At 39.5% G+C, this 288,358-nt stretch overlaps 3 protein-coding genes across 3 annotated transcripts; all 3 read right to left on the bottom strand.

The window, feature by feature from the left end:
- Window positions 1–22,489: 22,489 nt before the first annotated feature.
- LOC128736792 (uncharacterized) lies at window positions 22,490–23,032 on the bottom strand. The gene has a single exon (XM_053831282.1). The coding sequence runs from the start codon at window positions 23,030–23,032 to the stop codon at window positions 22,490–22,492; it is 543 nt and encodes a 180-aa protein (XP_053687257.1).
- A 35,182-nt stretch (window positions 23,033–58,214) lies between these two features.
- Window positions 58,215–198,222, bottom strand: LOC128736791 (acid sphingomyelinase-like phosphodiesterase 3a). The gene is made up of 9 exons (XM_053831281.1): window positions 198,090–198,222; window positions 154,986–155,054; window positions 148,144–148,303; window positions 111,701–111,909; window positions 110,552–111,030; window positions 76,674–76,872; window positions 76,494–76,603; window positions 76,224–76,402; window positions 58,215–58,593 (listed from the first exon to the last, which is right to left on the bottom strand). Exons 1-9 carry the CDS (start codon window positions 198,220–198,222, stop codon window positions 58,215–58,217), a joined length of 1,917 nt encoding a protein of 638 aa, XP_053687256.1.
- A 69,454-nt stretch (window positions 198,223–267,676) lies between these two features.
- Window positions 267,677–268,219, bottom strand: LOC128736790 (dihydroorotate dehydrogenase (quinone), mitochondrial-like). The gene has a single exon (XM_053831280.1). It carries the CDS (start codon window positions 268,217–268,219, stop codon window positions 267,677–267,679), a length of 543 nt encoding a protein of 180 aa, XP_053687255.1.
- Window positions 268,220–288,358: the final 20,139 nt, after the last annotated feature.

Raw genomic sequence — 288,358 nt, 5'->3', positions numbered from 1 at the left:
TACTTATCAAAATCAAATTTTTATGTGAATAGAATGGATTAAAAAAGCGAAAATAAGCCTAAATGATTGTATTTATCTTAATCAAGTATAATCAATAATTGTATAACTTCTCAGGGCGATTTAAGTTTCTTGAAAACGGGAATACATCTAATGTTTGCTATTAACAAATCTCAGTACTGTAGCATCATACTCGCTAAATCAATAGTTGTTATCTCTCGAAAAGTTTCGTGTATGCCTTTCTCTAACTTGCCTATATATTTTGGTAATTGCTTCCTGTGCCTCTTCTAGAATAACAAATTTACTCCGAAGATACTACAATGTGAGTTTTATTGTACTCTTATGGTGGTCTTCAAGACCAATTTTGGTTTTAAATGCCATCATAAGAGTGTCATAAAACCCAAATTGTTACTTGGGCTACATACGTAGGACTAACGGTTTTAGCGTAATTAATTTTGTCCACATAGATTTGGGTTTCATCCCACAGTGCGGCGTCTCCACGTGGCCTTTCCCGGTAATGCTCTATTGAGTAGCCAAGCGATGCTAGGTCGTTCCCGCCTGCCTGATCTCAAAACTGCTGGTTTGGGTGACTGCTGAACCAGACGACGTTGTTGAAAGGTAACCTTAATAGAAGGCATTTTAATTGTTTGTTTCGTTTTAGCTCATAAAGCACCTCCTGCTGGACAGTAAAAACTTTAGTCGAAAAAAGTTCAAATAATGCACGTGGATGTCAGAAGAAAAAATTAAATTGATAATGGAAGCACTTATGAAAACTCAAATGATGCAACTTTATTCCATTCGAAGAACTGCTGGTGAGATTGTTATATTTTTGTCCACATATCTTTATACATTGTATATTCATATAACACATATTTTATTATATACTAGTTGAGCCCGAATCTTACGATCCGGAAAATATAAATGTCTGTTCAGAATTCAGAAAACTGCGGATACATTCCATTGGCCAGTGTTTGCGAAGGTGTTTAATCTTTCTATTAGTTCTTTGAGTTCTTATATTGCATATTATAGCTCTAAGATATTGTACATAAAAGAGTCATAGCGGAAAACTGTAACAAATTTTTTTAATGGTCGTATTAGATTTTATTCAAATGAATAAAAACATTTGGCTGTTTGCAACATTTTTGTAGTTTGATTGTAATAAAATGTTGCTTAGAAAATTCTTGATCGTTTGCTATCACTAACTCATTTTTTTTTAAATTTTGCGGCTTGGTCCGGTCTGATTTAACACCGACCATATGATATGGCGACAAGCAATCGAGTTGAGCAGTCGAATCAAGCAATCGAGTTAAGCAGTTGGGTCGAGCAGTCGAGTCGAACAGTCTAGTCGAGCAGTCAAATTGAGCAGTCTAGTCGAGCAGTTAAATCAAGATGTTCAGTCAAGCAGTCAAACTGGCTGCAAGTCGAGCAGTCCATTCGAGCAGTTCAGTCGAGCAGTCGAATCGAATGGTTAAGTTAAGCAGTCGGGTCAAGCGGTTAAGTCGAACAGTTGAGTCGACAGTCGGTTCGAGCAGTTGAGTCGAGTAGTCCAGTCGAGCAGATGAATCGAGCAGTTAAGTCGAGCTGTCGAATCAAACAGAAATCAAGCAATTGAGTCGAGCAGTCAAATCGAGCAGTTAAATCAAGCTGTTCAGTCAAGCAATCCAGCCGAACAGTTGAGTCGAGTAGTCGAGTTGGACAGTTGAACCGAGCAGTCGAGTCGAGCAGTATAATCGAGTAGTCCAGTCGAGCAGTTTAATCAAGCAGTTAAGTCGAGTAGTCCAGTCGATCAGTTGAATCGAGCAGTCGAGTCAAGCGGTTCAGTCGAGCAGTTGAGCCGACCAGTCGATTCGAGCAGTTCAGTCGAGTAGTCCAGTAAAGCAGTTGAGTCGGACAGTCGGGTTGAGTGGCTAAGTCGAGCAGTGGAATCAAGCAGTTGAATCGAATAGAAATTTTTCAAATTTTTCAATTTTCGACTCTGACACTTTTCGGGTTTTCGACTTTCGGCTTTTCGATATTTACTTTTCGCCTTTTCGTCTTTTGGACTTTTTGATTTTCGAATTTTCGAGTGTACTTCATCTTTCAGCTTTGATTTTTGATTTGCATCCCTTGATTTTGCATGTTTCATTTTCAGCTTTCTAGCTTTTACCTTCACCTTTTCAATTTTGACATTTTAATGCTAAAGACCATTACAAACTCTATTTATATAAGAGGCTTATGTCTGTACCGAAAACCAGAACTCTGACAGGACGTTATAAGAGGCTTATCGGTAACTAAAAACAGGCCCGTGACAGCAATCAATAGGTTGTCTTCTCAGTCACCTCAGTCACTGGTTGACTGCTCGATTGCTCAACTGGTTGACTACACTGCTCGTCTGGACTGGTCGATTAGACTACTCGATTAGATTGGTCGACTGGACTGCTCAACTGAACTGCTCGACTTAACTACTCGACTCGACTACTTGACACATTCGTTCGACTTACTACGCGTCCCGACTGCTCGACCTACTACCCGACCCAACAGCTCGAGTTAATTGCACGATTGAACTGCTCGACTAGACTGCTTGACTGGACAGCTTGATTCAACTACTCGACTAGACTGCTCGACTCAACTGCTTGACTTAACTGTTCTATTCGAAGCTCGACTCAACTTTGATCTTGATCCAACTGCTTGATTCCACTGCTCAATTGGACTGATCGACTCGACTTGACTACTCGACTCAAATGCTCGACTAAACTACTAGAGTCAGCTGCTTGACTCAACTACTCGATTCGACTATTGGAATCGGCTGCTCGACTCAATTGCTGAACCCGATTGCTCGATTCTACTGCTCGACTAGACTACTCGATTTGACTGCTTGACCTGATAACTCGACTTAACTGACGACTGGACAGCTTGATTGAATAGCTCGACTAGACTGCTCGACTTAGCCACTTGACCCGACTGGTCGACTCAACTGCTTGACTTAGCTGTTTGATTCGACAGCTCGACTTAACTGCTCGACTCAGCTGCTCGATTTAACTGTTCGACTGGACCGCTTGATTCAACTGCTCGACTCGACTGCTCGACTGAACTGCTCGACTCACCTGTTCGACTTAACTGCTCGACTGAACCGCTTAACTCGACCGCTCTTCGAGACTGCTTGACTAAATTGTTCGATTCGAGTGCTCAACTCAACTGCTCGACTTAACTTAACATTTGGTCGATGTTAAATCAGACCGAACCAAGTCGCAAAATTTTGAAAAATGAGTTAATGACAGCAAACGATCATAAATTTTCTAAGCAACATTTTAATCTAATCAGACAACATAAATGTTGCAAACAGCCAGAGTTATAAGATGATTCGAATGCAGCAACCTTTGAATGCGTTTTTCTCGAAATCAGAATTTTGCCACTCGGTTCTGTCTGACTTAACACTGACCATATGAATCGGTTCGCGGCAGATAATGGACGGTTTAGAGCCACTTATACAAAAGAGTCATTTTGCCCACCTATAGAATCAGCACAGAGGAGATAATGTTTTTATTCAGTTAGATAAAATTCAATACGACCATAAAAACTATTTGTGTCAGTTTCCGGCTGATTCTTTTATGTATAACATCTTAGAGCTATATTATGCAATATAAGAACACAGAGAACTAATACAAAGATTAAACATCTTCGCAAACACTGGCCAATGGAATGTATCCGCAGTTTTCTGAATTGTGAACAGATTTTTATATATTTATATTTTCCGGATCGTAAGATTCGGACTCAACTAGTATTTTATAAAGAAAGACAAACTTCCGATGTTGGGCAATTGAGGGCAGGATAGCAAAAAACCAAAGTGATTTTTTAAACAACTAAAAAATTTAGCGTTTTACTTGCATTTTAATTTCGAAAATCAAATTTATCCTTGCTTTTCATACATCACGTTATTGTTTTTCATGCGAAAATCTACCAACAAGCGACGAAATCGAAAGACATTTTATTTTTATTACTTTTTGATCATAACATTGCTTGAACTTAGATTTTGGATTCGTGGTGGAAGTGTAAGCATTCATTTTTTGAGTTATTTAGGTTGTAAAGCGCACAGCCAATTGTTGCCCCCCGATTTTTAAAACAAATAACAAAGGGGCGGGGAAAGGGACGGCAAGAACTTTAAAAATAATTTGCAATGGCCTTATAGACCGACCTTGACCGACTTTTGAGTTAATTCCATTTTTTGTAGTTTCGCTTGTTGTTCACTCTTTTTTAATTTTCGGTTTTGGACTTTTGAATTGCGACATTAGACTTGCAACGATTTCCCCCGACTTTTCACTTCAGACTTTAGACTTTTGGTTTGTAGATTTTTACTGTTGAAGCTAAATGCTCGACTTTTCGAGTTGGTGACTTTTGACTTTTGGTTATTATATTTTTCTATTTTCTTTTCACTTTTTACTTCTTATATCACAAAACTGTCTTCTTCCAATGTGGGTCCTATAGTAAGCTCTGGTCACACATACAGTCGCTGTAATACCAAGTTCCATCCGGAACCGGCCCAACAGCGCTGGAATCAATTTGCTTCCTTCCGTTTCTTTGGCCTACTGGACGGTAAGCTTTGTAAGGTTAATCCGATCGATCCGAGTAGCTTTCCGCTACACTGCCGCTAGTGGCCGTGCAAACAACCAGCCACATTGCCAATCGAGGACGAAATCCCGCTGATGATGCTCCGTCGGGTATCGGTCGGTCGTCGGTTGAACATCGAATGTAGCGGCGTACTAACGGCGAGAGCCGTGCCAATATGTGATAAATTTGTGCCGCCGACGTCGTGTCAATCGTGCTTCACGGGAATTTGCAACATCACAAAATGAATTGAGTTGTTTCCCTTCTGCTTCTGTCACTGCACTGGTGATGTTGATGACATGACCTTGGGATAAAGGGAGTATTAAATGATTTGCTTTTTCAAAAAGTTTGATAAAAATGTCAATATATCATAGATAGTTTGACACAATTGATTTTTCGTCTGTTTATTTGCTTTTAAAAAGGATCACCAGAACTGTAAAAATAATCCTCAAATAAGGCTTCACTCACATGAATTGAATTTCTTACGTCCAGTAGAACAATAAAATATATTTTTTTAATCAACTATCATCATTCACCGGCGCAACTTCGTGCGTGAAAACCCATCCCAAGCTGGGAGCTGTATTACGTGGTCAGCTTCTCTCTTTTTTTTGTTGCTCATTCACATTTCATCATGATGACGGTATTCTCGGGAAATAAGCTTTTCCCGGCCCCTACGGGCGGTTGGTAGAGTTGTTGGATGCTGCTGTTAACCGGTAGCCGTACAGCGAATAAAGTAAAAAGCACAACTGTATGAATAAATAGTGAACGCTCGTGCCGAAAACGCGAGAGCTTGCAATCCCCTCGGGCAAGGATTTCCATGTAGCTGTGTGCGAATGGGTTTGTTCACCGCTGGCTGCCCGCCCCAATGGTTAGCTTTACACCCACCCACCTACCCCGCCTGTATACTCCCCCACCTAAATCCGACGAAAGTTGAGGTAAAAAATCACAGACAACTTGAAACCTCGGGCTGAACCAACAAACCGGTTGCTGTTTTGTGTTGTTTCACCCGTTCAGCCCCAAAGTAGTAACATGATAAATAGTAAAACTACAGGGATATAACTTATGATTTGATAAAGTGATATAATTTCTGCCCATGGAACAGGATGAAGGAGAGAAGTGGTTTTTTCAGTTCCGGCAAAGTTGCAACGGTGGGCGAATCGTAGATGTGTGCTGTGCATCTACTCGACTATTGCATTATATGTGCACCGAAAACCCACCCGGACTGACTTCACAGCATGATGCATTAGCCAGCAATGGCAGCTATTTGCGAACTTTTCGAGGTGGAGAATCTGTGGTAAACAGGCTAAAAAATAGCGTTTTTCAGTTTCCTCCGGGACGAATAAATTACAATTTGAAAAAAGTTTTCATCAGATCAACTTTACCGAACGACGAGCTCGAACTATTACGGAGCCATTTAGTAAATAACTAATTAGGCCGGCTATCCGGAGGTTTAGTTTGGCGAAATTATTGAATAAAATTTGAAAATGTGAAAGCTTTCACTGGGCTTAGGGGAGCAGCTTCGCACTCAAAGTAATTACGGCTTTAACTGTAGGAGCAGGACTCTAAAAGTTAGATCCTCATTCCCGTTTTATTGACACATCAAAGCAAGACTCCATAATCATTTCGGCGCGGATCAATCTTCTGAAGTATGTCCAAACAGTAATCTGAAGTATTCGATTCAATTCTGTTTAAAAATTTAACAGATTTCACGCGGCCGAGGCATGTGCCGATTAACAGGGCTCATATTTTTTCTGTCATTTCACTTTTTTTCAACGAACTAAACTAGAATTTTATGTTCAACCTACTTTCGTAAAAGATATCGCCCAAGTTCATCACAGGTTGCCTGACGCGGAACTCGCCTGTTTCCCCGGGTTTCCGAGCCCCATAAATCAACTGTCGTTGCCTCGCCGATTCACGGCGAAACTCTGGCACCTGAAAGCTTAAATCCTACCAAATGACCATTATAAAAACGGAAGAAACCGAAGCATCTCAATTTTATCGATCCATTATTTTCCGTTCTTTGCGTGAAAAGCTACAACGGAGCAGTAGCGCACACCGTCCGGTGCCGTCGTCGTCCGCGCCCGGGAAACGGGAGATCCCACCGACTGGCTCGTGAAAGAAAATGCGAATTCTCATTATCGTATAATTTTACAATATCGAAATTGAGTCATTAAAAAGTGCTCAACGGTACGCCCGGGATTCAGGGCTTCGGCAGCATCGACTGGCGGGATCTGAATAAAAAATGGCTTTACTGCTTCTCATTTTCGTTTTTCCGATTTTTTCCCGCTACTTTTTCTTGGAGTTGCTGAAGACGGGCTTTGGCGCGTCCGCCGAATCGGCAGCAACCGTTGTGTGGTGTTGTTGTATGCAGAATGTAAAATAAATCGGGGGATCCAATAGAAGGTTTATAAGAAAAATTATCCAAAAATGTGATGCAATTTTATGTGAGGTTCCCATTAAATCATAGTCTATTTGAGGTCAACAATAAATCAAGTAATTAAAGCACATCTTTTTACGGTGGTTGGCATGCACAGCTTAGGCAGAACATGCATGCTTTTGGTGCTCTGGTTTGACTACTACACCTTGGTTTTCACCTGCCAGCAGCTGCTAGCAGGTGGTCGGACGGCTGAACGTACAAAGGATAGCTCAATATTTTTTTCTCGCTTGCACTCTGACAGTTGGAACACATAAAAATAAAGCAGAAAATTCCTTGTCATAGAGCGAGAAAAAAATTCTCCTCTCAAATCGGTTGCTGGCTGCGGTGGCATTTCTTGCCTACTTGAGTTATTCGATTTTCAGGTTTCCTTGGTGCCAACGGGAGTGAGTACCCCATCCGGAGAGAGAAAAACCCGTCGCTATCGATGAAGAAAAACATAATTCGCAGGTAAATGGCTAACAAAGCCCTGTCGCTGTCACGCTTCGGGTGTCAGTGGCTTGTCTGCCGTAATGGATCATGCAATTTGATACGGCGTAGTTCAATACTGTTTTCATTTTTTTTTGTTGGGAAACTGACTTTTGATAGAAACAGTATTTCCAATAAGTTCTGCAGAGTGAACTGGAAAAACATTGTACGCTTTTGCTGGATCAGATCACACTTGTAAGCCCCAATCAAAATTGGATTTTCAACTCATAAGTTTGAATGCAAGATTATACAGTTAGAACTATTTCCCCAACGTTTCTACAGCATATTTTGACATCACCTCAAAGAGTACAAAAACTGGTATGAAAAAAGCAAAGCCATGGGATTACACGTCCTTTCTAAGACTTGACCCTTCTTTATCGACAGACTTCGCAGCCGGCTATTAGAGTACAGGAAATCCTACTGACTCTATTTAGCAGCACCGCCTAGCCGAGGGTCGAACATACGACGACTGCCTTGTTAGACCAGCATCGTACCTCGAAACCAACTAAGCGGCTGGTATAACAGGGGGTAATTTTAAAAGAAATCAAAAAATGCGAGCGTCACGAAAAAATGAAAGATTTTGAAAGTCAATTATGAATGGATTTAGATTTTGAAAATTAACGAAAAACTTCAAGGTCAAATTTCTCCTTACTTTTTCTTTGTGATTACCTTCTTTCACTGGCAGGGATGACAGTTAAACACACCGTCTGTTTTGTGTGGTTTTCTTTTACAAAATAAAAAGAACAAAGCTTCACATCCCGACAGGTCGAAGGTTCTTTACGACGTTTAAATCTATGCCAATTTAATATCTGTGCTTGGTAGAGTAGAGCGTTGAAATGAACTTGTAAGATGCAGAGGACGTTAGCTAATTGATATTTTAACTGGCTGTCCACATATTAGTTGTAACATAATTATACTACTTCAAATCAATCAGTCAATGCTGCTATCAACAATTTCCTGGATACTGACAAAAGCGAATCAGTGTTTTCAGAATAGTTAGTGTATTTGTAAACAAGTTAACTTCGTCAACTACATAGTAGTTTCAAGCCAGTTACTTAAAGTTACTACACGTCATGCAAAAATTGTCAAAATGCAAAATCATCGACAATAATTAAACGATGAATAATGTGGCCTGATGGATGTTAGTGGAACTATATAAAACCGATAAAAACGGATGTATGAGTTAGTGGACTGTATGCAACTGGTAAAATCGGTTCGACTTTTTCTCTTTTCCAGGTCCTGTTTTTCTCCGTTTCTTCTACTTTTCTGTACCGTTTTATTAATTTCTGCTCACTTTTCATCTTTTTCTTTTTTTCTGTCCCGTGTTTCCTGTATAATTGTTCCCTTTTCTTTCGTTTCTTGTTCCATTTTTAGTCCCGTTTTTTCTCATGCTTTTCTCTTGTTTTTTATTATTTTCTTTTCCATCTTCAGTCTTTTCTCTTCTCTTTTTTCCATTTTTTCGTTTCCAACTTTCGTATTTTTAAATTCTTTGCTTCGCGTTTTTTATTTTCGTCTATGCCCTTTTCCCCTTTTTGTTGCCAGGTTTTTCTGTCCCTTCTATTTTCGGCTTCCTTCTTCTCTTTCCTTTTTTATCTCCCTTTTGCCGTCTTTTTCTCTTCTGTTTTATTTTTCTCTTTAGGCCATTACAAATATTTGAAAAAGTTTTTGTCCCTTTGGTGTTGGGCCACTGAAGGGGGGGGGGGGGGGCGAAAAAGAATACAAAGAGAATTTTTTAAACGAGCAGAAAAAATATGGATTTTGGGCATTTTTACTTAAGGTTTAAACGTAAAAACCAAATCTATTCTTGCTTTCAATAAATACGTTGTTATTTTTCATGCAAAAATCTACGAACTAAAAGACGAAAACGAAAGAAATTTTTTGGCCGAGTTTCGGAAATTCCACGCTTTGAACTTCCATTTTTATTTTATGCTAGAAGCGTTAACTCAACTCATACACTCATTTTTCGAGGTTTTCAGGCTGTAGGCCCACAGACAATTGATTTTATAAAAAAAAATCTAACTCATGTCCTACAAATTATTTTTTTGCCCCCCGATTTTTCAAGCCAATTTCCAAGGAAGGGGGGGGGGGGTGACAAAAACTTTGAAAATGATTTGCAATGGCCTTATTTCATTTTTCTTGTTTTTGTCCCATTTTCCCGTTTTTTGTTCCATATGTGATCTTTCGTACCTCGATTGGCCTCTTTGACCCAATTGTTTCTATTAGTTTTTCTCACTCATCATTCTTCTTTGCCCTTTTGGTTTAACTTATTTCCTGTTTAAAATTCCATTTATTTTTTCGTTTTCGCGCTCTTTGTCGCTTTCGTTTTTGTACTGTTTTTCGTTCGTTTTCACAAGTCCCAAATTTCCTCTGTTCCGTTTTTCGTAATTCTTGTTCCGGTTTTCTCGTTTTCAGACCCGTTTCTCCTCTTTTCCTGTCTCGTTCTTCCCGTTTCCCGTTATCATCTACACTTTTTTATTTTCGACTCTTTTTTCTTTTTTGGCCTCAGGCTTTGATTCATTTTCGCTTTTTAGTATTAATATTATCCTGTTTGGCCATGACAAATATTTTTTAAAGTTTTTATCCTTCCGATGCTAGACAACTGAAGGACGCAGGGGGGGGGAGATTTTTTTTAATCGCGCAAAAAAAATTAAGATTTTTAAGAATTTTTGCTTGAAGTTTAATCGTGAACCCCGAATTCATTCTTGCTTTTCATATATACGTTGTTATTTTCTATGCAAAAACCTTCCAAAATAATGTCATAATCGAAAGAAAAAGTTTTTGCCGGTTTTCGGAAGCTACAATATTTGTACTTCCATTTTTATCTCGTGCACTTTTGTTTTAACACTCCGTACACTCTTTTTTCGAGTTGTTTACCCGAGCAAAGTTCCATTACATAAAAATAGCAAAATTTGTTATCCTGTGATCAAGTTTTGATAACAGGATTTAGTAAAAACTTGTATGAATTAAGTGACAACATAACAAAAATGATAACAAAAATCGTTCGGCATGGTATCAAGTTTATACTATACTCAGTTATCGGTGATAGCAAATGAAGTTCAAATTTTGTTATCGAATTTCTTCACTATTGAGAACATGTGTTGTTATCATGATGTTACCTAAATAACAAAAAAAAACTTCTTTACCATAGTCTACTATATCGACATTTTGTCTCGACTAACTGCCAAAAAACTAAAAATAGTTGTTGGGAGTTACAATGGGTGCCTCGAAAAAACCTCCCATGCGTTTATACTTATTCTTCCGGCCAGGATTGGACTCACGCCTTAGAGCACCCTGTGCAACTACCTTACCTGTGCACCATAAATACTCTTGTGAGTGACTGGGTTAAAAGCGTATCTGCTTTGGCCAATTCGCTAATATGGCAGTGACGTTATGGCACTGCACGATCTCTTTTACACTCGCAGTGCTGCCCATATGGAAGTGTGAAATTGTTCAAGAGTTTTCTGTCTTTTTTATTCTCTCCCTCATCCCCCTGCGTCGCCGTAAATGGCTTCGTTGTCAAAGTGTCAACCGTAGATTGAAGTCTGCTATAAATAGAAGCAAGCTTTGAGTATGTCGACGAATATTGTACAATCGTGGTGTTTTTTTTTCAAGTTTAGTTTCGCGTCAGTTTCAATTTTCATTCTAATTCGAAGCTCATTATTAGTAAACTGGATTCAAAGAATAGAAACTTTACTACAAAACAGACTGACAGAACTCTGCTGGATTCCCGGTCATGCTGTCAAAGTTATGAAGCAGCTACAGCACTCGTGCGCTAATTACACGTCCTCTAGTCGCACCGTCTTTTTATTGCACGTTCGCTAGTTGCACGATAGTGCAACTAAAAAACAGTTATCTGTCAAACGGCACGTGGTTTCCTAGATGTTTGCTATAAACAAAAATGCAGTGCTGCCGAACAAAAGCTCTCTTCTGTATTACGTAGATATATTAAAAGCAAATTAATTCAAATTCTGCTAAACTTTGGAATGAATTGGACACGTATTCCTTAAGCTTTTGGTTCGTTTTTAAAGATTTAACTGTCTTTTTCACAATCTAGCGCACGTGTGAGTGCATGTGAAGAATTCTTTACGGTGAAAACGTATCACGTTTTACAATAAATATTGGCAGCCATCGTGCAATTACAAAACGAAATTCGCTAGTTGGATCACCTCATTCGTGCAATTAGCGAACGAGTGCTGTAATCAATTATCCGCTAACGCTAGAAACAATACCGTGGACCCCCGTTCGTTTGACCGTTTTTAATCTGAACACTATTTAATTTGCACCCCGTTGGTTTGCACGACGTGCAAATTAAAAATGGTTCAAATGTCATTCTCAACATGACATCATTTGCTTATGCAGACAATGCGCATAAACGCGATTTGTTTGTACCGATCTAGCGTGTTTAATCTGTTTCACATTGCGTTTTCCCAACGATTATGATAGAAATCCAATCGGAGAATGAAATATTCACTACTTCCAACTTCCAACTGAATCAAACCATCAAAACAATAACAAAGAGTAGGGCGACCAGTTCACACAAGTTCCATTTGTTCAAATTAAAAACTAACCACATTAGTTTGCATGAGGAATCGTTCAAACGAACGGCGGTCCATTATACACCCATTTCAACAGCAATTCCGGCAGAAGTCGCTATGAAAGAAATGAAACGTAAGATCGAACAACATTGGGACAACTAGTGGTTTTCAATGCAAGACGTAAAACTGCGAGAAGTGAAATTTGAAACTAAAAAATGGGACTGGAAATTGGGCATACGAGACTAACACATAGCTTTTTACTTAACAAAGACTCACCACCATTATGCGATTATTGCGAAACCACAATTAACGTACGACACCTTCTCCTCGACTGCAGAAAATATATAGACGCCATGACGAAAATGTAATATTGACGAAGTAACACTACAAAGACTCCGAAACGAAAGTTATAGTGAAGAAAAAGTGATAAAGTACTTAAAAGAATGTAACTTGTACAATCAATCATGAAACTGTAAGAAAATAAACGCTAACTCTGCGATTACTGCGGTTTTTTCAACAATTTTTAAATTCGAGCGGTTTTTCGACGACTTTTAGATTTTAAATAGCTTTCTAGGTGATTTTTGAATTAACATGGTTTTTTTACAGAATTTTTCGAATTACCATGATTTTTTAAACGGTTTTACGCGCCATGTATCCCTCGTGGGAAAAAAGACTTGAGTAATACACAAAAACCAGAATAGGAAAGTTTCAATATAAATATTAATAAAAAAGCGAACACATTTTCATTCGAGCAAGTTTAATTAGTAATAAATTATAAAGAAAATTTTTAAAAAATTGATAACTTTGACAATTATTTAATGGCGAGCATGTTAGTAGAATCTCAAAGGAATTTTTCGTTTTATTCTGTTATGCAACAAATTCATGAAAGTAAATATTTTGTATATGAATCACACGCGTGTAAACATTTCTTATTTGATCTCGCATAATAACTTTGAGCTAAAACAATCTGCCAAACTAATTGACAACGCCAAAAGGTGACGGTGGACATCAGAGGGTTAATATATTACTTCTTTTTATTGAAATTGCAAAATGATTTGATAGTATTTTAACTTGTTTATAAGGATTATTACGGATAACCTATCTTGATATCCGTGTACCATATCATGTTATATAGAAATAATCATTAAATAACATCAATATAACATATTGAGTTATCCGTTAACAAAACAAATTATCTTGTAGATATCGCTTTGTGATCAAACTTTGCTCGGGTAGGCTGTAAAACCCACAGATAATTGATTTCATACAAAAAAATTTTACTCAAGTTAAACAATTTTTTTTGTCCCCCGATTTTTGGAGCCAATTTTGAAGGGCGGGGGGACAAAAACTTTGAAAATAATTTGCAACGGCCTTATTCCCCAAGCAACAATATAAGTTTAATTGTACTCTTATGGCGGTCTTCATGACTAATTTTGGTATTGAATGCCATCATAGGAGTGTAATAAAACCCAAAATGTTACTTGGGTCGTGTTTTGTTACTCTGTTCCTCTTGTTATGTCCTGCATTTTCTTCTCTTTTGTCACGTTCTGTTTTCAATTTTTTTTACGTTTTATCCCTTTTATCTTCTTTTATTTTTCTTTTCATTTTATTTTTTTTCTGTTCAGTTTATCTTCTTTTGCAGCTCTCGTTTCTTGCTCTGGTTTATTTTCCTGCTCTTTTTCTTCTTTTCTAACCCGTTTTTTTTCTTTGAGTCCCGATTTTGGTCCAGTTTATCCTCATTTTCGTTTTCGTTTTCCTGGTTTTCCTTTTTCTCTCTCATTATTCTGCTTTTGCTCCGTTTTACATCTTGTTCTTTTATTCTGTCTCCTCGTTTTCTCCTGTCTCCTCGTTGCAGCTTTTATATTTTAATTTTTTCTCTTTCTATGTCCCGTTTTCTCTCCCATTGCGACACGATTTGTCTATCGTTTTTTTCTCGTGTCAGTTTTTATTCTTTGCTCACGCGTTTTAGACTACCTTTTATACCGCTTTCCAACCTTACTCTTCCATTCTCCGTTTCTCGTCCTTTTCTCTTCCGTTTCTCTTTAGCCTCTTTTTCCTAATTTTTGCTTCTTTTCTGTCCAATTTTTCCGTTTATTGTCTCATTCTTCTCCTTTTATATCCCGTTTGACTCCTTTTCCCATTTTCCATGTATATACAGTTTTCGCCCTTTTCATTCGCCAATTCTATCCCAGTTTTTATTTGCATTTTATCCCGTTCCGTTCCTTCTATCCAGTTTTTTGTTCGTTTGTCGTTTTTTTTCTTCGTTCGTCTGTTCCGTTTTTGCTCTTATTACGTCCTTTTATCTCTCCTTTTCTGTCACGTTTTGTTTTTCTTGCCCGTTTTATTTTTTTTACTTTTTTCCTATTTATTTATTATCGTTTCTCCATTTGCCAACTCCGTTTTATCTCCTTTTAGTCTCATATTTCGATTTTTCTGTTTAGTTTATTCTCATTTTTTCCATTTTTTAGGATTCTTACTTCTTTTCTCTCCCAGGTGCCCTTGAGGTATGATGTTGGCCTAATAAGCAAGTCGTCATATGTTCGAATCTCGGCTGGGAGAGGCTGTTGGAATCAATAGGATTGTAGCAACTGGCACTGCAATTGTCCTGTATTCTATCAGCTGGCTAAAAAGTTTGTCGTATACAAACAGAAGGTCAAGTTTCAACAACGGAATGTAGCACCTAGGCTTTGCTTTTACTTCTTTTCTCTCATTGTACTTCTTTTCTCCTTTATTCTTCGGCTTTTTCTTTCGTTTTATTTGTTTTCTGTCCCGTGTTTCTCGTTTCACTGTTCCGTTTTTCTTCGTTTCATCGTATTTTTGCATATTTTTTATCCTGTTCTTCCTCATGTTTTTAAAGCTTTTTTTGTCATTTTCTTTCTCGTATTCAGACATTTTTATTTTCGGTTTTTTATGTTCCTCTTCCGTTTCATTCTTTATGTCTTCCGATTTCATTTTTATCTCGTTTTTCACCCTATCTTTGCTCCCGGTTTTTCCATTTTCCTTCTCCGCATTCTATCTCTTTCTTTTCCTCTTTTTCTATTATGTTTTTTTGTCCCGTTTTTTCTCCTCTTTGTCCAGTTAATCCTCATTTTACCTCTAATTTCCTCTCATTTTTTTCTATTCTCTTCCGTTCTTCATCTTTTGCTGTAAAGTGTCTCAGTTTTTTGTCTCATTTTCCCTCTTTTCTTTCCAGATTTCTTGCTTTTCTCTCTTTTCGTTTCCATTTTTCTAACTCCCTTACAATTTTTTTTTGTTGTGCGTCTTCATCTGTTCTGTTTTTCCTCTTTTTGATGCCTCGTTGATGTCTTCTTTGCAGTCACGTTTATTCTGTTCATGGCTCCAAGTTTTTTCTTTCCTCCTCGGTTTTACTTTTTTTTCCCGTTTTCTGTCTTTTTCTCTTCCGTTCTACTTTTTTGTTTAATTCGTTTTTCCTGTTTTTCGTTTCTGTCTTATGTGTGTCCCGTTAGAACTCTTTTTCTCGTTTTTACCGTTTCCTCTATCTGTTTTCTTTTTTCACTCTCGTGTCCTTCTTTCATCTTGGCATCTTGTCCGACCCTATAAGAGTTACTGGTGATACGGGTTATGCTATATCTCTACATATTTGCGTTGGTAAGAGCATATGCTTATAAACTTAGGGACTATATGCTTCAAATGTGCTTCATTGGTTTTACGTGATTATCTTAATCTTCTTAAAAATCGATACTATTTTGCAGTGGTCACAGAGGCTAGACGTTCAGACTATTTAATCTTAGCCTGGAAATTAAATAAAAAGAAAACTTATCCAATTTAACTCTTTTTAGTTCAAAAACAGACACTGAGAAAGCCTGCAAGTCGTAGGCAAAATACGTATCTGTCAAGAATAAAATATAACAATGTATTAAATTGGATAAGTTTTCTTTTTATTTAATTTCCAGGTTTCTACTAAGACGCTCCAAAAACTTCAGTGTTTTAGGGCATTTATTACAAAAGAGCGTATTATAACTTTGCGTAACAAACAGCTGAACATTTTCAAATTGTCAAGTATTGTTGAATTGTACCCGAGTTTGTAGTCCTTCGGGAACCCTTCGTTCGTTTCCCTAGGCACAGACTTCCATACTTATTTAAAGGGAACATCGGCAATAGGTTTTTTGCATGATTACAAGCCGAGCATTAATTTTTTGTAAGATGGTGATTGCATCACACTAAGAAGTACAATTAAACGCCGTTGAAGAGTAACGTGTCATCAAGGAACAAGATTAAAGCTTACTTTCACTAGAACCGTGCTGGTTCGTGGTGGTGTCGGGCCGAAGCTGTCTAGGATTTAGAAGTGCGTTATTACGGACAATTTAAAATGCAGCCCTCCACCGAGATGAGCACATTTCACACGTATCATATATATCTTCACGCCACCACCGTCAATTTTAATCCATTAAAGCCGAGCCTGACAGGAGAAAGCTTCCGGTTGACGAGTTCTTCAAAGCAATCAGGTTCAGGTTGTGACTGGAAAAGTGTTTACGGACGACTTTTTCAAAAGGCTATTATATTAACTGGCTCATTTTCCTAGAAAAGGTGTTTAAAGGGAAGCGTCTAGAATCAAGACTGCATGTTGAAGTCGTCAAAAGGGTCTGAAAGCCAGAGAGAATGTAGTCTATAACGCTGCATGTTAATAATTTTTTTGGTTAGCCGGTTGAAAATATCTTACACTAGTGTGCTAAGAATCCCGATTATTGATGAACTACTCTTTCATCTTGCTTTATTCAATGTTTTGATCAAAACGGATTACGTTTAGGCGGTGTTTTTTGACGAATGTCTCCCATTTGCTTCGATTGTAATAATAATTATCCAATTAGTATAATGAGCTATTACCGACTGTCTAGTTCCGAGAATTCAAGCATTAATTTAACTAATAAACTCAGTACTTTGCAATGAGATATTCCCGCAATTAAATGAGCAGTCATGATTAAAATTTTCCTAAATTCGATTTACCTGGCAAGCACACCATAACCGAACAACAATAGGAACCGAACAACCAACGCGGAAAGGAACAAGAGCCTTATCTCTGTAAAACATCCTCTCTAGACAATTATCACTCGCTTCCGACTCGGTTGCAAAGCCAGAATTCAAATAGCTCATCTGCCCGCCCGCCCGGTAGTAGTGGTAGTGGTAGTGCCTGGTGCTGGCTGGTGACTCGCCCGCTAGCAAATGGTAGTTCCGCACACCGACCGGAGGGGCCTGGGCGCCCGGGCTCGGGCTCGGTACCACCGGTAATCAAACGGAAAGTAATGAAGTTGTTCAAGCTGAAACATAATTGGGAATTGGTAGCAGCGGTAATCATGATTATTATTGCATCATACCCGCAGTGGCTTTGGCTCCGTTAGTCATACCGTATAACCGGTTCAGGTGCTGGCTGGAGCCCGAAAGCTGTTGCTTCGCAGGACCCGTTGGTTGAAAATTCGGCCACACGCCCGGTCGCTCGGTTGGTCGGTCGGTCGGTCGGTGCAGTTTATCCGCTGGTAAGTATTATGGCACCGCTGAGGGCGATTATTTCGGTTACTCGACCGGCGCTCCAAGGCCATCGTATTACGAGTGCAGAAAAAAATCATTCATCTATGTACGCTGGTTGGTTCTCCCGGCTGGAGGTTGTATTTTATCCAACTTTCATGGCCGTGTGCTCCACCGTGGCAGGTTATAAGCCGATTCCACCTGAACCACCGAAACCGCCGGAATGAACCGAAAGCCAACATGAATTTTTAAGGTTATCGTGGAATTTATATTTTTAATTTCAGCCGTGATTGCATCTGAATACTCGTCCCGAGACTGTTGGTTCATCATCGCCGGAATGGGGCTGGAATTGGGGTGGGGGCCATAAAACTTTCCTCCCAGAGTGAACCATTCAAGCTTGACAAATCACTTGCTCGTGAGAACATTTCTTGTAGCAGAAAATTCTAAACCGGTATCATTCCTGAGGAAACATTTTACGACTTATGTGTGAAAAGTTAGAAGCTCGTCGAGTTGAAATCACTGAAGCCGGCTAATTTTTTACTGTTCATTCATGTTTTCAATTTTCCGCCTTCAGCGAAGCAAATTTCCATGCTTACGATCGTTTCCACTCCTCATTCGGAACTCCTTTTTCCGGAAAATTTCTTTCTTCCGGTTTCAGCTTCTCCAAAGAGCTGACAAAGTTTTACCCTGCCATTGCTGGCTGTGTGCCGCACACACATACACAGTGACGACTTTTTTTTATAACGACTAAGTAACTGAACGCATGTGAGCCGGTGTAAGATCTCGCTTCTAGACTTTTCCCTTATGGCGTTCCGAAAAATGTGACGACGAGTCAGCGCAGCATAGAACGTCTAGGCCCGGCCCGGAAGAAAAGCTGCCGGTAAAGTTTACCTCTTGCCTCTCTTTTTCCGCTGGCAAACAAAACATAAAACTTAATTAAAACATAAAGATAATATTTCACTCGTTCGTTCGTTCGTTCGTTCTTTGGTTGGCTCTCGCTCTTTTTCTCCCGTTCGTTCGCGTTGCTTGGTGTTCAATTACCCTGCCGCATCCATTTCATGTTTCTACCGAGGCGGCGGCACGTCTATCCTGGCACACTAAGTTTATCAATTACCGATAAACTTTATTATAATAATTATTAAAAAGTTCCCTTTTGAGGGGGTTGAATTCCACGGAAAAAGTTGCAGCAGCAGCAGCAGCAGCAGCAGCAATAGGTAACGGTGCTGTCGTTTCATTTGGGTATGGAATATGGAGTTCACTGCATTCGAACTGTTTGACTGTTTACGACTTTTATTTACGAACGCATCTTTTTCCTACCGTCTAGCATTTGAGTAATAATTATAGATTATAGGCAATAACAATTATAGGCATTCACGCGAGTTCCTGAATTGGTAACGAAAGGTATAGTTAGAATTGAGAGAATAAAACAAAATTAGGTATTAGGTTACCTAATATTGCGGAAATAGTTTAGTGAGTAAAACATTCGGGCACCTACCGAAAGAGCGTTTGTGTCTCACCCGAAATATGTTTGGTCTAAATCGAAATTTTCCAGTTCACTCACTTCCTTCCTTTTTAGAAAAAGTATGATAACTCTCGAGATTTGTGAATATTATATCAGTATTCCTAAATTGTTCATAAAACATGTTAGTTCTTAAATTTGGTTTGTGGCTTGATGCCACAAAAATGCCTTGAATAGTAGTAATTCAAATAAATCTACTGAAACTATAGCAAAATTCCATAGCTCTGTAAAACTATTGCAAATAAAAACCAAATTTACTGAAACGCAGAGCCATATAGGTAACGTAGGAATATTGATTTCACCGTGCACATCGTTATGTGGTTAAAATATAGCCCAACTTTTTCAACATTTAATGACCTTATGCTTGATTAAATAGCCGGTTTCTCATAGTATAAGTTGTGGTTGTTGTTAGTTTATTGGGACTTTTTAAACGCAAGGCGTTCATTCGAGTCCTCAGTATAAGTTCTTTCAAACCAAAGCATGCCTAGTGACCTGGGTTGGAAAATGGTTGGATAATGCGTAAAACAGACCCCATTGTGGTCCCTAGCCTCTTATATAGCAACTCCTACCCCTAACTCCACGTGGCACCAGCCGGAATACGAGCAACCAATCCTGGTGGAAACTAAGGTCGTATACAAACAGGGGAGGACAGCACAGCACAGTGTTGTCTCGACGCTGTAAGATGGCAGCCCCATCCCGAGACTCGGTAGCGTAAGCCCTAGTAGGGCTTCCTATCTAAACCAAAAAAAAAAAACAAGAGTCAAGAAATATATTCTCGGAACATTCGGCATGGTCCAAAGCGACAAAATAAAGACATGGAATGGAGACTTGGTACCTGGAACTGCAGACGGCTAAATTTCGTTGGTGGCTATAGGGTGCTACTCGATCAGTTAGAACCCCGAAAGTTTGGCATCGTGGCACTGCAGGAGATCTGTCGCAAAGGCGAGAAGGTGTGGAGGATCCGTGATGGCAAAGCCCAATTTTTTCAGAGTGGTGGAGTGACCAACTAACTGGGAAAGGGCTTTGTAGTGTAGGGCAAAATGCAGGATCGCGTGATGGACTGGAAAGCGATCAACGAGAGGATGTGCGTGTTGAGGATAAAAGGCCGTTTCTTCATCTACACCATCATAAACGTGCATTGTCCACACGAAGGTAGACCCGACAACCAGAAGGAAGTGTCCTATATATAGCTGCGTATACGCAGCTGGAGGCAACGTACGACAGCTGCTCACGACGGGACATCAAGATCTTCATCGGGGATATGAACGTCGGCAGAGAAACAATCCATAGACCGGTGATTGAGACCTATAGTCTGCACACCGACACGAACGATAACGGCCAGTGATGCGCCAACTTTGCAGCTTTTCGAAGCTTGGTGGTCAGAAACACTTTCTTTCCCCACAAAGTTATCCACAAAACCACCTGGAGATCCTGGGGTGCAGATATCGACTCGGACCATTACCTAGTAGCAGTACACGTGCGCTCAAAACTACCGACGGTTTATTCCTCCAGCCAAAGCCGCCCTCCACGGTTAAATATTCAGCAGCTAAACAACCCGCGAACTGGCGAAAACTAGGCGCACGTACAGGATGAAGCTCGGCTTGCCTCTGGGGAGCTAGATGTTTCGATCCTCGAAAACGGATGGAGTATGATACGCTCGGCCGTCAACGAGGCCGCAACCGCGGTGCTAGGAGTGGAAACCTCGAGTGCACGAAATGATTGGGTTGGCGGAGAACGCCAACAAGCGATAGAGAGGGAAAAAAGAGCTTGGAGCATATCCACGAGAGACAATTTGGCCAAGTATCACTTTGACCCAGAGGTGGGCACCGCTAACCGAAATTTTAGCTTCGCTAACAGCTAAACCACTAATCCAAAACGTTAACTTCGAAAACCGCTAACCGCTAAATGAACCAAAAATTTAGCGGAAGCTAACGCAAACCACTAACCACTAAATTTGTTAGCAGCACAAATTTAGCAATACTTTTTAAAATACCAATTTTGAAAAAAAGCAAATCTTCGTTGCAAAGGTATAAGAAAAAATATATACTGGCAAAACATGAAATAATTTCGTGAAAAAATTGCAGACATTCACAAAAAAATGTTTTGAAGAACATTACCACATTTGAAATGGTTGAAATGAAATTACGATGGCAATTTCCATGAGGCAGGACATAGTTTTTTTCTGTGGAAATTTTTTTAAAAAATTTTTCATAACAATATTTTTTCTGGATTGCCAAAAAAATTTATTTACATTTGCATTTAAAAATGTTTGCTCTACCACACACTTGGTTCCTGAGATATGAATTGTCAGTGGTACAGGAATTCTCCGAATAACGCGATGCATGATGCTGTTCGTCCATCAGCTATCTATCGATCAACAAAACTGATTCTGGGTATATTATTAGAGCCCGTTATGAGCTTGTTAACTACCAAAAACCAAATAAATTGACTAACAGGAAACTAAGAAAATGCAGTGGGCATGTAGCACAACTCACCGCCTAATTTAGGGGACAGCTGTCTATGAATATCTTAGGAATTAGACCTTTTTGGTCATCACTCAGAAATAAAAAATAACACTATCGGGAAATTTTAATCCCTTACAAGCACATATTGGTCAGTTTGCAAAACAAGAATAAGAAACAAAAAAAAATATTTTGGAAATTTAAGTTTGCTATGGATTTTTTCGCTTCCACGGAAAATTTTGTGAAAAACTATTTCCAGATAATAATTTTGTTGGATTGTTGTGTAAACTTGATTACATTTTCTTGCGTGGTGAATGACACACTGGTTAAAACCACATTTAAAAAAATCAAATGGTTGAAAATATTTTTGAAATGATGCTTCAATACTTATGAATTTTTAAAATAATGTATGCGATGTAAATGAAGTAAATAAATCGGAAAGTTTCTCTTGAGGTTTACTAAGAATGCATCTTTTTAAATTATTAATTTATTTCATGAGTCCATCAACCGTGCTCGCATACAAAAGTTTATTAAGTTTTGGGATCTTTCGATCCAGATCTATGCGATAATATTGATAGATAATAGCTAAACAGTTAAATTAAAAGAAAAATTAAAAGAAAAAGTTAGCGGTTTATTTAGCGGCACAGAAATTTAGCGGAAGCTAACAAAAACGCTAACGGTTTTAAAAATTAGCGGAAACGCTAACCGCTAACCAAAATGTTAGCTAAGCTAATTAGCTGTTAGCGGATTAGCGGAATTATGCCCACCTCTGCTTTGACCACAACATTATTGATCTATTGTAATGTTGCCCGGGTGTATGCTGTATTCTGCACTGCATTTCTGTGCTTTATCGTTATTGAGTAAACGATAAGCTTTTTTTTTTATGCGTGCTTATGTGTATGAGGGTTTATACTTTTTTATACTTTTTTATACTAAACATCTTTTTACTGTATTTCATAGAATGTTACACGAACGAACCATTACGATAAATCTTCTCACTACATAATTAGTTTCATACAGGTGGATTAGCATTAGGATCCAAGACATTCGCGGCCTTCACGTAGAACTCATGCCGTTTCTTTGCATTGGGATGGTCGGGGCTCGTTTCCACTTCACCGTTTAGAACTTTAGTTGTGGCATAGAAATCGTCAAAGGAACCAGCATCTGGGCGTACAAACTTCTTCCAGTAATACACCGACACACGCATGGCCATCCACGGGGCACTCGATGCCCTATCCGGATCTCTGAGCAGGGTATCGTCCTTGAATATCTCGATCGTCGCGTCCTCATAATTTTGTTGCCCTCTTAGCTTAATATATCCTCGGCCATGGAAATATTTCACGTATTCTGGATGATATTTGCTCTTGGGTTCTTCCAGGTTATGGAAACCAGCACTCTCATAGATCAATTGAGCGAGAAACATCGCTGCCTCCCTGCGACTGTCGGTCAACGTGTTCATCTGATCAACGACTTGGTTTGACATATGCCATTCAGATTCTCTGAATCCGCACTCGATCAGTACACTGTTTAACTTTTCAGCTGTAAGCACCTCCATTGTTACGAAAAATAACTATCTGCTTTGGTACACGGACTATTCTTTCCTATATGCGGCGCACAACCGCCAAACCTTAACTTAAGTGACTGTACTGAGTGACTGAGCCTTGCTTCGATGCATGTCCTACTATACCAAACCTGTTTCGCCTCGTTATAGTTAGAACTGGTGAGTCCTCATGAGGTTCAAAACCATTACCTCAATAGGTCCTCATACCAGTACACTAACCATAAGAAGCGTCTTCGGGATAATGTAGAACTTGGTATGAAGGAAGGGTGATGAGGGGCTTGAGAATAAACCCATGCTAAAATCACTTTGACATCGAATGGCCTGATTCTACTAAGATTCGAACCCACAACCATTCGCTTGTCAAAGCAGACTCGGTAACCTTGCGGCTACAGAGTCCCCCTGCGGCATCACGTTGGTCAACGTCGTCTGCAAATTTTGTTGCGTCGTCTATCCCCAATAGCAAGAGAATTCGTGGGGCAGTATCAGGCGTGCTTTATGGGGGCTCGTGCTAGTACAGATCAAATTTTTACACTCCGATAAATCCTCCAGAAATGTGGAGAGTACAACGTGCCCACGCATCATATTTTCGTAGATTTCAGGGCAGGATACAATACAGTTGAACGAGAACAGCTATGGCAGGTAATGCCCGACTATGGTTTACCGGATAAACTGACGCGGTTGATCAAAGCTACTCTGGAGCGGGTGATGTGCTACGTGCGCGTTTCAGGGACACTCTCGAGTCCTTTCGAATCGCGCAGAGGGTTGCGGCAAGGGACTGGACTGTCCTGTATGTTATTTAATATCGATATTGAAGGTGTGATCCGGCGAGCGGGCATCGAAACGAGAGGAACGATCTTCGGCAAGAGTAGCCAACTCCTAGTTTTTGCAGACGACTTCGACATCATTACTAGAAACCGTGGGACGGCGGAGGCAATCTACGCCAGACTAAAAACGAAGGCTAGGATGATAGGGTTACAAATCAATGCGTCGAAAACCAAATATATTGTAGGGAGAGGCTCCAGAGAAAGCAACGTTTGCCTCCCACGGACAGTGACTATTGATGGGGATGAGCTGGAGGTGGTTGATGATTCGTATATTTGGGATCTTTGGTCACCGCCGACAATAATAGGAGTAAGCTCGTATTCAAGCTGGAAATCGAGCCTACTTTTGCCTCCGCAAGATGCTTCGATCTGGGAGCATGTGCCGCCGCACAAAGCTGACGATGTACAAAACGCTAATCAGGTCGGTAGTCCTCTATGGACTTGAGACAGTAGCTTTGCTTACGGAAGACATACGTGCACTAGCCGTTTTTGAACGAAAGGTGTTGCGGACTACTTTTGGCGAAGTACAAACGGAAAGCGGAGAGTGGCGGATACGTATGAATCACGAGCTACAGGCACTACTTGGAGAGATTCCCATCGTACACCTGACGAAAGTTGAGGGAGATTACGGTAGGCCGGCCACGTTGCAAGGATGCCGGACGACCGTACATGGAAATCCGGGAAGCTAGATGGCTCGATCAGGTTGAAGCCGACTTGCATGTGTCGAGAGGCGCAACGAATTGGCGACGAGAAGCCCAGGACCGAGTACAATGCAGAGGAACTCTTGATACGGCAAGAGCCACCCCGGCTCTCGGCTGATAAAGTTAGGAACGCTGTCGTCGCCGCCTAAAGACTGTCAATTTCGAAGAAGTGCTTAAGAAGTTTCAATGTTCATATGTAGTTGTTGATGCATGGTAGGTTTTCGCAGAATGCCACATGTTGCCCACTGGTCTTTGTGGCTATCGACTTTTCCGACCGGACTTGTTGTAGTTTGAACGTTGCTAACAGATGTGCGTTACTTAGCCCATATCCAAAGTTTACTGGATGAGTTCTCCGCCCCAGCTAGCACAAACTCGTATATCAATGTACGAGAATTATCGTTATTATCTCTTAACAAATTTGGAATCGTGAATAAAGCTTGATACATAAAGCGCCCAAGTTGATTTTCAATCGCGTATAATGATAATATCTGACATACATACGATTTTCGGCACAGAATCGTGTAGCATTACGGAGCGAGTCGTACTTAGTCGGATATTATCGTATATAAATACTTATATAGTTGGAGTTGGTAATGCTGAATTTTATCTTTTATATACACATGAAAATGCTAGCTGGGATTTTACTCGGTTTGTGGGCTACCGCTCTCCAATGTCCAGATGAATATAATTTATAATCAATAAAAAAATAAATGTCTCGGCCACCGAGTACTTTCCACCAGATCTCGCTCCGCGTGGTCAAACCATTTTGCTCGCTGTGCTGCTGGTCGTCTTGTTTCTGCCGTATTCGAGGCAAACACCATCTTTGCAGGGTAGTTGTCTGGCATTCTTGCACCATGACCTGCCCATCGTATCCATCCAGTTTTACCCACTTTGCCTTATAGTTGCTGAATAATTTTTTTTCCTTGTTGGGGACCTTAGACCACTGCGACCAGTTCTTTGATCTATTGTGCTGAATAATAGCCTAATAATAGCCTAATCCTCGTGAAGCACCCAGCTAAACTTCCCCGTTGCTGGTCAAACAGCTCTTGCGGGAGAATTGGATTTGATAGGCGGTATTCCAAACAAACCTTCAGATGCCCGTAAATACCGGCGCAACAAGTCCGTACTTACCAACGTTTCCAATCTATTGTCCCGGAAGACCGTAGAATTGTTAAATACTGACACGATTTGAAGAATTACTGACGATGAAGCCAAAAGCTACGTCCTTGTCGGTATCTCAAGGCTACCTTGAAACTGAAGAAGATTTGCTGCATCGGAGTAACCACTCCGATAGAATTCCAATTTCATGGAACTAGTTTAGTTTTTTAGGTCCATAAGCTGGTGTTGAAATGAATTGCAGTTCGACTTCTTTCCGTGACAACTGTTAAGTTTGCCGGTTTCCTTACAATGTTGTTTCTTCAGCAGCTCGACTTCCTTGCGTGTGTTGCTTTTTCATTCTAGATTGATGTCTGACCATGTCTGACATCTGACATGTGATGCCTGACCATCAGGCGGCCTGATGCTGAGTCTTATGCTGTTCAAGCTGATCTTGCAAACCTTCCTTCGGTTTAAGAATCCACTTCTGCCCACTGGCATATTGCGATTACAACAACCAGTTTCTATTCACCAGTTCCACCTCACGTCCAGTTGGGTTTTCGTTCGCAATTCCTGGATTGGATGCATTCCCGCCATTCTTCGTCGTCAATATCAATTATCGACGGAATGAATGAACTTTCGGAAGAACAACTCAATATTTTATCGGCACCGCCCGATGTGAGGTTATAATTTACGTTTTATCACTTTAAACATAATTATCCAATTCATCTCACTGTATCTCTAACAATTTAGTGTTTGTAGCAGATTTCCAAACATTGAATTAAATGTCTTTAATGGCATACTAAATTATATGCACGGAATGCAATTCTTCCCACCCTCAGCCCCAAAATGTTTCCAAGCAATCGTCACCGGCAACCAAAGCAACGGCATCTTTCGGCGGTGGTAGCATTACTTCCACGGAGCTGTGTTCCCCGGCTCGGTTGTTCGCGGTGTTGCAAAGTTCCCTGGCGTGCGACAAATGGATTTTCGCACGCTGCAAATGTTGACTCTGTTGTATGTGGGTTCGTTCACCCAGCCACCCAGCAACCCAGCAGTGGAGCCTTATTTCCGACACCCTCCGGTGCGGGCGGGTGGTGGCGTTGTACCCCCCAACAGGAAGCACTAAATTTCGCGCCGAAGTTACAAAAGCTGAAAATTTTCACACACACACACACACCGTGCCGCAGAATTGTGTCGAGCGAATGATTTACTAGGAATTGTTTGTTTTGCCAAGTGTTAAAGAGTAATGGATTTTTCTTTGCTAATTTGTTGTGTAACTTCAAAAGTTTCGAAATTTATTTTTGAGCAAAAAAATCTCCCGCAACCGAATTGTGTAACGTGGAACGACTTAAAAATTTACACCCAATTAAAAGCGGTACAAACTACTATTACTATTCCTTCGTTTTCAGGCACGCTTAAGTCTTCCACCCTACGTCTGAAATGTCATCCCCCAAGCACGCAGTTCTGTTTGCCTATCGCGAGATTAGCGGGCCTTCTACTTTACCGGAAATTCACTCTATTTTGGGCGGTGTGCGGTGGTGGAAAATTGTCTTCCAACCAACCAACGAATCGACCAACCGAACTACGGAGTCTGCGGTCGACGTCACCGTCGTCGTATAGACAATACAGTTTCCTGCACGCTCATCGTCGATTCAGTGTGGTTTAAGCTTTCTACACTTTTTACACGGAGCGGAAGGAAGTAAGTTCATACATTGGATCTATTTGTCTCGCATGTTTGGAACCCTTTCGTATGCTTACACTCCCGTCGTCGTCGTCGTCGTCGTCGTCGTCATCATCATTGTTATAGTTTAGGCAGCAGCAGGATGAAAGCAATAAGCACGTTGTGGTGGGAATACTTCGAGTCATGCTGGCTGGCTGGCTGACTCGGCTGGCTCGGTTGGCTTCTCCCTGTTGCGTCGTGCGAGAAGGTTGTATGTGCCGAGTCATCCGAAAGTTAAGCCCGAACCAAGAAATCACAAAGTCACGACACCCGCACCCGTACCGCACACATACACTAATAGTCGATTATGGCAATCAGACAGACTTCACGACGACTAGGGAGACGGAGAGACAGCGACGGAAACGATAGAGTTAAATGGGAGGAATATTCAGATCCAATGGCTTTCGGGTGGTGGGACTTTTGGGCTGGTGGTGCGTGAATTTTCGACTGGGTGAAAATGGGTTCCAATGGAAACAAAGACCTGGAATCGTAAAGTTAGTATGGTCTTTTGAGGGTTGTGATGTCTGTGAGAGCAGTTAAAAAACGAAACGAATTGTAGATTCTAAGTTTTCCCCGCCAACTGAATATTGTAAGAAGACAACAGATTTTAAGTTATTCGGAAATTGACACAAATTTCTTTGAAAATATACTAATCAAAAAGATAAAAATAATCTGAAAGGGATATTTTATTTGCACGAAGTAAGGCAAAACTATTTATCGTCTGACCATGGAATGTGTTAGTAAATATTGTTAAGCCCAGAAAAGCGTCAAAGAAAAATTTAACAGGAAACTAGTTAATGCGAGAATTGAATCCAGAAACTGCGATCAACTACTGAAACCGTCGACGTCAAAAAGGCTTCCTTAAAAGGGTGATTAGGACTGATTGGAGCAGGCTAATCGAAATTTCAGAGAAAATAATTATCAAAATGAAATTAAAATGTGATCTTTTCATCGTAAATAAAACAAAGTTCAGTTTTACAATTAAGTTTATTTATTTATTTTAAGGCTTGAGAACATAAAAACCGCAGAAAATCTATTCTATACATCTTCCAATTCGTCACTTCACTAATTTTTCATTGAAATCTGAATCTACGCTAAACCATTTCCAGACCACTCGATTGACGAATGAATTTTTGAAGGAAGCTACCGTATCCGCTAAACATGGCAGTTCTTCTGGAAATCGTGACGTTTTGTCTCTTTTACAATAATAGTAAAATTGATTCTTACTCTTTGAAAACATTTTTAGGTGATCATCTCGTACTTCGTTGACAAACAGAAGGGCTTTAGGGACGTAAAATCTGCCAGGCTCACTTGAACCAGGTACATCTTATTCTAGCTGCATCTCTCCACCATTGCTTTCAAATCGGTGCCGGTTTTTGAAGAAATTGCCCAAATCGTTGAGAGCAACAAGCTTTTTACATCTAACGAGCATTGTTTTTTCTGACTTATTTAAATCTTTGGCCGACTTTTCGCACATTTCCAATCCCTCTGATAGAGACCACCCCCGAATGTCTTTGCCGTCAATAGCTAGACCGTCGATTATGTGGAAGGTCTGTGTCCTAATCTGAGATTTACCTTCCACTCGCACGCCGACGATTCGTTGACGATTTCACCGTGGATCAAAGTTTTGGGCTGGTAACTCCAATCGTGTACCTTTCAACGGTTGCCACGTTTCTTTAGATACGTTACACTGCCATATTTCTCGACCTCCCGCCCTAAAGTAGAAGGAACGATAGTATCCACCAGTTGTTTCGTCATTATTTAAGGGCACAAAATATACTCCATGATTAGTAGAAGGAAACTTTTTTCTAAATCGCCGATGTTCAGTTCTTTTTCTGGAGCAGCCAAAAACGCTTCTCGTTGTTCCATTTTTTCAGCAGCTCACCAACCTTGCGTTCCACTGTTTCCGGAATCAAACTTGATGTATCATTCAGATCACGTGCCGTTTCTTGGGGGAGCTATAGCGAGACTTGTAGCGAAAATAATGAAAAGAACCAAGCATCGTCCAACTAGAAATCCTCGCATCCTGATTGGTCGAAGAAAAGACGTCATCATGGTTTGCATGCGTTCTTTTGCAAAAAAGTGACAGAAACTCCACGTCCCAATAGGTCGAAGATTCGTTACGGCGCCTTAAACCTATACCAATTTGATATCTGTGCTTGAGAAGTAGCACAGAGTCCAAAACCAACCGATTTTCAACCGATGTTATCGTTTCAACATTAAACCTAGTCCAATGTGATGTCCTGAAGGTAAACAATTTTCTTAAAGCATAAAAACACCTCTTTTCTTCAACCGCCTTCAACATGTAAGATTGAAATTAGTCTAAATTGATGTCCTGAAGGTGAAACGTCATCGAAAAGTGAGCGGTCATCCTGTTCTATTGCCGATTCCTACTGCCTAATACCGAGTTGAAAGTCAAATAAACATTAGCATCACTATGGGTCCCTCCTGCCTTGTCTTGTCCATCATTTCCGAAAGAAATTAATCTACATGTAATGCTTGACTATGGAAACTATGTAAAGAATTGCCAACAACTAACTGATGCAAAGTAGCAAATGAAACGCTCAAAACTATTCTCGGATAAGAGAGTAGCTGATTTTCCTCGCTTTGAGAATTCTGTGTCACGTCATATGCACAAATGTAAGACAACAGTTTCAAGCAAATTCTTGCAGTACCTACATGGATACAATCTGGCAAAAGGAAAGGATGATCGCACATTTTTCGATAACGTTTCACCTTCAGGACAACAATTTAGACTAATTTCAATCCAGGTGGTTGAAGAGAAGGGGTGGTTTAATACTTTAAGAAAATTGTTTACCTTCAGGACATCACATTGGACTAGGTTTAATGCTGAAATGATAACATCGGTTGAAAAAGAGGGGTGGTTTTGCACTCTGTGATACTTCTTAAGCACAGATATTAAATCGGTATAGGTTTAAGGCGCCGTAACGAGTCTCTAAATCGCCGATGTCCAGTTGTTTTTCTGGAACAGCCAAAAAACGCTTCTCGTTGCTCCACTCCTTCAACAGATCACCAACCTTGCGTTCCACTGTTTCCGGAGTCAAACGTGGTATATCATTTAGATTACGGTGCCGTTTCTTCGAGGATTTCTGGTCGCAGCTGTAGGGCTTGTAGCGCTTACTTGGAACTGTTTCCGATTCGTCAAGTTTACGCTTGAATAAATGCGTATTTGCCTTCCTATCGGAAAGCCCTTCCGCCCAGGCCCGTTCGAAGTCTTCGCTGGTTTGTTGCGCGTAGCGGGTGAAAATTGAATATGCACAATTCATTTTCAAAAACTTCAATAAGCTTCTCGTTCGGTTCGCAAATTTCTTATCCTTACTAAGTTGAACTAGAATTCAACAATAATATTGAAAAATACGAATAAAAACCTAGAACGGAAGGACTCTATAATATAAATATTTCCCAGAAACTTTTTTCGCTTAAAAACAGAATTTCAATCGCCTAAAAATCTGGCTATGTTGTATGTGATGGGAAAATTAACTCAAGTCAAACGTAATATTATTTCAATTGTTGGAGACATCCAATTTTTGACGTAGGACTACATCTTACGGCAAGTTTTGAGATAGGGTGTCATTCCAAAAAATCGAACAATGCGAGCGTCACGAAAAATGAAAGGTTTTGAGCGCTAATAGCTCAGCGGTTTTCCGATCGATTTTCAATATTCTTACACCAATTGATCGGAAAATCTTCTAAGAATTGACTCAAATGAAGAAAAGTATGGATTGTTGATGTTGAACTAATGAAAAATTGAAAATAATGAACCTACCTTTTACCAGAATTCTCGCTTCGTGATTGGTTGGAAGATTCTTTACGATGATCTAAACCTATACCAATTTGATATCTGTGTTTGGCAAGTACGCCAAAGCAAGTGACCAAGTTTCCTCATTTCAACAAGATTTCTTAACACCGCGGTTCAACCTAGACCATTTTGATGTCCTTGCTTGGGAAGTCCGCCGGAGAGAGTAGCAAGCCCCCTCGTGCCAACAGATTTTTTACGAACACGATTAAACCTAGTCCAATTTGATGTCTGTGTTAGGGAAGTGTGCCAGAAAAAATGACAAGTTCGTTGTCCCAACAGATCGCAAATTCTTTACTGCGAGACGATTAAACCTCGGCGAATTTGATATCTGTGTTGGAAAAATGTGCTACAGCTGTAGTGTTCGGTTATAATACGATTCTGTATGAATACGCATGCTTGCCGTTTCATTAGAAGTGTAGTGAAAAGATGTGCTGTTGATAAAATAGGATTGAATTGGTAAAATCCCTTCAACGTGGGAAACCATGGATAATAAAAACAATCTTTAATTTCAGTAAGGTAGCAGGGAAGCAATAGTTTATGTTCTTGATTTTGTTAAATTGTTTTCAAATGCACAATCTTTTGAGAATTGAACGTATGCAATGTTACTACTTTGATAAATGTTACATACAACGCATGCAGCATGTATATATCTTGCATATAGCATGTATACATGAAGAATCGAATGATTGCAAGCATGAATACATGCCACTATCACTACAAAGAGACACACGTAGTCCTGCGTCACCTATATATGCGGTCGAGTCTTGTACACAACCCCTCTGATTTTTTTGGCTGCTCCAGAAAAAGAACTGCACGTCGGCGATTTAGAGACAACGTTTCCTTCTTCCAACCACGGGGTGTATTTTGTGCCCCTATATAACGACGAAACCAGTGGTGGACACTCTCGTTGCTTCTATTTTGGGGCGGGAGGTCGAGAAATATGGCAGTATAATGCCTCTAAAGAAACGTGGCAACCGCTGAAAGGTACACGATCGGAGTTACCAGCCAAAACTTTGATCTACGGTGAAATCCTCAACGAACTGCGAGTGGAAGATAAAGCTCAGATTAGGACACATACTTTCCACATAATCGACGGTCTAACTATTGACGGCAAAGACATTCGGAGGTGGTCTCTATCAGAGCGATTGGAAAAGTGCGAAAAGTTGGCCAAAGATCTAAATAAGTCAGAAAAAACAATTCTCGTGAGATGTAAAAAGCTTGTTGCTCTCAACGATTTGGACAATTTCTTCATGAAACTGCAACAACTTGAAAACAATGGTGGAGAGATGCAGCTAGAATAAGATGTACCTGGTTCAAGTGAGCCTGGCAGATTTTACGTCCCTAAAGCCCTTCTGTTTGTCAACGAAGTACGAGATGATCACCTAAAAATGCTTTCTAAGAGTAAGAATCAATTTTACTATTATTGTAAAAGAGACAAAACGTCACGATTTCCAGAAGAACTGCCATGTTTAGCGGATACGGTAGCTTCCCTTAAAAATACTTTCGTTAATCGAGTGGTCTGGAAATGGTTTAGCCTAGATTTAGATTTAAATGATAAGTAAATGAAGAATGGCGATTTAGATTGTAAGATGTATAGAATAGATTTTCTGCGATTTTTGTGTTCTCAAGCATTAAAATAAATAAATAAATTTAATTGAAAAAACTAAATTGTTGTACTTATGATGAAAATGTCACATTTTAAATCCATTTTGATGCTAAGAATTGGCTCAAATGTAGAACGCTATTGCACTATTGCAAAACGGAAAATAATGAGCCATAGTCGAACTAGAAATCCTCGCATCCTGATTGGTCGAAGAAAAGACGTCATCATGGTTTGCACGTGTTTTTTTTTGCAAAAAAGTGACAGAAACTTCTCGTCCCAATAGGTCGAAGATTCGATACGGCGCCTTAAACCTATACCAATTTGATCTGTGCCTGAGAAGTATCTTAGAGTGCAAAACCACCCCTCTTTTTCAACCGATGTTATCATTTCAGCATTAAATCTAGTCCAATGTGATGTCCCGAAGGTAAACTAGGGTTTTTTCTTGAAGTATAAAAACACCCCTTTTCTTCAACCGCCTTCAACATGTAAGATTGAAATTAGTCTTAATAGATGTCCTGAAGGTGAAACGTCATCGAAAAGTGACCGCACATAGGTGACGCAAGACTACGTAAATCTCTTTGTTGCCCAAATAAGCGCTCATTTTGCTACCAACGGGGTAGCAGCCCCATAGCGCCGTAAATACAAAAGATAGAACTATACTTTCTTCAACAATAATGCAAATAATAATTAACTCTACAATTGCCTTTTCACTACTTTTTCGAATTCTGTTGCGTTGAGGCGTTGCAGTCAAATGAGCATCGACTGAGCAAAAAATCAGGGGAGTTGTGTACAAGACACGACCGCATATATAGGTGACGCAGGACTACGTAAGTCTCTTTGTAGTGATAGTGGCATGTATTCATGCTTGTAATCATTCGATTCTTCATGTATACATGCTATATGCAACATATATACATGCTACATGCGTTGTATGTAACATTTATCAAAGTAGTAACATTGCATACGTTCAATTCTCAAAAGATTGTGCATTTCAAAACAATTTAACAAAATCAAGAACATAAACTATTGCTTTCCTGCTACCTTACTGAAATTAAAGATTGTTTTTATTATCCATGGTTTCCCACATTGAAGGATTTTACCAATTCAATCCTATTTTATCAACAGCACATCTTTTCACTACACTTCTAATGAAACGGCAAGCATGCATATTCATACAGAGTCGTATTATAACCGAACACTACAGCTGTAGCACATTTTTCCAACACAGATATCAAGTTCGCCGAGGTTTAATCGTCTCGCAGTAAAGAATTTGCGATCGGTTGGGAGAACGAACTTGTGTCATTTTTTCTGGCACACTTCCCTAACACAGACATCAAATTGGACTAGGTTTATTCGCGTTCGTAAAAAAATCTGTTGGCACGAGGGGGTTTTGTCACTCTTTCTGGCGTACTTCCCAAACAAGGACATCAAAATGGTCTAGGTTTAACCGCGGTGTTAAGAAATTTTGTTGAAATGGGGGAACTGTCACTTGTTTTGGCGTACTTCCTAAGCACAGATATCAAATTGGTATATGTTTAGATCATCGCAAAGAACCTTCTAACCAATCACGAAGCGAGAACTCTGGTAAAACATAGGTTCATTATTTTCAATTTTTCAATAGTTAGACATCAAGAATACATACTTTTCTTCATTTGGGTCAATTCTTAGAAGATTTTCCGATCAATTGGTGTAAGAATATTGAAAATCGATCGGAAAACCGCTGAGCTATTAGCGCTCAAATCCTTTCATTTTTCGTGACGCTCGCATTTTTTGATTTTTTGGAATGACACCCTATCTCAAAACTTGCCGTAAGACGTAGTCCTACGTCAAAATGTTTTGTACCTTAATACGTTATACTGAGTTGACAGTCAAATAAACAATAGCATCACTACGGATCCATCCTGTCTGGTCTTGCCCATCATTTTCGAAAGAAATTTAAATAAATGTAATGCTTGACTATAGAAACTATATAAAGAATTGTCAGCAACTAACTGATGCAAAGCAACAAATGAAACGTTCAAAACTATTCTCGGAGTCGCTGATTTTCTCGTTTTGAGAATTCTATGTCACGTCACATGCACAAATCCAAAACAACAGTTTCGAGCAAATTCTTGCAGTACCTACATGGATACAATCTGGCAATAGGAAAGGATGACAGCTCACTTTTCGATAACGTTTCACCTTCAGGACAACAATTTAGACTAATTTCAATCCAGGTGGTTGAAGAGAAGGGGTGGTTTAATACTTTAAGAAAATTGTTTACCTTCAGGACATCACATTGGACTAGGTTTAATGCTGGAATGATAACATCGGTTGAAAAAGAGGGGTGGTTTTGCTCTCTGTGATACTTCTTAAGCACAGATATCAAATCGGTATAGGTTTAAGGCGCCGTAATGTGTCTCTAAATCGCCGATGTCCAGTTGTTTTTCTGGAACAGCCAAAAAACGCTTCTCGTTGCTCCACTCCTTCAACAGATCACCAACCTTGCGTTCCACTGTTTCCGGAGTCAAACGTGGTATATCATTTAGATTACGGTGCCGTTTCTTCGAGGATTTCTGTTCGCAGCTGTAGGGCTTGTAGCGCTTACTTGGAACCGTTTCCGATTCGTCAAGTTTACGCTTGAACAAATGCGTATTTGCCTTCCTATCGGAAAGCCCTTCCGCCCAGGCCCGTTCGAAGTCTTCGCTGGTTTATTGCGCGTAGCGGGTGAAAATTGAATATGCACAATTCATTTTCAAAAACTTCAATTAGCTTCTCGTTCGGTTCGCAAATTTCTTATCCTTACTAAGTTGAACTAGAATTCAACAATAATAGTGAAAAATACGAATAAAAACCTAGAACGGAAGGACTCTATAATATAAATATTTCCCAGAAACTTTTTTCGCTTAAAAACAGAATTTCAATCGCCTAAAAATCTGGCTATGTTGTATGTGATGGGACAATTAACTCAAGTCAAACGTAATATTATTTCAATTGTTGGAGTCATCCAATTTTTGACGTAGGACTACATCTTACGGCAAGTTTTGAGATAGAGTGTCATTCCAAAAAATCGAAAAATGCGAGCGTCACGAAAAATGAAAGATTCTGAGCGCTAATAGCTCAGCGGTTTTCCGATCGATTTTCAATATTCTTACACCAATCGATCGGAAAATCTTCTCAGAATTGACCCTAATGAAGAAAAGTATGGATTCTTGATGTTGAACTATTGAAAAATTGAAAATAATGAACCTATGTTTTACCAGAATTCTCGCTTCGTGATTGGTTGGAAGATTCTTTACGATGATCTAAACCTATACCCATTTGATATCTGTGTTTGGCAAGTAAGCCAAAGCAAGTGACCGAGTTTCCTCATTTCAACAAGATTTCTTAACACCGCGGTTCAACCTAGACCATTTTGATGTCCTTGCTTGGGAAGTACGCCAGAAAGAGTGACAAAGCCCCCTCGTGCCAACAGATTTCTTACGAACACGATTAAACCTAGTTCAATTTGATGTCTGTGTTAGGGAAGTGTGCCAGAAAAAATGACAAGTTCGTTGCCCCAACAGATCGCAAATTCTTTACGGCGAGACGATTAAACCTAGGCACATTTGATATCTGTGTTGGAAAAATGTGCTACAGCTGTACTGTTCGGTTCGGTTATAATATGACTCTATATGAATACGCATGCTTGCCGTTTCATTAGAAGTGTAGTGGAAAGATGTGCTGTTGATAAAATAGGATTGAATTGGTAAAATAGGGAACGTGGGAAACCAAGGATAATAAAAATAATCTTTAATTTCAGTAAGGCAGCACGAAAGCAATAGTTTATGTTCTTGATTTTGTTAAATTGTTTTCAAATGCACAATCTTTTGAGAATTGAACGTATGCAATGTTACTACTTTGATAAATGTTACATACAACGCATGCAGCATGTATATATGTTGCATATAGCATGTATACATGAAGAATCGAATGATTGCAAGCATGAATACATGCCACTATCACTACAAAGAGACACACGTAGTCCTGCGTCACCTATATATGCGGTCGTGTCTTGTACACAACCCCTCTGATTTTTTTGGCTGCTCCAGAAAAAGAACTGCACGTCGGCGGTTTAGAGACAACGTTTCCTTCTTCCAACCACGGGGTGTATTTTGTGCCCCTATATAACGACGAAACCAGTGGTGGACACTCTCGTTGCTTCTATTTTGGGGCCGGAGGTCGAGAAATATGGCAGTATAATGCCTCTAAAGAAGCGTGGCAACCGCTGAAAGGTACACGATCGGAGTTACCAGCCAGAACTTTGATCTACGGTGAAATCGTCAACGAACTGTGAGTGGAAGGAAAAGCTCAGATTAGGACACAGAGACCTTCCACATAATCGACGGTCTAGCTATTGACGGCAAAGACATTCGGAGGTGGTCTCTATCAGAGCGATTGGAAAAGTGCGAAAAGTTAGCCAAAGATCTAAATAAGTCAGAAAAAACAATGCTCGTGAGATGTAAAAAGCTTGTTGCTCTCAACGATTTGGCCAATTTCTTCAAGAAACTACAACGACTAGAAAGCAATGGTGGAGAGATGCAGCTAGAATAAGATGTACCTGGTTCAAGTGAGCCTGGCAGATTTTACGTCCCTAAAGCCCTTCTGTTTGTCAACGAAGTACGAGATGATCACCTTAAAATGTTTTCAAAGAGTAAGAATCAATTTTACTATTATTGTAAAAGAGACAAAACGTCACGATTTCCAGAAGAACTCCCACGTTTAGCTGATACGGTAGCTTCCTTTGAAAATACTTTCGTCAATCGAGTGATATGGAAATGGTTTAGCATAGATTTAGATTTAAATGATAAGTTAATGAAGAATAGCGATTTGGATTGTAAGACAAACAGAATAGATTTTCTGCGATTTTTGTGTTCTCAAGCATTAAAATAAATAATTAAATTTAATTGTAAACACTAAATTGTTGTACTTACGATGAAAATGTCACATTTTAAATCCATTTTGATGCTAAGAATTGGCTCAAATGTAGAACGCTATTGCACTATTGCAAAACGGAAAATAATGAGCCATAGTCGAACTAGAAATCCTCGCATCCTGATTGGTCGAAGAAAAGACGTCATCATGGTTTGCACGTGCTTTTTTTTTTTCAAAAAAGTGACAGAAACTTCTCGTCCCAATAGGTCGAAGATTCGATACGGCGCCTTAAACCTATACCAATTTGATATCTGTGCCTGAGAAGTATTTTAGAGTGCAAAACCACCCCTCTTTTTCAACCGATGTCATCATTTCAGCATTAAATCTAGTCCAATGTGATGTCCTGAAGGTAAACTAGGGTTTTTTCTTGAAGTATAAAAACACCCCTTTTCTTCAACCGCCTTTAACATATAAGATTGAAATTAGTTCAAATTTATGTCCTGTAGGTGAAACGTCATCGAAAAGTGACCGCACATAGGTGACGCAGGACTACCTAAATCTCTTTGTTGCCCAAATGAGCGCTCTTTTTGCTTGCTACCAACGGGGTAGCAGCCCCATAGCGCGGTAAATACAAAAGATAGAACTATACTTTCTTCAACAATAATGCAAATAATAATTAACTCTACATTCGCCTTTTCACTACTTTTTCGAATTCTGTTGCGTTGAGGCGTTGCAGTCAAATGAGCATCTACTGAGCAAAAAACTGAAAATAAAGCCTGACATCAAACACTATTTAGTAAGACATATATGTATTTATGTGTTTGATTTGATGATATCAAAAAATTGTAAAGTTAAAATGGTTTGGTTGTGTTGCAGGTTGAGAATTCCAAATTTTTGGGATAATGTTTTACAACGTTTTATTCATTCTTATGATTGAAAGCTACTAAATAAGTTAAAGTTGATTGAAAAATGTGTTGTAGCTTACTACGTTATACTTAGTTGACAGTCAAATAAACAATAGCTTCACTACGGATCCGTCCTGTCTGGTCTTGCCCATCATTTTCGAAAGAAATTTATATAAATGTAATGCTTGACTATGGAAACTATATAAAGAATTGTCAGCAACTAACTGATGCAAAGCAACAAATGATACGTTCAAAACTATTCTCGGAGTCGCTGATTTTCTCGTTTTGAGTATTCTGCGTCACGTCACATGCACAAATCCAAAACAACAGTTTCGAGCAAATTCTTGCAGTACCTACATGGATACAATCTGGCAATAGGAAAGGATGACAGCTCACTTTTCGATAACGTTTCACCTTCAGGACAACAATTTAGACTAATTTCAATCCAGGTGGTTGAAGAGAAGGGGTGGTTTAATACTTTAAGAAAATTGTTTACCTTCAGGACATCACATTGGACTAGGTTTAATGCTGAAATGATAACATCGGTTGAAAAAGAGGGGTGGTTTTGCACTCTGTGATACTTCTTAAGCACAGATATTAAATCGGTATAGGTTTAAGGCGCCGTAACGAGTCTCTAAATCGCCGATGTCCAGTTGTTTTTCTGGAACAGCCAAAAAACGCTTCTCGGTGCTCCACTCCTTCAACAGATCACCAACCTTGCGTTCCACTGTTTCCGGAGTCAAACGTGGTATATCATTTAGATCACGGTGCCGTTTCTTCGAGGATTTCTGGTCGCAGCTGTAGGGCTTGTAGCGCTTACTTGGAACCGTTTCCGATTCGTCAAGTTTACGCTTGAACAAAAGCGTATTTGCCTTCCTATCGGAAAGCCCTTCCGCCCAGGCCCGTTCGAAGTCCTTGCTGGTTTATTGCGCGTAGCGGGTGAAAATTGCACAATCCATTTCCGTGCCGGAGGGTTTCTGGTTGCAGCGTTTACTTGGAACCGTTTCGGGTTCGTCAAGTTTACGCTTGAACAAAAGCGTATTTGCCTTCCTATCGGAAAGCCCTTCCATCGAAACCCGTTTGAAGTGAGAATAAACCCATGCTAAAGTCACTTGACATCGAATGGCTTGATTCTACTAAGATTCGAACCCACGACCACTCGCTTGTTGAATTTAACTCAACCATAATTTTATTCAACTTTAGTATTCTACTATATCACTTAAGTACTATGTCACTTAAACACAAATTATAGTTAATAAATATTACGTTATTCACAGACACAGCCGTTCGTGCATGAAAAAAATTGGATGTCTCTAACATTTGAAATAAAATTACGTTTGACTTGAGTTAATTTTCCCATCACATACAACATAGCCAGATTTTTAGGCTATTGAAATTCTGTTTCTAAGCGAAAAAAGTGTCTGGGAAATATTTATATTATGGTGTCCTTCCGTTCTAGTTTTTGACGTAGGACTACGTCTTACGGCAAGTTTTGAGATAGGGTGTCAGTCCAAAAAATCGAAAAATGCGAGCGTCACGAAAAATGACCCAAATGAAGAAAAGTATGGATTCTTGATGTTGAACTATTGAAAAATTGAAAATAATGCACCTAAGTTTTACCAGAATTCTCGCTTCGTGATTGGTTGGAAGATTATTTACGATGATCTAAACCTGTACCAATTTGATATCTGTGCTTGGGAAGTAAGCCAAAACAAGTGACAGTTTCCTCATTTCAACAAGATTTCTTAACACCGCTGTTCAACCTAGACCATTTTGATGTACTTGCTTGGGAAGTACGCCAGAAAGAGTGACAAAACCCCCTCGTGCCAACAGATTTTTTACGAACGCGATTAAACCTAGTCCAATTTGATGCCTGTGTTAGGGAAGTGTGCCAGAAAAAATGACACAAGTTCGTTGTCCCAACAGATCGCAAATTCTTTACTGCGAGATGATTAAACCTCGGCGAATTTGATATCTGTGTTGGAAAAATGCGCTACAGCTGTAATGTTCGGTTATAATACGACTCTGTATGAATACGCATGCTTGCCGTTTCATTAGAAGTGTAGTGAAAAGATGTGCTGTTGATAAAATAGGATTGAATTGGTAAAATCCTTCAATGTGGGAAACCATGGATAATAAAAACAATCTTTAATTTCAGTAAGGTAGCAGGGAAGCAATAGTTTGTGTTCTTGATTTTGTTAAATTGTTTTCACATGCACATTGAAATAACTGAAATCTTTTGAGGATTGAACGTATGCAATATTACTACTTTGATAAATGTTACATACAACGCATGTAGCATGTATATATGTTGCATACAGCATGTATACATGAAGAAACGAATGATAACAAGCATGGATACATGCTACTATCACTACCAAGAGGCTTACGTAGTCCTGCGTCACCTATATATGCGGTCGTGTCTTGTGTACAACCCCTTTGATTTTTTCAATCAATTTTGTTATCTTCGGTGTTAATTCGGTTATATATGGTATCGATTTGTATATTTTGTTGTCGTTTTGAGTTTCGTTTCCTATTGCATTTCTAGGACACATGAGTCGTACCGGGTAGTCACCTGCGTTTCACCTTCAGGGCATCAATTTTGACTAATTGCAATCCTAAATGTTAAAGGCGGTTGAATAAAGGGGGTGATTCTATGCTTTAGGAAAATTGTTTACCTTCAGGACATCACATTGGACTAGCTTTAATGCTGAAACGATAACATCGATTGAAAAAGAAGGGTGGTTTTCCACTCTGAGATACTTCTCAAGCACAGATGTCAAATTGGTGTAGGTTTAAGGCGCCGTAATTCGAATACCTTATCACGTTGCTTACAATCATCAAAATCCGGACTAACTGGTTTCGGTCGCAGCTATATGGCTTGTAGCGCTTACTTGGAACCGTTTCCGATTCGTCAAGTTTACGTATGAACGAAAGCGTATTTGCCTTCCTATCGGAAAGTCCTTCCGCCCAGGCCCGTTCGAAGTCCTCGTTTGTTTGTTGCACGTAGCGGGTGAAAATTGAGTGTGCACAGTCCATTTTCAACAATTTCAATAAACTTATTTCATGTTTGGCAGGTAAATCTATTAATTTTTTTGACGTAGGACTACGTCTTACGGCAAGTTTTGAGATGGGTGTCATTCCAAAAAATCGAAAAATGCGAGCGTCACGAAAAATGAAAGGTTTTGAGCGCTAATAGCTCAGCGGTTTTCCGATCGATTTTCAATATTCTTACACCAATCGATTGGAAAATCTTCTTAGAATTGACCCAAATGAAGAAAAGTATGGATTCTTGATGTTGAACTATCGAAAAATTGAAAATGATCTGTTTTACCAGAATTCTCGCTTCGTGATTGGTTGGAAGATTCTATACGATGATCTAAACCTATACCAATTTGATATCTGTGCTTGGAAAGTAAGGCAAAACAAGTGACAAAGCTTCCTCATTTCAACAAGATTTCTTAACACCGCGATTAAACCTAGACCTTGCTTGGGAAGTACGCCAGAAAGAGTGACAAGCCCCCTCGTGCCAACAGATTTCTTACGAACGCGATTAAACCTAGTCCAATTTGATGTCTGTGTTAGGGAAGTATGCCAGAAAAAATGACAGAAGCTCGTTGCCCCAACAGATCGCAAATTCTTAACTGCGAGACGAATAAACCTCGGTGAATTTGATATCTGTGTTGGAAAAATGTGCTGCAACTGTAGTGTTCGGTTAATACACTCAAGTCTTTTTTTACACGGTTTGTTTTTTTCGATTACTCAGAAACCGTACAACTTAGGGACCATTTGCAAACTACGTAACGAATGTCGGGCCGCTCCCAAATGTATTGAGAAATAAATAAATGCTCCCTAAGTTGTCCCGTTCTTAACAATCGAAAAACAAACCGTGTAAAAAAAGTACTTGAGTGTAGATAATAAAAACAGGTAGCAGGAAAGCAATAGTTTGTGTTATTGATTTTGTTAAATTGTTTTCAAATGCAATCTTTTGAGAATTGAACTTATGCAATGTTAGGGGAAAGTAATGAAACTTTTTTGGCAATGGAGGGGAAAGAGTGGAAAGGAAGGGGCGGGGGGGGGGGGGGGGTGAATAGGTAGCTACGCCTAACAAGTTGTCGTTGAGACTCCTACCTTTTGTCCAAAGCTGGAAGGTGAATGGGTCGAACCAAGTTATAATCAGAGATTATAACCGGATTTGAACTCACAACACTCGCCAGGGACCCTTCCTTTCCACTCTTTCCCCTCCATTCCAAAAAAAAATCATTATTTTCCCCTACCGTCCCTCCATCGATTGTAGAACCATCGTTTCAAAAAAAATTAATATTAATGCTTGACCGGATTTGAAGGTCAAAAACTAAAACACGAGTTTGGTCAAGATAAATTTATACTGTGGGCTATCGCAGAACAGAACGGACCCCGCTTTTAAATGCTTCAAACAGGTAGGCAGGTAAGATATTCGGGGTCGCTTCACAATGAGTCTCGTGGCTACCCACGGACAATAGGGTACCCATGCATTGTGTTCGAGTAGTTCGTCTATGTCTATGGCTAGGTGTCCTACAACAATCAATGTTTACCTAAGTTTCCGTTTTGTTGAAGCAAATTCTGTATCCGTTGCAAGATTAAAATTAAAAATCAACAACAATATTGGTAAATTGAATTAGAAAACCTGAAATGGATGGAAATTATAGCATAAATATTTTCCAGAAACTATTTTCGCTTTGAGACCAAATCAGAATTTCAATCGCCTTAAGAATCTGGTTATGTAAAATGAAAAAAATAAAAATAAAATTGTGCTTTGTAAAACGAAAAAAAGTCATCTATTTCAAATGTTGGATACATCCAATTTTTTCATGCACGGACGTCTGTAGGGTTGTATCTGTGAATCACGTAATATTTATTAACTAACTATCAACTTGTGTTTGTGACAAGTGACATAGTAGAATACTAAAGTTGAATTTAGTGCATAGTGGAGTTAAATTCAACATTCCCTACATTTTCTCATTATTACTTCCATTTTATACTTCGATATTTATAATTTACTGTGTTACATTACTTCAATGTAAAATTGGCTTTTGAGAAATGTTGCCACATCAAGCTACACTGTTCAGACAATATCCTAAACAAAATTCTTGAAACAACTTGCAAACGAAATTGTAGCAACTGAGGTACAATTATAACTCCGATGAAAAAAACCCAATTTAATCCACCTATTGGTGAAAGGAAACTTTGTTATACCATCTCATTTGTCATTTGAGTTAGAATTCGAGACGCCTTCGGAACATAATTCAACTTTTTGACAACACTCTGGTAGTTATCATCAATACCTGCGCATGTCTATGTAACATACTGATAAATTTGTATAATATTTCAAAGCAATCAAAAAATGTCTTCCTTTTGTTTGTAATTTGCTATTTTGAGTTAATAGCGAGATCGCATTCTGGGGTTTGGTTTAAGTAAGAAACTGGCCGTTTTCCTGGATGTATTCGGAACGTTCCTAGAACGTGTCCGGTTGTGGCCAATGTAATCCTGGACACTTTTTCTGACGACAAATGAACTACTTTTGTAATTTTAAGTACTTAAAGAGGTCACATGTTGTATTTTAGTTCAATTCAGAAACTGATCTCCGCTTCGGAACATTCCCGGACGTGTTCAGATTTGGCCGATAATGTCTTGAACATTTTATACGACTACCAATGCTCTAGTTTTGCAATTTCGAGTACTTGGAGGTGTCGCATGACGAGTTTTTTATGATTCAAGGTGCTTCTATGTTCAAGTATCATCGAAGATATCTTCGAACATAAATTCTGTTCAATAGAATTCTTCTAGGTCACAAAACTTTGCGAGTGGTAGTCATTCAGTCAAATCGGTCCAGGTATTTCCTAAAAGCAGATGTTTATTTCCATATTTTCACTACTGAGACTATTTCGATTCTATTTGTACACAGTTTGATATTCTTTTCAAAATTTTGGGAACAAACATAACATCACTGTAAATATTGAAAGCATGAACAAGATGTTTTCCAGGCTTATCTCAAAAGTGGTCTTAAAATTATATAAAAAGAAAACTTATCCAATTTAATTCTACTATGTATAACATAGTATACACCTAGTAGAATTAAATTGGATAAGTTTTCTTTTTATTTAATTTTAGGTTTCGTATTCTACTAAGACGCTCCAAAAACTTCAGTCAAAAGTGGTGAAAATCACATGGGACTGTTATGCATTTAAGGGAAGTAATGGTTCTCATACGATGGCAAGTTATCAGGATTCCTCCATGGTAGCATATGGCATATTCTTCGAACGAACCGTTTCTGTATCTTTTCGATACGAAGAGACCAACTGTCAAATTGGGGATCCCAGACTGCGCAGCTGGTTTCTAGAATTGAGCGTACCAGCGAGCAGTACAAAGAGCGTAAAGTGCCGGGCTCATGAAACTCTTTACCAATCTTCAATATCATTCCCAGTTGTCGACTAGCTTTGTTGATGATCACGTTGTAATGTTGTCTAAACGTTAGTTGCTCGTCTAATACTACTCCGAGATCAGTAACCCTATCGCTTCGTTGCAGTGTTTGATCATCAATGCAGTAATTATATACCAACGTGTGCTTCTTTCGGGAGAAACTAATGATGGTACATTTTGAAATACTCAAAGCCATACAATTGCATTTGCACCATTCAACAAACAGATTTATTAGTCCTTGAAGTCTCATACAATCATCAGTATTACGAATAAGCGAGTAAATTTTGGTATCGTCTGCATAGAGTAATCTTGTGCCAGGCGGTAACAGTCGGGATACGACGTTAATGAACAAAGAGAACAATAGAGGTCCTAGAGTGCTACCTTGAGGTACACCAGAATTGTTTCGAAACCAGCATGATAGAGATGCTCCCAATTTTACAGCCATTCTACGGTCTCGCAAATAAGAACTAAACCACGCAGTCAGGTCTGCTGAGATACCCAGCTTATCAAGTTTAGCAAGGAAAATTCCGTGATCGACGCGATCGAATGCGGCCTTTAAATCAGTGTAAATAGTATCTACCTGATCACGCTGGTCCATTGAACGCAAACATAGAGAAGTAAACTCCAGCAAATTAGTCGAAACTGATCTTCCAGGAAAGAATCCATGTTGCGATGTAGAAATGTAATTCTTAACATGAAACCAGAGATGGTTGTAAACAATTGCCTCTAGGACTTTCGTGCAAGCGCATAGAGAAGTAATTCCACGGTAGTGCTCGACATTCCGTTTGTCACCTTTTTTAAATACAGGGAACATGTAGGACGACTTCCAACGGACGACTCCGTGGAAATTGATGGCAGTGCATGTATAAATTAAATAAGGAAGCCATTGGTGATTTCAAAGTCGCACAGCATTTCTTTAACAGTACAGCAGGAGTACAGCACCAACATTTCACTGAATCGTAAAAAACCCGATAACCGTGTTAATTGACCTTCACAGATTTGAACCAAATTTTGTTTTAAGTCGGAAAGCAAAAATTCTCAACTGGTGTCGATTGGTACCTCCTTTTTTAAAGGAAAGACCTGTTCTGCCAAACCCTTTAATTTTCTTTTGCTTGTAGATATATTCGGAAATGTTGGACTTAGAAAGTTGTTTCAATCATGCAATAGTGCAATAGCAATAGTCAAAGAAGCTTTTTAAGTGTTTTAGCTGGAAATGCTCATATATAAATCGACACGACTTCGGAACTTAATTCAACTGTTCGATAACGCTGTTAGTTGTCATGTATATGCATCCTAGCGATAAGCAATCTTCAGAGTATTTTTTAACATACTGAATAACTTTGTAGAACATTTGTAAGTTTTTCTTTCAGCGTTATTTTTTCTGAAAATACACCTAATTTCCCACATCTTTTTCTCTGACGCCATTTTGATCAAATAAGCAGCGTTATTTTTTCTGAAAATACACCTAATTTCCCACATCTTTTTCTCTGACGCCATTTTGATCAAATAAGCAGTTTTAAGACATAATTTAAAAAAAATCCCATTTATAAGTACGTCCGTCTGAATAGTTACTCTTGGCGAAAAAAATTATGGTTAAAGCAAAATGAATCCTTGTGTGGTATCCAATATATCAGCAAAACTTTATTCCAATCAAAAATAATCGAGACAAGCCGCTTTGCTATTTTAGCTGGAAATGCTCATATCAAATTAGATGGATTAAATCGGGTTTTTATTCATATTTTCAAATAGTATTGTAGAATTTCAATTCAACTACACAATTATACATACAAAATTTGGCTTCAACCAATCCTAAGGTTAACTAAGAAACTTAGGTAAACATTTATCGTTGAAAGACACCTAGCCATAGAGAAAGACGAGCTACCTGAACTCAAACGCATCGGTAGCCTATTGTATCCTTACCTATCCACATGTTTGAAGCATATAAAAGCCGGACCCGTTCTGCGATACCTCATAGTGTAGATTTATCTGCCGAACGAGAAGTTTATTGGAGTTTTTGAAAATGGATTGTACAAATTCAGTTCTCACCCGCTACGCGCAACAAACCAACGTAGACTTTGAGCGGGCCTGGGCGGAAGGGCTTTCCGATAGGAAAGCAAATACGGTTCCAAGTAAACGCTGCAACCAGAAATCCTCCGGCACGGAAATGGATTGTGCTATTTTCACCCGCTACGCGCACGAAACCAGCAAGGACTTCGAACGGGCCTGGGCGAAAGGGCTTTCCGATAGGAAGGCAAATACGTTTTCGTTCAAGCGTAAACTTGACGAACCGGAAACGGTTCCAAGTAAGCGCTACAAGCGCTCCTCCGGCACCTCCGGCAGAAACGGCACCATAATCTAAGTGATACCACGTTTGACTCCGGAAGCAGTGGAACGCAAGGTTGGTGATCTGTTGAAGGAGTGGAGCAACGGTAGCTTCCTTCAAAAATACATTCGTCAATCGAGTGGTTTGAAATGGTTTAGCGTAGATTTAGATTTAAATGATAAGTTAATGAAGAATGGCGATTTAGATTGTAAGATAGATTTTCTGCGGTTTTTAAATAAATAAATTTAATTGAAAAAAATTAACTGTTGTACTTACGATGAAAATATCACATTTTAATTCCATTTAAATCTGTATACTGTAAGTATACTGGTCAGGGGAACGAAGGAGTTCTCGTCAGGGACTGGGATAGTGCTGGCAGCGAGGAATAAGTGGGTAAAGTAGATCAAGCTTTGAAGGAAGGGTAAACCTTAATACACACAAGCACGCATAACATTTATTAAGCATATCGCTCACTCAATAGCGATTATAGCAAAGAGAAATGCAGTGCAGGTCATACAGCAAACACCCGAGCGATATTACAATAGATCAACTGTACTGGTCGCAGTAAGGCTTATACAAATTTAAAAAAAGTTTATTCCTGGTCTCAAAATATAGTTGAAGGGAGGGTCAAGAAAAAAATAATACCTTTGACCCTTCAATAACCGAACAAAAGAAAAGAAACCAGTGTTTATTTTTCCATATTATTAAAAATTTAATACAAATATTTTGTACAGTACTTACATTTTAGTTCAAACCTTTCAAAATTCAAAATTTTTCTATCTCAGCACATAAAATAAGCATTCTGGTAGAGATGACCGCTCAGCCTAGCTTCGAGGTACGATGCTGGTCTAACAAGCCAGCCGTTGTATGTTCGAATCTCGGCTAGGCGGTGCTTGCTAGTTAGAGTCAGTAGGATCGTTACACTGGCCCCGTAATTTTCCTGTACTCTAAAACAGCCGGCTGCGAAGTCTGTCGATAAAGAAGGGTAATGTCTAATGACGGTTTAAGCCCACGACTTTGCTTTTTAATTAGAAAGAATAATTAGTTTTAGTCATGGTTTAGACAAAAAGAGTAATTGCATGCATTGCTTTCCTTAGAACAATGCGATGCAATAATGCGCAGATTAAGGCACAGATTTTTTATTCATTTTTAACTGCGAAGAATATGGTACGTTCACGGTACAATTTTTTACCATGCATTGGACGCATGCAGAAAGGATGTCACTGAACTGTTCGAAACTTTTCTGACTATTGTCATGCTGTGATTATCATTGGGATCAACGGTGTTCCCGACCATTACATCAAATCAAGTCAAGTTAAGTTATATTGCTTTTTTATTGAGCTTTATCTGCTTCTGCTTTAAAAATGAAGTTTTAGTACGGAAATGTATGAAAGTGGAATTAAATTGGAATAACACTTTCATTGCTAGGCAGTCGAAACAGTCTGATCTTATAGCAGGACATTGTCCAAACCGCCATCATCTGAAGCTTATGGGGAAACTGCAAGGTGATATATGTCGATTCTGTGGCACAGAAAAAATAGACTCGGAACATCTGTTATGCCGATGTCCGGCATTTTTCTATTAAAGATCAAGGTTCTTCGACGGAGGGCTGTTAGAAGCCCTGATATTTGGAAAACAACTCCCAGCGCAGTACTGAACCTCATCGGAAGTGCAGCATCGGACTGGACAAATGCTATTAGTCAAACAATGACCATCGCTTCTGATAGTGGTGCGTTTGCATCCTTAATATATCAAAGATAAACACGTTATTGTTGAGAACCAGCATCAACTGAGGAATGGGATGATATTCATATGACTAAAAGGTTGACCAAGAAACAAGCGGTTTCAAACGTGATTTTTTTCTTAAAAAATCTCGGTAGCATAGTACATGCGTTCCAAATAAAAAAGTTGTAGGGACCTGAATTGCCATTTTTATGAGAAGATTAGATTCCGATACTATTTCGTTGTTACCGCGTTCTGAACTAGTAAGTGACACAGATTTGGACTATCATCCAAATCCGAGTGACATACAAGTAAAAAGCAAAATTCAAATGAAGGTTAACGGGAAATTAGCAGTCATCAACTATTCGTCGGAAAGCCCAATTTTGGAAGCAGTTTTTGAGCCCAAAAGCGGAGTTTTGTTCGTAAAATTGTAAATACTGCATTCTTCTTGCGAATCTGAACACTTCAAATATATTTTCATGAACAGAATTTTTGTTTCAAACAAAAAACTGCTTTTGAAATTGACAGAATCGATGACGACTAATTTCACCTTGAGCTAAACGTTTATGGCTCACTAAGGTGATCCTGTAGCACTCCACTATTTTCAAGTTGATTCATCTCTGCCAGAATACTTACTTTATGTGCTTGGATCAAAAAATTTTGAAAGTTGTTTTGGTTTGAACTAAAATTTAAGTACTGTACAACTGTTTTGTATTAAACTTTTATTAATCTGGAAAAATAAACGTTGGTGTCTTCTCCTTTGTTTAGTTATTGAAGGTTTGATGTTATTATTTTTTCCTTGCCCCCCCCCCTTTTTTTTTGTCGGAAGATTTGACCACTGCGACCATTATTTTGATCTATTGTGCCCCCCCCCCCCCCCCCCTTGAACAATATTTCTAGACCAGGACATAAACTTTTTTCCAAATTTGTATAAGCCTTATTTTCTATGCAAAAAAAATACGAAAAGAGACAAAAACGAAGGAAATTTTTTTGGACGATTTTCGGAAATTCCATTGTTCGAATTTCCATTTCTGTTTCATGCTAGAAGCGTTAATTCAACTCGGAGACTCATTTTTCGAGTTTTTCAGACTGTAGAGCCCACAGACAATTGATTTTATAAAAAGAAATTTGACTCATATCCTACAAATTATTTTTTTGCCCCCCGATTTTTCAAACCAATTTCCAAGGGGGGGGGGGGGGTGACAAAAACGTTAAATATGATTTGCAATGGCCTTTGCATTTGCAAAGTTCATTTCGGTTCTCCGTTGTATTTTTCCTGTGATTCTATACTATTAAGGTGTTCAAATCCAAAATTTTAGATCAATATCACAAAATTTGAATTTTCTATGCATCTTGAAAGTCTTGCTATCTCAGCATGTTTTAGCGTTTTTTGAAAAATAATGCAGTATTTCATAATATGCTAGAGGTCTCATGGTAGCTCGGAGTTCAACGATGCCTGAGGAAAAGTTCTTCAAAAAATAGTGCTGAATAAATCTCATTTATTGAGTATGCAGTAATTTTATCATAGTATGCCACAATTTTAATTTTCATCAAAATAGTGCCATATTTTCGCATAAAACACGCTTAAAAGTTTTGAAACCAAGGTTCGCCACTATTGACACTACCGATAAAAGTTAGCGTAAAATATAAGGTTTCAAATAGTTATAGTCTCATTTAGCGTAGAGTAGCGCAGAGTACAGATGTTTCGCTTGTAAGGCTTCTATATCGGAATTCAATAATATAGACAAAATGCAAACACTCAGAGTAAACGTAGGATATCTCAATTATGGGATATCTCCTTTACATGGTTGGATAAGCTGCTTTGAATGCATGGTCTAAATTGCATATTAACTAGATTTTAGAGGTTGGAGAAAATCTGGAGGATACGGCAATAGAAAGACGGAAATACAGCTCGGAGATCTTTTGCTAATCCCGGTATTAGTTCTGAAATCATGGGTATAGATATGAAAATTATTAAAAGGCTGAGAAATTTTCTCATAGCAAGTACTTGAACACATTATTTCAGAAAAATTCGAAACTTTTTGTTTCTATGCCACAAAACTTTATATCAGGGTATACTCCTCGTATAATGGGCCCACCGCAAAGAATTTGAATTCGCTGTCATAAATGAATCTAGACAACTATATTGCTGATAGGACGAATGACAGAAGAAGTACAAAAATAAGTTTTTTTTGTTTAATTAAAGTCACTTTAACAGCTTGGGTCTAGAGATGCCAATACCGGGGGTACTTCGAAAACCGGTTTTTCGGTATTGATAAATGCAATACCGGTAAAACCGGTAAAAAACCAGTAAAAGTTAATACTTAAAAACAACATTTACAAATTACATGATTTGAAGAAAATCTCTCTATAATCAGTACCATTCTTTTGACATAACTAATTGATTAGCTCATTAAAAAAAATATTTAAGAACGTGAAGAGAATTTACAGTATCATCTTAAATTTTAAAGAAAATACTTCCGGAGGCAGAGAATTCGGTGTTCACAGAAAAAGGAAGTGCAATTCCCAGCGGTAAATTTGACTTGTGACGTAGAAAACTCTTGTTCTAGAACTTTCAATAAGCGGCTTTGATAATGACACTTATGATAAATTAATACTGACTTAAGTAAAGCGTATGCTTGTTTCTTAGATCGAACAGAGACGTTCGAAGCGATGATTACCGCTCGTATAATTGTCTTAGCCCTGTGAACAGGCTATTCTAACTAAGCAAATTTTTATTCTTATTTATATTTTTTGTACTAGCAACCGAACATATTCGTGGTGTGTTCTGGCATTTCTCTAGAGTAATCCGTTAATTTTCACTGAAGATTTTCAGCTTCACTGTATATCGCACATTTCTTGTATTGCGCAATATTATTGATTAATTGGCGCATTCAAGCATGAAGTCGGACCTACTTTGCCCTTCGTAAAACGCTACGACCAAGAAGCATACGCCACCGTTCTAAGCTGACAATGTACAAAACCCTTATTTAACCCGTAGTTCTTTACGGAGTTGAAGCTGTGATGTCGCTCACAGTGGAAATATGCGCCCTTGTCTTGTTTGACCAGAAGATACTGCGGATGATATTTGGCGGAGTACAAACTGAAAGCGAAGAGTGGCGGAAAAGTTTTATGAATCCCGAGCTGCATACACTTCTTGGAGAGATTATTATCGTAAGCTGGCTAAAGTTAATAGGCTACGGTGGGTCGGACATATCGTAAAGATGCCGAATGACAGTGCGACAAAAGCGGTTCTCAACAAGCTCTCCGGCACCCGGTGGGATCGACGTGCAAGATGGCTCGATCAGATCAAAAGCGACCTGTGACTTCTTAGACGTCTGCGAAATTGGCGACGAGTGCGCAAGCGCAAGGCACTCCGGCTCTATGCTGATGCTGATAGCGGTGGGCTATTTTGGAGGTTTCCCTTTGGAAGAATTACATAATTGAGTTAGTATTTGCAGAACCTTGCATCATGAAATTTAGTTCGCTCTATAATTTAAAAGTTTTACCAGCGATTCAAGTTTCTTGAGTTGTTATTTGATCATACAAAAAATATCGAAAATACCGGTTTTAGGTGGTGGAAAAACCGGTAATTCGGTATTGGAAAATAGCCCGGTAATACCGGTTTCGGTAAAACCGGTAAAGTATCCCTACTTGGGTCTTTCGTGACTTCTGCGGGGTTAGGAATTGAACCCAGGTGTTCGGCATGAGAGACGTGAATTCTAACCCCTATACCGGGATTGACCCCACAAAAATAAGGTTATTGCCTTATGATAGTGATAAAAATACAAGGGAATATTTTACACGCAAAAATGAGTATGAAAATTCAATTCGTGATAAAATTATTAGTCTTCTTATTTCTCCGGATAAAGTTTATAGCTTCTTCGAAACGGAAAAATGTAATTAGAAAAATCTTTCTGAGAACGCTATATTACTATTGAAGACGAAATGTGAAGCAAGTGATTCTGCAGAAGGAGAACAAGACCAAGAAGAAGAAGATGAAGAAGAAGAAGAAGAAGAAGAAGATGGACATAAAGAAGATTAAGAAAACTAATAAGGGAAAAAGTTTTAATTTTTGATCAATATTAACTTATATATGATTTTGTGTTGTTTATTAAAGCACATAGCACATTTGTATGGTTTTATAAAATGTTTTATCCTGTAAAAATCCATCTGCAAAAGTTTTCCAAATAAGCCTCATTTCTTATACGTCATTATACTTAAAAAATACTTGAAAAATATTTGAAAATTCTCCCTGAACACAAAAAATATACGTTCTAATGTAAAATAAACCTGAAATTCGGGCTTAGCACCCCAAAATTACTTAAGAACCACATATTGATCCACATCCTTGACTTAAAGAGATTTTTTTGCTTGGCCAGCATTTGTATGAAGTCGCCCCACTGTGCGGCGCAGCGCACTGGTTCTAAATCATCGGTGGTGGGGGTGCGTGCAAAATGATATGATGTTATCGTCGTCAATACGAGTGTGTGGTGCGTGTATGAAATGATTGAATTGAGAGCATAAAACAAAATTGGGTGTTAAAGTTGCCTGACATAAGAGTACGGCAGTGTTTAGTGAGTAAAACATTCGACCGGCAATCGAAAGAGAGTAGGTGCGAGTCCTGACCTGACATTTCCCAACCCAATATATTTTTGCTCTATGCAACAAAATTTTCCCGTTCACCCGATTAATAATTCCTTTTTTATAAAAAGAGCTATTAGCGTTTCATGTTTTTTCCATATTTTCGTGATACTAACTAAAAACTAATTCATAGAATGACACCCTGCCGTAAGAAGTAGTTCTACTTCTAAATTGTGAGCCCCAAATAGCAGTTAAATCCAAGAGGGTAATGATAGTGAAGTAGCAACTATGCTGACTGAAGAACCATTGAAATTAATAACAAATATAGTAGTATTATTTGCATTTCGACAGGGGGTGGAGTTTAAGCCATCACCATGAAACAAAATTCGACAATCATTTAATTTATTACGTAGTCCAACTCATTGAAGAAATGAACGTTAAATGTTATCGTGGTAGAATTACATCGACAGCAACTTTCAACAGCAATTTTTGTTTAAGGATATTGATTTATGCACCATAAAAAGGTACCTACTGGCGGATTATTTGAGCATGAGCCCATAACAGTTTTAGTGTCTAACCGGTAAGTATGAAACTACTAGTGCAGTACCTACAGCTTTCAAACATCAATCCGACTCAATAGTTCCCCGGGGAAAAGATAAAACGAAAGCAATAAAGATTGCAATCGACGACGTAAGCCGACTGATGTAATACACATCGTTGCTTGATTTGAGAACTTACCTTGCCAGAATATTTGTTTCGTTCCGCTGCTGCATAAGGAGCTGCATACCTGCATGCCATTTCGAAGTCATAGTAAAGAAACCTTGCGGGGTTTAGGATTTATTTAAAAACATTTACTTCTTTATTGAACTTATCCTGTGTTTTTTTTTCAGACTCTCCGGCCAGAAGGGGTAGCATTTGTCGAACGACATTGGCCGGGTTTCTTCCTTACATAAACCCTCTCATCTCATCTCATCGCATCTCATCTGCAGCTTAATATATTTAGATGCACATGCACACACTCACTGCGGTTTCTCTTTCCGGTTGTTTTTTGTAGCAATTGTTTTTTGTCTGTGTATTATTCCTAAGAGGCGAGCGATGTTTTACTGTTTTTTTTTGTTTTGTGTATTGGTTTTGTTTTACATGAGCTTACATCATTTTCCGCGCGCTTAGTTTGGCCAAACTAACGACCAACCACGATCAGTGTGTCTGTATGGTAAGTTTAATTTCATTAAATAGTATCTTTTTTGTTTTGGTTTTGCTTAGTTACAAACGGCATCTAAACTGTTTTGTTTTAGGCTTTTTTACACCTCGTTCAGATCGAGCGATAAAAAGTTCCAGTTTGCTGAAGATTGTTGTTGTGTATTGTAAAATATAATCGCCTCCAAACAGTCAACAAATTGGTATAAGTTTTGTTTTTTAATCTTTTTATGTAGTTAATTTTTAAGTGTCCCATTTCTCTCTCCAGACAAACACCGGGTTAGCAGCTAAAATCGAGTTCACTTGTTTCTTCTTTTTTTTTGCTCATCGGAAGTTTATACACATTGTTACTTACATTATCTAAAGCAGCTAGATTTACAGGCTAGATTTTACAATTTTTTTGAAATTTAGTTTTACGCACGAATTTTTCTCTAATAATATGTTGGTAGCTTTTGGAAACAGAAACTCTGCTTTAATGAATATATTTTTTTCTTTCTTGTTTTTTTTTTGTTTGGTTTAATTTCGTATAGATTCTAGATTTGATGCAACAAAAACTTTCCATGCCATTAGCTACGAACGCTATTCACTATGATAGATGATGAGCCTGTCGGTCGGTCGGTCGGTCGGTCGATCGATCAATCGATCGGTCGATCAGTGTGGAGATAGTATTTACATTGCACAGTCGGCTTCCCTTTCCTGAGTGAATGGGAAATTAGCATACAATAAATTTTCCGAATCGGCCATTCGTTCGTTCGTTTTCCATGTCATTAAATATTGTTAGGCTCTCTCGATCAATCGGTTCACGGCTGTATCACATTAAATTTCATCTCGCTTAGCAAAAATAAATAATGCTGAATGAACTTTTTCCCACTTTCCCACTTTTTTTTCAAAAGACTTTTCGGTTATCTCAATGAACTTGCCCTTCCCTCCCTCTTTTTTTACTTTTATTATTTTGGAATATTTATTTAACAGTTTCTTTCTGCTGCTTAATTTCATCTCGATCGATTTATTTACGCTTTTTTTGCTGCTGCACGGTCGAGAGGATGTGGGGATTTAGCAAAACTGACTGCTAAGAGAAATGTGGTACCGAGAAAGGCCACCACCGCACACCGGAAGGAAGGAAGGAAGGTACACACCGGGCAGACTGTTTGCCTAAGTTTGCGTTTTTTTTCTTCTCTCCTCAGAATGGTTTTTCTTTCTCAAGGATCCAAGGTTACGGCAACGGAAAGCCATTCAAAAGATTTATGTGGTACTTTTTTTCTCGGGGTGGCTTCGAAATGTTTCTTTTTACTGTTCGATGGGTTGGGCGCATCTCTCGGTGTGCCGCTCAAATCGGTTGCCAGTTATAGTATAGTAATAAATGTTACCCTTTTTTTGCCTCGCCAGGCCAGGATTTAATTTCGGCTCAATTTTGCCGACGATGAAATCTTCTGGATTCCACCACCACGCGCGTGCCGGTTGATTTATCGGCATTTGATTTGGCGTAATTTTTATAACTTATTCAGATGGTTTCCAAGATTAGTTTAGCACTTTTTATTTCCTTCGGAAAAATGCAATTAAGTCAAATGGTTTTGATTTTAAATGTTCATTACTTGGAGAAGTGTCAGAAGTGCGTGATTTGTACGGTTCACGTGATCGGGAGACCAAAGAGCTTCAAAGCCAACAATGTCATGTCGTACTTTCTTGCAGGCTGGCACTATAAAAGATTGCAGTGCATTCACTTTTCTGTCTTTTGTCATTTTTCTGAAAATAAAAAAAATGCTCCCAAATGATGAAACGCACATACAATATTCCCGTGCGAAGACATTTAATGACTTTTGCTACGGCTTTTCATCGTCATGCAGATTTTGTGTGCAGCGAACTTTTCAAAAGCTTAGAGAGCATGTCACAGTCCTGACCGGGTGTGCGGGAAGCCTTGGCAACCATACAGCTTTTCATTTTAATTAAAATTTGTATTCGGAAAGAGAAATTCTTTTCATTTTTCATTGATCCTCTCAATGGAAACGACCTTTTGTTTGCATTCTGTATTTTTTTTTCGCTCTCGACTCTGGCAAATCGACTCCCCTAATTGTATTATGTATTCAACGGTGGAGCCAACGTGCGCAGTGTGCTTAAAAAAGCAATTTCCCGAGGCCGTGCCGTTTCAACTTTTCGACTGGATAATCTTCTCGCTTTCTGTTAACCGGAAAAACCCGAAAGGTAGCTATAGGAAAACGGACCGAAACGAAATAACATATCAGTTTCCAGGTTCGCTGCCCGTGCCCGTGCCGGCGAGATAATAAAAACCCACCCAAATCCCATCCAGGGATCCACCCCACCAACATCCCAATTACAGCACGCAAACAAAATCCGGAACGGCATCCCTAGGATGTACCCCGGGCAGGAGACGAGTTCCATCGCACAAGTTGCGTGCTTTTCCCCGCGACGATTATGATGTTGATGAGGATGATAATAATGATCACGAAGTAAATGACGTCGTTTTTTTGACAATTAATTCCGCTTACACTCCACCAACAAAATATTGTGGAAAAGATTTAACATCATCAGCTCAGTGTGACTGAGCTAGAGCAAATAGTCGCGTGGACCACGTGGACAATCATCGGTCAAGTTGCTCAATCTATCCCGCCCGAGTCACGAGTTGGGAGCAAACAAAAAGATCGTCAAATCAAAACAAGAACGGGGAAAAAACCGGGCGCAAACCCATCGCTAATAGCAACAAGCCGGCTGGTAATCCTTTTTCAGCCGTTCTCTCGTTTTTTTTCGTTTTATTTGTTTTTTGTTTCTGGTTCTTTTCCCCAGGCTATTTTCTGTTATCGTTTACAGAAAAAATAATTTTCTGGCATACATTTGTTTGAATTCTACCATTTGTCCGGTAACGCTTTAGTTTCTTTTTTGCTTTTCATTTTATTTTCCAGTTGTTCATTCATTGGTAAGCCGGCACTCAAGCCATAAGCACTGCTCTATTGTTGTTGCTGTTGCTCGCTTTTTTTTTGCACTTCCGTTCCGGCGCGCATTCTAACCAACTCTCTCCCCATTACTGATTGCCATCCCCAGTTTCCAACCCAACCATCGTTTTTCAGCACAGTTTTTCGTGAACCGCTGGTGGTGGTCCCCCGCTGTGTGCGTGTGCGGTTCCACAGTAATTTGTTATTCGAGATGAAGTGGCCGCGGCGAAAAATCAATAAATATAATAAATAAGCAAAATTTCCCTCATACCTACTTCCCAAGCACAACATTCCCCCCCATGCATGCACACAACAGCAGCAGTTGAACAGTTATAAAGGACCTAAAAGGGTAAAAACCGGAATAGCTACGCACAATCTCCGTACACGTTTAACCGCGAAACTCCTGGAAGCGTTCGCACTGGTTAGTGCCATGGCCGCCGCCGGCGGCGGCTGCCACCATCGTCAGCAAAGTAGTGGTTGCGGTCGCACCGATCAACACTAGCGGACACCAACTGATACTGATGGTGCTAGCAGCACATCCACCACCGATGAGCGTCGAAATTAGGACCGCCAGAGTGATGATGCCGGCCAGACCGCCGGCAATGGTGCGACCACCACCATTCTTGGAGGCCATCGCTTTCGCTTCCGACTCCAGACAGTTGCGGAAGTCGCGGTAGTCCAGCCGCGTTATGGCACAGTAGTGATTGAGCTGGCAGACACCCTCGCAGGGTTGCGTCGAGTGGCGGACCGAGTTGGCGCGGTAGTATCTGGAACGAAACATGGGGAAGATAATTGAAAATAGAGTACGCGGATTAGAGCGAAATCAATGTCAACCCGGGTAGATTTCCTGTCGCTCGTCGCGAGGATTGACGGGTTGTTTATCGGAATAAAGTTTTCATTATGAACGTCGATCATGCAACGTTTGAAGACTAACTGACGTCTCAAGGAGAAGGAAGTAATCAGTTTTCATGTAAATTACACCATCAATCATGCATTTACATCATTATGTATGAATGCTTAGGCTTACTTTTGCAATACATTTAGTAGAGTAAAAATACATCGAACTAAGTTTCAATTTCATTATTTTTCTATTTTATGAAAGCCTTGGGTATAAACGACTATAAGACTTGATTGTTCTTAATCGACAGATTTTGCAGCTGGTTATTAGAGTATGGTACAATTACAGGGCTGAAGGGCGAACACAAAATTACTGAAAAATCTTAAATTTACTATCAGTTGAATCAAACCCAAATTTGCGGGAGATTTTCGGATCAATTATTAAGGGTGTTTTGGCAATATACTCGACCTGGAATTAAATAACAAGAAAACTTATCCAATTTAATTCCACTATGATATTTATTCTTGACAGATTAGTATTGGACATAGAAACAAAAATAATCGATGTTTCTGAATCGATGTCAGTAGCTTCGAAAACATCGGCGCATCGATTAAATCGATTAAATCGAGCTTCATTTTTCCTTAACTTCACGAGCCAAAAGCGGTAACTTTGTAAGGAAAGGTCCTACAGTTTGCAATCTTCTGCAAAAACGTGTATTTTGAATCCTTCAATAATCGCCCAGAACCATATATTCCTGTAAAATGCAACCAACATAAGCTAAGTATGAAAAACTAATTTTTAAAGAATTTTCAAGGAAATTGCTCTATAGCTTTGCAATCGATAGAGATAGAAGTGTCATTTCTTAAGCAAATTTGCTTGCCTTTATATTTTCCATAACATTGCCGAAGAAACCATCTGTCTATCTACGAACACAAAAAATGGACGTGTATCGAGCCTTTAGCGAACGCAAAAGACATAAAACGTATGCTTGCCGTACTCTCATTTGGGTGGTTAGGGACAAGCGGAACCCATTCAAGTTTATAGTACTCCACTTCAGCTTTAATATGAAGCACTGATTTCATAAATCCACTTGCCCCATTTTACCCCATAGGCTCGTGAAGCTACGGAAATTTAAAGCTTGAATATATGATAACTTAGAAAGTAAACATCCCAGAGATTTGCGGTCTTCTGCAAATACGTGTGTTATGAGAGCTTTGATAATTGCCTAGAACATTGTATTCTTGTAAAATGCCACTAACAAAAGCCAACAATAAAAAACTAATTTTTAAAGAAATTTCGAAGAATACGCTCTATAGTTCAGCACTCTATAAAGATATAAATTTTATTTCTTCAGCAAAGTTGCTTGTTTTTACAATATTTACAACTTTGCCTAACAAATTATGTTTATATTTCGTAACACAAAAAAGTTATTTTTTTATTTTCATTATAGTAAGCGATGACTAACTTTTGACAGTTTTAGATTAAGGGGGATATTCAAACGAACAAAAGTGCTGAAGAACCTAAATGAAAAAATGAAAAAAAAGACACTAGGATAGGCTGACCAGACGTCCCGGATTATGCGGGACTGTCCCGGATTTGGATGGCTTGTCCCGGATTACTGAGTGTGCCGGAAAATGTGCCGCATTTATTAATTTTTTAAACGATAAAAATTCTAAAGATGAAACATAGGAAATTATGTTACATTGCATGAAAAAACTTACTGCTGACACCGCTCATTAGCCGGTGCACACCCTCCCCAGTCACGGCCCGCCCAGCCAGCACCTCGAACTCCTCATCTGACCAATATCGCTGGTAACTGTTCTCTTAATCTGGAGCTTTCGTTTCATTATCCCCCAATATTTTAATATTTGACGAACCCGGGGACAATTTGGTGCACGCAGCTCTTTTGATATGCACTGAAGTCCATTATCCATTGTAGCATGCATGCTGAAACTGCGGCAGGCTATCATGTGACTTGATGAAGGGCAAAATCCGCCTGGTGAGGCACCTAACCCTGTGTATCTCCAAATTCGTATTCGTCATAAAATTCCGGTTTTTCATTTCGGATGCCAATGAAACAAGTCTGTGCCAAGTCATGATCACGCTTTTATTACGAACCGATCCCAAAAACCAATCTCGAAACTACTACAAACCCTACCGCGAGCCAGAGCATGAAGAATTTAACCTCTGGATTTTGGCTGAAATCGGCCTTGTTGGGATCCCCACTTGCTCGGTAACACTTGTAGCCATTCCGAGACGGATTCGCCGTACAGTACACCGTTTAGTATTCAGTTTTTTCGCTAAAGCACAAACCGTGACGCTGAGATCAACCTTGATTTTCCGAATGACCCTCAACCGCAGTTGACGAGAGTTTCCTTGCACCCTTCACTTACTCATACCACAGCTCTTTTAGGATAATCCGTCAGTCCCGCCAGCTCCCGAGCCTACGCTGATGGATTCTGCAGGTGACCGTACATAATTACTTTCATTTCTCCTCCTACATGATGAATATCTCGAAACCATGTCACCATAAAACTGCGAAAATATATATAAGTACCGAGCATAATTGTTTACAAATAACACAACGCTACCAAAAGCTAGCATTCACGGCCACTGGGAGCGCCGCTATCACCAAAATGAATTGCCCAATTCCTAAATGATCCCATCTTTACTACCGAACCGATTTAGCAAATAAGCCATTCCATTCAATATGTCCCGCATTCATCCAAAAAAAAATCTGGTTACTTTACACTAGGAATAAAGGATCGCTTTTCGCCCTTTTGGACCACCGTGCGGCGTTGACCAACGTGATGCCGCGGTAATAACAGCAATCTATAGCCGGTCGCCCTTTTTGTAGATTGGACAGACTACACCTTCCATTCACTCCTACGGTAGTTTCTCCTCCACCCAAATTCTTGAAATTAACCAATAAAGTGCCGTTGCAAGCAGTTCTTAGTCATTTTTGTAGAATTCTGCTGGGAGTCAGTTCTTTCCGGCGGCTCTATTATTCTTCAGCTGACGAATTCCTCGCCGGATCTCTGTCGACCACCTCATGCTAGTTGGTGATTGGATCCTCTCCCTCATCCCTACACATGTTGGGTTTAGGTGTGTAGCTCTTACGAGTTTGGTTCACCTTCTCGTAAAACTTGCGCGTGTCATAGCCCGGAATAGTTGTTCCAGCTCCTCACGATCTCTGTCCTCCTTGTGACGCTTTTTCCTCCTCAGGATCGTGGTAAACTCATTCCGCGCTCGTCGATACTTGGTCAAATTCTCTCTAGTGGATATGCATAGATAGTTTTTCCAAGTTCTTTTTTCCTCTCTATCGCTTTTTGGCATTCCCCGTCAAACCAATCATTTCGTGCACTCGTGCAACAGTTATCGGTCCAAATGTAAGAGAAACTCAATCTCTTTTACATACTACGACCTTACCCCCTGAAAGTCTCCTTCTTTTTGTCCTCAGTGCCGATTCTCTAATGTCAAGAAATAGGTATGCCAAATTTTCTGAAGAACGGTCTAGGGGTTCCGGATTTATGGTAGGACATACGTACAGGCTCACGTTCACTTTTATATACATTTAGAATAGATAGCCAGTACACTCACAAGGAAACATCACTATGGGTCACAGGCTTAGAGCTTAACCATATACACCACAGTGTAGTCCTGTCGATCTAGAACTTCCCTGCACTGCTCGTATAGGTGTAGCCTATGGATTTTTTTTTAGAAAACTTAACTTGAAATTTGTATGAGCAGGGGACTCAATGGCAGCGCATGGTTCATTGAGAATATCCTAAACATTTAAGTAACAGATCAAAATGAAAATGATATTGTATGAACAAGGATGATTAGATTATGCAACAAACTTTACTAAATCCCTTTTTCGTTCACCTGGAAGTATTATTAAACTTTTCTTCCCGTTAATTGCGGTTCGCATGTTTGGTATTCTGAATTGAAACTACTAATGAAATTGTTATGCTAAACAGGGGGAAACCAATTGGTTTACACATTTTCATGTTATTTTATTAATTCAAACAATCTCTGACTTATAGCATGAGTTGTATTTGTAAGCGTTTGTAATGTTTAAGCGCATCAATGAAACAATAGTGTAGCTCACAATAAGAGCATCTTAAAAAGCAAAAATACATGCCTCCTTCATCCTTTACATACTTGACTTTTTCAGCGACAATCCACTTATCGAATCCATGCCGAATTCAAGTATCGTCTCCCCATTTCTCGGCCTTGGGCTGCTGCTCTCCAGTGCCGCTCCCAACACCCGCTGCTCTAGCAGCTACGTCAACAGCACTCATCCAATGGATACGCGGTCTGTTTTTGCTGATCTCTCATCTGGCATCCTTGCTACGTGGCCAGCCTATTGTAGCCTGCCGTGGTTATGCCGCTTCATAATATCCGCAGCTTTATATACTTGGGATATTTCATGATTCATGCGCCTGCGTCACACTCTTTTGTCTAATATGCCGCCAAGAAGTGAGCGCAGGATCTTTCGCTCATAAACGCCAAAAGCTCGTCGGTCGCTTTCTTTCAATTTCCACGCTTCGTGGCCGTAGAGTACCACCGGAAGAATTAGCGTCTTACAGGGTGCGAGTTTGGTACGGAATTGCAGGCTACGTAATCCGTAGAAAGCCCTGTTGGCAGTGTACCAAAGTAAACAAATTCGTCGACCACTTCAAAAGTATCTCCAACTATCACACCGCAGGTTCAACACCCGCGGGTCACCATATACTTTGTTTTGGTAAAATTTATGAAATGCCCTATCCGCGCAACTTCCTCCTTAAGATTAACACCGATGATACCGATGTCGTCCGCAAACGCTAGGAGCATATGAGATTTCGTGATGATGGTACCGCTTCTCTAAACGCCTTTGAAGGGCAGGGGCATAGCATAGCACCTTCCAATACAATGTTGAATAGCTAATTCGATAGTCCGTCATCTTGCTTCAAGCCAACGTCACAAACAAGTCCGATTTTTCACCCGGCATCCTGATGCTTGTTTGAAACCATCAACAATAGAACGTTACAGCCTAATCAGTTTTGTTGGAAAACCATGTTCGAGCATAATTTGACACAGCTCATTGCGTTTAACTGATCCGAACGCCGCCTTGAAGTCTATAAACAAATGGTGAGTCTGCAAGTTAAATTCCCGGAATTTATCAAGAATTTGTCTCTAGGTGAACATTTGGTTCGTCGTGGAACGTCCCTCTCGAATACCGCACAGGTATTCGCCAACAAAGATTTCCTGCAACGGCATCAGTCTGAGAAACAGGATACGGGAGAGAAGTTTGTATGCACTATTGAGGAAAGTAATGCATCGGTGATTGCTGCATTCGAGTCCCTTTTATAAATAGGGCACATGAGACCTTCTAACCAGTCCGTCGATAGTTCTTCCTCAGTCTATACCTTTAGTATAACCAGATGGACTCACAATACAGCCGTTCGCGCCCGACTTTTAAAAGTTCAGCGGGGATGTCGTCCTTTCCAGCTACTTTCCCGTTTTTTAGCTTGCTCACTGCTTTTCTAACCTCGTCCAAAGTTGATGGATCCACAGTTTGTCCATCATCTTCAATCGTTATGCTAATGCTGTTGACCGCTCCATCTTGTTGACCATTCAACAATGCATCGAAATGTTGTTCCCAACCAACGCCTTGCCACCTGCCACCTCCTTCATCCATTGCTTGTCAATTTCGCTGCCCATCAAACCAGATTTGTTGGAATATATTTGCAAATTAGGATAATTTCCAATTGCTGTTTCATTCAACATGATACGTAACAAACAAAAGGTAAAGAGGAATGCTTTTTTCAGTAACAAAACTATTGTAAACATCTCTAAAAGTTTGCCTCAATTCTGCCAACGTATTTAGTTAAATAGAGAGAAAATTCCGTCCTGTATCGTAAACGAATAACTTGTACCGCAATTAACGTATTATCAGTATGAGAAAAGTTTAATAACACTTCCAGGGGGACAAAAAAGGATTAGAAATGATGCTTGTTGCGTAATCAAACCATCCTTTTCTAAACAATATCAGTTTCATTTTGATCTGTTACTTAAACGTTCAGGATATTCACAATGTACCATGCGCTTCCATGAAGTCACATGCCCATACAAAATTCAAGTAAAGTTTTCTCAAAAAAGTTCCATAGGCTACACCTATACGAGCAGTGCAGTGAAGTTCTGTATCGACAGGACTACATTATGCTGTATATGGTTAAGCTCTAAGCCTGTGACCGATAGTGCTGTTTCCTTGTTAGTTGAATAAACCTAACCAGACTGAGAACACATATTACGCAAAATATATTAAGTTTTCTTACTATTGTTAGGGAATGCTTATCGGATCGCGGCAAACATTGAACGTTGTGAACGTTAAAATAATGAGGCGCTGTGGGACTAAAACCAAGACTATCATTTTTTTTAATTCTATATTTGAGAGGTTTCCAACCTGCGGCTGGTTCGCCTCTTTGTAAAAAGTAAAGGAATGCAATTTTGTTTCTGCTAAAGCATTCAATTTAAATTTGGTTGAATAAACTGCAGTCTTTCAGGAACAATAGTATCGTCGTTTCTGCTACAGGATTATCGCTCAGCGCCTTCCTCGCGCTTATTGGGATGTTGTAGTTGCGTCGTGGTCCCTCGAACTCCGGACAGATCGTAATTTTCTGTTCCACAGTTAATGTAGGTTTTCCTGAATTCTCCGGTGCCTGTTAGATTGTGCGTTATTCCTGTGCGTCCAGTTCTTAGCCTTGATAATACTTTTCTTTCTTTCCAGTTCATTCTATCAGTGCAGGCGATAGTTGCGTTCTTTATTTTTTGTAAGAAAATATCTTCACAGCCGTGCCATCTTTCTTCCCATGCTTATCTCATTTTGCTTTCCAGTCACTTTTTGACGTCTATATAGGCCAACTTTTTGGTGTATATAATTCCGTCCGGCGAGTCTATCAGCAGTTTCGTTGCCAGGGATGCCACAATGCCCTGGAACCCAGATGAAAACTGTGTCTATTCTGGTGTACTTCTGTGTTGCCTGAATCCACGGATGGCGAGCTGTTTGCGATTCGTGTGCCTGAGTGGCGCTGAAGGAGTCGTTGATAACTGCGATTGGTTGTTCAGACGGAGATGTTGCTGGTCTGTATATTCCTGCTGCTTCAGCTGAGAAGACCGAGGTGATGTTCCGAAGACGGTGGACCTCTTCAGTAGCCTATCTACAAGATAGCTGAACTGTCACACGGCAGAAGCTGTCGGTAAAGACTTTCGGAATAGAACGATGTTGAACTCCTGCAGCTTCCAGGTTCAGTGATTTTAGCTGAGAAAATGGTCATTCAACTCTCCCGAGCTACTGTTCCACATCCCATTCTGCTAACCTGTTTGACCCGCCTGGATTCCTTGAACCCATTTTAAAAGTTATCAAAACGTTTGTTCAGGATTTGGGGTGAAGCAACACTAATCCCGGACCTTATAAGCCTAACTTTCGCAAGGTTTGTTGCAGTTTCGATCTCAAATTACCGTAATCAAAAAGATCGATGGCTTATTCCCGGTTGTCAACGTGACCGATATTGGAGTACATCAGCTCTGCGATGCCTCAGAACTTTAGAATACTTACGAGAGGCATCCTATAGCGGGAAAATTTCGGTCTAACTCCTATGGATTCTATGGTGATGCTTCACTGGAAATCTGTCGCTCAGTCCCGTTGGAAGACCACCAACCGAGTAGCCAACCGAGTTCCCAGCTGAAAAAATGCCCGTTGACGAACTGTTAGAATACAGGACAATTCCGGGGCTAGTACAATAGTCCCACTGATCTAGCAAGCACCGTCTAGGCATACGAAAATGCGATGATTGGCTTGTTAGATCAGCATCGTACATTAAGGTTAACTGGGCGGTTCAGTACACATGGAATTAGTGACTAGTTTAACTACCGATGTCTTCATTTCTGCTCTGAAATCTTTTATCGCTCGACGCATAAAACCAGCAATCATTGAATGCGACATAGCAAAGAACTTTATTGGAATGTCTCGATCGTTATTCGTACTTGTTGTCTAATTCGAATTCAAGCAACAACAACATGCCGTCGTTTCATACTGGTTGGAGATAGGAACTCAGTTCAAATTTATACCATCTCGCTCTGCAAACTTTGGTGGTCTATGGGAGGCCGCCGCGCCATCTTTTAAAAAACACCTCAAGGCATCTATCGACTGAGTTCGATCACGGTTCCGTTATTAAAAGTTATATCACTGAATCATATTAATTGAATTTGTACGGCAGATATGGGAACCATAGTGTATGGATTATCTCTCCGACCTATAGACATAAACAATGTGAGATATATGAAGGCAACTCTGTAGGGTTAGTCCAGTGGAGTATACGAAGAGCGAACCGTATAAAGTGTTTTTGGACTTGTGCTAGATGTGCTAAAGTGCCCACACTGGTACTGTATCCTCAAGTATACTTAAGTATGGTGACGAACGGCACCCAGAAAGGAAAAGCCTTGACTGCAGTTGATACCTACATGCTCATTGAATCGTAGTTTGTTATCCAATATCACACCTAAGCTGACATCTTCCTGCTTTATGCTTTATTTAAATCACACTATTAGGTGAATTTAAAAAGATAGAGTTTAGAAAAAGGTTACAATTTCAATCATTTAAGTTGAGTGGTACTAAAAACATTAATATTTATAAAAATAATACTAGTCTTCGACGTCTGAGACAGAAAAATTCGACCTTTGAATGTCGACCATGAAATTGTTCGAAGTTTGAATCAAAACCGAACTGGAGCTTTTTAGTGTCTTTTAATGTAAAACTACATTTTATCGCCATTTTGAACATTTTACTGAAAAAACCATTTGAGAGGATGAAATAACAAAAAAGGCGAGCATTTTTCTTCGAACAAAGTTTCAGCATAGCTTAAGTGTTCGAAGGTTGAATCAGAACGGTATATGGAATTTACTCACTCAAGGATAACCGGGCCAACCCAAGCAGCACACATTTGGCATTTTTACTTGCAGCAACTTATTCATGACTAAAATTGGTCACATATCGGTTGCTACAAATGGTTTGTAACAACTGGGCTATTAGGGAATTTTGTATGGGAACTTACTACTGAGTTAGGCGGCGAATAAGAGAACTAACCTTGCATTTCTTCATGTTTACAGCCATGCCGTTTTTGTCAAACCAAGTCAAGAGTTGGTCGATGTCATTGCAAGGGGGTGCAATCTAGGGTGGATGATATTACCCGAAAGATGTTGAGGTCGTCAGCGAAGTATGATTTTCCAGATGGCACCCGATATGCGAGATTGTTTACGTCCAGGATAAAAATACGCCGGCCTAGTACACTCCCTTTTGGAACTCCCGAAGTGACGTTGAATATTACTGAGGTTTGATGGTCAGCATGAACAAAAGCTTTCCGGCCGGCGAGGTATGATTCCAGCCACTCAACCATCCAACTCGGATAACCAAGATGGGAAAGTTTGTCGATTGCAAACGTGTGCGGAACAAGGTAAAAAGCCTTCGAAAAATCTACGTAAATTGAATCTACTTGGCAATGGGACGCAACTGTAGGGAACAATGTGTTGGCTTGTTAGGTTCCCGTTATTCACTTGATAAAAATCTACCACCGAACCAACATAATTACACAAATTTCAAAAAGAATATTTCTTTCCGCAGCGCTTATTATTGTGCGAGATCTATATCATACCGAAATGCGCATCCTAAAATGGTTAATGATGCACAAAACTAACACTCTCTCTAGCGGTCTCCATTGTAATAGCAGTGACCGCATTCATCATTCGATTAAGATAACCCAACCAACATAACCGGGCACGTTACGATCCATCAACGTATTAGCCACTGCTCTTGTTGGTTGGCAACTGTGATCCGGCCAGGCAGCGCCAGCAGCGTCGAAAAGCCTCTCGGAATCGCTCTAAAATTCACCCTTAATGTAAAGCCAATTTTTCACCAATTACGCAGCCCCCCTCCGTGCGATGGCCCCCAAGAGCGAAGAAGAAGAAAAAAAAGCGCCGGCTCGCCATTTGTACGGCGGGCAAATCTCACTTATTTCGTGCACGTGCCCGGGGAGATCAAACATCGTTTTCCCGCACAAATGGCCCCGGAGCGCCGAACCGTTGGGCATCCTCTCACGTAGCCACTTGAAAAATCGCGAAATCCAACGGCACTAGGCCGGGCTCCGGAATGTTTTATCACCATCAAAACCGGCATCGGTTGGCTTTACTCCCTGTGTCTAGATTGCCAATGGATTTCCGTTTACTTTCTTCGGTTCGGTATTCAGCACGCGTAGGCCTTGTACACGGTGAAAAGCCAATTCCGGGCAAAAGGTCAGAAAATAAAACCGCATTTTGCTCGGATAGAGGCACTCTGGAAATTTACAATCCCTTGAGTTATTTGCACTGTCATTCGGGCGGATTTCCTAGGCTGAATGAAAAAAAAAAAACAGATTTGAATAAATAAACCGGTCGCCGTGTTTAGCAAGAGGCTTCGGCAGGTTCGATTGGTATTTGTAGCAGAAATTGGGTTTCCAATCAACCGGTACATGCACACTGACTGGGGGGGGAAGGTTTGCATTCCCACCGGGGACACTTGACTTTGTCTCGGAATAATGGAAATGCCCGACGATGTTTATGTATTTCTTTACCGAATTGACTGGACTGCTTTGGGCTGGGATTTTTTCTTTCTATTAATCGCTGGTTACTTTAAAGGATCGATAACTCTTAATACCACTTATCGATATAAATATTGGTTCCGTTTCGTTGCGCGCCAACTGCCGCAAGCCAACTTTCGGGTCCAGCGTCGTATTTCAATCGATTTTACGACCCTAAAATCGTACGGAAGCGAAAAAAAAGTTCTAGTTGATATTTATCTAGCTTGGCTAGGGGTTTTCGGTGTGAAGGATTAAGTCCCTATCCCTACATCGTCCGCAACTTTTCAAAGCAAGAAAGAGAGGAAGAATGAATTTATCTAATTTTAGGTGACGATGATTTATCTATTGTCATAAGTACCTCCGCTTTTGCATTCTATCATCAAACAAGACCCGATTGTGGGAGCATCACTTAGTCTTAGTGTATGTATATATATATTTTTCCAGCCACCCTAATCTCACCTTAATCTTGACAATTCGCTTTGAACGTGCTCTCGAACGACAAAAACACCGACACAAAGAGTGGTTAAACTTCTACCGAACCGAACTTTCGGAAAGGCCGATGATAAAAGGAAAGGAAAAATATGCCGGCGAGGAAGTAGAGAAAAATTCTGGCTCTTGTGAAGCCCGCAGCACATTGCATTTCCTCGGCTAGCCAGTATGGCAGTTGGCAGAGCAATGCCTGCAAATGACGCAGCTTCTGGGGGAAATGGAAAAGTTTTCTGATTTCACACAAGAAAGATTATTATTCGCTCATTTTTTCCCGCAATTCGGCCCATCTTTACAGTAGTGCTTTCCAGCTGGCAAAAACTGGGTTTGGAAAAGGGTTGGGCTTCAGTTTGCGGGGCGGTTAATATCTACATCGTAGAAAGGAAACGCCAAACGACAGTATCGGATTAGGCGAAATGATGAAAACTATGCTATTTTGGATTCTCCGACGTCGTTTGAAGATATTCGTTTGTGCGACTTCAAGCACGTTCTTTGGTGGGTTTGCTTTTAAAGGTTTTGTTTTGTTTAACTGTGACGTGCTATGTAATTGGGCTTTTAGTATCAGCTCGTTGCTTTGAGACGACATATGACAGTGGCATTAGCGCTAGGCGGAGACAGAGAAACGTCCTAAAACAAAATATAAAAGAGACTGGCTATAATCGTAAAATAGTAAGCAAAATGGCGCGAAGCATAAAACTTCCATTTACTAGGGTGTTTTTCTAATGCATTTTCGTGAAAATCAGATAAAAATATCTATTTTCAGTAGACACATAACAGAACACATATTTAGTGGCCCAATTATATATCGTGTATTACATGTATTCTATTACTGATTCAATGCCGAATTTAGGATGTGTTGCCACATTTGTCGGTCTTGGGTTTCTATCCTAAAACCATTCCCAACACCCGCCATTCAACCTCCATATTGACCGGAGTCTACTTTGGAGTCTTTAGCTTCTTATTCTAATTTACCGCCCACAACTCTTCAACCTTACGCTCCAAAAACCCAAAGCTCATCCGTTTCAGGGCATTGGCCGTCATATAAAGCGCAAGTTTCGTACGAAATTGCAGATTGCGGAACCTCACCACGCTCTCTGCTTTCCTCCATAGTTTTTTCCATAGCTCTACGATAAACACTGATGATATCGAGGTTGTCCGCAAAACCTAGGAGCATGTAGGATTTTGTGATGATAGTTGACCAATTTTCGTGACCAATTTCCGATAGACCGGTCCTTTTAAAAGCACCTTCCAATAAAAAGTTGAACAGAAATATTGAAAAACAAAAAAAAAATCTTTCACCAATTCGTGTTCCCCATTTTGGAGGATTGTGGGAGACTGCAGTTAACGCTGCCAAGAAGAGCCTGAAACGTGAATTAAGTAAGCTACGGTAGCATCCCAAGTAACCAGTAAGCACTTAACACTAGTCCTTGGACAACATTATATAAGCATACAGAACTATGATTAAAAGCATATTTTTCTTTATATACTTCTGTAGAACTCACATAATGCTAAAAAGGCGAAATAGCGGGTTATTAAAATGCTACGCCACAAGCATCAAATAAACATTATCAGTGTTTGTTTGAGGCTTAATCGAAATGTCATTTTGTCTACATTATCGACATATCGAAAAAGTATCGACGGCATATCGTTTGCTTGATATGGAAAATAAAAATAGATTCGGTCGGGATTTAAAAAACTAAAAAAGCAAGCGATTTTTTTTGCTGCATCTCAAGAGGAGCAGGATAAACAGAACCATTTTTTGAAATGCTGGATAATGTTACCACCTAGACAGGGCTCGAACCGGGAGTTAGTCATGCAACCTCATTCGTTTCCTTGTACCTTTGCTATCTGAACCATAGCGGATGTGATTGAGTGAGTTGCAATTAGTCGTATTTAAATCTTGGTGATATTCCCTCTCATATCATAGTTACTTGTCCTGCATTACCAATAGGGTAGAAAAAGACGGCTTTCGTTGGGTGAAGAGGACACGAATAGTGGCCGTAGAATAGCAAAATAAGAAGTCAAGTACAAGCCGTTTATCAACACTTACGGCTCATTTTAATGCAATTGACTAAATGCATTATATTGTTACGTTATATGCGCATATATTGCTTTCTTTAATGCTGATTTACGTTAATGCTTCTATGCATCAACAATGTTATTATAGGTTTTATAAGCATTAAGATTGCTAATATACAAAAGTTTGGCACTAGGGATGCGGAATTATTTTCAATATACGGTTTTAGATTAATGCTTATGGTTACTTGGGATGATCAGGTTGAAATGTGTTTTATTTCTACACCGTTGTCACCAATCCCAGCAAAATCCTTGACCGATTACCAAAGTCTCCAAGCTTTACACTAGTAGTCTTGGCTAGTAATGCTTTACGAGTCACTTGTTCGATCTTCCTAAACGCGTCATTGAGTGTGCTTTGGAGGCTGCTTCGCTTAACCTGCCTTTTAGGCGCGCTAGTTACAGTGTGCTAACATTGTCATAACTGGTTTGCGATGTTCGTTCAACTGAGTTCGATCGTCAGTGTTCGATGTTCATTTGCCACAACGAGTGTAACCTTCTATATTAAGTATAAAGTATAAAGTATAAAGTATAAAGTATAAAGTATAAAGTATAAAGTATAAAGTATAAAGTATAAAGTATAAAGTATAAAGTATAAAGTATAAAGTATAAAGTATAAAGTATAAAGTATAAAGTATAAAGTATAAAGTATAAAGTATAAAGTATAAAGTATAAAGTATAAAGTATAAAGTATAAAGTATAAAGTATAAAGTATAAAGTATAAAGTATAAAGTATAAAGTATAAAGTATAAAGTATAAAGTATAAAGTATAAAGTATAAAGTATAAAGTATAAAGTATAAAGTATAAAGTATAAAGTATAAAGTATAAAGTATAAAGTATAAAGTATAAAGTATAAAGTATAAAGTATAAAGTATAAAGTATAAAGTATAAAGTATAAAGTATAAAGTATAAAGTATAAAGTATAAAGTATAAAGTATAAAGTATAAAGTATAAAGTATAAAGTATAAAGTATAAAGTATAAAGTATAAAGTATAAAGTATAAAGTATAAAGTATAAAGTATAAAGTATAAAGTATAAAGTATAAAGTATAGAGTATAGAGTATAAAGAATGAAAAGAGTCCGACAAGCGTAAAAAGACAATAAAATGACGCCGAAAAGACGCCAAATAGGCTAGGAGCTGAAAGAAAAGATAACAGTAACGTGACAGTAAAAGACGACGAAAGAATAACGAAAAGACAGCAGTTAAACGACAATAAGACGGCAAAGAAGCGGCGAAAAGACAGCGCAAAGTCGATGGAAAGATGGCAACAAAGTTTACGAAAAAAAATGATGATAAAAAGCACAAAAATACGATGGAAAGCAGTTTAAAACTTGCCTCGCTGATGTATGATGCAAGTCGGAGCCGAAATACGCGTACCTGTGAAGGCCGCATAAAGTAGTCCAATTAAAGGGAATCGCAGCAAATTTTTTGGGTAAGAATGCGATTGGTTCGGTCGTCAACTCTAACGTGAAGGTGAACAATTGGTTAGACGGACAGGCCGCTGGAAGATCAGAAGGAGGTCGATCAGAGCAAGCAAACAATCTCTGCGCGATTCAAACTTCCGATGACCCAGCGGAAAAACCTACTTTCCCGCTACCCTTTATACCACAGAATAGTATGGAGAGGACGATCCCACAATCTCGTTTTCGCGCATTTCCACCGCGATTTCCTAGCGGTACAGCACCAGTAATCGGATCACATTCAACAAGGCCAGCACAATTACTACAACCTGCTCCGACAGTTCCCATTTTCTCCGGTACAACCCTGTCGCAAACGCTAATTGCTGCGAACCCGGTTTTGGGGAAAGACTTCCCATTCTTCAGCGGGACCCCAGAAGGGTGGACCATCTTTATTACCCAAGTAACAATTTGAGTTTTATTACAATCTTATGATGGCATTTAAGACCACAACTGGTCTTGAAGACCACCATAAGAGAACAATAAAACTCACATTGTTGCTTGGGTAGTAACTTCGAACAGTCTACGGCCATCTGCGGTTACTTAGATGCGGCAAACCTGGTACGTCTTCAACGGTCGCTAAAGGGCAATGCTCTCGAATCAGTGAGAATCCGATTGCTCTTACTAGCAAGTGTACCGCACGTCGTCCAGACCCTGCGTACCCTCTGCGGAAGACCGGAAGATCGGAACTCCTGATCCGGTCCTTGCTGTGTAAAATTCACCAAATCCAATAGCGGAGTCTCGCCCGGCTAGAGACTGTTGTGCAATTCGGTCTAGCAGTGCAGAATCTAGTCGACCACCTCAAAGCGGCGCAGCAGTTTAACCATCTGGCGAATCCGTTTCCCTTATCAGGAGGTGAGGTGCGGTAACTGACGACGTAATGGAAATGATCCATCAGTTAAAAATACGTTCGCCTGATTGCCAATCGCAGTGCTTCGTGTTCCGTGACCGTCCAACAGACCTTTCTCAAGTTTACGTCATAGACGTCGCTACCTTCGGGTCATTCTGTTCCCCAGCGACAGCAGCGATTAAGAATGAGCATGATGTTGATGACTACTTGGACAGCTTTCAGACGACCGAGGAGGTGGTTCAAGTGGTGAACGAAGTCAAGTTGGCACACTCCAAAGGGGGTAGATCAAATGAGCCGTAAATTGGCGAGATAGCAGAGGGAGGTTCAAAAACCCTACAGCTGAAACTGAAGAACGTTCACATTACCTCCAACCGAGACGTAGGCAGGGTGGTCATGAGTCTGTTCGACCCGCTCGGTCTTATTGCTTTCTTACTAGTGCACGGCAAAGTGTTGATCCAGGAGGTCTGGGCGTCAGAGCGACGAGACCAATGAACGCTGGCGACTTTGGGTAGATTCCCTTCAGCAACTGGCCCAACTTTGCATTCCGAGATGCTATTTCCGCTCCTCGAATGGCTTCGCTCGTGTACAAATTCACCTGTTCGTGGATGCCAGCGACCGAACCACCTACGCTGCTGTAGTCTTCTTCCGGTTGGAAACCGATCGTGGTATCGAGGTGGTACTTGGCGGGGCGAAGACCAAGGTGGCGCGCCACTGAAGACGCTTTCGAACCTTCGACAGCTCTGGCCATCGGCCTGATAGAGACCGTCCGGAAGTAACACTCGTACATGGTCAATCAGCGCTACTGTTAGAGCGATTATCGCCGCTACCACAAGTTTGCTACCGTTCGGATTGGCAACGGTACAACGTGAACCCAGCGTTGCCCTCTACACTTGCCTTACAATCAGAAAGCCGTATGCATATGGAGTTACTGAACACCGAATCTTGTATCATGGTAGTTCAACGCTTCGTCGCACGCAGGAGCATGCCAAGAGAGTTCTGGACGGACTACGCCATCTGTTTCCAAGGTACTAGTAACGAGTTGAAGGCTCAAAGGGACGTCTTAAGCAGAGCACTCTCGGAAAAGTTTTCGCCGGCAGATACCACCTAAAATTTCATCCTACCCGCAGCGCCACATATGGGAGGTGCGTGGGAGAGGCTCGTGCGATCGGTAAAGGTGGCGATCGGTAAAGGCCTAGGCTGGAGGGACAAAATTAGACATGAGACTTTCTAATGAGAAGGGTGCGGCTGTAGTTTAATTGCGAAAACACTTGGGTACCAACCGAGAGAGTGTGGGTTGGGGTCCCGCCTGCCATTCAACGACCCAATATATTTTGACCCCATATCGAAATTTTCCAGTTTCATCCTGTTTATCATTCTTCTCACCAAACGATCCTTCACTTTGCAAAAAAGTTTATGTTGCGACAGAGTCAGAGTAGACAAGTAAAACAGAAAAAAAATAAAACAAGAAGGAAAAACAAAAACGAAAGGCGAATGGTGATAGATCAAGAACGAATGGCGAAAGTAAGTTTCTTTGAATAGTTTAGACATAATCTCAAATGTAGCATGAGCTGATTTGATTGAAAAATATATTAATATCCTTCAAAGACAATCAGAAACAATACCTACAAAACAAAAGCGATTAAGGGATAATTCTACTAGTCGTTAAACCTAGGAAAATACATGAACCTAAAAGAAGTGATTTCAGCGGTGGTTTCGGCCAAATAAAATTTCGACTGGAAACAATTTTTTGATTAATCAAAATTTCTTTCACGCGTTTTATAGAAAAAGTAGCCCCAAATGAGTAATTGATTGATTTTGGCAGCACCGAATTTTAAGAATATGGGCCACGTTTCAATCTACCAGGCACGGGCCGTCTTCATAAACGTGAGAGAATATTTTGTGACAACAATAAATATTCTAACTGGCATACGTAGTAAAATGAATACTGGGGAACTTGTCAATTAAAATTCATCCATATGAAAACTTTCATTCAATAGGGTCTAACATACGAAAAAAAAAACAAATAAGCGTGAACTTACTTCAAAAACTGCGTATCGTCTGTGGTGGTAAACCGGTCGGCCAGATTGTGCAGCGCCACCGATGAAACCTCCCCTAGGCCGTAGTAGTAGGTGGTCAAGTTGTATTCCGGTATCCACACCGCTTCCTCCTGCAGGTTGGCCTGCGCCAGGTCCAAATAGTACTGCGTATAGTCGAGAACCTGTGAATTCAAAGTGAAAGCGAAACAGAATGGTGGAATGACTGGAATACGGGTCTGACCCAACAGAGTGCGAGAGTGAAAATCCTCCTACCTGTCCGGTGTCGGTGTCGAATTTGTACAACCTCATCGCGGGATTGTTCGACTCGCCCATCCTTCGCGGGCTTATCGACGGAGCGATCATAATCCACGAGACCGGTTTACCTGCGGGATGTTGCAAGATGTCAGATTAGTCGAGATTGATTGTTTTTTCGGAAGCTAATGAAAGAAATACCATTGTCATTGTAGACGACACGGAACGAGTCCGAGTGCAGGTGGCCGAAAAACTGGCCCTGAATAATCGACGAGTACTTTTTCACCAGCCGCAGGTAACGAAGGTTGTTCTTCTCGGTGAAGCTCGTGTGTCCGTACGGCATCGGGTGCCCAATATGGCGCTCGTCCGAGCCTGGTGGTATGTGTCCTACTATATACACCTGCCGGAAGAGAAAGCAGTGAAAACAGGGAAAGAAAATGTAATCATTTTGATGTTTGTTGTTGTTTAACTGTTATTGAAGTCAAATGGTTCGGTTCAATTGCGGACATAAAATTAGGGAAGCTTTCTCACACTAAACTGAACGCCCATTTCAATCTTTTCGAAAAAGATTTCCCTCGCTCGATATAACTTTTCATTGGTATGGGTCGTAAAAACTTTTGCAGCTAAGTTAAAGCATCGGCTCTTTATTCGAATTTCATTGATTTCGGAGAAAATTGAAACTTACATCACACCTGAATGGACTTCCACCCCCGGTAGTCGCCACCCACCCACAACATCCCAACTTGCTCTCATTCTCAAACATGAAAAAGGCAGATCCCGACACTGTTTCGTTCCATTGATCTGTCTGCTATTGTTGTTTGTACACATGGGAAAGGATCGAATGTGGGTATCAATAAAAATGAAATAAAATCCTGTAGGCTCCCGCCCGACCCATCCTACGGCTCGGACGGACGAACGGACGGGGACGGTCGGAATGGACAACGGCATGCTATCATTTATCATCCTTTACCTTGGCCTGCGGAAGGCATCCTTTCTGGAAAACCGGGCCTATAAAAGGCTTTTAAAACACTCGTCTTCTTCACTCACCGTTTGGCCGAAATTGATCTCCGGCTCAGCAGCAGCAGCAGCAGGAGAAAAACTAAGAGGATTCGAGCCGTTACGGATGGAGTCAGAGCGAATGAAATCATATCTATTGCAGACGGCCAACGAGCCTACGTACCGGGCACAGTGGGTTGAATGGGGGCTAAAATCAATTATTTTTTATTCCGATTTTCGTTCGATGTTATCGCCGCTCCGGTGACCGATGTTGCAACATCGTCGTCGTCGTCGTATTCCGGCAGGCGGGCAGCTGCTCGGGCAGGATCGTTTCGGTTGATCAAACAAGAAATGACTAATGGATTTGTTGAACTTGGGCCGGTGGCTGACCGAATGCGAATACATACATGGTGGGTGATGGCATGAGTCGAATTTCCGGGTGCGGAACGGAAACGTACGGAGCCGCCGGTGCGGGTCTGACCAGGGTTATAAAATTTATTGGCGAAAGCAAATGTGAAATGGCACGTGCTTCTGCACTTCAGTGAATCCGATGGCTCCTGTATCGAGTTTAATGGGTTTCTTTTACGGAAATCTCTGTAATTTAATCTGATCTGATGTAGATTGAATTTAGATGGCTGGCATATTCGGAAGACATTAGATATTCGGAGAGTGGCGCACACGGTATGGCCAATTGAACTAGTTTCTAGTTATCGCATTAGGATAAATCAAACGCTCCTGTCATACGTTACCACTAACTTGCTTAAGCTACACAATGCTTGCGCGATCGTTATAAATTATTCCGACATCTTTCGAGGAAGATCGTAATCTCTCTGCTGTCCTAGGATGGCTCGAGTGCAAAATAAATCAAACACACATTCCATGAATTAATAAAGTCAATTTGCGGTCTGACTGGTCCCATCCTTACACTGCCGCCGCCCCGACCCCGACGACGTTTGGCACAATTACGACTGCAGTCCACCTTAAATGCAAATTTCCTGCCAGTCGGACGTTCAATTCGATGGCAGAACAAGATCAATATCTTTCAATGAATAATTGAATCCGAAATAGATACCAACCACAGCCACATGCACACACACACAGCACAGCCAATATCTTATGTCATATCTAATACCGACGACGACGACGATGATGATGATGATGTCGAATCGAACGGGGCACTGAAATCTGTCAGGGGATTACATTTTACATGTCGTCGCATCCCAGCCGGACTCGGCCAGTTCAGGAGTCGGCTTCAAATGAATGGAAGAGAAATTTTTCTCTAGGATTCTCGGATTCTCTTCGAGACAGTTTGGTTAATTTTTGTTTATTTTTGGAGGTTTTCCTTTTCGGAACACAAATTACTCCAAACTAACGTGGGATGCCAAAACTGCCATATGATAAAATTGATTGGAGCAACTGAATGGAACCACATTCAAATGCAATCGTATTTCGAACTTCTTACTTTAAGTACTTTCTGCTTAGAAAGTTGTACAAACAGATAAATAAAAATGCAGTGTGCAAACCGTTCCATTTGTGCTGGCATCTATTTGTTCTATATAATATCAAATGAGATTGGACAGAGGCGAGTCTAGACTTCAACTAAATTTAGGGTTATTTTCCAGAATAATTTTTATTTTGTGCTTATATTGTTTTCAAAGAAAGCTAAATCAGTTAGCCTGCTTCGTTAACTTGACAATATAGTGCTGTGAAAAGAAAAGTTAAAGTTTTATTGTCAGATCATCCTGATCGATTAAACCAAATCGAATCGGCGATAAATAATAAATTTTCAGTAGTTTCCGTAGTTGTGCGGCATATGCGCATTGAATTTTATCGTGCATATTGGTATGCTAGGTGGGTAAAATCAGTACGCCATTAAAATTTTGTAATTTTTGAAAACTAGTTGTCTTAACAAAATAAATATACTCAATTAGTCAATCTCAATTTCTAGTAAAATCATTTTAGGTGCTTCATATGACACGAAAACTGATTAATAATAACTTTCTTATTGAAACTCACACTTTTCTTTGATGGTGTTTTGTTTGTGGGTTAAAATACTAGAATAAGGCAGTATAGCCGCGCATAAAAAAATATTCGGTGTTGAACTTGAATATTCTTCCAAATAATAGCAATAAATCTGTTTGGTCAAGGTGTTACCATATCAATAGCACTGTAAAACTACCAGTTTTATTAGTATGTTTAGACTCGTATCATCTTGGTATTCCGTGATACCAAAAACACCAGAAGTAATGATTAATACCGCAATAAAACCTCCGTAAAATTCAAGTAAAACCGAGTGGCGTTAGAATTGATACTTGGAATGCTTCCTGCTTGCGTTTTTTTGCCTTACCAAAAAATTTGAACGACTAAACGGACGCCGAGGCTCGAAAACAAAACTGAAAACTTAGAGTCTATAGGAGAGGGAGGAGAAGAAACAGGTGAAATCGAGCGAAACGAGATGAAACGATAATGGAGACGAGAAGAGAATCGAAACGCGATGAAAATGTTGACGAAACAAAAGGAGATGAGATGAAACAAGGGGAGACGAGACGAAACCAGACGAGAATTGAGACGAGGATGGGGATGAGACGACCTGTGGACCCTACGTAGACTACGTGGCTGGCGAATTGCGGCCCTGGACCGAGTAGAATAGAGACGAGTTCTTCGTACAGCAGAGGAAACCACGGCCTGGAGCTGATTAAGTTTAAGTTTAGGGGGGTGAAACGAGAATGGCGACGAGATGAGAATCTAAACGAAACGACAAAGAAAAACGAGATGAGTATAGTGACGCAGCGAGATGAAACGAGAATGAAGACGAGATGAGAATCGATACGAGATAAGAGTATAGACGAGACGAGAATGAAGACGAGACTATACAAGAATCGAGACGAGAATCAACACGAGACAAGAATAGAAACGAGACGAAAATGGAGAAGAGACGAGAATCGACTCGAGACAAGAATAGAGACGAGACGAGGATGAAGGCAAAACGAGACAAAAGTAGAGGCGAGACGAGAATAGAGACGAGATGAAAATCGAGACGAGACGGCAATCGACACGAGACAAGAATAGAGACCAGACGAGAAAAAAGACGAGATCGAGCTAAACGAGATGAGACGAGATTGAAGATGAGACGAGACGAGAATCGAAACGCAATGAAAATGTTGACGAAACAAGAGGAGACAAGAATGGGGACAAGACGAAAACAGACGAGGATGGGGACGGACGTAACGAGAATCGAAACGAGATGAGAATAGTGACGAAACAAGATGACACGGGAATGGAGACGAGACGAGAGTAGAGACGAGGCGATACGAGAATGGAGGCGAGACGAGACAAGAATAGAGATGAGACGAGATTGGAGGCGAAACAAGAAAAGAATAGAGACGAGACGAATATAAACGTGAATTGATAGACGAGACGAGAATAATGACGAAGATGGGGACGAGACAAGAATAGAGGCGAGACGAGAATCGATTCGAGAAGAGAATAGACACGAGACAAGAATGGTTACGAGTCGAGAATGAAGACGAGACCAAACCAGACGAGAATCGAGACGAGAATGGTTTCTAAACGAAATGAGGCGAGAATGAAGGCAAGACAAGAGCACACGAAAATCATAAAAATATCCTGAAATTTTGAACTTTGCGAATGGCAGCAGAGCAATGTGGAAGAAACAAGAAAATCAAATAAAAAGGAACAGAAATTAATAATAAATAGAAAACTCAAGTAACATTCCAAATTTTATTTCATTCGTATAGAGGTTTTCATGATCAATTTCATAAAACCGCTAATAAAACTAAGAGCTCAGCCAGAACTTTCTGGTGACCGCTATAAAACTGTTTTCTGACCAAGTGGCTTACACCTCCGAATGTTTTCATTACCTCTATAAGAATCAGGTTATAAACTCAAGTAGTCGCATCACGCTCTGCTGAAAGCAGCGATGAAACCAAATAAGCTTTCGCTGCTTGACAGCCACCGCTATAATTTAATAAAGCGTTTTGCTTTTCGCTCTGGTAAAAGCTAAATAAGTTCGCCAGCTTTATCAACTTGAAAATACATCCGTGAGCAGCAAAGTTAAAGTTTTACTGTGAGATTATTCCGCTCGATTTGATATAAGTATAGCGACCATAATAAAATATCCCAAAGAATATTTAATAAATTTTAAACAATTTCGTTGGTTTGCAGCAAGTGCTCATTTAATTTTATCGTGTATATTGATATGATAGGTGGATAAAATCAACGCGCCACTGAAATTTTGCAATTTTCTAAAACTGGTTGTTTTAACAAAATAAATATATTCAGTTAGTCAGCCTCAATTTCCAGCAAAATCATTTTAGTCGCTTTCTGTGACACGAAAACCTATTGATAGTAACTTTCTTTCTGCAAAACACTTTGCTTTGATGAATTTTTGCTTGCCAGCTAGAGCAAAATACTAGAATACGGCAATATGGCTTCGCACAAAAATATGATTTTGGTGCTGAACTTTAGTATTCTTCCTAATAGCAACATAAAAACTGTTTGGTCAGGGTGTTACCGTTTTAATAGCTCTATGAAACTAACAGATTTATTGCGGTTTGACAAGCAACCGCGATAAGATCTATTTTCGTCCGTCATTTTGTATTGCGACGCCACACTTACGGTAAGTTTATAAGAGACGTGGTGCAGCCAACAAACTTTAACGTGGTAATATAAGCAACCACAAGAAATTTGCTTTATTAACAGTTTTATTATGGTTTTCTAGCTAGCTAGAAGTGTTTTTGGACTCGTATCGTCTTGGTATTGCGCAATACCGCAATAAAACCAGAGGTAATGATTAATACCGCAATGAAACCTTTATGAAATTCAAGCAGAACCAAGTGGTTTTAGAATTGTTACTTGGGAAGACAAACTGCAAAAAAGCAGAGCAATACATACACAATAACATTTCTTTTGAGAAAAGAAAAAATAAGAAATGGGAGGAGTCGGAGACAGACTGAAAACATGAAGTTGCAATTGAAATGGGACGAGAAAATGGAAATAACATCAGGGGTATTAGAAAAGATAATGAGAAATCAAAAATGAAAATATAGTAATAGAAAAATTAAAAAATGATGTGAAAAGGAGAATAAAAAAAACCTTTGTTACAAAGTATAACAAAGGTAAAAATGTGCGAAAAAGGGATAGAATTTTAAATAGTAAAATATAGACGACAAATTATTTGATTTTTTATTATTTGAAAAACAAATAAAATGAAAATATAAAATTTAGGAGTAAGAGTATGAGACTTGTGAATTGCGATGCGAAACAGTAACTGCAACAAATATGAAAAAGTAAATGAATAGAAGAAATAAGAAGATAAATGTGGGAAATAGAGATAGGCAATTTAGAACAGCGAAAAATAGCATAAAGAAATAGCAACTAAGTAGAAAAATGAATTAAGCCATCATTTGAAAAGTAAGAGTAAGAGTAAGAGTAAGAGTAAGAGTAAGAGTAAGAGTAAGAGTAAGAGTAAGAGTAAGAGTAAGAGTAAGAGTAAGAGTAAGAGTAAGAGTAAGAGTAAGAGTAAGAGTAAGAGTAAGAGTAAGAGTAAGAGTAAGAGTAAGAGTAAGAGTAAGAGTAAGAGTAAGAGTAAGAGTAAGAGTAAGAGTAAGAGTAAGAGTAAGAGTAAGAGTAAGAGTAAGAGTAAGAGTAAGAGTAAGAGTAAGAGTAAGAGTAAGAGTAAGAGTAAGAGTAAGAGTAAGAGTAAGAGTAAGAGTAAGAGTAAGAGTAAGAGTAAGAGTAAGAGTAAGAGTAAGAGTAAGAGTAAGAGTAAGAGTAAGAGTAAGAGTAAGAGTAAGAGTAAGAGTAAGAGTAAGAGTAAGAGTAAGAGTAAGAGTAAGCGTAAGAGTAAGAATAAAAATCAAAGAGTTAAAGAGTTTAAATCAATTGTCTGTGGGCTCTGCAGCCTAAAGCACTCGAGAAACGAGTGTACGGAACGCTTTTAACACGAAACAGACATGGCAAATCAAACAATGGAATTTCCGAAAATAAGTAAAAAAAACTCTTTCGATTTTGTGTTTCTTTTTGTGGATTTTTGCATGGAAAATAAAAACGTACATATAAAAAGCATGAATAGTGCTGCTTTTCACGCTTAATATTTAAGTAAAAATGCTTAAAACGCTTTTTGGTCAGTTAAAAAAATCTCTTTGATTTTTTTTCGCCCCTCCCCCCACCACTTTAGTTGCTCAACACCGGAAGAACAAAAACTTTATAAAATAATTGTAATGGTCTAAGGAAAGCAAAAAATCTTAGAAAATATCAGAGAACATTAGAAAGGAACTAAAAAATAATATTAAAAATGCGAAATAGCCAGGAAAGAGAAAAAAGTAAAACACACTCGTGAAAGATGAGAAGAAAAAAATTTATAATGAGTTTAATTTAGGAACACAGTAAAGTGAGAACTGTAGAGAGAATAACTTGAAGAGAACTCGAAAACAAAAATAGAATGACAAATCAACCAGTATTAGAAAATAAATCATTAAATGATATAATGAGAAAACGAGTCAAACTGGAAAAAAAAAGAGTTAAAGGGAAATCAGATTAAAAAAATCTCTATTTCGAAAAATTAAACTAAGATAGAAAGAATAAAGAGAGTGAAATGAGAATTTGAAACTAAATAGAAAAGAATTGAGAACAAAAAAACAAATAAAAATACTACGAATAATGTAAAAATTCAAGCACCTGGGAAAGAATATTAGGAATAGTAAATGAAAATAATACTTACAGAAGTAAAGAGGAAAATAGGTAAAAGAAATGCAAAAATTATGATTAGCAAGAGATAAAGGGAATGGTCAAGAAAATTTGTTACCGGAAATTGCAAAGGCAATTCGGCACCAACTTTTTAAAAGGACCTTACTTCCTGCTAGACTAGCATAGAGAAAGAAACCCCCACTCGGTTTGTTTACATTTTGTAGTTAGACCCTTTTGAAAAATTGGTGCCGAATTGCAAACAGGATATTGAAAAATGCAATGAATAATCAAGAGAAAACATTAAGATAAGACGTAAAATAAGAAATAATATAAGGCCGAAACCCCCCTCCCCCAAAGCCTTCTAGTGGCCCTCGAGGTACGAGGTACGACGCCTAACAAGCCAATCGTTGTATGCTCGAATCTCGGCTGGGTGAGTCAATAGGATCGTAGCACTAGCCACGCAATTGGCCTGTACTCTAACGGCTGACTGCAAACTCTGTCGTATAAAAACAGAAGTTAAGTTTCGAAAACGGAACGTAACACCAAGGCTTTGCTTTTAATAAGGCAGAAACCTTAAAGAACGGTATTTAAGAGAAAACAGTATGATTAAAAATAATGTAAAATTTATAGAGCAGTGAAAGCAGTGGGGAAAATAGAAATGGATGCACAGTTCTCGGAAAGGAAAAAATAAGATACGAAAACAGGAACAGTAACATGAACAGAAACAATAAAAGATCAGTCAGAACGATAAAGTTGAGTAACATATGAAAAAGTAAATAGAGACAAAAACAGAGGATAAAAATAAAAGTTACATAAGTAAAGAGAAACAAACACGACTATCTAAAAAAGAAAAATATGAGTCAGAACGGAAACTGCAGGAGATTAATGTGAAATAGTTAAAACAAATTGAATGAAAAGATATAAGGAATAAAGAATAGGTAGGGAGAGAAAGGGCAATAAGGAGCGAGCGTAAAAAAGAAATGCATAAAATTGTCAAAAAAAGAAAAATTATAAAGAGCAAAACATTGGCAAGAGAAATGCAAATTAAAAAAGATGTGACAAATTAGAACGAACTAACGCTAATTGGAAAAGGAAATTAAACAAACAAAATAAGTAAATGAGAAACACTTATGAATTACGATATACAGCTACATTGTGGAACACTAGTCGAAAAGTGAATAAAGTGGATGAAAACAATTAACTGAAAAGATTGATATGACCACAATTCTGTATGGAATTTAGTAAAGTGATGTGGGTTTCTTTTTTATTTTTCTCTCGTTTACAATTTTTCTATGTGTGCAGTACTGAAAAATAACATTATTACATTTAATCAAGTCTAGTCCGTGAGCGCTAAGAGAATGAATCACGAGAAATGAACTATACCGGTTATTTCGGGTCATCTAGAGACAGTAGTTTAATCCACTCAATTTTGCTAAAGTCATTTAATCCATTTCATCCGGAAAATCATTAGGTAAGCGTTGCATTAAAATTTAAGCAGACCCATCCCTAGGCACGCTGCTGGAATTTAGAATCAACTTTTTGAAGTCTCTGTGGTGCAGTTTCCCGGGATTCGCAGCGATCCCGGTGCCGGAAGCGATAGGGGCAACTCTTCTTCCCTCCACCTCATCCCACTCCGCCATCGTGCAGTAGGATAGCGAAGCAGTAAATCCACCCGCGCTCGAAATTACTGTTATAAATCTTCAACCCGATAGCAGATAATCAATTCTGGTGCGCCGCGAAGAAAAGAAGCACGATCTCATTCAGTCATTCAGTGCCGGCTCGCTTGCTTGTTTGATGCGGATGCGGATGTTCCGAACCCGGAATAAATGGACGAGATGCCATCATCATCATCATCATGATCATCATCATTTTCCAACCGAGGCGACGTGAATGGTTGCGTAGGGGTGGACGAAGGGGTAAAAATGAAAATAAAGAAAAAACATTTACCGCAAGGAAGGAAGCAGCTTTTGCCGGGCGCATAATAAAAACATAATCCTCTGACAAGTCGTGATAATTAGGTCGCCTTCCGGTCGTCCCTGGTGGAGGAATATTCCGGAAGCCGAAACGACACCATTAATCGATTTTTAATTTAGATTTAATTTTTCTCAACCCCTTCTTCGGGACGAACCGAGTTTTCCCTACCACCATTCTCGGTGACGTTTTTGTATTGTTTAAATTTCCATCAGAACATTGCTGTTACACAGATTCACGTCGGGAAATAAAATACATTCCGAAATGGGGTGGCAAGGCAGTGTGTGGGGGATAATTGCTTTTAATTTTTTCCCCTACTGAGATCTTAAGGTGACAGCTGGCCGGTTTGTGACCTCGCCTGGTTTGAATGAGAAAAGTTTTTTCCACCCTCACTGCTCGGTTGTCCAACGAGCGAGCAGTGCTTTTCGGTAATGGCAGCAGTGGAACTGCTCTCTGACAACTTTGTCACCGCAGCGCAGTAGAGAAAGGGCAAGGTTTGGTTCTGGAATTCGGAAAAAGACACTACTGATGAAAGTAGGACAGCTGTCCCTGCGATAAGATTGCAAACTTTTTTTTTGAGCTAGATGAGCGACTGGGATAAATAGTGAGCTGGTTGTTTTTCTCCCCCCCCCCCGGGGTCGTCAAAACTTTTGCTGCGGGAAAAGTTTCGAGCTTGATGTAAATTCCGGCACCAATTTCGAATCTGGCTGTTTCATCTTGCGGTGCACCCGGACTGACTCTCTGCCGCCATACATTTGCGCTGACTGCAAAAGTCACCGCTATCTTGGGATTTAATAAATTTTCAAATCCCCACCCAACAGTGTTAAGCTCGAATGCGATAACAAGTTTAAGCAATATGTCTTAAAGTTTGGAATCGGACAAATCGAAACCGTTTTTTCCTGTTTCTCTTGTTGAGACTTTTGTGCCCTATCACGAGAAAGGGATTTTCCATCCTCAAGATAAACGGAAATTAATATGTCCTGCCCTGGAGGCTGTTTTTGCTTCGTTTCCTCTTCCCTTGCAGGGGGACTTTGTCAAACAGATCTTGTTTCTTCTTCTATTATCACTGAAACTAAGTGACTGACTGACTGACTGTCGGACTGATTCAACGCCTTGAGACAATCTCACAGCTCTTTGCGAATGGGATTTTATCGGAAAGTTGGAGTGAGATTTGAAATTTTCAGTTCAGGTTTTTTTCTCTGTCATTGTGGATAGGACTGGCATGGAAACGATGAGTTGTCTTAGAACCCTCAATGTGCCAAAGGCGAACCAACTCATTTGAGAGCAGGTGGAAGCTGTTAACCTGGGGCAACTTTGGTCGGTTGTTTGTTGCTACTGGAGATTACTCAGGAGGGCGCGCTCCAGATGTACTCTGTAATATTGAGATAATAGCCGAAGGAAGTAGTTCTTTATGGCAGTGACCTATTTAAGTGTTTTTGCAGAGACAGTAAACTCAAATAATTGTGAATATATTGTTTCATTAACAGTGTCAGTTACTTCTCGAATATCTGAGATACCTTAAGGGCAAAAATAATACAGTCTTATATAGCCACTGTTATGAAACATTTGCGTTAATATGAATAGATATAACCCTGGTATAATAGGACTTTATTTACTTTTTTAATGGAATTTTCAACGGAGTTTTGTAATGACTTGCTAAACTTTGTGTTTACCAAAGACCAATCTTAAACAACAGTTCGCAAATGCGAAGATCTTCCGAAGATTTTTTCTCGGCCTATTTCCAATCATACCACACTAATTTAAAAATAATTTGGTCAGTTGTTTCATTTTGATTTTTACAACACTAGGGAACACTTTCCAATCCCGTCAAAGTTAATGTTACTTTTGAGTATGAGAATTTACTATCAGAAAGCAAGTGGACCCAAAAAGTAACTAGCACAAGTTTCGTCAAGATAAATCATTCTGTTACAAATTTGACTAAGCAAATGTTAGTTTACAGACAGTTAACAGTATTTGCATTTCCCATTTACTTATCCGTTTATTTTCAGCAGTTCGTGTTTTTATTTCTCCTTCCGCCTTTCCATTGCAGATTTATTTATCTCATGTTCCTTCGCTGTTGTTTCCATGGCCTTTTCCAATTTATATTATTATATTTTTTCTACCCTCTCCACCATTTTTATTTAAAATCAGTTTTCGCTTTCCTTGTCTCATATATTAAATGCGACTTCTTATTAGGTTATTCAGCTATTATTCCTTGCAGTTAGAAAAGCAACTTACAGCTAACTATAAAACCATATTATAATTATTAGTATTAAAGCAAATTTATTGTTGTTGCTTATGTTACCATGATAAAACTGGTTGGTTATGATACATCGTTCTAAACCTAATACAGTAATGTTCCGATTTGGTCAGCTCCCGATTTTGCCTACCACCGATTTTGTCAACCCCCAATTTTATCAGCTTTTTATCGCGATTTTGTCAGTCTATAAGTTTTGCTTAACTTTTGTGCTTTAAAACATGATTTATAATACTTTTCAGCTTGCTTGAAGGTATTTTGACTCTCGGAGGAGAGTTTTTGAATAAAATTATGCCTTCTTCCGTGTAATTCAGGGTCAAAATTAGGGTATTTTTATAGTAAAAGTTCTATATTTCCTAAACAAGCAAAGATAGAGGTATACTATATTCAAAAATGTTGTGTATTTTTACTATTTGTACAACTTTGTAAAACATGAAAAAGTCATACAACAACTACAAAAATAGTCAAAATAGAAAAACTGATTTTAACGATTTTTCATTTATGAGAAATAGGATTTTTCTATCTTCGCTGAAGAGATAGAGGGTTACTGTCTTCAGCAATTTTTTTTTTGTAATACTATGCTGTAAAATTTTGCAGAACACATCAGAGTGTTATATTGAAACTGAAGAAAAATAAATTGTTTATTGCACTTTTAGGGGGATTAATAAAAATTTGAACTCTGCTGGACGATAGAACTTTTAATTTTAAGAAACTCTTCCAAAGGTTCGATAAACCTAAAACCAAGTTTTCCCGCCCAAAGCTAATGCGCTCCCAAAAGGGTTCTGACCCAGCGTGCTGTGCCCGGTTCATTGAGCTTTCGATTGCCCAATTGAGGGTTAAAATTTAATTTTTAGTAGAAGTCTTCGATATTGCAAGTATTGAACTTTGAAAAAAATTTCGAAAAAAAATTTTCTCGATTTGTTCAGCCCAAAACTCAACATGGGGCTGACAAAATCGGAACATTACTGTATAAGTGGGGCATTGCAATACAATATAGCGCATCAATTAAAGTTGGCCGTATTGCGGTCAAGCCGCGATGAAACTGTTAATTTCATGGTGCCATTAATGTGGTAAAACCCTGTCTAAGCAGATTTATTGCTGACAGATATGAAGAATATTAGAGTTGAACACCGGATTTATTTTTTATGCAAGGCAATATTGCCGTTTTCTGGCATTTTTTTGCAACTAGAATGGTTTTGCTAGAAACCAGAATTGACTATATTTATTTTGTCTATACAACTGGTTTTCAAAAATTGCATAATTTTGATGGCGCGTGAATTTTAGCCACTTATAGTTCCACTATACACTTAATAAAATTTAATGCGCACATGCTGCTCAACAACGGAAACTAATGAAAAAAGTATGATCGCTTTGATTTAATCGATCCGGATGACCCGATAGTAAAACTTAAAACTTTACTTATTCTGCTTACAGCTATGGCTATTTCCAAATCAATCAATCTGTCCGGGTGATTTAGCTTTTTACCCAGCAAGCTTTGTCGAACAAAGTGAAAAACTTCATTAGACTATGACGAATGCCATCAATCAGCGAAAAGCATAATCGGTCTTATTGCTACTTTTAGCAGTGCATAATAAACCTGACTCTTCAAGAGGTAATACCCAAGTAACCATAAGCATTAATCTAAAACCGTATATTGGAAATAATTCTGCATCCCTAGTGCCAAACTTTTGTATATTAGCAATTGTAATGCTTATAAAACGTATATTAACATTGTTGATGCATAGAAGCATTAACGTAAATCAGCATTAAAGAAAGCAATATATGCGCATATAACGTAACAATATAATGCATTTAGTCAATTGCATTAAAACGAGCCGTAAGTGTTGATGAACGACTTGTACTTGACTTCTTATTTTACTATTCTGCGGCCATTATTTGTGCCCTCTTCCATCTGACGGTTGCCGTCTTTTTCTACCCTATTGGTAATGCAGGACAAGTAGCTATGATATGAGAGGGAATATCACCAAGATTTAAATGCGACTAATTTCACTTCACTCAGTCACATCCGCTATGGTTTAGATAGCAAAGGTGCAAGGAAACGAATGAGGTTGCATGATTTCTCGAGTTCGATTAGTTTTTGAGTGGAGCAAAAATTTCTGTTTTATTTGTATGAGAGTCCTTATTCCCCTACCACAGTGGTGAGGGGTTTCGAACCATCATTGATTTGCTTGATTAGTTCTAGAGTTAGGAGGAAATTTGTATTTCATTTGTATGCGAGGTCCCCCTTCCTGAAAAGGAAAGGTGTCCTAATTCATCATAGAAAAAATTCTTGCCTCCAAAAACACTCACATGCCAAATTTGGTTCCTTTTGATTGATTAGTTCTCGAGTTATGAGGTAATTGGTATTTCAATTGTATAGGAGCCACCCCTCCTAACGTGGGGAGGGGTTCTAATTCACCAGAGAAAAAATTCACATCCCAAATTTGGTTCCATTTGCTTGATTAGTTCTCGAGTTATGCAGAAATTTGTGTTTCATTTGTATTGGAGCCCCTCCTCTTAGTGAGAGGAGGGGTCTCTAACCATCATAAGAACCTTCCCTGGCCCCGGAAACCCCTGCATGCAAATTTTACCGCCGATCGGTTCAGTAGTTTCCGAGTCTATGAGGAACATACCGACAGACAGACAGACAGAAATTCATTTTTATAGGTATAGATTTTCAGTACATTTTCAAAGAAATAAGGTGTTTTACTAGCAAAGACATCAATTTGATCCTGATTAGTACAGCTGCAGACAAACATGCGATCAATGGAAAATAAATTAGTTCTTTTGATCTTGTCAAGAATTAGTTGAAATCAGTTCGTCATTTAGTTCAGAGTTATTTTCTCTACTATTTTTGAGATTTGAATATTCTAGACATGTTTTTGGCAAAGTTCATTTAGACAAAGGCACGAAACAAATAAAGCAGGAATGAGAGTGAATTTCTTCGATTTTGTCTCTAACAAATCGTTTGTTCGTGCAAATATAACCACCAAAAATATAGTAAAATACTAGCCACTTGTAATATATTTGTTTTAAAAAACACGAAAACTCATGATTGTACGAACAATTGTATCATTTAATTAATGCCATTGCACATCTAATTCAATGAATGCTTCTTGTAGCATTTTTTCTCAGCTTTCCAATGGTGGAAAATCGGTTGCGGGCTCATGGCGAAAACGGCGATTTATTGATAAAATCCAATATGGCGACCAAATCCAAGATGGCCGCCAAATTTTTTTTCTCCTTTTGAAAGCTCTGTTCTTCTTCTTTATAGAACCGGGCCATTTGTTAGTTGGTTCATAGCAAATTTATGAAGTATCACAACTTTATTCAACTTTTTTGAAACTGTTAGGCCCCTTGGTGAATGAGAGGTCAACTATTTTGACTTATTGAAAATGTAATTCTCAGTTTTTAGCCATTTTCAATCAATTAAGTACAAAAGTTCCAATATTGGAAGACCTTATGTCAGTAGTTTAGAGCAGCAGCAGCAGCTCACTCCAGTTCACTCCACTTGGATCAAATTTTGCATGAATCTGAATAAATTGACCAACTTTAGAGCGGGTATTATTCGTACCAACCGTCACCGGGCTTGAGCTTTATGTAAGTGGCATTTTGTTATGAATGACGCAAGAATTTTTAATTTTTGATCCGACCTTCTCCAGTTTGGATAAAAATTTGCATACTTTTTTTGGAAATGGAAATATTTACTCCACTGGAAGAGCGATGATTCAAAACTTTATTCAACCTCATAATATGAGGGTTCAGACATCTGTAATTTGGCTACACTGGCGTGCTCAGGTTGGAATATACTAGGGCACGTACCCCACCTCCTCTTTAAATATTAAAACCTAGAAGTCCGAGGTTTTAATTAATTTCAGGTTTAGTCAGAAGTCTAATTTAAACGTCGTTTCAAATCCAAATTAAATTCTAATTTCTTACCAAATTCGAAGGCTGATTTCAAGTCCAATCTTAAATCTAGTTTTAAGTTTAATTACAAATACAACTTCAAGCGCAATTAGAATCTAATTAATAACAAACTCCAAGCCCAACTTCAATTCCTACCTTAAGTTAATTTTCAAGTCCAATTTTATGTCCACTGCCAAGTGTAATTTCCACTTTGATTTTAAGTCCAATTTCGATTCCGATATCATGTCCAATTTTAAATGTTTTCAAGTTCACCTTTAAGTCCGACTTCAGATCCAGATTCAAGTCCAATTTAAAACCAATTTATTTAAAATGTATAAATTTTAAGGCAAACGTTAAGTTAAGTGATGGTGGAAAACTCCAAAGCAAATCGAAAAATTAGTGTCATTCATGAGGAATGTTTTTGAAATATTTTTTACTTGTTTGTCAATTTCTAATCTTTTAATGATAAAATTTTTATGATAATATTTACTGTTCCTACCACTGTCACCACTCGTGAAGGGGTATGCCCCCTTCGGAACTTAAAACTAAAAATAAAAACGCCCGGATCAACTCTGGACCAGGCCAACCTTAAGCTAGCTTATGTTAGCTGATGACCAGCTCGTTTATTCTTACTAAAACATTAGGTTTTTAATTTAACCTAACATGAAGGAGAGATTTTCTCGCCTAGTCTAGTGCCCTAGACGATTTCTTCACGTGAAAAATCAAATTCCATCCCGTTTGCTGAGTACCTTCTCCGTTCTTTTCTCTCTCGCGGGTTCATTCGTAAGCAAAGCAAGGCATGAGCTGATAAATAAAGTTGTCTAAGCGGGAAGCAACGCTCGTAATCTCTTCGCTTACTTTACGCGCGCTCCGAGAATTTCTTTATCGGCGATGCGGCTAACTATAGAAATGGCCGTGGCGCTTTTCGCAAGCCACGCAGAAAACATAGGGCACGCGAAAAATATAGGGCAGCGCGCACCCTTGGAGAAACTGGCCTGCGCATTCCAAAGATGTTTTATTATTTTAAGCCAACGTTGGTCGGCCAGCTTTGCCGTGAATCGATCTCCGAGGATTTAAGCCACGGGTCCAGGCCTGGTTCAATGAATTGTGCGAGATGGGGCAGAATCGTTGCACTTGGGTTATAGCCGAAAAACTTATGGTTGTGGCCAATGGAATAACGATAGAAAAAATAAGGAAAACAAGGAAGATAATAAAGGCAAACTGGACAGAAGAAACGAAGAAAAAATGGAAAAAACTAGAAAATAAAAATCCGATAGAAAAGAACAAAATACGGGAGCAGAAACAAGGGAAACGAAAAAAGAGGAGAACTGAAATAGTGGAAACTGGAGAGCAAAAATAGAAAATAGAAGACATTCTGAACAAACTAAGAGGAAGAACAGACGAATAATAAAGAAGTTAACGGTACAGTAAACAAAGAACGAGACTGGAAAAGACGAAAAACGGAGCAGAAAAATGAAATACAAGAGGTAAATCAAGACTGAAAAAATGAAAAACCGGATAGAAATACACTCAAGTCGCTTTTTACGCGAAGGATACGTCCCGCGTAAATCAAACCCGCGTAAATTCCGAAATTCGCGTAAAAAACCAAAATTTCGCGTAGAAAAAACTTTGTGGATTTCAACACTACGCGAAAAAATAGACGTTTTGAGCACATCCGCGTAAATTCCCGTCAAAAAACCGCGTAAATACCGAAATTCGCGTAAAAATAGTCGCGTAAAAAACCGCGTAAAAAGCGACTTCAATGTAGAAAAGAAAGAGGAAAACTGGTGGAAGAAAAAAGGAAAAATAGGAGAAAACAAGAAGGAAAACGAGAGAAACAGAGGGAAGATGGGACAGAAAGTTGGGAAAAGGATGAGAAAACTGAGATAGTAAAGAGAAAACGGACCAGAAAACAAGAGAAACCGAAAGGCAAAAGAAGAACAGGGAGATAGAAAAAAACTGTTAGAGGAAATAAGTAAAACAGGAAAAAGATATCAGACGGAATATAAAAAGAGAAAGGTGAGACAAAATGAGAATGGGAAATTGGAGAGAGTGGGAAAATTAGATAGAAAAAGGAGATAAAAACAATAGAAAAACGGACTAAAGAAAAGGGTTAAATTGGAGAGAAAAAGACGAGAAACGGAAGACTAAAAAGGAAAACCGGAGAGCAAGTGTAAAATGAGAGCGAAAAATAAAATTAACGTGACAGAAAAGGAGAAAACCGGGGCATCTAAAAGAGGTAAAATGTAACAGACGAAGACGAAAAACAGAAAAAATGGAAAATAAAAAAGGGATGATGAAAGACAGGAAACGCAGAAAATATTTCAAAAGTGGGTAAAAAAACGTGAGCAAACACAGGACTGAAAATAAGAAAAAGCGGGGTAGGATACGAAGTAAAACGCAACAATAAAACAGAAAACACGGGACAGAAAAAACAAAAACGAGAGAAGAAAAGTGAGAGCCAACAGCCAAGAAAACAGTTAAGGAGAGTTAAAGGAACAAGGGAACCAAAAACAGAATAAACCTGGCAGAAAAGAAGAAAGATGAGCATCTAAAAGAGGAAAACCGGGACAAACAAAGGCGAGAAACAAGAAGTACGAGAGCTAAAAAAAAGAAAGCAGGACATAAATGGAGAAAAAACGGAGCAAACAAATAAAAAAAAGAGTTAACGGGGCAGAAAACAACATAATAGAGGAAATCAAGATTGCAAAGGGTGACAAATGGGACAGAAAGAGAAATGCGAACAGAAAAATGGACAAACGAGAGAAAAAAAAGGGAAAACGAGACAGAGGGAAGATGGAACAGAAAAAGAAAAAAATGTTAAAGGTGGGAAAAAGAAAAAGAGAGAAAACAAGACTAGAAAGTGAAAACGGAGCAGAAAACAAGAGAAACCGAAAATAAAAGAAGAATAACGAAGGAGAAAAAAACCGATACAGAAAATGAGGAAAACGGAAAAAAGAGATCAAACGGGATATAAAAGGAAAAAGACGGAACCAAATGAGAATGGGAAATGAGAAGAGGACTAGAACATTGGACAGAACGAGAAAATAAGAAAAATAGAAAAAAAGAACCAAAGAAAGAGGTTAAACCACAAAGAAAACAACAAAAAATGGGAGAACGAGACTTACTCTTATAGCAAAAATCAGCCCACGCAGTCCAACGTCAACCATCTGGTTGCGTCTAAGAGGTTATCTTATTTAATAATAATTTAATTACCGATCGTCTGACTCGTGATCTCACTGTAATTATATATCAAAACCAAAATTGCATGTTCAGAATTATTACCACAGTCATAGCTAAAAAAGCCGCAGGTAATTGCTTTTTACTCCGCAGGGCAAAGTGGAAGTAGAGAAAGTAAGCCTTTCTTTAGCACGGCCGAAGACAATAATTTTTCCCAGAAAATGAGTTTTTCAACTGAGATTTATAGAACAAATTCGCAACTTTCTTTCTTTCTTACTATCCCTTTTCCGAACCAAGCTGCCAAGAAACATATTTCTTTTGGGTTTTAGCAGCCTATAAATCGCACTTAACTTAACGAAGGATGCAACAGGATAACAACGGACACTAAATAAACCGCTGAATAGTGGCTCAAGTAGTTTTCCAATTCATCTTACAGTATCGAAAGGAAAAACTTGTTGCTGTGGTTTAGGTTCATTTGTACTTCCAAAACCTGAAGCAAATTGAATCAACGACAGGGTATTTCATTTTGAGTGACAGATAATTTGATTTCCAAATTAGCTTATTACTTTTATCGGGAAAATACCGGACAGGAAAATCTGTTTACGATTTTACTTGAATTGTTTTCATTATAATCGAATTGAAAGGACCAAAATTCTTGGTACGGACCCGACAATTTGATTGACATTCACAGTGTAAACAACTGTGAATTGTGAGAATCAAAATTCAATTTGCGTAATGTTCTGCTTTCGTTTTAAAATCCAAAAACAAAAAAAAAACGCCCAACCAAATCTGCTCTATTCTCGGCCGCGTAAAATATTAATCAAACTGTTGTGTTGAGAAAAATTTAATTAAATTTCACATCTGTTTACCAGACCACCGCACCGGGGTGGGTCGTTGGTTCATCATCTAAATATTCAAGGGTCGTTCAGCTCTCGAGACGCAGCTTGCAACGAATTTGTCCGTGTTCGGACAGAACGAAAGAAGCCAACTTTTTTCATCTCACGTTCCGTTATCGAAATCTACATCTCCAAAGGGTTGGGGTTGACGCCCGCTGCCGCCACCGTCACCGCCGCAACAACCCCGCCCGTGTCCGTTTCAGCTAATGGCGAAGACTTTTCATCATTTTTCCACAAGATAATTACTTACCACGCATACTTCACTTCAGAGGAGGCAGATTCCTCATTTTATTAAAATCTCTGCAAACTGTGTGCGATGTGCAAAGTCTGTCTACACCGACGCATTCTTTTCAACGGAAAAGTAATAGAAAACTTTTGCCCGACTGTGGCAGTGTGAAAGGTAGTTTTTCTCTACCATTTCCTTGGACCATTTTTAATGAGTTTAACTTGACACGAGCCGGCCCGGGGAAGACAAAGGGAGCGCATCTTGGAAACTGTTTGCCCTGGCACCACAGACAGTCGTCGTGGGCGAGATAATGGGTACACACTCTGTCCAACACACTACCGGGTGAGTGAGTGAGTGAGTGAGTGAATGCAAACGGCTGACTCGGCCCGGCAGCACGGGGGTCAACCCGCTACATACGGTGTTATAATGTAGGCCTTCGACGATTCCCAGTGTTATCCAGTCGGTGTAAAAAAAAAGGTAAACGTGGCAAAACCGTACTTCTGCTGGGAGTGAACACGACGAGAAATAAACGGTCGGGTCAAGCAGTTTCCTTTTAAGTGTTATCTCTCGGCAGGTCGACGGCAGGGTCGACACGAGCAGAACGCAACAACTCAGTCAAGAGGGATGGCCTCTGCTCGCTTGTTACAGCTTGTTGTGCTTGCAGTGACACACGGCGTGGTGAAAAGTGTTGCCTGGCTGGCACTTGATTCCGCTGGAATGTTGTCCTACCTACCTACAAAGTTTTGATTATGGTACGTTTGGTATTTATTTACAGGGTAAGTCGGACGAACAAACGCTAACTTGAACAACTAATTAAATTAAACCGTGTTTCTCAGAGATCTGGTTTGTTATTACAGTCATATACAACATACAGAAAATTATAAGTTCTGAATAAAATTACTTAAAATGTGTCAGTTTGAGGATGCACTTATTGATTTTTTTGAATTTCAATATTTCCAGTGGATTTCAAATGTATGAAATAGAGTAATGTCAACATTTAAAATCAAAATTAAATACGTAATATCCATTCAGTTTGGCAATTATGTGTTTAGTTCAATAAAAATTATACTAACAGACATTTTTCGTACGAAAACTGGAAAGTGTTGGTATGTTATTCACAAATGACCATGCGCCTCCGTTTATTTAAAAACGATGGAGACGGATGGAGACGGATCAGATCTAAAGAAACAATTTTGCTGAAATGAAAATTGTTATTTATATTTATGAAGTAGTTTTAAACTAACATTTAAAAAAAAGAACACATTTTAGAATGCCATCAAACTTTTCTAAGAATTCAACTCAATGTGAGAAAACGGATTTATTTTGAATGTTCTCAAAAGGTTTTTTCTGCACTGATTTCGCACAGTTTCAAGAACTAAACCAATTTAGATAGGTTGTTCTGGAAAACTAATGAAGGTTCGCAATATCAGTACAAAGAAATAGTAAAATCTTTGGAGATTGTTGCTTATGCAGCAGTTTCGCGCTCAATTCTAATTTCTGCTTGTTAATTTCCATAGAAGCAAATATTTAACTTAATTTTATTACATCTACATCTACATCGAAAAAGTAAGAATATAATTTCACACAAAAAAGGAGAGTCCCTCATTATCACAATTAGTTTGCACATTCCAAGCCCCTCGATAAAAATCAAACAGAACCCGAAAAAGTAAAAATCAAATCAAACATCCCATCCGAGATCCTTAGCACTTAGTCAAACATTCGAACGCTCTCTTTATTTGGCCCGATAATACCACCCGGAACCGGACTGGCACCGTGCATTGGCTAGTTGACCGGAAGGAATCAGGATAAGTTCAACCAAAGCGAATAGGAGAGTGAAAGAACGAACAAACTAACTACGCAAAAAAAAAGACAAAACTTGGAATCTCCGCGACGATGACGACGACGCTCGCCGGCGGAGTTGGTTCAGCTCAAACAGCACCAACGAACGCAGCAGCAGCAAGGAAAAACAATCCGGACGCCCCGGATTATACAACAAGTCGGAACTTTTTGCCGTAAGACTTTTTTAATTAATTTTACTCTCCCGTGCCGTTCGCCCGCCCGCCTTCGGCTTGCGCGCCTCGCGTTCGTTCTTGGGACGACGCCGTCGTCGTCGTCGTTTTTTGTTGTTCGACTTCACTCACCAACTTTCACACACACTCAACGCTGGCTGATCCGTTGTTTTGTGAGCACCCGGAAGAAGTGTACTGCACTACTTTTGTTGTCGTTGTTGTTGTTGTTGTACCAACACACCGGCCCGTGACGCGCGATAGTGCGAGAGAAGTTTCGCCATTTCACCGGAAGGATGACAGACGGAAACCAGCGAGAAGGACCAACCCGTAAGTAGCTATCCAAACAGGAACAAAGTAGTGCAATATTTCGAACTGGAAAACCAAACAATCCTTTGATATCCGGACCGGTTAGCAGTCCGGGAGATTATTGATAAAAGTTTCACTCCATGAATGGAAAACGGAAGAAGTAGAAAAAAGAAAGTTGACGAACGAAGCGCTCCGCTCTTCGGCTGTCATCCAATCCAACCGATGGAAGTGAAATTAATTACAGAGAGCTTCTCTCTTCGAGTTGCTTGTTTTTCCGACTTTGAAACTACGAAGAACGCTGATTGTTGCTACCGGTTTTTTTTTCTCACGTAAATGATGTTTAGTTTTCTGCTTTGCACCGCAGAAGAAGAAAAAACAAAAACTTCAGCCTTCCGAGTCTCAATATTTGAAGTGCATTCTACGGAAGTTTTAAATCAGTAAAAACATACACACAATTTGCGGTGTTGCTCGATTGCATCAAACTAAGGAATTATGGATGCACCAATTTATTTTAATCCGATAATGGTTTTCGATTTTTTTTTAAAAACTTCGAACGAATCCATTTTCTCAGCACTTTTGCAGCAATCCTTTTGAGCCCGAATCCTTTTGTCGGATTTAATCAATCATGACCATTTCAACAACGGCAACGAGGCACAGGGGCAACAAATTGGTTTGCTTTTCGAAACCTAAACGATATGATTGAGGTAAAATCCTGAAACTACCCTCTTCTCATCCGGTCAGGCCACAGGCCACAATGCAGGGGCCTATTTTTGCTTTAGAAACACATATATGTATTGAGATAGCTCGTTTCCGATAAACGAGCAATCGAATGAGCCGGGACTTGCTGATTGGCCGGTATAAAAGTAGTGCTTTGCCTCTACAACAGCCTACAGTTGGATTCTTTTCTCGACAGGAAATCTGATTTCTTTTGACCGGCTTAAAAAAAACAAGAATAAAAAAGCGCAAACAGCAAACCCTTTCGATCGGGAAGATTTCAATCCAAACGAACGAACGGTTTATGGTTGTGTCATTTCGCTTTCACCATTTTCGGACGATGCGGGTTTTGTGGGAGCCAAATTTTGAGTATGATTCGCATTTTCCTTTCAGAAATTTTGTTTGTTCCTAGTACAAAGCGATTGCACAATGCCGGGGGTAGGGCGATATGTTTTTATGGTGACAGCTTTCCTCACCACTGACTGGCATGGCCATGTTGGGAAAACGGTCGTCCAGTTAGTTTTCTGTTTACAGAGAAATACGAATGCGAATATTGGACCAACTACAATCGTAAAACTGCACTTGGTCTCTTTGAAATATAAATGATTTGATTTTAGTTGGTTTGCAACGATGAACATCAGCACTACATGGTTGACCATTTTTACTATAAAACCTACTTTTTTTAGAATTTTGACCCATATACCTACAGTCACACAACATTGACTGAATAGATAAAAAATACTATGAAACTTATATTGTCAACAATCAAAATGATTATCTATTGTTCTTGTTTGTCAAAGAGCATTACTTTCTCGTGCCATTTAGAACACAACCCTTAAAAGGCGCTGGTAATTTGCCATATTTTTTGCTAGGCGAGCTATTTTTAATATTTTTTTGAAACGATGGTTCTACTATTGATGAAGGGCCCCATCCTTTCCACTCTTTCCCCTTCATTCCCAAAAAAATCCTTCTTCATTACTTTCCCTTACCGTCCCTTCATCAATTGTAGAAGTATCGTTTCAAAAAAATATTAATGTATGCCTGACCGCATTTCAAGGTCAAGACTAAAATCACTAGGATTTGTCAAAAAAATAGAGATATTTTTATTTTTAATTTTCCGAAAACGAATACTTTTGCTAGACACCAAATCGGGGAATGCCAAATTCAAATGTCAGTTTTGCGCTTATTGTTTGTTTTCGTTGCATCAATAAGCTCTATCAAAAAATGCGTAGAAGATTCAAATCTTGAACATAAACTATTAATGACAAAAACTAAGCGGACTGATACTGCTAATAGAAAAACAAAACCTTGGGTTATAAACATTTCTAAGACTTGACCCTTCTGTAGCGACAAACTTCGAAGCCGGTTACTAGAGTACAGGACAATTACGGGGTTAGTGTAATGATCCTTTTGAATCTAGCAGCACGGCTTAGCCGAGATTCGGACGTGTGACGACTGGCTTGTAAGACCAGCATACCAGCATCGTACCTCGAAGCTAACTGGGCGATATAGGGTATGTTGCTGCTTCGTCATAATTGCCTATTCCCGTCCTATCCAACACAAATTATTAAAAATGTCAGCATTTTTATGATACACAATGCAAAACTAGTTATTCCCTAATATTTTAGTTTGTTTATCATACGCGATCAATCAAAGTGAGCTGAGATCTATTTAAATGCTTTTTATCATTAAAGAAGTCCTACCAGTCAAATGTCCTACGTTTTTTCGTGCGACGAAGAAGAAAATATCGACTAATCGTTTTAATTTCCGTCATTCATAAATCAAAATACTCACGCAAGGCATTGTCGTTATTCTATAGCCAGGAAAACTTGCCTGACCTGCAGAAATTTTACAGAATAACATTTGTCATGCCGTCCTACACAAATACATACACGTTAGCTTCGTAAACATTGTTGTGATTTTTAGTTCGGACGATGAAAAATTTTGATGGACGGATTTTAAAACGGTACGACGAATTTTAGAAATAAAGTCAGTTGCGTAATTCCAATAATATGCTTTAATAGTCGCTTTTCAGTGATTTCAAAGTTCACGGATCGGAAGGTAAGTGTGCTTTAGTCAAATCAGCACAACAACTTTTGGAGTATTCATTAAATCCATCCAACAAATGATGAAGATTAGAATGGCTTTACTTATTATGACGGGAATTTGAAAAATACCCTACGTTATTATTTTTCATGCAAAAATCTACGAAAAGACACAAAATCGAAAGAGTTTTTTTTGCCGATTCTCGGAAATTCCATTGTTCGAATTTCCATTTCTGTTTTGTGTTAGAAACATTCCGTACACTCATTTTTCGAGTTCTTTAGGTAGTAGAGCACACAGACAATTGATTTTATAAAAAAATTGATTTATATTCTACAAATTATTTTGTTGCCCCTCGATTTTTCAAGCCATTTTATAAGGGGAGGGAGGGAGGGGGGTGACAAAAACTTTAAAAATAATTTACAATGGCTTAAACAAAAAAAAACACATAAAAGTCCGATTTCATGCCTAATTTAAAATAAACCTTTCGTGTTTTATTTCACGTTCAATTATAAGTCCAATTTAAATTCCAATTTTAGGTTCAATTCGAGCCCAATTTCCTACTTTCATCTCTCAACTTTTAATTTTGATTTTTAAATGCTGAATTTTTATTTGAAAACTGATTTGTGTTGGCCTTCAAACTTTTTCACTTTTAATTTTTGAATTTTGGCATTTGATTTTTTTGCACTTTTGCTTTTTGAGTAAATATTTGGCTTTTGACTTTCACAACTTTTAGCTTTTGTTACTTCGCGGGTCGGAAGAACCACGACAATCGACCCCAGTCCCTGGTCGAACCACTGGGGACTATCCGGGGCTGGGCTCCGAAGGCCTCTTTTTATGGCTAGCTCGAGCGTGAGGTCCGGAGGCTCAAGGTCGGCTCTGGGACAATGTGACACCAATCGGAAATCCAAACACGGTCTTTTTAGCAAACTTTTTATTCTAACTTACTGGATGTGTAGGGTACGTGTACAGTGCTGGGCCGGCCGGCTGATGCTGGATGTGGCGGTGTCGAATCGGGTGGTGATGATGTCTGGTGGATCTGTAGGACAGTTGACAATGTCCGAGGGCCAATTTACAGGCCTAGTAACATCAGCTACGCGTTATTACCGCTGCCGTACGTTCCGCTCGGATGACAGAGACCGCGGCTTACCAGCCACGCGGTTGACTTTGAGCAAATTAGCAATAATGGGTCCTGATTCTCTTAACTTTTACTCGTCCTTAACTTTTATCTTCCGGTTTTTCCTTTAACTTTCTTCACTCGTATCTCTTTTTTGCCTTCGATACGCTATCTTTCCTTTTTCAATAACTACTTATAGAATTTTTCCTCTCTGTAGTCTTTGGTGGTTTAGCAACGAATGGTATTACTTTTTAGGCTTCTATCGTTTCTAACCTAACTGCCCCTTCCTCCCTTTTCCAACCTCCTTTTGCACCCCTGACATCCCTCCTTCCAGTGCTCATTCCATCCAGGTGTTTCCGCTTTCCCAGATCCAGCAATATTTTGTGTTTAGTGTGTTAACAATTTTATTCCTTATTCTAATCCTAGCCTTAGACCGTAGATTATTAATTTTAGTGCCTAATTTAACCCTATCTCCTAATATACAAATAACATTTATTATAAATTATTCAAAAAACTACCAATGACAACTATGACGGGACCTTAGACAAATTATAGCAACATTAAATTGACGCAACTCAGGCTGAATAGCAGTATACCCGTTCTCTCGCGTTGCTATTCCTGTGTGGTATATGGGGTAAAATGTGCAAACGGTAACACTTTTAATCTTTGTTTTTTGACTTTTGGCTTTGAATTTTTGCCCTTAGAGGTTAGACTTTAGACTTTAGACTTTTGACTTTTGACTTTTGACTTTTGATTTTTGACTTTTGACTTTTGACTTTTGACTTTTGACTTTTGACTTTTGACTTTTGACTTTTGACTTTTGACTTTTGACTTTTGACTTTTGACTTTTGACTTTTGAGTTTTGAGTTTTGACTTTTGACTTTTGACTTTTGACTTTTGACTTTTGACTTTTGACTTTTGACTTTTGACTTTTGACTTTTGACTTTTGACTTTTGACTTTTGACTTTTGACTTTTGACTTTTGACTTTTGACTTTTGACTTTTGACTTTTGACTTTTGACTTTTGACTTTTGACTTTTGACTTTTGACTTTTGACTTTTGACTTTTGACTTTTGACTTTTGACTTTTGACTTTTGACTTTTGACTTTTGACTTTTGACTTTTGACTTTTGACTTTTGACTTTTGACTTTTGACTTTTGACTTTTGACTTTTGACTTTTGACTTTTGACTTTTGACTTTTGACTTTTGACTTTTGACGTTTGACTTTAGACTTTGAAATTTAGACTTTAGACTTTAGACTTTGGACTTTAGACTTTAGACCTTAGGCTTTAGACTTTTGAATTTTGACTTGTGATTTTAATGATTTTAGAAAAGGAAGGTGTACGAAGAGAGAGAGAGAGAGAGAGAGAGAGAGAGAGAGAGAGAGAGAGAGAGAGAGAGAGAGAGAGAGAGAGAAACTGAAGCGTTATTTGAGAAATGATGTTTTGCTTGGATAATAAAAAATTAAGGATTAAGGAGCAGAAAAATGGAAATAAAATAAAACAACTGAGAAACGATAACGAAAAACAAATACTGAAAAAAGGTGAGAATAAAAATAAAAAGGAGAAATGGGAAAGATATCGGCAATCGAGAAGAAGAGAAAGCATTTAATATTCATGAATATTAGTGAAAAAGGAAAACGGGGAAGAAAAAGAAAAGGAAAGAATTGAATGTGAGAACAGAAAAGAGAATAAAACGCAAGGAAGTTTGAAATTAAATAAAAAAAAAAATAAAAAAGAAAACTTTCCAATTAATTTCTACTATCTATTTATTTATTCGTGACAGATACGTATTTCGCCAACGACTTGCGGGCATCACCAGTGTCTGTTTTCATACACAGAACTTCAGAAATGAAGTTGGAAGCAGAGAAGCACTCGATTGGAATCTGCAAGGACAACGTAGAAGAGGCAGGCCCAGAGGCTCATGGCCATGCAGCTTAACCAATGACAACTGGGCTGTTGATGAGAAACTGTTCTCGTAACAGGTGAAAGTCATGGCGGGTAACCGTCTGCGGCAGAGTTTTCTGATTGCACCCCTTTGTTCTGTCGAATCGACGAACATGGGCCGCCTAAGTAAGTAAGAAATTGGAAGCAGGACAGAATGAGTAGAAAGTTAGACAGTAATAATGAATGAAAAGTAAATAAAAAGAGGAAACAAAAAGAAATGGTGCAAATAGTGACAAATGAGAAAAAGGTAAGAACATTTGGAAAGTGACAAGGAGAGAATTTTAAGAAAAGAATGAATGATGAAGTCATACCTGATGAACTATGTCAAAGACAGAAATTAGAATTCCACTATTGCTGGTACATTTGCCACCATTATAGGAACATTGAAGCAAGACATATTTATTAATTTTCTTAGTTTCCCATATATTTTTATATTGAAATGTCAAAATTTTTTGGGTTAGTGAAAAAATGGTTGTATTATCACACATTTCCAAATTTTGCTTAATTAGACGAAATAAATGCTATTTTTTGGATTTATTTACCGCGCTAGTGCTTACATCCGCTATTAAGGGTAGACGGGGTAACAACGCCCGCCGAGGTAAAACCGCCCACCATGGTTTAACAGTGCCTTGTTTGATTTGGTGCTAAATGTCTATAACAGTTATATTACGTAATGCCTACGCAATATTTTACAGTACTTTGACTGAAGTTTTTGGAGCGTCTTAGTAGAATACGAAACCTAAAATTAAAAAAGAAGAAAACTTATCCAATTTAATTCTACTATGTATATTTTATTCACGACAGATACGTATTTCGCCTACGACTTGCAGGCTTCCTCAGTATCTGTTTTCGAACTCGAAAACAGACACTAGAGTAGAATTAAAGTAGATAAGTAGAATTAAATTGGATAAGTTTTAGGTTACAGTACTTTGTACTGCAATAACGCATAAACTATCGGAGAAATAAATAAAAACAGCTTTTTCGTGACAATCGCTCCATTTTTTATAACTTTGCTCCCGCAGACCTTAAGGTTTATTTTATTCAAAACGTTAAAATTTTTAGTAAATCCAACCCATATCGCATCTCTGATCCTGTCTTCACCCGACAGTACCTAAATTACACGTAAGTGTTAATAAAATTTTGTTGAAATAAGGCCATTACAAATATTTTATAAAGTTTTTGTCCTTCCGGTGCGGTGTTTGGCCACTGAAGAAGGGTGGGGGGCGCAAAAAAAAGTGAATTTTTTAATCGAGCAAAAAAAAACTTGGGTTGAGCCATTTTTATTTAAAATTTAAACGTGCAAACCGAATCTATTCTTGCTTATAATTTAAATGTTATTATTTTCGATGCTAAAATCAGGTTGCACATTAAAAGACGGTGGGGTTGTTATGCACATTTGAGGGAGATCTTTTGGGACCTTTTCTCTACCCTACACTTCATGCAGACCATTAAAGGTCAGATGAATAGCAAAATAAAATAAATAAATATCAAATATTAAAAAAATACAGAAACGAAGGAAAATTTTTTGGACGATTTTCGTAAATTCCATTGTTCGAATTTCCATTTTTATTTCGTGCTAGAAGCGTTAACTCAACTTGTACACTCATTTTTCGAGTTTTTCAGACCGTAGAGCCCACAGACAATCGATGTTATAAAAAAATTTTCGACTCATATCCTGCAAATTATTTTTCTGCCCCCCGATTTTTCAAGCCAATTTCCAAGGGGTGGGGGGGAGGCTGACGAAAACTTTGAAAATGATTTGCAATGGTCTAAATCAGCGGTTCCCAACCTTTTTTCGGTTCGCGTACCCCCTGACGGATTTCCCTATACTATTCTGCAGCGAACTAAAATTTTGGCGAACCCCTGGGGGTTCCCCATTTGGGAACCGCTGGTCTAAATAGTGAAATATGCTAATCGGTCATTTGGGATAAAACCGCCCACAACGAACGGCGTAAGACCGTCGTGCATAATGTTGGTGCGACATGCAGATTTTTTAAAATAATTGCTTGGTTTGGACCAAAGGATCTCAGATTTACAAAAAGCAATGAAAACGTGCTTAGTAACTTGAAGACTGTTTGAAGAAATCTAAATCACCAATTTTTCCTGGCGGACGCTATGGAAATTTTATAATTTTCTCGGACTCAGTTTTTTTCAATAATTCATCACTCTTGGACCAGGCATCATAGAATAAACATATTTTTATGAAAATATAGCAAATTTTCTTAGCAATCTAAGAATAATATGTCTCTGGTTTATCAATCAGAACAATTTGAAATGTGAAAAATTGACCCACCTGATTAATTACAGGAACTTTAATACCCATATTGTTATATTTTATCTTAGATCCTTGATTGGGCCTCTCTTGTCCTACAAGATTACTTCGGGATACTTCGGGATGACTAACCCGATCCATCTTGTTATCTGAGGAATTTCCACGGTATCAATTTTAAGACTGTTGGTACCTATATTACTGATATTCTTCCAATACGAGTGGTTCTCTACCTTATGATAGACACTCTTTCGGAATTACGGATTTTCGGAAATTATATATCATTTGATGGCAAATTATTCCATTTGCTTAAATTAGATAAATTCACGAATCTAATGCCACCAGTTCCGTCCAAATCGGTTAAAAATTCTTACAGTTATACGTTATGGCGGTTTTACCCCGTTGCACAGTGGGCAGAATCGACCGAAAACACGGAACTTTTTGGTGCCACTGTTTTTGTGGGGAAGAAGTGACTTTTCTTATGTGAAAAATCACGAAATGGTGATGGTCTCAACGCGTGGAAATGACGAGAAGTAGGCCATTTTGCCCCATTTACCCCTATTTTCTAATAGCATCATGTACAAACTCTCCCCAATTTGAGATTCTATGGTAAGGAAAGAAGAATAACGTTGGAAAATAGGTATATGAACAGTTTTATTTTTACAAAACATAATCTAGAAATCTGTTTTGCCCCATTTTCCTCAAGGTTTTTGTACTACAGGCAAAATACCAATTCGTTACTTTTACCAAAGATTTTCCAGAAGGCATGCCTGTTATGCAGGTTGAAACAGTCAGAATATCGAATGACGATGAAGTTTTTCACAAAAATGTCGTGTAAGGGAATGTTTTGCCTTGTTTTACCCTACAACTTGTACTGAAATCTGAGAAAGTTTTGATAGGAAAACGAGCAACTGTAAAAGTGTTCCGATTTCGTTCAAATTTGGTGTGCTTGTTCCTAATCGAAAAAATTTAGACTCATATTTTTTTACTTTCGCTTTTCAAAATTAGGGTGGCAACAAAAACCATTATGTTTGTCATATTTTTCTTTCTTCAAAGTTTCAATATTTTTGTTGTCCGGAATGCTTTGAGCTAGAGTCAAATATATTTTCTAAAACGTTGATTGAAACTTTTATTTGGAACAAAAATCATTAAAAGCGGTTCAGTCTTGTCCCGCCTACTCTTACTGATATGTCTACACTATAAATTTTTGATACTTGCTTCACAAAAAATGGTTATTTTAGATAAGCGGAATGTGACGATGAGCAGACAGTAAAAATGCGATCTACAAACTAAAATCATGCTGGCAGCCTGGACCGGATGGCATTCCAGCGATTATTTTTAAGAAAAGTCCTCTTCGCAAACGATGTTACCAGATGCCTGGAAGGAGTACATCTTATTTCCAGTATACAAGAAGAGAGATCGCGATGATGTGACCAACTACCGTGGAATTACCTCTCTGAACAGTGCAGTGACTGTAAACTGCTTAAAATTCTTATAAGCAAACATCTGATTTACGAGCCAAAACGACATCTCTTGTGTTCAACACGAATTGCACCCTGGACGATCCGCTGTCACTAATTTTGTGGAATTTACATCATATTGTATACGAAAAATAGCAAACGGTGTTCAAATTGACCAGAGTCACTGACTTGAAAGCTGCCTTCGACCGTGTGGAACACAATCTGCCTTTAGGTTGTAGCTAAGATAGAGCGTATGGGGGCAGCATCGACCTCTGTAAATTGGTTGAAATCATACTTAGTTAATCGCCGCCTCTCAGTAAAAATAGGTAACACATCTTCCAGTGAATTTTGCAATCAATCTGGCGTCCCACAAGGAAGCAATTCTGGATCCGTATTGTTTTCCCTATTTTTCAACGTGTGCACTGTGCTTCCAAGAGGGTGTAGATTTCTTTACGCTGATGACCCAAAAATTTACGTACTGGTCAAATCGTCTGATATCTTTGTGGACTGGTGTCGAAAGAATGAACTTTCTATCAGTGCCAGTGTGTGCTAGTGCTCTGTTAGTTCCTTTAAACGTAAAAAAGAACGCATTACTTGGAGTTATCACATCGGCAACGAGCCCTTGAAAAGGGTATATGCTATTAAAGATCTAGGAGTGCTACTCGACTCGAACCACAACTTTTGGGAGCATTACTCCTATATTATATCCAAGGCCAATAAAAATTTGGTCTTTATATTTCGAATGTCCAAAAAGTTCCAAGATATCGATTACGGACAAGCGTGAGCAAGGTAGAGCATTGTATGTTCAATCGTGTATACATTCATTTTGATTTTAATTGTTCTGCCGATTGCCCTAGAGACCACTAGCGAAATTGAAATGTAATCTAATTAATATGTAAATATGTGTTATTCATGTAGACGCTATTGTCAGATAAAATAATGTTAATAAAATGTTAAATCAACAGCTAATGCTATCCTGCATTCGGCATTGTACTACCATGAAGAGGCATGCTTTGTAGAGCATCAACAACCAATCTTTCAACTATGATTAAAAGCTACAAATATTATCTTTGACCCAATTGCTTCCACGAAGAGAAGTTGACACTGCGAGGGCTTAGGGCCTCTTCGCAGTAAACCAGTCGGCTGGACAACACTAATTAGAAGCATTGGCATGATGCGGTGCAGAATAAAACTCAAAACTTGAGTTGTTCTTCGCCAGTTATTACGTAAGTTATTGCGAGAATAATAATACAAGTTGCTACAGGAATCTTACAAACAAATTACTGTAGTAAAATTCCACAAAATTGTTTTCTGATTTTCTAGTTCAGTCAGCAATTTCTGCAGAACGCTCGGAAATACATAGAAAAATTGCTGATAGCTAGTTAAAAATTTAAAGAAAATCTTAATTTTAATTATTTTCTGGTAGGAATTGTAAAGTTAATTCCTAAATTACACCCTATATTTTGTGCTAGAAGTCAGCTCCGTCCCTTGTTTTGTGAAAAATCGTGCCCTTTTTCATTCGAAAATCGTGCAGGCTAATGTTACCTTACGACGATGATGATTGCGATGACAAAAGAACAATAAAACGATCCTCCTACTGCGGGCAGGACAAAGGAAAAGTCGGTGCTGACACTGACTGATTCCGTTTGTTCATTTCGAAGTAGCTAAATAATACACTCCATTAGCAGTGTTGACAAGTTAGCGGTCAATTAATCTTTCATTCAACCGATGATGTTCTTTCAATTAGCTGGTAATATCATCCCTAGTTCATGTAAGCTGTTTTATGATGTTGGTAAAACACCATACCAAGAGTAAATTAATTTGAGGGTTTCCAATGGTTTTGTTAAATCAGATCAACCATAATTGAAAGAAAAACAAAATAATATGTACGGAAGACAGTGGTATTTTATTATCAACGGAACCCAAGGATAAGTTAAAAACAAATTTTCCAACCGACATCGCTCTTCGCAGCACCGATCATGTCAAGTAGCTGTTTCCTATCGAACAGCGAAAATTGATTTCCCAGCTCTTCGAAATCCTACAACAATTGTGCTCAACAAAAAAGTCAATACTCACAGTTTCTTTATTCCTACTGGATTTCGCTAGCACATCCTCGAGCCATTCCCACTGCTTCTCCGACTCGTGGCTGCCCGATCCCGATAATGCACTGACGTGGCCACCGTTGCTACCGCCGCTACTACTACTGCTGCCGCCGCTGCTGCTGCTGCTGCTGCCATCTACAATACTACTGCTGCTATAGCTATTTCTCCTATCACTGCTGTACATGGGATAGCCGCCGCTCCCCACCGGTCCGCCGCCGCCACCGCCACCGGGCGCACTGTAGTCCCCCCGGTGGTAGTGCTTGCCGAGGCCAATATGGTGGTCCCGGTCGTACCGGTGATCGATACCGCCGGTATAGTGAATCGATCCGTCCGGTCGCTGCTTCACTGCCGAGGAGTGCGACTGCGAAAATTTAGCGTCGTGGCGCATGTAGTTTGTGTTTAAAGCTATTATCCGCAGACGGCTCTTGGTCTGCTCGATTGTATAGTAGCCGCCTGTACGGAAGAATGAAAGAAAAGAAGAAAGGACCTTTTAAAGATTTTCAATGCAGTCTGCCCATTGTAGGCGACTCCGAGCTGTGACTTGTTTTCAGTCGGTCTGTTTGCTGTCCGAGAAGGAATAAATTAGCATTAAGTACACCGCAGTCGGCGGAAACTTGCACCAGAACAATTCCCACCAACGAATGTCAATCGTCGGCTATCACTTTGCACACAATAAAAACAAAACCACTCTCAACATCTACTATGCAGAGGCGAACGCCAGTTACGGCCGACAGGGGGACGATAAGAAATTCATCTTCAACTATTTCGAAACGATTGCTCACCTGGGATGGCAGCAATCATCCACTTGAACCGAGGCAGAAAAGCACAATAACGCAATTATGCAAATTGGGTTACCTGTACTTTCTTGCTTCCTTGATGCCACTTTTAACCATCAGAACTGGTACTTTTCGTAAGTCCGACACGATCCCTGCCGATGATCGTCCTGCAGCCTGCCAGGAACCATCCCGGTTCTCCTAAGGGCATAAACAACTTCCGCAATCAAATATTCACCTTACTCTCTAATCTGTATCTGCAAAGTAAGCACTCCACCGGCACCGTCCGTGCACCGGTTCGTCTGTCCGTCTGTCTGTCTTCTCTGTCTGTCTGTCAGTTCGTTGCTTACCTTTCTCAAACGTTTGCAGCGCCTCGGACGGTAACCAGTGGCGCCACAGTTCGCCCAGCTGCACAAAATTCGGGCTTCCGTCCTCGTGGCCAAGCACCGGAAAGACGAACTGCGACGGAAAGGTGCGACTCATCAGCTCGGTGATGTTTCTCAGCAGCTCGAGCCGGCTCGTTTCGTGCAACCGTTTGGCCGAGTGAGATAGGCCATCCCTGCAAGAGGTCAGAAAAAAAGCCGAAGGTTAGTGTAAAAGGAAGGAAATTAGGTTTTCAACGTGCTTTGGAATGAAATCCGATTGATTCCAACGTACATACATGTACGGTACGTACGTACAAGCGGAGGGCTTTGGGAGGGGATTAGAGGTTGATGGTATCGTGTTACTGGAGATTGGCTATGTAAGAGGCTGAAAAAAAAACGCGGAAATAGCTTTCGGAATGGTGTGGCCGAAAATCAGTGCCATTGTCACGTCAACAGAAGCTCTGCGATTCATCTCGGACTGATTCAGAATGGCTGCGAATGAAGCGATGAACGATAATGGATGGAGCCGAAAATCCCGACGCATTAGGAGGATTACCTGAAGGGTACATTTCAATTGATCACAAACAGGTTACAGGTAAGCTTTACTCTAGTAATGTTTACCGTTTACGTGTAAATATTTTGTACCATCAGATCTGATTTGATACTGAAGGCGTGTCTCACTGTTTACTAAAGGTAGAGAAAAATAGTTCCCATTTGGTAAAACAAACAAATTCCGGATCAAAACTTTTATCTTGCTTACGGTGAATGGGATCGATGAGAAAGTTAGGAGAAAATTTCCATTTTATACTACTACGCTAAAGGAGGATGCTTTGCACAAGTTACTGTACTTGATGATTTGGCAAGGCATCTGCAGTTGTGGAGGGTTTTCTTCACGGAGCGACTGTAAATAGACAATTTTACATGGAGAAATTTCTCCAGAAGAAAATATAGTTTTGTTCCCATTTAATCGACCAGTCTGTGAATGAGGAGCTGATATAATTAGATAACATAAAGATTCGGCACGCCGAAACAGGCACCAGTAAGCAGCCTATAGGAAGTAAGTCACAAAACAATTCTGCATTGTGATGAATGATGGCAACTTCATAACGGCCGACACTGGGCAAATGTACGATAGAACCTTCTATAAACTGCCTGTTCGAGGCACTAATGACTATCAGTTTACAGCGGACCTTCAACAGAGTTTCTTCTGGCTTCGACTACCACATCCAGCGCCGTAGCGTGCGGTTGGCCAGACTGTCCCCCGCCAAGGGCGGAAGCTTATAGGGGCGCCAAACAGAGCCCATATCTCAGAAAAGAATTAGGAATAACGTATGCATAAAAACTATATTGATAGTAGCGATTTTTCATGCCACTTTATCAGTTGATTTGCATGCAGCAACCATGGTGAAAACCGTCAAACAACTACGTTCGATGCTTTGTTCGTACTTCCAGCGAAGAAGTTGGATATGATGAAGCACTTCGTATCCGTCAAATAGAGCAATTTAGAGTAGAGAACACCTGAAGGTGCTGAAGGAAAACATCTTTCCGGCGAAGCACGATGTCGTGGTCATAATAGACGACGAAAACTATTTAACGCTGGACGCAACGATCGACAAAGGACCGAGTACTTTACGTCCTCCACCAAAAAGGTAAGTGATGACGTCGAGTATATCTTCCGCCCCAAGTTCCCGAAGAAGATCCTTCTGTGGCTGACGATCAGAGAGAAGGGAATGTTCAAGCCGCTGTTATTTCGTTCCGGGTTTACGGTGAACGAGGAGATACGAAGATACAGTATGAAGTACCTACCGGAAATTGCCGTCTTCAATAAAAAGTATCGCGCAAAGAATGTGGTTTTTTGGCCGGACCTGGCCTTGGCCCATTAAGCCAAGAGATCACTAAAGGAGATGAACTGGCTGAAGACAAAGCCTGCGATCAATAGTAAATTTTAGGATGGAGCTCAAACGGAGCATTTACTTCAAAAATTTTGAGCCCAAACCGGAGGAAGACCTGATCGGCAAGGCCTCGAAAAAGTTAAATAATATTCCGACGTCTATCTTTTGATCGACCATTGCGAAGATTCTGGTGAATAGCTGTAAAGCTACCTGGCAGGATGTCGAAGCGTTTTTAGGGATGGCTTAATACATGACTCTTACTATTGGATAAGGGGCGAATAGGAAAAAGTGATAAACTTGTAACGAGCACTGATTTAAGAAATGAGGGGGCGCCAAATTGGATTTCCGCCAAGGGCGCCACAATGGCACGCTACGGCTGTGACCACATCCCACGTTCTAGAATTAAGGTAAACTTTTTAAGTATATTTGAGCATCATTAGGTTAATTTTGCGTCTGTTGATTTTTAAAACCTCTATGTTTTCGGTTACAGATTCTACGAAAGGAGAAGCTGTCGATCCTACCACTATGTCCAACCCGTATTAGACTGATATAAAAACAACAACAAAGACACACTCTAAAAACGATCATGAAGAGCGCTATAAACAAGGAAGAGATTGTAGTGTCTGCCTCGGTTGCCTCCGACCGAGCCCTCCGGAACACGGAACAACAACGTCCGTAAACGTCTACGTTCGTCCAAAAACTGACTCTGGTGTTAGAGCAAGCTATATCATGCCATGTGCCAGTATACGTGAGTCTCATATTGACCGATTCAAGATTGCTCTCCTTGTCTCTTACCGTTCGTATGACAAATTCTCGCAACACATGCAAAGCAATTTCCGTTACACTGAAACAAATGATTTAGTTTCATCAGATTTATTTTTACGTTAATTCTTCTAACTTCGTACGTTCCCTACAGAGATAACAATAAAAAGAAAGTTATAAATAAAACCAGAAAAAGGAGTAAAAAGAAGGCCAAAACAAACACCTGGAACTGTTTGAAAACGGTCAAAAAGAAAGCTGGAAGAAGATCTGAAAGGAGGCGAGAAAAGAACAATCCAGAAGCTAAGAAACCTTACCAGAAAGGATACAGAATGAAAGCCTGCAAAAAATCCAAAAAGAAAGACAGAAAGGAGATAAGAAATAAGTACACTTAAAAGCCAGAAAGAATGTCAGAAACAAAACTAGAAGAAAATCAGTTAGAATTCCAGAGAGAAAGCCAGAAAGAAGGCAAAAATATGGTTAAAAAAACCAGATGGACGGCCAGAAAAAAATTGGAGATAGAAGGTTAAAAATCAAGCCAACAATAAGACCAGGAAGAAAGCCAGAAAAAAAGACTAGATAGCCGAAGAGAAGGCCAGAAAGAAAGTCAAAGAGAAGACCATAAAGAAGGTAGGAGAGAAGACCAAAATGAAGGCTAGCAAGAAAGCCAGATAAAGGCCTATAAGAATGCCAAAAACAAAACCATAAAGAGGACCACACAAAAGTGCCAGAAATAAGACCAAAATGAAAGCCAAAAAAAAAGTGAATAAGAAGACCAGACACAAACGCCAGAAAGAAACCCAGAAATAAGGTCAAAGAGAAAGTCATTGAAAAATTGAGCCAGAAGAAGAATGAATGTCAAAAATAATGCAAAAAATTGGCCATAAAACAGGTCCAATATAAAGCCACAGAGAAAGTCAGAAAGAAGGCCAGAAGAAAATTGAAAAGAGGGCCACAAAGAAGCAAAAAAAAGACAAAAAGTAGACCCAAAAGAGGATAACCACAATAAAGGCTAGAAAGAAGGCCAGTAAATTGGTTAGGTCCGCTGACTGGAAAGAAAGCCAGAAAAAATCCCAGAAAAAAACTGAAAAAAGGTCGTAGAAAGAGTCTAGAAAGAATGTCAGTGAGAAATCCAGAACTAAGCCCAGAGGGAATGCCCGAAAGAAAGCCAAAGGGAAGACCAGAGATTGCCAGAAAGAAATTCAAACCGGATGAAAGGCCAGAAATATTAGGTCTTATTAAATCAGCAAAAAAGCACGAAAAAGCAGCATAAAAGTAACAAAAAAGAAGCAAAATGGCAAAAATATCTGAAGGCCAAGAAGTCTGAAAGAATGTCAAAAAGTCAGAAAGAAGGACCGAAAGTAGGCCAGAGAGAAGACCATAATGAAGGCTAGAAAGAAGGCCACCTGAAGGACCAACAAGTGTCAGAAACAAAGCGGAAGAATACCAGTAAGAATGCAAGAGAAAAAGGTCTGAAAGAATGACAGAAAGATAACCAAAAACAGGCAAAACGAAGACCAGAAAAAGATTGGAAATTGGCCAGGAAAAATATAAAAGAGAAGACCATAAATGAAGCCAGAAAGAAGGCTGGTCAGTAAGTAAGTTAAAACAAAGACCAAAAGAAAAACAAAAGAAAGAAAATCAAAATGATACCCAAACGAAAAGATTCGAAATAAGACCACAGAGAAGGTCAGAAAATAGACCAAAAGAAAACCGAATCGAAGGCCAGATGGAAAACAAGGAAAGCAAGGAAAAGAAAACCAAAAATAAGTCCCGAAAAAGGTTAGAAAATGAACCAGCATGAAGGCTAGAAAGAAGGCTGCAAAGAAAGCCAGAAAATAGAATTGATAGAAGATCAGAAAGAAGGCCAAAACAACTAGAAATAAAGACAGGAGTAATTCTCGCTGAAACGGGACCACTATTGACACGAGGTCTTTAAATATTGGAACTTTTGCGCTTAATTGGTTGAAAATGGTTAAAAAAATAAGAATTACATTTCTGATACTTCGAAATAGTGGACCTTTCATTCGCCAAGGGGCCTAACAGGGTCAAGAAAAAGTAGAATTTTGAGCAAATCTTAAGATTTATATCTTGTGATATTTCATAAATTTGCCATGAAACAAAGAAGAAGAACAAGGCTTTCAACTGGAGTGGTTGGTGGCCATCTTTGATTTGGTCGCCATATTGGATTTTATCAATAAATCGCCGTTTTCCCCATGAATCCCCCAACCGATTTTCATTTTAAGACCACCATTGGAAAGCTGAGGAAAAATGCTACAAGAAACATTCATAACATTGTTTTATTTAGTTAATGCCATTGCACACCTAACTTGATGAATGTTTCTTATAGCATTTTTTCTCAGCTTTCCGATGGTGGTCTTGAAGTTAGAGTCGGTTAGGGGGATCATGTCGAAAACGGCGATTTATTGATAAAATCCAATATGGCGACCAAATCAAAGATGGCCACCAACCACTCCAGTTGAAAGCCTTGTTCTTCTTCTTTGTTTCATGGCAAATTTATGAAATATCACAAGATATAAATCTTAAGATTTGCTCAAAATTCTACTTTTTCTTGACCCTGTTAGGCCCCTTGGCGAATGAAAGGTCCACTATTTCGAAGTATCAGAAATGTAATTCTTATTTTTTTAACCATTTTCAACCAATTAAGCGCAAAAGTTCCAATATTTAAAGACCTCGTGTCAATAGTGGTCCCGTTTCAGCGAGAATTACTCCTGTCTTTATTTCTAGTTGTTTTGGCCTTCTTTCTGATCTTCTATCAATTCTATTTTCTGGCTTTCTTTGCAGCCTTCTTTCTAGCCTTCATGCTGGTTCATTTTCTAACCTTTTTCGGGACTTATTTTTGGTTTTCTTTTCCTTGCTTTCCTTGTTTTCCATCTGGCCTTCGATTCGGTTTTCTTTTGGTCTATTTTCTGACCTTCTCTGTGGTCTTATTTCGAATCTTTTCGTTTGGGTATCATTTTGATTTTCTTTCTTTTGTTTTTCTTTTGGTCTTTGTTTTAACTTACTTACTGACCAGCCTTCTTTCTGGCTTCATTTATGGTCTTCTCTTTTATATTTTTCCTGGCCAATTTCCAATCTTTTTCTGGTCTTCGTTTTGCCTGTTTTTGGTTATCTTTCTGTCATTCTTTCAGACCTTTTTCTCTTGCATTCTTACTGGTATTCTTCCGCTTTGTTTCTGACACTTGTTGGTCCTTCAGGTGGCCTTCTTTCTAGCCTTCATTATGGTCTTCTCTCTGGCCTACTTTCGGTCCTTCTTTCTGACTTTTTGACATTCTTTCAGACTTCTTGGCCTTCAGATATTTTTGCCATTTTGCTTCTTTTTTGTTACTTTTATGCTGCTTTTTCGTGCTTTTTTGCTGATTTAATAAGACCAAATATTTCTGGCCTTTCATCCGGTTTGCATTTCTTTCTGGCAATCTCTGGTCTTCCCTTTGGCTTTCTTTCGGGCATTCCCTCTGGGCTTAGTTCTGGATTCCTCACTGACATTCTTTCTAGACTCTTTCTACGACCTTTTTTCAGTTTTTTTCTGGGATTTTTTCTGGCTTTCTTTCCAGTCAGCTTCCTAACCAATTTACTGGCCTTCTTTCTAGCCTTTATTGTGGTTATCCTCTTTTGGGACTACTTTTTGTCTTTTTTTTGCTTCTTTGTGGCCCTCTTTTCAATTTTCTTCTGGCCTTCTTTCTGACTTTCTCTGTGGCTTTATATTGGACCTGTTTTATGGCCAATTTTTTGCATTATTTCTGACATTCATTCTTCACCTGGCTCAATTTTTCAATGACTTTCTCTTTTACCTTATTTCTGGGTTTCTTTCTGGCGTTTGTGTCTGGTCTTCTTATTCACTTTTTTTTTTGGCTTTCATTTTGGTCTTATTTCTGGCACTTTTGTGTGGTCCTCTTTATGGTTTTGTTTCTGGCATTCTTATAGGCCTTTAACTGGGCTTCTTTCTAGGTCTTCTCTCCTACCTTCTTTATGGTCTTCTCTTTGCCTTTCTTTGTGGCCTCCTCTTTGGCTATCTAGTCTTTTTTTCTGGCTTTCTTCCTGGTCATCTTGTTGGCTTGATTTTTAACCTTCTATCTCATTCTATTCTATCTGGTCTTGAAGTTAGAGTCGGTTAGGGGGATCATGTCGAAAACGGCGATTTTTTGATGAAATCCAATATGGCGACCAAATCCAAGATGGCCGCCTAAAAAATTTACTCCATTTGAAAGCCCTGTTCTTCTTCTTTACAGAACCGGTCCATTTGTTAGATGTTTCATGGCAAATTTATGAAATTTCACCTGATATGGATCTCAAGGTTTGCTCAAAATTCAACTTTTTTTTAACCTGCTAGATTCTTTGACGCACGAGGGGTCCACTATTTCAAGATATCAAAGTGTAATTCTTATTTTTTAACCATTTTCAACCAATTAAGCGCAAAAGTTCCAATATTTGAAAACCTCATGTCAGTAGTGGTGTTTCAGCGAGAAAGAATGCTAAACAAGAGGGCAAAGATAGACCAGGAAGAAAACTAAAAACATCGAGAGAAAACCAGACGTAAGGCCAGAAAGAAATTATTAAGGTTAAATTGAGGTTAGAAAAAAAAAACAGAGAGAAAGCCAGAAATAAGGCCAACGAGTAAGTCAGAAAAAAGCAAAAAGGAAGCCATAAAATAGGCCTGAAGAAAGAGCTGAAAGAGAACCGGAATTAAGACATCTTTATACGGCTACAAAGAAGGCCAGAAAATAGGTTGGAAAGCTGATTAGAAAGAAAGTCGGAAAAAAGACTATGACGATGACCCGAAAAAAGCTGAAAAGCAGGCCAAAAATTTTCCAGAAAGAAGACCAGAGAAAAAGTCCAGAGTGAAAGCCAGAAATAAGGTCAAAGAGATAACCAAAAAGAAACGACAACAAGTCCCGAATGAAGGGTAGAAAGAAATCAAAAAATAAGCCGAAAAGTAGGCAAGACAAAAGGTTCGAAGGAGAACCAGAATTAAGCCTACAATAACAGCTACAGAGAAGACTAGAAAATAGCTTAGTAAGCAGTTTAGAAAGAAAGCCACAAAAAGGCACTTAAGATGTCCAGAAAGAGACTCATTAAGGAGATAGAAAAAAGGCCAAAAATATAGTAATGTTCCGATTTTGTCAGCCCCATATTGAATTTTAGGCTGACCAAATGGGGAAACTGACAAAATCGAGAAAAAAATTTTTCGATTTTTTTTTTAAATTCAATATCGAAGACTTCTACTAAAAATTAAATTTTAACCCTCAATTGGTCAACCGGAAGCTCAATAAACCGGGCACAGCACACTGGCCCAGAACCTTTTTTTGGTGCGCATTAGCTTTGATAGGGAAAGCTTGGTTTTAGGTTTATGGAACCTTTGGAAGAGTTTCTTAAAATCAAAGGTTCTATCGGTCAGCCGAATTCAAATTTTGATTAATCCCCTTAAAAAGTGCAATGAAAAATTTATTTTTCTTCAGTTTCAATATAACACATTGATGTGTTCTGTAAAGTTTTACAGTATATTATTACAAGAAATTTTGCTGAAGACAGTAATCGGCAAAGATACAGTAAAGATAGAAAAATCCTATTTCTCATAAATGAAAAATCGTTAAAATCAGTTTTTCTATTTTAGCTGTTTTTGTAGTTGTTGTATGACTTTTTGCAGTTCAACAAAGTTGTACAAATAGCAAAAATACCCAAAATTGCTGAATTTAGTATACCTCTATCTTTGCTTGTTTAGGAACTGTAGAACTTTGACTACAAAAATACCCCAATTTTTACCCCGAATTACTCGCAAGAAGGCATCATTTTATTCCAAAACTCTCCTCAGAGAATCAGATTACTTCCAAGCAGGCTGAAAAGTATTATAAATCATGTTTAAAAGCACAAAAGTTTAACAAAATTTATAGGCTGACCAAATCGAGATAAAAAGCTGATAAAACACGGGGGTAGACAAAATCGGAACATTACTGTATATCAAAAAGAAAACTAGACAGAATACTCGAGAGAACCAGAAGTAAGGCCAGAGTGGACACCAGAGTGAAAGCCAAACCAGAAGGAGAGCCAGGAAGAAGGCCAAAAATAAAACCAAAAGATCAGAAAGAAGGTCGAAAAAATAGATCACATCGAAGCCAAAAAGGCAGCAAGAAGACAACTAAAAGATAGCGAGCAACCAGCAGAAAAGAAACAGAAAAATGTAGCTTAAAAGCTGAAACAGCAGCCAGAAAAGTAGAAAAAACAAAAAGAAAGCAAAAAAGCAGCACAAAAACAGCAGGAAAACAAGGAAAAGTTGCAAAAATACTGCAAAAAAGCAGCTAAACGGCAACAAGAGACAGGCAAGAAGCCAAGAGAAAGGCAATAAGGCAAAAAAGTAGCAAGAAAGCTGCAAAAAAGAGCAAGAAAGCAGCAATATAGCAACAAAAAGCATTAAAGAAACAGCAAGAGAAAACAAAAAAACAGAAAAAGGTACAAAAACGAAAAGCATCAAAAATCAGCAAGAAGGCAGGCAAGTAGCATAAAAAACAGCAAAAACACCACAAAAAAGAAGGAAGGCAGCAATAAAGAGCTGAAAACATAAAAAGGCGAAAATACAAGAAGACAAAAGCGTACCAAAAATCTAAAAAAATTAGCAAAAAAGCAGCTAGAAAACTGCAAAACAGCAGCAAAAAAGTAACAAAAGCAACAAAAAAAAAACAGCTAAAAAGCAAAAGAGAACAAAAAACCAACCAAAACTGCAAAATGGTAAAAAAATTAGAAAAAACAAAAGAAAACAAATCAAAACAGCAAAAAGACAGCAAAAAGCAACAATAAAGCATCAAAAGAGTAGTAAGAAAGCAACTAGAAAATAGCAACAAAAAAGCGCCAAAAATAGCAAAACTAGCCAGAAATCAACTAAAAACTGCAACACAGCAACAAAAGTCAGAACGAAGACCAGAAAGAAGACCATAGAGAAGCCAAAAAGGCTAAGAAGAAAAAGGCAAAAAGGGCAAAAAGGTAGCAAAAAGCAAAAAAATAACAGTTAAAAATAGTAAAAAAGAAACCAGGAAACTAGCAGGGCGAAAGCATAGCATAGCAGAGTTTGACCGCCCGTGAGTTGCCCGCGATTGATATAGATCAGCTGAGATTGCACAAAGAATCATCAGAATGATGCTTGGGAGTAGCAGCTCATTTTCAGTGTGCATTTTCTAGTGATCTAATTCTTTGTGATGATCAATAGCAAAGCTGGCTACGCCCATGCAGGTCAATTTGGGAGGGAAAGGAATGTTAGTGTGACACTTGCTGCTACTAGAGACCGAGGAATCCTCTGCATCCTCCACAAGTGTCACAGGAAGGAGTTGTTGTTAGTAGAAAGGAATTGATCTGGATCCACCGAGGCAGGTAGTGAGCTCGCGTACGATTCGAGGACGTTTTTGTTTACGTGGCCATGAAACAGGTAGTGGAGATCCGACATACCGATATAGGAAAAAACTATGAGAAATCAGTTTACCGCACCGGAAGTTATGTGCTATCAACATATTCGATTCGTTCGAAATCGCGCGCGGTCAGTTATTAAATACCGATAGACATTTGTTGCTATGCACGATAGCTGTCCTGAGGCAAAGCCATTGCTAAGTGTGCTCAAATGAATGCAAAATGGCGTTCTAAAACAACCGCTGTCGGAAAAATGCAACGAGCGAGACACGAAAGCAAACGATGCTAAATTACCATACGAAAAGATTCTCAGCAGTAAGCACCGGTTGTATGAGACTAACCTGGATATTCGAAAATTTTCGTGTAAAGCCAGTAATTAAGAAAATTAAGATCAAAAATACAAGTTTTTTATAAATAGTTTGAAAATTTATATCAAGAAATATTTGCACATGCGATATTTACGGTGGCTTGAAACCTCGTGACAAACTTAAATTTATTAGACCTAAAATTAAAAATCAGGCACACTGAAGTGTGCAGTATAGTCCCTAAGTTGATAAGCATTTCCTCCTATCAACACTAATAATCTCTTCTAAAGATCTGTAAACAACAGTGTAATTTTTCGTGGGCCCGATAGAAATATTTTCCGGTCTTCAAAATTGGCTTTGTCTCGATTTGACACTGAATACGCAACGAATCGAACCAAAGACACGGTACTTGGGCTTGGCATAAAAATTTCTATTAAAAATGGGATACATCTGAAAGAGTTTGGTAAAAGTTTTTGTAAAATAACTATATACCTATGATAGCTGTTACGAATTGGGTTATCTAGTTGTGAACTATAATTACAAACTGGTCAGAACATTTTTGTGAAAGCGACGTGACCATAATAGACATGACAAGGGTTTTGTATTGAACGAGCTCAGCAAATTTAGCCGAACAAACGTTCTGACAGTGCAAATCTTCGAAATACAGCCATAGTAATAGTTTCCATTATTGGTTGTAGGACCCAGAGCTTCAGTGCAAGTTTATTGTATATCGAAAAGAAGTCCGATTCAATATCGTTCAGTTTCTTTTTACTGTTTTGACCCATCCATACGAGCGGGCGGCAAATGCCTGGATGGCAGTTTTTTAATGCTTCGCCTGCCTTCATTTTTCTCGCTCGATAAAAATCCTCCTCTAAAATGGGTTCACGGCATGTACCTACTTCCAGCAACAATGCATGATACCGCATGATACCGAAAGGCACCGAATTCGATCAGATCGGAAAAAGCGGACGGCTTCCGGTGAGAGAACTCATTTCCATTCACTGCCAATAAACGATTACCTGCAGGCTCACAGACTTTCGCTTCGAAGATTGGATTAAAAATGCCCCTCTTTTCGTATTTTTTTTAAACGTAAAAAATGTTCGAAATAAACCTATCGATTGCAGACGGCTTCGAGCAATGGAATCCATTTTAGAATTCTACCGACCGACACGACCGAACTGCATTTCGAAAATCATGTTGAAGTGTATAATTCCTTTGCAACCATAACACGAGGTGTTTATTTTTCGCCAGAAGGATTCCACTTAGCGGCAAATAAACAACTACCACCACCACCCCCGGCTCAAAACAACCGTCATCAGATAAAGCCAGCAAACGTGTGGGATCCAGCTAAAAGCTTCTTTACGCTTTAATTAAATTGGCAATTAAAGTGTGCCGCTCGTTCGTTCGGTTGGCCGTTCGACCGTTCGTCCGTTGCCAATGCGGCTCCGACTTTTCTGTTTCTCTTCGTCGGTTTTCCTTTTCTTTTTTTCGGGGCGCGCTTTCGCCCTCTGGCTTGCATTCGCAATGATGATCCTGTTCGGACTTGTAAGGCATCCGGTTCGGAACCGCCCCGCTGAGAACGCCCCACTTGAAGAAATATTGTTTCACTGGAGTGCTTACAGTTGTACTTTTTGCGAGCTTCGCATTCGGTATGTACCGCCAGCATAAACCAGCAGCCATCAGCTTGTCGGACTCCCACGCCGCCTGGCAGGACCGACCTGCCAGGCAGGAGCTGCCCGCAAGCTGCGTTAGTCTTAAGTTAACTCCGGGCCAGAGCCAAAATAACAGTTACGGAAATCATGATTGGCGCACGAAGGAATAACGGCGAGAAGGCAAGCACCACGAGGGGGCGGGAATTTTCTGACTGTGGGGATTTCCGATGATAGTCATTATTTGGCTGTCCGCCACGAATTATTTAATTCCATGATGGGAGGAGAACAAATAGCCTGCTTGTTTCTGATTCCAATTAAATTGTCTCGTTTGTGACTTTTTGCGATGTTAATTGATTTATTTACGACAAGTGGGAGGTCTTAATTTGCCAAGTGTTTGTCTGTTCTAAATTTACTCATAGTGAACCCAGCGACAATGTTAATGCTTTTCTCTGCTGCAATGCAATGGTCGAAATCATCGCATTTTAACCAATCGTGAATTTGAATTCCATTAGCGACTATATCTAAGTGAGAAATCACAATTATTTTATACTTTTTTTGCCTCCAAATCTGTGCTTAGTTCATGAAAATGGCGAGGAAATCAATTTTCTCGCAAGAGGAAGCCCAGAAAAACACGATTTTTCGCACACATTTGCATATTTTGCTAATTCAATGCATGTCGTGTCGCCATCGTTTGTTCGTTCGTTCGTTCGTTCGTTGATTCACCGGCCGGCCGTTTTCTCACCGAGCGGACCGTGTCCTGCCGCGCCTGTTCGTTGTTCTACATATTCCATTTTCCAGCTCACGTCATGAAAAGCGGCCACTGCTGCTGCTGCTGTTGCTACCGGTCGGTCCGGTCAGCGCCGCCGCATTGGTGTGCCGCTTGGTTCCCGCAAGGAAATATTTTCTAATTTTAATTGCAAAAATTGTTCACTTCAAACGTGCTTGCCGGCCGGCTAACCGGCTATCGGGGTTAGACGGGCAAACGTGTAGGAAAATTTAGTAGGACATTGCGGCTAGCCATCGTTCCGCCAGTTGTCGTTTGGTTCGGTTCGGTCCTGTTCGGTTTGGTTGGCCAACAAAAAAAAGAAGGTTCATAGAAGGGGAAAAACAGAAAAAAACTCAGGTTTCCGTGTTGTAGCATGACGACGATACAGAGCAGAAGCCGGCATTTCTTCATTCCTTCTTTCTGCAGCAATTAATTTCAATCACCGGTATTAATATTCGACTGAATTTCAGCACCAGAAGCAGCTGAGTACTTGTCGTGAAGCTTTTTGGGAAATTTTCCATAAGCTTGTTGGAGTTTTGAACACTGAACCGATGCTCGATTTCTAAAAAAATATTCCATCTTGCAATTTTCTTACTGCGTAGCTTTCATGAATGGCCACACCAACTGCTTAAACAAGGATCGAGAATCAATCCTCTTGAGGCTAGAACAATAACCTTGGCCCTATCCAGTGTACTGACCAAGGTAAAGTTGTTTTCCAACACCAAACACCTCGGTCAAAGTGATCCCATATTGCTCTATCAAAGGGTTTACCTTCTTGGTCTGCACTAGGCGAAGGAAAGCAACCTCGGGTGTATTTATGCGTGTGTAAGACCCCCCCCCTTCTCCGTGTGAGTGTGTTACCTCGTGTATAGTATTTTAGAACGTTGTTGGTAATCTTGATGCTTCATGCATTGATAATCAGTTAATTTCCGGCTGCTCTCAGCACTGCTGCTGCTTGATGGTTGATGCAGGATTAAGCTAACTTTTCACAGCAGCAGCAGCAGCGGCAGCGTAGCGCGCTGTAGTCGGAAAATGTTGCAATACGGGAGTAATCACTGGGAAAACTGCTTGTGTTCCGACTTGGACCCAATGGTAAAGAAAAGCCAGCCAGGAGACGCTCGGCAAGGATAGCATCAAGCGACGAGCAAAAATGTGTGTTACGCCTAGCTCCTCTGCGCTGGCTGGTGCCGGGGCTGGGCTGCTTTGGGAGATGCGGCACACACGGATTCGGTTTTTCGGGCAAAACTTTGTGATTATAATTCCCTGTAAGAGAGGAGCTTTTTCTCGCTCAAGTGTTCTGGTAAGTTGGATGCGGTACACATAAGTGCAGAGTTTCACAATGTTTCTTCGGCGATAAGCTACGTTTTTCGTTGCACATACACTCGTACATACAATGAACCAAAAGCGCCAGGGTGGAACAGCTAAAGTGTGCCTAAAGTGGCTCTCCTCGACTCAAGTAGCAGTGTATAGTTTTGTCTTTCACCGGCACCAAGATTGTTGAAATTTTCCGTTGAATGCTGGAGGCTGAGATTTCTTACGTTGGCATCGTCGAGCTCATCCTCTGAGCCACGACGGTAGGAAATAGTGCTGCTCACACACGGTCCTGAAGCACACACATACACACACACATACGCACAGCGTAGACAGCCAGGGGGATAATTTTATGTTGAAATAAATATGTAATTACTTCAAACAGTGTTTTATACGGCATCTATGCTTCTTGTGGTTCTCTTGAAACCATCAGCAGATCAGTACGCTGGTGAGGATTATCATTATAAGAATCGTTCCACATCCTTGGCTGCAGAGCAGCAAGAAAAAAAGAACTTTACGCTTCTTCGATGTTGTAAGAAGGATTTCCTATAAAACCCAGAAAGGAAATAACGAGCACTTACCTACCTCCTGCGAGTATTTGTGCTCTCTCATTTGCTTAATGGATGGGGCAAACGGAAACCGGCTTGGTTTGCTGAAATACACTTCATTAATATTCACTGGAATCACCCCTTTTCAGATTGCTAAGGGCAAAGGTAAACCGAGATCAAATCAGATTTTTAGCATATAATGCACGTAAATTTTGTATAAATTAATTTCATCAACATTAAAATGAAATTGGTAAAATAACTTCAGTGTTTCATTTACTTCAACCAATTAGTTGTTTGAAGAGTTCGTATTTCCAAAAAATATTTCTTTCATCAGCCATGACTGCAACTGCAATTCTCTACCAAAATAAATTGTAAAAGCTACACAGCAGCCCATCGAATACTTTAGACCTGCAATCGTAGCGGAACTTTTGCAACTAGCATTCAATATTCAATCCATGTACTTCTACTACCAAAACGTACGAGGATCCAGGAAAGAGATAGCTTCATTAGTTTTGGGCTGCAAGTGAGAGCGAATACGGGGTTATTGTGCTAACAGTGTGCAGCTTTCCAGCAATGACTTTGTTGTTTCGATTATATTCGAATTATATTCGAATTATTTTCGAATTATATTCGAATTATTTTCGAATTCTACTAACATAAATACCGGCAGAGGGAGTGTTATATCGATCCAACGAATATTTACAATACTCTAGGGCAGGTATGGGTTAGTGTCACTATGCTTCATCGAGACGAGGCTGCCTTAACATCAGCCTGTACCGTTTTGGAAGCCTTTGACCACTCTGCTTCACATGTCCTGTTTTTTTTTTTTTTTTCCTTGTCGTTTATTTAAGGCTCACCGAAAAATCAAATAGAGCCAATTACCTATTTATAATTGTTACAATAATTTTAAAATTATAAATTAACTATATTATAATATTATAATAATATTGTATCATATATTTTGTTTAATGTGTCTTGCTATTTCCATTTTTTTCTGACTATTCGCTGTCTGCGCCTCCCTGCCTTCGAAGGCCTGCTCCTATTGTTGCTCTGCTTGATGCCGTTTGAATGTTGACGTCTGGACTCCTCTCCTTCATCAAATTTGTAAGCCAATTTTCTTAAAGAATTCGAATATTTTTCCCAATGACTGAACATCTCTTACACCCAATAAATCTCTAATAGGAACCCCCGTTTGCTTTCCCAGCGATGAAAACTTTGATAGCAACTCCACTCTCTCGGAATCAAATCTCAGACATTCCCATACAATATGATTTACATCCTCGTATCCGTCTCCGCATTCACAAACATTGGTTTGAACTAATTTAATCCTATAAAGATGACTACCAAGAGCATAATGATTTGCTATCAGTCGCGAGACGAATTTAATAAATGGTCTTTCAAAATTTGTTTTATAAAACCAAGAACTAGTCGAGACTGAGGGTAAAATTGAGTAGCAATATCGTCCCAAGGTATCCGTATTCCATTTTTCTTGCCATTCTTCCATAGCAATCTGGTGTGCTATACTATACAATTCAGTATATTGAATGCCTCTATCAAAAGTAACTGTACTCAGAGCTCCTTCCTTAGCTAGAATATCCGCTTTCTCGTTGCCATCTATTCCGCAATGCGAAGGGATCCACACTAACGTTACATTGTAATTTTTAGATGCCAATTCTAATAAAATTTCCTTGATTTTAAGAAGATATACAGAATCACCACCTTCATGTTTTTTTGTATTTAAGGCCATTAGTGAGCTAAGGCTATCTGAGAAGATCAAATATTTTCCTGATTCTAATTCCCTAATCATATTGCAAGCATGGTAGATTGCTATTATTTCAGCTACGTATACGGAGCATGGGCTTTGTAGATGATATCTTGCCGAAGAATTCTGACTATAAACACCAAATCCAGATCGGCCACTCTTAAAAGAGCCATCGGTGAATATCAATCGATTTTTATCCAAACCTGAATATTTTTCGCGGAAGCAATACTTCATTTGGCCTTTGCCAAGATTTTTCACCTCTTTTCTCCATGAGAAGTCAATTATTGGTTGATATTGCACGACGTCTAACGAAAATCCGAAAACATTAATATTTGGGTGACTAAAACTATCAATTGTTATAAATTGGCGATAAGCAGCAAGAAACCTCAATCCTGGGTTCAGGTCAAATAAATTATCAAGATCTTCAATTATCCTATCATTTTTCTCCTGACTACGAAACAAAAACCGTAGATTTAATTCTAAAAATTGCAATTCCAACGGTTTTACACCCGCCACTACCTCGGTGGACAGAGTGTGGGTCGACGACATTTGACCCAAACAAATTCTTAAACATCGAAACTGAATGCGAGCCAATTTTATGAAATGACATCTAGCTGCACTACCGAAGCAGAAACACCCATATTGTAAAACCGACAGAATTGTTGTTTTGTACAATATTATTAGAACACTAGGATGCGCTCCCCACCATGACCCTGTAACTGTTTTTAAAAAGTTCACTCGACATGCACACTTTCTCACCAAATATTCCGTTTGGCCTCTCCAAAGGAGTTTGGAGTCAAACCAAACACCTAAGTATTTGTAGGTCTTAGAAATTTTGATCAGTTTACCTTTGAGTTTAACTGGAATTTCAGATGGAGGTCTTTTTTTGGAAAAAACAACCATTTCGGTTTTCTTGGAGGAAAATTCTAAGTTAATATTATCTGCCCAACTTGAAAGATTATTAATAGTTGTCTGTAGTCGTGAGCGTACCATTTCGGAATTCTTTCCACTTAGCCACACAACGGCATCATCAGCAAATTGCACTAAAACCACATCCTTATCTACACATGCATCTATGTCCCTCGTGTAAAAATTATATAAGAATGGGCTCAGTGAAGAACCCTGTGCCAATCCAACATAGTTAGTCTTTGAAACTTTTTCTTTATCGGAGACATAAAAGTGCATATTCTTTTTGTTAAGCAAATTAAACAGAAAGTTACACATCTGAGCAGGAACCCCTCCCATTAATAATTTCTTGCATAGAATTTCGATGTTTACTGAATCGTATGCCCCAGAAACATCGAGAAATACTGCAGAAAGTTCCTCCTTTCTCGAAAAGCTAGTATGAATAGCAGTTGTTAAAGTGGCCAAACAATCTTGTGTGCTTTTACCCTTTCTGAAACCATACTGGGATTGGGAGATTAAACCTTCATTTTCCGCCCAGTGCTCGAGTCTCGCCAAAATCATTTTTTCTAAAATTTTTCTAGGACATGGTAAAAGGCTGATTGGTCTATACGATTGATAATCTGAAGAATCTTTTCCTGGCTTTAACACAGGCACAACTTTAATATCCCGCCATTGCTCTGGGACAATGTTCCTTTCAATAAACAGATTATATAAATGAAGCATTAACTTTTTAGCGCATCCTGGTAGATGCTGCAGTAATTTGAATTTGATGGAATCCAGGCCTGGAGCAGAGTTATTGCACGATAATAGTGCTGTAGAAAATTCAACAATACTAAATGGGTCAGCCAGTTCCCGTACTGAACTGAGATCTATTGCGAAGAAATTTCGATTTGAAGCATAATCTGGACAAATTTTCTGGGCAAATGCGAAAACCCAGTTTTCCGAGTAAGATTTTTCATTATTAACTTGTGGTTTATTACGTAATCTTTTTGCCGTGTTCCATAACGTCGATAGTGCAGTATCTTTGTTAAAAGAACTGACTTTGTTCGCCCAATAATTCTTTTTTTTATTTTGAAACAAAGCGCGACATTCACGTTCAAGCTTTTGATAAGCTTCAAAATCGTCCTTCTTTCCCGTTTTACGGAATCTTTTAAATGCGGTGAATTTTTCACGGTATTTATCTGCGGCTTCCTGATCCCACCAAGGTTGACCTATTTTCCTTTTAATATTTTTGGTTGGAATGGGTCGATTTTGTGCAGATTTTGCTGCCTCTACAATGATTTTACATACAGACTCGTATTTGTTCATTATACTGCTATCAGATACTGTTTCGTTAAGATCCACTTCCTCGCTACTAATCTTTTGATAAACTATGTTCTCATATTTATCCCAGTCAATATGTTTAGTCAAATCGTAGGTGATGGACATTTCTGCGTTTTCGCTTGTAATTCGGAAATCTACTATCACCGGCAAATGATCACTACCATTTGGGTCTTCATGGACATCCCAGGAACATTCTAGAGCTAATGTATTCGAACAGAGAGACAAATCTAAAGCTGTATTTCTTGCTGGAGGGGTGCCAACTCTTGTGGCACGACCGTCATTTAGTACGGTTAAATCGCAATCATCACAAAGTTCATAAATTTGTAAGGCCCTCGAATCGTCATATCTTTCACCCCATAGTGCTCCATGGGAGTTAAAATCTCCTAATAAAAACTGCGGTTCTGGAATGCTGCCTGCTAATCTTCTAAGGACATCTCTATTAACAATGAAAGGTGCAGGTGGAACGTATACTGATGCTATTGAGAACGATTTATTTTCAACTTTACACGCTACAGCTACAGCATCAATTTTGTCAATTTCTAGTAAATCAATCTTTTCATATTGTATCCCTCTTCTAATACCAATAAGAACACCTCCATAAGGTCTATCACGATCTTTTCGAAGAATATTGAATTTTGGAATGCTAAATTCAATTTCTGCTGTTAGCCAGGTTTCAGAAATACAGAAAACGTCAATGTCTAGTTCATCTAGGAGAACAATAAGCACCTCCCTTTTAGGGAATATGCTTCTAGAGTTCCATTGTAAATATTTCAATTTAACAGTGTTCGATTTCTTACCCATCAAATTCTACAAAAGATTCAATGAGGGGCCATTGTTCACACACTTTCACAAACACAAGACTGATTACTGGCATTAAAGACAAAATGAAGTCTTTGATAACGCCAGAGACTCCAAACATATTGCATATCATATCAATTATTGATCTAATAGTAAATTTCCCAGAAGGTTGTGGATTAGAAAAAGAATCATAATTAACCTTCTTTGGTTCACCAGAACTATTTCTTACATTTCTAAATCCAGGGGGAGTTTCTTTCTTTTGGATCTGGGGGGCATATGAACACCCCGGTTTTTGAACAAAGGGTACTTTTTTGTTCGACGCTTTTTGTTTCTTTAGACGACTGACACGCTTCCGCTTTCGAACTGGAGCAAACTCGTCGCTTTCATCACTGTCAGAAGTATCTGACAAAACTTGAAACTCGTTAGAAACCTCAACATCCTTTTCATTTAATGTAGATTTCAACATTTCAGCAAATGATTTCCTGCTAGATTCTTTTACAGTCTTTCTTACCAGCTTTTTCGCTGCTAGATAAGACGAACATAACGAGATATCTTTATGAATTAAATCACAATGTATACATTTATTGTCTTGGATTTCACATTCGGTGTCCACGTGACCTTGACCGCACTTTCCACACTTTTGCTTATTGTTACAGAATTTATCGGTATGGTTAAATTGCTTACACTTTCCGCAATACATCGGTTTCGGTGAATAGAGCCTAACTGGGAACAATACCTTTTCAAATTCTACATAATCTGGGAGAACACTTCCCTCAAATGTGACTCGAATCGAAGCTGAGACATTATACTTTTTTTCATTGTTCTCTATTGTTACATCATGAAGGCGATGACTCTGCAGTATACGGACAGACTTTAGTAGACGGTTTCGCCATCTTCCACTACCTCCCGATATCAAAGCTGTGGGGTCTAAGTTTTTGTCCGAGATCACACCGTCTATCTCGACCTGATTACTTGGAATATAGACATGGTATTCTAGCAAAAACAACTGATCCGATGCTATTGAATTGGCATGTTTCCTATCACTCACAACCACACGTAGACGATCATGAGAAATCTTTCTAGATTCTTGGACGGAAGAGTACTTTTTGTGCAAATCTTTAGAGATCTGTACAACGTTGAGAGGCTTATCTTTTGATCTAAAAAAAACAGTGTACGGACCTTGGGACGATTCCGGATACGATTTAGGCCGAGGAGTTGTACTCATAGTCTCATCGCCAGAATTAGCCATGATTACCATTCCACATGGTCCGTGGGAACTCCCACAGCCACTAACTTCAGTCACAGTTCAGTCACTTGGTTACTTATTCGAATACTTTTATTTTTATTGGACTTACTTGATACGACTTTATCCAGAACGTATTGTATCACCAACAATATCTCAGGAACAGTAGCAATCGATTTTTTACTCGGGAGCAGCGCACGACTGATCTTCTCAAAAGAATATCTCAGGAACAATAGCAATCGATTTTTTAGTCGGGAGCAGCACACGACCGATCTTCTCGAACGCTGAGACACGAATCGCACATGTCCTGTTGCAACTCTCAGTAGCGATTCTCTTTGAAGATCCTTCGGAGAACGACACGATCACTAAACTTTCTATGAGCTGATTTATGGCGGGATCAATAGATAACTGCGAGAGGACAAGCTTCCTGTAGAACTATAGAAATGAGCATGAGCATGGGAAAAGCCACCATCAGTCAAGGTCTACCAAAGAGTTTTATAAACCATACTTAAAGCTCTTGTTTATTTACAGTGTAGAGTGCATGACCTTTTTAACTCATTCTTCCTGACTTTTTGGCCTTCTTTTTGATGTCCTTCTGGTCTTCCAGCTTTTTGGCTCTTTCTCTGGCTTTACTTCTAGACTCATCTCTGGTCTTCTTCTTAGTCTTCTGCCTAGCCTATTTTTGGCTTTATTTTTAGCTTTATTTCTGGTCTTCTTTGTGGGCTTTTTTCTGTTCTTATTTCTGATCCTACTTTTGGTTTATTTTCTGGCCTGTTTTTGGGTTTCTTCTAAGTTTTCTGTTTGACTTTCTTTCTGGTCTTCTTGTTGGCCTTTTTACTGGCTTTCAGTCAAGTTCTCTTACTGACCTTCTTATGGCCTACATTTCAGACTTTTTTTTGGTATTCTTTCCGGCGGATCTTACAGGCCTTTTCCTGGAATTGATCCCTTCACTGTTGCTGACTCTTTTCTAGCCTTCTTTCTGACACTGTATCTGACCTTATATGTAAGCCTTTCTTATGGTCTTCTCTTTTGCTTTCTTTCTGGTTATCTTGTTGACTTTTTTTTCTTAAATTCTCTTAGTAATTTTTCCAGGTTGCCTTACTGTATTTTTATTACCCATCTTATTTCCCTCTTGTTGGCTTTTTTCTGGCCTTTCTTGGACTTTCTTTTTGGTTTTTCTATAACTTTCTTTCTGGCCTACTGTTTTGTCTTGTTTACTAGCCGTTTTTTGGTTTCCTTTCTGATACAATTTCTAACCTTCTTTCAGGCCTGTTAGTTCCACTTTCTAACCTTTTTTCTTATACCTTATTTCTAGGGTTCGTTAGAGTTGTCTTTCTGACATTCTTCCACCATACTTTTCGGACTTCTTTTTAACTTTCTTTCTGGCCTTCTTACGGTCTTCTTCTGTTTTTTGCCTTTCTTGATGATTTTTTTCTGACCTTATTTATTTATTTATTTGTTTATCTATTTACTTATACTCAACTGACTTATTTTATTGAGGCAAATGGGAAAAGTCACTTTGAGTTGATAGCATTATAACCATTCTCAAATTGACATAAAAACCCATCATCTTTTATACTTAGAATTTTACATACATAATAGTCATACAACATAATTAAAAGCATTATAATACATTTACACATTTACAATTTCGCAGCTCAACCTAAAATCCCAGGTAACAATTTGGGTTTTATTACACTCTTATGATGGCATTAAAGATCAAAATAGGTCTTGAAGACCGCCATTAGAGTACAATAAAACTCACATTGTTCCTTAGGATATCACAGTTATAAATTCGTTGTTTGTGGTCAAGTGAAAGCGTGAAATTAAAAAGATGGGACACACGGTTGAAAACGCGGCACATGGCCTGGATCGGTTCGTTGCTACCATACATAGTACGGTGAAATACAGGTCGGAAATAGTCGCGGGTCCGGAGATTTCTTGGCGTTATATTGATGTTCAGCTGGGAAAGAATTTCTAGAGCGTCGGTTTCTCCCTTCGACAGATTGGCAGCGAAGATAGCTCGAAAAACCTCTCTTCTTTTGAGCAAAGTGTTGATGTTCAACAGTTTATATCGGTCCTCATACGGTGGGAGATTCGAAGGATCATTCCAGGGGAAGGATCTTAATGCGTGCCTCATGAATCACCATTGCACTGCTTCGATTCTTGTTATCCAGAAGCTGCGTTAAGGATTGAGTGTACTAGAGAGAAGTAAAGGGATCGCAGACAGTACGGATCACGAAACTCCTTAGCTCAGCGCATAATAAATCCCAAGTTGCGATTTGTTTTTGAGATAATGTTGGAATAATGGTTGTGAAAGGTCAGCTTGGAATCCAGTTCCACTCCCAAATCTTTAACGCTAGCAACACGTTCAAGAGAAGTCCCTTGGATCCTGTATCGGTATATAATTGGGTTTTTGCTTCTGGAAAACGTGATCGTGAAACGCTTATAGTCAGATTGTTCAGATTGCACCAATCAGCAAATCGGTTAACTAAAACTTGTAGTTTTTTGCAATCCTCAACTGATCTTACAGCAAGGAAGATTTTCAAGTCATCCGCATACAATAATCTGCTTCCAGGTGGTATTACAAAACAAACATCGTTGAAGTATATGAGGAATAGCAATGGGCCCAAATTACTTCTTTGTGGAACGCCGGACTGGTTGCAAAACTATTCGACTCGGTCGTACCCAGGCGTACCGAGAGGCGACGATTTGTTAAATATGTTTGGAGCCAGCAGAAAAATTCGTCAGAAACTCCAATTCGGCTTAGCTTTTGTAGCAGAATTTGATGGTCTATGCGATCGAAAGCAGCTTTAAGATCAGTATACGCTGAATCAATTTGAGCACTGTTCTCCACATGGCGGTAAGAGAACGAGCAGAACTATAATAAGTTTGTACCAATAGAGCGCTTTGGATAAAAACCGTGTCGATCTATTGAAATATATGATTTCACTTTTCTGAAAAAAGTATAGCAGACAATCTCTAGCAATTTTGAGCATGGTTCTCACTAGCAAGGCTGTTACAAAGTTGTTGTGGTAACCGAAATATGACTAATTTTAGTCGTAATCCAGTTACTTCAACTAAATGGACTTAAAGTATGCTACTTCTTTTTGATCGGATTCGGGTTTTATTTCTAATCCTGCTTCTCCTGGCTTTCTTTCTGGCAATTTTTATTCTATTGATTCTTGCTGACTTTCTTTTTAGTCTTCTCTTTGGGCTTATTTCTAGCTCTCTTTCAGGACTTGTTTCTAGCCTTCATGCTGGTTTTCTTTCTGGTCTCCTGTTTGTCCTCCTCTCTGGTCCTTGTGGACCTTCTGGCCTACTTGCGTTTTAGCTGTTTTTATGCCGCTTTTTCGATGCTCTTTTGCTGCTGTTTTCCAGTTTTCTAGCCGCTTTTTTGCTAATTTTTGCTGCTCTCTTGATAGGTTTCATGTTTTACTAAGACGTTCCAAAAACGTCAGTGCTTTCTTGTTAAGTTTTTTACTGCTATTTTGCTGTATTTTTGAAAGTTTTCCTTGACCAAACTCGTGTTTTATTTTTTTGACCTTGAAATGCGGTCAGGCATATATTAATATTTTTTGAAACGATGGTTCTACAATTGATGAAGGGACGGTAAAGGAAAGTAATGAAGAAGGATTTTTGGGAATGGAGGGGAAAGAGTAGAAAGGAAGAGGGGGGGGGGGGGGGTAATAGGTAGCTACGCTTAACAAGTTGTCTTTGTGACTCCTACCTTTTGTCCAATGCTGGAAGGTGCATGGGTCGAACCAAACTATAATCTGAGATTACAACCGGATTTGAACCCACAACAAACGCCAGGGCATGTGGCTTATTGGTACCCGTGTACCTATGAACCACAGAGGCGCTGGACAAAAAATATTAGGTTTTCCTTTTTTTCTTGCAGTTTTTGTGCTGCTCTTTTGCTCTTCTGGCATTTTGCTTTTTCGCTGCTTTTTGTTGTTTCTATGCTGCATTTTTCTGTTCCTTTTATGCTACTTTTTGCTACTTTCCTGCTGGTTTCGCGGTACTTTTTTGCTGTTTTTATGCTGCGTTTTTGCTTTTCGTGTAATCGTCTTTCCGACTTTCTTTCTGATTTTTTGGTTTTATTTCTGGCTTTCTTTCCGGCTCTCCTACTGGTTTGGCCTTCTTTTTGGTCTTCACGCTGGCCTTACTTCTGATTTTCTCTCGGGTATTCTTTCTAATCTTCTTTTTGGTATGTTTTTAACCTTCCCTTCAACTTCCTTTCTGTGCTCCGTTTTGACCATCTTTAGAGCATTTTTCTGGCTTTCGTTCTAATCTGCTTTGTACGCTATTTTCTGGTCTTTTTTGTAGCTATTATTCTAAGCTTAATTCTGGTTCTCCTTCGAACCTTTTGTCTTGGCTACTTTTTGCCTTCCTTTTGATTTCTTTCTGGCCTTCATTCGAAATTACTTGTGGTTTCTTTCTGGCTTTCTCTTTAACCTTGTTTCTGGCGTTCTATCTGGTCTTAGCTTTAGCCTTCTTTTTGACCTTCTCTCTGGCCTAACGTCTGGCTTTATCTCTGGACTTCTTTCTAGCCTACTTCATGGTAGTTTTTTGGCCTTCTTTTCAGCTTTCTTTCTGGCCTTCTTCATAGCCTATTTTCTGGCTTACTTTCTAATCAGCTTTCTAACCTATTTTCGGATCTTCTTTGTAGCCATCTTTGTAATCTTCATTCTGATTCTCTTTCAGCCCTTTTTTCAGGTCTACTTTATGGCTTTTCTTTTGCTTTTTCTGTCCTTTATTCTTATTTTGGTTTCTTCTGTGACTTTCTCTTTGTCTTATTTCTGGCCTTCCGTCCAACCTTATTTTTAGTTTTCTTTCTGACCTTACACCTGGTCTTCTCTCTGAATTTTTTTTAGCTTCTTCCTGGTTTATTTTTGACCTCCTTTTTAGTTTTTTTCTGTCCTTTTTATCAGCCTTTCTGGCTTTTTTCTAATCTTCTTTCAATTCCATTTTTTTGTCCTACTTTGTAGCTTTCTTTCTGGCCTTCATTATGGCTGTCTTTCTAGCCTTTATCTGGTCTTCTTTTTGGTTTCCTTTTGGCTTTTATTCTGACCGTCGTTCCGGTTTTCTTCTGATTTACTTTCTGGCCTTATTTCTGGTCTTCTTTTTTCCCTTTGTATGGCCTTCATTCCGGTCCTCTTTCCAATCTTTTTCTTTTTCTACCTTTCGCCTTCTTTTGGTATTTTTTTTCCTGTATGGACTCATCACTGCGACCAGTATCGTATATCTATTGTGATATCGCCCGGGTGTTTGCTGTATAACATGTACTGCATTTTTTACTATGTGTTTATTTTATGTGTGCTTGCGTGTAGTGGGGTTTACCATTCCCTCAATACTAGATCTACTTTACCCTCCATGCTCCTCAATGCCAGTACTGTCTCCAATTACAGCCATCCCTGGCGAGGGTGACCAGTACATTTAACTATAAGAGTGACTTTTTGCACTGTCAAGAGTGCTTTTAAGAGGGTCCATATAGAATTAAACATGGAGGAAGGGTTATGAGGTGCCTGAGAATAAACCCATGCTAAAGTCACTTAAAATCGAATGGCCTGATCCTACTAAGATTTAAACCCACGACCACTCACTTGTCAAAGTAGACCCCCTTCTTTTAGTTTTCTTTCTGGTCTTTTTCTTGCATTCTTGTTGACCTTTATCGGGCTTCTTTCTAGCCTTCATTGAGGTCTTCTTTCTAACCTACTTTTGGACCTTCTTTCTGACTTTTTTGTTTTATTTGTCTCTTACTCGCGGGCTAACGTAATCTCCATTTTTATTACAGTGGAGAAGCGTTTGCTGCAAAGAACGTTAGACTGGATGAAACTGGGAAAATTTCGATATGAGGTCAAAAATATATTGGGTAGTTCAATTGGTAAGTGGGACTCCAACCCAGACTTTCTCGGTTGGCGCCCGAGTGCTTTGGCAATTAAACTATTACCACACGACTCTTATTAAATAGTCTGATGTCTAATTTTGCCCCTCTTGTCTAACCATTCCGCCTACGCACACATACGCTGCCCCGGCGACGGTAATTATTGTTTGCTGTATTGATTGCTCTTTCTTTGCTTCTTCCACCGAGAAGATAGAGTGTGCTTCTTTATATTTTTTCTGGCCTAATTTCTTACATTCTTACTGTTTATCTTTCTAATTATTTTTGCCTCCTTTCTTTTTCTGGCCTTTTTCTGGTTTTCTTTCTGACTTTCCAACCCAACATATGCTTTAAATTGAAAAAAAAAATTTGGTTTAAAATCTTAAGGCAAATTTGGATTCAACTTTAAACTCAAGCTAAGCTCGTGTTTGCACTCGAATTTGAACTCGAAACAGGGCCTAAATTTGAACACAAATTTGAGCGGAAATTTGGACTCAAATTTTATCCACCGAAAGTTAACATCGTGAAAACGGTACGATCAAGCTAACGACTATTATTCAATGCAAATACATTCTGAAGAAGCTCATGTTTAGTTCTAATTTAGGAGCGCCCAGTACACAGTTAACTTCCAGGTACGATGTTGGTCAGACGATATTACAGTAGAGCAAAATACAGTTAGTAGTGATAATGTCCATACAGAATAAAGGACTAGGAACAACAGTGTTAATCTTCACCCCGTGAACAGGAATCCATAAGCAGTACTGCCTCGAATGTAGAAACAATAACGTTTTTTTCGGGAGTGCTTTTGTAATTTTGGAACTGCTCTGAAAGTAGTATGTTTATTCTTAGAGGTAATTTTGTATTTTGTATGTTAAATTTACATACCAATTACGTTCCTAAAATTTTGTTATCAGAATAGATGAAATGAGATTAAATAAAGATATTAAAAGTTTATCACCGGTAATTGAAATGAAACGAACGAAGGATACTACTTAAGAGATAAATTATTATTGCCAACTAATAACAAACTATCTGCAGAATCGATTGCCATTCCTATACATTTGATAAATAATTCAAGCTCCCAAAGGTTTCTATTCAGATAAGCCAGTCACATGATTTGCCAGGTCAATAAATTCTAATTTTATCCAATTTATTATCATGCCCCCCGAATATAGTACTCTCTCTCTCTCTCTCTCTCTCTCTCTCTCTCTCTCTCTCTCTCTCTCTCTCTCTCTCTCTCTCTCTCCCTAGTTCGCAGCACAGTAGGTACATGTATATATTCATGGAATATAATATAACGATAACACTAATTTCTACCGATTTACCGAACGCTAACACCTTGCTGGTACATTCCCAGGGTGGGTACCCAGGGCAAACTACCGCATTTGATTGGAGATTTAGCAACTAGCTCTTCACCGAAACCAACCAGCTTTTCAGTCCGTGAAATTCAACCGCTGAATGGATAGAGACATACTGCAGAGAGCGGGTCAGAGCCAGGAAAGCGAATGAATATTTGATTTCATTGCATTAGCATTTCCAATCGAACGAATTTAAAACTAACAACTTCACAACCCGATCACAGTCGAGTCGAGCTTTCTAAATTCGATAAAATCGATTACAAGTTCAATAGATTTTTCCTCCGATATTCACACCGTACGCACGCACCGGATTCGTGTTTGGATTTCCTTGCTGCTGCAGTGCAGTGAATAGGAAAAGGATGTCACATTAAAAACGAACATCTTAAAACAACATCATCGCAATGAAGCTTTTAAAATAATGTTCGCACTGTTCAATTTTGTGTGCATCTGTATCTTTAACTGGACTGTTAGAGTAGAGGTTAATCGGAAAGAGATTCAATAGATACATGAAATTTAATATTTTATTTTTTCCGTCCGTGGCTGACTTTTTGCAAATTGCAAGATAAAGATGATTTTTTCGTCAAAACGAAAACCGAACCATGACGTGCCGTGCCGAAACGTTGGATACGTTGAGAAGTTCATTGGTCGCATTCCCCGACGATAGTGTGTAGGATTAAGCGAAGCATAACAATGAAAGGAGCGCTGTACGGTTACTACCTTTTGATTATTTTGCTATGTTTTATTCATCATCATCATCAAACAAATCTATGCGGGCTTGTGGTTTCAATTTCCACAAACATTACTGGCATGCCCAGGGTGGGGCACACTGGGGCTCACGTGCCCCACCTTCTCTTAAAAATTTAGTATAAAGCCAAATAATTTCTGTAACCGAGAAGTCCGTCGTTTTTCATTTAATCTGGTACTATTTTTGCGATATGCACGAGAAAGAACATATCGCAAAAATAGTGCCAGATTAAATGAGAACAGAACAGGACAAACCAGATAAAAAGGGAGAAAAAATGAAAATGGGAATAAAGAGAAAAAGGGATAGAAAAAAGGAAATACACAGAAGATTTTGAGAAGAAACTGAACAGATAGAACAGAACAGAGAACAAAGTGGTCAAGAAACGAGAACAGAAAAAGAGCTAAATGAAGAGATAAAATAAACGCCGAAAAAACGGGATAAAATGAAAAATAAAACGTGACAAAAAGAGAGGAAAAGAGGAAGAACGAATCAAACGAAAACAAAAAATTGGAAAAAAGTTCAGAAAAACCAGAATAAATACCAATACTGGAAAGGGATAAACACGAAAATGAAAATGAAAAATGAAAACGGAAAATGGAACAGAAAAGATAGTAAAATTAGGATTACGAAAATAAGAAGAAATAGCAACAAACGGAACAGGAAAAGAAGTGAGAAATGAAACAACGGTACAGATAAAAGAAAAAAAAAGACAAATAAAGGAAAAACAGGAAAGAATAGACGAGAAAAACATTGACGACAACGGTGACAGTGAGATAAGGCCATTGCAAATTATTTTTTTCGTAGTTTTTTGCGTGAAAATTTTTAACGCATATATTAAAAGCAAGAATAGGTTTGGTTTTCACGTTTAGACTTTAAGTAAAGCCCATATTATTTTGCTCGATTAAAAAAATCGCTTTGTTTTTTCGCCCCCCCCCCCCCCTTTCAGGACAAGAAAACTGATGGCGAAAACGAGGAAAATGGTAAAAAGAGGGGACAAAATGGGACAGAAAAAGCAGAAAAGTAAAACAACGAAATAGACCAACGAAACTGTAGAGAAAAAGACAAAATAAAAAAATACAGGGAAAAACCGCATATTAAACCGAAGCGCAAAAGGTAAAGGGAAGTAAAAAAAAGTAGAATAAGTGTTAACGTTCACGGGGGTCTAACACGAGAAGCACTTAAAACCGGAACTGACGAAGACCAAAAACGAGAGAGGGTTAGAAAAACTGAAAAAGGGAAGAGAAAAGACGGAAAACGAGAACGAAAATTACGCAATATAAGTAAAAAACAAGGGGGAAAACAAGGGGGACTGAAAATAAGAAAAAAATGGGCAAGAAAAACGGAAAAAAACGGAAAAACGGAAGGAAAAAGAAGAAAAAAGAGAGCAACAACAAAGAAACGGTGAATAAAAATAGAAAGAAAAACGAAAAGTGTAAAAAAAGGAGAAAATACGGGAGCAGGAATGTTGAGAAACGAAAACAGAAGAAGATTAAAATTGAGAGGAAAAATTAAAACGGGATAAAATGTAAAACCACAACGGAAAGGAGATGAAGCAAGACATAATAAACGGATGAATTTCTATTCATCCTATTTCTATGAATTTCTATTTCTATAGACAGAACGGGACAACAAACAAAAAACGAGACTGGAAAGGGGACAGACGGGCTTGAAAATAGAAGACGAAACGAAACAAAAAACAAAACTGAAGTTTTTGGAGCGTCTTAGTAGAATACGAAACCTAAAAATAAAAAATAAGAAAACTTATCCAATTTAATTCTACTATGTGTAGTAGAATTAAATTGGATAAGTTTTCTTATTTTTTATTTATATATATATATATATATATATTTTATATATAAAAATAAAAAATAAGAAAACTTATCCAATTTAATTCTACTATGTGTAGTAGAATTAAATTGGATAAGTTTTCTTATTTTTTATTTTTAAAAAACAAGAGGAAAATCTTTACCAGGAAAAAGAAAAAAAGCAATAAGCGGAACAGGAAAAATAGAGAAAGAGGAAATTACGGTCAGAAAAAAGGAAAAACGAGCCAAGCAGAGGGAAGACGAGACAGCAAAAGAAAAAACGTGACAGAAAAAGTGGGGAAAACGGGAAAAAAGATGTAGAACGAGACAAGAAAAGGAAAATGGAACAGAAAACAAGAGAACCCAGAAAAGAAGAGATAGAGTGAAAAGAAAATTGACGGTGGAAACGAGGCAGAAGAGGGGATAAATAAAAATAGGATGGGAAAGCGGGGCAGAAAAAGACAGAAACGGGTCAGAAAAGAAAAAGAAAAGGTAAAACTGTAGCAAAAAAGACAAAAAGCGAGAAACAAAAAGGGAAAACCCGAGAGCAAAAAGAAATCGGGAGCCAAACATAGTATAAATGTGACAGAAAAGAAGACAAAAGGAAGAAAGCACCAGATGAAGGACGAGAAGTGGTTAGAAAAAAGAAATCGAAGAAATAGATAAGACAGAGCTGAGAAAGATAACTGCGAAAAAATGAGTTGAAACAAAAGGAAAAACAACTAAAAATAAGAAATTAGAGTAAACCATAATCAAACAAAAAAAAGAAGGTCAATCCCGGCGCAGTGGTTAGCATTCACGCCTCTCACGCCGAAGACCCGGGTTCAAATCCCAACCCCACAGAAATCACGAATGACCTAAGCTGTTAAAGTGACTATAATCAAACAAAAAAAAATAAGAAAATGCAATGAAAAACGAGAAAATGGCACGAGAACACGGAACAGACAAGGAGGAACCAGAAGAGGAAAAACAGAAGCAGCAAAATTGAGAAACTCAAGCAGAAAAGAGAAATGAAGAGATAAGAATAAAAACGGACAAACGGGATGAAGCGAAATACAGAACGTGACTGGGAAGGAGAAATAGCAGGACGTAATATGAGAAAGAACGGAACAGACGAAAACAAAACAAAATTGAAAAGAGTTACCGTGACAGAAAACATAATACGATACTGGACATGAATAAATACGGGCCTGAAAATGCAAAAAAGGTGATAAACGGTACAGAGACAGTAAAAGACATCAAACAAAAAACGAGACTGGAAAGGGGAGAAACGGGCTTGAAACAAAAAAAAAACGAAACAAAAGAGAGAAAAAAAGCAATAAGCGGAACAATAAAAGAAGAGAAAGAAAGAAACACTGTGCAGAAAAAAGGAAAAACGAGACGAACAGATGTTAGACGGGACAACAAAATAAAAAATGCGAAAACGGTAGAGAAAAAGAGGGAAAACGAAACAAGAAAAGGAAAAAAGAACAGCAGAAGAAACCAAAAGGGAAAGGTTAGAAAAACCAAAGAGAACAAAGCAAAAGAGAAGAGGTTAGAAAACGAAAAAACAACTAAAAACGGAGCAAAAAGGCGAAACACAGGAGAGAATATTACAAAAAAATTAATTAAAAACCAGAGGAAAACAGAAAAATAACAAAACGCGAAAATGCTGCAGCAAAACCGGAGAAAACGGCACATAAAAGAAGGAAACATGGAGCTAAAACTGAAAAATAACAGGACAGAAAGGAGGAAAAGAAAAAGAGAAAATACGGGAGTTGGAAAATTGAAAGAGAGAACGTAAAAACATGAAAAAAAAACAGAAGACAAACGGCAAAAAATAGAACGTGACAGAAAAGGAGAAACTGCAAGTAATATTAAGAGAAAGAACGGAATGCACGCAAATAAAAAAGGGTTAACGGGACAGAAAACATAAAACGGAACTGGACGGAGGTAAACACGAGCTAGAAAATTTAAAAAAAAGATAAATGGGACAGAAAAAGAAGAGATATAAGCAACAGCGGTCAGAAAAAGGATTAACGAGACAAATAGAGGATAGACGAGACAGACAGAAAAGGTGATTAACGGGATAGAAAAAGAGAGTAAACAAGACAATAAAGAAAAAATGGAACAGAATACAGGAGAAACCAAAAGGGTAAAGAAGAAAAACGAGTGTTACGAAAGAAAACCGATGGAGGAAGCTTTGTAAACGGGAATAACAAGAGGAAAGATGGGACAAAATGGAAATGGGATGGAAAATGGCACTGAAAAATAGGAAGAGAAAAGAGGAAGAGCGAAAACGGACGAAAGAAAAAGTGAAAATTGTAGAGAAAAAGATGAAAAACGGGATATAAAGAACCGGAAAACCGAAGAGCAAATGCGGAAAGTAAACCGAGAACACAATAAACGTGACAGTAAAGAAGAAACACCGGGGCTAAAAGAGGACAAACAGAATACCCGGAGACGAATAGATGGAGACGAGAAGATGAAATGGAAAGAAAATTACATTTAAAATTACAATAACATGATTAAAAAATACGAGGAGAAACAGGGCTTAAAATTAAGAAAATATGGGGCAGAAAACGAAGACAAACGGAGTAACGAAACAGGAAATGCGTCACAGACAAAACTCTTAAAGCAAATAGTAGAAAAAGAAGAAAAGTGAGACCAAAAACCAAGAAAACGGTACAGAAACGAAAAAACCAGAATCAAAATTGGAAAGGCGTGACTGAAAAGAGAAAAAGTAGAACATAAAACAGGTAAAACGTGTAAGAAAGTAGAGTAAGAGGAAATATTTCGATCCCAATTTCACGTAAAACTTCGTGGCTTATTTTGTGTCTATGTCCACATTCAAGTCTATTGTTGTGTTCAATGTCAAGTTCAATTTCCAATTCAAATGCAAATCCAAAGTCAAATTTAAACTTTGATTTCCAGTTCAATGTCTAGTAGAATTTGAATTCCAATTTCAAGTGTTATTTGAAGTCTAATCTCAAGTCCAATTCAAATCCAATTTACGGAGGTACAATTTTTATTCAAATTTTAAGTTCAATGACGAGCATAATTTCGAATCCAATTTCAAGTCCAATTCCATGTCTAATTTATTATCCTACGTCAAGTTCGAATTCAAGTCTCACTTCAGCTCTCATTTATAGTCCAGTTCCCAGGTTAATTTCTAGTCCAATTTCAACTTTGATTTAAAACCCAACTGCACCCGAAAGTTCAAAGTTTTTAAACTAACCAGCCGGTATTTTTGTGATAAGTAGTAATTGATTGGCCATCCTAGGTTTGCTCGATTTTTCAGGCCACAAATTCTTCCATAATGGTTAGGCACTCACTCTTTTGTTTTATATTTGGGCACGCTAGTGACCAAAAATACTGCACACTTCGGCACTGTGGGCTCCGTTGCCTCGTTTTTCTTAAATAGAAATTATTTTGATAAAAATAATACAACATGAAAGTGGTTGGAATTAAATGGAACATCAACCGGTGACTAAAATTAAATTAACCTTGAATCACAGACGATTGTCTGCTTCCCCACAATCGAAAGCTTATTTTTAAAACCCCGGTTCAATCGTTTCTACTTTGTCAAATTACCCACGAATAATTTGTAGCTTCCCACAAAACGACCGACCGGTCTAACCGGGGAGGCAAATTTATTCAAACCCTAAAATAGATAAAGTTTCCCATCGTAAAGCAACCCCGTAAACAGTTCATTACGATCTAAAAATATTCCTGCTTGCCGGCCTAAAATACGACCGGAAAAGGTTACGCGGCATAAGTTAGCATTTTAATGAACAGGAAACAGGCAGCAGGACAACAACCCTCATAAATAAACGGAATCACCGTCGCTTCGCCCACAATGCGAATCACGTTCAATGACTTCATTAAAGTTCTCCGTGAATCCCAGTCTCGGTGTCGGTGTTTGGTTAAGCGGAGACTGCAAGGTTGGGCTGGCGATGGGAAAATTATGACTGGCCCCTCGTGCACTGTGGGCCACTTGCCCGTTCCGGAAAATAACGGTCAAATTCACACTACCACTTTTCGCGCCGGTCGGTCCCAGGACTTTTTCCCAGGAGAAGCCGCTTTTCTTCACCATTTTCGGGCCCAGGTGGAGGAGCCGCGCCGAAGAAATAATCAATTCTATCGTTAACGTGAAATTAGATTGAGCGGAATAACTTAATTATTTGGAACTTCGTTTTTCGGGAAATGGCGTATTGAGGGTAGTGGAACCTAACCTGGTTGCCCTTGCCCTGCCGGAACGACCGGTTCGAGCTTACGAGGTAACGAGTCTCGACACCTTCCGGGGGGAAAAAAGTGCAAGGATATTACGAAAACGAAGATAAAAATCGCAAGGGAAATAATGGAATGAATTTTAAATTGGATTCAATTTTCTGCTACTACTTGAGACCACCAGAAGCCAAGGCAACTGCTGCTGCCGCACCGCACCGGTGCGGTGGCACTAGGAAGTTACCGGGTCCGCTGGAACATGCAAAGCGTTGGTTGTTGGCAAGGTAGAAATTAAACGCGGAAGAAAACGACGACGGCTGGAACAGGCGGCTTGTAAGGAACGGATTTCAACGGAAATCGGAGGACAAAGGGACGAAGTACGGGAGGAAATTAAAGAACAAGCTGCGTAGCAATTAGCAAATTATTTTCTCAATTAGGCAATGGCAGGCGAAAGGTACTCTCTATTCGGGCAGGAATTGTTTCAATCTCTATTGTTCGGCCCCGGATGTTCAGAAGCGGTGTAATTACGGATTATTATCCTGCAATGAAGGGCCGGGAGGAGGTTTGAGAAGTGGAAATATATATCCGCTATTATTGTCATGAATATTTAGCTGGTCGAATCGTGAAATCTTTGCTAATTTGGATTCTAATCGAACGTACCGTCGGCTTATTATGAATCTTTTGGCTGTGTCGAACATGCTTTAATCCGCAATTCTTTAATGTTTGGATTAAATAATAATTTGTAATTTGAATGAATTTCACTCACCCAACTAGATAGGTATAATATAAACTGTCAAACCAATTTCGTCGTATTATTCCGAGTAAAACACACTCGCGAGACAAAAAATAAAGCCGGCATCGACACGCAACTGTGCTGTGATCTATTTATAAGGCAGCCTTCCACGTGTAGCAATTTTTCGCTGTCTGGCTGTGTGATGATTGATACCTCAATGAAGCGAATGACAGCCCCTACCAGGTTCCAGCTTTCTGGGTGTCATATTTGCCTACCCGATACTGGCGAGACACTCGGTAGGTACCGCCTTTTTCGAAATACAATTTGTCTTAACATTTCTTCCCCGGACCCGGGTGCCCACCCAGATCCATCACCAAATATGCGGCTTTCTTCGACGTCAACCAAAAAAAAAAACACGGAAAGACAGTCCAACCAAGCGCAAAAGACTCTCACTCTCTCTACTACTCTTTTATTCATAACGCACATTCCGCGCGCCTACATATCCTTACGGTTGCGTTGTAGCACGGCCTTAGTCTAGGTACGTGCGATCAAATATTCAGCTCGCTAGATGACGCATAACAGAGTCGGTAAAACGGTCCCCCCGGTCGGTCGGTCGGTCGATATCGGGTGACACACCACCCGGCTGCTGGTTGAGTTAAGAGTTGAGATTCCTCCTCCTGAACGGCCGTCGGAAATGAAAACTCACTTGAGAGACAATAAAAAAAACACACTGAAGGAAGGCACGGCCGGCGCGGCGTGGCGCACGAAACGACTTTCATCACCGACTTTGAGCGAACAATTTTCGCAGAAAACGATGATTTGATTTATTCGTCTTCGTAAATTTATAGGCACTTGAGATCGATTTCAATACCGGCCCGGCGCTGAAGCTGAAGGCTGAGACTGAGGCGGCACCCACTTACCGGTTAAGGGAAATTGAAAAATGAATGTCAGAGGGTTAGCGCGGGGTTGGGAAATTGTGGCGGAAATGGGAAGAATTATCCAATTGCCAGACTCTTACTTACCCGGTCCACAGGACAAATTCGACGTTATCGCCCTGCTTGGATTTCATCGCTTGTGTGGCCGATTCCAGCAGGCTCCATGGACTGTCGCACATGTAGTCGCCGTAGGTTCCCGGGCGTTTGACGTTGTTCGTGTCGGCACGGTGCTCGTTGTACCAGCAGCCTGGAGGATGGGCAAAGAAAGAATAATGTTGAAATTTGACTCTCTATTTGACTGAGAATTAAACGATATTTTCAGTTTTATATGTTTTGCTGTTGCATCAAAATCCCATAAAGCTATATCTTCCTATATAGAAATGAATTTCAGTCTACCAGCCCTCTATAACGTCGTATTATGATCAAATTTTGAATCAATTTAAAATATAAATATGTGGGGTATATAAAAATAACAAACGAGTTTTCACAACAGACACCCAACTGCGTTTTTTTTTTGCAATTGTCACCACGGTAATTATAGCAACAACGCGCAATTCAAAGTTTACAACTTATACATGAATTATCAGTAACGAGAAATGGCGATTTTTCCGGTTTCAGGTGCGATTTAATCATTTTTTATGTAGTGCAAAAGTAAGAACGCAACTGGTTGAAGTTTTCTTAAAATTGTACTGTTTTATGGTTATAATTTAATTTGTTATTTGTTATTTATTTCGTTTACATTCATCGGACAGACAGTCTACATGAACACTTATAAATTAAGAGCTAGAACTACGTCTCGTAAACGTAACTATAGAGCATTTTGCTACGCTAAAAACATGAAATTGGCACCAGTCGTAAAACTTATCGAATACTTTATGTAGCAACTGACAGACTGTGGGAGCACTGATAGATAAAAGTTTGCATGGCAGACATCATTTAAAAACATGATAAATAACAATGGTCCTAAGTTGCTGCTTTGCGAGACACCCGAGGGATTATGAAATTCAACTGACTGCGTTGCTCCTAATTTGACGCTCAGCCGACGATTAGTCGAATACGACTCGAATCAGCCGGTAAGATTTGATGATACACCCTGACGATTGAGTTTGGCAAGCAGATCATGGTGGTTGACTCGATCAAAGGCTGTCTTAAGTTCATTATATATCGCGTCGACTTGAATTATCAAAACAATCGAAGAAATTCCGTCAGTTCCAGGCGTAGTTGAAGGCTTTTTCTAAAACATCTGCATCATCACACACGCTGATTTCTTATTGGCATCATGTCAGTGGAATTATCGGTAAGCGCGTCTTCGATTCATTGTTGGCTAGGCATCACATCGTCAAACACACTGCTAAACCTTTCTGCAAACAGGTTGCAAATTCCTTGGGTAGAGTTTGAAGTATCTGTATCCAAAAACATGGTCGCAACAGAAAAATCGACGGTCTTCGTTCTTAATCCTGTGACATTTTGGTAGGAAATGCTGAGAGACTCTGAGCACGCCGAAGGGACTTCGGTGTTCTTATCCTGACCCATAATTGTGGGCCTACTATACATGTAGTTACTAATTAGAGAAGGTTTCAATTTCTATATTAAAATATATGGTGCGAAGAATTGAACACACTTACGGTACTCAAACTGGAACCGACTTCCAAAGCTACTATGCTACCTGCAAATTATCTCCAATCTTTCTAGAGCTGCCTGGATCCTTACTTGTTGATTTTTTGATTGTGAGACTTGTACGACTCGTCTTCTCGTCCAACGATTCCGAGGAAGGCCAATATCCACGTTAAGGGCAACGTCTCCCACCTCTAGCAGTCAAGTTTCTTAAAACTATTTGGATCTTCGTGTCACTGCTGCCAAGTGTTCGGTGATGAAACTATTCCAAAACTCATCTGCATATGCTTGCGAGATCTTCCAGAAGCTTTTCAAAGAAACTGGTCAATTAAATAGATTAATTTAATTTAATTCATCGGTCGGAAGTCATTTTGACTTCACTTAGTTCAGTATCTTTTTAACAACTTGGATCAAACACTCCCAGCTTCCGCCAAAATGCGTATCAGCTAGTGGGTTATATGTCCACTTGGCTTTCGGCTCTACAGAATATTCCGATATGTTGTTCTGGTTTGCTTTTGCTAGTTCTTTCAGTAGTATTTGGTTGGTACCAATACAATTAGTGCTGCGATCGCTGAAGATAGGCGCTTCTTCTGACTATTAAGTTTTTCAATGCTAAAATAAAATCCTTGAAAGTGCATTTAGAGACGCGCAATCGCAATTTTATTGTCGAGGTTAGACAGCCACCATGTAGTAGTCACTTCTATTTACAAAATCTTCCGAGCCTCAAAACAGGTGACTAGACACGATACTGGACAACAGTAAGTGTAGGATTAATTTCCTCGATGGTTTTTATCGTTGATATCGCCACCCTTAATGTTCTATCAGTTACTTGTTGGTGGTATATTTGATAATTTTTGTCACTTCTGCGTTGATCGATTCTAGTTTATCGACGTCTAGTTTATCGATACGCCGATCGTTCCAGAAACGGTCATGTCCATCAAGCTCGACCATTGTTGGCCTATGGAACGCAGATCAATCTGCTCCGGGTATCAGTTGTGAAGAAACTGACCATACCGAAGTATCCAACTATCGTACGATCGGCGTAGAAGGTGTGCGATCACTCATCCAGTGGTAGTAAGAATGACATCCAGCTACAACGACTTCACCGTTAACATTGAATGTCTCACTACATCGCAGGTCATTGGTACCACCACCTATCTTGCTCGAGACCCAGCTCCATTGAGTCGTAGCTGACTCATATGAAATGGAAGAGGGTTCCTCGGTGTGCTCCTAACTATCTATTATCGATGGGTTGGAAACCTGCTAGCAGTAGTTCTTTAACCAAGGGGAAATCGCTAATCGCTGTATCCTGAACCCAACCAGTAGCAGCACGAAGTTTCGTGTTTCTTTCGAAGCGACTGCCAATGCAAATCGTCGTCGTATGTTCGAATCTCGGCTAGGCGGTGCTTGCTTATAAAGAAGGGTAATGTCTAAAGACGGTATAAACCCATGGCTTTGCTTTGCCAATGCAAATGAATTGTCTTTGAATGTCCTTGAATGACGTGTTGACTTGTCCAGTATTGTACTATATTTCCAAATTTATGCCTATGATTTCTCTGTAGATCTATCGACAATGTTCTGACGAATTTTCATCGACCGCTCCGAGATTTTATACCGGAGAATCTTCTAGCAAAGTCACGTGTCGCCAACATTGAAAACCTTTGAGTTGCTGGCTGTTACCTAAGAAACTTCAGTAGCTTCGTTTCACGTTGTGAGATCGCATATACAGCTAGCCTGTGACAAGAGTAACTATTATTTGAAAGCGTCCGAAGTAATACTGGAGTATTCCTACATGGACGCTGTTCTGCCTGCTTTGGTTTCAATCGAGGCGAATCGGAAAATTACTATTATTAAAACTCGCAGTGCTTCTAACCTTGGATGGGATCATCCTATGGAAAGTGATTCACTCCGGCAGTGGACGGAACTCCAGCCATTATCGAATTGACTCAACAACCACGAGACTCCAATATGTGTCGTAATTCTTGACACGGGGGGCATGGAGATGCATGTGTTCGCTGCATAGGTAGATCAGCCGTATCTCACAATTTTTTAGATCAGATTTTAGACGCTGATTCTAGACCTAGTCTGGACCACATTCTGGACCTGCATCAGATTTTTTACTAAATTTTTGTCATGAACCAGATTTTGAATTACACTGTAAACAACATTTTTGATCAGGTTTTAGATCGGATTCTGGACCTGGACCAAATTCTGGATAAGAAATAGATCTTGGAGCTACATCAGATTCCAGACTAGGTTTTGTGCCACATTTTTATCTTATTTGGACCAGATATTGGATAATATTTTGGTCCACATTTTTGATCAAGTTTTGGTTTAAACTCGGGACCTGACATTCTGGGCAGTTTAGATCAGATTTTAAGCCACCAACCAGATTCTGGACCTGGTCCGTACTTTGGACCTGGACTAGATTGCAGACCACCTCTTTTATAAAATTTTCCAGATTTTGTAACAAATTTTGTAACAAATTATGGAACAGATTTGAACTAGATTCTGGACCAGATTTCGGATCACATTTTTATCAAAGTTGGACTACATCAGTTTTTAGACCTGGAGCAGATTTTGGGCCACATTTTTAATCAGATTTTAAACCAACAACCAGATTTTGGATCTGATTTTGAACCAGATTCTGGATCTGAACCATATTTTGAACCTCGTAGACCGCATATTTTTTATCAAATTTTGTTCCTAATTTCGAGAAAATATTGGACTAGGTTGTGGAGCATGTTTTAGACCATTTGGATTGCAAAATCCTATATTTGCACCCAATTTTGTGCCTAATTCCAGAGCCCTAGTGTGATATTGTGGCGGCCTTGACGCATCCTCGTTTCTTGAATCAGTGTTCCTTTGAAGTTTATTATTTTTTATAATTAGACTGCCATGCATGATTCTTACAACTCGCTATATCCAGTAGTTCGCTACACTCTAGGGTGCCTTACTGAGGTTCAGGCCGTTTTTGACGCCCCTTAGCAGCTAGCGCCCTTGGCGGGGGCCAGTCTGGCCAACTGCACGCTACGGCGCTGAACCTAAGCATTACACATAGCACTCCAGTTGTTTCTTTCATGACCAGTTTTGGTCACCAGAACCATCATAAGGGTACGATAAAACTCATATTGTAATTCGAGACTCCTGGTGATACGATAGATCTGTTGTCAATGTGTTATTACTGTCAGCAGATAAAATAGTTCTTCTTAGCTTGCAATTGAGCTACTTTTAACATACCGGAGAATATTTGAAGCTCCAGTAGTTTTATTTATCAAGATCTCATACTATATTAGAATTACACTTCTTCCGCCATCTAGCTCCAACTGGATCGTTGGCCCCAACTGCATCGCAATGATTCGCATCAATTTCCAATGTGTTAGTGGTAGGTTGTCGTCGCGAATTACTACTAAATTTCCTTGCTTAATTCTGATTATTGGTTTCCACTGCCGTTTGGATACTCGGTTGTCCATCAGCGCCAAAAGTCATGCAGCTTCTTCTCTTGGGTGTCCTACAATGGGAGACGCCGGAAGCTGTTTCGGTGTAGTCTGCTGATGGTTGAGGTTGAATAGCAGAACCGACCAGCAAGTGACCATCATAAAGTATTAAAGTTAAGTCAGAGGCCATAACTTCAAGTAGCGCACTCGAACTGTATCAAGAGAGTCGCCAAATCCTCGTAAGAAACTTATGAATCTCCCAGTATTTTGAGAAGATGTGTTTTCACGGATCTTTTCGCCTCCCAGAACCCACCGAAATGTGGTGCTCAAGATGATATAAATTTACGTTCCTTTGTTGATATCGACTGGCATGTAGTTTATTGGGGACTTTCGGCTGTACTGCCTGACGTTTCGGCCTTCGGTTTTGGCCGTTTTAGTAATTAAGAAATAATTAAGGTTACATTTTCTCATACGCGCATTCTTTGGCCACTACTTGACGATGCCCTTTAGGTTTGTTAGTGGACCCTTCATCTGATTTCCTGGGAAATACGATTCAATGAATTTTTTTATAGAGACTGCCTATTTTGGCAGTCGCCTCTGTATTCAATGAAATTGGTATTTTCTTAGTAGTGTTGTATTGCACATAAACACAGCTGTTAGAAAGCCATACAGATTTTCAGTAACATTCCTCTTGAAATGAGATCACCCAGAATTGCTCGCCTGCATGATGGTAGTTTTCGGTTAGTGATTGAACCTAGGACACGACACCGCAAATTTCGTTTTAATTGACGGCATTGTCAACAGCTGATGTAGCACTCCATAAAAACCCGCCTCCGACACCCAATTGAACCATTAATAATCAGGTTGTACCGTCAAGTTGCTGAGACATATAGTCTGAGGATATATTGGATTGGATATATTCGCCGGTAATTGTCTCGATTTCGATGATAAAAGAGCAATATTAATTTTAGGTCATAACATTTCGGTCAACTAGTTTTTTTCCAGAGATGCCAATGCAACGAGAATACTCTTGAATATTTAAATTTGTCAAAATGCACTGTGTAGATCAAATTCTAACCCAAGCAACAATGTGAGTTTTATTGTAGTCTTATGGTGGTCTTCAAGACCAATTGTAGTCCACCATAAGAGTATAATAAAACCCAAATTGTTACTTGGGATGTTAATCAAATTTGATTCACTGAGGCACCGATGCAATGAATTGTTTACAAACTTATTCATAGAAGAATTCGTGATCCCTGCAGCCATTTTTTCACAAGGGTTACCGTGCTACTGAAGTTTTGTCACAGCCAAATTGTTAAAAATACAAAGATTTTCTAATGAATTTTTGATTATACCATTTTTCTGAAACTCTCTACTCGAATCAAATTGTAAATTATTGTGAACGTGCAAACGCTCACATTCAACTTTTTCTATACATTCAAAAGAATTTCAAAACTTTCATGAAACGTTGTTACTCAATTTCAACATATGGAATAAACTGACAATAGCAGCATATCGTACATTTCTACGACACAATTCAGTGCCAAACTCCAACAGTTGTGTCGGCTTCCGAAATAGTTAACTTTGCTCATCGTCGAAAGCTTCCGGTTGTCCCGTAACGGATACAGTCCTCTCGCATGCATGGGAGAAATCCTTTCGGTTGTCGAATCCAATCACGAATCCGAACGACGACCATACGTTGAAATTGGAGCTGCAAAGACTTATTGCACCCACAACAGTACTGAAAATCCTTTCCATTACCAACCCCGAACCCATCCGGATCCCTGGTCCCAACCGACGAGGAACGCTCTTCGAAACAAGAGGACAAACAAGCTCTGCTGCTGCTGCTGGTGCTACAAACTGGTTTAGTATACTTACTTCGAAAAATATCTCCCTTGGTAGTGTAATACGGTTCGAAATGTAAATCCGTTATGTGCCAGAAATATCCTGCAAACAGTAGAAGAAGAAAGAGAGAAAACGATATAAGAGCATGTAAATATTGAATCCAAATAAAAAGCAAATCGAACTGATACACATATTTACAATCACAACCGTCTAACCGTATACAACATACATCAGTGAAATAACTGAGCAAAGTTCCTCTACGGCTGGCTGGAATTGGGAGCTTCATTCCTAACGATTCGGCTTTGCTATATTGGGCTCCCCATTCTATCCCGTTCATCTGCCAAGTTGGCCAATCGATGCCATGCCATGCCAGCCTGCCAGGGAGGAAGCTCGGCTCGGGCGTGTGTTAGTGTATGAACGAGACGGATTCCTTCCAAGAAAAATCTTATTTATTTCTTATTTTTATTGCTTCTGACGAAAAGATATGGATTTCCGTTCAGTTCACCGAAGAAACCCTACACGAACGAACGAACGAACGAACGAACGAACATCATCGTTTGAATATCGATTCGCTCGTTGCGCTGTCACTCACCAGCCAGCCTGCAGCGAGACCCACCGCATCGAATTTATCGTTGTGCTCGACCGGGTGCGCCTATTTATCGGAAGGAAATATTTTCATGCCGGGCGAATAATTGGTTCGCGCAATACGAGCTGACATCATTGCGACTGATCGTTTCGTTGACAGTTTTTTTTCCCAAGCTTTCATTTGCAAACTCATATTTCCACTTTCCACCACCGTGGCGTACTGTGCTGTGCCTGTGAGTAGAGCATAAAACGAGAGCATATTTTGATTTTTTTTTCGGGAGGTTGTCAAGTTGCATCGCTCGGAATTGTTTCCCGGAACAGAAGAGAATACTTTCCAGAGCCAACAAAAAAGCACACACTTTGAACTCGACATTCACCGTGAGGATGAACGAGCTATCTGCTTTTAAATTAAGAATTTTTTTTCTTCCTTCATCATATTCAAAGCAAACCAACAGCGGGACAGCAACAAAAGGAACAATAGGACGCGATGCGGAAGCTGATTTAAATAACAATCTGCTCCTCAAGAGCGCAACACTTGCATCATTGTCTGACCTGTTCCCAGCCAGGGAGCAGGTCGGCGCCGCTAGCAGCCGCCAGAGCAGAACCTCTTGCCCCATTACAATCAGCTGAAAATGAGCGGGGCAGATCTTTTGTGCTTGCTGGCTGCCTGCCTTCGGAATGTCATCTATACCAGCCACCCTCCCAAAGCATTGTCTTTTGGTCTGATCTCGAAAAACCTCCACTTCCGACAGCCGCTTTTGCGCGGCTATTGTTCGGTGCTTTCTTTTCCGGTCCTTTCTTTAAACAATTCGCCCCACTCGACCGTGGCAACAGGAGGCAGGAGACGTGAACTAAGCTTTCATTCCGTGGTACAAGGTTCACACCTTTCTTCTTCTGCAGGCATGTGGGGTGTCTTGCAATGTGACGAATCAGATCGGTGCGGTGCCATTCGACGGCTAAACAATCGAGCAAATCTATATCACCCGCACCCCACAGGAGAGTGATGATAAAGACGATGATGGAAACCTGTGCCTGTGGCCGGGTGACAGGGATTGTGTTTGTTGCTCGTTTTGTTCTTCCTTTATTGAAGCTTTCTTTTCTCGCAACTGCTAATTCCAAGATGAATCCGTAAAAGATACGGTTAGCTGCTGAAGTTTCTAAAGCTTTTTGATACTTGTTCAAGGCGATGACACCCGAAGCGGCAGCGGAATCCTTGACAGGGGAAGTTTTCTTTTCTTGGGTTGTTTTTTTGTTACGTGAATAACAATCATAATCTGAGAGGGTAATATAAAAGCTGGCTGGTGGTAGGCTTCCTAAAGGTTATCGCTCCCCTAGGAAGCAATGCTTTAATTTAAATTAAGCACGTTTCCTATTAAATCATAAGTTAACTATACCTAACCAAGAGATTCTGACAATCGTTGTTCATATTGCGTAACGCTACGTACGCTGTATTAACTCAAGCCTTTCAGTGCAGTGTTTTAATTTAAAAAAACTCTCAAATATTGAATTATAGTAAATTATTTTTGAGCGTCTCAACAGAATTCACATATAAACGAGAAAATAGATTAAATAACTGACTGTCTGGACTGACCCGGACTGACTTGACAGACTCAGACCGACTGAACTGAACCAGACAGGTCTGGGCTAACTTGACTGACCGGAATGGCCCGGATTGACTCGACTAATTCGAACTGACTGGACTAAATTGTCTGACCCGGACTGACCTAAGTAAGATGGACTAAGTTAACTTTCATGAACTGATCCGGACTGACTAAATCGACTGGGCTGACTAATTGTTGATTGACTAACTAGACTAACTGACTAGACTGACCCGGATTAATTAAACTGAGTCGGACTAACTCCCAAGTAACATTTCGAGTTTTATTACACACTTATAATGGCATTAATGACCAAATTTGGTCATAAAAACTATCATAAAAGTGTAATCAAACCTTCATTATTACTTAGGACTGAACTAACTCGCATTGAACTGGCCTGATTGGACTAATCTGAACTGATTGGATTAACTCGGACTCACCGAAGTGACCTGAACTGAATACACTGTCCTGGGCTGGACCATCATAGACTGGAGCGGATAAGCTGAACTGACCCAAACTGACTCGACTAATTTGGACTGGCATGCCTTGACCCGGTCTGAGTGGACTATCCTGGTCTGATCCGGACAGACTGAACTAAACTAGACTATCAAGATTGACCAAGAGTTACGGGACTGACCTGAGCTGACCCGGACGGATTGAATCTACCGGACTGACCCAAACTCACATGACTGACCCGGACTGGTCTGGACTGACTGAAGTCGATTTATTTTTCTATATTTGTAGATTGTCTCGAAAATATTTTAAGTCGAGATACCCTCAATGTCCAATGCAGCATTTCTTCAATCTATATTGAATAATTCTCGCTGAAACGGGGCTACTACTAACACGAGGTGTACTAATATTAAAAGTTTTGCGCTCAATTGGTTGAAAATGGGTAAAAATAGGAATTATAGTGGACCCCTCGTTCGCCAAGGGGCCTTACAGGCTCAAAAAAAGTTGAGTTTTGAGCAAACCTTGAGATCATAATATATGTGATATGTCATAAATTTGCCATGAAACAACTAACAAATGGCCCGGTTTTGTAAAGAAGAAGAACAGGGCTTACAAACAGAGTAAAACTTTTTTTGGCGGTCATCTTGAATTTGGTCGCCATATTGGATTTTATCAAAAAATCGCCGTTTTCACCATGAGCCCCCCAAGCGATTTCAATTTCAAGATTACCATCTATCTCATTACATGAGAGTTGTTTAATGAATGTTCCTTATAGAATTTTTTCTCAGCTTTCCGATGGTGGTCTTAAAAATAAAATCGGTTGGGAGCTCATGGTGAAAACGACGATTTTTTGATAAAATCCAACATGCCAGCCAAATCCAAAATGGCCGTCGATTTTTTTCACTTCGTTTATAAACTCTGATTATAAAGCAGATACGTTTATTTGAGCTTTTGACTGACATAGTTTGATATTTTTTTTCAAAATTTTGGGAACAAACATAACATTACTGTTTGAAATATTGAAAGAATGAACAATTTAAAGATGATTCCCAGGCTTACTTCAAGAGTGATGAAAAATCACATGAGACTGTTATGCGTTTATGGGTAGTAGCAAAGCAAAGCCTAGGTGCTACATTCCGTTATCGAAACTTGACCTTCTGTTTTTATACGACAGATTTAACAGCCAGCTGTTAGAGTACAGGACAATTGCAGGGCCAGTTGCTACGATCCTGTTGACTCCAACAGCCTCTCCCAGCCGAGATTCGAACATACGACCTCGAAACCATATGTTTTCATCGACGGTGCGTGTATCTCAGTATCTATAGGATCGTTTTGGCTGATTTTTTTTGACGTGTAAAAACTAATTATCTATATTGTGACGTAGCCGCTTTTCGATATCTCAATTTTTCAATTTTCGCTGCATTTAAAAAAAATCGTTACACTTCGCAATCAGTAAGAGGTAAATAGTTACTATGTACAGCAAAGTTCCTTATTTTACTGTGTTCTACAACTTTTGTGGAGACACTGTACTTTTTTGGACGCATTTAAAAAAACAAAAATTTGTAACACCCTAATAGGTAGATTTACGATCACCCTAATAGTGTAGAAAATTGCGCTGTATTTTTAAAATAAACTCTTCCAAAGACACATCACCTGGAAAATTAAGCATTTTTGCGCAAGAGCACATGATCGCGTTTATTTCTATTTGGTTCATATCAGTAAAGTACGAATCGGTTCAGCCATCTCCGAGAAGCAGACGACTAAAGTCAACCGTCACATAACAATTAAGGAGCTCTCAAGGAACACTCAAGAAACCCCTGAGCAATTTGTAAGAAACTCTTGAGAAACACTCTTAGAAAACTCTAAAGAAAGTTTTGTAAAACTTTCAAGAAACCGTCTAAAAATTCACAAGAAACTCTCAGAAAACCGACTAAAAGTATGTGAATTCTTTAAAACCCCACTGAAAACTCTTAGAAGACTCTCCAGAAATTAAAGAAACACTAGAGAAACTCTCAAGGAACGCTCATGAAACTCTGAAGAAATTCTTGAAAAACTCTCAAGAAACTCTTGAGAAACACTCTTAGGAAACTTTCAAGGAACTCCCTAAAAACTTAAAAAAATCTCAATAAACACTCAATCATCTTAAAAAATTCACAAAAAAAACTCTCAGGAAATTAGCAAAACGCATTAAAAAAACTTTCACAAGCTCTCTAGACAATTTATTTATAGGTTTTTGAAAGTTTTTTAAGAGTTCCTGAAGAGTTAATTTCTGAAGAGTTTCTTCAGTGTTTCTTCAGCGAATCTGGAGTTTCTTGAGGCTTTTCTGAAAGTTTTTTAGCAGCTTCTAGAGAGTTCGTAGTGAGTTTATGAAAGTTTCTGAAAGAATTTCTGGAAAATTTCTGAAGATTTTCTTAAAAGTTTCTAAAGTGTTTCTTAAAAAAATCTCAATAAACACTCAATCATCTTAAAAAATTCTCAAGAAATTCGCAAAAAAAACTCTCAGGAAATTAGCAAAACGCATTAAAAAAAACTTTCACAAGCTCTCTAGACAATTTATTTATAGTTTTTTGAGAGTTTTTTAAGAGTTCCTGAAGAGTTTATTTCTGAAGAGTTTCTTCAGTGTTTCTTCAGCGAATCTGGAGCTGAAGAAACACTGAAGAAACTCTTCAGAAATAAACTCTTTAAGAACACTTAAAAAACTCTTAAAAACCATAAATAAATTGTCCAAAAACTCTCTAAAACGGCCAGGAAACTCACATAAAATTGAGACGCTCTCAGGACGCAGGTCAAAAACCGCTCAACCTGTCACAAAACTGATGTAGACGCTCTCGAAAAACTCATAAAAAAGTTGGTCTGAGGATACTTTTTGGCAGACGTTTCAAGAGACTCCCCCCCCCCCCCTCTCTCATCTCCGCCGGTCCTATTCTCTATCTCTTTCCTGTTTCTCAATTTTCCTTCAATCTGAATCTTCTTCTTTATTCTCACTCTTCTCGAATTTCATTCTTCTTGAATCTCCTCCAGGAGACAAAAAGCCAGGGCAAAAGAAACAGGGAAAGCAAGAGAGAAGAAGATTGAGATTGGAGAAGTTTTTTTTAGACTATCTTTAAAAATTCTTTACGAGCGGATTCGTGAGAAATAATTGAAATTTTCTGTGGAAATTTTTATGGTTTTTGACAGCGACCTGAGAGCGTCCTAATTTTGGAGCGGTTTCCAGACCGTTTCTAGAGAGTTTTTTAACAGTTTCTTAAGAGTTTCATGAGAGCGACATTGACATTGACAAAAACGAGCCGTCCTTAAAGGGTAAAGAAACTATCAAAAACTCTAAGAAAACTTGACCTTTTTAGAAGTCTCGAATGACCGCCTTGCGTCACTAAACTCTCACGGAACACTCCATGGAAATTCGTTGAAAATCTTCAAAAACGCTTCTAAGAATTCATTTAAACCTCTTAAGAAGCACTTAACGCAAAGAAAACTCAAAAAATTATTAAAAGACTCTCAAGAGACTGTGCAAAAATCTCTAAAAACGTTATAAAACTTCTCAAGAAACACTCAAGAAAGTTCCAAAAAACACGCTAAGAAAACTCTTAAGAAACTTTCACAAAAATTTCGAGAAATTCTGAAAAAAAAACTCAATAAATTCACAAGAAACTCTCCATTAACTCTGAAAACAATCTCAAGAAACTAGCGAAAAATATAACATAATCGATAATCTTTCAAGAAACTTAACAGACGCACTCAAGGAACTGTCAAGAGCTCTAAAAACGCGTTCAACGCACTGTCAAGAAATTCTTAAGAAACTTTCAACAAACTTCTTAGAAAACTGTTAAGAAAATCTCTAGAAACACTAACTCACAACAAATATGTTCTAGCAAAAGAAATTGTTTGATAGCACCGATTTTCCTAAAAATTGACAAAAACGAGTTGTCCTTAAAAAAATTCTAAGAAAAATCTTAACAATCTCTCGAGAAAGTTACAAGAAACTCTCAAGAAATACTCTAAGAAAACTCGTAAGAATCTCTCAAGAAACTTTCAACAAACACTCTTAAGAAACTATCTCGAAACTCTCAAGAAACACTCTAAGCCCTGAAACCAGAAATTAAATTAAAAAGAAAACTTTCTAATTAAATTCTACTATGTATATTTATTCTTGACAAATACGTATTTCGCAGCCGACTTGTGAGTCGGAGAAGCCTGCCAGTCGTAGGCGAAATACGCATCTGTCCAAGTACAGAGAAACAGGGGAGAGATAAAAAGTAGCAGCGACGGACATGAGAGAGCGGGGGAGTCTCTTGGAACGTCTGTCAAAAAGTTTCCTCAGACCAACCTTTTTTATGAGTTTTGTAAGTGTAATAGCGTCCTGAGAACGTCTCAATTTTATGTGAGTTTTCTGACGGTATTTAGAGAGTTTTTGAACAATTTATTTATAGTTTTTTGAGAGTTTTTTAAGAGTTCCTCAAGAGTTTGTTTCTGTAGAGTTCCTTCAGTGTTTCTTCAGCGAATCTTGAGTTTCTTGAGGCTTTTCTGAAAGTTTCTTGCAAGTTTCTTAGGAGCTTCTAGAGAGTTTTTAATGAGTTTTTGAAAGTTTTTAATGCTTTTTGTTTCCTAAGAGTTTCTTGAGAAGTTTACTGAGAATGATTCTTAAGGATTTTTTTCAGAAATTCTTGAGAATTTTTCGAAATTTTGTTAATAGTTTCACTAGACTATCCTGAATGTTTTAAGATTGATTTTTGAAAGTTTTATAAAAGGTTTCCAAGAGTTCCCTCATAGTGTTTCATGAGCGTTTCTTCAGAATTACTTGTGAGTTACTAAGAGTTTTCAAAGAGTTTTCTGACAGTTTCTTGCGAGTTTCTTGGTAGTTTCTAAATAGTTTCTTGAAAATTGTTTTAGAGATTTTTTGAGTTTCTTGAGGGTTTTCTGAAAGATTTTCAAGAATTGCTGGAAAATTTCTGAAGATTTTCTAACAAGTTTCTTAGAAGTTTCTAAAGTATTTCTAGAGAGCTTGTGAAAGTTATCGTTTGAGAGTTTTTTGCGTATTTCCAGAGAATTTTTTAACATGGTTGAGTGTTTTTTGAGATTGGCGTAAATTTTTAGAGAGTTGCTTTAATGTTTCCTAAGAGTGTTTCTCAAGAGATTCTTGAGAGTTTTCAAGAATTTCTTACGAGTTTCTTGAGCGTTCCTTGAGAGTTTCTTTAGTTTCTGGAGGGTCTTCTAGGAGTTTTCAGTGGTTTTTTTAAAGAATTCACATACTTTTTGTCAGTTTTCTGAGAGTTTCTTGTGAATTTTTAGAGGATTTCTTAAAAGTTTTACGAGACTTTCTTGAGAGTTTTCTAAGAGTGTTTCTCAAGAGTTTCTTGAAAGTTTCTCAAAGGTTGTTTAGGGGTTTTCTAACAGGACGAAGAATTTAATGTCATGCTACATTTAAAAAAATAACTTAATTTTGTTTTATGTATTTTATTCAAGAAAATGTAATCTTATAGTTATTCCTTAATACCGTACTCGTTGACAGCTCCTATTCGTGCCATTTTTGGTGATCCTTGAAAATTACCGACGTTTTCAGCCTAAACTGTACCAGCCCCGGTGAAAAGTTGATTGTATGTCTCACGTCCCCGGATAGGTCCGCCAATTGGAATTTTACCGTCGGCCCATTTGCACACCTTCGCGGCAAACTGAACAGATTTTGCGAGAAAATGCTGCCCAAGCCAACCACCCGAACGATCGGTTTTGAAACTTTTCAGGTTGGTCCATCTTTCGACGGTTGTACCGGTGACGATTAGCCCGTCTACCGGACATTCCTCGCGGTTTACAATTTCGATTATCTCCTGCACATCCCGATCGGATAAGTCAGGTGTCAGCTTCACCATAATAGGTGTCCGGTATGACATCGGTAGAGAACTTCGTACCTTCAGGGATTCACTCGCCAATATATGCAGTGTGCTCTTGGTTTGCGCTGATCTTGCTTCCTTCTCATCAATAAATCCACATTTGACCGCAAATCTAAATTGATTCATCCTGTCATCTGCTTTGCCACGTTCGAGACGATCGAAATCGGAGTTTATTGCTCCAAGCGTCGTTACCTTTAACAGCATGCGAATCGAATCCATTGTGGTTTATTTGATTGGTATTTGATATTGTATTCCGTCGGCGACGATAACTTCTTTTTCTGATGTTGGTTTACAGCTTACTAGTAAAATTTAACTAGCAAGCTAACCTTATAAGCAGTGTAAAGATTTTACCTACATCCGGCTCCTATGCGTAGATAGGTATGCGGTAACCTGGCTCGGTATGAAATATTTACTAAAAAGTATAGCGAGGAATGGCGTTTACCTATACTTTTACCTAAAATTTACTAAAAAGTATGGAATGGCGTTTACCTTTACTTTTACCTAGGACTGCAAATGTAGCTGCAGTTTCTTCCAGTTTGAACCTTTTTTGACGCAGGGGCACGTCTTACCTGAGCGTGTATTTCCAAAAGTTAAACTCAGATCACATTCACCACCATGGGAAGAACATTGACGGAGTTGGAATTTGCGACCGCGACCCGGCAGTTTTATGGTTTTTCTCGGCGATTACTGGACAATTAGTAGAAACACCTTCAAATGATATAGTTTATTTGAAAAAGCTGTGCAAACAGCCACTGAACTTATCAGCTGATTTCAATGCAACAGACACTGGCTGCGAGGAACTGCCGCTAGAGAATGTATCCACTGATGTACCAGCAGATAATTTCCGGCTCTACAACTGTGAGTTTCACATCGTATACAGTATCAGTTATCAAGTTCCGGTTTTATACTTCAACATCTATCAGTCAGATGGCACAATGTTAACGTTGGAAAAGGTTTGGAAAGGATTTGTTGAATTTTCCGGTGAGAGCCGAGAACAACTACGACAAACTCTAACCCAGATGGAACATCCCGGACTGTTCAAACCATTTTTAGCGCTTCATCCTTGCCAAACTGCGCAGGTTCTCGACAGTGCTAGCGGGAACGGTAACCTGATCGTAGCATTTGTTTCCTCTTACGGTTCTTGCGTTAATTTGAATATCGACATAAGGTATGGCAGATTCGCGGACAGCACGAACTTCACCACGAGTGAATCATCATAGTTAAAGTTTTTATTCGCCATGTACATGCCTCTGAGCATAACTTTTTTAAAGTCATTAAAACGGCTACGTACACATTCTTTAAATGTTAATCTTCTAAAATAATCAAATGGACAAATCAATTTTCTAAAACCACGAAACTGTCATTCTCCTTTGAGAGTTTTTTTAGAGTACCTTGAGAGTTTCTTGAGAATTTCTTCCAAGTTTTTCTAGAGATTTTTTGACGAGTTTTCTGACAGTGTCTTTCAAAAAAGTTTTTTGAGAGTTACTTGAGAATTTGTTAAGAGCTTCCTAAGAGTTTTTCTTAGCATTTCCTATGGATTTATTTCTTGAAACTTTTTCAAAAGTTTCTTGAGAGTTCCCAAAGAGTGTCTTGTGAGTATCATGAAAGCATGTCGAGAGTTTCCTAAGGGTTTCTTGAAAGTTTCTTGAGTGTGAACTCTATTAACTATTAAGTTTAACTTAATTAACTAACTATTAACTATTAAGTGCTTCAAGGCTTACTAGAATATGCCTGAAATTAAATAAAAAAGAAAACTTTACCAAATAAAATTCTACTATTTATATTTATTCGCGATACGTATTTCGCCTACGACTTGCAGGCTTCATAGCCTTGCCAAGCGGGACCGCATGTTAGGGGCGGCTCATGACAATGGTCCCACTGCACGGATTGTCGTTTCCTTACCAAGTACGTGGATGAATTCCAGGTTAGAGGCAGCGCACAACAGCGACTGAGAGTTCATTGAGAGTTTTTTGACAGTTTCTTGAGTTTTCCAATAGTTTCCTTACACTATTTCATGAGAGTTTATAAAAAACTGCTCGAGTATTTTCAATGAATTTCTTGAGAGGTTATTGAGTGTTTCTTGAAGTTCTCGATAGTTTTTAAGTGTTTCTCGAGAGTTTCCTACGAGTTTTCTAAGAGTATTTTTTTGTAGATTATAGTCACTTTAACAAGTTTTGGGTCACTCGTGACTTCTGCGGGGTTGAGATGAACCCGGGTTCTCGGCGTGAGAGGCGTGAATGCTAAACACTACGCCGGGACTGACCCCTTCTAAGAGTACCTCCTGAGAGTTTCTTACGAGTTCCTTGAAAGTTCCTTGAGAGTTTTTTAATAGTTTCTTGAGAACTTTTTCAGAGTCTCTTAAAAGTTTCTTGATAGCTTCCTAAAAGTTTTCTTAAAGTTTCCTAACACTGTTTCATGCGAGTTTCTCGAGTATTTTTTAAGAATTTTATGACAAGTTTTTGAGAGTTTCTTATATTCACTGATAGTGTTTTGAGTGTTCCTTGAGTTTCCCAAAAGTGCTTCTTGAAAGTTTTTTGAGAATATCTTGTGCGTTTTCCGAAAGTTTCTTGAAAGTTTTTTTGAATGTTCAGAGACATTCTTGAGAGCTTTTCAGAGCTTCTTAGGAATTTTTATTTGCGAATTATTTGCGCGTTTTTCAAGAGTAGCTTAAGAATTTCTGAAAAGGTTTTGAGACCTTCTTGAGAGTCCCTTGACAGTTTGAGAGTTTCCGAAGTGTGCTTTTTAAAAGAGTTTTGAAAGATTTCAAGAGTTTCCTGAGAGTTTTTTTGCTAATTCTTTAAATTTTGTTATGCGGTTTTTCAAGAGTTTCAAAAGGTTTTTGAGAGAGCCTTGAAAGTTTTTTGAGAGTTTCTTGAGTGCGTCTTTAGAGTTTCTTGAGCATTTTTTGAAAGTTTGCTGAGCGGTTTTTAAGAGCTTCTTGACAGTTTGTTGAGAGTTTTTTTCAGAGTTTGCTGAGAGTTTCTTGTGTGTTTCTAGAGAGTTTCTTGAGCGTTGTTTAAGAGCATATTGATTCTTTTTAAAAAGTTTCTTAAGAAGTATTTGGGAGTCTCTTGAGAGACTTGATTTTTGGAGAGTTTCATAAGAGGTTTTTGAGTATTTCTTGAAAATTTTGAGGATTTTTGAGAGTTTTCTAAGAGTGCTTCTTGAAAGTTTCTTGAGAGTTTTTTACGAGTTCCTTAAAAGTTTTTTACAGTTTCTTAAGAGTTTCCTGTGAGCTTCTTCAGACTCTCTTGAGAGTTTCTTGACAATTTTTTGAGAGTTTCTCGAGAATTTCTTGCGCGTTTTCCAAGGGTTTCTAGAAAGTCTTCAGTGTTTTTTTCAGATTATTGTGAGGGTTTCTTAAGAGTTCCTTGAGAGTTTCTTGAGAGTTTCTTAGGAGATTCTTGAGAGCGGTTTCAGAGTCTCTTGAGTATTTTCTAATAGTGTTTCTTACGAGTTTCTAGAGAGTTTCTGGAATATTTTCAGAGAAATTCTCAAGAGGTTTTTGATTGCTTCTTGAAATTCTTGATGATTTTTTGTATATTTCTTGAGAGTTTTCTAAGAGCATTACATGAGCGCTTCTTGAAAGTTTCTTGAGAGTTTCGTATGAGTTTCTTGAGAGTTTCTTGACAGTTTATCGAGCGATTTTAGAGAGTTTCTCAAGAGTTTTTAGAGTTTAAGAGTCTTTTGAGAGTTTTTTTGGAGAATTTCTTGAAGATTTCTTGAGTGATTCTTGAGAATTTCTAGCGAGCCGAGAGTTTCTTGAAAGTTTTTCTGAGCGTTCTAAGCCTCAATTCTTGAGGATTTTCTTGAAAGCTTTTTGTGCGATTTTCGAGAGTTTTTTAAAAATTTCTGAAAGGTTTTGGAAGCTTTCATGAGAGTCTCTTAACAATTTCCTGAAAGTGCATTTTTGGAGGGCTTCATGAGAGGTTTTTGAGTATTTCTTGAAAATTTTGATGATTTTTGCGTGTTTTTGAGAGCTTTTTACGAGTTTCTTAAGAGTTTTTTACAGTTTCTTAAGAGTTTCCTGTGAGCTTTTTCAGAGTTTCTTGAGAGTTTCTTGACAATTTTTTGAGAGTTTCTCGAGCATTTTTAGCGCGTTTTCCGGGGGTTTCTTGAAAGTCTTCAGTGTTTCTTCAGATTATTGTGAGGATTTCTAAAGAGTTCCTTGAGTGTTTCAATTCTAAAGAGTTTCTTGAGAGCTTTTTCAGAGTCTCTTGAGAATTCTTTAATAGTTTCTTGAGTTTTCTAAGAGTTTCCTAATAGCATTTCTTACAAGTTTCTAGAGAGTTTCTTGAATAGTTTCAAAGAATTTCTCAAGAGGTTTTTGATTGGTTCTTGAAATTCTTGATGATTCTTTGTATATTTTTTGAGAGTTTTCTAAGAGCATTCCAAGAGCGGTTCTTGCCAGTTTCTTGAGAGTTTCGTACGAATTTCTTGACAGTTTATCGAGCGATTCTAGAGAGCCCCTAAAGAGTTTTTAGAGTGCCAGAGTCTTTTGAGAGTTTTTCTGAGAATTTTTTGAGAATCTCTTGAAGATTTCTTGAGTGCTTCTTGAGAATTTCTTGCGAGCCAAGAGTTTCTTGAGAGTTTGACTGAGCGTTTTGAGGCATTCTTGAGTGCTTATTAGGATTTTCTTGAGAGCTTTTTGTGCGATTTTCGAGAGTTTCTTAAGACTTTCTGGAAAGTTTTTGAGATCTTCTTGAGAGTCTCTTGCAAATTCCCCAGGGGTTTCCTAAGATTGTTTCTTGAAAGAATCTTGAAGGTTTTTAAAAAGTTTCATGAGAGTTTATTTTTTGCGAATTCTTTAAAATGTTCCTGAGCGATCTTTCAAAAGTCTCTAGCGATTTTCTTAAAGAGCTATTCATAGTTTCTTGAAGGTTCTTTCTAAGTTTTTTGGGAGTTTCTTGAAAACGTTTCTTGAGCATTTTTTGATAGTTTGCTGAGTGGTTTTCAACAGTTTCTTAAACGGTTTTAAGTCTTCTTTCTTTCAGACTTAAATTGACTCTTTTCACCTAATAAGAAAATTGCACGGTGATAAAAAAAGACCAAAGGTTTTAAGTGCTTCTTGAATGTGTTATAAAAGTTTTTGAATAGTTTTTTCAAAGTTTCTTGAGAATTTCTTGAATGTTTCTAGAGAGTTTCTTAGGAGCGCTCTGTAGCATTCGTGATGGCTTATAGATAGTTTTAAAAATGTTTTTTGAAGTTTCCTAAGAAGCATTTGAGTGTTTCTTGAACGGTATTTGAGTGTGCTTGAGTTACTTTCCTGTTATCTGGTAGATAATTTGAGTTTTTCAGAGTGTTTCTTGAGATTTTCTTGAGAGTTTCCTATGACTTTCTTAAGTGTATACATTTAAAAAATTTCCGAGATTTGGACAGCCTATCACTTGGTGAAAATTTCGGTGGTGCATATCGACGTTTACGGACCTTTACTAACGTTTGGTATCAGAAAAAATATTACGACTCAACTGCTCGACTCGACTGGAATGCTCGATTTGACTGCTCGACCTGAACGCTCTACTAGACTGCACGACTGCAAGGCAGATTTCTATTTTGGTAATAGAAAAATCTAAAATTAAAAAAGAAGAAAACTTATCCAATTTAATTCTACTATGTATATTTTATTCACGACAGATACGTATTTCGCCTACGACTTGCAGGCTTATTGGATAATTGGCAAATTGGATAAGTTTTCTTCTTTTTTAATTTTAGGTTTCGTATTTTACTAAAACGCCCCAAAAACTTCAATAGCAAAAATGTTCGCAAAATACATAACAAATAAATTGGGAGTTTCTTCGACTGTGATAGTAACAGGCTGTTCAGTCTGAACAGCCAATCCAACAACCCATAACAATTAAAAATACAAAAAAAACTAAATTACTCACCTACTAAATGTATGTCATAGTGATATGTATACAACAAAATACTTGGTATGTGTTATGAGAATAATAAACAAAAATATATTTTTGAAACAACTTTTTTTATCATTGTTGATATTGACTTATACTGGTCAAGTTAATTTGTACTTCTTATTAGGAAGTAAATGTGTTTTTGCGAAGAATGAACATTTGTAGAACTGGGAAAAATGATATGCAAACAGTGTAAAATAATTAACCGTCCAAGTGGGACCAGGTGGTCATTTTTCCCAGTTCTTCCAATGTTTGTTCTTCACAAAAACACTTTTCAGCTTGCTTGAAACTATTCTGATTCTCTGGGGAGAGTTTTTGAATAAAATGATGCCTTCATGCGAGTAATTTGGAGTCAAAATTAGAGTATTTTTATAGTAAAAGTTCTATAGTTTCTAAACAAGCAAAAACAGAGGTAGACTATGTTTAGCAATGTTGTGTATTTTTACTATTTGTACAACTTTGTAAAACAAGAAAAAGTAATAGGACAATTACAAAAGCAGCTAAAATAGAAAAACTGATTTTAACGATTTTTCATTTATGAGAAATAGGATTTTTCTATCCTGGTGAAGAGACTGTCTTCAGCAAAATTTCTTGTAATAATATGCTGTAAAACTTTGCAGAACACATCAATGTGTTATATTGAAACTGAAGAAAAATAAATTTTTTAATGCACTTTTAGGGGGATCAATCAAAATTTGAATTCCACTGGAATTTGAATTCTGGACCAGTGTGCTGCGCCCGGTTCATTGAGCTTTCGGTTGACTAATTGAGGGTTAAAATTTAATTTTCTTTTAGAAGTCTTCGATATTGCAAGGTCTTGAATCTAGAATTTTGAAAAAAATTCCTAAATTTTTTTCCGACGTACTCTTAGACTTAAACTTAGACAGTTTCCCCATTTTGTCAGCCCAAATCGGAACATTACTGTATCTTGAAAACTACTTATTTGATCAAAATGTCGTCAAGGGAAAAGTTGTAAGAAACTAACTGTATTTTTCGAAAAAAATTACTCTGAACGAAAAAACTTTTCACAACAATTATTTCAAAAACATCCCCTCCGATTTGCCTATTTTTTCTCAAGATAGCTTAAATTATGCCGTAAAAACTGGTGAAGAACTATCGATGGACACTCTTTCGGATTTTTTTTAAAAAGTTTTGAGGTAGGGGTAGAATCTGATTTTGTTTGAGTTTTGCAAAAAACTGTAGAATTTGGATATTTTTGATTTTTATTATAACTTTCAAATTTCAAAGATTGAAAAAAAAAAAAAAAAACGAAAGAGTGTCCATCGATAGCTCTTCACCAGATTTTAAAGGATAATTTAAACTATCTTTAAACAGAAAATTGGCAAATCGGAGGGGATGGTTTTGAAATAATTGGCATTAAATGATTTTTATCGTGGGTTTGAAGAGTTTTTTTTTCAGTGTAATTATTTCCTGAAAATACACTTAATTTCTTACAATTTTTCCTTTGGCGTCAATTTAATCAAATAAGCAGTCTTATTTCTAAATATGTCATTTTGAAAAGTTACTATTGACGAAAAATATCAAGTTTAGTGCAAAATAAATTCTTGCATGGTATTCAACACATCAGGAAAATTTCATTCCAATCAAAAATAGTCGAGTCAAACCGTTTTGCTAGTTGAGCTGGAATTTCTCCGATCTATTGCCTTATTCGGGGTATCACTGTGTGATGCCTTAAATTAAATGCCTTAAACCCCCTTAAATAACTGCTGCCACACGATGATGGAAAGAAAACTAGCCTGTAAAGCCTCACAGCCACTGTCCACTGCCCTCTTCCTGACCTCGCTTGTCCACGCTTTTTAGTATGCGGCGTAAAGCTCCAGCTGACAGCGAACGACTCAAACCAAAAAAAAAATTAAAAAACTCATGTATGCCCAAAGCGAAAGTTTCTTTTTAATCCAAAGCTAAAATGCAATTGTCAAAGGTCTCGAAAGTTGCAGAAGGTGCACGAAAGTTATGAACTCGTAGCATAGTGAAACTGTAAATTAAGGGAGCCATTAGGTACATTAGGAAATATTTCGACAGTAAATCTTTACTTTTAACCCTGCACGCTGTATATTTGAGCAATTCAAAATCTAACCTCGATGTGAATATCTCCTTTAACTTATTTAGCATCATTCGACATTCTAAGTTTCCATCAAATCGGTTAATCCTCTAGGAACAAAAAACTTTTCCTTTGTGTAACACACACAATCAATTACGTTCAATTGTGCCGGTGTGCCACGGGCCCGGCGGCGGCGGCGGATCTAATTAGTTATCAGTACCTCGAGCAGCGATTGTCAGCTAGTACTAACTTTACCGTTGTTATTGTTGTTGTTGTTGTTGTTGTACAATCTAATGTCTGCGTCAGTTCCATTAAAACTTTTAGGTGTTGTGTTTACAAACGATTGCTCGAAAGAAGGATGGATAGACCTCACTCGAACTGTCTAAACGGTAAACGGCCCGGCCCGGCCCGGTCGGCCTCATAGGCACTCGACTCGACCTGGCTGGAGGACTTGTTCTTTGATCGTCCGTCCGCCCGCTTCGAGAGGACAGTCGTCAGTGGGTTATTTCTAATCGAATTACTCTCTTAAGCAAAGCAAAGCAAAACGAATGCCTCTAGCCACTAGCCACGGTACGAGCGATTCTTTTTTCAGTGACGAAAGGACTAGGGAAAGCTCTCGAAAAGTTCATCTCCGGTCCGATGCTGATCTGCTTGATGATAAACGGACGACGGCTCGGCCGGTAGAAAATGTGAAACCAGCCAGTCAGCTAGCCCGCCAGCGGAAAAGCAAAGCAGACCAAATAAAGAAATGAAATTCCTCCAGTTTGCCGGATACTTGTCTTGTCGAGTTTGCATTTGTCAAACTTTGAGCACACAAACGCAAAGCTGATGTTTCGGGCCGTTCGGTAGTGGGTGGTGAATGAATGGCGGGCGTGGGCGTTGGGAGGAATGCAGATTGAGAGAGCAGTTGTTTGTGTTTCTGGCCAATTTAATGGTGGCTTGAAACAAGTAATGAAACGAGCCGACGCAAAAGTTTCTGTATTTCGATGAGTTTATTTTGTTTGACTTGTCGAATTTGCCTCAGTCATGATCATAATTTTCAGATTGTTTTATTTTGTCCGACATCCTTCTTACGGGTTTTTGTACGGGGAAAGTCTTCTCCGGTCGGAGTGCTCGGTACTCGAAAGTTGTTTGAGTATTTCCGAACGGTTTGGCGGTCGAATGGCGGCGACGGCATAGTTGCTGATAAATTGTACTCTGAAGAAAACTATTCCGGTGTTTGTCATGTTTCCTTTTTAAACGTGGTAGGTACAGTATTTATTGCGTATTGAATTGATTCCGAGTTCGCAAAGAAGAGGAGGATCCGAGAGGAAGCGAATGGCTATTGAAAATTGATTGAATGCCTCATCGAGTCGGTCGATGGAAGTTTTGCTTCCGAAGACGGTTGGTCACTGTTGTCGGGTGTGAATGGGAAGGGGCGGTCGGTGCAAAACATTCAGGAGCAGAGAGGAATTTATGTTTTAGCTCGTTCTTGACTGCGAACATTTTCCCGTAGGAACGAGCAATGCGAGCTAACTAGTGGGTGCGGAGATTGGAAAAACGTGTTCAACCAACGAAGATGCAGATTAGTTCCAGCATAGCGCGCAAATAGACAGCATCCCAGGCATGACCGGTAAATCGATTTATTGATTCCAGCTTGCTGTTGAAGGTAAGCTTGGCAGACCGTTTATTTTGATGTTAATATTCTTTTGAGGAAATAAATGGTTGCAAGAGCAACAGAATTATATGAAAGCATTTCCAAATTGAAAATCTAATAATCAAGTCAATTAAATCATCGGAAAATTTGGATGGTCCAACGACGTACCTAACCTAACCACTAATTTAACATTCACAACCAGATGGAATATTTTACAAAACTTTCCCTAAAAACAGTTTTCTTCTTTTGCTGACTAACATTATTAAATAGTTCGGAATTTTCGCACACAGTTGACAGGATTTTATCCCGTCCGTCCGTGCCGGTGAACCTTTCTCGTGTGAAAGCTCAGTCAACGTGTTCCGCCGTACCAACAATGTCAGCCAGCCAGTGACAGCCGGCAGGCAAATTCGAAGAACACAGCGCCGGTTCGGTTGAATTTGAATAATAACAGCGTTGGAGAAAATCAAATTTGAATAAATTATCTACGGCTACATGCACTGGCTGTCGGCATGATCGGGCACATATATTAGTTACCGTCACTTTCATATTCTGTGAGCTGTACCGGCTGGCTGAGTTGGCTGGCTGAGCTGGTCGGCTGGCAAGGAAGTGGCCTCGGTTTGAGTGGTAGGCCAACCTCAAACATGACCGATGGTGTCGGTAGTGTAACACAGCTGCAGGCTTGTTAGTAATACATTTGCGTTCATCTGTCGGAGTGCTCGGCAATTAAGTTGATGTTGGCTGAGGTTAGAACGATGTTTGAACGATAGCATGAAGCGGCCAGATAAACGATTCAACTACACTTCCAATATGGACTGCTAACAGAAGCTAATGAAACCATCGGAGCTCGGTAATTGAACGGACAGGATAAAGAAACGGGTTCCCAGAAGATAGATGCAGTGCAAAACCGCAACTGCTAAAAACGTTGGTACAAAATATTGTCTCGATTTCCACTCGAGCTTGTCTGTGCCTGTGCCCGTGTTTGTAACTGTGTGGTTAAGTAGAGTTTTAAGTTCCGAGACTTTGACTTCGTACACTTGCAAAATGTCAGCTGGACGAACACGTACTGACCGTTTGTCTGATCCACAAGTGCATTCCATTTCGACTCGATTTCGACTGCAGATAATGGCTTTCGAGCACCGATTCAGCACGTTCAGGTTGGTCCTTCGGCAAAGAAGCCGGAAAATGCTCTGTTCAAATAAGTCACAAAAGACGTGTCCACTGGGTGTGCGCTTTCAAATTTCACCCCCGCTTGTTTTTTTTTTCTCTCTTTTTTTTGGCGAGGTGGAAACACGAGAAGCCAATTTGCACTGCCTTTGATGCCCGACAAGAACTGCTAAAAGGTTACAAGCATGCACGTGTTTACACGAACGGACTCCTGTTTGGCCAGTGACAGCTTCTGAAACGGGGTGGACGTGTCACTTGAGAAAACTGGCCCGGGTGTGCAGTCAGCGAAATTGAAAACGCCAGCGGAAATGCAGCGAGAAAACGTTAGCTTTTTTCCCCGGAATTGGTTCTTTCACTTCACTGACGGCAGCAGCAGCAGCGAAATACGAGGTGAGAGCAGTGAGGGATGTTGAACAAGTGTCCCGTGATGTTGTGTGGAGTAAAAGTGGTCCTCCTTCTGGGTCTCAGAACCGGTCAGGTCAGGGACAAACAAGTAGCGCTAGACGGAATTAAAAGTATATGCTCAATTTAATTAAACCTGTGCGGATGGGGAAATGTATGTGAGTGGAGCAACTCGGAGTTTTTGGATGGTTGCTAGCCGGCATGGCAGTGACATTCCGAACGATTTCACCGGACTAGAGAGGGATTTGTTAAATGGAGCAGAAGGAATGCAGATCCAGCAGCTGCCAGGGACTGAAACAGCAGCGATAAAGCTTCCTCTCTCTCTCCCTCTTTCACTCTGTTTGCGGTTCGGTTGCTGGCAGGAATTTGAAATATATTTCGACCGCTTTTTTGGAAGTGATGAATTTAACTTTCGGTTGGTAGTAATTTTGGCACGGAAAATGTTTACGCTTTCGTGAACACGGTAACAATTATTTATGGTGAATTTGTTGAAATATTTCTACCCGGAGTGTTTTATGAATTTCTTTAAATAGCACAGGATTGGGCATATTTTGCAGACCGAAATTGTCCCCAGGCGAATAACAAACTAATGTTAACTGAACATATTGATAGTACTGTGTTATTGCTTAGCCAATTTATACTCTTAGTAGAGGTATAGCCAATTAATGTCCACTGAAGAAAGCAGATCGTTATTGGGGGGTGGCTGATTTTCGTTTCATTCAAGATTCATGACAGCAAATTTAATAAATCTTTTCTGGATTCCTATTTCCCACGATACACAAAATAGGTACGTATTATACGAACGCTAGATAACGCTAGCGAAGTCAAGTTTTCCTTTGTACAGCACTTTCTAACAGCAACTTTCAAGAAACTCTCAAAAAAGTTTCAAGAAACACTCCAAGGAAACTCTAGAGTAACTCTCAATAATACTCTTAAGAAACTCATAGGATGCTCCCAAGAAACTCCCAAGAAACACCTTTAGGAAACTTTTAGAAAACTCGAGTTAATTCTCAGGTCAGGCAAACTTTAAAGAAATACTCAAAAAATTCTCAAGAAACTCTTAAATATCTCTTAAGAAACTTAAGAGAAACCTTTCAAAACGGTCAGGAATCAAATCAATAAGCCCTCAAAAACACTAAAAAAAATTAAAAGGGATATGTTCCAGACACGACCGGTTGAAAATGTAACCAACAAGGAAAAAAAAGCACGAATAGCAATTATCCATTAACCAACAAAGCTGATTTTTGGTTCATGGTTGGAAGCTAGGATATGTAACTCAACTACAAAAAATTAACTTTATTGTATAATGAACAAATGACAAATTACGGTGGTAGCATCAACCATCGACTTTTTCGGAAATCTACATTATTTCAAAAACGGCTTATGGAATTGACATGATGTCTTCAGCAACGTTGTACAGTACCCTACTAATACAGGAGTTACAAACTTGTTGCGGTTACCGATATATGACTAGTTTCAGTCATAAATAAGTTGCTGTGACCAAAAGAGCTAAATTATGGCATATGGAGTATGGAGGTGGACAGCTCTATATGGCGAACCAAGTATCCAAAAGTTGACCAACCTGCATTGATGCCTTTGCTGTTCCAATCCGACGTCTATTTAACTCCTCGATTAGCTCAGGCATATTTCCTTCTGCTTGGAAATCCGCTTACATGTTTCCAGTTCATAAGAAGGGGAACAAAAGAAACATAGACAACTACAGAGGGATCTCTGCCTTATGTGCATTGTCGAAACTCTTCGAGCACGTTCTGATCGTGCAAATTTTCTCGGCCGTCCAGCAATACATCGCTGACGAGCAACACGGATTCATGCCCAAGCGCTCAACGTCTACCAATCTACTAACGCTCACTACGTACATAACGGATTGCTTTGACGACCGATCAAAGACCGACGTTATCTACACTGACCTCTCCGCCCCCTTCGACAAGCTAAATCATCAGATCGCCGTTGCAAAACTGGACAGACAGGGCATTGGAGGACCGCTTCTGTGGTTTAAATCGCATCTGTCGAACCGTCCTATTAACGTGTCTATCAATGGTTTACCTCACCGGCTTTCACCGCTTTTTCTGGAGTCCCACAAGGTAGCCATCTCGGACCGCTGGTCTTTCTTATTTATTTCAACGACTTAATGCAACGACTTAATTAACTTAATGCTCAAAGGTCCTCGACTTGTGTTCGCCGACGACCTGAAACTGTTTTCGAAAGTTAACGATTCATCGGACACTCTCGCACTCCAGGAGCAACTGTTGATATTCGCTGGATGGTGCAAACACAATCGCTTGGTACTAAACCCCGACAAATGTGAAGTGATAGCGTTCTCGAGAAAGCTGAATCCTATCATATTCGATTACCGATTATCAAGCGTACCATTACGCCGTGTAGATTGCGTCAAGGATCTTGGGGTACTGCTGGACTCTAAATTGATATTTAAACAGCATGTTTCATTCGTTGTCGACAAGGCCTGCAGAAACTTGGGATTCATTATGCGTATCGCCAAAAACTTCAATGATATTTATTGTTTGAAATCACTCTTCTGTGCGTTGGTTCGCTCCAACCTCGAGTATTGCGCACCCGTGTGGAGTCCGTACTACCAAAACGGTGTCAGTCGAATAGAGTCGGTGCAATGGAGGTTCATCCGCTTTGCCCTTCGTAAGTTCGTCTTCTTAGAAGATGTTCTGATCCCGGATTGACTGTGCTTGGATTCTAGGGAGACTTGACATCTTAACTCGGACTCGATTAACGCGGAACAATTCATTCTTACATTTACGGAACCGGCGAACTTATTATAGTACTTTTGGTACTATAACCGGCTTACAACGAAACTTCAACCGTTTTGTGTCCTACTTCGACTTTGACGTCAGCCGCAACGTGCTGAAAAACCGATTTAGAACTCTTGCTATTAGTTTTTAAGTAGTCAGATATAGCGGATATAAATCTGTTGACTTTTAATAAATTAGCAAACAAACAACCTCGCGTTTTAAGTCTTGACCTTGAAATGCGGTCAAGCATATAATTAATTTTTTTTGAAACGGTGGTTCTACAATTGATGAAGAAACGGTTGGGGAAAGTAATGATTTTTTTGTAATGATAGGGAAAGAGCAGAAAGGTGAGGGGGTGGGGTGTAGGTTTATGGTTAGCTACGCTTAACAAGTAGTCGTTGTGACTCCTACCTTTTGTCCAATGCTGGGAGGTTCGTAGGTCGAACCAAGCTATAAATCTAAGATTATAACCGGATTCGAACCCACTAAGGATGGGAAAATTATCCTTAATTACTGATAGTTATCAGTAAGCAATAATATCACTAAGTATCAATAAGGTTTCGCATTTATTGATGCTTACTGATACAGTTACGTCGTCCCGTTAGAAAATCAGTTGGATTAAAGTTGATGGTCGGTAGTTGCGTACTATAGACGAGAGTGACACAATATGTCGTCGGTGTCGTCCTCAGCCTAGAGCCGGGGTGGCTCGTGCTGTTTCAAGCAGTCGTCCTTACTCAACTCGATCTTGGGCCATTCCCAGTCATAAATCACTTCCGACTTGGTCAAGCCATCTTGCATGTTGAGTTTTCGTGTTTCCGGTGCCGGTGGGGTTGTTGAACAGAACTGTTGTCGTTGCTCTGTCGTCCGGCATTCCTACGACGTGCCCGGCCCACCGTAGCCTACCGACTTTTGTCAGATGTAGATGGGAGTCTCTGGGATTCTCAAGCAGTGAAAGTATGTCGTGATTCATACACTTCTACCCTTGATAAAAATCATGCCTCTCGTTTCGATACTCGCTGGTTGGAACACCGCCTCAAGAGTGATGTTGAACAGCATACTGGATAAGCTGTCACCTTGTCCCAACCCTCGCCGAGTCTCGAAGGGACTCGAGTGTGTCCCGGAGACGTGCGAAACACATCACTCGTTCCAATGTAGCTCTGATTAGTTAGGCCAGTTTATCCGTACCATAGCTGGTCTCGACGGACTGTATCGTATGTTGCTTTGAAATCAATAAAGATATGATCATTTCTGCAAGATCTGGAGGATGGAAAAAATCTGGTCGGTAGTTGCGCGAGCCCCCAAGAAGTCCACCTGATAAATTACAATGTAAAATACAATGAATAATGCAGTTATTACAATTTCTTATTTTTTTGCTACAATGGCCGTGATGGGTAAAATTACTGATATTTACTGATAGTTATCAGTAATGTACTGAAACTACTGATAGTTATCAGTAACGATTTTTAATGATAGTTCCCATCCCTAGACTCTTGTCTAGGAAATATTGATTATATGAATAATGTACGTTTGCAATGCGATGAAATGTCATGACGGAGCATTTAGGGCCGCTGACAATCAGTTTATTGCGTTGACAATAATAAATAAAAGTATTTAGCAATCCTTGTAAACGATAGCAGTCGTCGATATATCTCACTACAAAGTATAGTTTTAAATCGTCAGCATAAACGAGTTTACAGTCACCATTGAGCAACATCGCTTGAAAAATATCGTGCAAACAGCAAAGGTCCCAGGTTGCTCCCCTGAGGTACTCCACTCAAGTTACCAAACGGTGACGAAATACATGTTTCAAATTTCACGCATAGTGCTCTACGGTTAAGGTAAGAGCTAAGCCATTCGTTCAAATTATCTGAGGCTCCCAAATGACGAATTGTTATGCAAAAGTATGCGATGGTCAATTCTATCAAAAGCTGCTTCGAGGTCAGTATAAACCACGTCAACCTGAGCTTTCATTTTCGATTTGAGTGAAACAAGTGAACGTGAAATTCAGTAAATTCGTGGTAACGGATCGGCCAGGCATAAAACCATGTTGATCTGGAGAGTTATAGCATTTAACGCCAGAAAGAATACTTTGCGAGACGATTACCTCGAATAATTTCGATGCTGCCGAAATACTAGTAAGTCCACGATAATTGCGAACATTTCTTCTGTCACCTTTCTTGAATACGGGGAACATGAGCGATTGCTTCCAGATTTTTGAAAAATTACTGTAGAGTTGGGACGTCTGCTAACCGATACGTTCAATGACAACCATTCACAAATGCATGAACAAAAACTTTCAGCCATATCATCTACGTCACTATAGTTGAGTATTGCGTTCCAATTTAATCTTGACAAGTAGTCGAGTAACATATCGAAGTCGATTTTTCGGAAGATGAGTCTATGTTCAGCACTGGTGCCAACACTCCTGGCAGTTGCATCAGGAGAAAAATATATTGATAGCACTAGAGAAGTATGATGGGGATCAACTCGAAGCAGCGGCGCAGTACATTCGTTGATATCGACTGAATCAGAATTAGTGAAGACCAGGTCAAGAGTTCGGTTGAGATGATTATGTAGCGAATTTTGTTGGTGAAGGTTCAAAAAATCCATTTCATCAATAAGCGTACTGCTACATGGTGTAAACATGCTAGTATTGCAGCAAGTGACACAGCCGTCGTTAATGGACCAACGCAAGTGTGGTTGATTGCAATCACCACGTACTAGTGTTGTTTCATTTGGTGCTGCATTTTCGCATATTTCGCGGATCGATGCAACGTGTTGTTCGAAAGCTGCATTCTCACGGCTTTTGTCCGGCGGCAAATAAACAGCAGACAACGAAAATTTCCTTCCATAAATTGTGGTCGTAACACATATCTGCACAATTGTAGAGCATCTCGATGGCCGAGCTGACATATTCAGCAGCGACTGCAATTAGAACTCCTCCAAACGCAAACTTACATCGCAAACGTACATTATCGCTGCCGTCCATTATGGCAAGCATACATTATGGCATTCGTACGTATGGCAAACGTATTTATCACCTTCACCATACCGTACAACCTCCTCATGACTTTTTTTCAGTGCCCGTCCGCAATGCTGAATATATATTTAGCATCGGACATCCATTTTGGCTATTACATGTTATAATATTTTAAAGACTTTCCAGGCTTCTGTTCACCTTTCGCCTAGATTTTAAAATGTTTTAACTTCCACAAGTCATCCCTGTTTCAAAAATGACCATATTGGGCCGTATGAATAAAACAGTTTACTTTGCTTTCCCCGTTTAAATCTTTGGAAAATTAGATTTCAAAATTACTTCTCAGACCAATTTTTAATATCTAAAAAAATTCTCGTTCAAAACTAGCTATTTGTGTTTTTTTTTTCATAGATTCATGATTTGCTCCAGGTACATATTTGATTTTCAGTAAAATATTTATTGAAAATTGTCATCAATTTTAAAGTGGTTTGCATAAAATAAAGCAGTCATTGAGTAGTTTCAGATTTCAGAAAATTGAAGTTCAAATTTTTTGTCATCCGTGCCATTCAACATGCAATGTCCTGTAACACAGTCCCAAGTACAAGCAAATTGAATGCTCGTCACTAGTATCTTTGCCATCCATCCCTGGCACCAACTATGAAGTATAATTCAGACCGTGCTCTTTCCGAGAACAAATAAAAACCGGCACCACACAGCAGTGCAGCGCAGCGGTGGCATTTGATAAATGACTCAAGCGAATGTTTATTTCTCGTCACAACAAGCCCATTAGGCCCAAGAACACAGCTGAGGCAGCCTAAAAAACGGGAAAAGTTGAACACATTACATGGTCGCAATATACAATTATAGCACCAAAACGATAGGTCATTTTAGCATTATCCGATAACGGCCGACAGGCTACACGGTGCCAGCATCCGCCCACAGGATGTCGCTTTAGTGGCTTGCGCGCTCCTCTAGAGGGGGCCTATCTTTGCTCAGCTCAGACTACTACTAAATATGTGTCGCTGCTAAGCCGCAGCTGTGGTGGGCAGCTTCGTAATAATCTTCCACACGGGAAGCTTCGCCCGCTCGTCAGCATTGTCGTTAAAAAGACATTTGGTGTTGCGAATTTTTCGGCATCACGATAAGTGGTTTTATTAGTTATGGACGTGTTTATTAACGACACGACGCGATGTTGATTTATGAATTATTTAATAACTACGACGAGGACGACGCAGAGTGATGATTGCGAGACAGATAATTGCTTTTCGCAGTCTAGAAAATAAACTTGCACTGCGAAGAATTATTGTCATCATTAAAATTTAAATCAACCAAGGAAGCTTCCGACCAGCGAGCGTGTTTTTTTTGTGCAGTCTGAAAAATCCCTCTCAAATTAACACATCACGAGTAATATAATTCCGCATTCCCTTTAAATTGCTCCGCATGGCATCATTCTTTCCCTTTTTTCTTGCCACGGCACGGAACCGGAACGGATAATCTCTCATAACATGGCAGTCTCACTCTCTCTAGGGAGGCAGACCCGTACCGCATCGTGTGCATGAAAGAGGGGGGCCTCCCCCATTTCTGCATACACAAACAAAGTTATCTAAGCTCGTTAGAACTTCTTCTTTGCAGCTTTTGCCAGGATCGGCCAAATGTGCAGCATCATCTAGGACGCAGCAGGCAAACAGCTAAACTCAAGACCATGCTTGAGACTCCGCAATTCCCATTCCATTCCGGAACCTGCCTTTCTCTTCCTCGCATTTATCTTTTACTACTTTATAATCAACATTTGCTCCAACAGTACCATTTAGGCCCTGCTCCGTTTCACTCTGGATGCGAATTTTCCTGCGCACAACTGTGAAACTTATCCTGTACATAGCAAGAAGACGCACTCGGAAAGCCACAAGCTTCATACGAATGTAGGAGGAAAAATGCTCCTCATTCCAGGTGTGCAGTCGGGTTTGGAAGCAATGATGATTGCATTTCCACTTTAATGTTTTCCTCGAATTCCGTGGATTTACTGTCCGTTCGGGCCAGTGAACTGAGCTGGAGCTGGAGCTGCAGCTGCTGCCACACTGCCACTGACTGCAGCGAAATATGGTAAGCGTACCGACAAAATTTAATTGCAGCATTTGGATGGGTGGGATTCCAGATTCCGGAAGCGCCATTGCTATGCAGATAATGACGATGCGATGGTCTCTGTTGGACACCGATGCAATGCGATGCGATGGAGAACGTCTCTTGCTTTTTAATATTTACACTAGAGTCACAGGGAAATCGTCGTCGTCGTCGTCCATCGTATCGTCAGTTTGCATGGTTGTCGTGTGAAAGCAGAATCTGACCCCGTTCACGAGCTTCGATCAAATCAGAACAGAAGCACTGTGCTGAGACTGTCCTGGGAAGACGATAATGATGATGTGGGAAAATAAACAGGATAATTAAGCAAGTTGTAACAGCTCCCCGTTTTGCAAGATAGTGAACTTCTTCTTCTTCATCTAGCGGAAGCGAAGAACGTTGAACGTTTCCGGGACCCTAGTGATTAAACATTACTTGGATTAAAGTGGCATATTATAAAAGTTGTATCCGATACTGCAGCACAAGTTGGGAGTTTCGACCTCGAACGATCAACCGGAATTGCTTATCTTTTATCGAGTTTTTTCTTGCTATTTTGTTGCGTTTACGCGATTCAGCTCCTCCCAATTCCTCTCAATGCTAAAGTTTTTGATAAACATTTTATTGATGGTTCTAGAAATAGGCATTCCTCGGTCAGTAAATTAATTTCATTATGAGTTATGGCGTAGGACTCGTAAATTCTGCAAGGAACAATATGCAATAACCAAAATTTGTTTAAAGTCTATGGTGCTATTAAGTATTCCATCTGTTAACTAACAGTAATACTATTCATAATAGCTTCAAATGAATCAAAGTTAGGCTTGCATCGTCAAATTTTAAAGGTGCTGAAAAGGAACTGAAGGTGCTCTTGAAACAGTTTCTTTTTTAAGCAAAGTAATAGATTTCTATTTTTCTGTTTTGTGCGGAATCAGCTATCCAACTACATTTTATTTTTGTTCACGCTTCCACACTTCAGTGGGCTCTGGGAGACGGCAGTGAAAGCGCCAAAATACCATCTTCGACAACTGGATGGTATCGAAGGTGTTCTTCATGAAAAAATGTCTGCCTTACTTTGTTGAATTGGTGGCTAACTTAATTGCGGAGCTCCAACAACGACTTCAGAGGAACTCTGGTCAGATCAGCACTCCAATGAATCCCAGAGCCCGACCTTGCTAGTGTCCTACATAATCGACTCTCGTTGTTGCAAGCGACCCGACTAGACCATTCTAACAATAATATTACAGAATTGTGAAAAGAGCAGTTTTTCACGCCAAACGTAAATTATGGTGTTCCTGAAGAATGATAACTGCATTTCATGAGCATTTCCGATCCGATTGATACTGTACGGCTTGTACCTAAAGACAAAGATACAAGCAGTATGACATTCGTATCGTACAAAGTTGGCCTCAACCCTGATTTGAAAACGATTGCATTGGATCCTACAACTTGGCCGACCGGCTTGCTGTTTCGAGAATTTATTGATATACCAAAAAACTCCAGTCGTCAAACATTGAAACCATCAGCCCCTCGCAGAATGAGTATTTCACCGGATGCTGCCACCCCCTGCTAAGTGATGTTACTGCCGCTGCCGTTTTGGACCCGGGACACTCCATACCAGGCATTATGGAAGCCCCTAATCCCCCCGACACAGTCGCGCAATCTACTGACTCCCGCCTTCGTCATCGTCCCGGTCCTGTGTTCGGTATGGGTGACGGGGTCTTCCAGCCTGCAAACTCAGGCAAGTATAATTGTTTATTAGAGCAATCGGTACCTGACGAATGTTTCTTCTATGTTCAAAATGTGCGCGGCCTGAGGACAAAAATCGACGAGCTCTTTCTATCGACTGCTGAGAGCGATTTTGACGCTATATTTCTGACCGAGACAGGACTAGATGACCGCATTAATTCGTTACAACTATTTGGCAAGGCATACAACGTGTTTCGTTGCGACCGCAACCCAGACAACAGCAACAAGTCTACATTCGGTGGTGTCTTAATTGCCGTTGCACAGCGCTACCCCAGCTCAATCATACATACGATTAGTGGCAACCGCTTGGAGCAGGTATGTGTAAGTGCCACTATCCGTAATAAAAAACTGCTGCTCTGTTGTGTTTACCTACCACCTGAAAAGGTTCGGGACGTCGATGTTGTAAATATCCACATTTCATCCGTCTGTGAGCTGTGCGATGCCTGCTCTGAGCGTGACACTGTTATTGTTTGCGGCGATTTTAATCAGCCGCGCATAGATTGGGAGCCAGCTGCTAATGGCATTCAGAACATCTCCACTTCCCATTTGCCCGGTGCCAGTGTGGCCTTAATAGATGGAATGAATTTTTTAAATCTCTTCCAAATGAACACGCATCGAAATCATCTTAGGCGCATGCTGGACCTTGTATTTTGCTCATCCGATTGCTTACTTACGGTCGACACTTGTATCACACCGCTACTTCCCGTCGACCCGCACCACCCGCCTCTTATACTATCGTTGCCCGTTCGAAACAATAGTGTTGTTACAGATGCTGTTGCAGTCGAAAGAGGTGAATTAAACTATCGGAAAATCGATTTTGCTGCTTTGATGGAATATTTGACGGACACTGACTGGAACGTCGTTTTCGATTGCGATGATGTTAATGTGATGGCTACACAGTTTTGCAGTACTATTTCTCAGTGGTTGAGTTCAAATCTGTCGTTTGTGAAGCGGCCAGCCACCCCCGCATGGTGCACACCTCGTCTTCGAAAACTAAAGCGGAAACGTAACAGCGCTCAACGTTCACATCGCCGTTGGAGAACTAATCTGACTCGACACAATTTTAAGCGTGCTAGTGATAACTACCGCCATCTGAACGCTTTGTTGTACAAATCGTATGTACTGCATGTGCAATGCGATCTTCGAAAGCAACCGAAAAGATTCTGGCATTTCGTTAACTCCAAGAGAAAAAGCTCTTCTATCCCTAAAAATGTGTGCTATGACAGTATTGAAGTAAACTCAATTGCTGACTCTTGCGAGATGTTCGCAGAATTTTTCGCTTCCGTATTTGCTGATGAAACTGCCTCGGATAGTATCGCTGAAATTGCTGCTGCGCGTGTTCCGGCCGATTTGGTAGATTTGAGTTTGTTTACCATTACTACTGATATGGTGATAGCAGCCGCCAAAAAACTAAAGCGCTCCTATTCTGCGGGGCCTGATGGCATTCCAGCCGTAGTTTTGAGTCGTTGCATAGCAGTGTTGGCTTATCCGTTATGTTCAGTTTTCAATAAGTCATTCGAGCAAGGCGTATTTCCTGATATTTGGAAACAGTCGTTTATGTTCCCGGTATTTAAATCTGGCGATCGTCATAATGTGAGGAATTACCGTGGAATCACCAGTCTCTCGGCGGCATCTAAATTATTTGAAATAATTGTAAGTGGTGTGATACTGTCCTGTACTAAGAACTATATCTCAACGGCTCAGCACGGTTTCATGCCTGGTCGGTCTGTCTGTACTAATCTGTTAGAATTTACATCAATGTGTATTTCGCAAATGGAAGACAAGAAACAAGTTGATGTTATTTATACAGATTTAAAAGCGGCATTTGATCGAATTGACCATACAATACTACTACGAAAACTATCTCGGCTTGGTGCTTCTCAACAAATGGTCAAATGGCTGTACTCATATCTCAGCGGTAGAGTGTTGCGTGTAAAACTCGGCTCCAGTATTTCATCGGTGTTTACTAATAAGTCTGGAGTGCCCCAAGGTAGCAACATGGGACCTTTGCTTTTCTTGTTGTTCTTTAACGACGTCACGTTATCGCTTGGTACTGGTTGCAAATTAATGTACGCTGACGACCTGAAATTGTTTGCTCCAATACAAAATATTAACGACTGCCACCGCCTGCAAGAGTTGCTCGACGTGTTTGGTGAATGGTGCAAACTGAACTGGCTCATTGTGAGCACTGCTAAATGCGAGGTGATGAGTTTTTACCGCATTAAAAACCCGATTTGCTTCAGCTACACTATTGATGGTATTGAGTTGCGCAAAGTGGACCAAGTTAGTGATCTTGGCGTCTTACTGGACCCAAAATTGACGTTCAACTTACATCGTGAACTAATTATCTCTAAAGCATCTCGGCAGCTTGGATTCATTTTTAAGATTGGACGAAATTTTGAGGATCCGCATTGTCTAAAATCACTGTATTGCGCCCTAGTTCGCCCGCTGTTGGAGAATTGTAGTTTGGTGTGGTTCCCTAAACAGCTAACCTGGAACATACGGATTGAACGCGTGCAAAGGAGATTTATCCGACTTGCTTTACGACATCTTCCATGGAACCACCCAGATAACTTGCCCCCTTATGCAGACAGATGCCGTTTACTGGAACTTGACACACTAGAACGTAGACGCAAAATACAACAGGCATTATTTGTAGCCAAAATTATCAACGGCGAAGTTGACTCTCCAACGCTATTTACCATGCTCAATTTCCGGGCATCACAACGACCACTACGCTCAACGGGATTATTGCAAACGCAGTTTCACCGAACTGCATTCGGTTACAATGAGCCAATTACTGAATGCATCAGAACTTTTTCGAAGGTGGAGGAACTGTTTAATTTCGGTGAACCAACGCACTTGTTTGCGCACAAGCTGCGTAGTTTGGATTTTATTTAACTTAAGTTTTATTCATGTAGACAGATTCAAGGTCAGATGAATTATCCCAAATAAATAAATAAATAAATAAATAAATAACTTGACATGCCTTCCAGGTGAAGCTTGGGCCCCGTTGCAGTTGTTGAGCCTAGTCTTGACGGGTTTGTTCTTGTCGTTAAAGGAAAAGTGTCATCTGCGGTGCTATCTAGTTATGATCGATCTGCTTGCTATCAACAGCGTCAACGCAGATGACTCGCTTGCAGCATGGTTTTAAACAAATTTACGCATCAATCACACCTTGTGCTCACAAATTCAATAAAACACGTTCTATTCCGACGCTTACGTTAAGTTTTTTTTTCTGGTGCTTCAAAGATCAAAGACTTCAAAGACTTACTTTACTTTAGCAGCCGACAGCCGGGGTGGTTCTTGCCGTATCAAGAATTCCTCTCCATTGTACTCGGTCCTGGGCTACCTGTCGCTAATTCGTTGCTTGTCTCTACACACGCAAGTTGGTTTCAACCTTGTCGAGCCATCTAGCACATTGGGTCCCTCTATTTCTGGTGCCGGTAGGGTTCTTGAACAGAACGGATTTCACTGCACAGTCGTCCGGCATCATTGGGACGTGGCCGGCCCACTGTAATCTCCCAACTTTCGCCAGGTGCACGATGGGAATCGTTCCTAAAGACTCAGACTTTTGAGTTATTGAGACTTTTTCAAGAGTATCTTGAGACTACTTTAAGAGTTTTATGAGTTTCTTAACTTTTCGTTACTCGCCCCAACATCGATTCATAGCCATGCTAAAACAGAAACGAATTCACTTGAATACTAACGCCACTTGGTGAAAACCTATGAAACTTTGGCCCACCAATGGAAAGATCTTGGTGTGCGGATCAATCTTGCGGAAAACAGTAACTTTCTATATTGCCAGGGTCCCGAGATATCCCGAAGCCATCATTCCACAGGCGTTATACGAAATACTACAGCGCGAGTAACCGTGGGTTAAAACTTCTTCAAGAGTTTTTTGAAATTTCGTTAAGTTTTCTTTAAAAGTTTCTCGAGAGTTTGCTTTGAGAGTTCTTTAAACATTTCATGAGACTTCTTTAAGCGTTTTTCGCGAGTTTCTTGAGAGACTCTTGAGAGCTTCTTCATAGGTTGTTGCGATTTTTTAAAACGTTATTTAGAATTTCAGTCTCATTCCTAAGAGTTTCTAGAAACTTTTCTAAGTGTTTTTTGAGAGTTTCTTAAGAGGTTTTTGAGAGTTTCTCCCGAGTTTCTTGGTAGTCGCTTCAGAGTTTCTCGTAACGTTTTTGAGAGATTATCTAGAGCTTCTTGAGATTTCTTTGAGACTTTTTCTAGAATCTTTCCTTACTTTCCTAAAAGCATTTCGAGACTATAATCAGACTTTATTGAAATTTTTTTAAAAGTCTTTAAGTTTTTTATGGGTTTTTCGAGAGTTTTTTTGAAAATTTCATGAGACTTCTTTAAGAGTTTCTTAAAAAATTGTATGCGAGCACTTTGAGAGCTTCATGAGGGTTTATTGTCACCTTTTTAATTTTTAAGTCTTTAAGACGTCTCTTGAGAGCAGGCTTCACTCTCGGTTTTTTGCTCAGTACATGCTCATTTGACTGCAGAGCCTCAACTGAACAGAATTCGAAAAAGTAGTGTAAAGGGCAATTGTAGAGTCAATTATTATCTACATTATTGTTGAACAAAGTATAGTTTTATCTTTTATATTTACGGCGCTATGCGATTGCTACCCCGTTGGTAGCCAAATGAGCGCTCTTTTTGCTACCAACAGGGAAGCAGCCCGATGCTACAGGAGATAGGAAACACTCGAACACGGTACTTTCTCTTCGGTTAGGCACCGTGCCAGCGAACTTGCATGATTTCGTTCTCCGTTAATTTTTATCTCATACATTCATATTACGCACTCGCCGAACAGTGAGCTGCTAAGTAAGTACTAAGTAAGTAGCACAAAACGAAAAAGCTATAATAAATAAGGGGCTCTGGATCGCTCGGTGCTGCACGGTGCGCTTCGAAAACTTATAGCACCGTAACCAAAGAAACAAAATGGCTCCGAGGTGTGATCTGGTATGCGTTTTAAGGGGTGAGTTGGAAAAACATCCGTAACCGACAGCGTAATGGCTATGAATGGAGTAGCATATTTCAGCATGGTCCACAATGCGATGAGTGTTTTCCCTAATCTGGTTGATAGACAGGATCTGGTAGATAGAACTGCTACCGGATGAGTAGAAGCAGTGTGTAATCTGCCCAATGTATAACAAGGACGACAAGTTAGAATGCAGGCAACACCAAGTGATCACTATTTTTAACGCCGCTTTACTATAAATTGCTTTCTTAGATCATCTCAGACTTCTTTGAGACTTCTTGAAGCCTTCTTGAAGACTTTTTTGGAACTTGCTTTAGATTTTTTTGGGACTTCTTAGATTACTTTATTACGATTTCTTAGAGATTTCATTGACGTCTTCAACTTCTTTGACTTTGACTTCATCAACTCCTTTGAAACTTCTTTAAGACTGCTTTGAGACTTCTTGGAGACTTCTTTGAGACCTGTTTGAGACTTCATTGAGACTACTTTGCATTTTTGCATACTTTTTTGCCTTCTCTGTAATCTTTTTTGCGTTCTCTGCTTGATTTTTTCCATCTCGGCCTTCTTTTTGCCTTCTCTGCCTTCTTTTGTACTCAGTTGGCTTCGAGGCGTGACACTAGCCTAATAAAACAGTCGTACGTTCGTAGTTTCGACTGGGATAGGCTGTTAGAATCAATAGGATTGTAGCAACTGGCCCTGCACTCTAACAGCTGGTTGCAAAGTCTTTCGTATGAAAAAAACAGAAAGCCAAGTTTTGATAACGGAATAACGATAACGCCTACGCTTTACTTTGCTTTTTTGCCTTCTTTTGTGCCTTTTCTGCTGTCTGTTTTGCCCTCTTTTTAGCCTTCTTTAGCTATACATTCTTTTTTGAGAGCTTCTATTTCCTTTTTCCTTCTCTATCATCTTTTTTATCTTTTCTGCTTTGTTTTTTTTTGCTTTCTTCGTCTTTTTTAGCCAGCGTCGAGTTTTTCGCTTTTTTAGTCTTTTTGACATCTTTGAGATCTACCTTTTTGTCTTTTATGCCTTATTTTTAAATTTTTCTGCCCACTTTTCTACCTTTTCGGTATTTTTTCTTGCCTTTTCTGCATTCTTGTTTGACTTCTGTGTCATTTTTTGACTTCTCTTCCTCCGTTTATGCCTTCTCTGTCATCTTTTATGCCTACTCTGCTTGCTTTCTGCCATCTTTTTATGCTCTTTTGCCTTAATTTTTGTCCTCTCAGCTTTCGTTTTGGCATTTTCTGCTTACTGTTTTGTTTTTTCTGCTTACTTTTTTGCCTCTTTTGTCTTTTTCATCTTCTACACCTTTCCACATTTTTTTACTTTTGAGGATTTTAGATTTAGTGCTTTTTGCCTTCTCTACTTTTTGTAGCTTTATGCCCATATTTTTTTGCCTTCCTGTGCGGTGATGTTTTCGCAAATCTAACTGAGTCAGGTTCTGGGATATAGAAAAGCTACCGGATAAGTAGATGGGGGATGTAATCTGTCCAATGTATAAGAAGAACGACAAGTTAGAATGTAGGAAATACCAAGCGGCCACCAATGTTAACGCCGCTTTGCTATAAATTGCTTTCTTAGATCATCTTTCGCTATCTATCGCCGCGTGCAAGTAGATTGGTGAGAAGTTATCAAAACGGTTTCGTAGTTGAGGGTTCAACAACGGGTCAAATCAGGCGCAGATCACCTAAACAAATCGCGAATAGCAAGTCACTACGCACCACCTTCCCATAGATTTAAAGGGCGCATATGATAATATCGACCGCGCATAGGTATGGAAAAAATGGACAAAAACGCGTTTCCCGAGAAGCTGACAAGACTGATGAAGTTCATTATCAAGCACGTTTGAAACTACTGTCGTTACGGAACTAAGGTACGGAAGCTGCATTTGAAGGTGCTGAGAACGACTGGGGCAAACCGAGGGCTGTCGGATTATGATAACGCTAAGAAATTTAATGTCATCCAAAGCAGCGTCAGAAGGATTGGTCAACGAGAAGGATTTCGATCTTTTTGGGTCAGTAACCAACCAAACAGGACACCGAAGCAGAATCTGGAGGCCAAAAGACGTACCCGGCAGTTGTACAATGTGGTTCTTACAAAGTACGAAGGATGCAACCTCGTAGATAACGAAACATACGTGAAGATGGATTATGGTTAGCTTCGCAGACAAAAGTTCTATAAAGCCACTGATCGAAATGATGTCCCTGGCAAGTTCAAATACATCTATGCCAATAAATTCGCAGAAAAAGCTTAAGATCTGGCAAGGTATTTGCCCTTGTTGGTGGTGTAGGTGCTCTGACATCAAGCATTCCGGTTTAATTACAAAACCCAATGACCCAAGCTGGTTAAAGTGACTATAATCTAACAAAAAAAAAAGAATCAAATTAAAACAATTTGACAGCTTGAATTTAAAAATTTTAGTTGTCATCCGTTACTTGGAGAGATATCACCTAGAGAATGTGGAATAAGACAATAGCCAACAGAACTCAGTGACTCGCTAGAACCTGTCATCATTACACCAGATCTGTTCCTCAATGATTGTTGTGTGTGACTCGATTTTGTTCGAAAAATTTCTAAAAGCATTTTTTCGAGTTCAAAACGTAGGCAATTTAAAAAAAATGCAACAAATATGATTGCCGGTTGCTTTCATGATGCATCACGGATCGATTACCTTAAGATTTGTAGCCGCTACATGGTATTTATCTTTTGTCGCCCGTTTTCGTTCAATTCGATTATTGATACCTGACAAGTTTTCAAGCAACTGGTTCGAAAGTTTGAGTCCCACCTGGTTATAAATGAGTTATTTGGCCATTCTCTTATTTCAGATTATCTAAATATCACCCACTCAGTAGACAGCTTATTCCGGCTAATACAGATATGCCAGAACAAACTTTTCCGTGTGAGTGACCCCTCCGTCCGAAGACTTGGAGCCGTCACTATGAAGACAGTTACAGTGAAAACAATCTACAGTTTGCTCAGAGATGGACTTGCGAAATTTTTGGATGGGGATTAAGAGCAGATTGAATTAAGCATATTGGATTGGCAGATTAAATTTTACATGAATAAGTAACCAAAAACTACCGGTGTCGGGGAGGGGGTCTGCCAAGGGGGATGAAGTTTCATATAAGGAAAACTGCAGAAACGCTGCAGCTCTATCAAGGATCTTGGTGTTACGATCGACAGCAAGATAAGGTTCGACGAGCACATTAGTACAATTGCATCCAAAGCTTTCGCCATTCTTGGTTAGGAATACCGCTGATTTCGATGATATTTATGCCTTGAAAACGCTCTAACGCTCTCTTGCTCGCAGTATTCTGGAGTGTGCAGCACCGGTTTGGTCTCCATGCTCTATTACGCATGTTACTAAAATTGAAAGCGTTCAACGTGCATTCATCCGGTTTGCCGTTTGCCATGGCAGAACGCGATACGGCTCCCAGCATAAGAAAATCGTTGCCAGTTAATAAGACTTAGTGCGCTAACTGAAAGAAGAGTGGTATCGCGCAGACTGTTTATTTTCGACCTACTAACGGTGACTGTGGATTGCAGTCAGAGCCGGTGTTACAACGTGCGAGGCCCTGTGCAGGTTAAGCAGCGGGGCTTTTCTTTGTATACCACAAGAGCGTTGGATTAAAAAGCCACTGTGGCAGTCTTAATGATCATCTTTTGAGGCAGGCTTCGATTACCCTACCTCGTTTACGGACTGCTCATACCCATTGATGGAGTTAGTTGTGATCTTGTGCCCCAATTCGGTACTACATGGTTAATAAATTCTATGAGGTTTTTGGATTTGAGCTCCAGCCTGGATGGAAACTTCCGAAGAAGTTATGCCTAGATAAAGCAAGAGCCCCGTAATTGTAAAGCAAATGCGCTGGACTTTTAATTTCAGAGATGCAAAAGTGGCAGGTCTCGGTATCATCCGATATTCTTTAAAAAATGAAGAGCAAAGTAGTATTGAGTTGAGTAGTTTTTTAGGTGCTGTAGGATTTGGGTAGATATTCTGTTTAACTGTTTAGTCTACAATTGTTTACCCTCTATTCGATTCCTGCGGGATACTTTTTAACAACATAATCTAGCCGAGTAGCCCAGTTGAGTTTTTTATTCAGAATTATTCCAAGAAGTTTGCCTGAAACCAAGAAGAAACCTGAGCCCAATCAGTATAGGGGAAGTAATAGTATCTTTTCGTCACCTAGTGAATGATAACAATACTACTTGTAGAGACTCAGGCCCGTTTTGTAAGTATCATAAGATGATAGTGGTGTTTAGAGCTCCTAGCAAACAACTCGACACTACTGTGTCAAACTTTCCTCTGACGATAAGTTTTACATCGACGACTTAAGCAATAATTTCATAACCAAGCTGCGATATCTTGTGAAGGAGTGCGTTAGCCATCAGTGTTCAAATCAAAGGGGAGAGAGCTCCTTGTGAACATCCTTTGATTACCAAGATCGTGACCGACGAATCTCCCAATGATGCTGTGATTTCTCTGTTCGAAAGCACTACTTGACCATAGCTCATTATAGTGTGGTTGATTTCTTTTCAAAGAGAGCCGTAATAATTGAAACGAGGAATGTGTAATCGAAAGCTCCTTCAATATCATGGAAAGTAGGGATGGGAAAACTATCATTAACTACTGATAGATATCAGTAAGCAATAATATCACTAAGTATCAGTAAGGTTTCACTGCTATTGATATTTACTGATATAATTACGTTGTCCTGTTAGAAAAATTATCAAGATTAAACTTATTGGTCGGTAGTTGCGTACGATAAATGTGGATGACACAATATATCGTAGTTAACGTCAGTAGTCTAAAGCGCGTGCTGATTCAAGCAGTCGTCTCCATTTAACTCGAGCTTTGGCTACTTGCCACCAATTTCCCAGTCGTCTCAATAGTCATAAATCACTTTCGAGTTGAGCCCCCTGGTTCTGGTACCGGTGAGGTTGTTGAAGACAACTGTTTCCGTCGCACTGTCGTCCGGCATCTTTACGACGTGTCTGGCCCACCGTAGCCTACTGACTTTCGCCAAATGTACGATGGGATTCTCTCCAAACAACGCCTATAGCTAGTGATTCCTACGTCTCCGCCACTCTTCGCTTTCAGTTACGCTTTCAGTACTCCGCCAAATATCCGCAGTACCTTTCGTACCTTTCGACACGGCAAGGGCGCGTATATCCTCTTTGTGACCTTACGACTTGAAGTCGATAAAGATTTGTGCATTGTCAGCTTCGTACGATAGCGTATGCTTCTGGATCGTAGCGTAATTTTGTTAATAGGCTCGATTTCCCGTTTGAATGCGCCGCTGGATTTCCTTACTAATGTTGTCTGCGGTCACTGGCAATCCAAAATCACGAATTCATCCACTACTTCTAGTTCGTCGCCGTCAAAGGTTACTATCCGTGAGAGGCACGCGTTTGTTTCCTTGAAGCCTCCTCCTTTCATGTATATGACCTTTGACGTATTTATTTTTAATCTGATCTTCCTAGACTAGTGCTTTCAACCTGGCGTAGATTGCCTCCACCTTCGCAAGGTTCCTAGCTAAGATATCAGTCATCTTGTCACCTTATCTCAACCTACGCCGCGTCTCGAAGGGTGTGTCTCCGAGATACGCACGAAACACATCACTCTATCCAATAGCTCTGATCAGTAGCTCTAGTTTATCTGGGAAACCGTGTTCATCCAATATGTGCCATTACTGGTCTTGATCGACTGTATCGTGTGATGCGTAGGCACTATGTGCTCCCAACATATCTGCTGGGTGGTAAAAATCTGGTCCGTAGTTGCCCGAGCCTTCATAAAACTCGCTTGGTAAATTACAAAGTAAACTTATAATGAAGAACGCAATTATAATATTACAATTTCCTATTTTTTGCTTCAATGCCCTGCTGGCTAAAATTACTGATATTTACTGATAGTTATCAGTAACGTACTGAAATTACTGATAGTTATCAGTAATGATTTTTAATGATAGTTCCCATCCCTAATGGAAAGAACAGAGTGCCGTTTCCTGATATTTCAGTGATTTCTCAATTAACGTCTCTACCCAGTGCAGTACGGTTTCCGTAGATTTGCCATGTTGGTAAGTTGATTTCCATGCAAGAAACTTTAGAAACTCGTTGCAAATAAAATTATCTGGAATTTTCTCCATCAATTTAAGAAGCGTTGATGTCACTTGTTGGTCTAGAAGCCTTATGCACGCTTTTCTCCTTTTCTCTTTTTATCTCCCTTTGGCATGAACACCACCTGTACTGTCCGCCAATTCTCTTAGACGCGTCTCAAAGTTAAATTGGCTCGACAAAGGTTGATGAGCTTGGCCATTATAATGTCTATTTTCTGTAAAAAATTGGGTGGAATACCATCTGGACCTGGATATTTCATAGGTTCAAAAGAGCTAAGTACCCATTTCATCGAAGCTTCCGTATACAATCGACGTACAAGCTGAGTCGAGTCGTTTGGCACATTATGTAACGACCCATTCCAGAGCAGCGAGACCCAATTTCACTGATTTTTTTTTAATAAATTATAAAAGGGAACAGGAAACAATGAAAATCATTCAAATATTTCTAAACAGCCAAATGTGCTGTATTGTATATGGCCCTATATGACATAAAGACATTTGGCATAATGCTGTTTGGCATAATGGTTATTTGGCATAACGACTTTTTGGCATAATTGATAGCCAGTTTTGTTGTTTGGTGCTTCGTCGCCTCACAAAGAAAGAGACTCGCTAACGCTCATTCGGACCCAACTGAAGGAAAGAACTAGAGGTCATCAAACCTAAGAAAACAAATATACCTAGACAGAAGTGATTTCTGCAGGGAGGCTGCCCCCCCCGCAGTGGCCGGCATTATGCCATATGGCTCCTTATGATTATACCTATTGGCGTTATGCCAAATAGCATTATGCCAAATGACTTAATGCCAAATGGGCGGCCCCTCAATAACTTGAAGCAATCAGCAATAACTTGAAGGTTTACCGCATAATGCGGTACTGATTCCAATGGTACGGTTGATTAATAAAACTTAACTAACACAATATTTGTAGCATCATTCAACCAAGTTTGAGATTGGTGGAACACTTTAAACGTGTGAGGTGTGATTTAGATAATAGGGATTGTCTCCGATTCAATCAAGCTTTAGTTTATTAACAGGAAGATGCCAAAGTTTACAAAAGCGCAGAATCAATCAGAATGATCAGTGCATCTCAGAAATTAAAATATTTTTTCAGTTTATTTTAGCAACACACAACAACAATCTGTTAACAAAACTTATTTATGATGTTCTCAGTTGCTCGTAAAAAGATTTTCTCTTAGTCAATTTCTTCGTTTTTATCTGGAAAAATATTACATACGTAATTGCTATTATACACCTTTAAAAAACCTAATTTGTTAATACCACAAAGTAAAAAAGAAAAGTCTATGGCAAATATATTAAATGTACGTTACAGCACGATAGACTGCAACGCATGAAAAATAATGATCTTGTTGGTGGTTTCCCCAACCCCCGAGAAGGTAATTTGGCAAAATAAAACTGCTTCTATTTATATAACTTTCCATTGTAGGAATGTATGTCTCCGTAATCACCTATAATTTGCGTGAATCTAGCAATGTAGAGAAAATCATCAAATTTGCATTTTTCCTCCGACCTTCCCGGAAGGCGTTTCAATATGGTATACAGACAAAGTCATACCTACATGCCAGCATGTGGGATGTTTTCGTCACATCGAAACCCGAATCATGTGCATGATCCGCTCGGCACGGTTGAATGGCCTCAATTACATACCATTTTCTGGGAATACAACCCAAATTGTACATCGGAGGAACATTGAAGAACATCCGGAAACTCGTACCAGTAACTTGTGTTAGACAAGTGACATTGCGCTCCCCCTAACTTTGTAGCACATTCGAACAACGCTGGAGACGCATGGTAGCGCAAGTTCCCCTGCACCAGCAGCAGCCATTCAACTGATTAGATTCAACACGCATAACCTTCTGCCTTTGTATAACCTAACTCCGGCTCGGTTTACTCAATTGCTGCGGATAACGTTTCGATAACAATGAGCACGTCTTTCTTTGTGCCCCGTCGGATGTCGTCTATTCCCAGTGGAGATTTAACGGCGAACGAAGGTTAATCGCTTGTTCAGTGTTCCCAATGGAATGCATGCTTTCTTTCCGTTCCCGTCGCGCCGTGACATCCGTCGATAAGGAAGGCATTCCCACGTCAGAAGTCAATATGTAGCTTGTTTTTACCCAGCCCACAGCACAGACCGGAGACAACCGCAGCCGGGCTAGCGAGTGAGCGATAGCGGAGCGGAGGGCAGCCGAGCATTTATTTACGACAGAATCAATAAGCAGTCATTTGTCGATGTCGTTCCCGGTAGCTGCCACATGGGAAATCGAACCACCCGAACCGTCCCGCACCGTTCGTTGCAGGATTGCTGGGAAGGGCGGTACGGTTTTATTGTCCGCTTGTATCGCTCTCGGAAAACACGATTCCGCTGCCGCAGCGCTGGCGCTGGCACTGGCACTAGCACTGCCGGTGGAACAGGTCAGGCGGATATGAATATTCATTGGCAGTAGAATAACATCGTGACTGGGGAGATTATTGTTCTTTGTTTTGGTGGGGAAAACGTTTAATTGTTATCGGTAAAAGTTGCTGCCAAATTGAAGTGGGATTATTGGTTATATATGAATTTGAATTGGGGAAAAACAAATCCGTTTGTGTAGATAACGCGCCAAATTCAGTCATTGACTGACAAAAACAAACAAACCTTTGGAAGGAGGACGGTGTGATTGTTACTTACTAGAACTAAACTGAAAGCTATGAAAGGTAAACGGAGCAACTCACCAATTCTCGCCTCCGTCAGTTTAACACAGCATATTGCAGCTAAGCATACCCATGTTAAGGCGACGACCGGGAAGACCTTCAATCGTCTGTAGAGGTCCATTTTAAGCTGCCCAGGTAATCCATTATGTTTCATGCATTCGACATTTGGGTGGCCGTTTTTCGTTCGTCTTTTGCTTTTGTTTCGCGACCGCCGCCGTTGCTGATTTCCGTATTCTTCCGTGCGATTCTCTTCAGCGGATAACCAACAAGCAGAGCGCGTCCTTCTACCTACCACATCACGTTCGAGATGACACACTTTCCACGGGGGACCTTTTTCTAGATTAAATCTCCACTCACTTTGAAGTACAAAAATGCTTCTTCTCGGAACAAGCTATTGTTTCTCACATTGTTTCCGCTCCGCAAAACCAGGTCTCGCGAGGCTGCCTGTTTGAGCTAACTTTTTCCAGCGTAAAACGCAACGGAATGTGGTGGAAAAATAATTACTTTATTTCTTTACACACCGACAGGTAAACGGAGCAAATCACTTTCCACAGCTACGCGTACATGTTTGCTTTATTCTCGAAGTACTTCACGCGTTGTCTGATGTTTGAAAATCAGCACCCAACAAAACTTTTCCTTCTGCAGTACTCGCTTGGCAGTACAATAGCACACTTCCAACAGAACGTTCCGCTTGCAAACTGAGACAATGAACGTTTTCATACATTCAGGGAGAAAAACTCATTAAATTTTTACGGCAAGAATGCGATGGCTTCCAAAACTTTTGTTAAAATTCTTTCCCTGTCTACATCCCGTCGCGTCGCGGCGGCATAAGCGTCGTATATCGATTAAAATATAATCAAACCAACTTCGTGACAAAACTGTGACACCGAGTGCGTCGTCGTCGTCGGTCCTTCGTCCGGCACACGTCGTTCCGGGGTCGTTAAAAATGTAAACAATGATGGACTGGGTTGGCACTTGGCACACGCGGAACTACGGTCGAACAACAACGGTCCACCGGGCGGTCGGTGATAATGTGATGGCACTTTTCGGGCTGGGGGTCACTATGTTTCAATCTGTGAAGCAAAAAAGAAAGAAAGTGGAGAGAGAGAAAACAACGTTAATAATTTAGTAGAGGACTCTACCTTACCGGGCTCCACACCGGTGGATAATAGGATGCGAGTGATTTGAATGCCTTGAAAAATTTATTCGAAATTAATGTGACGACCGATGGATGCGAATGGACTAGGCGTAGCGTTAATTTACTTGCTCTCTCGGTATGTCAAGTGGAGAAATTTCCAATTGAAAGATTTAATTTAGCTGTTTGAAAGAATAAAATTTTGTTTAATCTGGACTGTTCTACTAGCGACGGTTTGCGACAACAGTATGGTCTCAAATTTTGAAAAGAGTGGAGTACATTTTACCCTCATGAAGCAACATGTTTCTTAATTTGTAATTAAATATTGCCATGTTAAATTTATTATAATTTACAAACAGAACAAATCTTTTTAGAATATTGAAATTTTCAGGTTGGATTAAATCTGCATAAAAAGCAGGGTTAAAACCGGAATAAAATCTGGATTTAAGTCTAGAATGAAATCATAATCTGCATCTAAATCTGGATCTGAATCTGGATCGAACAATATAAAAACGTAACGTGCCTCATTTGGGTGGCCTATGGGAAGTAATGGCAAAAGTAGTCAACAAACTTATTCAACCGTCCTGTACATGACGATATTAATAAAATATCCTAACACATATCGATTCACTGAAGAATTCAATCTCGCTGATGCCAATGTTAGAGAACTCAAACAGTTTGCCTGCATGCTTAATCGGATCCAGTATACTACACACTTAAAAAACTCAGCAAAATTTGCCGAGATTTGGACAGCCGAGCGTTCGGTAAAAATTTCAGTTCTGCAAATCAACGTTTACGGATCTTTACTAACGTTTGGCATCATAAAAAATTTTACCGAACGCTCGGCTGTCCAAATCTCGGCAAAATTTTGCTGACTTCGGCACTTTTTTTTAAGTGTGTACCTTACCAGTGAGTTTTAGTACATTGTTTGGTTTAGGCTTGGACATGAATTGGCACTACCAGGACTAGGACTTAGACTTAGACTTGAACCTGGACCTGGACTTGGACCTGGACCTGGACCTGGACCTGGACCTGGACCTGGACCTGGACCTGGACCTGGACCTGGACCTGAACCTGGACCTGGACCTGGACCTGGACCTGGACCTGGACCTGGACCTGGACCTGGACCTGGACCTGGACCTGGACCTGGACCTGGACCTGGACCTGGACCTGGACCTGGACCTGGACCTGGACCTGGACCTGGACCTGGACCTGGACCTGGACCTGGACCTGGACCTGGACCTGGACCTGGACCTGGACCTGGACCTGGACCTGGACCTGGACCTGGACCTGGACCTGGACCTGGACCTGGACCTGGACCTGGACCTGGACCTGGACCTGGACCTGGACCTGGACCTGGACCTGAACCTGGACCTGGACCTGGACCTGGACCTGGACCTGGACCTGGACCTGGACCTGGACCTGGACCTGGACCTGGACCTGGACCTGGACCTGGACCTGGACCTGGACCTGGACCTGGACCTGGACCTGGACCTGGACCTGGACCTGGACCTGGACCTGGACCTGGACCTGGACCTGGACCTGGACCTGGACCTGGACCTGGACCTGGACCTGGACCTGGACCTGGACCTGGACCTGGACCTGGACCTGGACCTGGACCTGGACCTGGACCTGGACCTGGACCTGGACCTGGACCTGGACCTGGACCTGGACCTGGACCTGGACCTGGACCTGGACCTGGACCTGGACCTGGACCTGGACCTGGACCTGGACCTGGACCTGGACCTGGACCTGGACCTGGACCTGGACCTGGACCTGGACCTGGACCTGGACCTGGACCTGGACCTGGACCTGGACCTGGACCTGGACCTGGACCTGGACCTGGACCTGGACCTGGACCTGGACCTGGACCTGGACCTGGACCTGGACCTGGACCTGGACCTGGACCTGGACCTGGACCTGGACCTGGACCTGGACCTGGACCTGGACCTGGACCTGGACCTGGACCTGGACCTGGACCTGGACCTGGACCTGGACCTGGACCTGGACCTGGACCTGGACCTGGACCTGGACCTGGACCTGGACCTGGACCTGGACCTGGACCTGGACCTGGACCTGGACCTGGACCTGGACCTGGACCTGGACCTGGACCTGGACCTGGACCTGGACCTGGACCTGGACCTGGACCTGGACCTGGACCTGGACCTGGACCTGGACCTGGACCTGGACCTGGACCTGGACCTGGACCTGGACCTGGACCTGGACCTGGACCTGGACCTGGACCTGGACCTGGACCTGGACCTGGACCTGGACCTGGACCTGGACCTGGACCTGGACCTGGACCTGGACCTGGACCTGGACCTGGACCTGGACCTGGACCTGGACCTGGACCTGGACCTGGACCTGGACCTGGACCTGGACCTGGACCTGGACCTGGACCTGGACCTGGACCTGGACCTGGACCTGGACCTGGACCTGGACCTGGACCTGGACCTGGACCTGGACCTGGACCTGGACCTGGACCTGGACCTGGACCTGGACCTGGACCTGGACCTGGACCTGGACCTGGACCTGGACCTGGACCTGGACCTGGACCTGGACCTGGACCTGGACCTGGACCTGGACCTGGACCTGGACCTGGACCTGGACCTGGACCTGGACCTGGACCTGGACCTGGACCTGGACCTGGACCTGGACCTGGACCTGGACCTGGACCTGGACCTGGACCTGGACCTGGACCTGGACCTGGACCTGGACCTGGACCTGGACCTGGACCTGGACCTGGACCTGGACCTGGACCTGGACCTGGACCTGGACCTGGACCTGGACCTGGACCTGGACCTGGCCTTTAACTTGGCTATTTACTTGGCCTTTAACTTGGCCTTTAACTTGGCCTTTAACTTGGCCTTTAACTTGGCCTTTAACTTGGCCTTTAACTTGGCCTTTAATTTGGCCTTTAATTTGGCCTTTAATTTGGCCTTTAATTTGGCCTTTAATTTGGCCTTTAATTTGGCCTTTAATTTGGCCTTTAATTTGGCCTTTAATTTGGCCTTTAATTTGGCCTTTAATTTGGCCTTTAATTTGGCCTTTAATTTGACCTTTAATTTGGCCTTTAATTTGGCCTTTAATTTGGCCTTTAATTTGGCCTTTAACTTGACTTTTAACTTGGCTTGTAACTTGGCCTTTAGCTTGGCCTGTTAACTTGACCTTTAAAACAGCCTTTAATTTGGCTTTTTAACTTGGCATTTAAATTAGGTTTTAAATTGGCATTTAAATTAGGTTTTAAATTGGCCTTTAACATGGCCTTTAACTTTGCCTTCAACTTGACCTTCAACTTGACTTTTAACCTTGGCTTTTACTTGGCCTTTACCTTGGTCTTTAACTTAGGCTTTAATAAAGGCTTGAAAATAGCCTTTAACAAAGTCTTAAAAGTAGGCTTCAAAATAGCCTTTAATTTGAATTTTAGGGCCGCCTTTAAAATGGTCTATAACTTGACCTTTGATTTGATCTTTAACTTACCTTTAGCCTGACTTATATCTTGGGCTTATTTTATCTTCTGATTGGCCTTTAACTGTAATTTTAAATTGGCCTCTAACTTGCTATGTCCTTTCCAGTGGTTATTAATGTGGTCCTTAAATTGAGCGTAACCTTTACGTCCCCGACATCAAAAATGATGGTACTTGCAGTTACACTTTTGGCTCTATCTCCATTTATTTTCGTTCGATTTTTATGCAATCAGTCTTAAAAGAATCACATTAATCATCAATCACAATCCCCTCTTCTCAGATCGACACAGTCCGACCGTTTTCTGCCGGCGCTCATCTCAGTCGTCGCGGTCCTGTTGTCGAGTCTGCAGTAGAGGTCCTCCAATCTGCTCTCACAGGCAAGTACTCACGTTATCGCGAACTTCCACTTCCTCATCGCTCTCTCGCTTCCAGCGCTGATTCATTTGCTGTATCTTCCGGCTGCTCTTCACCTACATCTGCATCTTTACCTGTCTCCCGCACCTCGCCTCTGCGTCATACTTCAAGTCAGTTAAGCTTATCGTCATCCGGTCCGGGACGCCTATCACAACGCATTATGAAACCCCTGATCCACCTAGCTCAGTCGAGCCCGCCGTAGTCTCCGAATCGCAATCGCAATTGTCTCGTTCCTGCCATCCAAGTCGTCCCGGCCCTGAGTCAAGTGCTGGCGAAGGAGTTTTCCAAGCTACCCTCCGTGGCAAGTATCCTAACGGTATCGGAAACCATCGCTCTGATGAATTTTCAATTCCTAGGATAGCGCCCCTAGCAAGCAACGCCCAACCAGCCACGTCGAATGTCCTGATTTATTATCAAAACGTTGGCGGAATAAACAGTACCCTAGCCGAGTACCAGTCAGCCCTCAGCGACGCCTGCTATGATGTCTACGCTTTCACTGAAACGTGGTTGAACGAGAATACGTTGACGAACCAGCTGTTCAATGGCTCCTACTCCGTATATCGACAGGATCGGTCGTCTTTAAATAGTTTCAAACACACAGGAAGTGGTGTATTGTTAGCTGTTCGTTCAAGTTTTAAGTCTCGTACGGTTAATCCTCCGGATTGCTCAGCGGTGGAACAATTATGGGTCGCAATTACTACTGCTGACGGAACACTCTATCTATGCGTGGTATATATTCCTCCTGATCGAGTTAACGATGAAACTCTAATTGAAAAACATGTTAATTCACTCAACTGGATTGTTTCGCAACTGGGGCCCCGAGATAAAATGATCATTTTCGCTGATTTTAATTTAAGCGCGATTACTTGGCAGTGCAACCCTTACGGATCTTTCTTTCCGGTCACGCCTCTGTCCTCTTTGGAATAGCCCAACCGCTCGTAAAGCTTTGTAGACATCATCCTCCTTTGCTTACGCATTTAAAGATTAGCCCACAACTACGCTTTCGGGACACTTCTGAAAGCCTGTCGTACGATTTCACTAAGGCAAATTTCCACGGCATGAACGATTTTTTTACACTTGTTGATTGGGACGAGGCCCTTCGCGATCATGACGCCAATCTCGCAGCATCGACTATCTCTAGCATTATTCTTTATGCAATCGACCAGTTTGTACCCGTAAAAACTTAGCGTGTATCATCTAAACCAGCCTGGACAAACCGCGATCTGAAGCATCTTAAAAACGGTGAAACGTGCTGCCCTTAGACAACACAGTAAGCGTCGCACTGAAGCCACGAAGACAAGATATTTAAAAGCAAATGTTAATTATAAACTACTTAACGATCGCCTGTATAACGCGTACCAGAACAATCTGTAACGCCACCTCAAGGCAAACCCCAGAAGCTTCTGGCGCCACGTGTGTGAGCAACGGAAAGAATCAGGATTGCCTTCTATGATGTCCAATGGTTTATTCGACGCAGTCTCCACTGCTGACATCGCAGACTTGTTTCCTTCTCCTTTTAGTAATGTGTTCATTAATGAACGTCTCGAACAGCAGGATGTAATCGTCGCTACCGGAAACGTCCCCAGACTTTCTGCACCCGCATTGCCGTTTGTTATCTCCGTTGACATGCTTATATCAGCTGGAAAAGCTTTAAAATCATCTAATGGACATGGCCCTGACGGTATCCCGTCAGTCATTCTGAAACGCTGCATGGAAACACTGGCGACACCTCTTGCAACAGTATTTAACTTATCCTTAGCTACAGGCGTATTCCCAAACTGCTGGAAACAATCGTATGTTTTTCCTGTTTTTAAGAAAGGTTGCAAGCGAATCGTATCGAATTATCGAGGCATTGCTGCGTTAAGTGCCACTTCTAAACTGTTCGAGTTAATTATTCTTCGAGAGCTAGTCCAGAGATACAAACATTACATTTCGCCTGATCAGCGCGGATTTATGCCAAAACGATCTACGTCAACCAACTTAACCTGCTTCACGTCGTTTGTAATACGCCAAATAGCGGCAAATGGCAATCAAGTGGACGCAATATACACAGAATTATCCGCAATTTGATATTAAATTTGATAAACTGGACATGAATGAACATTTGCTTCTTTGGCTCCAATCTTACCTAAGCGGTCGGAGTATGTCTGTTAAAATAGGTGATCATATTTTATCTCCGTTCTCAGTTTGGTCCGGCGTTCCACAAGGGAGTCATCTTGGGCCATTTTTATTCTTGTTATATGTGAACGATGTCAATTTCATTTTGAATTGCATGAAACTCTCGTACGCCGACGATTCAAAGCTATACTACACTATAAAACAACCACAAGATGCACTTTTCCTACAAAAACAGCTGGAAGTTTTCGCAGAATGGTGCCAAATCAACCGCATGTCGCTTAACGTATCCAAATGCTCGATAATCTCTTTTGGTCGAAGACAATCACTTTTCCACTTTAATTATGCCTTAGAGGGTGTGTAGTTAAAGCGCGAATCAACAGTCAAGGATTTGGGAATCCTAATCGACACTAAACTAACCTTTAAGGATCACATCGCTTACATCGTGTCAAAAGCCTCTTCGCAGCTGGGCTTTTTATTTCGCTTTGCGAAGAAGTTTAAGGATGTCTACTGCCTGAAAACTCTATATTGCTAGATTGTGTGACCTGTCCTAGAATATTCGTCCAACGTCTGGTCTCCTTATTACCAGAACGAAACTTAACGCATTGAGGCTATTCAACGAAAATTCATCCGCTTCGCTCTACATGATCTCAGGTGGACGGCTCCATTAAATCTGGCTAGCTATAAAATCAGATGCATGCATATTAATTTGGAACTACTAGAGGAGAGACGAAATATAGCAAAAGCGTGCTTTATTGGTGATCTCTTGCAAGGACACATCGATTGTTCTGCGCTGCTCCGTACCTTGGATGTCAGCATACGTCGCTGCAATCCTCGGTCCCATTCGTTCCTCAGCATTGGTCCTGCGAGAACAAATTATGGACTTCACGAAGCAATGCGTAGCATGTCTCGTGTATTTAACAAATATTATAATGTATTTAATTTTAATGTATCTCGACAAACTAATAAGTGTAGTTTTAAGCATGTATTATGTTAATTTATGTTGTCTATGCGTGTGTACCTTTATGCATCTATAGTTATATAGCACAATCTGTCATTGGGGTGATTTTATACCTGTTGACTAAGCAATAAAAAATAAAATAAAATAAAATTAGATTGGCCTCTAATGAAAAAATAAGTTGATAAATTAAGGTTCCATTTTCCCGGATTTATTCCAGATCGCAGTGGGATTTTTTTGACGTCATAAGTAGCGTGAGAAATAGAACTAGAAATCTGCTTAACAGAGTGCGCAAAATTTATCCATTTCATTTGTAGACACTCCGGAACATCCGGTATCGGTGATGCCAGAATTGAAAATTGGCCATTTTGAATTCTCTTCAGTAATATGGTAAATGGAGTATCAAGTCAAAGTATTTTTCAACATGAGTTCTTGGGTGAACTTTGAGATGCATTTTGAGCTGATCTGGGTATTCCGGAATATCCATTGTCGGTTCTACCGGAACTCAAAATTAGCCATTTTGAATTTTCATCATAAATATGGTAAATGGGATATCAAATCAAAGGATTTTTCAACGCGATTTGTTGGTTGGACTTTAGGATGCATTTTGAGCTGATCTGGACATTCCGGAATGTCCGTTGTTGGTTCTACGGGACTCAAAATTTGCCAGTTTGAATTTTCTTTGGAAATATGTCAAATTGCGGAATTTTCAACACGAGTTCTCGAGTGGTTTCTGTGATTTGATGCCCCATTTACCACACTTCCGAAGAAAAATTAGAATGGCAAGTTTTGAGTTCCGGTAGCACCGACAACGGATATACCGGAATGTCCAGATCGACTCAAAATGCATCCTAAAGTCCACCCAAGTACTTGCGTTGAAAAATCCTTTGATTTGATACCCCATTTGCCATATTACTGAAGAGACTTCAAAACGGCCAATTTTCAATTCCGATAGAACCGATACCGCATGTTTTGGAGTGTGGGACATGAACTTGCGTTCTGCAGGATAGTGTAAGATTTATTCTTTTTGACCACAAATGAAATGGATAACTTTTGCGCACTCTGTTAAGCAGATTTCTAGTTTTATTTCTCATGTTACTTACGCTACGTCAAAAAAATCCCACTGCGATCTGGAATATCTCCGGGAAAATGGAACCATAATTTGTCAACGTATTTTCTCATTAAGGGCCAATCTAATGTGGTTCTTTTAAGACTAATTGCATAAAAATCGAATGAAAATTAGTGGAGATGGAACCAAAAGTGTAACTGCAAGTACCATCATTTTTGGTGTTGGGGACTTAAGGGTTAAGCCTTAAGGGCTTTGAAGTGACCATTTAACTTGACCTTGATTATGGCCTTAAATGTGATCTATTAACTGGTCTTTAACTTGGCCTTTACAGTTTTCTTCGAATTGGGATTTGACTTGGCCTTCGAAGTGGCCATGTGACTTGGCCTTTAACTTGGCTTTTTGAGTGGCTCTTAACCCAAGCAACACAATTAGTCATATATCGGTTGCCACAACTACTTTGTAACAACTGTGTTAGTAGGGAAATTATCCTTCAACTCACCCTGTAAATTCTTTTCACCTTGGCCTTTAAAGTGGTCTGTTATTTCCACACGCGATCGACTAGTTCACATCCATTCTGACAACAGCTAGAGCCTGGAGTCCAAATTGTTTTGCGTGTTCGGTAGCAGCACAGATCACAACATCATGGCTGCTGTATGTATCATACGGCATCGACGAGGATGACTAGTAACTCCAACGTGCGACTTTCGCCGTAAATTGACGTATTGATTGCTGTTTCTTTACTGACGAAGAAATCGTTTTATACCTCATTTCGGTGCCCTGTGGGAGACGTCCGTAAAATTTGTCGAGAAACCGTCAGCTCGGACCCTCCCGTGTATCTTTAGAAGATTGATGCACTATCATAACGCAAGTCAAATCAATGAAAAATGTCTTCAAATACGTTTCTGTCTCAGGTTTTGCTTTTTAAAAAGGAACTTAAAGTACTTAATAATAGCAATCAATAGCACGCCCTGGCAGGTGTTGTGGGTTCAAATCCGGTTATAATCTCTGATTACAGCTTGGTTCGACCCATGCACCTTCCAGCATTGGATAAAAGATAGGAGTCACAACGACAACTTGTTAAGCATAGCTACCTATTACCCCCCCCCCCTTCCTTTCCACCCTTCCCCTTCATTCCCGGAAAAAAATCCTTCTTCATTACTTTCCCTTACCGTCCCTTCATCAATTGTAGAATCATCGCTTCAAAAAAATATTAATATATGCCTGGCCGCATTTCAAGGTCATGACTAAAGTCACGAGTTTGGTCAATAGCAATCAAGTTTTTTTAAGGAATTGCTGCCTATGTTTTTTTTTTTGAAAGGGAAAATACTTAATTTTGCAAATGTTGATCAACGGATTATATAATTAAGAATAAGTGAAATTCTGAGAAATTGCAAGTAAGAATTGTCACTCCGTTTTTTTTGGTTTCATCTATATCACCGTCACTTCCACTCGTAGGAAAAATAAAGCATTCTTTCACTCTTTGGTACATTTTGTACTTTAATAAATAAAACACCCTCGCAAATCAAGCGCGTGCATTCCGCGCGCGCATATACTGAAAACTAGGGGGCTCCGTAGCCGCAAGGTTACCGAGTCTGCTTTGACAAGCGAGTAGTCGTGGGTTCGAATCCTAGTAGAAGAATGCCATTCGATGCCAAGTGACTTTAGCATGGGTTTATTTTCAGGCCCCTCATTTACCCTTCCTTCATGCTGAATTCTAAATTTTCCCACAGAAGCCTCTTGACAGTGCAAAAGACCCTCCTATAGTTAAGTGTGCTGGTCAGAGGGTCGAATGAGTCCTCGACAGGGACGGTTATAATATGGGATAGTGCTGACAGCGAGGAATAAATGGGTAAAGTAGATCAAGCTTTGAAGGAAGGGTAAACCCCCATTCACACAAGCATGCATAAAATTTAATAAGCATATCGCTCACTCAATAGCGATTATAGCAAAAAGAAATGCAGTGCAGGTCATACAGCAGACACCCGGGCGATATTACAATAGATCAACTATACTGGTCGCAGTAATGAGTCCACACATGGATAAAAATGTTGAAAAATGAAGTCCTTAAGCTACATGCATACACCGTCCGAATGATGTTTCATGGAATTTACCAAACTGACGGTCATTGTAAAAACCCACTGAAATCGAAACACAGCAGAAGATCGATCGGCGGAGCAACCGTAAAAACGCTGTGGTAACCTTAATCCCCTATCGAACAATCGAAAGTAGAAGGAGAAGCGAAAACGATTATCGATAACGATAAGACTTCTAAGCCGTATTATGTAAACAACCGAGACCGGAGCACTGTCACGCCGGTTGCGGCATCTGCTGAACGTGAAAAAAAAATACCCAAAAGAAGCTTGACCGTTCGCAGCCACAAAGTAACAATTAAAGCTTACCTAGCGACATACTGTGTGGTCGGACGACGGTCGGCTTATGTATGTCACTTGTCTGGTAGCAAAGAAAAAACCAAACATCCACCGTTCAAATTTAGCAAATATCCCGTGGAAGCTTCCGGTGCGCCCCGTAACGAACGCCAGCTAATCCAGCCAGCCAGCCCGACGCGAAGAAAAGTGGAACAGTTCAAGAAGATTAAAATTATCGCATTACGTGACGTGGAACAATAATGATTAACATATTTCTTCGCGGCTATTCCCGCACCGTGGAACGCGGCGGCGACGCGTTTGCTGATGTCATTATTGCCGTGAAAATATCCTTGGGCGCGAAATGGACGCCACGCCACACGCGTGCTGTGCGGAAATTTGCGGCGCACAATCACCGGCAGCGAAGTGAATATCAAGTATTACTAAGTTCGAAATATTTACTTAAGCAACTTTCTTGCTTTTATCGAGTCTTCGAGAGTCGAGTAAAACTCTATCCTTCCTGGGTAAGCACAGTTAGGTTAGTTGTGGAATTCGGATCATCGTTTAGAAAGCAGCTTCGCTGCCGCTTTGGCTTCTAAAGTTAGCAGATTTCCATTTTACACTTCGTTAGGCGTTCGCCTTTCTTCCATTTAGCTCTGACAGGACTGACAGGCAAGCAGGCAGGCAGGCAGCCAGCAGTGCTGCTTGAGACCTGTCTCCGGAAGATTAGACTATTCACTATACTGTCTGTCTGTCTCGGGGATGTGCGATAATGCGTCGAGTCGAGCTGGCAGGTACTTGTTGGCTGTCGGTCGACACGTCCCGAAGGAAACAGAGCGGAAGCATTTGCATAAAGTTGAACATTTCATCCGAATGCTTTATCTTTTAATTAATATGCGATCGTATATAAATGTTTGCTCACTTGGGCCCCACACACACACATACACACACAAACACGGACGCTCACAAGGTTTTGCAAACTGTAAACTAGGCAGCAGTGGCAGTGGGAAGATCTTGCGTGACAGATATGACTGGTTTCGGTTATCCTCTTATCTTGATTAGCTACCGCAAAGCTAGCTTTGTTACAAAGGACGCACTTTGTCAAAAATCAACCACAATCTATCCAGTAGCTGATAGTTCAAGTGTCTTTCTAACAAAATACTTCAACATGTCCTTTTAGATTATATTTACTATAGTGAATGTTATGCAATAAGGAATGAAAACGAATATTGCTGCTGGATCGCATGTTTGAAGTCCGTAACGAACTTTTTTATGCATAATTTTTTAAATAAAGGTGCAATTTGATGTGGGACACCCTTTACTAAGCTTTCCGATAAAATATTAAGCCATATATTGATTGAGTTCTGAGTGCGAAGCACAAAAATAAACAAAAGATGAGGCTGGTCTTATAGAAGAATGGTTTGGCCTGGAAAAATCGAGAAATCGTAGGATGATAGGAATCTATTATTAGCGGCCGATTGGGTTGGAAACTCCGGACATTCGGCTTCAATTGAACTTAAAATCAGAGTTGAAATTGGATTAGAAATTGATCTTAAAAATATATTTGAAATTAGGCGTAATTTAAGAGTACTTTGGACTGAAAGTTTTACTTGAAGTTAGACATGAAATTGGAATTAAATTATATATGAAATTGGACTGAAAATCGAACATACAATTGAACATAAGATTGAACTTGACATTGCACTAGACTTGAATTTAGACTAATTTGAAGTTGAAGTTTTACTTCAAACCAGACGAAATTGGACACGAAATTTTACTTGAAATTAGGATTGAGATTTTTCGTTTTCTGTTCTTACAAGTTTTACCACTTTTCTGTTAAGTTTTTTCCATTTCCATTTGTCTACTTTTTGTACCATTTTTTTTTTTTTTCATTTTCTATACCGTTTTCTTAGCTGTTGCTCTCGCTTTTTTCCATTTTACAATTCTTTCTATTATTTTTTTCTCTCTCATATTTCCTGGTTCGATGCTCCGCTCTGCTTCGTTTCCTGTCCCATTTGTTTTATACAGTTCCATGTTTCCTATTGCTTACCAGTTTTTCGATTTTGCTCCACTCTTTTTCACTTTTCGTTTTCAGTTTTATAGCTCTTTTCATAACCTTTCCTTCTTGTTTTTAGTCTCTGTCGATTCCAGTTTTTCTCTTTTTGATGCACCGTTTTTACATCTTTTCTGTCACGTTTATTCTGTTTTTTGGCTCCCACTTTGCCCTTTCCTCTTGGTCCGTTTTGCTTATGTTTCGTCTTTTTCTGTTACATTTTTCCGTGTTTTGCCCCCTATTTTACTTTAATATCCTGTTTAAGGTCTTTTTCAAGTTTTCTTCGGTTCTCTTACTTTTTCCGCTCTTGAAATTGTTCTTTTCTCTTTTGGTTTCTCCTGTTTACTGTTCCGTGTTCCCTTTCTTGTCTTGTTTTCCACTTTTCTCTCCCTTTTTTCCACATTTTCTGTCACGTTTTATCTTTTAATCTTTCTGTCCCGCCTTTTCGATAGTTGTCCAGTTTTCCCTCTTTTTCTCTCTCTCGATTTTCTTTTTCCCTGATCGCTCTCCGCTGTTACCGCCCAGTTAGCTTCGAGATACGATGCTGGTGTAACAAACCTCTCGTTGTATGTTCGAATCTTATGAGGAATGTGCTGGTCGAGCCAAAAATGCTAATGTTCGAATCTTGGCTGGATGGTGTAGGTAGAGTCAGTAGGATCATTGTACTAGCCCCGTAACGGGCCTGTACTCTAATAACCGGTTGCCAAGTCTGCTAATAAAGACTGGAGAAGTCTTCGGTTCGCTGTTTGCAGTTTTTTTCTGTTTTTCCTTTTCTCCACTTTTCCTAACTTGTTTTTAATCTTTTGTCTTCCGTTTTACTCGCTTCACGCCTTTTTCTGTCTGGTCATTTTCTGTCCCGTTTCAACTTTCTTTTTTTTCTGTCCCGTTTTTCGCCTTGTTTTTTTTTGCTTTTAAGCTCTTTCTCTATCTCTTTTTCTATTTGTTTTCGTCTATTTCGTTCTTCCTTCCTTATTAAGTCCTCCTTTTCTGTAGCGTTCTGATTTTCTATGCTTTTTTGTTAGATTATAGTCACTTTAACCAGCTTGGGTCATTCGTGACTTCTGTGGGGTTGGGATTTGAACCCGGATCCTCGGCGTGAGAAGGGTGAATCCTAACCAGTACACCGGGACTGATCCCGATTTTCTATGCTGTTTTATCCCCTTGTTTTCCGTTTCTTCATTTTCATGCTCCCGTATTTTCATATTTTCGGTTCAGTTTGTTATATTTTCCCATTTTTACACTTTTTGTTCCTCTTTTGTCTCTTGGTCGGTGCCGTTTTCTGGTCTTTCTCTTTTACTTTTTATTTTGTTTTTCCTCTTTTTTATCGTTTTTTTTTCTGTCTAACATTACCTGTTCCATTGTTCCATTTTTATTCGTTTCCTGTCCATTTTTTAAATTTTCAATTCCATTTTGTTCTCTTGTTTTTGTTCACTCGTTTTCCATACTTTATATTCCTTTTTTCATTCATTTCGCTTCCAGTTTTGGTCTTTTTCACACTTTTCAACCCGCTTCCTTCGCGTTTCTCGTCTTTGTCTGTTGTGGTTTTCCTCTTGTTGAGGCCCTTCTTTGTGCCCTTCTTTTCTGGCACGTCACTGTTTTTGGCTCCCGTTTTCTTCATTGACTTTTTGTCTGTCTCTCTCTCTCTCCGTTTACTTTGTTTATTTAACTCTGTTTATTTTCTATTTTCTGTTTTTCTTTTCTCTTATTCTGTCCCATTTTTCCGTGTTTTTTGTCCTTACTTCTCCTTTTTTCTGTCACGTTTTTCTTCTGTTCTCCTTCTGTTACTCCAGTCACTCCAGTTTTCTTCTTTTACCTTCCATTTTTCCTCTTTACGTCCGTCTTTCGTCTTTATGTTTTGTTATCCTTCCTTCCTCCTTTTCTATCTTGTTTATCCTTGTTTTTCCCTCTTTCTCTTTCTATACCGTCTACTTTTTCTAACCCGTTTTTCGTGCTTTTCAGTCGTGATTTTCCGCTTATTTTGTATTTTTACTGAACCGTTTTTTGGTCTTTCGCTTTCTTTTTTTTCTTTCCGTTTTCCGCTTTTCCTCGATTGCAGTCCATTTAATTTTAATTTCCAGGTTTCATTTTATTTCAAACTTCTTTCTCGTTTTCCTCTTTTTTTCTGTCACGTTTATTTCGGTATTGGTTTATTCCAGTTTTCCTTTTTTGCTTCCTCTATTTTCTCGGTTTCCGTTTTTTGTCTCAACTACTTCTTTTGATCTCGTTATTCTTCTTTCCAATTTGGTTTCACTTCTTTTCTGTTCCGTTTTCCCATTCTTATCTTTTCTGTAATGTTTTATTCTTTCGTTCTCCTTTTTTGGGGATTACCTACGAATGGCCGAATCACGAATGGCTGAATCACAAAATGCTAAAACACGAATGGCCGAACGTCATATTCGGCCCAAAATAATCACGGCCTTCAGCCTGCACAACTGTTGGGTATATGCTGTCCTTACTCGCTGCCGCTCGTTCGGACTCGTAACTAAGGGATAATCCATACTAGTCAGTAAACCTAGGAAAATGCATGCACCTAAATAGTAGTGATTTCTGCGGGGGGCTGCTCCTTTTCCCTTCTGTTTCCTTCTTTTCGTCCCGTTGCTTTTTTGTATTGCCTTTCCTTTTTTCCATCTTTTCTTTTTCGTTTTACCTTTCTCTGGCCCCTTTATACTCTATCTTTATTCCGTTTCCTTTTGTTCTTTTTCTGTCTTATTTTGATTTTACTCTTGTTTTCCACTGTTCTGTGTCCCGTTTTTCATCTTTTTTCTTCCAGCCTTTCTCTGGTTCTTGTTTCCAGTCGTTTTTAAACATTTCCTGTCTCATGGTTGTTTTCTGTCCCATTTTGACTTTATTGTTTTTTCCTTTTTTGTCTTTTTCTCTCACATTTTACAATATTTTTTGTTTTTTGTTTGCTCTTTTTTCTGTCCCATTTTCCCGTTTTTTGTCCCAAATTATCCTTTTTGTCCCTCTTTGACCTCTTTGTCCCGGTTTCTATGTTTCTTTTATCGGTCTCTTTTGATTTACTCAAGGTTTCTTCTTTTTTTCGTTTTTCCTCTTTGTGAACTGCTTTTTTTCATCTATCTTCTTTCCTTTCTCGTACACTCAAGTCGCTTTTTAAGCAACAAAACCGCGTAAATTCCAAAATTCGCGTAAACAAACAAAATTTCACGTAAAAAATAACTTCGTGGATTTCAACACTACATTAAAAAATAAACTAATTGAGCGCAACCGCGTAAATTCCGAAATTCGCGTAAAAATACTCGCGTAAAAAACAAACCGCATAAAAAGCGACTTTAGTGTATTTCCTTTTCCACCCCTGTTTCTCTTTGCCTGTTCCACCTTTTCCTGTCTAGTTTTTTACACTTTCCAGTCTTAATTTTCCTCTTTCCTCTCTTCTTCGATTCTTGTTCCGTTTAATTTAATTTTCAGTCCAGTTGTTTTGCACTCGCCGTTTTCACTAATTTCCGTTTGTCTAGTTTTTATCCCATTTTCCCCGCACTCTTTTCAGTTTTTTCTCCTTCTGTATTATTTTTCCATCATTATTTATTTATCTGGATAACAACAAAAGACGAACTAGCTCTTGATCCATCGATAGACCATCTGTGAATGTGCTAAGAAAATTTATTTACATTTCCATCAAGAAAAACTGCTTACTCTACGCTGCACAATGGGCAAAAACGAGTTCGTAATCCCAAAAATTAGAAGCCGCTGGTTTGGAATCTTGCAAGATACCTATTCTCAAGTAAAAAATGTAGTAAATCGATTGGTGATGGTTTCATCCTCCATTTTACCATATTTTCCCTAAGAATCATGTTAAAAGCTAATTAAACAGTATAAGAACTTACTTGCCGCCCGTGAAACTAACTCAAATAGCTTTCAAATGTTGTCAAAACAATAGAAGAATCAAATCCCATCCATTCCATACTGTGCGAAATGCAGGTATAGTCCATTTCGCCCAAATCCCTCCTAAATATATAGTAAAGCCTAATTAGAGCGCGTAAAACTAATTCAAAGACAGGGGAATAAACTCTAATAGTACCAATTTACTCGAAATACATCAGGAGAGTTGATTGTCATCGATTTAGTACCGTCATGAATTCACAATCGATTCGTTTTGCCTGATTCTCTCCTAGATCTACACAAACATGTTCATTTGCTATTGTGTAAAAAAATCGTAATCTTATATTGAACTATCAGGGTGATACAAACTTTTGTTTTTTTGAAAACATCCAAAAAAATTATAGATCACACTGAAATGAGCAACTTTGCCGAATATAGTAACTATCTATCTTTTGCTAGTTGCGAGATATAATGATTTATTTAAGAAGTAAGTAAAAGTAAAAAATTAATTCTGCACAATAACTCCGCATATACTAAATTTATTGCTTTCAACTGTTCTCCAAAGTTATGCAGTATGATAAAATACACATTTTTTGAAGACTGTTTTTACCTTTGAGTTAGTTTTAATCGCTTTAATTAGGTTATCTATGTATATGGGAGTGAACTGGGAAAAAATGGACTATTCTTGCATTTCGCACAGCATGGAATGAATGGAATTTGATTTTTCTGATGTTTTGACAAAATTTGGAAGCTATTTGAGGTCGTTTCACGGGCGGCAAATAAGTTTTTATACCGTTTAATTAGCTTTTATCATGATTTTTGGAAAAAATAGGGCAAAATGGACCACTTCCCGAAATCTGCGCAGGATGAAACCATCACCAACCGATTTCCTGCATTTTTTTTGCATAAAAATTGGTATCTTGTAAGATTCCAAACCAGCGGTTTCTAATTCTTGGGATTACGCGCTCGTTTTTGCCCATTGTGCACTGGTTGAAAACCCCATTAAAAAAAGTTAATAAATAAAAAATAAACCCGTTTCCCGTGTTTCCTGTCTTATTGTTCCGCTTTTCTTCGTTTCTTGTTCCTTCTCATTAAATTTACAGTCCTGTTGTTTTTCATTTGCTTCTTGTTGTTTTTCCATTTTTCGTATTCCCTTTTCCTATTCCTCTTCCAGTTTTCATTTTTTTCTAACTTTTTTCTTCTCCTTTTCTGCTCGTTTTCTGTCATTTATTCTGCTTTTGACTACCTTTTTCGTTAGTTTTATTTTACTTTCCTTCTTCCTCTGTCCCATTTCTCCGTTTTTTATCCCAACATCTCCTCTTATATCCCATTTGACCTCTCTTACTCTTTACACCTTTTTCCACTATAGGTTTACTTTCATCTCTCTTTTCTCTTCTCTTCTATCTTTCCCTTTTGTTTTGTTTACTTTTAATGCCATCTTCCCTTTCCTGCCTCGTTTTTCCTCTTTCCCTCCCGTTTTTCTAGCTTCTCCGCTACGTTGTTTTTCTGTTCTCTTTTTTTGCACCAAGTTTTTTTTCCTTTTTATTCTTTTTGTTCCTTTTCAAATTGTACTGGAAATTGGACTCGAAAACAGAGTTTAAACTTCACTTAAAATAGAATTAAATTGCATTTGAAATTTGTACCATTCCCGTTTTGTTCCTCTTCTTTCCCTGTTTTTGTTTTGAGAGATTTTCCCATTTTTCTGCCTCCTGTTTCTATTTCTCTGTTTTGTTTTCTCAACTTCAGTCCTGTCCCGTTTCTCACGCTTTTCAGTTCTGGTTTTCCGTTGTTAGTTTTTCCTTGCCGTGTTTTTTTTTCTGTCCCATTTTTCCTCTTTTCGGTTCTGAATTCTCCATTTTTTTACTTCCTGTATTTGCTCTTTTTGTTTTCCTCCAATCCCATTTACTTTGTTTCGTTTTTTTCTACTGTTCTGTCCAGTTTAGCTCATTTTCTTAATCGTTTTTCCACTTTTTCTCTTGTTTTTCTTCTTTTCTGTTACGCTTAGCATAACTTTTTGTTCTTGTTTTTACCCTTTTTTTTTCTTTTCCACTTTTTTCTATTTTAATGTTCCACTTTTTCTTCTTTTCTGTCAGATTTTTTTGTTTTGGTTTTCTTTGTTTCATGTAATTTTTTTTTTCTTTTTCTCTCTAATCTAATTCTCGTTTGTATCCCGTTTGTCCATTTTTTGTCACGTTTTCCCCGTACTTTTTTGAATTTTTTCTCCTTCTGTCTCAATTTTCCATCTTTGTTTATTTATCTGGAAAGCAGCAGAAAACGAACTATTCATCGGTGATCCGTTTGTGAATATGCTAAGAATATTTATTTACATTTCCATGAAGAAAAATTATTTACTCTACGCTATATGGTACTTGAGATTTAAATTTTCGAATTAGGTAAGTACTCGGGGAATCCTAATTTTTCAGCCAGGAACTCGGGAATCACAAATAACGTTATCATGAACATTTTATCATTAAACTAGGGATGGCACAATCACTTTGACTCACTTCACATTCATTTGACAGTACCGTCTCAGTCATGCAGAATTTGAAAAAGTTATTTATAGTGCGATTGAAGAACTAGTTATTATCTACAACTTTTCTGAATGAAGTATTGCTGTATCTTTTGTATTTACGGTGCTACAATGCTAGTACATACCTCTTTAGTGACTAAGTAGAGGTTCATTTAGTCACTAATGAGTTAGGCCATTACAAATATTTTATAAAGTTTTTGTCCTTCCGGTGTTCGGCCACTGAAGGGGTGGGGCGAAAAAAAAAACAAAGTGAATTTTTTAATCGCGCAAAAAAAAACTTGGGTTTAAGAATTTTTATTTAAAGTTTAAACGTGAAAACCGAATCTCTTATAATATACACGTTATTATTTTCTATGCAAAAATCTACGAAAAAAAGACAAAAACGAAGGAAATTTTTTTTGGACGATTTTCGGAAATTGCATTGTTCGAATTTCCATTTTTGTTTCGTGCGGAAGAAGCGTTAACTCAACTTGTACACTCATTTTTCGAGTTTTTCAGACTGTAGAGCCCACAGACAATTGATTTTATAAAAAAAAATTTGACTCATATCCTACAAATTATTTTTCTGCCCCCCGATTTTTCAAGCCAATTTCCAAGGGCGGGGTGACAAAAACTTTGAAAATGATTTGCAATGGCCTTACTAGCATTGTAGCTCCGTAACCACAAAAGCTACAGAAAACTTTTACTAATTTTACAAATGTTCCATATCAAACTTTGTAAAATTTTGCTTGGCTGAGACGGTACTGTCAAATGAATGTGAATTGAGTCAAAGTGATCGTGCCACCCCTGCATTAAACGATTGGAAATTGACAAACAAGACAGAAATATTTCACGTGACAGAACATAATTTGTCTATTTCTACTTAACTTATAATTAAAACTTGAAAATGCATATTGAACTAGTTTTAAATTGGGCTTGCAAATAGGTTTGGAACTAAACTTAATATTTAATATTTAACTGGACGTGAAAAGAGGCTTGAAACTGGAATTATTTTTACGCAATTAATTTACTTATTGCAAGAATAGTGGTCGTTTAAATTAATAATTGCGGAGCTCTGAGTTTTATGGAGACGCCCTGCAGGGACGAAAACACTTTTGAATGGCAAAATCGCAGCCGAGAAAGACAATGTTATAAATTCATGCAACAATTGACTCAACTAGCTCACCGTGCGGATGATAAATTATTGATTATAACCCCGAAGGGGGCCGCAAAAACACAGCAGCAAATAAAACGTTTAAATTTTTATTCAAATATGCAGATCCTCAAGCATTCTCGACATCACCATATCCCACTTCAACGCGCTGCTTGTGTGTACCGAGGAGGGATTCTACACTCCCACGCCCCTGCTGCGTCAGTCGTTGTCGTTTAATCTGGCTTCGGTGGGTAACTCATGAGCAAATTGTACCCGATTGCTTGCTAGGCGCAAGGAAGGACTGGTTGGGGAAATGCCGGCGGTCGGGTTGTACATTTTCCCACATTTTTATGAGACACGTATGTATTTTGATTTGACAACCAGCAGCCAGCAAACGGCGTAGCGTAGCTTTGCTTTGCCAAGCCGATAGGTTCATATAGCAAATATTCACACTCACATTTTGGGAAACCAGCAAATTTAGGAAATGAATATGAAGCAGTTTCCCACACGGGGCGGAGACGGGCTGTGCTGCCTTTATTCGCAGAGCATGGCATGGTAGAGAGCCTATGCAGAGTCGAAGATTGCCAAAGTCTGTGGCGTGAAGCCGGGCGGGGGTTGAACAGACTTGTCTGGTTGAATGATTTAATGGTTTCTGAAATGTTCAGAAAATCTTCCTGCGTTGCTCTGTCTGTGGATCACACCCGGGCTGGGGTAAGAAGTATTTGCTGTATACATGGAAGTGGCTCGATTGTTGTTTCGTGTAATTTTGTAAGACCGAGTACTGAAGGATTGGTGGATTTGGTGGCAGGCGGCAGGAAAAATGTGATTTATGATTGCCGTTTCAGTAGTGTTTTCGGTTGAAATTTTTGGGTTATTCAGTTGCCGTGCCGAATATTCAGCAGATATTAATGACTGTGAAGAGTCCGTAAATGAATCCGCTCACGAAATGAAGGCGGTTACGGAAGGCTGCTGACCCTGCTGCTCGCGATTGTGGATCTGTGCTAGTTTGAATACAGATTCTAATCTTTATTTTGTTCAGATTATTCAGAACTGTGAACTTTGATGGAAACTAAAGCATAATTGTTTTCTACTTTACTGAAATTGAGAATTCATTTTTGATCTACTGTATTGTTCATATGAGTTCGAATGTACATTCGAAGTTCTGCCAAGCAACTCAGGCCAATCTAAAAACTATGCCACAATGAGACAAAAATACACATCCACCAGCCAGCAGAACTACATATTTTGATCTGATCCAACAAATTTGTCGCATTTCCTTCCTCAAACCCGCCACACAGCACGGCTTTGCTACATATATCAAACTGTGTTCAATCCGCTTGTTTTGTTTACCCACTTTTTCCTCTCAAAGCAAAGTTCCATGCCCTTTTGCGCGGACAATTTAAACTTTTCTCCGTCCTTCCGGCCTAAATCAATACACAAAAGCCTGAATAAATAAACGGACCTAGGACGCATTGGACAGGCTGTTGTCCTTCGAAACAACCCGTTGCTGTTGCAAGGTCGTTCGGTCGTTTACAACTGCCATTTACCCCTGGCCCATGGTTCGGCTCGTCGTCACTTCCGCTTGCAATCCAATCAGATAAATGATGAAAATGAGTTTAAAGACCTTGTCGCAAAGGGAAAAGATTCCTCGGTTTTGATTGAGCAAAAAAAATACGGAACGGATGTTTCGTTTCCTTTTTGGGGGCTAAATATTTCGCAAGGGTTAGGAATATAATAAGCTGACTAGGCCTGTCTTTTGTAAAACAAAATAAATCTGTGTTCTGTGCTTGTTATTCTCCGTGACAAGCTGCTGCCATTCCGGTTAATCCCTGGAAGGGTGATTGAGCATCGATCGAAAGTAATTCAAAAACAACAGTTACAACGACGACGTAAATTTTGATTGAATTCTTGCATGTTGCTGGTTTTGTTTTCACTCCCCTCACCCTCATCCTGTAGAGAGCGAAAAATTGATTTAAAACAACATCGTTACAAGGATGAAACGACGAGACGTTGACATCCTCCGGATCAACCCACGTAGGTACCTCACATAATTTTGTTTCTACCAGTAACCGGAACGCTTTGTATAACAAAGCGCAATCGTTTCTAACTGATCCAAAAACCGACGATAGTGGCTCCGGATTTCAATATCCCAGTCGATTGGGTAGGTATTTACCCGGAGGGAACTGAAATACGATCTTTGTAGCAGCAGTTAGTCAGTCGACATCGTATCAAACGCACGGGGAACAGTTTGTTGAACCAAACAACAAAATCGTGGGCTGCGTCGGTTCGTCCGTCCGTCCTTTGTTGAAGCACAAACCCTGCCTCTGCCTGCCTGCGATGGAACGTAATTGAGACAAATTTTATTTCTGGTTTGGGGGTTTTCGTTTGCGTCATTCCGCCGCTGCTGCTTGTTTGTATGTTGACCCGGGTTTGTAAATTCCGTTGCTTGACGATATTGGCCAACAGCACATCCGAGGAATGTGCGTTGGGAAATAGTTTTCAATGTCGTTTGGGCGGATGAGTGAGTGGGGGGCTAATAAGTAGAATGAATGAATGAATGAATGAAGGGCTCTGTTTGGATTTGATCTTCCCTGAATTTTTATATTTTTAGCCTAAACAAATACTGGTCCACAGGAAAATGGAATCATTTAAAATATATTTTACGGTCAAGTTAGACAACAACTTTCTCTTTTTGGGAAAGAAAACTGCACTGTAACAAACAAGTCGCTCTCCCTCCGTTCCAAAGAAAAAGGAGGCGCATGGTTATTTTCAAATTTGCAATATCGGATTTTCATAAAAACCTGTTACAGAACAACCAATAGTTACGTTCCATCGGAGAGATAGTTTACACAAAGCTGAGGTTGGATAGCCTCATTTGCTTTATTTTTAAAAGAATACATCGACCGAGTATAGAAACTATTGAGGCATCACATTGCGCAATTCTGTCTATATTCGTATCCTGTTCAGAAGACTGAGACCGTTAGCGGAGTTCTTCGTCGACGTATACTAAGCGGGTTTTCGTGAGGGTCGCTCCACGACGGATCAGATGTTTGCTCTGCGCCAGTTATTAGACAAGTTCCGGGAGTACAATTTGCCGACTCACCATCTGTTTGTGGATTCTAAGATGACGTACGGTTCAGTCAAACGAAATGAGTTGTGGTAGATAATGCTAGAACATGGTTTTACGACGAAACGCGTTACGTTGATTCGTGCGACGCTGGATGGGTCAAAATCATGCGTCAGAATAGCCGGTGAGACCTCAGCCGCCTTTGTGGCGTTGGGTTGGATGAACTGAAGAAAGGAGATGCACTCTCTAACCTGCTATTCAACATCTCTTTAGAAGGTGCAATACAGAGAGCGAACGTGGGAAGTTACGGGACGTCACGAAATCTCATATGCTTCTTGGTTTTACGGATGCAATCGATATCATCGAAATCAACCGTAGAACAGCGGAAAAGGTTTTTTAAATTGGAAACAACGCGATAGGTACTTATCATTAACACCGCCAAAATGAATTACATTTTTGCTGGAAAGGAATGTGGGCGTGCAAATGGTGTTGGTGCCGGGGCGAAGTCAATCGACGTATTGGATCTGCGAATCGGGCTTTTTTCGAATCATGTAGACAGTTGAAGTCCCATAGTTAGCAAATCCGTACAAAACTGCCACTTTGTAGAACACTAATCCTTCCGGTGGCCCTTTACGGACATGAATCATGGATGCTAAAAGAAGCTGAGTGAGGATTGTTTGGGGCTTTTGAGCGTAAAATTCTGCGATCTATTTTTGATGACAAAATGACACGGACGCATGAACCACGAGTTGTATCAAACATACAAATATGCGAATATCATAAGCGTAGTACAATGTGGCAAACTGCGGTGGGCTGGCCACATGCCCGAATACTCTTTTTATATATTCTATTTATATAAGAGGCTTATGTCTGTACCGAAAACCAGGTCTCTGACAGACCGTCATAAGAGGCTTATCGGTAACCAAAAACAGGTCCCTGACCGGACAACCGGAGCAACGGGTTGTATTCTCAGTCACCCCACTGGTCGATTGCTGGATTGCTCGATTGCTCAACTGGTTGACTAGACTGCTCGACTGGACTGGTCGATTAGACAGCACGATTTGATTGCTCGACTGGACTGCTTAACTGAACTGCTCTACTGAACTGTTCGATGCGACTGCTCGACTCAACTGCTTGATTGGACAGATCGACTTGACTGCTCGACTGGACTGCTTGACTGGATAGCATGATCAATCTGCTCGATTAGACTACTCGACTCAACTGTTGTATGCAACGCTCGACTCAACTGCTCGATTCAACTGCTTGAATCTACTGCTCGACTGGACTACTCGACCCGACTTCTCGACTCGACTGCTCGAATGAACTGCTTAACTTAACTACTCGATTGAACTATTCGAATCGGCTGCTCATTTCAATTGCTCAACCCTAATGCTCGTTTCAACTGCTCGACTAGACTACTCGATTTGATTGCTCGACTCAACTGACAGCTTGTTTCACCAGCTCGACTAGACTGCTCGACTTAACTACTCGACTTAGCCATTCAACCCGACAGCTCGACTCAACTGCTTGACTTAATTATTTGATTCGGCAGCTCGACTTAACTACTTAATTCAACTGCTCGACTGGGCTACTCGAGACTGAACCGCTTGACCCGACTGCTCGACTAGACTGCTTGATTGAACTGCTCGACTGGACTGCTCGACTTAACTGGACGATTAAATTGCTCGATTGAACTGCTCGACTCACCTGCTTGACTTCTGTTTGATTCGACAGCTCGACTTAACTGCTCGAATCAACTGCTCAACTTGACTAGTCGACTCAACTGCTCGATTGGACTACTCGAATCTACTGCTCGACTTGATTGCTTGACTAAACTGTTCGATTCGAGTGCTCGACTCAGCTGCTCAACTGGGCTACTCGACTCAACTGCTCGAATAAACTGCTCGATTGCACCATTTGACTTAACTGCTCGAATCAACTGCTCAACTCGACTGCTCGAATCAGCTGCTCGACTCAACTGTTCGACTTAAGGGGACATAAACGACCAAAAATTTTGAAAAAATCATAATTTTTTTATTTCAGATTTTGATTCTGCAGTCTTTTCCGCGTATTTTAATACTAAATTTGTAATGATCCGACCACGGGAAGTGGCCGGAAAACAATCATACACATGAGCATTCCAGTGCGGCGTGGAACAACCTCGGCGGAATAAAACGCCGCTCTTGAAAAACTATGATTTTAAAACTTTATGTACCTTTTTCTCAGAAACTACACAACGTATTGGAACAAACTTTTATTTGTTTTGTTGGTAGTAACTTGGCAAAGACTTTTATAACTCTTCAGTTTCGTAAGCAAAACACAACTTGAGAAAAAAAAGAAGAAAAATAGATCCCTGAAAAAATAAAATTTTGTCTTCTTTTTCTTTTTTCTCTGGCTGTGTCGTCGAGTCGTCGTCGTTTTTAGTCGTTCATGTCCCCTTAACCGCTTGGCCCGACTGCTTGACTAAACCATTCTATTCAACTGCTCGACTCGACCACTCGACTCAACTGTTCGACCGGACTGCTTGATTGATCAGCTTGGTTTACCTGCTCGACTAGACTGCTCGATTTGACTGCTCGACTTGACTGTTCGACTCGAATGCTCGACCCAACTCGATTGCTTGATTCGACTGCTCGACTCCCCTATTCAACTCGATTGCTTGTCGCGATATGAAATGGTCAGTGTTAAATCAGACCGGACCAAGTCGCAAAATTAAAAAAAATGAGTTCATGATAGCAAACGATCAAGAATTTTCTATGCACCATTTTACTCTAATCAGACGACATAAATGTTGCAAACAGCCAGAAGTTCTTATTCGGTTAAATAAAATCCAATACGACCATAAAAAAATTTGTTTCAGTTTCCGGCTATGACTCCTTTATGTACAATATCTAGAGCTATATTATGCAATATAAGAACTCAAAGAACTAATATAAAGATTAAACATCTTCGCAAATACTGGCCAATAGAATATATCTGCAGTTTTCTGAATTCTGAACAGACATTTATATTTTCCGGATTGTAAGATTCGGGTTCAACTAGTAAAGAATAACAAACTATTTTCAACAGAGAATCAGAAAGAGGCCGGCCATATACCCCGCACCCAATATATGTGCCCTGTCGAGGACGGGCCTTCAACAGCAATGCAAGTACTGATGTTTAACTCAGTTAGAATGATTTTACATACGTAGATTCTAACGTAATGTGTTCAGAACTGATGTCTTGTAAGAAATGGTAAAAGCTGTGAAAGTGACAAATACGGGTACAATTCGGCAATACTTGACATTTTTAAAATATTTAGCAGTTTGTTACGCAAAGTTATAATTTCCTGTATTGCAATAAATGCCCTATAATATTGATATACATTTGACTGAAGTTTTTGGAGCGTCTTAGTACAATACGAAACCTGAAATTAAATAATAAAAAAACTATTCCAATTAAATTCTACTATCTATATGTATTCGCAACAGATACGTATTTCGCCTACGACTTACAGGCTTCATCAGTGCCTGTTTTCGAACATAAGATCAGTTGAAGAAAAGAAGTGGTTTTATACTTTAACAAAATTGTTCACTTTCAGGACATCAAATTGGACTAGGTTAAATGTTCAAACGATAAAATCGATTGAAGAAAAGAGGTATTTAAGCACTTACTTCCAAGTATACTTCCGTACTTCGAAGTACAGCCATCAAATTGGTTAGGTTCAAACGTCGTAAAGAATCTTCGACCTATTTTTTTTTATAAAAGGTAAATCGCTCAAATGGATGGTGTGTTTAACTGCCGTCCCTGCCTGTGACGCAAGGTATTCATAAAGAGAATGTATGGGGAAATTTAACCTTGAAACTTACATACATTTTGACTATTAAGCGTATCAAAGGTTGTTATAAATGTGTTACTATAAGATTGCTCTATCCAACGACATAGTAGCAAACATGTTTCGTTCAGTAGTGTAACAACTATTAGCATTTGAAATCTTTCATGCAAATGTTATCCTATTTTCGTTTTTACAAAGTGCTACCCGCTATAGTGATCAAAGACGTAGTCCTACGTAAAACAAATCATTTCTTAAATTTTTGATGTTTTTGCTGACCCACATTCAGTAAAATAACTAATAACAATGGAAAAATAAAGGCGTTTACAGCATGCAATCAGCACTGGTGAGGAGAATTGAAAACCTCATAGTATAGGGCTCATCGTAACACAACCCTCTCAGTGCCCCAAGCAGCTAAAGCAGATACACAAAAGCCTTTACCCTACCCGTCATCAAAGATGATCAAAAGGAAGCTCGGCCTGGGGCCCACTTTGCGTAACCTGGCCGACTCAACAACGTAACAGTTACAACGACGGTTAGCCCCGAAGAGGGTTAAGAGGGCCCCCTACGGGAGCACCCGAACCCAGAAGCCAGCCGAACCATCAGAGCCGAGTTAATGAACAGAACATGTGTAATTTTCGTACCACTTCAAGGTTGTTTCCTTCGAACAATTGCCAATAAATTACGATGCCGATGCTCCCCGGGGGCCCAATTCTCGGCCTTCGAGTAAAGCTTCAGGTATTTACCAATCGAGCCGGAGTGCCTAACGGGAACAGGACACAGAACAGAACAGAGCAGAGCAGCACAGCACAGTACGGTCAGGTCGAGTTAAATTTATGCCTCCCAAAGTGTTACGAACCAGATAGGGTTGTTGTTGTTGTCAGCCAGCGGCCTTTAAGTGGGGTTTTACAGTAATAATAATTTTGCACAGTATATGATTCGCATGGGAAATGTTAGGAAACTAGAGGTCACCCTAATGCACACAGGCCGTGGCTTGTTTTCGTTTCTGGCCTCCTAGCCGAGGCACGAATGAAAGTTCCCTTGTGGCTTACAATTACAGCGTAGATTGGCAATCCGGTTTTCTGTAATGCGAGTGATAAATTGACTGCGGCAGAAAGAGGTGCGTTCGGTTTCGTGCTGGCACGGCCAACCACCCAAGGACTCTTTCCTTTTTTTTTCTTTTGCGGCACAACCGTTCACCGATGGATATGCCACTTTATTGGCTAGCTTTAATTGGGTGGTAATGAATGGGTTGGGATAAAATGATTACAATAATCAAAGCCTGTTGAGGCAAATTCTTAGTGATGTGGTACTCTGAATGGATCGTGTGATGTGGCTAAATGTGGCTATTGCTATTATTTTCCTCATTCATCAAACTAATTTTCTACTCTCCTGTTGCTCGCTAATATTATTGCCCACTGAAGCGCAAGGGTTTTATAAATCAATTTGGGCTTAATAATTAATTTTAATCAATCAAGCAATCTAAATGGCAAACGTTTTAAGCAGAAACTCACTACGAAAGCGAAGAGTTTTGCTTTTAGTCACGCTTTGTTTCCCCATCAAACAACGAACTTGTTCGCAAAATCCTTTGAAATTTTTAGCTCAAACGTTTTCCTGTTATGAGGTGTAAAAAGTTCAAGGCCATTATACAGAAATTCTCCGGTGCGGTGCTCCGAAAGTCGCCTGCTTCATATCCGGCCAGAGAAATCCATCGTTTTTCATGCTGATGAAGCAAATTGAATTTTCCACTTGTTTCCGCAAGGGCGAGAGTGAAAACCTTTTAACAGCTAAATTTCCCCAGCCCTATGTGTCGTCTTTTCCTGCAAACGTAAACAAACCGCCGTCGTTCCGTCGGCCGGCCCACCAGGCGTAACGACGTCCGGAAAATAAAATGAATAAAATATCCACATTTTGCTTCTCGCACCGCTGCCGGTTGATTGTTGTTTCCCATGCTGGTTGGCAACAAATTCCGACTCATTACTGACAAACTGAGGACCCCGCAAGAAGCCCGCTTCCTTTTCTTTACTCGCAGCACTGCTGTGGGCTCTTTCGCCGGAGTCCGGAGCCCGGAGGGCTTGGAGAAATAGTACGCTTATTTATTTCATGGCATCCGGACATTAGCTACCTTTTTATCTTCTGCTGCGCCATTTCTCAACTCTTTCTACTCAAAGCCGTATTTCTTGCTTAGATGCTGATGTCCGGACCGTACTTATTTTTTTCTGTGTTGTAATGTGGCAACCCATTGGCTTTCTGTATTGCAAATTTATGTCCCGCTAGATTAGGGTGCTGCTGCTTGGGCAAACAAAAAGCCGTACAGTTTATCATTTGCTTTCAAATGGTCCGACACTAGTTTGTCGCTAATCCGAACCCAGCAAGTATTTCACTAGATAAACACAAACATTTTCACACATTTAGTTCACCCTAAGGTTGTCCTTTCCAGTGGCACTCCGTCAGGCACGCCAGGCCACGGGAGGTGACAAACGAGAAGAAAGTAAAATTTTCGTTGTGGCCATTTTGTGTTTCGTTCGTGTCTTCTGCTCTCTACTAGTCGTTTTGTCCCAGCGGGGATGCCCCGCTTCGAGACCGGACCTCGAGATAAAGGACATTCACAGACAATCCTCTCCTCAGCCCAGAACTTGGTGCCGATGATAAACAGGCTACGGAGCGCGACAGCTAAAGCCAAACAATGGTCAGGGGGTGATTACTGGTTCGGTTTCTGCGGCGAAATGGGTCAGCCGCTTTCCGTTGTTCCGTCCCGTTCGGTTCGGATTCCGCCGGATCGGTCGGTAATGGATCGAAGGGACGATAGAAATTGTGGAAGTGGTGAGGGTTGAAAGGTTGAACTTTAATTTCGTGTTTAAAGATGAACCATTATCGTCCGAAATGGGTTGCGGTTTCGGATTTTGGTGCGTTGAATAAAATTTCCATTCAATTTGATTATTATCTATGTCATTGTGGTCCACAAAAACGAGGAGTAAATCGTAATAGCATTTGAAATTCGTAACTATGACATAAATTGATCAACGACAAATAATTTTCGGTTTCTGCCTATAATTAACGTCTATTTGGCCTGCTTTCAGACTTTCAAAGAATGACCTACCAAGCTGTGCTTGTTGGTTTTAGGTATTGGCAATTCATTGAAACAGTAAGTTAGCTGGTAGATTGTATAAGCGTATAATCAGTTAAATTGATACAAAATTAAATATGATACACTGGATCGAATTATAAGCCGGTTTGACCCGCAGACCTACTAGCTTTACAAAAAGCAACGAACTGCGAAAATAACAACCATCAGGTCCACGAAAAGGGTGTGGTTCACTGGTTGTTTCAGTATACGAAACTATAAGATTCACCAACAATGTGTGGTAATTGTATGCCCCTCGAATTCAGTCAGCAAATAGACTTAGAAAATAGTTTTTGTTACCTTACTTTCATTGTGAAATAATATCGACATAGATTTGGACTTGGACTTGGACTTGGACTTGGACTTGGACTTGGACTTGGACTTGGACTTGGACTTGGACTTGGACTTGGACTTGGACTTGGACTTGGACTTGGACTTGGACTTGGACTTGGACTTGGACTTGGACTTGGACTTGGACTTGGCCTCCAAATTGACCTTTTAATTGGTTTCATCAACATTGCAACTTTCCGAGGCCTAAAGCATTTTCTTTCCCTGCAATGATTTCCACAAGACCTTATTCTAATCGATGATCGATTTTTTCGAACATCAAATGGATGACTATTTCAGCTTTGCCACGAGAGAGAATTTGGCCAACAATCGACGAATAAATGGATTGAGTTCCTGAAATGGAACGAGCGCCAGAAGAAGGTTAGAGATCGGGAAGAACTAGAATGATTATTCCGGGCTAACGATACGCGCAAATGGATTTTTGTGGAAAAAACACAGATTACTCGCATATCGAACATCATAGCGCTGCACAAATAACCGTTTCTAGAAATTATTGAATCTTTCGAAAAGCATCTTGGCGTAGAATTTGTCCGTCAGAACCATGACCCACAGACATGAAATGAGCAGGATTTCAAAAATTTTAAATTTCAACTCGACCTTACAAGTTGCACGCCGTCCAAACTAAATATAATCGGACGTGAGAGTTCGCATGTCGGGCGGATTGTCCGTCAGCTTAATGAGTGACCAAAAATTTAAAGAATAAATGATTCCTACGAGGAGCGTCGCCGTTGTCGCCGTATATCAATTTATGTTTGGCAAAGACACGCACAAAGTGTTTCTAAGCAGAACGAATGTACACCTCCCACTGACCGCCAAAATGTGACCCGCTTTCGGTTGGTTAAAATACCTTGGTGGCATAACTGATCCCGAGTATTACGCAGATATTCGCAAGGGGACTGCAATGATAAAAAGGCTTGAAGTAGATTGGTCCCCAAAATCGATCCCTGTAATAAAGAACAGCTGTTACTCTTGCAGGAGGTAATTCACTTATGAATTGGTCGATTATTCTCGTGTTGTCGCAAAGGAAAGCACCACATGTTTGTACGTTATGACGAACAAATGTTTTGAATTGAGAAGGAGAACCTGATGTTGAGAACCGAGTTAGTCGTCCTTCGATGGAAATAACATTTGCTATTTAAAAAAAAACAGTTAAACCAGCGAAGGCATGATGTGTCAAATAGGGTAACTAGCCAATTCTTGCGCACCAAATGTAGGCACTTTCAGTTTTACTGCATATATCCGTTCATTTGATTGGTTATGGTGATCCTGTAGCAGGAACAGTTATTCGTCCGAAAACAGAATTTTACGATCACCGTGCCGTTTGAGCAGCTGCCGACATCTTTCGACTCTTGCAACCTTCTGCTTTTCAGTCAAACCGTGCACCGCGCATTGTTTTTGTATGGAATTAATCGAAGACTATCTTTCAAACTATTCTTTAAGGTTGACTGCGAAATTTCCAATTCCTTGGCCATCCAAGCCTTGGCGTCCAGATTGATCTGGTTTCTGTCAAATTCGCTCTCTTACTCGTTGTTCTAGTACTGCAATTTACAATCCTCATGCCAAAGCCATCCAAGACGTATGTGACAAATTGTTGGTTTGTGACATTCTTGTAGCATTAAGTGACTACAACTTCCCTAATCTTGATTAGCACTTTGACGGCGAAATCAACAGATACTTATCCACGAATGTATCAACAGAACAAGAAGTTGCGTTGACAGAATCGATACCAAATTACAGCAATAACGCCACGATAGACGACGTTGCTCTCGACTTCAGAAGATGCGATCTCAGCTTGTTAAGCAATAAAATTTCAACGATCGACTGGACACAACGATTGAGTTGTTCTCCTGCAGATGAGACCGTAACTGCCTTCTACGAGACGTTGTGTGACATATTCGATGCGCTCGTACCACGTCGCAAAATAGGCACAACTACCATTAACAGCATGCCTTGGTGGACTCCACAGCTCCGAAATTTACGCAATAAAATCCGAAAAGCCCGCAACCGATTCTTTAGCGCCAGATCTGTAGAAAGTTATCGTCTACGAATAATCGAAAGTGATTGCAATGATTTTCTAACAGCGTCCTAACTATGCAGCGTCCGTGGATAGAGTGCAATTGAACCTAAAACTGACTCCGTCGTCGTTTTGGGCTTTCATAAAGGCCCAAAGGTCGTCCAAATGCACACCGAATAACGTGGAGTACAAAGAACGTATTTCCAATTCAGCCAAAGAAGCTGCCAATCTGTTTGCTGACTTCTTTAAAAGCGTGTTCCGCACCAGTTTGTCTGCATCCAAGCCGGAACGATTTCGCCTGATACCATCATACGATGTGAACATCCCAAGCTTTCTCAAATAGGAGTGTACTTGAAGTGCTAAACGATTTAGATGTAATAGACTAATCTCAAGTTTTTAGTCTTGACCTTGAAATGCGGTCATACATATATATTAATATTTTTTTAAAACGATGGTTCTACAATTGATGAAGGGACGGTAGGGGATAGAAATGAAAAATTTTGGTGAAAGAGGGGAAGAGCGGAAAGGAAGGGGGGGATATTGGTAGCTACGCTTGACAAGTAGTCACTTTGATTCCTACCTTTTGTCCAATGCTGGAAGGTGCATGAGTCGAATCAAGCTATAATCTGAGACTATAACCGGATACGAACCCACAACACCCGCCAGGGCATGTGGTTCGCTGGTACTTGTACCTTTGAACTATAGAGGCACTGGACAAAAGGAGACTGCAAAATCCACTTATCAAGATAGCGACGCGTTTGGTTGGGTTATCGACACATATTGTGCCGCTTCCTACATCAATTGCAGATTACCACCGAGCGAGAAGTTTAAATCTAAATCTAAACCCCCCCCCCCCTCTTCCTTTCCGCTCTTCCTCTCCTTCACCAAAAATTTTCATTTCTTTCCCCTACTGTCCCTTCATCAATTGTAGAACCATCGTTTCAAAAAAATATTGATTTAGATATAACAAAAGGTCCTGGAGTGGATGGATTGATTCCATTCATCATCAAGAGTTGTGCGGAAGAACTGGCTGCACCGATATCGTTGATTTTTAATTGTTCGCTTGCTGACTGTACGTTCTCGTCCATTTGGAAAACTGCTAAAATGGTACCAATTCACAAAGCAGGAAGCATTCAACTCGTTGCTAACTATCGTGGAATATCGATACTTTGTTGCCTTGCTAAAGTCTTCGAAACACTCGTCCATTGTTTCCTGAGCAAGGCTGCAAAACATTTGATTAACAAGTTTCAGTGTGGTTCGTCGAACGTCGTTCTACAACGACAAACCTAATGGCTTATACCAGCACGTTGTTCCCTGCAGTTGAATCACGTCGCCAAGTAGATCCAATTTACTTAGATTTTTCAAAAGCTTTGGACCTTGCGTTCCACACACGTTTGTAATCGACAAAATTGCCCATATTGGTTTTCTGAGTTGGATAGTTGAGTGTCTGGAATCCAGGCATGTCTAAAAACTGAACCAAACTGCGTGCCGCATTTGAAAACTACCACGAAGTTTATTTGAGACGGTACGCTGTTGCCGTGCCTGATAAAACAACCCGTACGCTGTGAAAAAGCAACCGCGAGCCTTTTCAGTGTTGTTTTTTGCACACCGGGTTTTAACACTTCGGCAACACTCGGGATGGCGTGTATTTCTACTTCATAAAAGTTTCTCGGATATGTGCTGGACGACCAGCGTGAACTCGTGTCTTTTTGCTTTTCTATTTCTTTCACTCACACGGCCAATTAGAATAAGTATGAAGCGCCTCCATGCGTGTTTTTGCAAGCTTGAAAGTACTCGCCTACAGTGGATTCCGATATCGATAACACTCGGAAATGTGCAAACGGAGGCCATTGAACACTTAGGCTGAATTTTTTTAAACCTAACGCCACCGGTGTAATGCTTCTTACACTTCGTGTTTGTTTGCTTGTACGGGAACGGCGTGCAAAACGAAATTAAGTTTGTTGAGTGGTTTTGAGCAATGGTGCCCACGTGTAAGCTCGGTTCGGTGTTTTACCCATGCCTGCAGTGGAATCACACCCACCGGACGAAAAGCTTATGTTCAGGTTGACCATGAAACTTCAGCAACGTTCAACGTCACTTCAGGAGTTCTTCAAGGGAGTAAACTGGGCCCGTCTCGTGCTTTTAACGTTGTCTTCAATCAGTTCAACTTTCATATTAGTAAGAACGATTTTGTAAATAAATAAAATTAAGAATTTAAGCAACATTCTGTGCGAACATTATCGAAGATAAAGAACCAATAAATAAAAAGTCACCTTTAGTACGCTGTGGACCGCTTAAAAAAATTGATATTCTCATTGATCAAAGAGGAGGTTAGCGTTGCAGTAACTAGGTGAGTGAATTATCACACTTTCAGAAACACACTTGGAGAAAATGGAAGTAGGCCAAAACTCTAATGATTACTTAGGCCGTGCGGATCCCTCATAGCAGACTTTTTTTTTGTATGCCAGAAGGGCATTGGGTTAAAAGGCCACTGCGACAGTCTTAATGATCGTCTTTTGTGGCAGGCCCCGATTGCTGAACTCAGTTTACGGACCGCTCATACCCAATGATGCAGGCTTTGCAGCTTGCAATTTCACCGGCAGAAAGCTCTTTCGAAGTAATGTTGACGGGATTTCCAACATCAGGAAAGTCTGTTCGCAATTCTCTCTTGCACAGCAAGGCCTTGCCTGTAGTCCAGCTCAGTACTGCTGCTAAATCCACCCAAAAACCTGCCACCGATTTCCTCTACTGGTGAATACGCTGGCGTAGAGTTTGAAACTACAAGCACTGAATTTAAATGGTTTGAAATCGGATAGAACTCATTAGTCTACTCCTCAAGACTTTTTTCCAGTCCAGTGGTGCGCCCCGGGGAAGTGTAATAGGACCCGTTTCATTTACTGTGTATCACCAATTCTATGAAAAGAGGATTTTTTCAGGTAGGTGCTGACTGGAAGAGAAAACAGATGGACGCCGGCGCGCAACCATCCATTGCAACAATAAAGGAAACGCATGGTGTCTTTTATCATCTTGCAGTGTTGGGTTCTGGACAATGATTTTATTAGGAACCATAATATTATGATTGTTATGATATAAATAGAAATCCACTAATTTTTGAGCTCTTGTTATCGCACTGTTATGTTACCAGCGAATCATCGCCGCTCTATCTGTGTTGTCGGTGCGAGGTGTGTGACAAATCGTCCCAACCGATCATTTCAATACACGACATTCGAAAGAAAATTGCCTATTTGTACATACAAACATATCCACCAGAGTAATTTCCATCCATCTACCGACAAGCAGTACTAGTGGGAACCTCGCTGGGGAGAGGGAGGGCGAGGCGAGAGTTTCCGGTAACAAAAACAATAACATGACACAAAAGCTCCTCTGAAAGCCTCGGAATAAGCCCACCATAATAGGCAGCTATAACAACGCCGTTCGTTCCAGAGCAGCGCAGCGTAACGCTCTGGCTCGGCGGAGGAAATTGATAACCAGCTCGAATAAATAAATAGGATTTTCTAGCCCTCCGGGGGAATAGGCTCCGTGTGCTGTGCTCTCGGTTTTCCGCGGACAGCTGGGCATCGCTCGTTCCACTCGTGTGATAGGTACTAGTCTCGATCGATCATTGAAATTCGATTTTTTTTCTCTCTATCTGATGAACGGACGCCGCGTCGTACGGACGAATGGTGCCAGTAACAATTGGTTTGGAGGTTCCCATGAGATTTCAGTCAGCATCAGCACAGGACGTACACTGGCAATTCACGGAATCTGATGTTTTATGCTCGTTGTCCGTGTTCAATGCTTGCAATCGACAGAAAGCAAAAAAAAAAAACTAACCTATTTTTCTGTTGGTTAGTGTGTGCTCTGTGTGCTAGATCAGTGTTTGGGAGAATATATTGTTATTTTTTACTCATCGCAGTGAGTTGTGTTGTGAGCCGTGAGATCGGAAGTCAGGTTTTATATTTGCATGAAATAAAATAAAAACATATGCATTTCGAAGAGTTTTTAGCACCACAGTTGAAGCAGCTGAGCATTCGGCTGCGGGGGTTAAGAAAAATACCGAGTAAGATAAAAGCATTTTTATTGCGGCTTGGCGCGCCACTCACTCCGACGGACGGACGAACGGACGGTTTTATTGATTAGTTTTTGTTGCGGCAAAAGCTGTATTCGCGGGGTTGTGGGATGATGGGTGTTCTCGTTTTTTTTCCTTCTCACAAAACCATTCCGTTAAGGGATATTCGATTCTATAAATGGTCTGCAGTAAATTTTTATGAGCGTATAAAAAGTTTGCCAGCCAAAATCGTAAAGATCAACAAACGGATTGCTCGGAGGATTTTCGATTTAACTAAATAAATAAGAGGCAATATTCAGTTAGCTCGGTGACAAATATTTATTTTCTTCGGCCGGCATTGTCTTTAAAAAAAGATGATACCAACGAAACAGATTGTGGTAAAAGGAAGAAAAATGTTCCTTCAGAAAAGTTTTTTTTTTGTGACACGTGTCTTGTAAAAAAAGAACAAAACTTGTGACACACATGAAGTCTCCCACCCACCCACACACAAAAGTCAGCTCTTTGCTTACCTTTGTCATTTCCCGAAAAGTACTCGAGGACGAGATACCAATTCTCAGCTTTTTTCCTCTTACTTCTCCAACAATGACTACAACAGCGATGCTCACCTGCTAAATTAATGATGCTTTGTGATTTATACACTTTCGCATGAACGTGACGCTACTCATTATTCCGTTCTCTTTTTTTTTGCTCCCACGTGGAAAGGTCCCGTAAGCCGACAAACACCCACACATTCGGCTGCAAAGCCGCGCCGGAACAGGAAAACTAGGTACTAACGACGATGACGACGACAACGAACGAGGGTGTCGATGGACGGATGGTTAGGGCGAAGAAGAATTGACTTGCCGATTGGAGTGCTCACGTCAGCACAGGTGTCAGAAGGCCTGTACCGTTGGTTGCGGCTGAATTGAATCAGACACTGGAAAAAGAAATTATCAATGAACGAGGAGAAAATAACGGGAACATCATTACCGAAATTGTTTGTTCTGCAAGCGGAGGAGACGTTCCGCCGTGACTCGACCGTGCCAGCCGTGGAAGGTTTCGGATCGGAACAAACCGGAATGGTGCCTGCTGCGAGCAGCACAGCATATGATGGAAATCGATTTTCACCTTCCCGAATGGGCAGAGAGAAAAAAAAAGTTTCCGGCAAAATCGTCTTCCTCCCTTTGACTTTGACAGTTCACCCGGCGGGTGTTAACCCAGCCGCCCGATGGCGGGTGGCCACGTGTCGGGCCACGCTGTCAGAATGGCAAACGGTTTTCGGCCGATTTTATCATCGTTAATGAATCCTTTCGCGTGGTGCGATACCAACCAGGACGGGTGGCTCGGCCATTAAGTGGGACTGACTTTGATTTGGCATACGGTTGGACAGTTTTTCGCACCCCGTCCGTGAGCGGCGATGTCGAATTGCGGAATTGGTCGCAATTGATTTTTTTTTAACACCGGAACCAATGAAATTTTATTATTAAAGTCGTCTGGGATTACGTGAAAGCGTTGAGTTCTGCATGCCATGGTAATGTTCCAATTTGCTGGCTGCAGATTTCGGCTATGAGCATTTGTAAAAGTTTCATGATTGAGTTTCAGTTTTGATTGCATGTAGTGCCCCAAAAAACACAGTTTTTTGGTTAATAAATGAGACCAAAAATAAAGAAATAGTTGTACTCCTAGGATAACGAGGTAAAGAGAGCACTTTGCTCATCCAATTAGTAAGTTGTGCTGGGAAACAACCGTGAGAGATGACAGCGCGGCAAAAGCCACGATAACAGAGCATTCTGAAGCCTATCGTGAGTTCCAATTATAAGATAGCACTAATTTGGAAACTATGTCAGCCACAAAACGTGAAACATGAATTGTGCAAATTAAAAGAAACAACAATCGGTGCATACAAATGCACCTGGCTGAAAATTCATGACTCAAAACTAAAGTTGAAGGTTGCATCTGAGATTAAAATTTGAGTATCAAATATTTTTATATTAAAAACCTCATTAGCTAATTATGCAATATCCCAAAAAACAAATATGAAATAAGTTAAGGTAACAGATTACATAGAAGATTGCAGTCTTTATTGCATAATTTTCAAGGCTTCTCTGGGACAATAATGAGATCGGAAATATGTATTTTTTCTTTAGTTACACAGCACACCTGTAGGTTTATTCGTTGTAAAGAATCTTCAACCAAACAATGCTGAGCAAAAATTCGTAGTTGTTCTTGATGGCGTCTTTTTGTACTCATTTATAGTGTGTTCTGGTGTTTCTTGCCACTGTTTTGCTGTCGTTTAATTGTCTCTCCATCACCTTTTCTGCACTAATTTTTCGTCGTGTTTTACTATCTCTGTAGACATTTTTTGTTACTTCTTTGGCTTTTTTTCGGCGTCTTTCCGTTATAATGTTGTCATGTCGTTTTTTATTAACATCGGCTGTTTGCCTGCTTTGTTATCTATTTTTCGTCATCTTTTCACTGTCTTTTCACCACCTTTTCATCGTCTTTTTGTTGTCTATTTGATGTCTACTCATCATTCTTATGTTGTTTTTTCGGCGCGATTTCACCATCTTATTGTTATTTCTCTGAAGTATTTTTGTTGTTTTGTTATGGTCTGTTCGACATCCTTACATCACATTTGCTTTGTCTGTTCGTTATTTGTTAACCTTCGTTTTTGCCGTGTTTACCGTTTTTGTCGTCTTTTTTTTTTGTTGCTTGAGTACCTTCATTTTTTTATAAATTGAAGGAATTTCTGGTGCGAACAATCTTTCCGTTGGTACTCAAGTGTTTTTGCAATTAAACTACCACCGCACCTTCATTTTGGTATCGTCATTTTGTTGACGTCATTTTTGACATCTTTTCATCATTTTTTGTTATCTTCTTGTCGTTTTTGATGTCTTTTTATCACCTTTTTGGTACTTTTTTCCGTTGTCCTTTTTGTAGGCAAGACAACCAAAACTGCCACAAAAAACTATCGCAGTGGCCTGTAACCCAATGGTCTACACGCATTAAAAATATACAGTATTCGGATGATAGCTCTGAATCATGGATACCGGATCGACGCCAGGTTTCAGTAAACACCACGATATCATAGGCGCAACTGGAAAGCAGTAATCGTGAATCGCTTGTTGTGGTGCGTAAATCTTGCACATTCTGGTAGTACACAGTAAGATCGATAGCGTAAGATCGATTCGTTATCGATAGCGTCTCTAACTGCGGCGGTTGATTGGTAAGAGTTTCCGCGATCGTTAGTTGTTGGATTGTAATGCCAAAGTAAATCAGGAAGAATTCCTGCTGTCATTTCGTCGCCTATCCTATATTCGTCGTCTTTTGGTCTTTTTTTTAATATTTTGTCGCCTCTTTGATGCTTTTTAAATGATTTTTCGTCGTTTTTTGTCGTGTTTGGTTTGGTGACGGCTTTTTGCTATTTTTGTCGTTTTTTGTCACTGTTTTGACGTCTTTTCGTCGGCTTTCTCATATTTTCATGTTATTCTTGATGTCTGTTCATTGTTTTTGACACATTTACCTTTTTTGCAGTTTTTGTTTTCTTTGTGGTTTTTTATTTCTGTTCTGGCATCTTTTCATAACCTTGTTGGTGTCTTTTCTTCGTAATCGTCATCTTTTCGTAGCATCTGTCATTTTTTTGTCGTGTTTTTGGTTCTTTTTGATGTTGTTTGACGTTTTTTGACGTATTTTCATCACCTTCATATCGTTTCTTGGACTCTTTCCTGCGATTTGTTATCATATTTTATCGTCTTTTATGGTGTGTTTAATTGTTTGTATTTCTTCAATTGGGTTTTCGCTTATTTGTTATTACCGTTTTGTCCTATTTCCATCGTCGCTTTGCTGCCGTTTTGACGTTCTTTTCTCGTCTTTTTGTTGCTTATTTGTTATGCTCTTTGGTCGTTCTTTCGTCGGCATTTTGTCACCTATTTGAAAAATTTTATTCGTATTCATCGTCTTATTGTCATTTCTGAGTCGTATTATTGTTGTTTTTAGTCATATTTTAATCACCTGTTTGTTTTTTTTTCGCTTTTTTCGACGGCTTTTTGCCATTTTTGTCGTCTTTTTTTCACTGTTTTGGCGTCTTTTTGACGTTTTCATCATATTTTTAAACTGTTTCCTTCGTCTGTTTGTCGTTTTTTGAACACTTTTGAACGCCTTTTTGTCACAGCTTTGGCATTTTTTCGTCATATTATTGTTTCCTTTTCAACAACTTTTTACCGTCCTTTTGTCATCTTTTTAGTGTCTTTCTGACGAATACGACGTCATCTTTTTGTCGTCTCTCTGCGGTATTTGCCATTTTTTATCTGAATTTTTATAGGCGTTTTTTCACCATATTTACATAGTTTCTTTGTCTCTTTTCAGCGATTTGTTATCATATTTTATCGCCTTTTTTATTTTTCCGATTGATCGCTGTTTTGGCATTATTTCGGTGGTTTTTCGCCGTATATTTGTCGTCTGATATCTTTTTACAATGGGCTTTTCACCTGTTTATCATTATCTGTTCGTAGTCTTTTTGTCGTTTATTTGCTGTGCTTTTTGGTCGTTCTTTCGTTGGCTTTTTGTCATCTATTTGAAGTCTTTTCTTCGTATTCATTTTTTATTGCCATTTCTTAGTCGTATTTTCGTTATGTTTTAGTCGTACTTTAGTCATCGGCTCGTTTTCTGCGTCTGTTTTTGTGCTTTTTTGATAGATTTGTCGCTGTTTTGGCATTTTATGGTATTTTCATGTTATTTCCGTTGTCTGTGCATTGTTTAAACACCTTTTTGTCGTGGTTTTTGTTTCCTTTATCGTTTTTGTCACTGTTCTGGCGTCTTTTCGTCATCTTTTCGGTCAATTTTTCGGTGGTGTTCATCGCAGTTTTGTCGTCTTCCTTTTTTTTCAACTTTAACTTTAACCTATTTGCTGTTTCCGTCATTTTTTTATTAGAATGGATTTTACCCTGAGGGTCATTCACCACTTTACGGTAATCTTTTTGTCGTTCTTTTGATAATTTTTTACCATTTTTGTCGCGCCTCATCGTCGTTTTCATCGCATTTTTTAGTTATTTTCTTCGTCTGTTCGTCGTACACACTTTGAAACGTTGTAACTTGTATAATGTATAACTTGTAAACTTTTTTTTGTACGTGCCTTTTATTTTCTTCGCCGTTGTTGCTGTTTTGGCATGTTTTCTTTATTTTATTGATTTCTTTTCGACGTCTTTTTGCCGTCTTGAAGTAATCTTTGTTGTTTTTAATTTGTATTCAAAGTCTTTTTGTCGTCTCCCTGTTGTGTTTGTCATTTTTTATCGTATATTTTGTTCATTTTGTTGTTGTTTTGACGTCTTTTAATCGTATTTTCATCATCTTTGCATTGTTTCTTGGTCTCTATTTAGCAATTTTTGATTATATTTTATCGTCTTTTATGGCGTTGTACACACTTAAAAAAGCAAAGTCCGAAGTCGGCGAAATTTTCCCGAGATTTGGTCAGCCGAGCGTTCGGTAAAATGTTTTTGCTGAGTTTTTAAGCAATGTTGGCAAATGCTGAACCCAAGTTGAATCGAAGTCATTTTTCTTTGATTCACGTTCAACTCAAACTTGCCTCATCACAGCGTTTAAAGTTTTTTGCGGACCGCATACTCTGATCAAATGGTTCACACTTTGGTACGAAACATTGGTAACATCATGCGATGTACTTCGACGATGCACGCGATGTACCTGCGATGAATTGAGGCGACGTGTTCAGCATGGATTGCTGATTTTGTGGGTGCACAGAGCACAGCAAAGGTGAAAGAAACTGTGTCGATAATGTTCTTCTGACCGTTATGCTATTAGCAAATCTGATGTCAATGCGCTTTAATGAATATTTAAATTACGATTGGTGATTAAAATGTAATTTTAATTATTTAACACAATACGGCCATTAAATCATACAAAAATATTTATTTCCGCGTTAAATTGTGTTTATTCACTTGTTTCTTTTTACTGCTTTGAAGCTTTTAAAAATTTTCCCGCTTGACTTTTGTTTACAATTATGGTATTCGGTTTATTTAGCCAAAACTAAAACGTTTTTTATACATAATAAACAGAATCTAATGTTTAAATGCTCGTTGAACTTATATATGATTTAATATATCAGAATATATTCTATAAAATATTCTGGACTTGGCATAACCTTGAGGAACGCTTAACTGCAGGGTTGATCTGTATCTTTAATTCTTTACACAAATGAAAGATGCATACTAGTGATGCCAAAAGTATGAAGTATTTTCAAATCAATTCAATGTAGCATAACTTTCAAAGACTTGACTTATGAATCATGATTTAAATTTTTCTATTGATTCAAGACTTTTGATTAGCGTTATTACAAGGATTTCGATTCCCCATCAAATGATTATATTACAGAATTATAGCTCCAGTTGATATTTCTATCAAAGTTTGTTATAAATATGTTAGGAAAACTTGCGGTACATAAAATGTTTTACAAAGATGCTATCACTTTCTATTATTTATAACACGTTTTGTTACATTTTAGTTCTAAAGCAGGGCAGAATGCTGGTTTTTGATCTTGACATCTTGATATAAACTAGATCAAATAAAACCTAATTTGATATGTTTGTGATATGCCTAGAGCGGATTTTGTTACAATTTTTGTTATTTTAAACGAGCTTAAGTTTATAGCAAAATGCAAAGCAGATTTTGTTATAAAAAAATGTTATTTAGAACTCATCCTGTTATAAATTTTTTATTTTCATTTGATTGGGTTGGCGTGTCCGAGTTGCAAGTTTCATCCACTTAGGGCAGCTGCCCAAGGGGTTGGTGTTTTCTCCCCTTATTCTTTCAGCTAGTTTTATTTGCCGACGGTCTGATAGAGCAATTGTCGACAATCTGAGACAACCTAAACCAGAAAAGAATCTCAATTACAATAATAGAGTATTTTGCCTATCATTGAACGATTCCACCCGAGCAGGAGTGAAGAGCAAAATGATATCAAAATTTGGTCTTGTTTTGGCTGACATAGTTGGTAAAATACCAAAAAATAATATCAAAATTTTGCTCCTTTAAGGCCAAAAGAATAACTACTTGTGTTATTTGAATAACAAATCAATAACATGATTGTTTCCAGAGTTTAGAATAACATATTTTAGTATTATTAAGGTATTGAATAACAAATGTAGTAGCACATGCCTTATTAAAAAATTGTTTTATAAAATATTTATAATTTAAAATTACTTTAATCAATAAAAAGTTTTTTATGAAATATATCGAATGTCATTTTAAGATCACAATAAGATATGATAACAAAATCAGTTATTAAATTCATCTTACAATGTTACAAATATCTACTCAATAACAAAATGTGTTATCAATGTATCTCAATGTCTATTCAATAACAAAATATAGTATTATACCTTAGTTTGATATAGTTTTGATATTATTTTGCTCTTCGCTCCTGGTCGGGCAATGATTGAACAGCGTCCAATAAAACGCTAATTCTAGAATACATATACGCTCAAACCCTATCAAAGTGCACCAATTACTCACTTTGATCAGTTGTGGATAATTTCTTGTAACAATGGCGTTACATAAGGCAAGATTTAATAACAAAAATTCAAGTTGAACATTGTCATATACAATATTGGCTATAACCCTGAATTTTGTTAGCATTTCAGAAAAGAAACATGTCTCACTAAGGCTTATACAAATTTGGAAAAAAGTTTATGTCCTGGTCTCGAAATATTGCTCAAGGGGGGGTGCAAGAAAACAAAATAACATCAAACCTTCGAAACCGAAACAAAGGAGTAGAAACCAGTGTTTATTTTTCCATATTAATGCATATTTAGTACAAAAATGTTGTACAGTACTTAAATTTTAGTTCAAACCGAACTAATCATTGAAATGTTTGGAGAGATAAACCGTTACGACTGCGTAGCAATGAAACTGTTATTCCAATTTAATTCCAGTTTCGCACATTACCATAATCCATACTAAAACTCCAATTTTAAAGCAGATGAAGATGCACAGTACAAAAGCAATATAACTTAACATGACTTGATTTGATGCTAATGTCGGGGCCACCATTGATCCCAATGATAATCACAACATGACAATAGTCCGAAAAGTTTCGAACAATTCAGTAACATCCTTTCTGCATGCATTCAATGCATGATAAAATATTGTATTTGTAAGGTAAAATTGTAAGCTTTATGTCCCTACCATCCAAAATTAGGGTAAGTTCTTGGACACTACGGAATAAAACGACCAATTGGAGCCCCGAAAGTACTGAAAGCTGATATTCCGGAGTGCCTAATTTGTTGTATTTCTATTTTAATCTATCTACTACCGATGACAACATAAAATAACCCTCCTGCAATTCGGAATACATCCGTCAAAAGCGGTACCAAATTTCACTAATATATTGTTTAGTTTATTGATGCCTCAATCAAATTCGGTTCTTTTAAAAAAAGTTAAAATAAAATGGAATAAGATTTAAAGTAAATGGAGCCAAAAGTCTGATTTCAAGCACATCCAATTTTCGGCTTTGGAAATCAAAAAGCTTAGTTGGTGAAGGAAAGTTGATCGAGGTTAAGCGGATAATTACTTTAACTTTGCACATATTGGATAATTTAGAGATGTAAACTCGGTGAACTGTAAAAAATCTGCTTATCACTAAAGAATGCAACGTAAATTTTTTTGCCCCTTCAATTTTCGAAAATTTTGGAAGGGGGGGGGGGGGGCGACATAAATTTTTTTTCAAATTTGTATAAGCCTAATTAACGTTTAAAATAATTATATTGCTATATCATGCTGTTCATAGCTAATGATATTCATCTATGCACTATTTGTCAACATTTTCAAGCAAAATAAAAAATTATTTATAGTATTAAAATTTAACTGTTCAATCATTGGACAATAAAGCAACGATGGTCCTAAGCTTGTACAAGAACTGACATAGCATGAAAAAACCGCTTTACTTCTCATTATGCATGTGTATTTGACAGTTTTTATGTTTATGGCACTGTTTACAAATGGTTTTCATTTGTACGCAAAAATCTTCCGTTGAAAATTTATGTAATAGCACTAATTTTTTATTTTATATACATGTTTTTGTTTTTTTTGCTTTAATACAACAATTCCATGAAAAATAGTGCTATTGCGAATTAAAGCTACTCCAGATTTGTTTAAAGTATGTGTACTTGAACCTTATCTGAAAAATTTTATTATAGTGCTTTTGATTTGGCCTGCTCCTGAGTTAGGGACCCTAATTTAGGGTAATCACAAAAATCATCATTTTGGTCTAAAGACTAAAGAAAAAATTAAGAAGTTTGATTCACCGAATCATTCCGGTGTTAATGGTACTGACAGCAAACGTTAGATACTTCTATGAATATTGTAGAATAATATTGGGTTGAAACCATTTTTTTTATAAAACGTTGAAAATATTTTGTTTTCTAAATTCTCGCCAACGAGTTAGTTTCTCATATTTTTTGAGAGCTAAATAATTTTTTATCATTACTTTTGAAAAATTCTAAAAATTATAATTTGATTTCTTTTATAAATAAAGTTTCGATGATGAGACGAAGATGAATGGAGCATTTTTTTCAACTGCAAGGAAACGGATTTTCGCAGTTTTTCAGATTGTTATCTTGCTAACAAATTTGTTTCGAGTAACCAGGAGAGAAACAAACATAGTTTCCCTTGTAAAAAAAACAGATCTTACCATTAGGCCGCAGGAAATATAAGTATGCTTCGAGGGAACCGAAATAAAACGAAATCTGCTGCTGCCATCTCATTTTGGGTCAGTAAAAATGAATAAATTGTACTGTAGAGCACTCGTTCATACTCCACACTACGGAACTTCCGTATAAAGTACTACCGGAACCTAAAACTGGTCATTTATAAATGGAAAAATAATAAAGAAGTGTGGCTAATGACGTATTCAACTACGGGATTTTCTAAGACAAATTCTTGAATCAACATTTGGATGTTTTTTGAGCCAATCTGGACATTCCGGTATATCTGTTGTATTAAGGTTAATAAAAACTTAACTTGCAAAATCTGCGTGTATTTCCATAGCTATGTAACGATCGTTCCGCTGCTTCAGAAGCTGAAGTTTATGAGCCTTGAAGCGATGATGCTGCTCTAAACTAAACGGGGTCAACCCCATTCAATTCTATGGACTTCTTTACACAAAATAATTTGGTTTTTATGTTTTGTTTTCTCAAAGTCTGGCTTGATTTAGTCCAAAAAGGGTAAAAGATGTTAAAAATAGGGGAAAATGAGCGAAATGGGGCACTCGCCGATGACAAACGGGAAAGCGGTGGGCAATACTCGATTCTCCGGAAAATTTTACATTAGATTACCTACATTTTATCAGCCTGTAGGCCATATCGCGTTTTTTCGGCTCGTTTTTGCCCATAGTGCAATGGTACAAGATTAGGCCGTATGTATAGGTTGCTAAATTTGGCATATATTTATTGTAATGTGTAGAATACATTGGTTTTGTTATCTCGAGAGATAAAAAAATTTATGTTGATACAAAAGCCAAAAAGATTGTAACTAAAACCCTTCTAAGGATCAACCAGCATATGCTAATGCTAGCAACAAATGAACAAGCCGGCACTGGTTATTCCAAATTCGCCTGAAATTCGTTTCAGTTTCAATTTGTATTACCCAGGAATTTTAAATTATGTAGGACTATAGATTACCGAATTATAGATATACCGAAACAATACTACTATGAAATATTACATTAAAATTTATTTATTAATGATTTTGAGCACAATACGTAGTATACACCCAAATTAGGGTAATATATGTATGTGAATGTACGTTTTACCAACAATCAGTTACATTTGAGTGTTGAAAAGTAGTTTTCAACGTCACTCATAATTAGCGAACTTTCAATTTCAACTCGTTGAAGTTTTATGTTTGAAGTTTATTCCAAAAAAACTTCGAGAGTTAAAAAAAGTTATCTTCTGTCGACCAACATACTTGAATAATATGCAATCGTTAGATCATTAGAAAAGAAGATACGTACATGGTTGTTTCCCATTATTGAACAAAACTGAATCGTTTCCATCCGTTAAAAATTGAGCGAACTATAGCTACAGTAGTCATACCTAATCTGTAGAAACAAATATTCCTAGTTAATCATTTTTCATGTGTACAGTAGGCAGGCAGGTTTTGCATTGCCTGCTATTTCGATTTTCTCAGTGCGCATACAATCCGACCGTCAAACATCGCCTAATTCATCGCAAACATATACTCAAGTACGAACCGAAGCACAGGATCCGCGCACAAAACTTACAAATGAGTTCGGGCACAGCCTGTTAGGTTTTGGCACAACCTCAGAATGATAGTTCAAGCAATGTTGTAAACTTGCTTGGATGCGTGTGCAGAGTCACACTTCCAACATTGGTTTTTAAGTGTGTAGGTTGTACGCTTTTTTGCTGTTTTTCGACGGTTTTTCCTGGACGGACTTCCGTATTTTCTCAATGGTCGGATCGCCTATTTGTCATTACCTTTTTGTCTTATTTCTGTAGTTTTTTGCTGCCGTTTTGCCATTCTTTCGTGGTCTTTTGTCCCTTATTTGGTGTCTTTTTGTCATCTCTTTGTTGTCTCATCGTACTCATCGTTTTATTATTTCTTTGTTATATTTTTACCTTTGTTATACTATAACAAAGGTTTAGGAATTGGTCGAAAAACACGAAATTGATCCGAGGCCCGGAGGGCCGAGCCACATATACCAATCGACAGGGTTCGACGAACTGAGCAATGTCTGTGTGTGTGTGTGTGTGTATGTGTGTATGTATGTGCGGAGCGCAACTTTTCTATCGCCTGTTTCTCGGAGATGGCTGAACCGATTTGTTCGCTATTACTTTTGTTTGAAAGGTATTATTGCCTAGTATATCACTATTGAATTGTTTCGAGGTCCGACATTTCGTTTAAAAGTTATAAGTAAAAAAGTAAAAATTACGTGACACGATTTTCTCCGTACCCAAATGACCGATTTCAACGATCTTGGTATCGAATGAAAGCTCTTGTTAACACTAAATTTTTCGGATAAATTTTATTGAAAACAAACAATCAGTTTAAAAGTTATGCTTAAAAAACCTGTTTTGACAAGGTAATAATTATCGCCTGTTTCATAGAAATGACTAAAGCGATTTAGACGCTATTAGTCTCATTTGACAGGTAACATAACCTAATAGATCACAATTGATTTGTTTTTTGATTGGACGTTTAATTTGAGAGTTATGATCAATTGAATACAACACATTAAAATTTACAATAATTTATAACGATTTCATCTAAGATGATTTATCTAGTTTGAATTATTTTGGCATCAAATTAGAGATTTTAATGCTACAAATATATCTGCAAAATTTCAGAAGTATCGGTTTTGCCGATCAAAAGATATTAACCCTCCAACACTCGCGCCGACTTTTGTAATTCGGTTACTCGTGCGCACAATGGTCCAAAGCCAAAAAGACATGCGCATTAGAATTTTGACTGGGAAAACTTGGTTTTAGGTTTATGGAACCTTCGGAAGAATTTCTTGAAATTGAAAGTTCTATCGTCTGGTGCAATTTAAATTTTGATTAATCCCCCTATAAGTGAAATAAAAAAAATATTTTTCTTCAGTTTCAATATAACACATTGATGTGTTCTGCAAAGTTTTAGAACATATTATTACAAGAAATTTTGTTGAATACAGTAACCTTCTATCTATTAAGCGAAGAGAGAAAAATCTTATTCATTGTATATGAATTTGTAAGATCAGTTTTTCTATTTTAGCTCTTTTTGTAATTGTTGCATTCCTTTTTCATTTATTACAAAATTGTATAAATAGTAAAAATACACAACTTTGATTAATGTAGTATACCTCTATGTTTGTTTGTTTAGGTACTGTAGAACTTTGATTAAAAAAAAGCCTTAATTTTGACCCCGAATGACTCGACTACCAACAGATACATTTTAAACATTTTATATTTGCTAATTGTGTTGCTGCATACAGACACCATTTTTACGTATGAAGAAACGAGAGAAACTTCCAGGGCCAATCGCGGTACAACTCACATGCTGATTGCTTCGTTTCTGTTTATGCCGATCTATTTGCCCAACAATTTAAAGTATTAATGCATAATTATGACATTTTGCTCATAACAAGGTAATTGAAGAGTATACGTTAGTTAAGCAGAGATTTGTAACTTTATAACAATATGGCATTCAAAAACCTACACGTGTTGTACAAAATGCAACAGCGTGAGTAATCGAAGGTTAATAGAAATTGATGAAATTTATTCAAGAAAACTTTATTGATGTCAATCAAAAATAATGGCGTTACAGAAATTTATGCGTAGTTCAAAAACCTATGAACTAGACTTTTACTACGCAATGTATATGTTAAAGAATAATATTTCCTCTTATAACTTGCTTTTACTTGCACTTACTCAAATTAGAAACAACCAGCTTACCCTTACTCAGTAATTTCATGAAAAAAGGATCTATCAAAATTTATAGGTGCTGCTATTTTGTTCAAATTTTGTAAACTTATTAAATTTCCAAAAATTTAATGAAAACCAACGCACCACGCAACGTTAACCAATAGATGAATTATGTTTCGAAGACGTGTCGATTTCTATCTCAAAGAGCAAGTAAGACCGTATAACAAAGGTTCCTTTCACCACTAGGTGGATTAAATCGGGTTTTTTTGTGCATTCGTCGTATTTTCGTCAACTGGCCGTTTTTTGCGCCGGTTTTTGTCATTTTGATTTCGTCATTTCTGTTTTGTCATTTTTCGCCGTTTCGTTTTTTTTGTCATTTTGTCACCGTTTGCCATATTTTCATCGTCTGGTTTGTTGTCAGATGTTTGGTTCTTCCTTCGCATATTCGACATCTTTTTGTCGCCTTTTTAGCAAATTTTGTTGCCTTTTTGGTGATTTTAAAACGACTTTTTGTCACTTTTGCTGTTTCATCGTATTTTCGACATCTTTTCATAACTTTTTCGTTATCATTTCATCACATTTCCGTTGTCAATATGCCATCTCTAGTCACCTTTTCGACGTCTTTTTGTCATCTATTTACTGTCTTTTCATTATTAATCATCATATTGCTGTATCATCAACGCCTTTTCATTATTTCTCTGTTTTCTTTTTTACGTATTTGTCGTCTTTTTAGCATCTCTCCGTCGTATTTTTTTCTCTTCATGGACTTTTTGCTATCGTATTATCGTTTTTGTTTGACACCTGTTTTCAGCATTTTTTCGATTTTTTCGGCGGTTTTCTGCCGTTTTTTCAGTCTGTTTAGTGATTGTTTTGGAGTATTTTCATTATCTTTTTTTTGTATTTTTTCTTGTCTTTTGTCATTGTTTTCCGATTGTCAATTCAATAAAAGTGTTGTCTTTTTACTGACTTTTCGTCGTCTTGCTGTCATGCATTCGTCATCATTTCTTCGCCGTTATGACACTTTCCAAATGTCATTTTGTCGTTTTTTGTCGCAGTTTAGGCGTCTTTTCGTCGTATTTTCATGTTAACTGCAATTGTCCACTGCTTGTCGGGACGAGGAGATTTTATCACTTTTTCCGGCGTACACTCAAGCCGCTTTATATACTTTATATGAAGGATACGTTCTGCGTAAGTTCTGAAATTCAGGTAAAACTGCATAAAATCTAAAATTAAGCGTTCAAATAGACGACGTTAATCGTCATTCAAAAAAACTTCGAACTGTTTGAACAACGAGACTTTGGCACTTTTTCTGGCGTATCTCCCTAGCACAGATATCAAATCGGTCAAGGTTTAATCGCTGTAAAGAATCTTCGAACTTTCGGAAGGGAAGACTTTGTCATTTTTTTCTAAAAGGAAAGGAATCGAAATCACTGTAAGCAGATGGTTTATTTAACTGTCATCCCTGCCTGTCTGACAGCCTCCCAGATGGCCTCGAGGTAAGACGCTGGACTAATAAGCCAGTCGTCGTATGTTCGAACTCCCGGCTGGGAGAGGCTGTTAGAGTCAATAGGATCGTAGCTCTGACCCCGCACTGTCCTGTATCCTAACGGCTGGTTGCGAAGTCTGTCGTATAAAAAACATAAGGTCAAATTTCGATAACGGAATTGGTACTCAGGCTTTGTTTTTGCCCTGCCTGTGAAGCAAACAGTTCGCGAAGAAAATGTATGGGGCAATTTGACTTTGAATTTTACGTTAATTTTCACTTCTTAGTGATGGAAAACGAAAATTTTTAGTTTTACGTCAAAAAATGTCACATTTAAGAGTGGATGCACGGTCACACTATATAACTCAGAAGATTACAAAATAACTTTCTTCAATAATCTGTCTTGTAAATATCAATCCCGTAAAGAAAAGCTCAAGTTGCCTGAACTAAACGTGATTCTCAACAAGCTATTGGGTAACTCCGACGGTTTTAACTGTGAAAATACATTCCAAAAATGTTAAACTTTAACGAAAGAATCGATTCCGATTCCTTTCTCAGTCAAAGGTCAATTTACGAATGCTTCTACTATTTCCAATGGCATCATTTATTATCCTGAAAGCCAATCCAAATGTGAGAGAACTGCAGCCACGTATAGTTCCGACGAAAAGCGTCCAATTGATGGCGACGGTCGGGGCGCGGTGGTATGTTCATATTCAAGGTTCATATTCTCCCAAATGAACCAGAAAATAAAGCACTCAACGCGATGCTGCAGAGTCAGTCTACCAGGCAGCAGACCACGAGCACGTCACAAGACTAAAAATACACAACTCGATGAAATAACGCGGAAGGATCATATTTTGCTTTCTATCCACGCGAAACGCTCCATTTCCATTATTCTTTATTTTTTCATTTTTTTTCTCCAGAAGGGAGAAAAGATAGAAGCCAACTCACCCTCCCACCCCTAGTCAGGCAACCGCAGCACGACACGACGGCGACGGACGGAGTAATCGACTATCCCGCCCGGGTTAGCTAAGCACATCCTGGGTTTGTTTTCCCCGAACAGCAGCACCAGTTCGAGTGGAGTGGATGTGAAAGGAGAAAAAAATCATTTGACCCAGGAAATTGCCCAGAAATCACGTCAACATATTGCGTTTTTCTTTTCCTTTTTTTTTGAAAACATCAGGATGGAGCTTCCCAACATTCAATGGAAAGCATCTGAATGGTTTACCTCTGCTGGTGGGATGTGAATGGTGAATGGTCATTTTGAAAGCTGGTTTCGAATGCCAAATTATTAGAAAGTTGAAAATTATTTTTTGATGGCTAAAATGAAAACCTATTTTTTGGTCGAAACGATTCGATTCGTGGCCAACAAAGTGTTGCCCGGTTGAGAAGAATGAGCTTAATGCTTCACACAATTTCATATAACAGAGTTTGATTTTTAATTTCAAAAGAAAATTTTTATCAGACTGTCCTGCACGGACTTCTCTGTATCCCAATAATACTGCAGTTTAAGTCGTCTGTTCAAAATTAAAGTAAAGTGTACCATTTTAACCAACCATTTGATTTTTAGAACCACTGGAACCACTCAATAACTGGATTCGAGAAAGTGAACCAATAGTGAGTTTCCGTTCTGTTCGACTGTTCTTGACTAACTGTCTGCATTAAAGATGTTAATTAAAATTCCAATGTACAAAATAGTGAACGTTTCCAATCTTCAATGAAACTCGAACTACTTGTCGTGCCCCAGTCATAAGCTTCAACAGCTAGAGCTTGAAATGTTTATTGCCCTTGCAGTGCCGTCTTTCAAGCTTCAGCTGAAGATTCTTGACGTTTATGAATCAGTTTCTTTCAATATTATACTGCAGAGAAATTTTTGTTTTTTTGCTTTTCTTTGGCTCTTGTCGGAGATGCTAGCCAAGACGAAGCAATAAAGCTCATTTTGACAAAAAAGCAAATTCAAGAAGCATTACCATTAGCATAGTGAAAGTCATTTGCTTTCTTTCTGAACAGTACCCCGCTCGAAGAGATAGAAATATGTAGGTAACGGTGAAAAGTATCGTTTAAAAAAAATAATACTTCCACTTATGGTGGCAATTCTTTTCTATCTTCAAAGGAAGGAGCCTTCAATAGGGGAAATGTGTATAATGTGCCCCCCCTAAGAATAAATGGATATATCTCCGTTATACTTCCCCAAATTAACGTTACAACTACGTGTATATGTTGGTATTTAAGCTGACAACCAATTGCAATTGTTAATTTCATTTAGTATTGTGGAATAAACATGCTAGGAATTATTTAATAAAAGCACCTAAATGTTGTGTTTCTCGTCTGCGCGGGGTAAAATGCCCCACCTGCGGTATAATATGCCCAATGCGGTAATTTGAGTATTTCTACCAGTGACAGACCAACTCTATTTTGTAGAAAGTAAAACTATTTCCTTTGTTTTGCAAAATATCGTTATTTTATGTAAAATAAACCTAGTTTCGGCCTTCTGGTGCACTTTTTCTTTTCTGCATGGGGCACATTATACTGCAGCTGTGGCGTTTTGTACCGGGTAGTTGAATTACCTAGAATTTGGACGTTGGTAATAAATTATTTCCACCACGGTTGCTCTACAATACTAATTTAATTAAATAATGGAAATTGGCTTTAACTTAGATCTGTTTACCTATGTTTATAGCCACATTTGCAAGGGGGGCAAATAGCACCACCGCAAGTGGGGCATATTGGCCTGCTTTTACTTATTTAGAAAAATATTAAATGCTAAAGCAAATCAAGCGTTTCACCGTTATTTTTGGCAGGGTTGTCTTTTTGAAGTTCACTTTACGCAATCGAATCGCAACAACCGGTTATTTACAGATTTTGACAAGAAAATAGCTTATGGAAATGACGCCAAAAGTTACATCGGAAGCTGCTCAATAACAACTTTATTTTTGTATTGTTTTTACAGCATGTGACAACTGTCATACTTGCATAGTAGGCTAGTTCCATCAAATACTATGGTTTCTGGGTGGTTTTGCATTTGGATTTCACTTGTTTAGCGAAAAACGAAAGGGGGGCACATTGGCCAGGGGGGCACGTTATACACAATTCCCCTACGTGTTTTAATTTAACCCCTCTAAGGTCTACATCATTTTTAGCACCGCAAAATTCACTAAAATGGCCATAACTTTTTTATTTTCTAATATTTTTTCACCAAATTTAGGAATTATGCCGAAAATATTTTCTATTTTCATAATATTTATAGATAATGGCCATATGTCATATGGTCCTGGAGTTATTCCTGAGTTCCTTGGGGGACCGAGATAATGCTTTTTTAGATAAAGTTGCCAAATATTCAAAATTTGTTTGAAATTTGTTGATTTTTGAAAACATACCATCGACTGTTGACATATCAGTTACTTTGCCGCAGTTATGAGCCATGGCGCGCACCATTCGGATCCGGGGGGACACTATGAATCCGGAGCCGGTTCCCGTAACGGGACATTTCAGCATCAGTAAAGCATGTCGTGTCGCATATCAAAAAACATCAGCATTCGATAAAATAGCGATTGGTGATCATCTCATGTCTTTCAGAGGCCTGATATGTCCACAGTCGATGATATGTTTACAAAAATCAACAGATTTCAAACAAATTTTAGATATTTGGCAACTTTATCTAAAAAAGCCATATCTCGGTCCCCAAGGAACTCCGGAATAACTCCGGGACCATATGGCATATGGCCATTATCTATAAATATTATGTGAAGATATCAGGACCAACTGAGCTGGGGAAGGATGGTGCCGGTGATGATGCATCGATGGTAGATTTGTATGAAAATTAGATTAAATTTAATTTGATTGTATTTTGCCGGAGGCAGTGCGGGTTTCATCTCGAGTTGTTCGCATTTTTTAAACTCAATATATAGATGTCATTAGTTGGTGTCTTTGCTTGGAAAATGTTTAGAAGGGGTTGATGCAGTTAAAGCATATTTTTTAAAAGATAAAGTATATGAAAAATTCTGTAGATTAAACTTTCTGCGTGGGACTGTCGTGCAGTCAGTTGTTAATTTTTAAAATCAATTTATATTGATAATCAATATGACTGCTGTACTTTAAAAATATACGGCTCAATGAAAGTATATGAATCTCCAGCAAAATAACGCGTAGCATCCACACTTTGTTGACGTTTTCTTTGTTTATACTAGAATAGTTATCTTGCAAAGAACTTGCCCCGGTAAATGGGGCAAGTGGGACCTATTGCCATGATTTTAAAAATTCTCCTCCAGATTTATTTCATGTAAATTGATTGGCCTTTTTCGTAATTAAACCTTCGAAGTGATACCACTGAAGAGTTTCTGTGCCGACGGAGTGTATCGACCACCAGTAGCCATCAAAGCAAAGGGAGATAACACCTCCCTGTGAGGCTGTGATTACCCTGTTTGATAGTATGGCTTGAAACCATCCGATTGTCGTTTGGCCGGTTCCCTTGTTGAGGAGAACCGTGTTAATTGAAGCCAAGGGCGTGTTATCAAATGCGCCGCCAATATCAAGAGAAGCACAGAGTGGCGTGTCTTGGTTTTTTGGGCGACTTTTCCGTCAGCGTCACTAGGCAATAAAGTACGGTTTCCGTAGATTTTCCACGCTGCTGGCTGGTAAACAAATTGATTGCCGTGCAAACGGGTGTTCTTTAATGACTAATTACGTAATGTAGTCCATCAACTTGAGAAGCATTGATCAGAGAGGTGGCGTGCCATTGTGGCGCCCTTGGCGAAGACTCGATTTAGCACTCTCTCGTTTCTTCAACCAGTGTTCCTTCCAAGTTTAAAGTTTATAATTTTTGATAGGATTTTAAACCACCAACCGGTTTCTGTACCTAGACAATAGGCCGTATGAATAAAACAGTTTACTTTGCTTTTCCCGTTTATCACTTGGGAGCATTTGCTTTAACTTTTTAATTCATACGGCCTAATATTCTCAACTACATTTTTCATCAGTTTTTGTTCCAAATTTTGTAATGAATTTGGACTAGATTCTGAAGCAGATTCTGGACCACATTTTTGATCAGATTTTGGACTAGACATTTGTCCGGGACCTGATACTGGCTACATTGTAGACCAAACCAGATGTTGGACTTGGACCACATTTTGGTTCACTTTTTTTATCAGATTCAGGATCAGATTTTGAATCAAATTTTAGACCATATTCTGGAACTGGACCACGTTATATTCAAGATTTTGGACCACATTTTTTATCAACTTTGAGTTGCAGATTTTGGAACAGAATTGGACTGCATATTGGACCAAATTTTGAAGCACATTTTGATCAGATTTTTGACCATATTTTAGATCAGATTTTGGACGCCGATTCTAGACCTGGTCTGGACCACATTCTGGACCTTTTTATCATGAACCATGAATTTTGAATGAGACTGTAAACAACATTTTTGATCAGGTTTTGGATCGGATTCTGGACCAGGACCAAATTCTGAATCTGAAACAGATCTTGGAGCTACAGCAGATTCCAGACTAGGTTTTGTGCCACATTTTTATCAACTTTGGACCAAATTTTGGATAATATTTTGGTCCACATTTTTGATCAAGTTTTGGTCCAAACTCGGGACCTGACATTCTGGGCAGTTTAGATCAGATTTTAAGCAATCGAATAGATTCTGGACCTGGTCCGTACTTTGGACCTGGACTAGATTGTAACAAATTATGGAACAGATTCGAACTAGATTCTGGATCAGATTTCGGATCACATTTTTATCAAAGTTGGACTAGGTCAGTTTTTGGACCTGAAGCAGATTTTGGGCCACATTTTCAATCAGATTTTAAACCAGCAACCAGATTTTGGATCAGATTTTGAACCAGATTCTGGATCTGGACCATATTTTGAACCTCGACTGTATCGTAGATCACATATTTTATATCAAATTTTGTTCCAGATTTGGGTAAAAAATTGGACCATGCTGGCTGTGGACCATGTTTTGGACCATGGGGATTGCAAAATCCCATATTTGCGCCCAATTTTTTGCCTAATTCCAGAGCCGTAATATGACATTGTGGCGGTCTTGGCGAATGCCCGATTTGGCGCACCCTCGTTTCTTAAATCAGTGTTCCTTCGAAGTTTATTATTTTTTATAATTAGACTGCCATGCATGACATCTTACAACTGGCTATATCCAGTTCTTCGCTACACTCGAGAGTGCCTTACTTGAGGTTCAGGCCGTTTTTTTGCGTCCCCTAGCAGCTAGCGCCCATGGCGGGGGCCAGTCCGGCCAACTGCACGCTACGGCGCTGGCGTTAATGTCGGACCAATTGGCGTGAGAGCCATTATTTTAGACATAGTTTTATCTTGTTTACTTGCCTTGGGTATGATGAACATCACCTTGACTTTGTGCCAGCTTGCCGGGATGTCCCAACGTAAGTGCAAGTGTTTGACGCCTTTCATGATGACTCATCTTCAACGGCGCGTCCAGTGGCAATTGTCAAAGCAGGGAAATTCGTGTTCATTGGAACTTTCAATGTTTCCCCTAATGATAACAGTGAGTAACACCCATCCTCTGTTTTCAGCTGTTCTAGGCCATCATTATGGTCCTTGGCCGACGTTTTTTGGAGTCACGCAGCCTCATGCAGAGTCTAGATGCTATCGTAAAACTTGACTCTGGATTTCCTTTTGGTTTTGCGAAGCTCTGCATTGTATTTGGTAAGGGATGCTCTGTAGAGAACTGGGATTTCGAGAGGCTTACTTTTGCTGATGTATGAGGAAATCAAAGCATATCTTGTTTCTTCAATAGTCAATTTAGACCACAGTTTTCAGTAGTGATTACACTTTTGTTACGCAGGAAAATATATCCTGAAGACTGTGTTGTGAGAAACCATTTAGGCCATTACAAATGTTTTATAAAGTTTTTGTCCTTCTGGTGGTGGGCCACTGAAGGGGGTGAGGAGAGGGGGGGGTCGAAAAAAACAAAGAGATTTTTTTAATTGAGCGAAAAACATATGGATTTTGAGCATTTTTACTTAAAGTTTAAACGTGAAAACCAAATTCACGGATCGGAAGGTAAGTGTGTTTTAGTCAAATCAGCACAAGAACTTTTAGAGTATTCGTTAAATCCATCCAACAAATGATGAAAATTAGAATGGCTTTACTTACTACGACGGGAATTAGAAATAAACCCTAACTCGAGTTTTTTAAATATTGTTTTCGTTTATAAGTCCTTCTCTTATTGTATGATCAAACTCTATAAAATCAAATAGAAAACAATTATAACAAAACTCGTCTGAAATTTCATTACTGAATTAGAGTAGGGCGGGGCATAAGTGCGATGTTTGAAGTTGTCATCAATTTTCATGAGATATAAAGAAGGACAACAACATAATATATTTTATAGTGAAGCGGTAACTCAATGTCTCCAAATTCAACTATAAATCATCTGCGGTAATAGTGTTTTGCAAAATAAATTCTTCTTGCTTCTGATCATGTGCCGATACGCACTTTTACCCCACTAGCGGGGCAAAAGTGTCAAAACTGCGGGGCAAAATTACAAAGGTCGGATCCATGAAATTAGTACAACACTAGCTAACAAAACCATATTAGCTTCAATCTGCGTTATGTTTCGGTAAGGAATATTCTCAATTGGCACCTTTCCTATTTTGCGCTGGTGTATTGCAGCCTCCGTTAGATCGAAACTTTTCCAAACGTTTGATTTTTTGTTTCATCAGCGGAAAAACATTGTTTCCCTTCGGCCAACATCTGTAGAGCACACAGTTTTCTGCAGATATTCCATTTTTCGTATCTGTATTTAGGCTCTATAGCTGTATATAATTAGCTGGGTATGAAATGGGGAAGGCAAACGAGAAAGCAACCAACGTAGCTTTTGCCAACCCAAGCTCCTACCTAGCGCCTCCACGTGGCCATACCCGGTAATACTAGATTGAGTAGCTAAGCTAGGAGGTGCGATGCCGCGTGGTTCCCAGATGCAGACGGCTGAGCCACACGGTCTTGGTAGCAGGTAAGTATAATATGTTATTTCAATAACAATAATTAATAACAACGCCATAGCAAATAATTTCAAAAGTTTTTGTCACCCCCCTAGGAAAATGGCTTGAAAAATCGGGGGGGCAAAAAAATAATTTGTAGGGTATGAGTTAATTTTTTTTTCATAAAATCAATTGTCTGTGGGTTCTACAGCCTGAAAAACTTAAAAAATAAATTTACGAGTTGAGTTAATGCTTCTAGCACGAAACAAAAATGGAAATTCGAACAATGAAATTTTCGAAAATCGGCCGAAAATTTTTTCTTTCGCTTTTATCTTTTTCCGTAGATTTTTGCATGGAAAATAATAACGTATATTTTAAAAGCAAGAATAGATTTGGTTTTCACGTTTAAACTTTGAATAAAAATGCGAAAAATCAATATTTTTTTTGCTCGATTAAAAAAATATCTTTGTTTTTTTTTTCGCCCCCCCCTTCAATAGCCCAACACCGGAAGAACAAAAACTTTACAAAATATTTGTAATGGCCTTATTTGTTTCGTTTTAGCTCATCAAGCACCTCCTATTGTACAATTAATGGATATTGTACAATGCACATGGATATCGTAAGGAAAAATTAAATTAATTATTTGATATTAGAATGTTGGAAACCGACGCAATTATTTTTCATTCGAAGGATTGATGGTGAGATTGTTCTATATTTCCCATAAATGCTCCATTTCATTTTATTTTTAATATTTTATTCATATCGTATATTACTGGGTACAAGAACACCTATGAAGATTGCATGAGTTTTTGCGCATCCTCTTAAAGTAGGTGGTCAACTAACGTACCCATTTCTACAATTGTAAGGACATGGCCAGGTGTATGGTATACTTATGGGTACATCATATCACCATCATATCATAGCCACCCATGATGTGTACGGTTGTCTATGCTATGCTATGTTATGCTATAGCTGTATATAATTAGCTACACATTTTTGCCTCGTCCATGAATGGCACTTTTGCCCCGTCCGTGAATCGCACTTTTACCCCAATAGGCGCTTGACGGGGTTAGATTAAATTACAGAAAAGCGAAGTATATTCTGTAAATTCTTTTCACCGTATTTTCAAAAAAGATATGTGAGTGATGTAAAACGCTGCTACAAATTTTCAACTAGTAATATCCTCCTGTTGATATCGTATTTGCCGTACAAGTAAATATTACATCAAAACCAGTCTAAAAGAACATTTACCCATAACTCAGCAACTATGCTTCGCTAAACAACAAACGTTTACGATAGATTCAAGCTGTCAAAGTAGTCACCCATCCATGCCAATGTGGTCAATTTACTCGGAATCTGCACCGATAAATCATTGAATCGCACTTTTTCCCCTCCTTACTCTAATGCAGGATGGAAAAATCAAAAAATAAAAAGCATTGAAAGGGTCAGAAAGCCAACTAATTCAATACTATCCTGTAAAAGGATGCTTCGTCAAATGCATTTTTATGCATTACCAGGAAATATTAGAATCACTACTTCACACTTCAAATAAATTACTACAAGCTCAATAACGCTCAGAAAGTTACGTTACATATACAGTAATTTCCCGATTTTGTCAGCCCCATGTTGAATTTTGGGCTGACAAAATGAGGAAACTGACAAAATCGGGAAAAAAAATTTCCCGAAATATTTTCAAGATTCAAAACTTAAGACCTTTCCATATCGAAGACTTCTACTAAAAATTAAATTTTAACCCTCCGTTGGTCAACCGAAAGCTCAACGAACCGGGCGCTGCACACTGGTCCAGAACCTTTTTTGGTGCGCATTAGCTTTAAGTGCGTAAACTTGGTTTTAGGTTTATGGAACCTTTGGAAGAGTTTCTTGAAATTAAAAGTTCTATCGTTCAACGCAATTCAAATTTTGAATAATTCCCCTAAAAGTGCAATAAAAAATTTATTTTTCTTCAATTTCAATATAATACATTGAAGTGTTCTGCAAAGTTTTACAGCATATTATTACAAGAAATTTTGCTTAAGACAGTAACCTACTGTCTATTCAGAAAAATCCTATTTCTCACAAATGAAAAATCGTTAAAATCAGCTTTTCTATTTTAGATGTTTTTGTAGTTGTTGTATGACTTTTTTTTGTTTTACAAAGTTATACAAATAGTAAAAATACACAACATTGCTGAACGTAGTATACATCTATCTTTGCTTGTTTAGGAACTATAGAACTTTTACTATAAAAATACCCTAATTTTGACCCCGAATAACTCGCAAGAAGGCATCATTTTATTCAAAAACTCTCCCCAAAGAATCAAAATAGTTTCAAGCATACTGAAAAGTATTATAAATCTTGTTTAAAAGCACAAAAGTTAAGCAAAATTTATTGGCTGATAAAATCGGGATAAAAAGCTGATAAAATCGGGGATAGACAAAATCGGGAGCTGACAAAATCGGAACATTACTGTATTCAAAGTCGAGACAATACTTTGAATTTTTTATTACGACTCTATAAAGAATGCAAAAAACAGTACGACGAAGCTTGTGACCCGTGACAAATTGGCGGAATGAAACTAACGTCCTGGGATCCTTGATAAAATCCGAGGTGTAAACGCCTACCGCACAGGCCAAGTTCCTCCAACATGTTTTAAAGAACACTGGAAACAGCGTACAGGGCAGAATTGTTTCCTAAGTGCAAATCATTAGCGGTTGATAAAACTATTTCAAAATATATTTTTTTAACTTTTATTCAAGAGAATGCCCAACTCGAAAAAAATGGATCTCGATGTCTTTACCGCATGAGCTAGCTGACTGACACCTCTAACCACAGCAACATGAGTGTTACGGGTATTCAAATTATTCAAACGAATATACCAGAGTTGGTGTGACAGAAAGATCTACTTCGATTAGAGCTGAGCAATTCGTAATGATCCTATTTCCGAACAAAATTTCTAAACAGGTTAAACTGAGAATATCTCAAATACACATGTACTACTTGTTTTTCGTATAAAATCCTATGCTCGCACATCTTCGCACCACTTTTGAACATCATATTCATTATTAACTATGCTGTATGTCCTCAATTATCAAATTGTCAAAACTTTTTATGTCACAATTGTTTTGCACTAGCTTGTTTTTTAGCTAGCGAACTAGCTAGAAATATTCGTAGGTTAAAATTTACGAAATTTTATTTTTATTTTGAGTTCGTTAAATGTTAGATTACAAGTAACAGCAAGGCCCCTCTGTTAATTGAAGCTTTAAATTGATGTTTTCACATCATTAAAGAAAATTGCAGGCACCTAGGGTCGTTAGGTGCCCAACTATTGATGCTTGCGCAATAAAGCAGCTTATATTGCATCTATCAGCAATGAATATTGTCGAGAAACTAATCTGCTTATAAAACAAAAGACATATTCCCCATCGTAAACGATGGAAAAACGCAAAGTGCCTCGGAACGTGAAACGTTGGACTTTCATCGGACTAGGAAATATTGAATAGAGCTCAATGCTTTTCAACCAAATAAGTACCGAAGTTAGTATTACTAGCCACGGACTGTGAACCAAACATTGCAGCAATGCAAGTATGCAGAAATTTCAAATGATTTGTATGATAGAATATGTTTTAATTTATTTTCGAGCTTTGATTGAAAATTTGAAGCAATAAACAGAGTTACACGACAATGATAATATAAATCTGAAATCATTTCAACCAGTCGCTATCACTGTTTTTCATTAGAAACACCATGCTCTGTAATGTTATCAAACATATCATAAATAATCAATAATTATTAATAACCTTACTTTGGTATTGAACAACAATCCTGTGGTGACACATATTATGTTATAATAATTATCATAAAACCCCCCGTATTGTGTAAACTACACGATACACATATATTCTGCATACTCCCTGCTGGTAGCAGAAAATCATGTGACTCGTTGCACGAGCGTACTTTTTCCCGAACAAGCTTTTTCGAGTGCACACTGAAAAAATAGGTTTCCGATCATATTTTTTCCATTCCTGTGCGCCACTTCGATCGGCCCTCTTTTATTAAAACAATCGATATAAAAATGGTAGAACAAAAATTTTGTCGTCATCAAATAGAAATTTTACGTCTGCCGTAATGTTTTTTTCCCGCAACGCATAAAACCCACTATGGATAAAAGCCGAAAGTACAAAATATCGCATAAAAAACACAAAAGAATCGTAAATACCATTAGCAGGCCTTCCTTCCCATCGAGCGTCGAGCTGGAACGTTTCTGGTAATTGGTCCCCCGTTGGTAAACTGCTAGTGTTTCTCCACTTTATTTTTTTTGTTTTCTTCCGATTATCCGTGCACCGTGCTTCGCGATTTTCTCAGCGTATCTTCTTCTCAGTCATCGACTAAACAGACAAACAAAAATTATATTCACTTCGAACGCACCCGAATATCCCGACCGAACCCTCTTAAACGGGGGCCGCCACCCAGCGCGCCACCCACGACGAGACCAATAAATGAAGGAAGAATCACGCTTCCTAACGAGTTCCCGTCTCGAGACCCGTAAATATTTCCTTCTTATTATTGGGACCTGAGTCCGCTTCGCCGCTGCCTGTCTGCCTGCCGCAGCCTCCGTCACTTTCGTTAATCAGAAATATATGTTTAATGCAAATCTCATCCACACGCACACACGCACCTTCTTCGCTACGCTGCTGGCTTACTTCGGTTCGCTTTCTTAACACTACGTATCCTTGTGCGATCCGGTTGGCCCTATATGCCAATGCCACTGCGGGCGTTTCGCCACGTCCTACGCGCACGGCGATGTGGTTTCGACACTTCTTCTTCTTCTTCGACTTCGTTCTTCTCACCAGGCTTTTGGCAAATTTTCCAAACGAAAATTAATCTCTGCTCGTTCCGCTGGCTGCTGCCGACAGAAGCATCCTAGGAAATCGGTGTGGCACCGCAGAAAAGGGCCCAAGCAGCCTCAGTTAGTACCCAGCACCCAGCAGCTGATGGGCGCGCACACACACTTTTTGGTCGATGGTTTTCCCACAGGAAAAATCGTACCGCGAGGACACCGCGAAAAAACACGTCCGAACGGGCTGACGGTATCACATTAAACTGATCAATTCGATAGCAGACGACGAAAGTCATCCTGGTTGCCTATCCTATTGTCCCGCTGAGGTTGGAGAGGAAAGCTTTCCTGGCAGTTGGTTTGAAGTTTTTCTCCGGGAGCAATCGGTTTATTTGGGTCGCTCGGCGCATGTCCACTGGAAAAGCCCGAACGTGGCTGTCAAAAGCGTGAGTGCTTCCCGGGTTAGAGTTCTAAGCCGTGTCGGGCTCATTCAAGTGCATCCGCCTGTTCGGAAAAGCTTCAACCATAACCTAGATTCAGACGAAAAGCGAAGGGAAAGCAGCACACATTAGGTGCACGGTACATAGCGATAGCACTCCAGGACAGGCGATAGAGTTTTTGGCGTGTGTTTGTTTGGTTTGAATAAGACTTTCCCTATATTCGCTGTGGCAGAAGAATGGCAAAAACCGGGAGTAAGTGTAGGAAACAGAGCCAACATGTTTCTACGTCGGTTGGTTGGTTGGTTGGTTGGCTGGCTGACTGACTGACTGGCTGACTGAGCAGCAGACAAAGAGTAAAGGAAGATATCGTCAACATAATTCCGTTGAAACTTTAATATAACGTGTCTTGCATGGCATGGCAGGAAAAAGTTGTTCGGATCAGCAGCAGTGTATCGCTCGAGGGTTGATGAGGCTTAGTGGTGTTGAAAACAAAGAAGTTTAGATTTATTTTAACAGCGAGGTAACACGACCACGGGATAGGGATTAAGTCGGTCAAGGATGAGAAAATCTATTTTTGAATGGGGAGACAAAACGTAAAGGCACTTATTCCGCCCGGTGATTGTACAATCAGATGTGCTTGTCGTTTTTGAGTTCTCCCTCACCTAGTCTATAGAAATTGATTAATACTACATACATAAAAACATCCGTAGAAACGAGGATTTGACCCGCAGGTCCATTGATAATTCAAAAACCCATGCCGACAAATCCGTAAAAAATCGATCTAATATACATAGACTTAAATGCAACATTTAACCGAATTATCCAACACATCCTACTTCTACGAAAGTTTAATCGTCTGGAAGCTTCACAAAAACTATTGTTATGGTTTGGTTCATGTTTAGGCGGTAGAGTCTAGCAAGTCAAATTGCAATCTACTATTGCAGTTGTGTCTACAAATAAGTTCCACAGGGAAGTATCATGGGACTTTTGCTTTTCGTGACAATTATTCAATGGTCTGATCAAACGACCGAGAGCCGGATACGGTAACTTACCTGCGCTGTGGAACTGTTTCTCACCGTAAGTAGGTACATTTCAATAATGATTATCTGTCTGTCCGTCTATTTTTTTTGTGGCAAGGAGATGAAAAACCTTCAAAAGACTGACCTATAGTGTGTTGGCGCTGTATGGGATTCACAATTTGTACTTTGTTCTCAACCACTGAAAAACACTCCTTCCTTTTCCGTCCATTTCCCCACTCTCCCGGGGCTACCGGCAAGTATTACTTCGGAAAAAGGGTGTGCCTTTGCACTTCATCGTTACCTATAGAGACCTGAACCGATCCACAGAAGGCAACTAATATAACATCCATCCTTTCACGGCCAGCCTCGCAGGGTTTCTGTCCAAGCTTGGTACTGCTGGTACTGTGAGTGAGCGTGAGGGAATAAATCTCTAAATAAATCCCAAAGTTAAATTAAAACGCACACTTAAATTACATGTTTATCTAATTCTTATTAGGCTTGTTACTTTCTAGTTAATTAAGAAAATGTCGATTCCCGCGAAAGAGAAATGTAAATTCCGTCAATATGTTTGTCATCTTAATTCATGAATGTGTGTTGCATTTTTCGCTGCTGATTTTTTCTCTGACGATATATTCTCTTTTGCTCTCTGGTTCGTTGTATGAAATGCCAGTTGTGGAAGAATTAAGCAAAATGCTCACAGCTGAATTTGGTTCACATCGCATAGCATCAGAGACATCGCGTATAATAGCGAGAGAAATTCATATGTGAGTTTCGCGCTTGTGATCAAGGTTGAAATTTCATGTGTTTGAAATCTCATTGAGTTTTTTGCTGCTATGAATTTTTCAGCATTGACTCCAAGATGCTTGACAGGACGCGTTACCCCAGATAACACAAGATCGTAATAGAAAGTTCACATTAAATCGTATTCATGTCAATTTTATGTTGGAATTGTATAATGATAAGAGTATGTCAAAACAAAGTGAACAATAAGTTGTTTTGCCGTCGTGCGTGTCCTCATATACAACTCATGACTGTGAATTATAAAGCAGTATAGATGATTGCAATATTTAGTTATATCTCAATCATATATTCAGGAGTATTAAGTTGCGTGTTATAAAAACCGCTGTATAAAATGCAAAAATTTTCACACGTATATTGCCTCCACTTTGGTACATATATGCTCTTATCTGACGTGAAATATAACTTTTTCGTTCAGATATTATCTAGTATTTCTCAGTTGCAATCGAGATATACAAACCAAATGGTTTACTGGGACGGTAATGACGTGCTCTCTAATAGCAGGTGATAGCAGCCTTCTATACTGCTTTATAATTACAAACAACTAGGATCCCCGTTTTCAGGTGGGCAATTTGTAGCTTCGCCCAGTGTTGCGAAGCTCACGCTCACGTGGTCTCATTTTTTCATACACGCGTACTCATTCTAACGAACACGCTTGCATCAGAGTCCCTTTCGAACTCTCGCTCTTATATATTCATGCACTGCAACAAGTTTTTGTTTAGCTAACAGCTGCAGCCGTCACTCTCTTTCGTCCTTGCAGCCCGAGCTGCTGATACCGATTACTCGCGACGGCTCGTACTCCCGCTCGTTATTCCCGACTCTTGAATAAGCTACGCAGAAAGACGATGTAAGGATGTGCGTGTGCGAGTGTGTGGGTAGTAGAATGTCTGCACACAGCTGCCGTTGCTTTTACGCCTGCGTGTGCGGTGATGAACTGTTATTTGCGAGCTAAAACAAAATACTAGAATATGGCAATATGGCCTCGTATAAAAAAATGATTTTGGTGTTGAACTTTAGTATTCTTCATAATAGCAGCAAAAAAACTGTTTGGTTAGGGTGTTATCGTTTCAATCTATACCTATAAAAAAGGATTTCTATCTGTCTGTCTGTCTGTCTGTCTGTCTGTCTGTCTGTTAGAGACCCATCCTCCCACTAAGAGGGGGGCTCCTATACAAATGAAATACAAATTTCCTCATAACTCGAGAACTAATTAATCAAATGGAACCAAATTTGGCATGTGGGGGGTTTTGGGTACAGTATTTTTTAATGATGGTTTGAGACCCCTCACGCCTGTGGTAGCGGGATAGCGACTATCATACAAATAAAACAGAATTTTTTGCGTAACTCAAAAACTAATCGAACTCGACAAATTTTAGACTTTTTGTAAAACATTAATCAATAACAACACAAAAAGCTATCAATAGTAACATTAGATAATTCAGCGCGAGACGGCCACAGGCCGCGAGTGTTGCTTGCGATCTGCCGTCGGATTCACCGGCCACTGCGGGGAGACAGCCCCCCGTAGAGATCACCTCTATCTAGGTTTATTTATTTTCCTAGATCTACTGACCTCTATTACTTTCCTTCAGTTGCGTCACCCCTGCGATACGAAAAGATTTTCCGTGAAAAGGTACATCCCGCGTAAGGTTTTTCGCGAAATGGTATTCTGCGAAATTCTATATTCCGCGTTATGGTCAACCGAGAATTGATGTTCCGCAAAATGGTATTCGGCGAAATGTTTTGTAATGTGGCGAATATTTAAATGCTATCCGCTTTATTTTATCAGGCTAAGCAATGGGAGGAGTTTTCTACTTTACTGTGAGGCAAATTTGTATATTAAAACACCCATGAACTCCCCAGAAACTTGCAAAACTAAAGATTGTGAGAAAGGTCATCCGAGATTCACGGTTTATAAATCCTCGCATTCTGATTGGTTGGAAAAGGTGCAATTAAAGTTTGAACGTGTCCCAACAGGACAAAAAATTGATTGTCATGATACATTTAAAAAAAATACTTTTGTTTTGATTTTGTTTTATATATTTTATTTAAGAAAATGTTCTTATAACTATTCGTTAATACCGTACTCGTTGATTATTGGTAACAGCTCCTATTCGTGCCATTTTTGGTGATCCTTGAAATTACCGACGTTTTCAGCCTAAACTGTATCGGACCCGGTGAACAGTTGATTGTATGCCTCACGACCCCGGATAAGTCCGCCAGTTGGAATTTTACAGTCGGTCCATTTGCACACCTTCGCGGCAAACTGAACAGATTTTTCGAGAAAATGCTGCCCAAGCCAACCGCCCGAACGATTGGTATTGAAACTTTTCAGGTTGGTCCATCTTTCAACGGTTGTACCTGTGACGATTAGCCCATCTACCGGACATTCCTCGTGGTTTACAATTTCGATTATCTCCTGCACATCCCGATCGGATAAATCAGGTGTCAGCTTCACCATAATAGGTGTCCGGTATAACATCGGTAGAGAACTTCGTACCTTCAGGGATTCACTCGCCAATAAATGAAGATTGCTCTTGGTTTGCGCTGATCTTGCTTCCTTCTCATCGATAAATCCACAATTGACCGCAACTCCAAATTGGTTCATCCTGCCGTCTGCTTTGCCACGTTCGAGACGAGCGAAATCGGAGTTTATTGCTCCAAGCGTCGTTACCTTTAACAGCATGCGAATCGAATCCATTGTGGTTTATTTGATTGGTATTTGATATTGTATTCCGTCGGCGATGACAACTTCCTTTTCTGATGTTGGCTTACAGCTTACTAGTGAAATTTAACTAGCAAGCTAACTTCATAAGCAGTGAAAAGATTTTACCTACAGCCGGCTCCGAGGCGTAGGTAGGTAACCTACGGTAGCCAGGCGGTAACCGGGCGGTATGGAATATTTACTAAAAAGTATGGCGAAGAATGGCGTTTACCTATACTTTTACCTAGGGCTGCAAAAGTAGCTACAGTTTCTTCCAGTTTGAGCCTTTTTTGACGTAGGGCCACGTCTTACCGTAGGGTGTATTTCCAAAATTTAAACTCAAATCACATTCACAACCATGGGAAGAACATTGACGGAGTTGGAATTTGCAACAGCAGCCCGACAGTTTTATAATTTTTCTCGGCGATTACTGGACAACTGGGAGTTAGTAGAAACACCATCAAATAATATAGTTTATTTGAAAAAGCTGTGCAAACAGCCACTGAACTTACCAGCTGATTTCAATGCAACAGACACTGGCTGCGAAGAACTGTCCCTAGAGGATGTATCCACTGATGTACCAGCAGATAATTTCCGGCTCTACAACAATTTTCTAAAATCACGAAACTCTCATGCTCCTTCGAGAGTTTCTTTAGAGTACCTTAAGAATTTCTTCAAAGTTTTTCTAGAGATTTTGTGAAGAGTTTTCTGACAGTGTCTTTCAAAAAAGTTTTTTGAGCGTTACTTGAAAATTTGTTAAGAGCTGCCTAAGAGTTTTTCTTAGCATTTCCTATGGCTTTCTTGAAACTTTTTTGAAAGTTTCTTGAGAGTTCCCAGAGAGTGTCTTGTGAGTATCATAAAAGCACGTCGAGAATTTCCTAGCGGTTTCTTGAAAGTTTCTTGAGTGTTAACTCTATTAACTTTTAAGTTTAACTTAATTAACTAACCATTAACTATTAAGTTTTCTAAAAGTTTTTTATAAATCTTTTGAGTGCTTTTCTTTGCTTAGTAGAATACGTCTGAAATTAAATAAAAAAGGAAGCTTTACGAAATTAAATTCTACTATTTATATTTATTCGCGATACGTATTTCGCTAACCACTTACAAATTATCATAAATATCTCTTAATAACTTCGGATTCGTAAATAAAGCCTAATAAAGCATGCACAAGTTGATATTCTGTCGTTTATAATGCTAGTAGCTAACAAACATACGATTTTCAGCACAACGTAGTACATTTGTATGTAGCTGGTCGCGCTTAATCGGAACTTATCGTATTGAAATACCTATATAAGTGTATCAACATTATTCCTCAGTGCGTATATCGCCTCCAAAATGGCACGGATACGGATATGTACAGATACACATCACTACGTAACTCTTATTTGCAATCTAATTATACATATGAAGATGCTGACTGGAACAGTTCGACAGACCGTGTTCACCTTCCGTGACTTCGTCAGCTTGTTCAGGATAATCCTCCCCAGGAGTTTTCCGCATGTATCCAGCTGACACATCGGCCTATTTGAGACGCCGGATCCCCCACAGGTTTTCTTGGCTTCGGTACTAGCACTAGGTTCTTGAGCTAAAAGATGGAGCACTTTGGTATGGAAAGTGACCATCCTCTAGCCATCTTTGCATGACTGTCCTGAACATGTCCGGGCACGTTTGTATTGTACTGCTTTATCTCCTGTTTCAATGCATCCCTAGCCAGTCTGAAAACCATGCTACGCTCTTCACGCTCCCCTGCAGTTCTGGCCCTCTGGACAACTAGCACAAAACTAGCTAAGTGTCTCATCGCACCATGATAAGCTGGGCGTCGAACATTTCCCGGCTCCAGTTTTCTCGGCATGGTAGCATCACATGCCCTCGCCAGAATGTTCCTTAACTCACGCACATTAAGGATCAATTTTCCGCTGTCCACCCGGAGCGCTTCAACGAACAAGTCCTTGTCAAAGGCCGTCATTTTCCACTTCCATTCGCAGGTCCTAGCTCTTTGCATTGCACATAAGAAGGGCTCCATATAAAGTAGCGGCCAAAATTGCCGAATGTAAAATTTCACATTTTAGCACATGCTTAAACGCTGTTTTGTAGTAAATTGTCTATATTTTTATGATTCGCGAATAAAATCTTGATAGAAAAAAAATATCATGTAGAAATAAGCCGTCAAAGTTGCCCATTTCAAAAGTTTGAAAAATAAGTCATTTTAAAAAAGTCAAAAAATTAAATAGTTATCGCGGATCTAAATAATATTGTTATATATCATTTTAAAACTGATATCTTTGCCTATTAAAAAACGAAATGAAAACAAATTTAAATTCAATGAGGTGCGCCATAGGCTACTTATAAAAAAAATGGAATTCTCATAAACTTTAATCAAAAAAACAACTCTTGTCGCCTCTTGTCGCCGCAGTTTCTTACAGTGCGTCTGAAAGCTCGAAGTATGTTGTATCAAGACATGAATTGAGGGGGTGAGAAGGAAAGGGGTGTAAGTGACAAAATTGAAAAAATCGAGATAATGGTAGCAAACGATACTTTGAGTATGGTTTTATGCATGCCAGAAAATTCACGTCAAAATTTTACCGTTTAATGACTTTTTTAAAAACATGAAAAAAAAAACGAGCAAAATAAAAGTTGGTTTTCGTTTGGAAGGAAAGGGGTGTAAGTGCACTATCTGAGCAATTCTAGCTCAACTAACAAAACGGTTTGTCTCGAATATTTTTTATTGAAATGAAATTTTGCTGATATGTTGGATGCCACACCAGAATTCATTTTCCACGAACTTAATTATTTTCGTCAAGAGTAACTTTTCAAAAGGGCGTATTTATAAATGGATTTTTTTTAAAATGTCGTATCTCGGAGACCACTTTGTTTGTTAAAATGACGTCAACGGAAAAGTTATAGGAAATTAAGTACAGCAGTCCCCCGAATAACGCGGTTTCGAATAAGGACGTTTCCATTAAGGACGGTCTCGAGTGATTCCATTAACGCGGTCGAACGTCCTTATTGGAGTCTACGTAGCATATGGGAATTGACCTAATTGGTTCCAACATGGAATAACTCGTGATCCTGACCTAATAGACGGTTGGTGTCTTCGACAAAATTGTTCAGTACATCAACGGGTTTTCATTGGATTATAGTATTGCGGAATTGTCTCACAACGTGGCGCTAGCGTATATGTAATATTTTTGTATAGGCTGTATCTCGCGCTGCAGGCTATCTAGAAAGTTGCGGCCTTCGGGAAGGTTGCTCAAATGACTGCCACCTTCAAGATGGCATGGAAAAAAGCGCAGAACTGACTCACTACGTGGTGCTAGTGTATATGTAATCCTCTTATGCAGGCTGTATCTCACGCTGCTGACTATCTAGCAAGTTGCGGTCTTCGAGAAGGTTATTCATATGACTGCGACCTTCAAGAAGGGATGGAAAATATTGCAGAATTGCTTCACTACGTGGCGCTGGCATATATGTAATCTTCTTAAGCAGGCTGTATCTTGCGCTGCTGATTGTCTGGAAAGTTGCGGTCTTCGGAAAGGTTATTCATAAAACTGCCACCTTCAAGATGGTATGAAAAATATTGCAGAATTGCTTCACTACGTGGCGCTAGTGTATATGTAACATTCTTAACCAGGCTGTCTTTTGCCCTGCAGGCTATCTAAAAAGTTGCGATCTTCGGGAAGGTTATTCATATGACTGAGGCCTTCAAGAAGGGATGGAAAATATTACAGAATTGCCTCACTACGTGGCGCTAGCATATATGTAATCTTCTTAAGCAGGCTGTATCTCGCGCTGCTGACTATATAGCAAGCTGCGGTCTTCGAGAAGGTTATTCGTATGACTGAGACCTTCAAGAAGCGATGGAAAATATTACAGAATTACCTCACTACGTGGCGCCAGCATATATGTAATCTTCTCAAGCAGGCTGTATCACGCGCTGCTGACTGTATACCAAGTTGCGGTCTTCGAGAAGATTATTCAAATGACGCTAGGATTTTTCTGGCCATTTAGGAAGTAACATTTACTGATAGATGGTACACTAACCCGATGGATTATTTTTGCGAGGACTGTGTGGGATATACGAGTTTCTTCTAAGAACACGCATGCTGAACATAATAGCATAAACATAAAGGTCAGCATTGATTTGCAATTGTGGAGCCCCACCTCTGGGCACGTCGGTGAGCAGATGCGTTCCACGTAAAAAAGTTGTAGGGACCTAAACTGCCATTTTCAAAAGATGATTAGATCACGATACTATTTCGTGGTTACCGTTGAACCACTATTATCAAACTGGTTCATCTCTACCAGGATGCTTACCAGGATGAGTCGAAAAATTTTGGTTTGTTAGGTTTCAACAAAAATTTAAGTACTGTACAAAATTTTTGAATTTAATTTTTAATATATGGAAAAATAAACACTGGTTTTTTTCTTTTTTGTTTAGCTATTGAAGGTCTGATGTTATTATCTTTTTCTTGCCCCCCTCTTCAAAAAAAATTTCCAGACCAGGACACGCAAGTAGCACACTTTTGTCACTTTTGGTTGCTGCAACCTATTTATGACTGAAATCAGTCATTAATCGGTTACCACAACTAGTTTATAACAACTGTGCTAGTAGGGCATAAACTTTTTTACAAATTTGTATAAGCTTTATTAAACTTATTATTAGAATGTGAATTGGTTGCATGGTTTTAACAGATATTTTGTATTCACTGCAGCACAATATAAAGCCTTCACAAGAAGATTACATATACACTAGCGCCACGTAGTGAGACAATTCTGCAATATTTTCCATACCATCTTTAAGGTGTCAGTCATATGAATAACCTTCCCGAAGACCACAACTTTCCAGATAGTCATCATCGCAAGATACAGCCTGTATAAGAATGTTACATATACACTAGCGCCACGTAGTGGGACAATTCTGCAATATTTTCCATACCATCTTGAAGGTGGCAGTCATATGAATAACCTTCTCGAAGACCGCAACTTTCCAGACAGTCAACAGCGCAAGATACAGCCTATACAAGAATGTTACATATATGCTAGCGCCACGTAGTGAGATAATTCTGCAATATCGTCCATCCTTCTTGAAGGTCTCAGTCATATGAATAACCTTCTCGAAGACCGCAACTTGCTAGATAGTCAGCAGCGTGAGATACAGCCTGCATAAGAGGATTACATATACACTAGCGCCACGTAGTGAGTCAGTTCTGCGCTTTTTTCCATGCCATCTTGAAGGTGGCAGTCATTTGAGCAACCTTCCCGAAGACCGCAACTTTCTAGATAGCCTGCAGTGCGAGATACAGCCTATACAAAAATATTACGTATACGCTAGCGCCACGTAGTGAGACAATTCCGCAATACTATAATCAAATGAAAACCCGTTGATGTACTGAACAACTTTGTCGAAGACACCAACCGTCTATATGGTCAGGATCACGAGTTATTCCGTGTTGGAACCAATTAAGTCAATTCCCATATGCTACATAGACTCCATTAACACGGTTTCCATTAACGCGGTCCCTATTAGCGTCCTTATTGGGGGGATTACTGTATATTTTCGGAAAATAATACACTGAAAGAAAAAACTTTTCAAAATCAAAACAAAAATCATTAAACTTGAATTATAAAAATATGTCCCCTCAGATTTCTCATTTTTAATAAAGATAGCTTAAAACATGTTCTAAAATCACTTTCGATTTTTTTTAAATCTGATAAATTTTTCAAAAATATCCAAATTTTACTTTTTAGTAAAACCAAAACAAAATCAAATGCTACGCATTATCATGTTATGTCATTTCAACTTTTTTAGGCCCAGCCGTTCTAAAAGTTATGCCATTACTTATATTTTATGAAGTTTTTGTCCTTCCGATGTGAGGCAACTGAAGGGAGGGGGGAACAATGTGATTTTTTTAGTCAAGCAAAAAAGCATTGTAGGGGTTACATACAGTTTAAATTCTAGAAAAATCGATGTCTAATAACGTTTCCGTTTCCGAAAAAAGTAATTTCTTCGATTACTAAGATTATGGCAACTAAAAGATGATGATACATAAACTAGTGCTCGAAAAAATTCAGAACTATTTTCTAAATCATCTTAAACATGAATGTCACTTAAACAACATTTCCGAAGACCGCAACGTTCTAGAGAGTCAACAGCGCAGGATACAGCCCACACGAGTATATAACATGTATGGTGGCACGACATAGTGAAACAATTCTATACTATTTTACATACTATCGGCCAGGCTGCTGTTACTCAAACAATTTTCCCGAAGAAAGTAATATTTTTGGTTACTCGTATCATAATATATAAAGTATACGATTATACGCTAGAGCCGACCGATGAGAAAATTCTGAGCTATATTGACCATACCATATTGAAGGTGACAATCACTTGTATAAACTTCTCGAAGACCATTACTTTCTAAGTGATCAGTAGTGTAAGTTACAGCCTATACAGTAATATTACATATACAGTAACGCCACGTAGTGAGTAATTACTTAATTACTTTTCCCAAGAAAGTAATATCTGAGGTTACATGGATTATAAATTATAGCAAATAAAACGAGCTCGCATATACACTAGCGCCGCACGTTGAGAATATTCTGAACTATTTTCAGTGCCATCTCCGAGATGACAGTCATTTGAACAACCTTCTCGAAGATTGCAACTTTCTAAATAGTTAGTAGCGTAAGATACAGACTATACAAGAATATTACATATGCACTAGCACCACGAAGCGAGAAAATCCTGAACTGCTACCGCCTGCCCGCTAACCTACCTTTCAATGAAGATGATTGTAATATGATTCCAAGACATGCACTTGCACCTTTTTCACTCTAAGTAGTAATTCCTTATAATCGCTTGGAATGAAAGGGATATAAGTGCATAACTTAGAAGGAAAGGGGTGTAAGTGCAAATAACATTTTCAAAAATGTCTGATAAATTCCGAAAATCAAAGTGCTTTTCCAAGATTTCAATAGAATTTAATAAAGAAATGTTAACACAACCATAGTGCGTCATTAGTTTTGAATTATTTGACCTGACGAATTTTCTAGATGATGTTAACTTTAGAGCTGATTTTCTCGAAACTCACTTTTTGTCACTTACACCCCTTCCTTCTGACCCACTCAATTAAAAGTTTGCTATAATTTGACGTTTTCCGAAAAATTTTTTTAAAAATGTCATATTTTTAGCAAGTCTTTAAAATTTTAAGTACTCTTTCAACAGATTTGATTATTTTTGTTACTAAATTTATTTAGTACCTGAAGAGAGTTTCAATGAGAAAATGGGAGATTCCCTGCGAGAAAGAAATTTTTTTTGTCAAGCAAATACTTACATCGGAAACATTTGATCATTTTTCCCCAAATCACCCTAAATATGAGTTCTTATAAGTTTAAATGATTTCTTTTGTAATAAATATAATCTAGAATCAATTTGAAACTAAAAAATAATTTTGGCCAAAAATTACAATTCTCCGACTATTGTGCATTTTTACCGAAATCCGCCGTCTAATGCTATATTGAATCGCCTGGTAATCGCTGTGAGTATACTCATTACAAACCATCCTGGGGGCGCATAACAGCAGTACACGAAGATCCTGTTGATTTTGACAGTCGAAGACTCTCCGATGGGGAACTTGCCCATTACCTGTATTGCAGCCATTGCGGCGCGTTCAGCTGCCCAGCTACCGTTACCAGATGAAACTGTCTGTTCCATCAGTCTATCAGTCCCGTCTGTCTGTCTGTCTTATCTATCTGCCTGTCCCGTCTGTCCCGTCTGTCTATCTGTCCCGTCTGTCTGCCTATCCCGTCTATCTGTCCCGTCTGTTTGCCTGTCTGTCTGTCCCGTCTGTCTATCTGCCCGTCTGTCCCGCCTGTCCCGTCTGTCCTGTCTGTCCCGTCTGTCACGTCTGTCCCGTCTATTCCGTCTGTGGCGTTTGTCCCGTCTGTCCTGTATGTCCCGTCTGTCCCATCTGTCCCGTCTGTCCCGTCTGTCCCATCTATCTGCCTGTTTGTCCCGTCTATCTGTGTCGTCTGTCTGTCAGCCTCTTCCGTCTGTTCCACCTGCTCCGCTTGTCCCGCTGTCCCGTCTGTCCCGCTTGTCCCGTCTGTCCCGTCTGTCCTGTCTGTCCCGTCTGTCCCGTCTGTCCCGTCTGTCCCGTCTGTCCTGTATGTCCCGTCTGTCCCGTCTGTCCCATCTATCTGTCTGTTTGTCCCGTCTATCTGTGTCGTCTGTCTGTCAGCCTCTTCCGTCTGTTCCACCTGCTCCGCTTGTCCCGCTGTCCCGTTTGTCCCGTCTGTCCCGTCTGTCCCGTCTGTCCTGTATGTCCCGTCCGTCCCGTCTGTCCCGTCTGTCCCATCTATCTGTCTGTCTGTTCCGTCTATCTGTGTCGTCTGTCTGTCAGTCTGTTCCGCCTGTTCCGCCTGCTCCGCTTGTCCCGCTGTCCCGTCTGTCCCGCTTGTCCCGTCTGTCCCGTCTGTCCTGTCTGTCCCGTCTGTCCCGTCTGTCCCGTCTGTCCTGTATGTCCCGTCTGTCCCGTCTGTCCCGTCTGTCCCATCTATCAGCCTGTTTGTCCCGTCTATCTGTGTCGTCTGTCTGTCAGCCTCTTCTGTCTGTTCCACCTGCTCCGCTTGTCCCGTTGTCCCGTTTGTCCCGTCTGTCCCGTCTGTCCCGTCTGTCCCGTCTGTCCCGTCTGTCCCGTCTGTCCCGTCTGTCCCGTCTGTCCCGTCTGTCCCGTCTGTCCTGTATGTCCCGTCCGTCCCGTCTGTCCCGTCTGTCCCATCTATCTGTCTGTTTGTCCCGTCTATCTGTGTTGTCTGTCTGTCAGCCTCTTCCGTCTGTTCCACCTGCTCCGCTTGTCCCGCTGTCCCGTTTGTCCCGTCTGTCCCGTCTGTCCCGTCTGTCCCGTCTGTCCCGTCTGTCCCGTCTGTCCCGTCTGTCCCGTCTGTCCCGTCTGTCCCGTCTGTCCCGTCTGTCCCGTCTGTCCCGTCTGTCCCGTCTGTCCTGTATGTCCCGTCTGTCCCGTCTGTCCCGTCTGTCCCGTCTGTCCCATCTATCTGTCTGTCTGTTCCGTCTATCTGTGTCGTCTGTCTGTCAGCCTCTTCCGTCTGTCTGTCTCGTGTGCCGTCTGTCCCGTCTGTCCCGTCTGTCCCATCTGTCCCGTCTGTCCCGTCTGTCTCGCCTGCCCCGCATGTCCCGTCTGTCTCGTCTGTCCCATCTATCTGTGTGTTTGTCCCGTCTATCTGTGTCGTCTGTCTGTCAGTCTCTTCCGTCTGTTCCGCCTGCTCCGCTTGTCCCGCTGTCCCGTTTGTCCCATATGTCCCGCTTGTCCCGTCTGTCCCGTACATCTGTCTGTCCCGTCTGTCCCGTCTGTCCCGTCTATCTGTCTGTTTGTCCCGTCTATCTGTCGGTCTGTTCCGTCTATCTGTGTCGTCTGTCTGTCAGCCTCTTCCGTCTGTCTGTCTCGTGTGCCGTCTGTCCCGTCTGTCCCGTCTGTCCCATCTGTCCCGTCTGTCCCGTCTGTCCCGTCTGTCTCGCCTGCCCCGCATGTCCCGTCTGTCTCGTCTGTCCCGTCTGTCCCGTCTGTCCCATCTATCTGTCTGTTTGTCCCGTCTATCTGTGTCGTCTGTCTGTCAGTCTCTTCCGTCTGTTCCGCCTGCTCCGCTTGTCCCGCTGTCCCGTCTGTCCCGCTTATCCCGTCTGTCCCGTCTGTCCTGTCTGTCCCGTCTGTCCTGTATGTCCCGTCTGTCCCGTCTGTCCCATCTATCTGTCTGTTTGTCCCGTCTATCTGTGTCGTCTGTCTGTCAGCCTCTTCCGTCTGTTCCACCTGCTCCGCTTGTCCCGCTGTCCCGTTTGTCCCGTCTGTCCCGTCTGTCCCGTCTGTCCCGTCTGTCCCGTCTGTCCCGTCTGTCTCGTCTGTCCCGTCAGTCCCGTCTATCTGTCTGTCTGTTCCGTCTGTCTGTCCCGTCTGTCTGTCAGCCTGTTCCGTCTGTCTGTCTTTCTCTTTTCTCTGTCTGTTTGTCCGACCCATGTCCGACCCAACACAAAATGTGTCTTTCTCGGGTAAGTCAGAACCCCCACCTTAGTCAAGACAGGGGATGCTTGAGCTAGTCTAAGTGCTACATTATGCTATATTATGGCGGATTTTTGTCCACCTTGATTTGGGTTTCGTTCCACCCTGTGACATCTGACAACATTGCTCGAATCGGTTATCGGTTGTGAGGACTGTTTTCCAATCTTCTGCTGAAGAATATCCACCCGAGGTAGGTTGATGCATTGTCTCTTTATCATTCAGAAACATCACACCTTACTGTATGTATCTATTACCGATCTGATCAAAAAAATTTTTTGTTAGATTATAGTCACTTAAACAGCTTATGTCATTCGTGACTTCTGCGGGGTTGGGATTTGAACCTGGGTCCTCGGCGTGAGAGGCGTGAATGCTAACCACTACGCCGGGACTGAACCCTACCTATCAAATTATTGTTCGATAACTTCGAAACAAATTGAAGAATTCGGAATAAAAAATTTTAAAATAGGGACGAAACTATAGAGATATTACGATTTCTAATATAAGACGCCACGTGGCGAATAGATTAAATTTTACTGAAGGCAGATGCATGGTTATTTGTGAATTATTAAATTCAAAGCTAGGAAATCTGTTGCTTAAAAACTGTCAATTTTTGGATCTTGTTGTTACTGCTAGCTTTGAAACTCTGTGCAAATTTGTCCTTTCAACGCAATCAGATCACTCCCAAAATCATATCATTTTTTCTCGAATTTGATTCAATTGGGAGAACCCTTGTTAACCGGTGCCATTGTGGTAAAATCCTTAACCCATCCATCGACAGCTATGAAACCATTGCGGCTAAGAAAACCACATACCAATGCATGCGGATCAAACTTGGAAGCCAATGTTTGTCTTTTGCGTCACAATACAAAATTCTCTACCAGCCAGCCAGTCAGGCAGCAGTGCGACAAACCACTGCATATGACAATCCAAGCTGAAACGGGTACTCGACCATGGAGCCTTCGGTCGTCGTCGTCGGCGTGGTCCTTCAGAGATACACATAGTCCGAATGCTAGATAAATTCCATGTTCAACCTTTTTCGTCGTTGTACCCACGTTTACGGAGCCATCCAGATTCAGACAAAACAATTCCGGCCGACCCTCCATCCACTGCCGGCTGCCATTACTCATCTTCGGGCCCGTTGTGGGTCAGAGTGGTTCGAGCGTTTTGGCAAAAGTTTTTTTTTCTCTCTACCCAACAATCATGTTTGATCACTATTCTTCTGCTTGCAGCAGCAGCAGCAGCGTGGCTGTGGCCACGGGCAGACCTTTGGCAACTTGAGTAACATTCCTTTTGGTCTTGCAATCAACCGTTTCGTCGGTATTTCCACCCTTTGACGTAGTGATATTTGTTTTTTTTCTGCTTTCTTTCTCGTACCCAGTTTCTACCGTTTATAAACGACCGTGTAAACATAGCAGAAAATTGTCCTTCGGAGATATACCGCGTTGGGTTTCGGTTGAAGACAAAGTGACAAAGAAATGTCACCGACGACGATGACGACGACGACGAGAGGAAAAAAATTGTTGATGTACACTGTCCTACAGGATAGACGTGCGTGAGCTCTAGTAAGAGCAAAGATCGGTCTGAAATCTAAAGAAGGGATGTTCACTGTTGCAAATCATCATTGGCTATGGAAGGATTTTTATTGTTTGGCTAAACAACTGCTTTCGAATAGAATTTTGCTCCAGTTCTGTTCGTTAGTTTTCTCGATTCGATTCATGATATGCCCAAATGATCAACCCAACTCGTTCCACAAGACGACCCGATTGAGGACATCATCTCCGGGGAATCACTGGGGCCGCTCTGCTGTTGCGTTCTTTTCTCGACTTTTTCGGCTTGCTACGTGTGTGCATCATCATTTCCAGCATTATCTTTCTTTTTTTGTGCTGTTCTGTTACTCTCCGACCAACCAGCCAACATTGTCCTCCTGCGGGACATGCCATCGGCAGCAGCATCCGGTTGAAATGATAACATGATGTATTCCCCTTGATGTGTGTGTGATTGTGTAGGACCGTTACACCCATCAGTGAGCATTTGTGATTAGGTGGAATTGCTACGATGATGACATTTTGATATCATCATTCTCTGTGTGCCCGATAACCATAGTTCCGACGCAGCCTAGCCACTGTCAATGGACAGCGAAGTCATTTGGAGCTCCGATGGATAACTGGCCGACCGGCCAACCGGGCCGGAAAAAACGCCCCAAATGAAACTAGGGAAAGCCGAATGATTGTGTTTTTCCAAAACCGACCTGCAGCGGGGGAAAGTTGCATGTTCTGACTGGCAACGATTTAGATGATTAGGTTTCTGCCAAACGATTCCTTCGTCCTCCCCTTGATTCGTGTTTGGGCAAACTGCGGAAAGTTTGCCTCAATGACATTTGACAAGCCGCCCGTGTCGTTCGAACTGATGGACGGTTGGGGGATTTCTTTCAGCTGGTATCACTTCCGCTCCGAAAAGGAGCAAATTAATTTCTGAGCCGGTGAATCTCATTTGGGGATAGAAATGAATAGCTAGGCGTTTTAGTCAAGTTTTTTGTTCTTCCGGCTACTAAACAATACAATTTAAGATGTAATGTAAATGTAAGCGTCCCTGCCAGCAGTGTTCTGCCGCAACTGAAACCGTCCATTACAACTCGGTCCCTCTTCTTATCTTACCAAGGAAAAACAAAACTTTCACTTACCGCTGATCCTGTTGAAAGATGGCAGAACGGCTTGTTACAAACCGTTGACAGCAAATTACCCCACCGAAGCGGAACTCTAATTCAGCGTACGGTCGGTCGGTCGGTCGGTCGTTCCGTTCCGTTCGTTTGCCTGTGAGGAGCCTGTGACCAACCGCTATCGGGTGAGTAATCAGATAAAGTTTCCCGGAAGGCGTAATCGCACATGCCACCACACAAAATACGTATATCCACCGTGGCCATAACTCGTGCTCATCCACATGCCACCGAGCTCGGTCCGGGATCTGTATTGTAACGCTTGCGGTAGCTTTATGGCAAGTAAATTGTGGCTCCTCGAGCTCTCCGCATTTTCTTGGCTTCGTTCGTGACAAAATATGAGGGTAGATGTCAGTCCACCGACAGATAAAATTGACGTTTATTATTATTATTCTCTTTCTGCCTCGAGTCGAGATACATCTGCAGTCAGTGGTCTGCATGCGAACTCCAGGAATAGGACAGTGCCCACCCCACACCCGGAGGCAGGCATGCTCCACTTCGGTTCCACCGGATATGAAAAATGCCATATAATCGTACATCGTACGATATAACCATGCTCCGACCTCCGACCAGATGTGTAACGAAAAACGGCCTGACAACTTGCTCTGTGCAATAAAGCCAAAGTGATTGTTCTTCTTTCGTCGTTACCCTAGCCGCGCCACACTGCTCCCAAAGCCCTCCCCTGGTCATGAATTTTTTCTCTTCTCATCAACATCAACAGCACAGTCAAACGTGAAACGACTCAATCTGATGCAAATTACGTCGCATTACGACCGCAGATTTGTTCCAGTTTCGCACCTTAAAGTCAGAGCCGCGCGCTCGCTCCTTCCGGTCCGGTCCCCTGGCGCAACATTGAATTTTAATGTCGCACATTCCTGCGGTCCCGTGCGCTTTTTTTCTTCTTTTTCCTTTTCCGCATCGTTGTTCCGCACTTCATGGGTGGCTGGTTGGGCTGGGTGGTTGGTTTGCCTCATTCAACTCAATTGCTACATTGAAAACAGTGAAACCGTTTCCTTTTGGGCAGCATCATAAACCCGACGAAGACAATCAGTTTGGGACAGTCATTCGAACTTCACAGGAAAATGTTCGAATAAATTGTTGCCTATAATTAGTTGTACTGGTAGTAAGAAGATAGTTTTTTAGCCAAAACTATTAAGTAAACAAAACGGGTGTGCGTGTTAAATGGGCTTTGAATAAATGTATAAATAACCTTCCATTTACCACATGAACAGTTCGAAGAAGATCTGAGGTACGAAATTATAACGCAAGCTCACGTTAGGTAAATTTATTAGTAGATAGGAATATAAAAAAAAATAAGTGGAATACTTAAATCAAACTTCACAAGGCAAAAATGAGAATTTTTGTGTTAACAAAATTTGTGTGGAATTAGCATCAAAGTTATTATAAAGTTATTATCATATTGATATCGATTAGGTTTTGTAACCTAATTAAGGAAGAGAATCTATTAACAACATTTTCAAGACATATGCGTACTTTGAAGTGTTGCACGATTATTGGTCAATCTTCACAACTTGTCGATTATAATTACTATAGAATAATCATTCAGTAACAACGCACAGTAGCACAAAAGGGCGAAAAGTGGAACTTTTTTCCTAGTGTCTCTTGTTTTTATTTTATCATTTATGGTCTTCAGCACTTTTGTTCGTATGAATATCCCCCTTAATCTAAAACTGTCAAAAGTTAGTCATCGCTTACTGTAATGAAAATAAAAAAATTACTTTTTTGTTTTAGGAAATATAGACATAGTTTCTTCAGCAAAGTTCTAAATATTGTAAAAAGCTTTGCTGAAAAAATTAATTTTCTATCTTTATTGAGTGCTGAACTATAGGCCACATTCTTTAAAACTTCCTTTTAAAACTGGTTTTTCACACTTAGCTTTTGTTAGTTGCGTTTTGCAAGAATACAATGTTCAAGGCATTTATCGAAGCTCTTAAAATACACGTTTTTGCAGAAGACCGCAAATCTCTTGAACCTTTACTTGCTGCGTTAGCACATTTTCAAGCTTTAAATTTCCATAGCTTCATGAGCCCATGGGGTAAACTGGGGCAAGAGGATTTATGAAATCAGCGCTTCATCTTAAAGCTTAAGTCAAGTACTATAAACTTGTATGGGTTCCGCTTGTCCTCAACCACCCAAATGAGAGTACGTTCGCGTTTGCGAAGGGCTCGATACACGTCCATTTTTTCTGTGTTCGTAGAGAGACACATGATTTCTTCGGTAAAGTTATAGAAAATATCAAGATAAACAATTTTACTTAAGAAATGACATTTCTATCTCCTTCGAGTACATAGTTGCAGAGCATTTTCTTTGGAAATTCTTTAAAAATAAGTTTTTCATATTTAGCGTGTGTTGGTTGCATTTTACAAGAGTATATGGTTCTAGGTGATTATTGAAAGACTCAAAACACATGTTTTTGCAGAAGGTTGCAAATCTGTAGATCCTTCCCTTACAAAGTTATCGCTTATTTAAGCTTTATTTTTCCTTAACTTCACGAGCCAAAAGCCATAACTTTACAAGGAAAGGTCCTATAGATTTGCAATCTTCTGCAAAAACGTGTATTTTGAGTCCTCCAACAATCGCCTAGAACCATATATTCCTGTAAAATGCAACCAACATAAGCTAAGCATGAAAAACTAATTTTTATTCAATTGCCTTTATATTTTCCATAACTTTGTCAAAGAAACCATGTGTCTATCCACTAACACAAAAAAATGGACGTGTATCGAGCCTTTAGCGAACGCTATTGAGACTAAATCGGAGGTACGCTATGCAACACAATGAGGTGCAACTACGATACTTTTGCTCGTCTTGAATGCAATATGTTATGATTGGTTGAGTTTTTGCTTAATGTGGGCGATTGTTACCACGAAAATATATGGCGCCCCTCGTTTTGGCTATAGACAAGGCTCTTATATATGGTTCGTTCCACGTCAAGCGACCGAGAAAAAGTACCTATAAACTTGTAATTGACCTTCTCGGATTTGAACCAAATTTTGTCCGATTGTTCGTTTCAGGTCAGCAAGAAAAAATCCTAAGTTTAGTGCCAATTGGACGTTCCCTCGATTAATGGGAGTACCTTCATTTTTAACGAAATGACACGATTTCGTCAAATCGTCTTATTTTCTCTTGCTTGTAACACTGGAAATACTAGGTTTAGAAAGACTATTTTATCATGTTTCCAAAGAAAATTGTCCAAGAAATCCGAAAAAAATATTAGTTTTTAGCGGCAGTGCTGCCAAATATTTTTAAATTCGATTTAAAAACTAAATTAGCATTTTTCTCTCAATGAGTACAATTTAATTTCAAAAATTTTAATTTCGTCGTATTCCTCAGATTTTTTACATAAGAATCGCTCAAAACCACTAGGTGTTCTTTGCCGATCCAGAGTTACAGCGATTTGAAGCAATCAACCCCCAATTTTTCATAAATAATCAAGAGTAAAATTACATTTCATTGAAGCAGTGAGTCTCTATACACTGCAAAAACACTGTGTGGTATCGTGGAAGCATGTATACAGTATATAACAAGTTTTTTTCTTAACTGTGTTGCCAAATTTTCCGTTTTTCTCAGTATTACCCACACCAATTAAAACAATATTAGTATTATAGTAGCAACAAACAAAGGAGGTAAAATCTAGAGGCTATCAGCGAGTTGAAAAACATTATACAATGTTACGGGCAAATAACTAGAATATTTTACGCTTATAGCTGGCGTTAACAATTATTCGAAAAGATAAAAAGTTGGCAACACCGTTAAGAAAAAACTTTATTATCTGCGGTATATATGCTATCACAATAACACAAAGTGTTTTTACATTGCTAAGAAAGTCAGTGCTTCAAGAAAATGTAATTTTACTATTGATTATTTATAAAAAAAAATCTGGTTTCTTTCTTCAAATCGCTATAACTCTGAATCGGAAAAGAACCCCTTGTAGTTTTGAGCGATTATTATGTAAAAAAAATCTGAGTAACACGATGAAAATAGTATTTTTGAAATCAAATTGTACTCATCGAGAGAAAAATAAAAATTTAGTTTTTAAATCGAATTTAAAAATATTTGGCAGCACTCTCGCTAAAAACTAATATTTTTTTCGGATTTATTGGACAATTTCCTTTGGAAACATGATAAAATAGTCTTTCTAAACCTAGTATTTGCAGAGTTACAAGCAAGAGAAAATAAGAGGATTTGACGAAATCGTGTCATTTCGTTAAAAAGGGAGGTACAGCAATCCCCCGAATAACACGGTTTCGAATAAGAACGTTTCCAATAAGGACGGTCTCGGGTGATTCCATTAAGGCGGTCGAACGTCCTTACCCAAGTAACAATTCGAAGCCACTTGGTTTTACTTGAATTTTATAAAGGTTTTATTCCGGTATGAATCATTACCATTAGATTTATTGTGGTATTGCACAATACCAAGAGGATACGAGTCCAAACACACTTATAGCTAGCTAGAAAACCATAATAAAACTGTTAATAAAGCGAATTTATTGTGGTTGCTTATATTACCACATTAAAACCTGTTGGCTGCACCACGTCTCCTATAAAATTACCATAAGTGTGGCGTAGCAACACAAAATGGCGCACCAATCAAAGTTGATCTTGTCGCGGTTACTTGTCAAACCGCAATAAATCTGTTAGTTTTATAGAGCTATTAAAATGGTAACACGCTAACCAAACAGTTTTTTTGCTGCTATTATGAAGAATACCAAAGTTCAACACCAAAATCATTTTTTTATGCGAAGCCATATTGCCATATTCTAGTATTTTGTTTTAGCTCGCAAACAACAATTCATCAAAGCAAAGTATTTTGCAGAAAGGAGGTCATTATCCATCGGTTTTCCTGTCAGAGGAAGCATTTAAAATGATTTTGTTAGAAATTGAGATTGACTAACTGAATATTTTCAGTTTGTTAAAACAACCAGTTTTCGAAAATTGAAAAATTTCAGTGGCGCGCTGATTTTATCGACCTATCATATCAAAATTCACGATGAAATTAAATGCGCACATAGTGCAAATCAAAGAAATTGCTTAAAATTTAATAAATATTCTGTGGGATATTTTATTCTGGTCGCTATAAACCAAATCGTTCAGAATGATCTGTCAGTAAAACTAAAACTTTTCTGCTCACGGATATATTTTCAAATTGACAAAGCTAGCGAACTTCATCTGGTTTTTGCTAGAAAAGCGAAAAGCGAAAAGCTTTTTTAAATTATGGCGATGGCTGTCAAGCAGCGAAAGCTTAATCGGTTTTATTGCTGCTTTTAGCAGAGCATGATACGACTACTTGGGTTTATAACCTGATTCTTATAGCGGTTATGAAAACATTCTGAGGAGTGGGCCACTTGGTCAGAAAGCAGTTTTATAGCGGTCATCAGAAAGATCTGGTGCAGCTCATAGTTTTATTAGCGGTTTTATGAAATTGGTCATGAAAACCGCTATACGAACGTAATAAAACTTGGAATTGTTACTTGGGTATTGGAGTCTACGTAGCATATGGAAATTGACTTAATTGGTTCCAACAAGGAATAACTCGTAATCCTGACCGTATAGAAGGTTGGCGTCTTCGACAGAGTTGTTCAGTACATCAACAGGTTTTCACTGGATTATAGTATTTCGGAATTGCCTCCCTACGTGGCGCTAGCGTATATGTAATATTTTTGAATAGGCTGTATCTTGCGCTGCTGACTATCTAAAAAGTTGTGGTCTTCGGGAAGGTTACTCAAATGACTGCCACCTTCAAGATGGTATGGAAAACAGCGCAGAACTGACTCACTACGTGGCGCTAGTGCATGGTAGTAATTTGAGCAACCTTCCTGAAGACCACAACTTTCTAGATAGTCAGCAGCGCAAGATACAGCCTGTCTAAGCATATCACATATACGCTAGCGCCACGTAGTGAGTCAGTTCTGCGCTATTTTTCATGCCATCATGAAGGTGGCAATCATTTGAGTAACCTTCCCGAAGACCGCAACTTTCTAGATAGTCGGCAGCACAAGATTCAGCCTGTACAAAAATATTACATATTACATATATGCCAGCGCCACAGTGAGGCAATTCCGAAATACTACAATCCAATGAAAAGCCCTCGATCTGCTGAACAACTTTGTCGAAGACACCAACGTTCTATACGGTCAAAATCAAGAGTTGTTCCATGTTGGAACCAATTAAGTAACTTCCCATATGCTACGTAGACTTCATTAATGCGGTCCCTATTAGCGTCCTTATTGGGGGGATTACTGTACTCCCATTAATCGAGGGAACGTCCAATTGACATCAAGCTTAGGATTTTTTCTTGTTGACCTGAAACGAACAATCTGACAAAATTTGGTTTAAATCCGAGAAGGTCGATTACATGGCACTCGGACACTTGACGTGGAATGACCCATATATAGATCGTTTTCTCTGTCGGTTTTCTTTTTTCTCTCGCAATTCTATTTTTCCCTTTTTTATTGTTTTCTAATCCGTTTTCCCTTTCTTGTGTCAATTTCTCTCTTCTTCTTTTCTGTTTCCCCGACTTTTCTGTCATGATTTTTTTCTTTTTCTACCTGCTCTCTCTCTCTCTCTCTCTCTTATTTCGCTGTCCCATTCTTGGCCATTTTTCTTATTTTCCTCTTGTTTTTTTACTTTTCTGTCCAGCCTTAAGTTTTGTTTCTTCCACTTTAAAATTCGTTTATCCTATTTTCCAGTATATTTTTTTGTTCTCCGTCCCGTTAACTCCTTTTCCATTATTTATTTTCATGTTTCTGTTTCGTTCTTCCTATTATGTCCTGCTTTTCTTCCTTTTCCATCACGTTCTGTTTCTCGCTTTATCCCGCTTGTTTCCCGGTTTTATTGTTTTCCCTTAATTTTCCTCTTTTTCTGTTTTCGTTTCCCAATTTCTATACTCTCGTGTTTTCTCCTTTTTTAATTCCCTTTCTATCTCTTCTTCTCACCTCGTATTCTCCTTTTCTTCCTTTTTCTTTTTCACTTTTTCATCGTTGTATATCTTGTTTTTACTCACATTCTGACACAATTTTCCTTCCTTTTATGTCTTCATTTGTCATTTATTTAAAAATTCATTGAACACAGTGCGGTTTTAATAAATACTAATAATAATAAGTCTAGTTTTCATGCCAGTTTTTTTCTCGTTTCCTCTCTTGCGCACTGCTTCTTTTTCTATCACGTTTGTCATCTATCACGTTTGTTTGATTTTTGTCACGTTTTCCCCCGTGGTCTTTTCCGTTTGCTTTTCTCCAGAAACAGATTCATTGGTAAACTATCTGTGCAATCTAACTTCAAGATGGACTTCAAATTTAAAATGAATATAAATTGGTTTTAATTTGGACT

The sequence above is a fragment of the Sabethes cyaneus genome, chromosome 2 (genome assembly GCF_943734655.1).
Source record: "Sabethes cyaneus chromosome 2, idSabCyanKW18_F2, whole genome shotgun sequence".
In the NCBI taxonomy this organism is placed as follows: Eukaryota; Metazoa; Arthropoda; class Insecta; order Diptera; family Culicidae; genus Sabethes; species Sabethes cyaneus.
The sequence above is the reverse complement of the archived record's forward strand: the minus strand, read 5'-3'. Positions and strand labels throughout refer to the sequence as shown.

Excerpts from the sequence above, each read along its gene's own strand:
- LOC128736792 (XM_053831282.1), bottom strand. The coding sequence starts at position 23,032 with ATGGAGGTGCTTACAGCTGAAAAGTTAAACAGTGTACTGATCGAGTGC.
- LOC128736791 (XM_053831281.1), bottom strand. The coding sequence starts at position 198,222 with ATGAAACATAATGGATTACCTGGGCAGCTTAAAATGGACCTCTACAGA. Across the intron at positions 76,873-110,551 it reads CCAGTAGGAATAAAGAAACT|GTGTATATAGTAGGACACAT; the intron begins GTGAGTATTGAC and ends CTCTTCCGGCAG. Across the intron at positions 76,403-76,493 it reads TCGACACCGACACCGGACAG|GTTCTCGACTATACGCAGTA; the intron begins GTAGGAGGATTT and ends TTGAATTCACAG.
- LOC128736790 (XM_053831280.1), bottom strand. The coding sequence starts at position 268,219 with ATGGATTCGATTCGCATGCTGTTAAAGGTAACGACGCTTGGAGCAATA.